The following is a 220,322-nucleotide window of genomic DNA, read 5'->3' as shown; positions in this document are numbered from 1 at the left end:
AATGTCAAACAGCTGTGAGCAAACCCTAATTTGATGATCTGCCGTGTTAATGAATCCCAGACATACAGATTAAATTCTCTTTCAATCGCACGTGGTTTTAAAATGTATTTCTCTCCGGCATGTCTGGTTCAAAACAAGGTTAGCAAAACACCTGGGATGCGAGTCTGCTGATCCAGGGACTGACTGAACAGGGGCTGAAGGTAGCCCTGGCTGGGGCCTTGGGGAGCTTGTAAGCTGGATAAAGAACAAGACACCTGGAGAGACAGGTTAGTGACAGCAAGGACCAGTGCAAGCCAGGCCGTGCTGTGTGGGCAGCTTGGTGTGTGTGGTTCTCTCACTTAGCAGGTAATTTACTGAGCCCCTCTGATTCTCCAGGCCCTGCCCTCCTAACACATCCAGGTGAAGGGGCGATTAATAGGGAGGGAGGTTGCTATTCAACATAATCTCAGAACTTAGTAGTGCTATTAAGGAAAGAAACACCACGATGTGATACAAGAGCAGGCTGCGATGCGGGGAGGCAAGAGAGAGGAGGCTGTCCAAGAAAAAGAGTGAACCGTGGAAAGGCCGGGGGAACAGCAAGTGCAAAGGCCCTGGTGTCAGCACAGTCCTGGCCGGCTCAGGAATCGAAGCTGGTGGAGGGGGAGCAGGGTGGTGGCATGTGGCAGACGCACACAGCCGGAGACTTACGTTCATGTAGGGAGGGTGGACAGTTATCTATATTTAACAGCTGTGTTGATCGAGTACCTGCTGATAAGTTGATGGATGGATGGATGGATGTGTGTGTGTGAGTGAGTGAATGAGTGAGTGAGCAAATGAATAAGTGAGTGAATGAACGAGTGAATGAATGAATAAGCAAGAACAGGCAAGTTCTGGTGCCTCTGAGTGGCTCCTGATGTGCAGATGGGAAGTTGAGGACGGAAGCGTCCAAGGCCACTGCGTGTGCGTTCTCTTGACCCGCACAGGGAGGACCCCTGCCCCAGGTGTTCCTCAGTCCACTTCTGGTCCAGGCGGGAGCCGGCCCCTTCCATGACTTCTGCCACCTGCACGGGGCCCCGGACAGGCGCCTCAACAGCCCGCCACCCGCCAGAGCCTGGTGACAGCATAACGGATTGGGAGCCGGGCGAAGCCTGGCTGCTGGAATGACAAGGGGAAGAAGATGACAGCTTTCCTTGTCCCCCATCTATTTTGATTTCTCTCTGAACCTTGAAAGACAAGGGTTCCGGCAAGTCGCTCCCACTTGCTGATAGAGACTTGAAGTGTCTTGAGTGGCTTATTGACGTCGGAGCCCTGAGCTCTGGACCCAGAGGCGAGGAGCCCGGCTGGGATGAGAGGAAATGGCCGGGCCTGGGCTCCAGCCCCTCCGAGTGGGGAGCAGCTCTTATGGGGCAGGGGAGGGAGGATCCCAGGCTGCATGTGAGAGAGCTCTCTGTCATCGCCTGGCTGTGTGACCCCATCAGCCCACCTAGGGCCTTGGTTCTCATATCCATAAAACAGGTGGGATCCTCCCCGGCCCTCCCCTGTCCCAGGGATGTGGGGAGGATGCATGAACCAGCAGCCAGATAATGTTTGGCCACTGTCCAGGCTGATACTTTGAGTCGAAATTGCTCCTGGGTGTCCTCAGAGGATCTCAGCGCCTCTACTCCTGCCCCTGCTGCCTCCAGGGTCCCCACTGGGTCGAAGACGGGCTCTCCACATTTGGGACGAGGCCAGGCCAGAGTTAAATCTCAGCGCCTCTGTTCTCCAGCTGTGTGAGCTGGGCAGGTCCTTTCTCCCCTCTGGGCCTCAGTCTTCTCTTCTGTCCAATGGGGCTAGGAGTGCCCATCACTGGGCATCACGAGTGAGAGGCTGATACACGTTTAACACTTCTTACCAAGCATCCGGCATGTAATAGATACTAGCAGGTGGGACTCACTGTTACCTGATGAAAAAAAAAAAATCCTAGGACAAGGGTGGGCAAGTGAGGCACCTGGGGTGTACACGTTAAGGAGGTGCTTACCCTCCAGCCGTGCAGTGAGAGTGTGAGCCTGTTTAAATTCCAGTCGGCTTCACCCTGCCTTAATCCTGCCCCGTGAGTCAGGCTGTGTGTGCCCTGACAATCTTAAGGTTCATTGTTACCACAGGCATCCTCATGGGAGAAGATGGGTGTCAGCTCCATTGACAAGGTCCCCTGCCCGGAAGGGCCAGAGGCCAGATCTGAGCTGGGTGTCCAGTGATTGCAAGGCTGAGCCCTTAACCATGTGCTGGTTCGGCTTGCTTCCCTGGGCAACATGCAGGGAGGCCCCAGGGTTTCTGGTCCCTCCGCACCCACCCTCATCCCCCTATTCCCTCTGGACTGGCCGGGGTTCCTCCCCTGGGTGTCCCAAATAATCCTCCTGCTGTTTTAACTGGCCACCCCGACTCCTGGCCCAGGGCTCAAGGCCTCAGCTACAGAGACTGCGGCCACTCCTACCATTCCGATGTCCTGCCCTGGAGCAGACAGGGCTCCGCGTCTTGTGGGCTGATGGTCTGTGGGCTTAGCCACCTGCTGCCAGTCTGGTGCAGGGGCGGGGATGGTGAGCGAGCATTGCTGAGAGCCAGGCTCACCCACGGCACCCTGTTTCCTTCCTTCCTGGTGCATCCCATAATCCACTGTTATCTTATTTATAGATTGGTTGACGTGCTAATTGTCTGTCTCCCCCAGCTAGTAAGTTCCATGGGAACAGGGCCCAGGCCCTGCCCTCTCACACTGGGTCCCCAGGGTGTAGATCCACACCTGCCTGGTGGTAGAAACTCAGTAAATATTTGCTGGGTGAGAGGATGCCCCAGTGAAGGACGTGGGGGTCTTCCCATTCGCAGACGAGGGAGTTGAAGCTCCGAGGAAGAGCGTTTGAACCCGGCACTCGGGACCTGCAAGTCCTGTACTGTTGTCCCTCTCTGATGCCAGCTGCCTCTCTCAGGGACCGTGTGTGAGAAGGGAGGGAGCGGCGTAAACTGACACCTGCAAGCGAAACACAAACGGCAACGCAAATAGCAAATATCGCAGGACTGCTTCCATGACGTCCCGGCCTCTGGGCTAACTCCGTCTGTCGGAAGCTCTGCTACAGACTGGGCCCCTCGGGTGGCAGCTGGAGTCCGGGTGGGAGAACCCCCAGAGGAGGCAGAGAGGACCACGTGAGGACGTGGGTCCTGTGGTCTGAGGACTCTGGGGTGGTGCACACAGCCCTGCAGGCTCCGGCCCCACCCTTCCCGCTCTGCAGAGAAACCCAAGTGCTAGAATGAGGACCCTGCTATGATGATGAGGTTTAGAATCTGCACCCCTGCACCAGGCTTTGTACACATGATCCCATTCAGTCCCCACACAACCTGGAGCAAGAAGGATTTGCATGCCCATTTTACAGATGAAAAAACTGAGGCTCAGCAAAGTTAAAGAACTTGCCAAAGGCTACAGAGCTAGCAAGTGACCAGGCCAGATATACCTGCCGTCAAAGCTGTCCATCTGAACCCCTGCATCATGCTGCCCGCTCACCCCTTCACCTCCCTGTCCTCCTTACCCACACATGCCCACGTGGTTCCTGGAAGTGCCCCCTCTGCTTCCCCTGGTGCTCCAAGGCCTTACCATCCTCCAGCCTGGTGGAAGCTCTCCTCCTCCAGGGAGCCCTCCTTCCATCCCCCTCCTTGGCAATCCCAGCAGCAGAGAGAGGCTGTGCCCACAAAGCTGTGACTGCACTTCCTCTGCATTTCTTGCCTCTGTCATACTTCCCTATTTCTTCAGCCCCCACTCTAGTCCAAGCCACCCTCACCTCTCACTTGGACGACTCCTACCCCCTCAGCCACACAGGCCTCATTTCTGTGTTTCCAGTCCATTACACCGTTTCTGCCCCAGGGCCTTTGCACCTTCTGTTCCCACTGCCTGAAGTCCACCACCTCTGGTGGTTTGCTTGGAAATGTCATAATTCGAAATCTTAGCTCACAGTACATCCTGTCCATGGTCACTCCCTAACCTGTCCTTCAGGTTACATTTAGGTCCCCAAACCCCCAGTGACCTGTTTGTTTTCTTGTTTTTCATTCGTATCACCCCCTTAAGGTACTATCCACAAGGCCGGGACCTTGTTTCTCTCCTTCATTGCATTCTTCTGGCACAGAACAGGCACTCAATAAATATTTGTTGAATGAATCAACTAATCAATTGAACAATTAATTAATCACAAAAGAAGGTTCTATATTTTTTTTGGAAGAGGCAACGTTTCCAGAGCTACATAAAAAGCCAGTGCCAGTATCCCAGAGGGCTGGTGGTTATCACTCAGTCAGTCAGATAGTCGGTCAACAAACACTCACCCCGTCCCCAGAATTCAGCATCTGGGAGAGAAGTTAAACAGTAAGAGACAGAGTCCATAGAAACTTGGGCTCCAAGAGAGCCAGACATCTTGACCATCTCTGCCCTGTGTGTCCAGCCTTTGTCAGACTCTGAAGGACTGGGCTGGGGGAGCCATGCATTCATTCAACTCCTGCTTACCGGAAAGTGGTAAAATGATTTACCCTGTGGACCTGAGTTCAAATCCTGCCTCTGCTACTGACTGGGAGCATGGTTCTCAAGAGTTTGCCTCATTCTCTGAGCCTCGGGTCACCCATTCTCAAATGGGGATAGCAATAGTATTTCCTCCCCGCTCCGAGGGGCTGCCATGAGGAGGCGTTAATACCATGAGTGACATACCGCGGTGCCTGGGGCATGTGAGAGCCACTCAGCGTTACCAGTCACCTGGGAGGTGCCAGCTGGGCCCTGGGGGTCCGGAGAGGACCTGGACACTCCCCATGGGGTGTAGCAAATACACAGAGAGCCACGGAGTGTGATGAGTGTCACGGTGGACTGAAGTGGGGACCTCAAACCCACCCTGGGGACCAGAACAAGTGCCCAAACCTGTCAACCTCCCCACCCACATCCCCATCTTGTTTCAGCCTTAAAAAAACAACTTCCCATGGGCATGACTCGCTGGCTTGGCTCCTCCTTGCGCACATCCCTGGGGGCTCTGAGGCCTCCTTCCGGGGCAGCAGCCTGCCCTCCTCTGTCTGCTGAAGACCTACGGTCTCCTGGGAAGCGGGAGGGGTCCCTGGGTAAAGGGAAGAGAGAAGGGAGCAGTCTCCATCCTGCCCCGGCACCGGGGACTTCCAGGGCCTGGCTGGGGAGGGCTTCCATCCTCAGGGGCAGGACTGCCCGGGGCCTGAGGGAGCTTGTTCAAGAGTTCTTCGTTTTAAGGTCCCACAAAATAACAGAAGGGGAAGGGGCATGCCCTAGACGGGGAGGGGGTGCCAGGGAGCCTCGCCTCCCCTCAGCAGCCTCTGAAAAGAGCACAGCTCAAAAACTATTCAATCCACCACTTCCCTGCCCAGAGAAACAGCCCCAGGAGGCCTGGAGAGGGGTGACTCACCCAAGTCCAAGGTCACTGGCACTCATGTCTCCTGACACCCTCGGGGACACCCCAAAATGAGGGAGCAGCACTAAGCTCGAATGAATGGCTGGGAGTACACAGTCTGGCAAACATGGAGTCCCCCCCTCGGCCAGGCTCTGCCCTCCCTGTGTGTCCCTCTCCCCGGACCGGTCCGTTGCCCAGAGCCCTGGGACAGGGCTGTGCCCAAGCCTTTGACTCTGCTGCCCCCTGGTGGTCACTGGCTTCAGTCTCCAGCTGCAGGTCCCTGAGTCAGTTGTTGCCTGGTCCAGGGATGGGTCCATGGGAACAAGAATATAGGGGGATGAGGGACTGGGGACCGAGGAGATGGCAAGAAGGAGGTGAGAGGGCTACAGAAAGAGATGAAGGCTTGGCCTCCTCCCTTCTACAGCTAAACACACACACACACACACACACACACACATACACATACACACAGAGAAAGAGATATTGTGGGAAGAGTAGAAGCCAGTCAGTGTGGAGGTCAGGACAACTGCGGTGGGTTACAAATGGCAGCAAATCCTTGGTGCTCCTGGTACCCAGGGGTGGAGTCTATTTCCCTCTCCTCAACCCTGGCCATCCCTGGACTCGTTTCGGCCAACAGAACGCAACAAAAGTAATACCATGTAAGTCCCCAGGCTGGGCTATAGTATCCCCCTTTGCCTTTAGAACACTCCTGGGAACCCAGTGGCAGTATGTTTCAGGAAAGAGGACACATGCAGGAAAACCAAGGTGTTCCAGCAGTCAGCCCCAGCTGAGCCCTCAGCCAATCCAGCACACAGCTGCCATAGGAGTGAGCCACCTCGGAAACTCCAGCCCCAGTGTAGCTTCCACACAACTGCAGCCCTGGTTAACGCTGTGTGGAGCACAACCACCTAACTGAGTCCGGTCAATCCACAATCATGATAGATAACAAGTGACAGTGGTTTTTTAGGCCACTAAATTTGGATGGCTTGTTATGCAGAAATAGGTACACAAAACAGGGCCCCCCTTAAAAAGCTGTGTGACCTTGGGCTTGTCACTTAGCCTCTCTGAGCCTCAGTCTATGCATGCGATAACAATGCCCAGAGTAGCTGTGAGGATTAAATGAGATTGTGTGTGTGATGCACAGAGTACCCGGAACCACTAACAACTAAGGTACTGAGCACATCCCTGGTGCCAGGTAGTATGCTTGGAGCTCTGTGCACAGCATCCTATTAAACCTCACAGCAGCCATCTGAGGTTACTCAATTTTACAGTTGGGGAAGCAGACTTCCCAAGTAACAACTCCCAATTCACAATGAGGAAACTAAAGTACAGAGAGGATAAGTAACTTGCCCCAAATCCTTAGCTGGTAAAAAGAGCCAGGACTAAAATCCACATAGTAAGCACAAAATAAAAGACAGCTACCATCATCATCTCCAGCGTCAACATCACCATCATCACCATCACCATCACCATCCTCCTTCTCATTATCTCCATCATCACCTCCATTATCATCTTGTCAGCATCATCAGTATCATCATGACCATCACCATCATCCTCTCCATTATCATCTCATCAGAATCACCATCACCACCATCATCACCATCCCCATCATCACTGTCACCATCAACATTACACGGTGTGTCCACAGGAAAATTGGCAGGAAGGAGCAGCTATGTTCCAGAACAGCAAGAAGTCCAGAGTGGCTGGAGCAGAGTGAACTAGCAGGTGACAGAACTTTGTAAAGAAAAGCCTTGTAAGGACATTGGCTGTATACTGGAGCCACTGCTGTGTGTTGAGCAGAATTGTACCGGGATCGGACTCAGGTTTTTAAGAGTTCCCTCTGGTTGCTGAGTGGAGAGGAGACTTGTAGGGTGGAAGCAGGGAGACCAGTGGGGTGAGACGATGGTGGCTGAGTCCAGGGAGGTCCCAGCGGAGGTGAGAGAAGCAATAAGAGTCTGGATATGCGCTAAAGGTGGAGCACTGGCCGGGACTCCATGACAGATTGGATATTGCTTTATTTCAACTTCACAGCCCCTCTGAGAGTAGGTGTGATTATTCCCATTTTAGAGTTGAGTCAACTGAGGCTGAGGACTCAAGTGTCTCACCCCTGCTCACTCAGGGGGAGGGCAGCCGGGTGTAGTGCTGCAGGAAGTGGCGCTGCTTGTGTTCAGAGCCCTGGAGACGAGCTTGGGACCCCGGGCAGAGGGCATGAAAGGGGCCGACACCTGCCTGCCCAGCACCCCATAAAGCGAGCTGAATCATGAATTGATGGCCCATTAATGGCCCAGAGCTCAGAGCAGTCATGTCCTCAGCAGTTTATAAACTCATAAAAACGCCGTGGTCACAGCCACACATCCCTGCCTCCTTTAGCTGAGAATGAATGAGCTTTCCTGGGGGAAGAGGCAACAGGTTGCTGGGATGTCGCTGCGCTGGGGCGTGACTGGGCTCCCATGCCCTTTCCTACTTCCCCGCCAGCGCTGCCCCGAAGGGTCAACCCGTGGCCACTCCCCCACTTCCCATCCCTGTCTCCTGGCTCAGTCTCCTCTTCCTCACTCTCCAAGGAAGCCCCCTGGTGGGGATAAGGGAGAGGAAGAGGGAAGGATATTTACACCTAGCAGCACCTACAAGGTGCCAGGCACTGCCTGTGACCATCGTAGCTTCCCCGTGAGGTCAGCATCCCAGCCCCAGTGGACAGATGGACAAACAAACAGCCCGAGCACTGAAGGGACTCAGCTGAGGCTGGCTCCTGAGTCGCCCTGCCCTCTAAGCCGTGTGTGCCCCCCAACCCTCGGTGCACGGAAGGATAAGAGGCATCGTGCGGCACCGTGTGTGTACCAATGCACGCCTCCCACGAGCTACCCTGCCCTGGCTTGACTCTGGCACCCTCGTTACCGGGACACACTGCCGCGGGACCAAAATCTAGATGTCACTGCGGTGGCAGCCTTCGCCACCGCGTCTCCTCCCCACCCACCCATTCAGCAAGCGTTCGCGGTGTGCTCCTACCGACCCTGCTCTTTCTCTACGCCAGGCGCAGTCCCAAGCTCCTGGTAACCCCACCTGCCCACGGGCTTTGTGGCAGGTGTTTTCTCTTCCCCCATTTATAGGGAAGCCGACTGAGGCACGCAAGGGACAAGCAGCTTGCCCCGCGTCACGCAGCTGGTGAGCGGCAGGGCCAGGCTTTGAGCTCGTGCTTTTCCGATCCGAGCCCCCCTACACTACGCGGCTTCCCCTCCCGCCAGGTCGGGACTGCTCTTCCCGGCAAGCCACCCCTCACCCCGGAGCGTGGGGTCTCTGTCCGGACCCCTGCGGAGGGGTGACAGGGCGACGCCTGCAGACACTGGAGAAGCCTGCACCCCCACGCCTAGGGCCTGGTGAGGCTCTGCTCCCACCCTCGGGCGGCCCCCCGGGGAGCAGTGGGTACCGGAGAGGCGTCCTGAGGGGCGCAGGCGTCCGGAGCCGAGAAGGCACGGCAAGCGGGGCCCTAGTGCCACCTCGTGTCCGCCAGCGGTCCTGCAGCTGGATTTAGCCGTGGGCTGGGCTTTTTTATTATTACTGAAGTGTAGTCGGTTTACAGTGAGTTCATTTCTGGTGGACAGCAGAGTGATTCAGTTATACATATGTATGCATTCCTTTCCATTTTCGCTTCCATTATAAGTTATTACAAGGTACTATCGTTCCCTGTGCTACCCAGCAGGACCTTGTTGTTTATCTATTTCATATATAGTAGTATCTGCAAATCCCAAACTCCCTATTTATCCCTCCCCACCCCTTTTCCCCTCCGGTAACCATAAGTTTGTTCTCTACATCTGTGAGTCTGTTTCTGTTTTGTAAATAAGTTCATGTGTGTCATTTTTTTTTTTAGATTCCACATATGATTTAAATCATATGGTATTTTTCTTTCTCTTTCTGGCTTACTTCACTTGCAATGATGATCTCCAGGTCCACCCATGTTGCTGCAAATGGCATTATTTTATTCTTTTCATGGCTGAGTAGCATTCCATCATATATATATATATATATATATATACACCACATCTTCCTCACCACCTTCCATTTTTGCTACCTCAGCATTCCACCTGACACTATTATTTGCCCCATATATTGTTCTCTGAATCAACACATATGTTTTACTTAACTTCATCCATCAAATCCTAAGTCTGTTGTACTAGTTGCATTTTTCCCTAATACACTTTAAAGTAAATACTAAATACATAATTTCAAAAATTGTATTCATGTGCCTCATAAAATTGTCTCCAAGCTTGCACCTTGGTCAGCGTGGCCCACTCAAGAGCTGACTACCTCTTCTGACGAGAGTGGAGCAGAACCACCTAATTGAGCCCAGTTAATCCACAATCATGACAGATAACAAGTGACGGTGGTTTTTTTAGGCCACTAAATAGTATTTCCTCCTGTATGCCCAGGGAGGCTGGCACCACCCTCTTCTCACTCAACTTAGAGCTGAGTGGCAGAGCCAGACATTAATCAAAGAATCGCAAAAATAAAGATGAAGTTATGACTTATTGTTATTAAATAATAAATTTGGTTTGCTATGAGGAAGTAGAAAAGACTGGGTATGTCCACAATAAGGGGATATGACCTGGGTGGGGAAGTCAGGGAGGGCTTCCTGGAGGAGATGGTGCTTGAGCTTGAGACTAGAAGGAAGAGCAAAATCTAACTCAGTAAAGGAAAAGAAAGGGTGTCCTGGGCAGAAGGACCAGCGTTTGAAGGCAAGAGGGAGTCTTTCCCAAGAGTTCTTAGTCTATGCCTTGGAACTTGGTTCCCCACCACAGCCAGAGTAGGAATTCTGTCCATGTAGCCTCCTTCTTCAGCCTTCCTTGCCCCCAGCTCCAGCCTAACTCACCCAGCCACATTCTCAGGACTGCCAGGGGCTTTTGATCTATTCCCTTTTCATCCTTGTAACCCTGCAGTTTCACTCCCAGGATTTCCATTTTCAAGTCAAAGAAACTGAACTTCAGAGATGTCAAGTTACTCTCTCAGAGTCACACAGCTTGGCGGAGCCAGAATTTCCATGTCGACCTGGTGGCTGTGCTCTCTTACTGCATCAGGCTGCCTCTCAACAAGGCCCCTACTCTTACCCCTGTGGACTTCAAGTCAGGAGACCTGGGAGCAATGCTTGACTTAGCACTCACTCGCTGAGAAAGTTTGGGCAGGTCATTGCCCCTCTCTGAACCTCAGTCTCCTCTTCTGTAAAATAATAACGGTGCACAATAGTAATAGCAAACATGCATTGTTCCTCACATCAACCCTTCCCAGTAAGTGCTACTATTATTCCCATATTACAGTTGAGGAGACAAGCTCAGAGAGGTTTAGTGTCTTGTCCAAAGTCACACAGCTGGTGAGTAGCAGAGCAGCATGGGGTCATCCCCAAGGTCTTTTCTGGTTATAATGTTCTCAGCCTGACTTTCCCAAGGAATCCCAGCTCATCCCTGAAGAATCCGTCCGCATCGGCCCCTCTCACAGTGCTGCGTGCCCATTCAGCCCGCTCCCCGCTGCCTGCGGGTGTGAGACTTCTCTCTCCAAAGAAGCAGGGGCCCAGGATGCCGCCTGCCTCACATCGCTGGGCTCATGGTGAGCTGAGCCAGGTTCCAGGGGTTCTGGCAAAGCCCATCACTGCTTCCCAGGCCACCCACGCAGCCTCCATCACAGAGATGTATTGACCCATTTAGAGACTCTGGGGCAAGCCTTTGCTCTTGCTGAGAGATCTCATTCTTCTGGCCCCTAGTCAATACACAGGTTTGTTCTGGAATCGGAAAACATTTCCTTACCGGCTCTGCGGCTCTCCGTCAAAGCTGCCTTCACTCCCAGGCACAGCCCAGCTCCTTTGGGAGCCCTGAGGCACCTGGACCGACTTCCTTCAGCAGGAAGGGGCCAACCCAGGCTGTGAGTGCAGTTCTGGCTGGGGCCTCCGCTGGGGCCCCAGGCAGACCGACCTGGCACAAGCTCTCACGAAGCCATGAGGAGCAGAGCATGCAAACCCTCAGTCAACACCAGGAACTGGCTGAGGCCCTTTATGAAATATGATGGCCTGGCTGCTTCCTTATGAGAGCCCCCAAGCAGATGAGAGAGGCCTGGCCTCTGCCTTCTAGGAGCCCCAGTCAGATGGGGGAACCAAGCTTCCGCCTTTGGTAGCTTCCACCTCGAAGGAGGCAGAACCCCAGGATCAAAACAGTGTTAAAACAGAGCTACAAATGGTCAAAGGCGAATAGATGCCCAGGAAATGGAGGCTGGGCCATGTGAACCCACAGTTTGACAAGAGCTTGGAATCAATCACGGCTGGCTCCATGGAGGAGGCAAACATAGCACTGTATTTTGAGCAAGGGAAACTACGGACTGGCCAAAAGCATGAAGGCGAGCATCTTGAAAGAGGAATAGACCATGCAAAAGCTCAACGCCTGGAATGAGCTGTATAGACTGCGCAAAGGCAGACCGTTGAGGAATGGAGGAGTAGATCTTACTGTCAAAGAAGAGCCACATTTTACTGGACACTTAGCTCCATGCCAGCTCTGTTCTAAGGGATCCGCAGTCATCATTTCATCTGGTCCTTGCAGCAACCTTGTGTGCCAGATGCAAACATATTAACATCCTCATGTTAAGAGGAGGAAGCTGAAGCATAGAGAGGTTAAGTAACTTGCTTAAGGTCACACAGCTGGTAAGCAGTGAAGCTGGAAAGGTTCTAAGGAATGGCACAATCTAATCTCTCTGTTACAAATGATGCTTAAGGTTCAGAGAAGGGTAGCAAGTTGCTCAGTGTCCCATCGGGAGTAAGGATGGTGGGCAGGGCTGGAACAGGGGCTGAAGTTGTGGCTTTCTGGACTGAAAGACTGGGAAGTGACATCAACACATGGGGATTGATCTTCTCTAGATCTGACTGATCCAGGGAGGGGGTGGAGGTGGAGCGGGTTGGCAAGAGCCATGTGGTTGGATTGTCGTCAGCAGAGAGAGGAGCGGCAGCATCAGTGATGAAGTCTTAGACCCGCAGCAGCTATCTGCTGGAACATCATCTCATATTAAGCTCTTAAAACAGGCAGAAGATGTAGATGACGCTTCACCAAAGAAGGTAGGCAGACAACAAATAAGCCTATGAGAAGATCCTCAGCCTCCTTAGCCATTAAGAAAATACCCACTAAACCCACAATGAGATGCCACTGTACATTTGTTAGAATGGCTACAATTAAACAGACTGATCGTACCAAGTGCTGGTGAGGAGGTGGAGGACCTGGGACACTTACACACACTGCTGGTGGGAAGGCAAAGTGGCACAGCCAATTTGGAAATGTTTGGCAGTTTCTTAAAAGTTAAATTAGCACCTACTATATGACCGGCCATTCCATTCCTATTAATCCAAAAAAAAAAAATGGATGCAAGTGTCCACACCAACATTTCTGAATGCATGCTCAACTGAAGCTTTATTTAACTGGCCCCAAACTGAAAACAACCCAACTATCCATCAACAGATGAATGGAATAGGTGGATTTTGGTGTATCCAGACAATGGAATACTCGGCAACAAAAAGGCACATGCTATGAAGGTACATGGATGAATTTCAAAATAATTATGTTACAGAAAGAAGCTTGACAAAATGAGTACATCCTGTATGATTCCATTTACATGGAATTTTCAAGAATGCAAACTAATCAATAGTGACAGAGAGCAGATCAATGGTTAGGGGTGATGTGTGTGTTCATTATCTTGAGTTTGGTGATGGTTTCCACAATGGATACATATATCAAAACTTGTCAAATGGCACACTTTAAATATATGCAATTTATGGTATGTCAATTATCTTTCAATAAAACTCTTAAAAAAAATTAGTCTGGTATTAAGCAGCTCAGAGGTACAGAGAGACACTCCTGGACCAGAACAATCCGAGGAAGGTACCTACAGACCCTCAGTGACCCACATAATCTCAACCTCTATTACAAAGCCCAGGATTTCAGGAGGAGGCTGAAGTTCATTATCCCAATCCTTTATGGTACAAAAGGGGGAACTGGGACTCTATTCATTGCACCACAGCGGCTTCCAGGTGCAGCACAGTGGGACGTGCATACTACAGGCACCCCTGCCTTTAGCATCGGTGGTAAAACACCACACGCCCCAGAGCTGGGCATGAGCCTGGTCCAGGGCCATTCGGGTGACCAACGTGCACAGATCACTGTCCTTCAATTCTTCATGCGTACATGAAGGTAAGAACGCTGGCTGCCTTCTGAGGACGCTTTCAGGAAACCTACCTCAATCTGTCTTAAATCACAAAAGGAATCCATTGGCTCACGTAACTGCAGCAGCCCCATGTTTTCCGATCAGGTTGGGTTTGATCCAGCAGCAGCTCAGGAACATGACTAAGACACTAGTTTCTTTCCATCTCTGCTTTCTGCTTTTTGAAGCATGGATTTCTCCCACAAAGCTGGCAATCTACGTGATCCCAGATGTTGCAGAAAAATGTGTTACAGCTCAAGTTGTGACAGCAACTTGGATCCAGGCGAGAGACCAAGCAGCACTCAAAGAGTTGGAGAACTCAGGTTTATTACACCAGAAGACACAGAAGAGTTAGCACTCCAAGCTCTGGACCCCTAGCTGTAGGTTTACACAGGCTTTTATAGGCTGCCAGTTTACACTTTGCAACATCATATGCAAATAATGTACAACAAAAGTTGACTAATTAGGAACAAGCTTTGTAGAAATGGACCAATCAGAAGTGAAGGAAATAACCAATCAGGAGTGAGCTGAGGGAACCAATAGAATTTTAGGGGTAAGTAAGCCGTTTCAGAGGCAAAAAGTGAGATAGAGCCTCTGGGCCAGGGAACCAGATGGTGCCGGCAGGAGAGTAGTGGCCCTGCCTGGGTGTCCTGCCAGTCTTCTTATAGGGCTTCCCACCTCACAGACAGTGGCCAGCAATAGGACAGCAGCTGTAGGCATCCTTGTTCATACCCTGCAGGAACAATAGAGCATCTTTGTCCGGGCATCCCCAAGAGGCAATGTGCTAGCATTCTCCAATGGGCAACATCGTTTACCTGGGCAGGTGCAGGTCTAAGGTATGCATATCCCCTGGGAACAAAAGGATGGGGTTCTAGGAATGGAGGTGCAGGGGAAAGAGACAGCAGAAGTGGGGACCCTGAGGAATAAGGGAGGGAGAGAGAGAGAAAGTGAGCAGAAGCAGCAGTCATAACCGGCCACAGCCAGATCTCTGGCTAATCCAAGAAGATTCCTGGGAATAAGTGGAGATTTTCAATTTATGGGAGGAGAGTGGCTAAGCCAGACAGAAACCACTCTCTGGGTTTGTATTTTGAAGTGTGTCTGAGAGGGTGCGTTTGAGAAAAGAGATGAGTGTACGAAGCATAATGTGCATCCTTGGGCAGTTTTATTTTAAATTTCATTTCCGTTTCAACAGAAGGTATCATCTTAACTTCAGAGTTTTGCTGGTTTGATGAAGGAAAATGACCCAGGGCTGTGGTTTTCATGGGCGCTGATCCTGCTATGAGTAAGCTGAACTTCTTTTTGTACATTTAAGCATATTGAGACTTCCTTTCCTGCAAACTGCCTGTTCATACCATTGCTCTCTGTTATTCTGGACTGTCTGACTTTTTCTAATCAATTTCTGTAAGTGCTTCTAGGAAATCAGCCCTTTGCCTCTGATACAAATTGCAAACATTTTTCCCAGTTTGTCATTTGTCTTTTGACTCTATTCATGATAAGATTTTTTTTCAGCACGCAGAATACTTATTTTTATGTAAGTAAATTCATCAGTCTTTTTAAATGTCTTCTAGATTATTGAGTCATAATTAGAAAGTCCCTTTGTACTCCCTCCCCCCACCACGTTCAATGCAGCATTATTTACAATAGTCAAGACATGGAAGCAACATGAGTGTCCAATGATGGGTGAACAGATAAAGACAATGTGGTATATATAGCAATGGAATATTATTCAGTCATAAAAAAGAAGGAAATCTTGCCATTTGTGACAACATTGGATGGGCTTTGAGGGCGTTGTGCTAAGTGAAATAAGCCAGACAGAGAAAGACAAATACAGTATGATCTCACATATATGTGGAACCTAAAAAAGATAAAAAACAAAAACAACAACACCGAGCTCATATAGAGAGCCGATTGGTGGGGAGAGGGCAAAATGGGTGAAGGTGGTCAAAAGGTACGAACTTCCAGTTATAAATAAATCATGGGGATGAAATGTACAGTATGGTGACTATAGTTAATAACTCTGTATGCATATTTTAAAGTTGCTAAGAAAGTAGATCTTAAAAGTTCTCATCACAAGAAAAAAAATTTAACTCTAAAAAAGAAAAAGAAAAAAAAACTACTGGCACTTTAAAATCATAGAGGAATTCTTCTGTGTTTCTTTGTGATTTCATTTGCACATTTAAATCTTTGATTCCTTTGGGTTCTTTCTGGTTTTGCTTGATTTAAATTTATTTTTAATTGAAGTATAGTTGATGTACAATATTGTGTTAGTTTCAAGTGTACAGCAAAGTGATTTGGTTTTATATATATATTCTTTTTTTCCATCCTTTTCAATTAGAGGTTATTACAAGATATTGAATATAGTTCCCTGTGCTCTACAGTAGGTCTTTGTAGTTTATCTATTTTATATATGGTAGTGTGTATCTGTTAATCTTATACTCCTAATTTATCCCTCCCCCATCCTTTCTTCTTTGGTAACCGTAAGTTTGTTTTCTATGTCTGTGAGTCTGTTTCTGTTTTGTAAATAAGTTCATTTGTACTGCTTTTTAGATTCCACGTGTAGGTGATATATAATATTTGTCTTTCTCTGTATGACTTACGTCACTTCGTATGATCATCTCTGGGTCATCCGCATTACTGCAAATGGCAACCTTCATCATTTAGTTTGGGGAAAAAGTGGAAATCCAATTTTTTTTCCTAAGTGGCCATTCAGTTGTCCTACACCATTCATTGAATAAGTCAGCTTTTTTTCACTGGTGATATGGTAACGTTTTCGAATACTAAACGCCTATCTGAATTGAGGTCAAATTCTGGTTTCAGTTCCATCTCACTGGTGCATTGGGGAATTCATGGCCAAAACCACATCGCGTTAATGAGTGAAGTATCACATATAATATGGTTCTTTCTGGCAGTGCCCTCTGTTTTCCAGAATTTTCCTGGCTATGCTTACCGGTTAATTTTTCACGGGAACTTCAGGATAAACACTCAGTGTGCTGAAAACTGTTGATAATTCCCCTAGAACTGAAGTCTATTTATCAATTCGCCTTGAGAAAATTAAGTTTTCACGATACTGACTCTCTTTCCCTAAACACGATGTGTCTCTCCACTCGCTCACATTTAGTTGTGTAAATTAAAATATGTATCAATAGAACACATATACAGAAAAGCCACAAATCGTTAAAGGTACAGCTCCATGAATCTTCACAAAGCGAACACCCCCATGAAATCACTGCCCGGGTGGAGAAATAGGAAGTGACCATCGCCCCCTCCACACCCACCCTCCCCAAGAGGAGCCACTTTCCCTGACTCTGTCCCCGTCGGTGTTTCCAGGTTTTGAACGGTGTGATTTAAATTATGCTGCCTGTACCCTTTGGAATCCGGCTTCCTCCGCTCGACGCTGCGTTGGTGGGATTCATTCATGCTGCTCTGCGTGGTTGTACTTGGCTCAGTTCCACTACTGAATGTTTCCTCACTGTGTTCAAGCATTCTGCTCCCGGTGGGTATTCGGGCTGTTTCCAGTTTAGGGCCATCAGGAGGAGTGCTGCCATGAACATTCTGGTCCACGTCTTTTGGTGCAGATATGAGCCCTCCTAGATGTCACATGGCTGACTCATAGGGTGTGTGTCTGAGAACTTTGCCAGATGCCACCTAACAGTTTCCTAAGGTCCTGGGACTCATTTCCACTCCACCAGTTGTCCGCTCGAATCCGTTTTTCCCTTCTTCCTGGCACACAGTGAGGCTGCACTTCCCAGCCTCCCTCGCAGTTATATAAGCCATGTGATGCCAAGTCCTCACCAATGGCCCATGATGGGGGACTTTGTGCCCCTTCTGTGCCCCTTCCATGCCCCACAGAGAGTGCACCTCCTCTACACTCCCTTCCTCCTTCCTTCTCTCTGGAACCCACGGTGACCCACGTCAGCCATGCAAACAATGGCCATGCCCTGTGGGAGGGCAGAGGAACCTGTTGGATCTGGGTTCCTGAAGACATCTCTGGAGCAGAGCTGCCCCACCGACTAAGCAGCTGTGGGAGAGGTAGGCTTCCTTGTTCTTCAGGCCAATGTACTTTGGGTCTTTTGGTTATAAGGGTTAGATCTTTTGTCCTCAGTAATCCAGGAATTGGTCCCTGAAGTGGTCTACCAATATGTGACGTGATCTTAACAGCCAGGCAGTGGATGAGAGTGATTCCTCACGGTATGAAGATGTTCTATAGCCTTTCATCTGTCTTGTAATGAAGAAAGTAAAATGTTTTCTCCTTGTATCTCATGTAACTTCTCCTTTATAAATGCACCTGCTATGTTATTTAGGGCACTGATGTTCATCAGTCTTATTATCTCCATGTGGAAAACACACTCGTATATTCTAAAATGACTTTCCTTGTATTAAATACTTTTCTGGTCTGAAATCCACACCACCTTACATGAAGATAATTATTACTTTGTATTAATATTTTTATTTGCATTTCCCTGGTATACCTCTGCCCAAATTTGATTTTCAACCATTCTGAATTACGTTGGTTTAAGTATGCCTTTTACATAGAGCGTAGAGTTGAATTTGGTTGTAGGCGCCAAACTAAATTTTTCATCCTTTTACTGGGCAATTTAAGCCCTTTACATTTATTGACATTTCTAACATCTGTTCTCTTTATTTTATGTCATTTTCCCTTGTTTTTTGGAGTTTTTTAAAGTCTTTTACTATGTGATTCTTTCCCTTTGCATTTGTCTGTGGCTCTTCCACTGTGCAAGGAGCTTCATACTTTGTTTATTATTATAACTTTTTGTGTTATTCCTGGTCCACCATTTCTCAGAATGTGAGAAAAATCAAAGTGTTGCTTCTTCTTGCTCATCCCTCCTTACATTCCTCCCCCTCCCCCTTTTAAGTCTCCTGCTTGGTGATGTCCTGTGAATTGTTACATGTTTTTATAATTCTTTTTTGATCTGTCAGCTCTGAGTGATGCTCTTTGGCTCCTAGCAACTGCAGGCGAGGAGTTCAGCAAACACACACTTCCCTCTCCCACCTCCTCCCACCACTCCTCACACCATCAAGAAAAAGATCGCTCACACCCCAACTGTCCCTCTATTCCCCACACTTGTGGGGTCTCTGTTCTGAGTTTAATCACAGTCAGTGCACCCCCAGTTCTCTGTCAGTCATCTCAGTGGCCGAAGTTCATCTTCAACTTGAGTTTCCTCCAGACAGACTCCACGGGAACCACGCTGGCTGCGATGGTCAGAATTGTGTTGGGGGCCCTTAGACTCGAAGGACGGCTCAGCTCAATGCAGAATCCCACCTCACACTTTCTTTCCTCACTTCCATCTCTACCATCTTACAGTGTCTCAGTGTCACCGGGGTGTAGTTCCCTCCTTATTACAGATTGGGGAAAGAGTTGGGGTCTCCTGGTCTGACTGTAGGCAGCTCCTCCTGCTCCTTGCGGTATTTGAGAGAGAGAGAGGGAGAGAGGTGTTCTCACTGCAGGGCGAGCTGACCACGGGGTATGTTCTTGCTCACGTTTTCTGAGCTCCCAGTGGCTGACATCTCACCGTCTGCATCCCCCTGTGTAGATTCTGTGACCCTTCATCCCACGTGGCTTCATCCCACAGTCGTAGCCACTGTGCGTTATTTTTGAGTCTGTGCCTTCTGATTTCTAGTTTTATCAACGATAGTGTTTGTGGGGCCCTTTTTTCACCTTTTGTAGGGTCCCCAGGAGGAAAAATGAAAATTGCCATCTCATGCTGACAAGAACACGCTAGCTTTCTGTTGGGTCATCTCAGGGCTGCCCTCCCCCACCTGCTACACTCTAGGGGCCGGGTCCTGGGGTTACAGCTCCCACCTTAGACAAGGCACCGTCAGGTTCCTCCCAGGGCAGGAGACCCCCAAGGGCAGAAGCTGTTTCTCCCTCCATCAGCCTGGGAATTCTTAAAGGGCACGAGTGATGTCACCCTCTCTAGACTAGAAAACTTCCAAAGATAGAGACTATGTCTTCTCCCTTGGTCCCACATAAGCATACAAGTTTATAGTTTATTGTGAGTCCCCGAAGAAAATGAAATAGGAAAAGGGAAATAAAAGTCATGGAGGCTCCTTGTTTAATTAGGGCAGCCTTCTCTGAGCAAGTGATGCTTAAGCAGAGAGCTGAGTAACAGGAGGGTCAGGCCAGGTGGATATCTGGGGGAAGAGCATTCCAAGCAGAAGAAACAGCAAGTGCAAAGGCCCTGGGGTGGGGGAGTCATGCCTATTTTAGGAACGGCAAGGAGGCCAGTCACGTGGCCGGAGTGGAGAGAACAAGGGGCAGGTGAGGTATGAGGGATAAATGTGGCCAGGGAGGGTCATCATGGGCCAGGATGCTGTCTTTGGCTTCCTCTACGTGGAGGGAAGCTACTGTAGGATTTTGAGCAGAGAAGTGGCCTAATGTGATTTACTTTTAAAAGGATCAGCCTGGAAATGGTATAGAGAATACTCTGTAGAAAGGCGGGAGGCAGAAACGGGGTCGAGCTCTCTTGAATGAGCTTCCTGCCTTTGACACCAACAAGCATCCAGCAGCTGAGGTCCAGCTGCGCTGTGTGAGCCTCGGGCCTCTGCTCTCACCCCACAACCCCCAACGCCCACGGAACCTCAGCTGAGGATCAATTGTTCTTCCTAAGGGCGGGGACCCTATATCCTCACTCCCTTCTTTCCCCACTGCAATGTTTACCCTCTAATGACTAGGTATGGAATCCCTGGTCCCTGGGGGCTTTGAGGGGAGGGGGAATCTTTTGTAGAGGGGCCGCTGGGCGGGCAGCTCTCAAGTCTGGCTGAGCCCCCAGGTTCCAGAAGAGAAAGGCAAAGGGTGACCACTAGGTGGCAGCATTGCTCTGCCGAGAAGGCAGCACCGTGCTTCCTGGAGCTGGGAGTTTCCGCTCCAAAAAGGAGACTGAACCTCCCCTGCCCCTCGCTTCGGAGGGACCCTTTATTGATGGGGATGATGGCAGTGAGTCTGGGGATTATTCCAAGGGGTTCCAAGACAATGCCTTTCACATCAATTGTCTTGCGTGATCCTCGCAGAAAATTTGCCCTATTGGGACCCAGTAGTCAATTTTACAGGTAAGAGCAGAGGTCCGAAGAGGGAAGCAAGGCAGACGCCACATCCTCCAAGGGCAGAGCCCCGGCCTCTTCCCCCATCTTCCCCCACCTCCTTGAATCTGAAGCAGAGGCAGGGAGAGCAGTGAGGGTGGAGGTAGTAGGGGAAATTCGCCTTTACGTGTCCTGGTTTATGGGGTCCAGGAGGCATAGGCACTTCTGAGAATGAGAAGGGAGGAAAGTTGAGAGCACTGCACGTTCTTGGGGACTCTTTTAGGGGCGGTCTGAAGCCCAGCACATCAGCTTGGAGGGGCATCTAAAGTTGACTCACATAAAATTAAAACAGGACCAAAAGTGATGGCGAAGCAAAAGAAATTATTTCTGTGATTCCCTGACTGTCTTTATAAACACTCAGTTAATGGTATTTTTGTTTTTTTTAGTCACTCAGAAAGAGAGTGTGGCTCTGGATATGGCGTCCCCTACAGACCCAGTCAAACCCTGTATTACCTGGCACTGACGACCTCTCCTTTCACATGTCTGAAGGAGACCTACGTGAGTAACTACTGGATTAATCTCTCTCTCCCCCACCAGAGGGTTGGCTCCAAATAGAACAGGAACTGGTCTCTTTGTGCTCCAAATTGTATCCTCATCTCTCAGCACTGCTGTGTGGCCAATAGAAGGTGCTCAAAAAACATGAATGAATGAATTCATGAATGAATAAGTGAATGAATGAATGAATGAGTGCATGAATATCTTGGCTTAACCTTGTGGCCTCCACGAGGTCCCTCTGCCCCCATGTTTTGCAGAGCCCACAGGAGGGGAGCAATCTGCTGCTGCTTCAGGGGTGACTGTGTTCCACGAGCCCAGAACTGAAGTTGGTTCCAGGTTGAAAGCTTCCCCAGCCCGGTTTGGACCTGTTTCCCCGCTGATGGGCAGATAGAGCAGAACGTGAGATGACCCAGTGACGCCAGCCCCCTTCCCCACTCCTGTTCCCCCAGCCCCTTCGATGCCTGGGAGTCCTGCCCAGACTGCTGGATGGAGAAGCTGGGAGAGCCTTGCTTGTAAGTTACATTCCAGGCAGTCTGCTGGGAAGATTAGGATCGCGCTGGTTTGGAGCCAGGGCGTTCCAGTGTCTCCCTGTAGGAAAAGTGGTTCAGGGATAAACAGACCCAGCAGCGAAAGGGAAGGAGAGAAGGAGGGGAGAGGAGGAGGGAAGAAGGAGGAGGGATGGAAAGGGGAGAAGGGAGAAAGGCAAGTTGGGAGAGAGGGAAGGAGGACAGAGAGGGAAAAAAGGCAAAGAAACAAGAGATAGAGAGACAGAGACAGAGCAACCAGACAGGTGATGAGGATCAGAGTCGCGGGGCAGGACGTGGGCCACAGAGGATGGAGGGATGACTAAGACACCTGTACAGCCAGGTGAGTGAGGACAGCCCCTCGCCTCTCACATCTATTTTCTAGATCCTAGATGCCAGGGGGACCATAGCCATACTGTCTTTCTTGGGAAGACAAGACTGATGGTCTTAGTGGTCCTGAGTACAAGGAAGGGAAGATTCTTCCCAAACAAAGCCCAGACTGGGGAAGATGTTTGCCCAAGGTCACACAGCAAACCTGTGGCAGATTCAGGGACTTTAGGACAGGACACCTGGGCCAGTGCTAAGTGCAATTCTCAGAGTCTCCTCATTGAAAGGAGAGAACCTACTGGTCCTTGAAGACAGACGTGCAGAGGTCACACTTTCCCACACTTTCTCTGTTTCCATCTGTTGCTGCGTTCACCTTGTTCTCACCCCTGAGATCCGTCATCGTTTCCCATCGCACCGTGATGCCTCATACAGAATGAACGTTTGCCTCCAGAAAAGAAATACCTAAATTACCATTTCACATTGCGGAGGGGCACAACTCAGACTGGGATTCAGGAACCCTGACTTCAGACCTGTCAGCTAGGAACACAGTGTGGCCTTGGGTGTCTCTGGGCCTCATTTTCCAGGAGGAGAATGGAGTCGTTTGAGCCCCCAAAGAGTCTTCCAGTGCTAGGAGTCCATGACCATGCTCACTCCCCTTGGGAGGAAATCGCAAGGGAGCGAGCGCTGGATGGAGCCTGGTGTCCCATGTCCCCGCAGACTGGGCTCCCACCTCACCCAGCAGGCTCCCTCGGAGCCAGCAGCCCTGGTCAGAACACAGCACATCTCTTACCCTCGACTGCATTTGAGCCTTCCCACAGCCCTGTGGGTTAGACTTTATGACAGTGCCCATCACACGGATGAGAAAGCTGAGGGTTAGACAGAAGTGACCTAGAAGAGTGGAGGAGTCAGATGGATGGATGCAGGAGAGACGACCCCACAGCGCCGGCTCATCCCTGCTCTACCCGCAGTGTGATGTCTGCGCAAGGGTGGGAAGAAATACAGATAGTGGTTGCATACACCCCGCCCCAGGGAACCACTGGCCTGTTCCCTGTACTTAGGCATCTTTTGGAGATTCCAGGAAACATCTTGTTTTAATCTATCTTACGTAAAAAGATTTCTTGAACAGACAGAGAAACTGAGAAACCCAGAAGAGACTATATAACTCTGGGCATCCTGTCTGCTCCGCCCATGGGATGCAAGTTGCCAGATAAAATACAGGACAATACTGGGGCAAATTTACACTAAAAAATGAGGCATTGTTTATTTGCTAAATCTGGCTGCCCTTCAAGGGATACACCGCCTCCCCGCTTCCCACATCCATCAGGATTCAAATGAGGAGATGACGGGAACCCAGATCCTGTGTCTCTCTTCCCCATTCAGGCTACGTTCACCTGGAATTCTGGGCCCTGCAGTGAACATTTGAACAAACACTTGGGAAACAGTTCTTTTCCAGAAATTATTGACACCCAGCTGTCTCTAATACACACCCCAGCTCTCTGGGGCCATCAGAGGAGGGCGTCACGATGCTCTTGCAACATACAAATGGCCGATAGGCACGTAAGCAGATGCTCAATATCACTAATTATCAGAGAAATGCAAATCAGACTAGAACTGAGCATCACCTCATACCGGTCAGAATGGCCATGATTCAAAAGTCCACAGACGATAAATGCCGAAGAGGCCGTGGAGAAGAGAGAACCCTCCTACACTGCTGCCGGGAATGCAGTTGGTGCAGCCATTATGGAAAACAGTTTGGAGATTCCTTAAAAAAACCTAAAAATAGAATTACCCTAGGATCCAGCAATCCCACCCCTGAGCATGTATCTGGAGGAAGCTCTAACTAGAAAAAAATACTTGCACCCCAGTGTTCACAGCAGCACTATTTACAATAGTCAAGACATGAAACAAACCTAAATGTCCATTGACAGATGACTGGATAAAGAAATTGTGGTATGGTTATACAATGGAATACTACTCAGCCATAAAAAAGAACGTGGATGGACCTGGAGATCGTCATTCTAAGTGAACTAAGCCAGAAAGAGAAAGAAAAATACCATATGATGCCACTCGTGTGGGATCTAAAGAAATGACACAAATGAACTTATTGAGAAAATAGAAACAGACTCACAGACATAGAAAACAAACTTACGGCTACCAGGGAGGGGAAAAGCGTGTGGCGGAGGGATAAACTGGGAGTTTGGCATTTGCAGATACTAACTACTATATAAAAAACAGATCAACGGCAAGGTCGCACTGTATAGCACAGGGGACTGTGGGGTCGACTCTCCTTTAATGGCCTGTGATGGGGGGTTGGAGGAAGAGATATATATGTGTGTGTACATGTATGTATGAATAGCCGAGGCACTACGCTGGCACAGCATTGCAAAACAACTATATTTCAATTTTTTTAAAAAATTTTAAAACAAAACCGAAAACAAAATGCTCTTCCAAACCCCTGAAGCTCCCCAGGCCTCTGTGTCAGGGCAGCTAGTCTCGGAATCAGTCAAGGCCTGACCTTGTGATCTCAAGGGAGTCCTGTCGCCCCTCTGGGCCTCAGGTTCCTCATCTGTGAAATGGGAGCAGATTCTCTTTTCTCTGCACCCCTGGCCCAAGAGACTGAGGTTCTGGAAACATCTCCAAGCCCCCAGCCCAGGGACAGGGGCACTGTGCCTCCGGGGCCCAGACTCCGGTCCCTGGGTTGGCCTCATGCCCCTCCTCCTCCCGGGTCAGGTGGAGGGCAGAAGGTGGGAGGACAGACCAACCCTTCTACCGGGAGATGCTGCTTCTGCCTCCCTTTCTGGGGAGCAGGTAGGCTCTGATAATCATGATGCGTGCGTCATATGTCCCCAGCCCCCAACGTAGATGCTCCCTAGAGCATCAACATCCCCACCAACGCTAATTAAACGCTGTCTGGGCACCAAGCCCCACGTGAAGCGTTCTATGCGGATCATCTGGTCTAATCCCCGCCACCACCTCACACCCCCTGGGTGCATCCATCACCTGATGGTTAGAGGTTTACTTGTGTGGGCGTTGTCTGTCTCCCCCACTGGGTCACAGGGACATGCAGCCAACCTTCCTGCCTGCTTTGATGCTGTGCTCGCAGGCTGGAGAGCAGTGCCTGGCTCAGAGGAGGTGCTCAAGACCTGGCTGTGGAGGGAATGTCTGGGTGGGAGCGCCACTACTATCCCCTTCTCCAGGTGAGGAAACTGAGGCTTGGAAAGATGAAGTCAGTTGCCCAAGGTCACACAGAGGTGAAATTTTGAACTCCCTGCAGTCTGACTCCAGAGTCCATCCTGTTAACTTCCACCCTACGTAGGGGCAGCAGCACAAAGAGGAATTGATGAATACGTGCACTTATGAATGAATGAATGAGTGCACCATCCTGCTTTCTCACCCAGCCCCCTGAGGGCCCTGGGTTTCTCCGACAGTGTGGGGCAAAGCAACCCCTTCAGATCTGGAAGCTAGCACTAGACCTATGACCCTGACATTGGACCATCAGCTCATGGGTTCCACTCAGAGACAGGCAGCCATGGCCCTGAATCACACAGCTCAGTGGGTGGAGGCCAGACAGTCCATCCTGCAGGACCCGGCGCTGGAACTCAGCCCTGCTCCCCTCTGAGACAGCCCTGTGCTTGGTGACAGAGCGGCAGCTGGGAGTTAAATTTCAGCCTTGCTCTTTACTCGCTGTGTGACCTGAAGTGCGTCATCGCCCTCCCTGAATCTCCCCCACTGTAAAATGGGAATACTGCTCCCGCATCCCCGGGGCTGTTCTGAAAATTAGGAAGTGAAATGGAGCAGCTCAGCTGGAGAACATAGCGCTGCTCAGCAAACCCCACCAGCCCCTCCCGGCCTCTCGGCCTCTGCCCCACAAGCACTGACTGGGGCCCGCCAAACCCCAGAGCCAACCTGACAACGCTGTGAAGTCTGAATCAGAGGAAAATAATTGAGGTTAATTCCTCAGCATCTCACGCACACCACCCACCTCTCCTCCCAGCAGGCCGGGGAGGATTTAGGAGTTAATGGCGGCATTGTCATGTAAAGGGCTTTGAGATCCTTGGAGAGAGAGCCCTGGGGACCTGGGAAGTATGAAATGGGAGGCATAATGGTATTAGCACCCAATTACTCCGGGATGATCACTCCTGGCTCCCCTGGAGCTAAAACTGAAGTGCCGCCCCCTCCCTGTGACCCTCTCCATCACCTCTGCCAGGACCCGGCTGGGGCAGGCAGGTGCCGTCTGCTTGCTGTGTGGCCTTAGGAAGTTCCCACACCTTCTCTGAGTATCTTGCCTCATTAGCTGTCTTGAGGGTCCTGACAAATCAACAGACCAGTCATGCACCTTGCTTGCCCCTCCACTCCTGCGTGGCCCCAAATGGCTACACTGGAGACATGTGCATGTGTCCACCCAGGAAGGAAGCCAAGGCGCTAGCTTCCAGCGCAAGCTCCATCCCTGCCCCACATCTTTGACATCCACTGGGGCCCCAGACACATGGTCCAATGGGTACCAGCATTATAAGAATAGCTCCCATTTACACTGCTGCGACGAAGTCCCTTTCATAGCCGCACATTTACTCCGCATTACAGCTCTGTAACGCACCTAGAAACCTGCAGTATCACCCCCAATCTATGGATGAGGAAACTGAGGCCAGGGGGCACATCCTGGTCCAAGGTCCCACACCTAGGACGCAGGTGAGCCAGGATTCAGATCCCAGAGGTCTAGCTCCTCCACCACTTCATCAGACTCAGAACTTCGCGACAGGGATATCTGCCAGCTTTGCACTTGTCCTTGCTGATTAAACCCGAACAAAGCTTTATTGAGCATGTACTACATACAGGGAGGGCTCTGTGCCAAGCGCCATCCCTTTATACCTAACTCGCCTCCTGGAGAGCGGGGTGTTTCATCCCCAATTTACAGGTGAAGAGTTGGAGGCATGGGGAGAAGTCCTTTGTCCCGGGCCTCACGGCTGCATCGCGGCCACACCACCATCCACACCACGGCACCGGATCTTACATCCTTGTCAGGGCTTCTGCCCTCTCAGTTTGTGTGCCGAAAGGTGTTCCTTTCAGCTGGTCCTGACTTAGCAGCCTCATCCCACCCATCCTTTTCTCTGCTGGGTCCTTAGTGCCTGGAATGGTGCCAGGCACACAGTAGGTGCTCAACATATATTTGTAGATAAGGATTGTAAGGAACATTCTGCAGGCTGAGGAGCCCTCCGCACGGGGGTGGGAACTTTAGACCTAGCCTTCAGGAGGGAAGGAGGCTGGTGGTGGAGGCTGCTCAGAGGAGAATCAGCAAACAAATCTGGGCCAGGGGCCCTGCCTGACCCAAAGTGGCATGGTTTCTGGGACAAACACGCAGCCCAGAACTTCTGGCACAATTGGTACCCAGAGGGGAATTCAGATCCCCTCCCCTCGGGCAGCTGGGAGTCTTGGGGTCCTAAAGCCCTTGCTGCCATCCATTGGGCCGCCCTCTCCCCCATGAGCACGGCCGACCCACCTGTCTTTCCCATTCAAAGCAATGCATCCCTTCTGGGCAAATCCAAGGCCTCCCCTTCCTTCGTCCGATGCTGCCAGCGTTCTCCTTGCCTTCGCCCAGCTCCCCATCTTCTTCCCCCTGCTCCCCCGCCCCCTCCCTGTCCCCCCCCCACCCCCACACTGCCTCCTCCACCCAACAGAAGTTAATTCCTCCTCGGAAACTTTCCTTGGGAGCAATTTCCACTTCTTATTATGCCCGCTGCGCCGGCCCAGCTCGGTGCTATCTGGCTCCCTACAGCAGGAAGACGTCTGACGCTTGCCTGGAATAGCAGAGGTGACCGAGTTGTGGGGGTGCCGGCTCCTGGGATTATGATAAGGGCTGGCAGGCCGTTTGGTATGCCAGCCCAGGCCACACGCTCTCCCTTCCATATTGGGGTGATAAAGATGATTTTCCATGCTGGTCCCTATCTCCTATCAAGACCAAACATTCAAATGCAGCCCTACGTTTTTAAACCCCCCTCCCCCTGCAAGATACTACCTCCTCCGAAGGAAATTGAACCTTATGATTCGAAAAGGGAAAAAAAATTAATTGAAGTAGCCAGGTCATTCCCTCCCTGTGACTCTCAGATTTAATGAAAAAAATGGAACCGGTTTTGAAGCCAGGTGTGCTTGTGGGGCACGGAGGGAGAGAGAACGGGGCTGGGAGGCATTTATTTGGTCGGCTCAGAGGAGGCCCTGCTCCATCAGGAGGGTGTGGGACAAGGCAGCGCATCCCAGCCCACGTGCGGATTCTCCGACCTCAAAGTTGTAAAATCAGGCAGGAGGCCTCAGCCCAGGAGGAAGATCTTGACCCAAAAGGGAGGTGCAGGGTGGAGGTGGGGGGACAGGGAGGGAGCGTGACTTTGCTTCCCATCTTCATAAAATTTTACCAAAGGAGAACGAGGCTTCGGGAAAATTTGGGTTCTTTTTCTTCATTATTATTATTTTTTAGAGTTTCAGAATTGTTTCCTGGGTTTGGAGCCTGTCAGCAGAATATTTATTGTACTTTATGGTGCATTAGTAACGAGATTGTCTTCCCTTTCCACAGCCGACTTCAAACCACCCCCACCCCGTGTCTATCTGGAAGGAGAGCGTATTAAGAAGGAGGATTTCTGTTTTGCCAAAGTCAGCAGCTACGGCAGAGCCGTCCCAGCTCCCGGAACTCCGGCTGTGGTGGCATCGCCCATGGGGCCTTGGGGAGTGGGGGAAGAGGTCCTCATTCTTCTGGGCCACCGCTCACTCCCCCCCCAGGACCTCCACCTCACCACCTCCCAAATTCTTCAGCTGGCCTCAGGGAGCCCCTGCCCCTTGGGTCAGCCCCCTCCAGCAGGGCACCACACCCCAGAAAGGCCTCGACACCAGCCACAAATTACAGCCCGGACAAGTGTGGATTGCGGCCAGCAGGGAAGAGCTGAGGCGAGGTCCGCCAGGATGGGGAGGTGGCCCATCCACCCCCTCCCGCAGGAGCAAAGGGACAAAGGGCCGGAACAGAGAGGCTGGCTGCCCAGCCAGCTGCCCTGCCCACAACAGCTTCTCATACAGGTTTTGCAGGTCTGCCTCAGAGGCGGGGAGAAACGTGGCCACAAGCCATTAATTACAAATTGGTTCAGGGAGCAAAAAGGCTGGAGAAACGATTTACACATCCCAGCTCCAACCTCAGGTGGAAATTCCTGCTCTGGCCAGGATGGGCCCCAGAGCAAGTGCCGGGCGGGGAGCGAGGCCGGCATCCCCTCTCATCTGCTGAGTGATGCCGAGGGGGTCACTGCCTCCCTGGGCCTCACTTTTCCCCATCTGTCAACCAAGCGGTTGGCTTAGATCAGCTCTGGGGCTAGTCCTGATTCCGATCATCGTAATCATAATTAACTAGTAATAGTAATGACAAGAAGCGCCACGTGGTGAGAGCAGACAAGCGGCCGGCGCCACACTGTCACTGGTATCATGCCACTGAGTTCTCCCAACAACACCGTGGGCTGGGTATTATTATCCTCACCGTGCCGATGAGGGGGCAGGAGCAGAAGCAGCCAGTGTGGTGACCCCCAGCCACGGAGAGAGCCTTGTCCTCAGGCAGGCAGCGGTGGTACCTGGACCCCTGCCCTGCCTGAGGCCACGTCCCCCTTTCGTGACTCTCAGCATCACCACCTCGGACTGTCTAAGATTGTACATTTCTCTTCCAACGTTTCCTCATCAACTAAAAACAAAGAAAGAAATGTGCCTAGAATCTTAAAGCCTTCTGGAGAAGTTCCCAGCCACCGTGTCACCCTCCAGGGCCATTGCAAACGTCAGCTGAACTCCAGGGCAGCCCAGGTCTGGGTCTTTATTCCAGGAGGTGGCGAGAGTGTGGAGAAGTGCACTGAGCCCAGTTAGTGGACGCCTCACCTGCCCACGGACCCTATTTTCACACTCACCATCTTCTCTCCTTTTCTAGGACTCCCATCCCACCAGGCTCACCTCTCCCCCTACTGGGCCACCATCTAGGGCAGGGCTTCTCAGCCTCAGCACCCCTGACCCACTGGGCTGGCAGTTCTGTGTTGTGGAGGCTGCCCTGTGTGTTGTAGGATGTTTAGCAGCTTTTCTGGCCTCTACCCACTAGATACCAGTATCCTCCCCCTGCCCCTAACATGGCGACAACCACAAATGTTTTCAGGTATTACTGAGAGTCCCTCAGGGGACAAAATCACCCCCTAGTTGAGATTCCCCTAGACTCGCAGTTAAAAATACAGGGACCAGGGTACCCTGGTTCAAATATCCCTGCTGCCCCTTAGAGGGTCACAACTGGCAAGCCGCTTGACCTCTCTAAAGCTGTCTCCTCATCTATGAAATGGGCATGTTAGTGACATGCAAGGACATCAGCCCAGCACCTGGCAAACGTGCTTAACCAAGAAAGTGGTCCTGGGATGGGAGGAAGAGAGAGCATTGCCCAGAGAAGATGAACATCAATGATGGAAGCCACTGGAGCTGGATCTGATGCCTGTGTGGGCTGAGAACAGCACAGGCTGAAAAGCTGTGGACTTTGAGTGCTGATCCTGAAGGCCCTGCCAGTCACATTGCCCAATCCTTTATCAAAGACCCCACCTCAAGGTTTGCTTCCTTTCGCTAGATCATCAGTTCCCAACCATAAAAACCATCAGTTTTCACCCCCCAGAGAATATTTAGCATTACCTGGAGATATTCTTAATACTCACAGCTAAGCAGGGAAGGGGCGAGAAGGTGCCTCTGGCATCTAGTGGACAGAGGTTAGGGGTGCTGCTAAACATCCTACAGAGCACAGGACAGCTCTCCACAACAGAGTCATCCAGGCCAACATATCAATGGTACCTAGGTTGAGACATCCTGCATCAGATTGATTAAACCCACTTGCTTTCCCTTTTTGCCTTGGCCACTAGGAAGCTCAGAGTGAAGTTCCCAATTGCTATAGCTTCTCTCAGCCTAGGTTTCTGATTCAACTCTTTCCACTACTCCTATCTTTAGTTACTCTATATCTTTTTTTTTATCCTTCCTTCAATAGGTCTGTGGGATTTTTGTCTCATTTTAATCACATTCTACTGTTACATGAAAAAGGTATAAAAACTAAACCAAAACTAACTCTTGTTGGTTTTTAAAGTAATTTAAAAGAATTTTATGGTCTGTAGTTTCATTTAGAACTTACTTCATTCTCTCAACAGCCATGTAAAACAAACAGATGAGGAAACAGGCTCAGCCAAGTGACTTGTGAGTAAATGAGAAAGCAGAGGCTTACACCTGAATTAAATGAGTTGTTGGAGGTTAAATGAATCACATTGATTTGCTTAGATAGGGAAGAATAATAACTCTTAATGTATCACCTGAATGAACCAGTTAATTCTCACACCAACTCTTTACAAAAAAAGAATATTATTACATTATTCCTTTTTTTAAGATGAGAAAATCCCAGGTTCCCAACCAATGTGGAGGAGGTATTCTTTCCTCCTTGTTCAGAAGCTGATTTGGTTAATTCTGTGGTCTACACAGGCTAACTGACCCGGAAGATTGGCACATTTGATGCAGTCTGCCTGTGTTTCAGCAAGCCCCATGGTCCCAGTGCCCCACTCCAATCCATGCCACTAGGCTGCCTGATAGAAACACCAGGCTCAAAACCACAAAAACAAGTATATCCATACAAGGGAATATTACTCAGCCATAAAAAAGAATGGGGTCCTGATTCATGCTACGACATGGATGAACCAGGAAAGAGTTATGCTGAGAGAAGCCAGACACTAAAGGACACACATTGTATGATTCCATTTATAGACAAGGGTCCCAATAGGCAAATCTATAGAGACAGAAAGGAAGTTAGGGGTTGCTTCAGGCTGTGGTCAAGGAAGGCACAGGGAGTGGCTGCTAGTGGGGACGCGGTTTCCTTTCACAGGTGAAAATGTTCCTGAACTAGATGGGGTGGTGGTTGCACAACAGTGTGAATGCACTAAATGCCACTGCACAGTACAGTTTAAAATGGTTAAAACATGGTGTATTGTATGTATGTATGTATTTTCCCATAATTGTTTTAAATGTAAGGAAAGAATGAAAAAAGGAAACAGAAAGAGAGGAAGGGAGGGAGGGAAGGAAGGAAAAGGAAGGAGGGAAGGGAGGAAGAAAGAGAAAAAAAGAAAAGAATAGAAACAGTCTGACTCCTCTGGGCCAGAAGTGTATGTGAGCATCGTTTGTTTTTTTTTTCTTTTCCTTCCATCTCTCTAGTCTGAAATATTGTTTGTACAACAAACCAACCAAAAAAGAAGGAGGAGGGGAGAAGGAGGTGGAAGAAACAAACAAGCCCAAACCACTGAAACAGCTGAAGTCTCGCGGACGTGGTGAGGAATCAACAGGTCAAAAAAGATGATCCGATCGGTCTGTCAAAGGCTTATTTTGTCTACACAACACGGCACAGCTGGTTCCAAGTTTGGGGTTTTGTTTTCTTTTCCCTCGCTTTGACTGGCTGCTTTAACTTGGTGAATATGCAACTTGAGAATGACTGGGGAAAAATAATATTTTCCCTCAAGCCCTGGTTTCCAAATTGCCCAATTAAGAGAAGAGGGAAAGTCCTTTCTTTGAAGGAGCTGGCCTCAGGCACTTGGAGCCAGAGTGAGTTTTGGTCCCACTCCAAGGGATGGGAAAATGACGCAAGGGCTTCACTCTTCCCTGGGGCCCCAGAGAGGAGGGTTTTATATAACAGGTGTGCCAGGGGGCTCATCACAGCATGATGTGTCCTGGGGGAAAGAGAAAAAGTCTCAGTTGGGACTAGCTAATGAAACTGCTGTCTGCATTCAATGGGACATCATGCAGCTATCAAATATGCTGTCTGGGCTGGGTCGGTGGGGGGAGTTGGGAAACAACTGAGAACGTGAAGATGTATTTTCATCTAGATTTGAGTAAAATAGCACTTGAATCCTTAATATGACTGCAAATATAGGTGCAAGGAAAATATTGGAAGCAAATACGCGAAAACGCACAGAATGATTTCACAACGGCCAGTCCTCATTTTGTCCCATACACTTTGCCAAGAGCGAGTGTTGCTTTTCTAATCCAGAAACATTTTTTTCCCAAATATTTTCAGGGACTATCAAGGACCAGCCTTCCCTTTGAAATGGCTTCCAGCTTGCAAATGGCCTAAACTCTTCTTTGCTCTATGCCTGTCACTGCTGCCGCGCCGCAGTGGGGGAAATTCAGATCACAGACAGAGGGATAAGCATCTCGCGGCGGGCTGCTCCTGGCCACCTCCCAAAGATGCGGCCTCTGCGGAGAGCAGTAGGGAAACCCAGTCCCTCGAGAGGCCATTGGCTTTGCGGGGACACACAGCCTCCCTCCAGGAGAACATGGTCCTTCCTCTCCATTCCCCGGTTCCAGCCATGATGGACTTCTTCCTCAGAGAGAATCAGGACCATCCTTTTCCGTCTGAGTGTAGGCGGTTCTCCCCGCCCCCCTCCCCAGCCTCCTCTTCAATGCTCTCCACTACTGTGTCTGCCGCTTACCTGGTCGTGTGTCCTTAGGCATGTCATTTGAATCACCACCATTAAAAAAAAAATACAGTCTGTCCTCCATAGATGTGGACACCGAACTGGCGAATGCTGACCCTGGGGATATGGAGGGTCGGCTGCATTCACTGCACTGGGCTGTTTTATGTAAGGGACTCGAGCAGCCACGATTTTGGTATCTGTTGGGGGTTCCTGGAACCAATCCCACACGGACACTGAAGAGGGACAAGTGTAGTTGTTCCAGTGAAAGTCCAATGAGCAAGTCCGCAGGGCTCCAGTCCTGCCTGCGATTCTAAGCCCGCACTCAGGCCACTCTGGTCTACTTACTCGCCTACCTGGACGACCCTCTGAGGCAGATGCAGCTGTACTGATGGAAAGAGCTGCCCAAAGCTGCCCGGCTGGAAAATGACAGAGTTGGGATCTGAACCCAGATCCCTGGACCCAGGGTTGAAGCCCCTTTGAATTGTTTCTCATTTGTGTGTCGTTATTGTCCCTCTGGCTACCCTGTGACTTGACAATCCACATCACCTCTGGCTCAGCAAACATTGGTGAAGAATCTGTCACGTTGATAATCGTTGCTTGTGGGACCACTAGGTGTCAGCCGCTGCGCTAAGGGCTTTCCACGCATCATCTAATTCAGTCTTAAATCAGTCCCTGCGAGGGGGGCATTATCATCCCCATTTTACAGATGAAGAGATGCAGGCACAGAGAGTCACCCAGCATCACACAGCTGGTGAGCAGGGGATCTGGGCCCAAGGGTGTCGGATATATTAAAGGTTAAGAATATTAGCTCTGTGGCTTGGGACTTAACAGCCAATAACTAAATAGGACCAGAGGTAATGGGTTCAAAACGGACTGCCCTGGGTAGGTTCAGCCAGTAAGGCCACTGGAAATCTTGATCCCGGCTTAGGGCTGGGCGGCCACGCCCTGGGCCTGATGCAGTTGGTACCCTAGGGCTCCCTCCACTCAATACAGACTGTGGGGGCAGGGAGCCTCAGCCAGCTGTGGATGGGGGGACGTTGTGACCCAGCTGCAGGTCAGTGGACATCGCCCAGCTGAAGGAGACAAGGTACGATGCTCTCTTCCTTACAGGCCAAGCAGGTGGCCCACTGACAAAACATAGATGCTCACTTCTCAACCCTTCACACATCATGGCACACATGGATACTGACATAATAGTGAAATATTATCATTGTGTATTATAACTATATTATAATGAAACTGATAGTACTTGGGATAAATCAGCAAGTCCCACTGGCAGCTGGAGGCCCCTGGCTCAGCTCCCCTACTCCCACCCCAGGCTTGAGGGGATCCAGATCTTGGTATGGAAAGAGGGAAGTTGGTTCAGGAGCACCGCGCTCCTGCCCCCTCCCACCCCCACCCTCTAGGAGTTACTTTTCACTTGAAGGGGAAATTAAGAATTTGCCTCTAAAGGGTTTTTAAAAGGACTCCCCAGTTCATTCCAGGGACGCTCCACTCTAATGCAAATTCTCAGCTTTAATAGAAGCCATTGGTGTCCTGAGCACTTGAAGAAATGTTTGACTTTCCAGTGAGCACACTTGGTGGGTTTTTTTTTTTAACTATTTTTTTTTCTTTTGGAGGGGGAGGTAATTAGGTTTTTATTTATTTGTTTGTTTATTTTAATGGAGGTCCTGGGGAATTGAACCCAAGACCTGGTGCATGCTGAGCTATCCCCTCCCCAATCCAGTGAGCACATCTGAATGGCACATATTTTGCAATTCAGAGCAACCAACCCAGGATCAGTCAACACTTTTTGGTTAACTTATCTTTCAGGGAACAAAGAAAATTGAAGTCTGCTCCTTTAATCTGTATCCAGCCACATCTTCCATGACCCAGCCCACATCTTTAGGACCCAGACACATAACACACACACACACACACACACACACACATACACACACACATTCTGTCTTTACAACTCTGTGGGTTTCTTCCCTAAAAGTACTCAATAAAGGAAACACAGCTCTGTGAACCTTCTCAATCAAGCCCAGCTCTGGAAATTCAGAACAGAAGAAATTTTCCAGGTTTCAAGTCATGGATACAAGCGCAGGGACCCTATGACCCTGTCATTAAACACAGGAGCACACTGAGGAGCACACTGAGGCCCAGAGGGGAAGGGACTCGCCCAAGGTCATTCGGTGAATCTGCGTGGGAGCCCAAGTGGGCACCAGGCCCCCTGCTCCCAGCTCAGCACTACCCAGAGAGGTACAAGAACAGAGGTCATTGTCTACATCACAAGGAGACAAATAGCACTTCTCCATCCCCGAGGAGAGCCAATGCAGGGAATCTTCGCAGGCACAATTGCCACAAAAAGTTTTCAAAGCCTTTCCTAACCTAATATATGTAAAGAAATCTTTGGAGAGTCATTCCCCATTAATCAGCTGTCAGCAGCGTTCTGAGGGAGGCGAGGCGGGGTGGGGAGAGGACTAACTCATTTCCCAGAGCCTGTCTTCGGGATTTCAAAAACGAGTTTAGCAGAGCCAGTCACTTTGGGGGCCTCTGAAAGAAAGACGAGAAATGCCTCTCACGCCCTGAAATACTCTAACTTGGCACCCTGATCCCTCTGATCCAGTGACGCTCGTACGTTAGCGTCACCTGGAATGCTGGTTAAAACACAGGTTGCTGCCCTCCACCCAGAGTTTCTGACTCAGCAGGTCTGGCGTGGGGCCTGAGAAGTTGCATTTCTAACAAGCTCCCAGGTGATGCTCTGCTGCTGGTTCAGGGGACCACACTCTGAGAATCAGCGTTCTCCGCCATTGAAGCTATATAGAAGGTCCAGACAAAAGGGCAAAAAAGCTGCTTTATTCATCTGGGAGGCGAATAACACAGTGGTTGCGTCAAACACAAGACTCCAAGTCCAGCAGGGGCATTGGCACCAGGGCTCCACCGTAAACTTCAGGAGTGCTGGCCTGTTCACTGCTGCTCCCTGGTGCCTGGTCCCAGAGCTGGTCCATCGTAGGTGTCAGGTAAATGTGTGTTTCTGGATGCCGTCTTGGTTGTTGGGTGGAGCAAATCATCCCACGGCTTCCCCACCTCCTAAGTGGACAGGAAGGGAGGGATGGCCACGGGTCTGGGGGAGCATCACAGGTCAGCCATGAGTCTCATTTCTTCGCCTTGACATTGGGTTGAAAAGTAATTTGATTCTGAACATGGGCCGGAAGTCTGTTTCTACTCATTGTAATAACTTTCATGTGGCTGCCCTGATTTTTAAAAGTTATAATCCTCATTATAGGAAATTTAGAAAATACCTGGAAGCCAAAAGTACCCCTTAGTGGTACTTACTCATCTTTTGGATAAACATTCTTCTAGGGTTATTTCTCTACACATAAGTTGTTGGGTTTTTGTTTTTTGTTTTTTTTTAAGTAGGATCACGCTGTTTGGAAGCTTCTTTTTTCACTCAACGTGTCATGATCATTTTGCCAAGCCATTAAAAACTCGGAGAGGTCGTACAGTTCAGTTAAGAAGACAGAGGACCGAGCCAGACTGAGTTCACAGTAGCCTCTGCCATTTACTAGGTGAGAGACCAGGGACAAGTCACTTAACCTCTCAGTGCCTCACATTCTTCACTGGTACAATCAGAATGATGAGGTCAGTACGTATCTCAAACAGTTGTGAGAAGTAAATGAGCTAGGCGTTTAGAATGGTTGCTAGCATGGAGAGAAAGAGACGTACCCACGTGTCACTTTTCACTACAGGTGCTTGTGAAGGTTCCAGCGTATTACATGATATGAAAGTCTCACAGCGTATTGGCAATATCCTCTTGTTAAAGATTTTTCCCCCTGTTTTCCCTATTATAAAAAAAAATGGTGATGAGCACATTTATATCTTTGCCTATATGCTTAATAAATTCCCAGAAGTACAAAGTGATGGCCCAAGGATGGTTCTAAACATTTCTGGAGCTTTTGAAACACACTTTCTAAGTTGCCTTTCAGAAAGCTGGTACCCGTGTCCTCTGCAACGAACATTATATGACAGTCCCAGCTTCCAGAACCCTCAGCAACACTGGTTGGCATGAATTCCCCCCTCACAACAGCCACCGTGATGGGTGAGCATGGTTAAGGTATTAATTTCTTTTCTTAGGTATCTGATAAGACCGACAGTTTTTCATTGGCTTCTAGCCCTCACCCCTGTCCATGTCCTTTGCCCAGGGGTTGTTCCTCGTCCTTATTGATTTGCAGGAGCTCTTTATATAGCAAAGGCATTAACCTTTTGCTGCATAGATGATAACAGTATTTTCTCCAGTTTGTCACTGATTTCTCAGTTTTACTTCTACTGGATTTTTCCACTTTGTGTGTTACTTTGTTGTCTTCAGATCCATTTGGTAACCAGCCAGGGGAGCCATAGCTCCCTCCCCCATCAGTATCTTCCCTGCCCAGTTCCATCCGCCTGGGGCCCTTTCAAGTTTGTAGCCTGGGGCAGTCCCTTTGATTTACTGCCCCCTACATAATGAAAAACCCCAGATTGGAAAGTGGTCTCTCGGGTCTTTCCAGAAGTCCTAGATGACCCCAAATCTGCTGGGTTCCTACCCCTGCTGGCTGCACAGGTCACAGGTCATCACGCCCCAGTGACCCCCAAAAAGGGATAACTCAGACCCCCTGGTGATAGCAGTTGATGCCAGCTAACTGGTTTGGCAGCTTGCTTCTCTAAATTTCCCTGATAATTTTTGGTGGAATGTGGGCTATAACGCAGGACTGCAAGAAGAAAGACTCTATCCAATTGAGGAGTGACAAGAGCTGCCCCTGATGGAGCCCTCCCGCATGCCAGCCCTCGTGCGTGCATCTCTCTTCAGCAATCCCTACAAGGTAAGTGTTTCCATGCTCATTTTTCAAATGAGGAAATGGAGTTCAGAGAGGTTAAGTCACTTGCCCCAGGAAACCCAGCTCCTGAGGACTGAAACCGAGATTTAAATGGAGCTCACAGCATTTCAAAGCATGTGTCCTCTTGCTGAGCCCCACTTACTATACTCAGTTTGCCACCTGCTTGCTCTATGACACCAGGAAAACTTTCACACCCTCGTCCCCAGCTGTCCTTCATCTGGGGAGCATCACAGCCTGCCTCTGCACTACACATTATTGAGACGAGAGTCAAGCATTTTAAACACGGACATGAAAACTCCATAAGCCATAAAAGTGTTCAACAAAGGTGCAAATCCGAGATGAAGTCCACAGACTCATTAATTCACTCAAAACCTTACAATTTCTATCAACTTGTAGAACTTGAGTCAACCATATATAGCCAGATACTTACATGTACAGGACGAATCATCAACCCCCTTCCCACCCTCACAAACACACTCGTTCATGGGTTCAACAAACAGCCACTGTTTTCCAGGTCCTGGGGGGGAGAGGCAGACTGTGTCTGTGACCTCAAGGAGCTCACGCTAATGCACTTACGCCTACTTATACTTACGCACATGCCGTGTGCACACACACACACGCCATGCACATGCACACACACAATCTCGTCTCCTCTTGAGCTCTCCTTCTGAGTGTCCTTCTCTTCGTGGCTGGGAAGCCTCGACTCTCGGAGGTCTTGGAGACATGGAATCCTTGAGTTTACTTGAAACCAGGTCCTCACACCTTCCCTCTGTTTCTAATGAGCCTCGCCTTCCCAGTACATAGCAAATCCCTGTTCATCTGAGTCCCCATACCTAGGGGTGCAGGGAGGGCAAGTGTGGTCCTGCCCTTGCCGAATGTGGCAGCCAGGGGTACCTCAGCTTCTGCCCAGCAGAGCATCCTGCAGAGGCAAAAAGGAAGCCACTCAAAATGCAACTGGATCTGCCTGGCAAATTAGATTCTTCTGTGTCTTTAAACCTACACTACTTGTGTCAATAAGGCTAAATCTCAGAAACATTAGGTTGGGTAAGGAAAGCAAGTTTCAAGATGAAACCTACAGTATACCATTATATAAACAGGGAAAACTACATATTTTAATGTAAAAAGGTCATAAAATTATAAAAGCATGTGTATTACTTTCCTGTGGCTATGGAAACAAATGACCACGATCTTGGTGTCTTAAAACAACAGAAACTTATTCTCACACAGTTCTGGAGGTCAGAAGTCCTAAATCACACTGCCACTGGGCTGAAATCTGTGTCACAAGGCACATTCCCTTTGGAGGCCCTCTGGGAAAATCTATTTCTTACTTCTTTCTGCTTCAGGTGGCTGCCTTGGCTTATGGCCGCATCACTCCAATCTCTGCCTCCACGTTCACAGAACCCTGTCCCCCTCCGTCTGTGTCAGGTATCTTTTTTCTTCTTTTTTACACTTGTGATGGCATTTAGGACCTTCCCAGATAATCCAGGATAATCTCCCCGTCTCCAGATTCTTAACTTAGTCCCATATGCAAAGATCCTTTTTGATGTCAAGGTAACATTTATAGGTTCCAGGGATTAGGACCTGATATCTTTGGGGGCTATTATTCAGCCTCCAACAGTATGTCCAGAAATGATAACAAATTCGTGATATGGGGGCAGATAAAGGGAATGATACAGCGGAGGGGTGCATAGGGATACCAACTGTGTCTGGAGGTGCCCATTCACTTATAATGTCTGTGTGAAATACTTCATAATTTTTGTTTTGGTGGGGGGAGATAGTGGATTTACTTATTCTTTGAGGAAGTAATGGGGATTGAGCCCAGGACCTCATGCATGCTAAGCACACACTCTACCACTTGAGCTATGCCCTTCCCCCAGTAATTTTTTTCTTAATTTTAAGCCCAGCTACATGTGACCTCACACAATTCATTTCACTTTTCTGGACTTTCATCTCCTCCCCTGTAATATGAAGATACTGATACCTACTTCATGGGTGTGTACAAGCATTCAGTTGTGTTTATAAACGTGCCCAGCAGGTGTCTGACTCGTCTTAAGTACTGAGTCACCATTATTATTATTGTTATTGTTGACTTTCTGAAACTAAAGAGCTTTCTGTAAAGCATGCTCACATACACGCGCATGCACACACTTCCTGAGTGAGAGAAATAAGTTTTTCTGCTCCAAGCCCTGGTTTCTGAAACTCAGCATTGGCGGGGGGGTGGGGCGAACCGGGCGAGCTGAAAACTACAGTGGTGGCGGTGGGGGGAGCCCCTTTGCAAAGGTACTTTTTGATCTGCTCTAACTGCCACTATAGAGAATTAGATGGAATTCATTTTTATGATGAAGGAATTAATGGTTATGGAGAGAATCGGGTTCAGGTAGAAGACTGGAATCCAAAGAAGGGAATAAAGCCTTGAAATTCAAATGAAAAATTATTATATAAGCATAAAGGAAACCTATTTTACACCTGTAAGACTAAATGTATAAATATGAACCAACTGCTCCCTCTGGGAAATGGGGATTGTGCTTTTAATTCACCTAGACAAATATGCAGTGCACTCTCCCTTCCATCTATACATTCTAATGAAGACCTGGCACCCATCGGGAGCTCTGGAGTACCCCCACCCCTGGACCGGCCACCTTCTTCCTCTGGCTAGGCACCTTCTGGCTTCCCCAGAGCCCCCAGGAAGGGGCTGGGCTCCTGAACCTGCAAACTCCTTGAACAAGGGCATCTCAAAGGCTCTGCCCCAGTTCTCACATGCTCTGGCCCTCCTGTCCCTGTCCCCTGTCCCAGCCCTATGGACTCTGGTAGCAGGGCATAATATCCTGTGGTCATTAGAATGTTCCGACTTCATTCATTCTTTCAATAGCACCTTCTGAGCACCTGCTATGTAACAGTCTCTGCTCAGTGCTGGGAATCATCTGGTTTACAAAAGGGGGAACTGAGGCAGCAAGAGAAGAAATGTGAGTGGGAAAGATGGCGGCCTTTAGAGTCAAGAAGGCTTAAGTTAAAATCTCTTGCCTACCATTTGATAGCTCTTTGACCTTGGATTTGTCTCAGTTTGACCTTGGACTTCCCTGAGTCTCAATTTCCCCCTCTGTAAGACAGAGATGCTGAAATCCACCACCTAGAGTGGCTTTGAGGTTAAACAGGCTTGCCTGAATGCCTGGCATAGGGTCAGCATTCAAAAATGCTAGTTATTAACATTGGTGCCCAGGGTCAAAGAGTAACATGAACATTCAACTTAGCCCTTTCTTGAACACCATCCGTGTTTTTCTAGACACTGCGCTCAGCCCTAGAACTGCAGAGATGAATACAAAAGGGACCCAGTGGCCAACTACACAAAGGAAGCAGGAAGGAAGAGAGTCAGTATGCACTGAATGCCAGCTGCAAAGCAAACACTAGCTTAGGTGTTTGCACCCAACTCACCACTGCTACTTTAGATGGTACAGATTAGCCGTGTTTTGGGTTTTGTTTGAGCATAGTTCTCTATGCATACATGACTATTCGTCCTGCTGATGCTTCAAGGGATCGAGAAAGTCTTAGCACACAGAAGGCACACCAAAGGTTCAACAGCACCACAAATCACTGGTCTCATACGGTTGAAGCCCAGGTCTCCTCGCCTTTTCTCAAGTCCAGGTATCTTGCTTGTGATGAAATCACTCAGCCATTCATTCAGTGAATATTTGAACATCTGTCTATGAGGGAACTTAGGTGACAGCAGTGAAGACACAGAACAAGTGCTCCTGTACCCAGGAAAAAGAAAGACCCCTCCCCACTGCGTAGACCAGGACAGAGGAGGGGGCTTCCCAAAGAGAGGAGGAAGGAGGAGCCCTGGCGGCCAAAGGAACCCAATTCCATCAGCTTCCCCTGAGCAACAAGTCCATCTGAGGTGGGGACCCAGCAGCATCTGATCTTTTCATCCTCATTCTCATCCCACCCTACGACTCCCCCCACAAAAGCCTGGGGGCCTGGAGGGAAAGTTAGTCAGGGCTTGTGGACTTCCCTGGAACGAGTGCACAGCCACGAGCTCGGGGCCAGCCGGAGCCAGGCGCCCCCACTCCTTTTTGATTTGTTTAATGAAAATGCTTTGCTGGTTCTATAGATGCTCAGCTGTGATAAGGTAATTGTCCAAGGGCGCAGCTTACAACCCATTAACGCTGGACTGAGTGCAAATTGAACTTGGAGAAGTGATCTAAAGGGGCCTGAGAAGGCAGCCCAGCATGATCTGATCCACCACTTGGTCTTTTGTTCAGCAGCTGGGAAACTTCTGTGGCACACACACCTCCACCTCCTCAGATCTGCATGTGTACACACGCATACCTGCACACACGCTTGTGTCCAGACACCCTCACGCTCTCATACATTTGTATTCAGGTACCCACGTGCTCTCAGCCTCACATGTTCTTGCACACACACTCACACACGCAGTCCCCTTCATTCCACTCCACTCCCCGTAGGCCGCTAGGACCAGATTGGAGGGGCATTCTCCTACTCCTGGGGCAGCCCTTTTCCCATACTGGAAATGGAAAAGAAAGAGGAATTACTAGGCAGAGGAAAGGTTTTTACAGATACTGGGAAACACACCGTAAAGATGGCCTCAACTGCATTTCTGAAAACCAGTGGGAAAGCAGTTAGCAAGAGAGGGAAGTCCAGACAGAGAAGAGGAGGCGGAGGGAGGAGAGAAGGAGGAGGAAGGAGGAGGGAGGGGAGGAAGCGGAGAAGGTAATAAAAAAGAATATGAAAATGAATACATGTATGTATATGTATGACTGAAACACTACGCTGGACACATGAAATTGACACATTGTAACTGACTATACTTTAATTAAAAAAAAAGAGAAGGAGGAAGATGAGGAGGGTGGGGGAGGCCTCAGAAGTCGGTCATATCAAGGTGAGTGAGAGAGGCACCTCCAAGCGTCAGCCTCACTGTCTTTATTTCTAGAACTTCAGGAGGTAAGAGGACCAGCCTGAGAAGGAGTAGGAAGAGGGGGAGGAGGAGGAGGTGAAGGAGGGAGAGGAGGATGAAGGGCCAGGAAGAAGAGGGGAAGCAGGAGGCTCACAGGGGTCCTACTTAGCAGTGGGCCAGGAGCAGCCTGATTACAGTTACTGTTGTTATTTACCCGGAGAACTGGAATCCAACGCATACTATTTTATTTCTCTGGGGAAAATTAAAATGTCGAGCAAGAAAACATCCCAGTTTCCCTTTCCTTTCTTTTCGGGTTTGGACAAATATTTCAAGGTCACTCTGAGAAGAGTGCTACTTTTTAAGAGGGAAAAAAAGTAATAATAAAAGATCTGGGGGAGTAGGGGAAAAGGTGTTCTTTCTCAAGGGTGCCTCTTCAAATGCGGCACTGAGGAATTCCGGCATCCGGAACCCGGAGCGAGCCTCCAGAGGGTCCTTTGTTCACGGAGATTCCATTTCTCTCCCCACCCCCATGCCCACCCCCTCCTCTCTCATTATCAAACATTTGAAGACTGAATAATTCCATTTGTTGATGTCTCTGGCCGGAGCCTCTGAAAATGCAAGAGGCCCTGCCGAAATCAAAACCCCTGGTTTTCAAGGTGGATTTATCACCCTTTAAAGGAAGATTTATTGGGTAATCGCTTTCAAAAAGTGCTCATCGCACAGGGATCTGAAAGAAAGAGTGTCTTCTCCCTTGGGCTGGGGGAAGGGCCCACTGGCCCCCCAGGGGGCAGGGAAAAGGAGCCCCAGTGGTGGCCATAACTGACTCACACTTCCCATCAATTCACAGCCAGAGAAAGGCCAACTTCCCCAGCTGAAGTCAACCTGAGGTCTTGCTCCTGACCCTTAGGACTCTTTCTTTCCCATTTTAATCGGGTTTGGAGGGTTCCATCTGGGGACTTGGGAGAGAGATTTCCTATTTTTAGTATTGTTGTGGACCTTAAAAAGGAGTCAGGGGGAGATCTCTGATCAGACCAGGAGAGATGGACACAGGGGACCATTGTTCAAGCCAGAGAGGGCTAGGGTAGAAGTGATGTCTGCAGGGAGCGGGGTCCTGGAATCAGGCTAGGCCGGGCCTGGACAATCTCCTTTGGAGACAGTTTAAGGTGGATGCCAAACAGAGGAGGGTCCCTTCCCAAAGGTCTTTGCCCAGCCCCATCTGACCAAAGGGTTTCCCCAGGGATTCAGGTCTGAGTTGCAGTCCAGAGAGCAATGGAAGCCCCTACATACCTCAGGAAACCATGGAGATGGGGAAGGCCGTGGACAAGATGAACAAACAAGGAGAGGAAACTGCTGGGGAGAAGTCAGACAGGCAAGGGGGAAAAGGAGGGGGAGGCACAAAAAGAAAGATGGAGGAGCCCACGAGACAGCCTGGGAGCAGGGGGTACAGAGACGGACAGAAAAGTGTGCTGTGAGACAGATAGGCAGAGACAGGCAGAGAAAGGGAGGGGGAAGGAGTGGGAGGCAGAAAGAAACAGGGAGAGAGACAGAGAGAGATTGGGGTGAGACGTTGAAAGGGAAACTTCCCAGGCCACATCCAGCCCAACACACACCACCTCGCTTACAGTAGCGAGTTGATTCGCGTCTGTATGGGGAGTGAATCAGGGCAAGGCGGTTAGCAAAGGGATATGGAAGGAGGGGGAGAGATCCCCCGACTCCTCGCCAGCTGCAGCCGCCCCAGATCCCAGGTGGACCCCCCTTGCCCCTGCTGGATGTGAAATCGCCATTTCACCCCGCCACACTTCTTAATTGTTGCAAAAATCATTTGTGAAATTGGTCTCCAACAGGCGAGAACGGCCACGCTCATTCCGACAGACACCCTCCCTTCCTCCCCTCCGCCTGCCCCGCTGGAGCCCACGGAATCCCCCAGCCGTGGAAATGCTGGGTGGGAGCCGCCAACGCGGGGTTCTGGGGAGCTGGCTCAGGGGAGAGGGTCTCCCTCGCAACCGGACCCGCGGCTCCGAGTCTTCTGTAACAACGGAGGGCCTGGACCAGGCCAAAGGTTAGATGGTCCCCGCGGGGGTCACCTGAGGTTCCTATGTCCCCGGCGGCAGCCGACCGGTGGCCCTGAACCGAGGTGTCCAGCCATGCGCTCGCCCTACTTGGCTCGGGATACGCGCCTGCGCTGGCGACCAGGTCCGCGAGGTGGGACGGAGTCGTTGGCGGCCGCGCCGGGCGCGCCCCAGAGGGCTTCTCTCGCCCGGAAATTGACCAAATCATAGGCTCGCACCTTCTTGATGGGCCTTTAGAGCTATGCTAAGGCAACAAGGAGGCAACTCCAAAATCTAAACTCAGACACCAACCCTCACTTAGAAACACAAGTACTCAGACTGGCACACAAGCCGACAGCAGACCTACACACAACCCACCTTCACCTGGACACACACAGACGTAGACATAAACCCAGAGTCACACACAAGCCCACTGACCCGTTCCACCCAGAGATACAGAGAAGTGCCTTAAATCCTTCTTTACCAGCAGTGAAATTACTGATGGATGAGTGAATGAACAATATATATAATACATGTATGTGTATATGTGTGTATATTACATACCTATGTCTGTGTGTGTATATCTGTGTTGTATATGTATATGTGTATGTGTATATAAAACACCACCTTTGGAGGTCAAGGCAGGCCAGATCCTCCAGCAAGATGAGATATAAAAAGGACTCAGGTCTAACTCATCTTCCCCAGACACGCAGACTGGGGCTTAAAACTTTATCTTCCAGTCTCTCTTGGGGGCAGTGGATACAGGATCCCAGAAATCCTTGGAGGGCCTCTATTACTCAGGCATCCTAGTCGGGGAGAGATACACTCCACTTTCCAATTCTAAAGCTACTTGGTCTCTGCCCCCTCAATTCTGAGGCCACTTGGGGGCGTGAGTTTAACAGCTTTTCGGAAAGCCCCCATTTCCATAAGGCCTCTCCCCTCCTCCCAGAGCCGAAGGAGCCCCTTGTACAGGGACAGAGGGGAGAGGAGGGAGTCTATCACATGCTGAGAGGGGCAAAGGTCACAGGTGAGGAAAAGGGGAGGGGAGAGGGGCATACTGGGGCCAGCCTGAGGAAAGCCCCCAGGCCAAGAAGAGGCTGACCCCAGCACCGGGAGAGGGCGGGCAGGGGGCAGGCTGGGGAGTTGGGGGCGAGTTTGAGGGCTGGGTTTATTTTATTGTATTTTGCCTCCAGCAAGGGGCCGGAGACACTCTTTCCCGGGGGAGACAAAAGACCTGCAGTCGTGGCGTCCCGCCCCGCTGGGAGGGCGGTTCACCCCCAGAACTCAGTATCCCCAGGCAGAGGCGTCTGGTCACTCTGACCTGGAGAGCGGAGAGCGAGGAGAGCACAGAACGGCGGGACCTCTGATCACCCTGCCCCCATTCCTCACCCATTAATTGGGGCATCCTCCTCCCAAATCCACCAGCAGAGGAGCTCAGAATTCATGATCTCAGGGTGGTACCAAGTCCTGACTGCTCCCACCCCTTGGGACCCCCAGATCTTGGGCGCACACTTGCTGTTTAGCCTCAGGGCACCGACTACCTGCTGGAGAGGGGTTCTGGGTGTGGGCTGGGGGCCAAAAAGGAGTACGGGTTTAATCCTGGCCGGAGATGGGTGAGGGGTGGGGGCCTGGCAGGGGAGGAGGACATGGGTCCCTAACACAGGGCAGACCCAGTTTTCTAAGCTCTAGATCCAGCCCTCACTCTGGCCTTCTCAGAACTGCAGGAGGCCGGGCAAGAACTGAACATCGGGGCTCAGAGACTGTTTCACAGAGAAAGTGACAAACCCCTTCCTTGAAGTCTCCTATGCCAATTCTGGGTGGGCCCCACTAGAGGAAATTTCAGACTGTGTGAGTGAGATGAGGGAGAAGATGTGAAATACAGTGGACTCGGACTCTGGGAGTCTAGAGAATAGGTGAGAACCCAAGGAAGCCACCAACGGGAGGCAGGCATTATCATGCAGCCGGACTGCCGAGAGGGGCGATGGGCCACCGGGGGCCGGGGACTCCACGGATCCAGCCCATTCGTCAAAGGAAGACACTGGACTAAGTTGGCCCCCTCCCCTTCTCCCTCCTCCTCCAGCCCCCAACCCCCCGCCTCTGCTCCCTCGGTTTTAACGGGCAGTTCAAATTCCACCCCCCCCCAAAAGCGAGGTGAGCCAGGGATTAGAAAAGAGGGAGAAAATATTCGTTGGAGATTTCTTTTCGTTATTGGTCCTCGGCTCTCTTGCTCCCTGGCCCCCTTCCCTCCTCATGAATAAAAGAAAAGTCCGAACCTATCAGATCTCGTTCGCTGCCTCCTCCTCCGCGTACTCCAGTGAGCACTTTTGCACAACTTACCCAGTGGATCACTCGCCCCCTCGCTTTCCCTCTTCTCTTCCCAACCCCGTCACCCCTTGTCGCCTCCTCTCAAGCCCCGAAACTGGAGAGGCACCTTCTTCCCTCCCCAAGTCTCCTGAGGGGCGGGGGAGGTGAAAGCTGGTGTGTAAGGGAGTAGCGAGCGTGGTCGCAGAAAGAAGGCGTGGAGAGTAGTCGGAGAGGAGAGGGAGGGGAGTGAGAGCGAGAGAATAAATATATAAATAAATACGAAAAAGAAATCCACTCCGCAGCCTCTCGGCTCAGAAACTTTGGCCGGGAGCGCCAGAGCGCGTCGCCTGCCAGTCCGAGGCGGGGGCCCTGACTCGGGCAGCGTACTCCAGCCCCGCGCCGCAGCCTGGCCTCATCTCCCGGTTCTGCCCGGCGCATCCGCCCGCACAACTTCTAGCCGAGCGGAGCGGGCAGAGGCGGCCTTGGGGTTGGTGTGTTTGTTTGTTTGAACTTCCTTGTCGCCACCTTCCCTCCCCCCAACCTCCGCCCCCACCTCACCCCCCTCCCCAGCTTCTGGACGCGACTGACTGCAGCCGGGGGTGGGGGGTGGGGGTAGGGAGTGTTCGCGGAGGGGAGGGGGAAGACGTTAAAAAAAAAAAAAAGAAGAAGAAGAAGAAAGAAAGAGATCGCAGCAGGGGTAAAGGGAGCGGACGGGAAGCGATTTTTGCCGACTCTGGATTCGTCCCCGGCGTGCGCAAGAATGGCGGCCCTTCCCGGCACTGTACCGAGGATGATGCGGCCGGCTCCCGGGCAGAACTATCCCCGCACGGGATTTCCTCTGGAAGGTAAGAGCGCCTGGGCTTGCCTCTCCTCCCTCCTCCGCCAGGACCTCGAGGTCCTTGGAGAAGTGGCGATCTCCACGGGGTGGCTGCGGCGCCAGCGGCAGCAGGGGTGTCCCCTTCTCTTCGGGGTGCAAGTCCGGGCGCCAGACCCAGGAAGTTTCTGGGACCGACACTTGTCCGTTTTCGCGTAGGTTTTACTGACCCGCGCGGCCTCAGCTTCACAGGTTCTGGCCTTTACCCCCAGGTCTAAACTCCGAGTAGATTTCGGCTCCTAGTCAATTTCAAGTCTTGGTGAATTTCAGCTCATTCCACTATTTTTAGATACTTTTCCCCTGACTTTCTCGCTCTCTGCGTTCGCCAGCTACACGCTTTCTACTCTTGTTTTGAATTATTTTTACCCCTAAGATGGTCTTTCAATCCCCTTTATTTCGAAATACTAGCAATGTGTGATATTTTACATGTTTAAACTAGGACAGAAATTCCCGGTTTGGGGTTTGGAAACAAACTAATTTGAAATAATAAATAGTAACAATTTACCCCCAAAAACTTTTAACTTGGGCTCCTGAACTTTGGAAATCTCCCAGGAGAAACCTCAAGACGGCAAGAGGGCACCGAAATGTCCAGACAAGGGAAAAGTGTTAATTTTGTAAGGTGTCCTCCCGGAATATCCAACACCCGGGGTGAGCAGAAAGGACGGGTGGTGAACCCGTTCCCGGCTCGAGGAAGGGCTGGGAGCGCACCGCCATGACCCTTTCCTGCGTTTTTGTTTTGTTTTCTTTTTAAAATAATGAAAAGCCTTCAACCTGTCAACTGAGGGATCACTTGGCTTCTAGGGATAGGTAGCCCAGGGTTTGAGAGAGAAGTGGTTAGAAATAGGTGCGACTTTTATTTTTAAATTACTCTTCTTGTAAATTGTATGAGTCCCTTGTGCGTGAGGGAGGGGAGAGAAGGCAGGGAGGAGATGGATGGGCAGGCAGCCTGAGATCTGGGGAGGAGGGGGTCCCTCTGGCAGCTAGACGGCGCGGGTCTCTGAATTAGACAGAGGCGAAGAGAGTGGCTCCGTGATCAAGTGCGCGCGAGCAACCACGCAGGCGGGAGATCGCACAAGCCCGGGGATTTGCCGTAGCACTCTCCTGTGGCGAATGCAAGTGAAACAGGCGGCCGAGGACGCACAGCGGATTAGGACAATATTTGCCCAACATGACGAAGAATACTGAGGAGAGCCGAGTGCCGGTCGCTAAAGAGGCTCTTGAATATAAAGTTGGGCGCTCGAGAGCTCTCGAGCGCTAATGGCATATCCCGCCACGGAGACCGAGTGACTCTGACTTGGCGACGCACGATTTCTGATTAAATCCGAGGGTGGTTTCAGACACCTACTTTTACAGAGAAGGGTGGGGGGACCGGTCGAGGAAAGGAGGAGGCGGTAGGAACGGCTCAGCAGCCCGAGCCCCTTCTCGCCTCCTCCCTTCCAATTATACTGTCAGCTCCCTCTACTCGGGCGGCTGTGAAATCGTTCTAATCTGCCAGATCTCCGCAGCCGCCGAGTCCCCAAATCGGGGGATCGAGGCCGGATTAGTGCACCGGGTATCCCCCAACCTTCTGGGAGGAAATTGTGTGGACTTTGCTTTAAGGCTTTCCAGGCGTTCTCCTCTCCCCAGCACACACCAGGGAAGGTTGTCTTCCTGGTTCCCAAAGTCATCCACACCCAGGGACTCTGGCCCATCTGTATACCAGACTCTCTGAACCTGCAGAGATGGTTCATGGATTTTTGAGGCCAAACAGGCATTTGATTTAGGATCTTGCTGACAATTGAACATGTCCCCAAATCATCCCAAAACGAAATTAGAACTCTGAGAGGGGCTGGAAGGAAGGAGAGGCCCTCAAGAGACAGCCAGGTGCCCCCAGAGGCAGCGGCCAACGGCATTATATTGCCGGTCCCTCTGCTGTGCCTCGGCTGTTCAGTTACGGGTGGGACAGTTCTGCTGCCCAAGCCAGGGCTGTAAATACAAGTAATCAACCAGCCCCTTCTTGACCCCAATAGAATGCATCAGTCTTGACCACTTAGAGCATGGAACTGACCAGATGGGCCACATCTTACCTGTTATTGGCTTTTCTAATAGGCAGGTGGGCCTACCACCCAAGCTGCATCCTGGGCAACAGAGAGCCTTTGGTCCCAGAATCTCCAGGCTCCACCAGACTCTAGGTTCTGTCCTCTCATCTCTCTCTCCTTCCCCTTCTCAGAGGCTTCGGACCCCCCTGGTGTGTTCTCTTTCCACAGTGTGGCAGGACTGGGGACACGTAAACATCTGGGGGGACTCCTGCAGCCATCTGTCCCCCCTCTCTCCATCCCCACCAGACCTTCTCTTGGCTTCATGAGTTTTTTTCCCCCTGAACTGCCACAGCTCCAAATGTGGGGAACACAGATCAGGAGTCTTGGGGCTCAAACAAAACTGGAGTCAAAAGGGCTGTACTCTTTATGTCCTCCCTGTCCTCACTCTGTGCCTCTCTCTTTCCTCATCTCCTCCTCCTTTCTCCAGTGTCCACCCCACTTGGCCAAGGCCGGGTCAATCAGCTTGGTGGGGTCTTCATCAACGGGCGACCTCTGCCTAACCACATCCGCCACAAGATAGTAGAGATGGCCCACCACGGCATCCGACCCTGTGTCATCTCCCGCCAGCTGCGTGTCTCCCACGGCTGTGTCTCCAAGATTCTCTGCCGCTACCAAGAGACTGGGTCCATCCGACCTGGGGCCATTGGCGGCAGCAAGCCCAGAGTGAGTGTCTCTGCCTCAGAGCTGGCAGCCAGCCTTCTCATGGTTAGGGGGTCCTGGCTTTAGGATTCCCTGTGTCATCCAGTGGCATCAGGGTGTCTATATGCTTCCATACAGTAGGAGTGTCCCCCAGCCCCAGACATCCCCCATTATTTGAATTTCTCAGGGATGGAGATCACTGAGGTTCAGATTGCCCAAGACTTTGAGGCCAGTGAGTCATTTCTGTGTTGTCCCTACCTCTGCCCAGATCCTTTATCACCATCCCAGACCACAGAAACTTCCCACAGTCTTGCTTGAAACAGTGAGGTGGGTCCTGGGGGTCCTAATTAGGTTTCCATTTTATTACCTATCACTATTCTATTCCACACCTCCCCACCCCCACCCCAACTGCCTTCCTGAGAGCCAGAAACAGGTCTCTTGGAAGGATAAACCAATCTCAGAATGGAAGCATGGTGACCAGAGCCACCAGCCTGGCCTGGGGCTCTTGGGAGGTTGATATTAAAAGTATCTCCCTCCCCCCACCCCATCTTTCCACTCCTACTCTCCCACCTCCACCTCTGAAGCAGGTGGCGACTCCGGATGTGGAGAAGAAGATTGAGGAGTACAAGAGGGAAAACCCAGGCATGTTCAGCTGGGAGATCCGAGACCGGCTGCTGAAGGATGGGCACTGTGACCGCAGCACCGTGCCCTCAGGTGAGAAGGCAGCTGAGCCAGCAGAGCTTGCCCGGAGTCCGGCCGGGACTCAGGGTGTGTGGGGCTGGAGGTGGGAGAGGATGGGGAGATGATGGATGACAGGTGACTTGAAGAAAAATTGGAAGGAAAAGAGCCAGAGTGCCCGTGAAGAGGGTGAGGGCACAGGAGGGAATCAAAATCGAAAGGAAGATGGGAAGAGGGAAGAAGGACAGAAAAGAAGTTGAGAAAGAAGGAGAAAGGGGGAGGAGGAAAGGAGTGAGAAAGGAAGGAAGAAAGAGAAGAAGGAAGGAAGGGAGGGAGGAAAGAAGGAAAGAAATGGGCAAAAAGTTATCCTATAAAGTTGGATAAGAGAAGCTCCCTTGGTGCCTTGTCAAAGCAGTGACTTAGAAAGGTGAATCCATCCTAGAAGGGTAGACCGTGGACTTCTTGGACTCCTTTCTCCAAGTCACCATTTCTGTTCTGTCGCTGCCACCAGCCATGAGTGAGTGGGTCGGCAAATATGGAGCCTCTGAACCATGCTGGCTGTGAAAGGGAAAGTGTCCTGGGTGTATATGTGTATGTACCTGAGCATTCAGGTGGGCAGGGCAGGGATGCACATCTGAGTGTGGGGACAGCAGCAGCAGGGGCTGGGGGGCCTCGGGGAGATCCTGGGGAGCTGGGTGTCAACGTGCATCTAGAGTGTGTGATAGTGTAAAGCCCAAGAGTGTGCAAGGATGTTGTATAGGAGTGCTCTAGGTGGGTGCCTCTGCCCCAGTCTTGCCACTGTGTGAGTGCCCCAGGTGTGCGTCACTCCGTGGGTGACTGTACTTGTGCCTCCCAGTAGGTGTAAATGCTGAAATGTGTGTTGGGAGGGAGCACGGATGGAAATCCTCATGGGTGTATTTAGAGGGGGAGTGGGCTTCGTGACTTCTCCCAGGGCCCCAGGTGGCTGCGCTCCCCAGCCCCAACGACTTATACTCGTTCTTTTGCCTTTGAATTTCTGAGGTTTAGTGAGTTCGATTAGCCGCGTGCTCAGAATCAAGTTCGGGAAGAAAGAGGAGGAGGACGAAGCGGACAAGAAGGAGGACGACGGCGAGAAGAAAGCCAAGCACAGCATCGATGGCATCCTGGGCGACAAAGGTAGGAAGCCGCCCCGGGGTCGGCGACGCCCGCGCCGCGCGTTTCCCACGCGCCAGGGTGCGGCGGACCAGGGGCTCGCCTCTGCCGCTCAGACGGGCGGACGGAACTTTATCGGGGCCTCTCGGGATGTGCAGAGAGCGCCCCCTCGGTGCGCCCCCCGGGCCGGGCGGGGCGCGGAGCCCGCGTTTCCGATGCGCCGCGGCGCTGGCCCAGACGGCCACCGCATCCCCGGGGAGCCTGCCGGCAGGTTGGTGCTCCGTGCGCCGCGGACTGCCTGCTCTAGCCGAGGACTCCGGGCCGGGCCGTGTGTCCTCCGGGGGCTGGCGTTTTGGCAGCTAGTCCCGGTGTCGATCTATTATTTATAGGAAACTTGGGCAGGTGGGCGGGGGCCGAGGAAGGAGGAGCCGGCCCTCCGCTCCCTAAATGAATTTGTTAACCAGACCCGCACACGCTCACTAAACGGTCCCTTGAAACCCCGCCTGACAGTTGACTGACCGCTGCAATCAATAAAAATTAGCGAAGGCCGCGTGGGCCGCTGCCTAATTCCCAGTCCCGCGATGCCAGGCCGAACAGAGACAGCGCGGAGGCAGGAAGGGACCGAGGGGTGCGCTTTCTAGGTGTTTTCCTCTTAGGCTGGCGCCGGTGAGGCCAGGAGTTGAGGCCAAGTTTCCAGATGCCCAGGATCAGAGGATCCCCTTGGGAGAGAGAGATTCAGGCTCCACACGCTTGCTTCCCGCTTTTAGCGCGGCTGCCGCGTGGGCTGGAGTCTGAGCCCCACGTCTGGCTTTTTCTAGAGATCAGGACGGAAGACATTTATGTTTCAAGCGCCTGCACGCCCAGGAAAGGAGACTATGCTTTTGTTTATTGACAGGGGAAGCTTCTGGAGAAGGGAAGCTTCTCACCACCACCCCCTCACCACCACTCCCCTCTCAGGTCTCTTTGAGACTTGGCAAGTGCATGTCAAGTTGGGATGTGGGAAAAGGAATAAAAATGGAAGACCGAAAGTCACAAAGACGGACCGGGAAAAGAAGCTAAGCCTCCAACACACAACGCAGGGAGGCAGCAGGCAGACAGGAAAGGCAGTGGCCATCATAATCTGAGAAAAAACCCAAAAACCACAGTGGCTTTGCAAAAAGTGAGGGAGTGTGCTGAACAGAAACTTGTGAAGAGCGCGTTTTGCCCGAGTTCCCTTCTAGAGGTTTCTCAAGGCACCCTTCTCCTCCAACTCCTAGCCTAGATCTCCCTCCAGCTTTCAGCAGTCTCTCCCAACCTTGAAGATGAACTTCACAGACAAAGCCCGCTTCCAAAGACAACTCCCAGCTAGGCCCAGCCCCCACAGGCCTGGTCTGAGGAGGGAGGATGGGGGGGCCAGGGCAGCCCAGTGTGAGAGCAGCCTGGAGCTGGGGAAGGGGCGGGCTATTGACATTCAGGGCCCCAAGTGGAGCCCAGTCCCACCGGGGACAAAAGGGCAGGGAAGAAAGGGAGCGGGCTGTGGCTGGCACCCCGCTGTGCTGGGCTTGCCGAAGGGCCTCAGGTCTGCAGCGGGAGGCGGCCCTGGGTTGCCCAGTGGCCCCAGGCTCGGCTGAGGCCCCGGGAATCCTTGTGGGGGAACCCACTCCTTGTTTCAATTCAGATTGGAAAGGGACTTGGACTTCTTTTTGTGGAGCGGGGGACACAGAACTTGAATAATCTTTCCTGGCCAAATACCGCACAGCAGACATAGCTTCTGAGAGGTACCCCGGGAGACAAGAAGGAGGTTTGCTTTTATTTGGAGAGACTTTGGGTAGGTGTGTGTGGCAGGAGTATGTCCAATTCAGTCTGTAATGAAGCACAATAGATACATTTCTTCTGAGGAAGAAGGAAAGGAGAGGAAGAGGATAGCAAATTTGGGGAGTTTGGAGATGCCTTTGGCTCAAAGGAGTCCAGGGGTTTCCATTGCTGATCTGGGTTTACAAAACCAGCCGACAGGCAACTTCGCTGGACAGAGGTTTTCCCCACAGTAGAACCAGGAAGCTCCAAATCTCCAAGCGTGTAATGAGGAGGCTGGCAGTTCCAGATGGGGAGGCTGAAAGTACATGTGCTAAATCTGGAGAGGAGTGGCAGAAATGAAAGTGGTGGCTCTGGTGTCCAGAAAGCACTGTGGTTTTTGAGTGACAGTGGGTGTGTTGGGCCCTGTGACTGGGAGCTGGATGGCTATGGAAGCCCATGTGTCTCTCGGTGTGGCTGCTTGCCCGCGGGCCTTTGGATCCAAGTGGCATGGATCGTGTTCCACGCAAGTGGGATTCTGTGTGGATGTGCAGCGTGATTATAGGTGGGTGTGAATGGGCAGTATGACAGTGGGGGTGAGAGAGGGTTGTCCTTCTGTCTGTGATTTGAGTACCTTGGCCAGTGGTGGGCGTTCCAGGGAACCACCCAGTGGGAACCTCTCATCTCTCTCCCAGGCCCCAGATAGCAGTTTCATGGCCAAGTTAAAGGTGGAAAGACATCCCCAGCCTCCAACAGAGTAAGCCAGGTGGGGAGAGGCAGAGATATCCCATGGGCAGAACAGGGGGAGGGGTGCACACCCACAAACTTTGTTTTGGCTTCTTGCTCCTGACAAATGCTTTCTCCGAGGGCTGCCCCTCTCATGGCGGGGAGCCGCCGAAGAAGGGGTTTAAGAGCTCGCCTCTTTAAGCGCTAAAGAGAGATCCCTCCCTGAGTCCGTTTTTTCCTATCGTCCGCTTGGCATTTAATAATGTTAAGACTTATTAGAGCTGGTAATGAAAACTGGGACTGCTGAATAGGAAACTGTGTTGGAGAGGGGTGTAATAGCTTCCAGGCATGGTAAGAAACTATTTATCCGCAATCAGTCCTCACTCTCAGAGTTTGAAGCACAAACGTTAAGTTGAAGGGTTTTAAAGCAGATTAAATTGAGCTTTTATTTCTGTGCACTTTCATCTCTGAACAGCTCACTCCTGCTCCCCTTGGGCTGATATTCATGAGGCTGTTCATAATTTTTTTTTTTTGCTCTTATCCTTGTTAAGACTGAGTTATTAGGATTGTTGGTTGTGAGAATTCTCAGACCGCTGTGGACAGGGGCTCTGGCCATACTCTACACACCTGGAAAAAGAAATGGACAGTTATTTGCCCTCATGCACTGGACTCTCTCCTCTGAGGATCAGGGGGGAGACAGGCCAGAGACCCAGCTAGGAAAAGATTTGAGGAGGGACGGGGAAGAAAAAGATTTTCCCAACCTGAGCCCAGGGAGACTCTTGTGGGAAATTTGATAGGGGTTTGCAAAGAGTCTAACCATTTCTCCGTGGGAGCTAGGGAATGCGTGTGAAGAAATCAGCAATAATTTAGAAAAGCAGTAACAACAGGAATAAACAGAGCACCAGGAGCCCCTTGCATCTGACAAAGCACAAGTTTAGGCTGAAACTGACCAGATCAGACTATTTTGGTTCCTTGGGTAGAAAGCCCAGCCGGGACACAGTTAATATGAAATAAAGGGGAAAGTCACAAGATTAAAAAGAAGAGTGTGCATTTTCCTCTGGGTGGGGGAGAAGTGGGGACGTCACAGTCCAGCGGAGAATTTGCTGACTTCCGGGCGTGAAAGAGGGCGTGTGTGAGAGGCAGGCTTGTGTTTCTTTGCATTTTTCCTTAATTTATTTTGAAAACAGCAAACTTACAGGTGTGGAGTGGGAAATGACGGAGGAGGATCGGAAAGGAGGGGAGAGCCCGAAGTGTCGGCTTTAGACGCTTGTAAAAGGAGGTGGGAAACAATTTAATTTGGCAGCAGCGATAGCTGCTAATGCGGTTTTCGGTCGTTTGCTACACTGGAGGAAGCTGTTTTGATTGTGTGTACAAGGACCTGCCAAATTTAATTAGGCTCCGGGGGAGCGAATGAATAGGGGAAGGGGGGCGCGGCTCTCCTCAGCCCACACCGTTGTTTCGGCTTCACACCTGGAAGGGGCATTGTTTACTGGGTAGGCGAGAACGGGGACTGGGAGGGGAGGGGCCCTCAGGGAGAGGGGCCTTGGAAGAGGGAGCGAGGGAGGGGTCGAAGACAGTCCATTTATCAAGAAACAATCTGCATTGACTTAAACCAACAAGTTCCCTCCTCTGTAAATGTGTGTTTAGAGAAAGGTAATTGACACTCCACCAAATCAAAGGATTACCCCGGGTTGGCAATCTAATCAAACAGAGTCCAGGCGGGATTTGAGGCTGTTCAGAGTGGGATCAGCTTCGCATAATGGGGGCTCGGAGGAAGATGGGAGGGTGTCAGGCAATTCCCCGGCTTTAGGCAGCGCTCGGCGGTGGATATTCAGTGAGACCAGAGGGGGAGAGGGAGGGGGCGAGGGCGCCGCCGCGCCTGGGTGGTGGGGGGATGGGGTGAACGGAGAGGGTGTGTGTGTGGGGGGGGATATCCCGGCGGAGGGGGCTCCGGGCGAGGGGGCGAACCCACACTGGGCTGACAAGACTCCCCCTTTCTTTCCTTCATTCCCCCCAACCGAAGAAGAGAGAGGGGGTGGAGGAAGCTGAGACTAACGAAGAACAACAATGAGATAACTATTACAAAGGCGAACACTGGCGCGCGCTCGCTCGCTCGCAGCCCCAGAACCCGCGGTAAATAAACAAAGTCGGCAAACTGTTTGCCAGATAAACTCGTGCCTAAATCGAGTGTGACGGGCAAGGAGAGAAGAGACAGAAGGAGATAAGGTTGGAGGGGGAATGAACGAACATAATCTAATAGAAGACATTTAGAAAACAAACTTTAAACAAGGGAGAACAGGCGAGCGGAGGGTAATTATCCGCCCCAGAGAGCCAGGGACGCCTTTGGGGGGCTGCGGGTGGGGTCTCGGGGACAGGAGCCGCCGAAGAGCCGAGCGTTGGGGAGGAGGGGTGCCTCTGGGACTCCACGGGGAACCAGGAGAGGGTCCCCGGGGCACGCGAGGGAAGGGCTCTGCTCCCAGATTGAGGCTCCCCAACGGCCCCAGACTCCCGAACGCATTTCTTAACAGGGTGGGGTCCCTGCTGCGAGGGCGTGCGGGTTTTCTGTTCACCTCCGGGCAAGCACCGCCACACACCGGCTGTTCGCAGGCGTCTGTACCTAAAAGACTCGTGTGCACGGCCCAGCCGTTAAAGGAATTAGATATTTACCAGTTTGAAATAAGCCTGGCTAAGAAGAAGAGAGAAGAGAGAGAGACATTGAAAAGATGAGGCTAGGGGAAGACTTCAAACGAATTCATCATTTGGAATGGTGGAAGGGAGATTTACCAGACAGTATTGGGAAGTTATTTAGATATTAATAACACATTTTCCTGAGGCGCGACCACGGCAGCCATCTGCGCTGCTCTCCGAGCTATTTGGCTGGGTGAAATATGGGCGTCTCAAATGTTGGGAAGAGATAACGCAATCAGGCTAACCCTGGTCCTAAGACGGCATCGCAGCGTTAAACCCGGATTAACCTCCCCCCTCCTACCTCCGCGGCCCCCTCCCCTTTAACAGCTTTCCAAATTTTTCAGTGGAATTTACATGGAAGGATTTAAAAGCACATATAACAGTAGCCTTAAAGCAGTAAGGTGATTATTTGAGCTTTTCTTTTTTTTCTTCCTAAAGAATATCTTTCTGAAAATGATAGTTGTCACACACTACATTTTATATAAATAATATTATATACAAACATATTTTTCTATATAGGGAGAGAGGACTCAGCAAATGAGATTTCCTTCTAGGTTGCCTCTTTGGAGTTTTTATTTGCCATCATCAGCAAAGTTGATGAAGCTTCATTCCTAATGGGCACCTAACCATACAAACATGAAACGTACAAGACCCCTGGCTCTGGCCCTGGAAGCGCATAGTCTAAAGCCAGACAGAACTCACACCACAGAATAGACAGTGCCTAGAGAGGGGAAGCCTTCCTGTGACTAAGAACACAGAAGAGACACCCCAAAGGGGAGGTTCTCCAGGGCCTTTGGGGCCTTGAAGGCCTTGACTTGGGGGGGGGGGCTGCACATTCCAGGGATTCCAGAAAAATAGCTTGTCTCCCTCTCCCACTCCAGACTAATGAGGTAATTAGGAAACCCAGTTGGGGATGGGGATGAGACGGGATTGGAAGGTTGGGACGTCCCCTTCAGTTTTTGCGGTCCTACGCCTTCCTTCTTCTTCCCCCCTTCCCCCAGCTCTGGCTGAAAGAGGGAAAGGTGGAAATGGGGTCAACGCTTTCTGACCTGCTCTGGAGCGATTGGCCCCGGCTGGGGTCGGGCAGGGGGAGGGAGGGAACTTGCCTTCCCAAATCGAATCAAGGCAGAACGGTGACCTAAGGGGGAAACTTCCCCATTAGTAGATAGATCTCTCCAGAACTTCAAACAAAGTGGGGGGAAGGGAGAGGGGAGGCAGGGAAGGAGTCTGGAGAGAGCTGCGGAGGGAACGAGAGAAAGCGAAGGGGAGGGGCCTGGAGGAGGAAGAGAAGGGGTCGAGGGCAAAGGGGAGGTGGGGGCCAAAGGAAGGGGTGTAGGAAAGGAGATGCTAAAGGGGAGTGGGCTGCACTTGGAACTTCAGCCCCGGGGGAGAGGAAGAGCGTCTCTGGCCGCTGCAGCCTAAAGAGGGGTGAGGAGAAGTTGTGTGCACCCCAAGTCACGCTCGGGATAGGCTCCTACAGCATTCCTGGGCGCCTTGGGCGCTCGTGTCTAGCCTTCCGATGCGCAGCTAAGTGAGGGTGGGTTGCCAGGGGTCGGGGAGCCCTGCGAGCCTGCTGCGGATGAATTGGTCCGACTTCCCTGAGACCGCGTGGGTCAGCTCGTGGACCTTTCCAAGATTCGGCCGCCCAAGCCCTGGGGTTGCACAGGGCCTGAGTCCGGGTCGAGACCAAGGGAGGGATGGGCAGAGGCCGGGGAGACACAGAGCCACAGAGTGGGGACGACAGAGAGTCATAAAGGAGGGGACGAGCGTCAGGAGAGAGAGCGAGCGCGCGCACGAGAAAATTCAGAGTGAGAAAGACCCAGCGCGGGACAAGAGAACCTGCCTAGAGCATTTGAAAACGCTGAGAAACGCGCACGGGCTGAGGGAGGCGCAGAACAGCAGGGAGAAAGACAAAGAGGCGCAGAGTCACCGAAAGGCTGGGCTGGGACGGGCAGATCAGGAGAGACCGCGGGACCCGGAGACAGCCCGCGGGAGAGCGCGGGCGGAGAGGGCGAGCGCGCAAAGCCGGGCGGCGGCGGGAGGCGGGCGAGCCGCTGTCCTCCTTTTGATCCTCCGCGGCTTCCCCTTATCAGAAGCGCTTTCGGTGACACTGGCACAAAGGCAGTTCATCATATTACAGCGCGGCCCGGCGGCTCGCTGCGATCCCGCCGCTTAATTAGAAGCGAGCGAGTCGGGCCGGCTGGGCGGGAGGGAGGCCGACCTCGAGGCGGGGGCCCGGGCTCCACGCTCAGACCCGGGCGCTGGAAAGCGGCCTGGCCCCGTCGGGACTGGGAGCAAGGTGGGGGCGGAGAATCCTTATTCATAGCGTCGTTAAGTAAACAGCCTAGTCCGGGTTTCACTGCCCGGAGAGTGAGGCTCCCGCCTTCTGGCTTTTAGCGGCCGCGCCTTCCAAGTTCTCAGCTTTGGGAAGGGATGGCGCGCAGGCGACCATCCCACTCCCCCGCTTCGGACCCTACAGACTGGAGAGTGAGTAAGGGTGAAGTTACAACACTGCGCGAGCTGACAGCTTCAGACAGCTCTGAATCCAATTCACACCCACCAGTTCCTGGTGCCTCCGATGGCCTGCTCTCCCAATCTCCAGTTGAATCTAGCAGGAGGAGTCCAGGAGGGGCAGAGTCCTTGCCGTGGGCCCAGGAAGTAAGGGTGCTGCCATCAATCCCGCTCCCAACTTGCTAGCAATGCAATGTTGAACAACCCTCTCAGCCCCTCTGGGTCTCAGTTTCCTTCCATGACAGACCAGAGAATTGCACTAAGACAAAATTCTAAGAAATTGGTCATTCACAGAGGTTCATAGAGGAAGAATTTTACAGACAGTATAAAGTGGTCTCTGGGCTTCTGGAGGCCATACCCTCATTAAGAATTTCACATACACGTGTTTCCTGGTGACTCCAGTATTCCTGAAGGAGACTCTGATTCCAGGAGCAGGAGCCCAGGAGGAGGAGATGGATGGTGGAAGGGGCTGGGTGGGGGAAGAGGTGGGCTTGAGAGCCTGCCCCTGTCTGGCCTTTGCTGATCCTCTCCTTTCCAAAACAGAGGCAGCAGATCCCACCTTCCCACCCAACTTTGGATGGTTGGAGGGGGTCCTTAATGAGGTTGTTATATGCAGAGGTAAGCACAAATGCTGTGCCAGCCTTTTTTTCAGAAAGAAAGGGAGGGAGGGAGGGGGAAAAGAAAAGAAAAGGAAAAAAGAAAGAAGGTGAGAGAGAGAGAGAAAGAGAGAGAGAAAAAGAAAGAAAAAGAAAGAAAAAGAAATGTTCTTAGGGGATGAATTTCTTCACTCATTCTGCAAAAATTTCTTGAGCACCTACTATGTGCCAGGCATCGTGTTAAGTGCCCAGGAATACCCAAGACTTCAAGAAGGGTCCCTGCCTTCGTGGAGTTCTGAGCCAGGTGGTGGAGACAGAAAATTAAAAGCCTGCGATAAACAGTCGTGCTTCAGTGAACGTGTTTGTGTGAGTGTTTACCTACATCTCCCTGTGCTCCCACCTCCTTGCCAGGCAACCTGTGTATGTCTGGGTGTTTGTGAATGCTGGGAGAGGGGGTGAAGTGTTGTGTCTGTGGTGGTTCTAGGTATGAACACAACAGCAGAATGTGTTTGGGCCTTTTCTGAATTTGGCAGGCAACCGCCAACCTGATCTCAGGAGGCGCAGGCATCGGCTAGAGCCTGGAAGCGCAGCGGGTTCGAGCTTGAGGAGGAGGGAGGAGCAGTCAGGCCGCGGGGCTCCCCAGCCTCTGGCCTTCACTGCACTCTTTGTCTGACAGAAGATCAAAGAGGCCCCCAGATCCGAACAGAAAAGGGGGTGGGGCATCGACTGGAGAAGTAGCTTGGAAAACTCTCCCCAGAACTTTTCTGGGGTCCTTTCCGTGGGACCCAGACCCAACAGAGCCCCAGCCGAGTGGGCAGCCACATTTCCGCGGGGCCCTCACACGATCCCAAGACTCCACGAGGGCACGCGGTGACAGGTGGAAAGGGACCACTAAGGCTTCGGGTTTGAATTCAGATTGCGAGTCACTAGGTGACTGGGGAAGGCGGAGAGGGGCAACATTCCGGCAGAGTTTCGTGGGGTGTATGTGTATTTGGGTGCTGTGTTGTATATACTTTTTCGTGGAGATGGGCTCCAGTCCTCCTGTACCCTGGAAACTTGTCCTAGAAGTCCGCACGGGATTTACCTGGACTGTGTAGGCAAGAAAATCAGATTCAAGCTCAAGTTCTTCTCTAAAGCACAACTTTGAGGTTGGGAGGGGTCAGGAGGAGTCCTAAAGAACCTTCTAGAACTCTTTTGGTCCCAGTGAAAGCCTGCAGATGCGCCTCTATCTCCCGAGCTCCCTTGTAACCACGGACACAACTGACTGCTGGTCCAGCTGCAGAACCAGAAGCTGAGCCCTGAATTTGCACTTAGCATCTCCCCACCCCCCACCCCAGATCCTCAACTTTACAGGTTTTTCTCCACGCCTGGACTTTTTGAGCTTGGATTCACCCTTCAGAGGGTCAAAAACTCCAACAGAAAAAAAGAGATTCCAATGTATGTGTGTGGGAGACAGGGTGCAGCTAGGAGAAACCCCTTTCTTCTGTTGCTTTTTGCACCCCCCCTAAGTTCTATCTCTACCCCCTCCTCTGTTCTCCCTCCAGCAGCCTGCAAATTCTAAAATTCAAAAATCTCTGCACCCCCCCCCATCTCGTGATGGCGGAAGATTCTGAATTATGGCGCCAGCATTTCTGGGATTTATTGAAGGTCCTAGGAGTGAACCCTAAGGAAAGAGGCTCTGGAACTTTTTTTAATAGTGGGACTGAGCTTCCCTCCCTCGGGGGGGGGGTGTCGAATTGTGTTCGGGTTGGGACTTCCCTTTAGATGGCCTGTACTGGCAGGCGACAAGAGATGTAGCTGGTGGGCCATGGGCGATTACTGCAGTAAATGCTCCTGAGCATCTCCTCGTGAAAAATAAAACACAAAAACAAAAGCCCTTTTCCCCTCCTGGCTCCCAGGTGAGCTTGAATGCTGGGACCCCATCTCCTAGTGTGGAGCCTTGCATCACTGACTTCCAGTGCCCGAGCCTCAATTTCCCCATCTGACTAGTGGGGATGAGAGCCCCTCCCCACCTCCCGCGGCGGGAGGAAATAAGGGCCAGGAAAGGCTCTTTGGAAACCGGTCAGCGAGTCCGAGGAGGGGGAGAGGGAGGCTGCGAGAGTTTCTCCTCCGCCCAGCCGCCCCCTCCTCCCAGCGCCCTCTCGGCACAGTCCCCGCTCGCGCCTCAATGGCCACTTTAGAAATACAAACAACTTTAGAAATAAAGTAACCAAACCCCCGAAAGGGGCTTTGAAGGGGCGAATGCCTGGTGGCGCTTTACTATGGTGTGGGCCGAGGCCCCGGCCTAATCCCGCTTTCATTTTCACCGACGGCCGCGGGGGAAGCGCTCCCGGCCTCCTGGCCCCTCAGGAGGCTGATTAGGCCACAAAGAGCCCCCATTATCCCGAGAAGAAAACCGGGGGGCGGCGCGGGGCGGGGGAGCGGGGGGAGCGGCCCGCCCGAGCCCGGGCTATTGACTTAGTGGATGAAGTCAAGAGCGGGCACGCTGGGAGCCCGGGAGGGGGAGGGGACGGGGACCGGAGCGGGTGGGGAGGGGGCTGGCCCCGCGCGGGAAGGGGCGGGGAGACGGAACAAAACAGGACGCACAAAACCCCACAACAAAACCGAGCTCCGGACCAGGGGAAGCCGGGCCCTGTGGGCTGCGACTGCCGAGCTTCTGCCGGGTCAGCTGCCCACGGCGGCCCACGGAGGTGGAGGGGGGGGGTCGCCAAGGAGCCTGGAGTCGGTGGCTTTCTTGGGAGGGGGTGGTAGAGGAAAGGAGAAAGTTAGAGCCCTCGAAGCAGGCGTGTCTGTCGGTCGCTAAGCGCCCTCGGGCCATCCTTTCTGCGTCTGTGAACCCCAGAGTTGGGGCCAGAACCCCCCCACCCCCCCACCCCCGCCAAAGCCATCCCCAGCCGCGTCCACCTGCCGGTCTGTGATCAGTGATGTCTGGTGAACAGAGGCCGCTCCTCTGAGATGCTCTAGAGGAGGCGCCTGAGTGTGGGGCGGGGAGGGAGGAATGAAGGAGAAAAGCCTGAGTCTGAAGGATCTGGGTAGCTGAGTGAGGTCCCCTGAGAGCCTCAGTGTCCCCATTTGCAAATGGCCCTGTGGGTGACAACTTCAAAGTGCCTTGGGAAGAGTCAACAGTATAATTACATAAAGCACAAGACAAACTGGGAGACTGAATAAATATTACTGTCCAATCCCTTTCACCTCCTCTTCTCCAAGACCTCTTTCAATCCAGAGCCCAGCTCCTGTGACTTTAAAAATAATAGGGGCTGTAAATCTACAAGGGACCACCGTATTTGGGCTGGGGTGGGGTCGGATGGGAGCAGGTGCTCAGCCATGTGCCAATAAATAGTATTCTTCCTTAAGTGAAAGAGATCAGTGTGCCCTGTGGGCAGCTCCTCATTCAACAGAGGCCAAGGGGAGAAGGCGGAAACTAACAGAACCCAGCAGCCCCTTAGATGGGTGGGCGGACTCTCTTCCCCTAGTGAGTTGCGTTCTCTCCTTCCCTCCCCCATAAAGGCTTTGGCTGGCAGGGTGGGGAGGTGGGGCTGAGCACCACATGGTGATTGAAGGAGATGGTGGAAGTGTCTCCCAGGTGTAAAGGAGAGAGGTGAAGGTGACACAGACCCCCAATCACATCCCCTCCTCAACCATAGCTGCTTCCGCCTTGAAGTAGTGTATGTCCGGTCCCTGACCCAAATGACTTGGAAGTGCTTCGAAGGCATCTTGGCTGTTCATCCTTTCATCCCACAACAATGTATGAAGCCCTTCTTTTTTTGTGGGCTGCTCTGGGGATGATAGCACCAGAGCCTCAGTCGAGGACTCCCCACGGCTGAGTTAAGGAGCTAAGACTTATTTCAAGGGCAGGCGAGCCAAGGCAGAGGGTTGGACTGAGCAGAGAATGTACTGGAAGGTGTGAAGAGACACCTGGGATGATAATGCTGTGACATGGGCGTGGGAGGGAGAACAGAGGACCAGTGGAGAGATTTTAGGAGAAGGCGGCCCCAGCCCGAGATGGAGAGGAGGGGAGAAGCAGTTGTTCCCAGATTCTTGCCACCTGATGCCCAGGTGTGCTGAGCCCAGGGCTGGCTAGGTCGATTAAAGGGACCCTGGAGTTCCTCTCCAAGCTGAGACCCCAAAGGGTAAGACAGAGTTGAACAGGCCTTAGAGGTCATCTGGCCAGTTTACAGATGGAAAAGCTGAAGTCCAGAGGGCGTGGCATGATTGTGCCCCCCAAAGGGAAAAATAACCCTGGTCCCCTGGCAGGTGTGCCCTGAAAGGAGTAAAATAAGCTGGTTGAAGCAGGAATTTGAAAGCTTGGGATGGGGGCCTTTCCCATCCCTTCAATCCATCACCTTTGTATTTAAGTGATACGTGCTTTTAAGTTCCATTTTGGAGGGGGAAACTGAGGCACAGAGAGATTAGGAAGGAAGTAGGGAGAGGGGGATTCTCTCCTGATAGGGTTTGCAGGACCCTGATACCTTCACCCCGAGAAACCTGAAGGGCACAAATCAAGCTGCGCTTCTCGCCACATCTGAACAATGCAGCCCTCAGCACCCTCCCCATCCCTCGTGAACCCTAGGTCCTGGGGAGATGATGATTTAAGCTGGTACCCTCACTGCCACCCATGAATACCTACTGGGAATCTTGAGACTTGACAGATGCCCCAGATTTGGCCCTCTGAAGGTCTGTTCATCTTCCTGGGAAGAGTCCTTGTAGCAGCAAGAAAAGATGAAGCCGCAAGGGGAAGTAACCACATATCTTGGTTGGGTTGGAATTCAGCTCCTTCTGTGGCCCCATAAAGAGGCCTTGATTTCAGCGCTAACTGCTGTGTGACTCCGGACGGGCCACTTAGTCTCTCCGGTTCTTGTCCCTTTGTCTGAACAATGGCAGGTCACAATCAGCCGGTGGTTTTCAAACTGTGTTCCGTGGAGCCTTGGTGTTCTGAGCAGAAGTTTCAGGGGTGATGCAGCAGGTGAGGCTTCTTCAAGCTCTGATGCTCTGGCATGTCTGCATTGGAAGGGAAGAGGTCAAAACCAGCGCTGTTCCCCCATTGACAGAGGAATCTCTGGTGAGACAGAGCTTTGTCCTAAGGAGGAGTCAGGGCTACCTCATCTCGGTGGCTACTTTGAAGGAGGGGAGGAGGGAGAAGCTCTGTTTACGCCTGGAATCAGAGCCCCAGGCTGTGGTTATTGGTCTTCAGAGATAAGCTGATATTTCTTATCTGGTGACAAATGGCTCCCCTCCTCTTCTGTTCCCCTGATTAGGGAACTTTCTCTCCTGGCTGGGAGGTCTCTCTGGCAAGAGCTAGGCTGGTCTCTACAGTGGGATTTACCTTTTAAGTCCCTGCCCAGCTTCCTGTGTGACCAGGGGGAGGCAGTTACCCTCTCTGTGCTTCATTGGGGTACTGGTGATGTGGCTGGGTGGCAGCACCATCCTGGCTTAGTCCTGGGAGGACTCAATGCCGAGTGGAGGAGATGAAAAAATCCACAGGCCAGGAGAGCAGAAGATGTGCCGCAGAATCATCCAGGTGTTTTTGCAAAGCCTACACACTTGGGCACTTTCTTGATTTGGGATATCTGAGGGGAGTGGCTTTTGGGTAAGCTGTCCTGGCCACCTGAGTTGAGAGCTGCTGATCTAGTGCAACTCCCTGTTTCACAGTTGGAGAAACTGGGGCCCAGAGAGGGGAAGGGACTTGTTCCTTGTTGCACAGAAAATAGAGAACAGGGTCAGAACAGGGACCGATCACCAGACTGTTAAATCAGGCACCATGAATGGAACCTTCTTCCAAAGTCACTGAGTCCCTTGCCTTTTATTAGTGTCACTGGCCCCTATCAAGGGTATAATCTGCCAGGGCACCATGCCTGTCCTGCTGTCCCCAGCTCCTGCCCACACCACAAGGATGGCCTCCAGACACTCACTTTCGTCTCAGCTCTGGGTCCTCAGCCGTTACATCCAAAGGCAGCCACACTGGGCCACAAAGGAGCTCTGGGTTCGAAATCAGTGAGACCCAGGTGCAGCCTTCCTGTGCTGTGTCCCCTGAGCAAGTTGCTTCACCTCTTTGAGCCTTAGTTTTCTCATCCATCCAGTGGAGATTAAAAATTACAAAAGGAGCAAATGAGTGAAAACACAGAAAAGGTGGCCGGCACCTAGGGAGCGTGCGACTGAAATGAGATAAAACACCTGGAAGTAATTTGTGTGGCATAGAGGCTCTGTGATGGTTTCTAAGAAGAGGGTTTCCCAAGTCAAACGCCCATTGTTTTATCAGGGGCTCTGAAATATATATGCAGATCTCTTTTCACGTGAGTTTGAAAGAGATAGTATGAAAGTAACATATGCTTGTAAAATTTCAAATCAGACAAAGGTATAATAGATAAAAATTGAGAATCCTCTCCTTCCCCAGAGATAATCTGTTGAGCTGGGGGGTCCAGCTGTCTAGATTTATACAGCTAGATTTTACCAGTATCCATTCCACCCATCCATCTAGGTACAGATGTGCAGTGAAAGGAAAGTGGCATCACGTCTACTTAACCCAGGGACTACAGAGGCTTAGAGGTGACCACAGAGCCCCGGAATTGAATTCTCAGTTCAGTTCCCTGGGGAGGGATCCTTAGTTTTCCTGGGTCTCCTAGGGCTCAGGGTCCCCAAAAGGTTAGGGAGCGTCAGGGGCTTTGCAGGTGTTTGCCCTCTCTGAAGAGGGGCAGGCAGAAGTCCCCCACACCCCCAGGCCCCTCAGGGCCTCCCCCCCCCCCCCCGGTGCACCTGCCTGGGCTTCCGGCCTCCTCTGCTTCAAAGGGACAGGCTGGGCTTTACCTGACTCGCCTCGGAGAAAAGCAGCCTGGTTTGAAAGGGGAAGTGGCATTTCAGGCACTTAATTAGACCCAGGACAAGAATGGAGGCTGGCTCTCGGGTCAGACCAGAGGGGATTGTTGGGGGATTAACACCCAGGTAAACCCATCAAGGGCTCACCGGCTGGCCACTTGGTCTTGGCAGCAGGCAGCGGAAAGGCTGGGCCAGCAGCCGGGAGTCACATTCCCGAGGGGGGTGGGGTGTGCACAGGAAGGCAGGGCTGGGAGGAGAAGGAAGGCCCCTCCTGCACCTGCAACCTCGACCATCCTTCTTCCCCTCCCCAACGCCAATGCCCCGGGTAGCTGGAGCTAGAATCACTGCTTGATTCCTACAGTGTTGTACTGAGCACCTACTATGTGCTAGGCACTCTTCTAGGAGCTGGGAGGACAGCCTCAAACCCCACAAGGCCCTGGCTCCACGGACCTTGCACAACGAGCACTTCCACAAGTAAGAAAATACTTGGAGAAGGTGGACAAGGATTCGAAGAAGATAAAGCAGAGTCATGATAGAAAGTGGCTGACCAGGGAAGTGATAGTAGATGGGTTATCAGGGAGGCCTGCCTGGAGGAGGTGATATTTGACCTGCAGCCTGGATGGCAGGAAAGAGGCAGCCATTTATTGACCATCTACTTAGGAGAGTAGCCCAATGAGAGCTGACTCTGTGCCAAGCATTGGGTTAAGCGCTTTATAGGAATGAATTCGTGAAGTCCTCCCAAGCGCACATTGCAGGAGGGATCATTAAGATGCTCATTTATAGATAAGGAAACTGAGGCACAAGTTGGTGTTCATCCATTTGGGCACAGACAGGTGGGTACATCTCATTGCAAGATTGGATGCCTGTGCTCTCAACCTGCCCACCTCTTGCTACGTGTGAGGAGCCGTGTTAAGTGCTTTACGTGTCTCCTCTCACTTAACCCTTAACCTTCTAGCCCTGCCCTGTGGCTATTTATTATCCCAATTTTGCAGATGAAAGTGGAGCTCAGAGAGGTTTTCTTGATTCCCCAGAGTCACACAGCCAGAGAACAGCAGAGCCAGTAATAGAATCCAGGTGCCATGAACTCTTCCTGCTACAACACACCAGCTTTTGGTAGGCAGCTGACTTTGAAATGCCCTCTACGGATTCACGGGGTCCCCGTGTCCCAGGGGAGTGGCTTCCCCCATCTCTAGAGCAACAGGCTTGTCATGAACAGAAGATTCAACCAGAAGAGGGCTTGCTGATTTGTTTTTTTTAATGGAGTACCCCGCCCACATTTCTGACTTGCATTTGGGACTGTGAACTGAGAATCCCAGTGGGCCTCGGGATTGTGCTGGAAGGCAGTTGTTGGGGCCTCTGTTAAGGGAGCATCTTTCTTGTGTGTATTTTGTGGTTGTTGCAACAGTACTGTGTATGCATGGTTGCTGATGGATCGTATTTTGTGAGTCTGGAAGGAGGTCAAGGTAGGTGGGTCCTGGTTAGATTAGGTGGGGGGCTTTGTCTTGGGTTGTTGGTGTGTGGGGGTGTGTCCTCGTGATATGAAGTGTGAGGACTGAGTGTGAACATGTTCAGGGCTGTGTGGTTGTATGGATACAGGGGTGCATCTCTTTGTGCTCTGGGGTGGATGTCCCTGGGTGTGTGTGTATTCATGGGGCTGCGTCATTTCCACCGGGCTCGGGGGCAGGTCAGTGCGTTTGTCTGTGGTCCAAATGCACTTGCCCCCATTTTACAGACAGGAACAGAGGCTTAGAGAGCTCAGGTCATCTGCCCAAAGTCACCTAGCTAGCCAGGGGTTGAGCCAGGAAGGGAAACCAGGGCTGCCTTGAGCTCACCCTCTCTCCTGTCCCCCTGGAAAGAGTTAAGTGACAACAGAAGGTTCACACGCCAGCGTGCGTGGATGCTATTCTGTCTTCAGTCCCTGCCCCGGGGCCTGGCGGACGGACGTGTGTGCAGTCACATGCATGTCCCCCTCCTCACTCTGGCATCTCAGCCTCTGCCCAGTCCCTGGGCCCCCAGCCCAGCCCTGTTGCACGCGGGCCTTTCTTTCTTGGGGTTGCAAATACGCCAAAGATTAACGCCCGCAGCTGGCTGCAGCCCTGAACAATGGCAAGACCTAGGAAGTGAAGAAATCACCAGAGAGGCACCACAGCCCTGTCCAGAGGGGCGGTTCACAGGGTCTGCCCACTTGACTTGGTGTGACCCAGCCCCCTCCCCTCCCCTCCCTTCCCCCTCCCACCCCGCCCCCAGCTCCCCGCACCCAGCTGGAAAGGGGAAACAGGCTGTAAAGAAATTCTCGCTCCAAAGAACACTTCTCACAAGTCCACCACCTTAGACCAGAGATTAGGGGAAAGTTAAAGAAGAGGAGGGGCACTCCCTCCCAGGGGGAAATATCCAATAAATAATCACATGAGAGAGAGAGAGCTGCAGGAAGGAGGGCGGGGGTGGGGTCTGGAATCCCAGCTGGACGCTGTGACCCAGCCTGAGATGTGTCAGCTCCAACTCTATTCTCCTTAACGGGCGACAAAACACGACAGAATAAAGCAAAACCAATGCACTGAGATGCAAAGCCTTTTTTCTTCCTGAATCCACTCACCCACTTCCTCCTGGCGAGCCACAAAGGTGACGGGTGCCCCCTGAGGACTTCACTACTGGGGCTGGTGAAGGAAAAAAAAAAAACGAACACTGGGTGGGCTGGAAGGTAGCATGTACTAATTTGCAAGGCTGCGATAATTAGGAATGAACAGATCATGCTCATTTCCAGCTGGGAAGCGGCTCTGGAAAACAAACTTGGGATGGTGGAGGACTCACCGTGTGCCAGGCAATAGCCCCGTTAACCCACAACCCTGTGAATATCACAGGTGTTGCTAAACCCATTTTACAGATGAGGAAACTGAGGCTCCGAGTGGTAAAGTCACTTGCCCAAGATCAGGTCTAGAGAAAGAGGCAGGAGTTTGAATCCCTGCCTCCCTGGCTTTTGGGTCCAGGACTCAGGTCAGCCCCCCAGTGGCTCAGGAGGGGCTAATCACAGGGAGAACTAATCTTGCCTTGCACGTGCCTGTCATGACACAGTGACATCAGAAGCGCGTATGTATTCCTTTCTTTTTGGCATAATTATGATGATTTCATTTAACTCTGCTCTTTCATCTGGAGCTGGTCAGTTTTGTGCAAGCTCCTTCTCAATTCATCTCAACACCGCCAAAAAGAGAATACTATTTGAAGGACAGACGACATAAGTCCCTTCTAGCAGCCAGAAGCCGGTCTCCCCAGATTCCGGTTTGCACGGTCAGAAACAAGGGCTGCAGCGCCCATCCCAGCCCCTGACTGGGAAGCTTAGAAATGCAGGTGGCGCGTCCCCTCCACAGATGAAGCCACTTAATTACCACGCAATCAATATGCAAACAAGTGCCAAACTGGGTTTGAATCAAATTTCTCATTGGGGACCCAGAGGGGGAGGAGAGTCCGGCAGAAGAGGGGCCCGCCCTGGTGGGCTGGCAGGGAGGGGACCGGTGGGATGAAGAAATGAGCTTTGACCGGGACCCAGGCACCCAGGGGCCTCGGAGCTGCCCTCGGGTGTCTGGCGTGGGGCCCCACCCCACTCCCACTGAGGGAGCCCCGGTCCAGGACTCAAGGCTGCAGTCGGTGGGAGGGTTTCCAGGCCTGTCAGCTGAAGTCTGGCGGCCTCCACTAATTCATTTGACTCGGAAATCTCAACTTGACCAGATCCCCCCTCCCCTCTTTAAAACAAACTCATTAAACTTGTCAACACTCATTAGGCCTGTAAAACATTGAACTAGAGCCACTGGGGAGACTTGGAGGGTGTGTGTGTGTGTGTGTGTGTGTGCATGTCTGGGAGCCAGCACTGCAAATCTGAACTGGGACCTGGGAGACCCACCTCCGAGGCTTGTCCAGGGGGCAGAAGTCAGATTTGTTTGTTCCTCTGCTTCCTCCGTCCTCTTGCATCTGCCTTTCATCGAAGGCGGAGCAGTGTAGGGGGCCAAAGCCCAGCCCCAGAGTCAGCCTTGAGTTGGAGTCTGGCCAGCTGCCAGTTCTTTCTCCTCTGAGCCTCAGTCACCCCATCTGTGTTATGGGTGTTATAACAGTAGGACCCATCTCTGGGCTGTTCGGAAAACAATGTACATAAGGCCTTAGAACAATTTCTGGCACATTTTAAAAGCACAACTTCTGTAGCTAGTATTTTTATTAATAATACCCTAAGGCAGGGAGGGTATAGCTGAGTGGTAGAGCACATGCTCGGCATGCACAAGTTCCTGGGTCCAATCCCCAGTACCTCCATTAAAAATAAATAAATAAACCAATTTACCTCCCCTCCAAATAAATACAAATTTAAAATTTTAAAATAAATAATATCTTAAAATGTAAGAAGCAGCTTAGTTGGAAATGTGGATTTGATAAGATTCGAGTCTGGACCTCAGTTTCCTGCTGTGGGACTCGGAATCAGGGATCATTTCTCTGAGCCTCAGTTTCCCCAAGTAAAATGAGAAAAAAAAATATGTGTTAGAAAATAGGAGAGTGGTGAGAAGTGAGTTAACACCCAGTCAAAACCAGCACAGAGTCTGGCATTGCAGGAATATTAGGAATAGCCTGTCTTTCCCGTTCTCGTCTCCTTCTCGATGGAACCCACCCCCCTCCCCTCCCCCTGCAGCAGGGAACCGGGTGGGCGGGCGGGGGGATTTCTGGGTCTCGTGTCGTTTGGGGAGAAGCACTTCGTCATACAACCTAAGGCAGAGCTGAGGGGGTCGAAGGCTTTCAGGAAACCTCACCCCAGCCTGAGGGTGAAGGTTCCTGTGGTCTTCGAAGCAGAAACCTCACTTAGAGAAGAAAAAACTGCTTAGAGGAGCAAAAACTATCCACCCACCCCACTCCACCACCCCTTTAAAAGAAGAAAAGAAAAGAAAAACCACCTCCAGTTGTTAAAAACCACCGAATGGAAAAGACACAAAATGACACAGAGACTGGAGGGAAGAGTCCTGCCTGGCTGTTGTGTCTCAGCCACACTTTTCCGTCTAAGACATTTATCCTCGCACCCCGACTCCCCTACAGCGACGAACTCAGCCTTCCCTGCCTCCGCCAAGGGGATCCCGCGTCGGCGGCCCTGGGACGCTCAGATGGAGGCAGACCTCGGGGCCGATGAATAGCTGTTTTGTCTCGGCTCCTATCTAGGATTTGTGGCCCTCGTTGTGATGTGTTCTTTTTCCTTTTAAAGTGGGGTGTCTGTGGGCCTTCTCCCTTTCTCTCTCTTTCCCATTCCCCTTCTTTTTGAGAATGCCTTCTTAAAAAAAAAAAAAAAGCCACGCCAGCCTTCTGCTATTTTTCTTCTCTCTCTGAAAATGAGACCATCAGCTATTGAAGCAGATTGATGAACTCTTCCCAAAAGTTTATTAAGGGAAGGTTAGACAAAGGCCCCAGGGCCCGCAGGCAACTGAGCAGTCAGTATATATACTGGGCCCTTTTGTCCCCCCAGGGCCGACGCATGAATACCCCTCAATGGCCCTCTTTAGAGTGACAAGATCAAGCCAGACAAGGGCTTGTTAAAAGAAACTGCGACTGTTTCTCTGTCCGCGGCCCAAAGCTCCGTCCCCACTTCTCCTGCATTAATGTGCATCTGCAGCAGGAGGAATAATCGGCTGGAATTCTGTCGGTTTTGTGTGGGTTTTTCTTTTTTCCAAAGTACACCCTTCCTCCTCCTCTGCCCTGCCTCCACCTGCCCCTCCCCCGTCCCGCCCCTCCCCCCAACCGTTCCCAAGCCATATGTTGCCTGCTGGAGTCTTCGAGGGACCCCAGGGTGGGTATTTCTGGAGGAGAGCGAGAGAACAGGGTTCTCCAGCCTCCGTCTCTTCCCGTCTGTCCTCATGATAATAATCACCTTGATCGAACACTTACTGTGTATGTACTGGGGGCGGGAGGAGGGACTGGTGTGTGTCATCGCTGGGGTGGGCTTTGATGTGGAGGTTGGCACGATTTCCCCCAAGCCATGGACGGGAAAGTGAGGCGAGAGAGCAAAAGTGCCCTTGTCCGGAGGCATCCAGCTGGGATGCACTCCAGGCCTGGTTGAGGCTTGAGACCTTGCCCTGCTCTCCAGTGGCAGCATCAGGACCGTGCTTGGACCTCCAGGATGCCGGGCCGGGCCGGGCCGGGGCGTGGGAGGAGATCTGGCTGAGGTGCTGGACAGGAGGTGGCCTCCGGAGAACCTGTCCCTGAAGATCACTCCGAGAAGCCACAGTAAGGGAAAAACCAGGTTCCCTCTAACTGGGTTGGGGAGCGTGTCTGTCCGTATGTGTTTGTGTATGTGTGTACATGTGTGTGTGTGTGTGTGTGCACTCGTGCACATGTGTGGCGTGTATGTGTACATGTGGTGTCCTGAAGATTCGCCATCCCAGTGGGTTTACATCCATGCTTCCATCTCCGGTGCCAGATTAGAACTTCGAGGCCCAGGACCTGTTAACTGCATTTTATTCCGTTTTGATCCCCTCTACCCAGTGCCATGCTGTAGGCAGAGTCAGTGCTCGGGAAGTGTCCCCTAAATCTGGAACTTTCCTGAGACCCATGAGCGGTGGAGGGGAGAGGGGCAACCAGGCTTCTGCTGAAGGCTGAGGCGAGCCCCTCCTGCCCGCCCCCCGGCTCTCCTCCTCATCCCTCTCTCCATCCCACACCTGTTTTAATTTGGATACCGATGGGGCCTGAAAAGGGAGCATCGCTAATGATCATGGGCTAGAGAATCGAACTCAGACTATTTATCTTCACCTTCTGAACAGCTTCCCTCCAGCAATGCCAGGAACGGTGTTTGCAGTCAGCCTCCCTGGTGGTTTTTCCCTGGAGAAAGGGATGGACAGGGGAAGGGAAGGGGCTTAGGCAAGTAGCAGGTGGAAGGAAAATGCAGATGCCTGGGAGGTAGGAGCCCGGCCTCTGCCTTGGACCTTCCCTCTCTGGTGGGGTGGTGAGCTGTCCTGGTTTTAGCACTGAGAGTCCCACATCCCAGAAAACCAGTCCTAGGCCGGTCACCCTACTCCTTGGGGTACAGGGACAAGCCTCTTTGGCCTTGAGGACAAGCCACCATCAGATAGGATCATCTCAGTCTCATCCCAGCTTTGCTAAAGGGCTGGGCAGGAAGAGAAGAGGGACTGGCAAGGGACTTGGAGCAGCGCACAGGGCTCTGTGCTTGCGAGGCGGTACCTGGCGTCTGGGGCATCCATGCTTGTGCCAGGTGGGTGGAAGTGGAGCTTGGGGCCGGAGCCTGCTGGGTTGGGGGATCCTCTGCCAGGGGAGGGACCTCCAGGGCCGGCCCAATTCCCATTTGGTGATTTGACCCTTTGCTTTAGACTAACCAAGTTTCAGCCCTGACTCCGACTGGGTCATCACCGAGTCATCACCCGGCCTGGGAAAGGATGGTGATACCCCTCAAATCCAGTCTGCTCAGACTAGGACAGTCCTCCAACAAATGTTAAACTCCTCCCTCTGCTTCTGCTCTGCTCGTCACCCCAGACCCCTCTTTTTTTTTTTTTTTTTTCTGGCTTAAGAACAGAATTAGAGGGAAGAAAACGGGAAATCCAGATGCCAAATACCCAGAGAGGCCAAAGGGGGAAGGGGGTGAGTGAGGCATGAGGGTGCCGGGGGAGGTGGCTGAAGAATCATCGTAATTTAAGAAATCTGCCTCTCCTTCCTCCCCACAAGATAAGAGTTGCTATTTCATGGATGGTTCAAGTCAAACTTCCCCCAAGGAAGGGCTGTGACCCCTGACCCCTGTAACCTGTATTTAGCACGTTCAAAAGTCCCTACTAGCCCCAGAGAGTTGACCTGAGCTGGGACCAAGGCAACAGGGCAGGCAGGGCTATAAACAAGCCCAGCTCCTTGGGCTCTGGAATCCTGAGCGAAAAAACAGAAGGGAGCTCAGAGGTGGGGCAGGACCTAGGCGGTGAGCTCCTGGCCAAGGAGGGGGTGGGTGGGGGTGGAGGGTTGAGTGAGGGGCTGGGAGGATAATCAGGAGGTGGAAGGAGTTCGGGGAGGAGAAGTGGGCAGCTGACCCCCCCGAATAAGAAAGCCTTTCTTCTCTCGGACCCTCAGTTTTCTCACCTGTAAAATGGAGCTAAAAATACTGTTCTCATAGGGGTTTTGTAAGGATTAAGTGAAATAATGAGTGAAAGCAGCTCACGTGAGCCTGGGGCATCACAGAGGCTCAAGAGAGCGCAAGGGGAAAGGTGGAAAGAAAAGTGTGATACAGCCGGGGGCACAGGATGGGGCAATGCTCAGAGGACTGAACTTGTCGACAGCCTGTTGTCAGTTGATCAGTGTCTTTGCTGAGCACTAACTAAATGCCAGGCACTGGGCTGAAGCATGAGATTCAGGCTTTGGGGTTCATGAGATGGAAATGAATTTGTTTTTATTTTTTTCAAACTCACATTTCCTGTGCATTTTTCCAGAAACTTTCCGATTCCTCCTCCCACCCACCACCATGCCCCCCACGTCTGCCGCAAACCAACTGTGCTGTGTCCACATCTCCTGCCTTAGACTGCATTTCTCCCCATCTTCTTAATGGCCTGTCCCATCTCTCCTTCTAGATATTCTGGGAGCCCACAAGAGGCTGGATTCCGTGTCAAATTGGCCCTTTTCCTGACTCTTATAACCTCTGAGCCTCAGTCTTCCCATCTGTAAAATAGAGTGAATGACACGCAACTCACAGTATTGGAAAAAGCCAGGTGCCGGGTACCATGCTTGCACACAGTAGGTTCTCAGAGGGTGAGTGCAGGTGCAGAGGCAGGCCTGGAGCCCAGGCTGGCTTCTGGCTGCACACAGGAGCCAGGGCTCCAGGTCCCGTGGCCAGGCTGGCCTTTGAAGCTCAGTGCAGCTCCTTATTACCGCAATTAATTACCCGGGACAATGGCGCTCAGCCCTGCCCTCTGCCTGCGCCTTCAAGTGGCAGGGGGTGGGCTGAGGGCGCGAGGAAGAGGGAGGTTAAGTGGCTGCCTGTTTGTTTATGGTCACAGGAAACTTTATTGGTTTTACACTCCAGCCTGTTTTGAAATCAAAGAATGTTTCCAAAAAGGAGGGTTGAAACCAGCCTCCTGGAGCCCAGAGAGTGTCTTTTTTTTTTTTTTTGGTCCCCGGTTGAGCCCAGCCTGGCTTCTGCCTGCACCGGCATCCTCAGAGTCTGCTCAGGATCTGGGCAACTGGGGTGGGTGCTTTGCCAAGGACAAGGTGAGCACCCAAGAGCCAGGAAGGCAGCCTGTCTTCCATGAGCTGCGGGCAGGCCAGGGAGGACCCCGAGCTGGGGGTAGGGAGGGAGCTTTGGCTTCCTAGAGCCTGAAACGAGCACTTCTGAAGCATGTGACCAGGGCCCTGGCCAAGTCACTCATCCTCTCTGAGCTTTGGTGATTTTGTCTTCAAAACCAGCCTAAAAATAATGATCCCTGCCTAGCCGTCTGTAAGGTGCTCTAAGTGATGTTCAATGGTGTGAAAAAATTAGGTAACCTTTCTGAAGTCTTGGAGTTTGTAGTGGCTTCTTTATTTCTTCTTTAGTTCATTCATTCATTCACTTATTTTCTTGCCCTATGAGAGAGGCTATAGCTACAGGTCAAGAGTTCTGCTTGGATTAGAAAAGAGAAAGCTGGTTTCTCCTATTTACAAAACAGAAACAGACTCACAGATGTAGAAAACAAACTTAGGGTTACCAACAGGGAGAGAGGGGAAAGGGATAAATTAGGAGCTTGTGATTTGCAGATACTAACTACTGTATATAAAATAGATTAACCACAAGGTCCTATTGTATATACAGCACAGGGAACTATATTCAATATCTTGGAATAATACATAATTTAAAAGAATATGAAAAAGAATATGTATGTACAACTGAATCACTGTTCTATACACCAGAAACTTCCACAACATTATAAATCAAGTATACTTTGATTTAGAAAAAAGGAGGGAGCAAAAAGCCAAACAAAAGAGTAATATTGTGTTACCAGTTTTGGATATAGGTTAAAAAAATAAATCAAATAGGTATTTACACTTTAGAAAAAAAGAAAGCTGGTTTCTAACATCCAAAAACGTTTTATTAGTTCTTTATTATAAAAGAACTACATGCTTAACATGAAAAGGAAGGTCAAACACCCGAAGAATATAGAAAGTTACAATGTTGTCACTCCCTTCTTTTCTTAATCTGTCCCCTAGAGTTAAATACTGAGAGTAATTTGGAAGTTTGATCTTCTAGATATTTCTCTGCAGGGAAATGTGCACATCCACACATACGTTTATCTTGACAAAGCGGGCTTGTGCAGTGTGCACTGTTCTAGACTTACAGTTCAAGTGTCAAGGGCATCCTTTTCTGGAGGCTAGAAGAAGAGGGTGCTTCCTCCTCGAGGCCTCACCCGCAGTGGGTTTTGTTGATTGATTTGTCGCTGCCCAGCTGGCAGGTGAGAGCTAGTATGCCTGGCCCGGTGCCTGTCACTCTCACCTTTTCCCTCAAGGAACCGTTCGGCTCCTATTTTGATGGTAAGACTAATGACCAGCGAAGTAGAATGTTCCTTTTAGCATCCTGCTAAAAAGTAGCTCAGCTGGAATTTGAATTTGGGTTTTCGGACTCTTAAGTCGTCTGGAATGTTCTGGGGTGTGCGGAGGAATTGGCCCCATCGTAACCTGCAACTGCTGATGAGTTCAGAGGACAGACTGCAGATAGAAACTGCCTGGTCCCACAGTGAAAGACAGGCACTGCTGACACTCTCCCAGAAAAGGTTAGAGACTTTAACGTGGCCTTGAAGCTAAGGCTGGCTGCTACCAGCCCGTCCAGGACGGCTCTCTGGTACCACGGCCTTCCCTTCTCCCTCCCAGCGAGAGCGCAGAGAGAAAGGGAGATGTAAGCCCACACTGCAGCCACCAGCTCTAAGGACATGGGATCCCGGGGCCGAAATCCCCTCTCCCATCTAGGATCTTGAAACTCACAGCTCCCCCCAGTCACTGCACTCAGATTGGGATTTGGAGCTGAAAGAAGCTCCTCCTGCAGCAGATCCTCCTCACATGTCAGCTCTGGCAGCGGCTAGTCTGACCCTCTCATTTTCACAGATGGAGGGGCAAAGGCCCCAGAAAGGTTAAGTGACTTGCCCAAGGTCACACAGCTAATTAGTGGCAGGGCTGGGACAGATTCCATCTTGCTGGAAAGATGATCTCGTTCCTCTGAGGCGGTGGTGACCTCTCCCCCGGCCCCCAAGCGGCCTAGAGCCACATCTGGGTTTTTCCTTCCCAACTGCTGAGAGTCTTCCACACCTGGAGGAGGCCAGGAGGCTTCACAGATGCGGAGCTGGTGACCTAGAAAAATGAAGACAAAGCCTGGGGGCTGGGGGAGGGAGAGAGGAGCTGCTGCCAGGGCTGAGGGTGAGACCGCCATGCTGGAGGTCCATTTACGAAGCTAACACAGCCCTCTCATGTGACCAGCACTTTACAGTTTACAAAGCACTTCCAAGGCTGTGATCCTCATGACCCTCTGGGCGGTGGCCTTGTCACTCTGCTTTACATATGGGGAAATTGAAGCCCAAAGGGTGACATCGGTAGCTCAAAGCCACGCAGTAAGCAATGGAGTGTCAGACTGGGGCTGAGAGGCAGGGAGGTTTGGGACCAGTTAGTTCTCTGCCCCCATTTTACAGGTGAGGAAGGTAAGGCCCAGAGGAGAGGGGCCAGGAGCTCCCTATTCTAGGACCTGCTCCCCTAGACACACAGTGTTCCCTGAGACAGGTGAGCCCCTGATCACAAGAGGAAACAGAGCAATGAGTTACCTTTCCCAGGGACCATTCCCACCAGGGATGAGGCCCAGCCTAAGATACCACCCTTTGCTTCTAGTGATTCTAAACATGCCAGTGTAGGGGGATGGCTAAACACTCAGGCTACAGAGTCAGCTAGACCCGAATTCCAATCCTGGCTCTGCTGTGTGTCCTTGGGAAAACTACCTCATCTCTCTGGGCCTCAGTTTCCTCATGTCCATGGTGGAGTTTCATTACCGATAGTGGCTGAATAGGTTAGGTGATGTGATGTGATAACACGCATGCAGCTTTAACAGAGAGCCCGGACACTGTGAGTGCTTGATCAGTGTGGTGGCTGATTATTTTTATCTCCGGGACAGACTGAGGGGTTGAGATTGGCCCAGCTCTCTGCCCCAGCGGCCTTGACAACACACCTGTGGCACGTGTCCTTCCCAGGTCTCTAGCCAACACGGAAGGCAGAGAAAGCAGGTGTCTCGTGTCTGGAGTCACACAAACGTGGGCACGGGTAGGCTCGGGGGGCATTCCAGCTGCAGAAGTGGTGAAGTTGCCTGTAGGAGAAAGAAAGGAAATGGTTATCAGCACCTCCCTTCTCTGGAGACGGTGCCAATTCAACTCATTCTGTTTCAAAATAATAATTTAATCTGGAGTGGGAAAAAAAAAAAACCACCACCACCACCCAGCTTTGCAACTCCAAACCTCGGGCCTTTCCCCACCCCCTCCACACACAGTGGTCTGGTTTCAGTCCAGGGGGGACCTTGAGGGCTCTGGCCCGTGGGGACCTCACAGGCGCTCCAGAGAAGAGGTCCTGGGTGCGGGGTGGTGTACTCTCAGCCTGAAGCCCCAGACGGGCTAATGGCACAGATGAACACACCTGCACATGCTGCATTCTCGCTACTAGCTGCCCACTAAGATCCTCAAGGGCGCGAGGGGGCTTGCTTTCCTGCCCTGCTCATCTCAACCCCCAATCGGAGTCGACTCCATGCCAGCCAGTGATGACAGACAAGGCTTTAGGGTGAGGAAAGGGGCTGGTGGGGCCCAGAGATGACTCTGGGAGGCATCCACCAATCATGGAGCCCAGACACCTCCCCGTTCATTCCCTGGCACAGTCCCTGGGGCCCGGCCCTTCACCCAGGTGGTGCGTGGCAGCGTTCCACCTGAAGACGGGCTTTGAAAGTCAATTATTTGAAACCAGGGAAGCCAAGGCCTCACGGGCCTCTCAGAGCAAACAAGCTTTTGGCAAGTTCAGAGAAAAGGAAACAGGATTGAATATCCCCTTCAACTCACCTGGGGGGAAATATCCAACTGCTAGGTGGTGGGGGCATATGGAAGCTTGGCTCCTGTGGTAGGTTTAGGGGGCAGGCGTGCTGTAGGGGTCATCCAGCAAGGCCCCTGAGACATTCTAAAGCTTCCCCATAGCAGCTGATTCTACAGCTTAGGATTATTAAGGTTGGGCAGTTCTTCCTTCAGTCTGACTTTATTCCCTCATGCTGCAGATCAGAGATGGTGGGACCTCAACTACTTACCCTTGACTCAGTGACTGAGAGTTGAGGAGCTGGGTTCAGGTCCTGACCCTGCCACAGCCAGCTGTGTGTGCTGTTAGCCACGCTGCTGCCCTGGGCCTGATCCCCATCTGTAAAATGAGGGAGAATCGTACTACCCAGTCTGAGGTTCTTGGTCAAGTGTAAAATCCTACAGAAAGGGAAGAGGTGGGGAGAAGCTGATTCTGTGGCTGAGCTTCATCTCCATCCTTCAGAGAGATGCAGGGGAAGGAAGGATGCTTCGGACTACACACACCCCTGGCTTTGCAGCAGCCCCAAAAGGGGAAACCCTCCTCCCAAGACGCCTAGATCCTCACACAGCAATGGGATGCAAGGAGGACAAACGCCAGTAGATGAATTCTGGAGGATGCAGCTGGAGGGACTGAGGTTAGATTTAAGGAAACACACATGAGTCCTGTAAGTCATGAGGTCCTGGGGGTGAGGAGGAAGATTAGGAGGACAGGGGTGGGAGAACGTGGTAGAGGCAGGGGGATGCTGTGTTTGACCTCCTAGCCCAGTCCCAGGAGCTCCTGCCCACTTACCAGCTTCGGCTGGGACCGCTGCCCCTGAGCCAGCCCAACCAGCACTGGGGGGATGGGGAGGGGTCAGTCTTTGCTCTTCTCTTTCCCTCAGCCAAGGTCAATGGGACACATGACCCCTCCCCAGCTCCTGATTCTCCCTTCTGCTCTAAATCTCTTAACCATGCTGCCCCCAGAGCCGACCAGGAGATGGGAAGATTTAGAGCAAAGCCCAGAGCCCTAGAGCAGCAGTTCTCAGCCCTGGCTGCAAATGGAGGAGCTTTTCAAAATCCCAGTGCCCAAATTGCACCCCTAGACCATTACATCAGAATAGGGGTGGGTCGTATTTTTAAAAGCTCCCCAGGTGATTCTTATGAGTGGTCTAGGTTGAGAACCCCTGGCCCAGAGTCAGAGATGGGGATGTTCCAGCCACATGAATGCCTGAGCCACACCCTCCCAGCTTCAGCATCCTCCCCTGCAACGACCAGAAACCTTCAGAAACCTCTTAGACTGGCAGGAAGCGGAGAAAGCAGAGCATGTGAGAAAGCGCCTGGTACCTAGTAGGTGCATATTAAGTGTTTGTTGAAATAATAATGGCTCCCAATCATGGAGCACCTGCTTTTGTATGCATTTACATCAGCTTTCTTCTGGACTCGATGATTCCTGGGTTGGCGTGCGTTTTCCCAGGAGGACGGTTGCCTTTGTCCTGGTTTTGGGCGAGCAGGTGTGTCTGGAGGCCCTAGGGGAGGACCCTGGCTGTTTCTTGTTTGGGCACATCTTAGGTAACCTTCAGCAAACAGTGACTCAGCCATAGCCGGGTCCCTTCCCCGGCCAGACTCGTCTTCCTCAAGTTTCTTCCAGCAACATGTCAGAGCCCAAGAGGATGTGGCAAGTGCCTGTGTCTGTTTTCCTTGGGGCCCCTTGGCAGGGACGGAGGCGAGGGACAGCGGCTCTCTCTTTTGCCTCCCCTTCCTCGGATACTTGCTTTACCTGAACACCCACCTGCCTCCTAGGTGCTGGGGCTCAGAGGGGCTAAGTGATCAACCCGAGGTCACCCAGGATTCAAACTCCCAGTTCTCAGTCTCCAAAGCCATCTCTTGCTGGCAGCCTCTACTACCACGTGGCGAACAGAGGAACAGTGCTCCGATCCCCAGCCTGGCCGGCACCGCTCAGTTCCTGGCTCTTGGCCTCACTCTCACTTTTTTCTTTTCTCCACCCAGTCTTAGAGCACCCTCAGACTGGGGGTGGCAGCCAAAGGCATTACTTTCGGGCTTGCAGGGGAGGGCCAGGAGAAATTTAGGGCATTGTAAGAACTCAGAACCTGCATCCGAGTCAGTGGTTCCAGGACTTAGGGAAAATAGTGGCCAGACTGGCCACACCCTCTGCAGAGCCCTCCCCGGGAGCCCTGCTGCCTGCCGCCACCCCCATCCCACGCCCGCCGTTGCTGACATACCCTGAAAGTGTCTCTGGGACTAGAGAGCAGCCTGACACCAGTCCCGGCTCTCCCACTGACCTGCTGTGTGACTTCTGGTAAGTCACATCCCCTCTCTGGTCTCGGTTTTCTCAACTGTCAGACCATGAATGAGGTGGGGCTAAATGATCTCTCAGGTTGCTCCTAGCTTGAGCCAACTGACGCTCTCAACACAGAAAAGGAGGTTTCAAACATGAGAGACCAAGTTCATCCGGGGAGACCCTCCTCTTCCCAAGCAGGGGATTGGTGCCTGCATCAGCCCTGAGATCAGCCCGCACTCTGCCTCTCTGAGCCTCGGTTTCTTGATCTGTCAGTGGAATCGTAATAGTTGCCATGTGTTGCAATAGTTAAGGGAACTCATCCACAAGAGAACCTTAACGGCACCTGCTACACAGAACACACTTCCGGGGAGCTGTCCTGATGGCTGGTAACGGGTTGCCTGCGTTCCAGAGCCCTAATCTGTAAAGTGGGGTAATAGTGCCTGCCTGGTGGGGATGTTGCCAGGAGACAATCAAATGAGATAATAAGAGCCCGGACCTGGCGGCCTGGCCATGGTCCCAGTTATTGTGAAATGACTTGTGAGCAGCTAGACACACCCCGGGCATTCTGTGTTTGTATGTTTCTGTCCCATGGGTGTAGCTGAGCCTTTCTCCCGTTTCCATCCTCCTTAATGGGAGCAGTGGCAGAGGGAGCTGGAAGTGGGGCGACGTGGGGAGTGTTGCCCTGCTTAGGGTGCCAAAGACGCTCTGTCCCACACCCCCTGAGTACCCAGGCTCAGGGACCTGCTGTGCCCCTCCCCGCCGTGGTCGCATCGGCCACACCCTCGCTCCAGCCCCAGCCCTGTTCTCCAGCGAGCACCCGCTCCACCGTCCTGTTTCCCCTTGGGCCAGAGCTCTCCAACCCTAATTTATGAAACCTGTCGACTCAGAGCCCAGATCAGCAATCCCCCAGGGGCGTCCATCTGTCTGTCTGTCCATCCGGCTCAGATAGGCGCTAGTCTGGCTCCAATACCTGAAGAAGGAATGCCAGCCGGCCAGTGGGGCCTGTGGGCTGTAGAGATGACAGCCCCGGCCTGTGTGACACCATCCACCTGGCTCCTCGTCCCATCAGAAACCACTTAAGGGGATGTACCTTAAATGCGGAGAGCAAAGGCAGGGCTGGAGATGCTTTCAGAAATGGAAATGGGGCCCATTTGTTTATAATTTACTCCTTGACACTTAACGGGAACCCGATGGGATAAAGGCCCTGCCGTCACCCAGCTCCCACCTCAAAAGTGCTGGAGCCGGTCCAGTTCTCTGGAGGCAAATGCATCTCAAAGTGGAGCAAACCGCTTTGCTCCCCCACCTCCTGCCTCCTGCTCGCCCGCCCGCCTGCTCCCTTTCTCAGCCTTTGAAAGACTCCTCACTGTTCCCAAGATCCGTGGGGCTGCCAGCCTTTCCAAGCTGTGGGGCAGGAAGGCAGGGGGCCTTGCTTTCAAGGCAGAGAAGGGCAAGGAAGGATTTGAGAAGGGACTAGCATATTCTGGGCACAAGACAGGCCAAGAGAGGGGGCCAGTGATGGAGGAGAAATCCAGTTTTCAATTTTCCTCAAGAGAAAAATGAGTGTATGAGAGACAGAATAATTTTCCAGTGTGCAGGCCCTAAGTAAAACCTCCTTGAGACATTGTGAGTTATTAAAGAGGAGGAAAGAAAAGAAATTGTAAAATCAGTTTGCCTTTAGCAGAACGGTACAATGCACTCTTATTTCCAGGGGAATCTAATTAGAGGGCAGGCGGTCCAGCCTGTAGGGGGATGAAAGCTGGAGGCTGGGGCTGGGGGGCTCCCGGGGCTGCGTGGGAGGAGGGCTGAGAGGATAAAAGTTGGCCTTTGGGGGAGGCACTTCCCTTCCCAGCATCCCGGGAGGCTCAGCTGGCTTGGATTCGAATCCTGAATTTTGGCTCTGTCTTATGTCTTTGAGTTGGCTTCACATGAGCTCATGAGCATCTGCTACCTCATTTAAAAATGGGAATGATAAAATGAGAAAATTCCTTGTCTGTATACTTGTCAGGATGAAATGGGGGAAGATCTGAGCAGAGCCGGACACACCCCGGGCACTCTGTGTGTATATGTTTCTGTCCTTCCTCGTTCACCACCATCGCCAGCCTCCCCACCTCCATCACTGACAACTTCCGAATCTCTAGGCACCATGATAAACCCCTTCACTTTCAGAATCTCCCTTCACCACCTCTCTCTCTTTCGCCACTGACCCTCTGAATCTAGCCACCAGGTCCCCTAGCCTCCTGGTTTTACACATCTAGTTCAGGGGTCGCCAAACCTCCCTCCTTCCCTGCCCTCTCGCGGGATACTTCAGATTCTTTTCGTGGAAGATCAACTTTTTGTTCAGAAATATACAACAGAGAGTAAAAGTTCCAGGAACTGTAAGCACACATGCGCACACCCAGCAGGACCATGGTTAACAGCGGATGTGGGTCTTTCTCAGTGTTTATTTCACAAAGCACGAGATCCAGCATCTTCTCACGAGGTCCATCCCTAGGCTGAGTGCAGCATCCCCTCCTACCAATGCCACCCTGGGCCAGAGAGCGCTGGTCTTTTCAGCAGCCTTGTCAGGGTGATTTGGAGCAAGCACAGAATGGCATTGCAGGGAGATGGGAAGAAGGCAAAGGAGTGTAGAGAAAGAGACATTGGCTTGTGAATGTCCTACAGTTTCTAAGGTCTTGTCACTGCCCTCACTTAGCAAAAGGGAGATAGAGTGGTACAGAGGTCTGACCGTGGTTCTGATTCCTGATGGACCTGGGTTCAAGTCCAGGCACAGTCACATAGAGCTGTATGACCTTGGGTAACTCATTGCCCCTCTCTGAGTCTCATCCTTAGAACCGGTTCGATTTCAGCGCCTGCCAGCCCTGAGTGTTGTGGGGTGATGCCAGTGATGTGCGCCAAACTCAGCACCTGGCACCTGGTAAAAGCACCACAAATGCCTGTTATCACTGTTGTGTCCGCATGGAGAATGCCACTTGTTTCTCAGAACTGAGAAGCCTGATCTCTCCCCATCTCGAAGCATGATTTTGCCCTCTGAGAACCCGTATCCTTTCAGATTCCACCCCCTCCCTGCTAATTTAATGTAACTAACCCATGGCTGGCCACATTTGGGGAAAATAGCATTATTTATTCTGTCGAGATTCAGTAAACTGGGCCCAGGGCAATCATTGCCCCAGGGTGCAAGCAACAGATTTTATTTTTATTGATCAAAAAAATTTTTTTATCAAAAACACATCAAATGAGAAAAGGCGTAAGCAGCAGGCTCAAATTGGATTTTAACTCCTTTAAAAACTGACTCCTCCAGCAACCCATTTCCAAAGATGTCTGATGCTCTGCCTTGAGATGCTCACGGTGCAGGGTGGCCCAGGGGTCTTAGGGCCATCGCAGCAGTTTTGCTGCCATCATTCAGACACCTCATTTGCATTTGGGCTGCCTCTGAGTGGACCAAACATCTGGATAAGGATGCGGGGATTCAGTAGAGCACCGATGTGTTGGTTTACAGCGCGTCGATCCTCCAGACCTCTTGGAACTGTTCAGCTGGCTAGCTGGGGCTTGCAGCGGGGTGCCAGGTGTCTGGCGTTGCATAAATACATCTCTAATGAGATGATTGTGCAGGATGATCTGAACATACCCACCGATAGTCACGTTGGCTTGAAGAGCGAACCTTCGTCGGCATCTGTTGGAAAGTTGCAAGTTATGGCACCGATCTCAGCGTATGGGGGTTGCATTCATTCCTTACATGTGCATTTATCCCCTCATTCATTCATTCCACAAGTCTGGGCCAGGCCCTCTTCTGGGCATTGAGAATAAAGCAGTGAACAAAACAGATAAAAAAAAAAAACCCTTGTCCTCATGGAGCGGAAGCATTGCCCCTTCAAATACTTCAAGCTGGGAGCTGGAAGAGGGGTCGGGGAGGAGGCAGGTGTCAGGCGTGGTCCCTGACTTCAGCCTTTTAAAGTCACTCTCCTTATGCTGCAGCAGCTGTCCCCTGCTGACTGTGCACATGATTGTTGAACTCGAGGATAAAGGTGGGCGGAGGGGAGGAAGAGGGCTTAGGGCGGGAGCTGGGGTGAACAGAAGGAGTAGAAAGAGGTGGGTTCAGAGGCTGGGGTGGGTGGGGGACAGGCTGGGCCCTGGTCAGGGTTCCATGCATCCCTGGCTAAGGTCTGGCACGAGTCTGATGACCCAGCCACCATGGTAAGTTGCAGGAGCAAGGACTGCAGAGAAGAAAGTTCACCTGTGGAACTGTCCCCTGGCTGGGTCCCGACTGGGCTATCTTCTCCCCGATCCCCCCACCCCCACCATGTGAAAAAGATCTAGCATTTTGGTGCCATGAGGGGCTGTGGGCTTGGCACTCTCTCTCAACCCCTCTATTTCCACCTGACAATAGTAAGAAGAGTTGCGTGGTTTCCCCTTTCCCTAGTGCAGCGTGGATTCTGTTAGCTATTGCTCCTCTTCTCTGAATTACTCCAGAACAGTGGTTCTCGAAGTGCGGCCCCCAGCAGTGGTGGCGGCGGCTTCACCAGGGAACTTGCTGGAAGTGCGACTTCTTAGGCTCCACCTACTGAACTGGAAACTCCCCCTGGGAGCCCAGCAATCTGTGTTTCCACAAGTCTTCCAGGGGGTCCTGATGCCCTGAAGTTTGAGAACCCCTGGTGCAGGAGACACTGGGAAGGTGGCTTGGTTTACTTAAAACGCATTCGTCGGCTTGGGCGTGGGACCTGCCTGGGCTGGAGGGAGGCTTTGCCGCTGAGCAGCTGGGGTCTCCGCAGCTTTCTGAGCGCTTCCCCAAGAGCCTTGGCCCCAAGAAGTGATGGCGGGGATTTCATGAGAGGACATAATGTGTGCCGAGTTCCTGGTACACACCAGACCCTGAATAAACGGTCAACTCCCTCATCTTTCTGTTAACTGTATCGTGTGGTGGAAGCAGACCGGAACAAGACGAAGGGGTTCAACAGGACAAGTGCTGATCGCCTTTGAAAAATCAGACTCACCAACTCTAAGAGCAACAGAATCATGGCGCCTTAGAATCTCGGACCCATAATATGTTAGAGCCGAAATGGGACAGTTTAGTCCCACCCCTCTCTTTACAGGTGAGGAAACAGAGGATCACAGAGGCTGTGTACCTGGCCCGAGTGACACAGGTGACACAGCACGCCAGAGCCGTCCCTCATCTCCCTCAACCCTCCTCTGACCACACTGCTGCCTCCTTCCTCTGTCTGTCCTGTCCTCCGGCTTATTTTGCAAAAGGAGCCCCAGATGGTCTCCTAGCTGCTTCTTGTAAATATGTTTTGGAAGCTGGGCATCATGTCCATTTCATTGTTGTATCACCCATAGCTGGCTCAGAACCCACACGTGTTTGACACCTGTGTGTCGAAAGGATGAATTATATCTGGGAACAGGAGCCTGAGCAGCAGGGAGAGGGCATTAGACCCTGGGGGCCCCCTGCCCTTGATGGGCACAGGTGATGGCCTCCCACGGACCCATCAGCATCCCAGCACCGGGACCTGGCTCGGAGCTGGTGTCTGCTTCAGGACCAAGTTTTCCAGGGCTGGGGTGTCCGCCTGACATAATACGGAACAGTAATTAAGAAATAAGCCGCCTTGCCCAGCTTCACAGCGATCATTTGGCTAAGTAACTACCATGGTCCAGTGCCTCAAAAATCACCATTAGAGTACGCTCCTTATGGCCATAAAATTTCTCGTTTTCTGCCTTTCATCAGCCTCCCCCTGCAGTCTTCGCCTTGCTTTATTTATACATTCGTCCTCAAACAATGGCAATAAACTCTTTCCCAGAGTGTTGCAAATCAGAAATTTGTCCACATTTTTCCACCACCTTCCACTGTGGACCCGTTCTGCCTGGGAACAGCCCGGCCAGGCCAGCTGGAGAGGCCGGGTTGCCCTAGATTGATGGGGGCACGGCAGGATGGGGTTGCTGGGGAGAGAGGGTGGGAGGGGGCAGCGGGAGAATGCACCATGAAAGGCCGGGCTGCCCAGCGATCAGCCTGAGACACAAGGGGCCCCGAGACTGGCTCTGGCCTGGCCGGGAAGGGTGGGGGATGGGAGGGGAGACAGGGAGGGGAAAGGAGGAGAAGGCCTTCCCCAGCCCCTTCTCCTTAGAGAGGAAGGGTCTGGGGACTACTGGGAAGCGGGGCTGGCCCCAGGCAGAATACAAGGGGGAGAAATCCATCCTTCCCTGCCCCTGCTGGAATCAGGTGATCTTGGGGTGTCCTGCAGCCCACCCCACACCCCTAACTTAGAATCTCAGTCCCTTCCGGAGCTCCTCATTACCTCCATCCATAAATCATGCTTCCATCCAGCAACAGACATTTAGCAAAAGCCCTACTGTGTACCAAGAACTGTACTGGGTTCTGGCATGTGAAATGGTGAATAAGTCAGATTCAGTGCAGGCCCCCTTCTCAGGGCTGTTCTTAGAGTCCCAGGACGACCTCTGGTTTTCAGGGATGGGGAAAAGGAGGTCCAAAGAAGGGTTTAGACCCTCGCAAAGTCAAGAACAAACATCAGAGTTCCAATCCAGAACCCCCTTGTCTTTCCAATCAGCCTACAGGCTCCCTGGGGACCTGCCTCTGGGCAAGGTAATTGTCCCCTCTTCTGGCTGGGGTGCCGGCTGCCTGTAGCAGGTTTGGAGGGCACTTCCGCAGTGACTGTCTGTATTTTAATCTGGAGTTCTTGGAGGCAGCAATAGGTGGAGAAGTGAATCAAGTTGAGAGCCCTGATGTGGGTCTACAGAGGGGAAGTCTGTTCTGTTAGGTGGCTTCCCAGGTAAAGCTTCTGTTTCTAAGGAGGCGGGCTGGCCTCCCTTAAGTGACATGCAAGGTCCGGCTTGTTTTTCTGGTGATTCTGCTTCACTCTCAGACGCGCGCTCTAGAGTCAGCCGGCAGCACTGCCCGCCTGTGAGAGTGGTTCTCTTCCAAAGGGCAGGATGCTGAGAAATCCACTTGTTTCCGTGGTGGTGACGTTCATTGCTATAGCTTTTGTCCTTGTGGGCCTTGGGGCCCCCAGTAGGTGCACCTTGATATTCAATAAAATGTTAGGTTTCAGAGTTTTCTGGGAGGCCCTTTTAAAGAAAGATGGAGATGAGGAGAGATGGAGACATCAGGTGGCTGGAAAGGACTCCTGACGGAAAAGGAATCAGCCCAGAGTCCCGAGAAAGAACCTTTGACTTTGGGGAAAATTGAGTTATTTTTCCTTGTTGTCTGTGATGGCAAGCTCCATGGTTTCTTTGTATAACTGATGGCTCCTGTTGGAGCCTGTTATTAAAAACATTCTAGAATGATAGGAACACAGAGCTGTGCCCAGTCACCCCGCCCCTGGGGTAATGCCCTTTTATAGGAGAAGTATAGCTTCTGTCCTCAAGAAATTCCCAGTCTTATTGTGAAGGCCCAATCTCTACTCCAGAGTGTCCCCAGCTTGATGAGGGAGACCTAGTTCCCGTCCTCAGGAAGTTCAAATAGACCTTTTACAAACTGGATGATGAGGTGTATTGGTAAACAAAACACAAGCATTAGAACTTCATTGTCGGTCCCCAGCAAGAGTCGATGCCCCGTGCTGAGGATGGCACCAGGGGCAGATGCCACAGGGGTTCCAGGAAAGCGAGCACCCAGGGTGTGGCAGTCATGGAGAGCTTCCTGGACTAGGAGGACTTTGAGTCAAGACTTGAAGGAGGGGGAAAGTGAGACAGTAAGAAGTAATGGAAGGCACCTCACCAGGCCACAGCAGGGAGTGAAACCCTGGAAGTGGCCTGCAGGGGACACATATTTGGGCCAGGGCAGGGAGGGTCTTGAATGCCAGGCTCACAAGTATCACCTTGATGGTTAAGACGGCGCCTCTGGATCCAGCCACCCGGGTTTAACTGTCACTCTGCCAATCAGTTAGTCCCTCTGAGCCTTGGTTTCCTTATCTGTCACGTGGGGCTCATAGTAGCACTCACCTCGTAGGGTTATCCTGGGACTAGATGACTTGTGATGGGAAAAACACACAGTCAGCTCAGAACATCAATAGCTATTTTTGTGTTTATTCCTCTGTGACCTTCATGCCCCATCCTTCTGTCAGAGACTGTGTGGTCACAGAGCCCAGTCTTCGGGGTACAGAGAGCCCCAGTTTTAAGTCCTTCCTCAAGGCTGAGCCTGGAGGCAGGGGATCTGATGGAGGGAGGGAGACAGGGGCCATCGTCCTGAAACCATTTTCCATCCCACCTCCCCTGCTGCCTTTCCAACGGCTGCAGCCTTCCAGGCTCCAGCATGGAGGAGGGGGAGAGGGGGTGGGGAGAGGGGCAGGAGGACCCGGGCAGGCTTGACTTCCCAGGCATATGGTCCTTTCACAGTGGCTTTGTGGGGCGCTGACGGGTGGTGAGGCTGCCTTTTCCCGCTGCCGCCGCCGCGCAGGGCGTTTTCGTCTGGCCGCTGGGGCCCCAGCTGCTGCTGTTTCCCCTTCGCTGACTTTGAGGCCTCCCCCAGCTCGGCTTCCTGAGGTCTGTCTCCATCTTTGGCTGTTTAGTGCCTGCCAGCATTTGAGTCCCAGCTGAATCACTTACCTGAGACCCTCGTACCCTCTCCTCTCCTTGGGTACCACTTGCATCTGGGATGGCTTCCCCCGGGGATGGGATGTGCGGTCTGTGGATGTGGCTGGGTTTGTGCAAAGCCCCCACCAGAGGAGAATAAGGAAGGAATGACAAAGAGCTTTTCATTCATTCATTCACTCGTTCATTCATTCACACATGCATGTATTCCTTGCCTTTGTGTTTGGGGCCAGGCAAATGTGGTTGCCTCTGGGGGCTACAGATGTAGGTTAAGTTCTTATTGTATTCAGGCTTGAATGGACTTGGGCTTGAATTCTAGGTCTGCCTTCCACAGCTAGAGATGCTGCATGTGTTCCTTCACCCCCAAGCCTCATTCTCCTCCTTCCTAAAACGGGGGCAGTGATGGGAGTCAGGGAGGATGTAATAATAACAACAACAACAACATGTATTGAGTGCTGACTGTATGCCTGGCGGTGTTGTAAGCCTTGTCTTGCAGTAATTTATTTCATCCTTGTGGGTGACAACTCCTTGAGGTCAGTATTATGAGTTTCCTCATTTTACAGATGAGGAAATTGGGGCCCAGAGGAGTAAAGCAACTTTCCTGAATTAGTAGGGGAGCGGGCTGTGATCACAGCATCCAGGGCTCCCCTTGGTACTTCTCAGGGCCCATCCGTGTAGCCACCCCAACACTCTAAAGGGTAGGCAGCTGGCCCTTCTTACTCCCAGTGGGTGGAGGAGGAAATGGAGATGCCAAGAGGACAAATGACATGGTCAAGATCACACAGCAGTTCGAGGACTGAGCCTGGAGTGCCAGCTCCCCACCTGCCAGTCTTCTGTCTAAATAAGGAGAGATGGGCCGGCTCAGCCGGGTTGCCCCATCACCCACAGCTCTCGGAGCTCAACTCCCAGACAATTTCCTGCTCTTCCCTTCCTCCCTGACTCCCATCACTGCCCCCGTTTTAGAAAGGAGGAGAATGAGGCTTGGGGGTGAAAAAACACAACCTGCATCTCTACCTGTGGGAGGCAGATCCAGAATTCAAGCCCAAGTCCATTTGGCCCCACAGCTTCTGTTCTGTCCACCTGCCCCCAGTGCCTGCTGGTGGCAGCCTTAGCCACGCTCTGTAAGATGGGGCCCAGCTGGCAAGCCCCCTTATGGAGCTAACATAGTGGACTCTGCCATCTGCCCGGCACCAATCACTGCTCTTCTTGTCTTAAATGGGTTCCATGAGTAAACAACTGAAATAACCCAGCGAAGAAATAAAGGAAAACTGCTGATTGTCTTCAAGATTGTCTTAAAGTTACAAGAAGAGCATAAAAGGGCTTGTGAGCTGGACTCCTCTTAGCATGGACTGGCTTCTGCCTCTAAGGTGCCTGCTAAAAATGTCCTGCCTTCTCTCCTCACCCACAGCCACTGCCCCTCTCTTCTCTTCTACACAAGACTTGGCCTTGGTTCACAGTTAAGTGCAGAAAGAGCTCTGGATCCATCATGAGAAAACATGGCTTGGAATTCTGGTGATGCAACTACACAGTACCATTTCAAGCAGTACTACTTCCTTCTTCCTGGATGTGCCCCTTCCTGGAAGGGATGTATAAAGAGTGCCCTCTGGTGCCTGAGGATGGAACTATACTGTGAGCACAGAAGCCACAATCAGAGAATATCCCAAGTGGGCCCCGTATTTTGTAATGCAAATCATCTACCAAAGATTCAGAGTTTTTTTAAAAAAAAAGCAGCCTACTGGGGTTAGATGGGCATTTCCCAGACAAGGGAAACTTCTGTCAAATTTAGGTTGTGGACAAAGTGAGAGTTCCAGCTTGGCTTTCTAAAGATACTCTTCTCCCTGCCCTCTCCTCCTCAAGTTGGCAGAGTGAATTTGGGCGTGTTGACTCATCTCAGTCATTGAGAAATAGCATAGGATTCAGAGTCAGACAAAACCTATTTGGACCCCCACCTTGCCAAGGCCTCCAGACTCCTAGGGAGACTTCTCGGAGAGCAGGACTGAAATGAAGACATGTAGACAGTTTTGCTGTTCCCCGGCCATGACAGCACAGAGGTGGGCACCCCAGACCCCGATGGAGAGGGCGCCGTCAGGAAGGCTTCCTGGAGGAGTGGTCCCAAACTGAGTCGGAAAAGGATGAGGCTTCATGGAAGCTCATGCTTGCATTCATCCCTGGCACTCTTTCACGGCCTTGATACACTCACTCATTGACTCATTCTTTCAGTCATTCAACAAATATTCGGGGTCCACTTTGTGCCAAGCATTGGAGATTCATCAGGGGAAAAAAAGACAAAAACGTCCACCCTTTCGGAGCTTGCACTGTAGTGACAGCCAGGATGAAGGTGGAGGGCGGGCGGGAAGGAGGCAATAAAGTGAAATATTTAACACATCTGATTGTGACTTGAGCTGTGGAGAAACTGCAAAGCAAGGAAGGTGGCTCCCGATGGCGGGGAGGTAGAAGGGGAGTGGATCCCCATTATTATCCATATTTTATACACATGAAATCCACATAATTGAGGCAAACTGTGTTGGGAGCCTGTGCTTTTAAATGCCTGGCTCTGGCCAGCAGCAAACTGCAGGCCAAGAGGGTGATGGGAGGAGTGCTCCAGGCGGAGGGCACCGCCCATGCAGTTGCTGGGGCAGGGGCAGGGCCAGGGTGGGGCGGGGGATGGGTTGGCAGGTAACCTGGATGCTGAATCACCTGGGTTTGGGGCTGGGCTGGTGGCCTGCGAGTCACGAAGGGAGAGCACAGGGGTTACTAAGGTCTGAGATCTGGACACCTGGATGGTGGTGCTGAGAAGGGCACCCCAGAGCAGCCTGGAGGGCAGAGGAGGAGGACAGGAGGGGTCGCTTCCAGGGTTCCAGGGAGGTGTCACTTGGGCTCTGAGCCCCATCTCTCCATCCACCCTCTGTTGCGCAGCCCTTGTGTGCGGTCTGGTCCGGCTCCCGCAGACCCTCCCGAGCTGCAGGCACCACGCGCTGGTTACAGCTGAGCAGTTTGGGGGCCGAGAGGCCGCCCGCCACGGCCCCTGCTCGCCGGGCCCCCAGCTGAGCTGTAAATGACTTTTCCATTTTCCGAGACCTGCGCCCAGGCCTGTTTGGTATTCAGGGACACCCAGCCCACACTCGCCAGCTCTCGGCTCTGCCCGAATTACTTGATTAAAACGCATATCAACTATTATGTGATTCATTTCTCTGCCGCAGCTCTGAGCCGGCCTATGTTAAACTGTAATAATGGCTGGGCTGGGAGGCTGCGGGGACGGCGAGCTCAGGAGCGGGCCGGGAGGGCGTCTCTGAGTTCGGGGGAGCTGAAATCAGGACCCCAAACCTCAAGGCCACTGCTGGCTTCCCTGGGTCTAGGATGACAAGGACGTGGTTTGGAGGTGGGTCGGCTCTCTCTTGCCTTCTGGAAGAGAACTGAGTGGGTCCAGAAATTGTGACCGTATTGGTTCCAGGCTTTTCCTTTGGTAAAAGGGAGAACAAAGAAAGTTTGGGGGTGGGGTAGGATGAAGAAGACATCATTTTGGTTTTCATGATCAGAAATCAAATTCCCCATCACCGGGAAGTGTAGCAAAGTTGGCCCTCCCTGGGCCGGGAGGCCTGCGTCTGAGGATTTTCTCCCCAACCCCGCTGTCCTGAGACTGCATCAACCATCTGTAAAGTGGGGCTGATCCTGCTCGTCTGACCCTCCAGAGTTATTGGGAGAGATTGCATTAGAACAATTAAAGGGCCTGTAAACTTTAGAGTGCGTGCCCGAGTATGAGGTGATGACTGCTGCAGTGTGTCAGAGTTCGAAGGAACTTTGTGATCATTCTGCTAAGCCCTCTTCATGTAAGAAGGTGCTGTTAAGCCCCTGCTGTGTGCCAGGCAGAGGCCCTGGTGCGCTCAAGGATCTCCTGGTTCCAGTGGGGCCAGGAGACCTGTCAACAGGCAAGTCTGGTGTCTCCTGATGAGCCCTGAGAACCCGAGGATGGTCACCGAAACCAGCCTGAATAGACCCAGGCAGCCTTGCTGGCGGAGGCCACCCACGAGCTGGGTTCTGCCGGGTGAGCAGGAGTACGCCAATGAAAGGGTGGGGCATTCCAAGCAGAGGAAGCTGGAGTTCAAAGGCAGGGAGGTATGAGACAGCATGGCTGGGCCATTAGGAAGCCAAGAGCTGGACAGGGAGGGGTGGGGCCTCCGGAGTGAGGGGCTGTGGAAGCTACTGGATTTCGAAGGAGAGGGCAGAGGCTCGGGTAAAGAACAGGAGATCTGCCCCAGCCATTTTCTGTCCACCTCCATCCACCCCGCCTGGGCTGGACTCTGCCCTGAGCAGACCTCGTTCCTGCCTACCCGGAAGCTTTGATGAGCCAGAGAGCTCGTCACCCTCTTGTCCCTTATCCTATCCTCAGGCTGCTCTGGGGCTCACTCGAGTCATGGAACTGCCTGCTTTATGCCTGTCCTGGCCTCAGTTCATCTAAAGCAGTGTTTCCCCCAGCAGACTGGGGAATTCCCAGCATCGGGGTGATGCCTTCTCATCAGATTGAGAGCTTCCTAAGACAGAGGCTGCTTCCCCCCCCCCCCACCATAAGCTTGGCCCAAGGGAGGGGCTGTTTCTTCCTCGCTCTGTATGGGACTCCCCACTTCCCTGAGCAGAGACAGGATCTGGGAACCCAGAGAGAGGGTCCCTCACCATAGTCCTCCCTCGGGCTATCTCCAGGCCAGCACCTGGCTCTGTCCCACCCTCCCTTGGGACCTTTCCATCCACAGCTGTTTGAGAGCCAGAGTGCAGACACTGCAGGGGGCCAGGAGGCTGCTCCCCTACTGCCCACCCCAAATCCAGCCTCTGTTAAATGAATGCACCCCCACGTCCACTTTCCCAGTGGGTCCCCCTCCTCGTGCCAGCTGCACAGGCTTCCCCAAGAGACGACAGACCGGCTTTCGGTGCATGGAAGACTCAGCTCCAGCCAGCAGGGCCTCTCTGTGGCCAGGTCCACCTAATCCGATTGATTAATTAAACTCTGAGGCTAAAAGGTTCCCAGGGGTGTGGGGGGAAGGGACAGCACTGGGGAAACAGAATGCGGTGGCATCAGGGATCTTTGTGTCCCTTCTTACTTATGATGCTTCAGTTCCCTATCCCGCCCCCACTTTGTTTATCTGTCATCATCATCATCATTAATAATGATAATCCTACAAGTGCCCTTTCCAGGTTCCAAATGACTCCCATGGTCTTCATTTCATTCTGTCCTCAGAGCAGTCCAGTGGGGCATGCAGGGATGCGTCATCATCCTTTTTCACATCTGAGACAGTGGAGGTCCAGAGAGGCGATGCAACTTGTCCAAGGCCACACAGCACGCAGAGAGACAGGGCTCAGAATCCAAGTGTCAGGCCTTCCAGACCAGGACTCTAGACTAGACCAGAGCAGCCCCAGAGGCCCCCTAGACTCCCCCCAGACTCCCTCCCGATCTGCACCTCCTCCTCATCCGTCTCCAGGAACAAGCACGAGCTTACTGGCTCTGTGGCCTCTCTCAAGTTACTGAACCATTCTGAGCTTCGTTTCCCTATTTGTAAAAGATCCAACAGTCCCAGCTTCATGGACCTGGCACACTGAAGAATGACACAGACCTAGAAGGCGGCGGGGTGGGATCTCTTCCCCTGAGCTGGGCCAGGGAGGAGGCAGGACATCTTTTCCAGGGGCCTAAAGTCACAGATGATAGTCCAGCTCTCTTGAAATCTCTCTGGATCTCCCAGCTAGCAGGACACAGCTGTGCTCTCCCCGCTCACTGTCCAGAAGGTTGTTATGGCAACCACCATCATCCTGGAGGACCATTCCCAGATCTCTTCCATCAACAGAGACCTGTGGGCTGTGTCTTCTCCAGGCTGGGTTCCCATCTGGTTATCTCTCTAGGCCCATGGAGTTCCCAGATCCATTCTGAATAAGGGGCAGGAGGGCCAGGGAGATGAGGAAGAAATAAACTCAGAACTCCATGAGGACCTGGAAAGCCGCCAGTAATTTGGACGGTACAGAGGCCTGCATGGGCACTAAGGCTGGGTGAGGTTCAGTATCAGAAGCACCGCGAACTTACCCGCCCAGCACCTCATTTGCTAACTGCACATGTGACTTTGGTGACAGCCCTATGGCCTGTCCTGTTGTTTCCTTAATGTTTTACTTTGTCCAAAAGTATCCTTAAAAACTGAATTCAAGGAAACGAATTCTTTTCTAAGTAGAATATGCATATTATGTCCTATAAATAGATGGGAACCATAAAGACAAATATTATAAAAACAAACAATAGCATTCAATCCTACCTGGAGACTTTTGTGTGCAGAAAGAGCCTGAGTTAAAAAGAGGGACCAACGGTGTTAAAGATGTGCTGTCCTGTGGGGCAGCCACCAACCCCACGCAGCTATGTAAATTTGAATTAAAATAAAGTAAAATAAAAAACTCTGTTCTTCAGTTGCACGAGGCACATTTCAAGCACTCAGTACCACACGTGGCTGATACCATATTGAACTGCACGGACCTAGCATATGTCCATCATCATGGAAAGTTCTATTGGACAGCACTGCTCTAGAACTGAACTAAGACTTAATCCGTCTGGGGTTTCTCCCAAGATAGGGCTGTGCCTCCTCCATCAGGCTGGAGCTCTCCGTCTCCTCCCCATTCTGACCTTACAGATCTGAGCACAGTGTCTACACATAGGTTTTGTCCCCGACAACCCGGATTCCCCACCACACTCAGCTCCTGTCTGAGCCCAAGGGTCCTCACTGGAGGATGGATCCTGGTGCCCCATTCCCCATCCGTGGGCTGGCCTCCTTTCTTGCCTGCCGATCTCTGCCTCCTCCTTCTGAGGCCCCAAGGGCTCTCCTTGTCAATGTCAGAAAATTGAGGTTGTGCAGTCAGTTTCAGGAAATGAATCCTTGGGATTAGTTCTGTTTGGCTCTGAGCCCCAGACATGTTGGGGAAAGCATCCCAGGATGCCAGCTGTGTCCATTGTGGCCTCCTCTCAGTGACAGGGGGCTGGGCAGCTGGGAAAGGGCAGAGGAAGGGCTGGATCCTATCCCAGGTCTCTGCCGTTAGGGATAAGGCGGGCAGTGATGAAGACAGGGCACCCTTGCCATTGGCTCACTTGCTGTGTGATGTCACAGTCAGTGGCCAATAAAAAGCAGAGATGACTTCTCATTGGTCAAGTTAGTAGGTTGGAGGGAAAAGGAATCCATCCAAGACTGGATGACCTGCCGGCTGTGGATGCAGCCCCCTGGTAGCCTCCTCCATCATGCCTGTTAACATGACATGCTCTTCCCTGGGCCTGGAATGCCTTTCCCTTCACCTCCACATCACATCTAAGAGTATGCATTAAGTGTTTTTTTTCAGGATTGGGGGAAGGTCGTCCCTTATGGAAGGAGGTTAGACCTTATTTGTGTAAGTAACATTTGAAGCAATTGAATAAGAACAGGACAGGGGACAGGAGAGCCGGGTCCAAGCGTGGGTGTGAACATTTGCTGAGGGACTTTGGGCATTCGTCCTACTGCTCTGTGACTCAGTTTCTCCCATCTGTGGTGTGAGCACATGATCTCTGAGGCTTCTCCAGCTTGACTCAGGCGAGCTTTCCAAGCAAAGTTTACATAGCAGGTGCTCTGTCAGTGCTTTGGGGAATGAATGAATGACCAGACATAGAAGTGCGTACAGAAATACCGAAGATGGAGATGGAGAGGGAGAGGAGAGAGACATGAAGCAAAAAATAAAAGGGGGAAGGGAGAAGTGGGGAGGAGGAAGATAATCTCTGATGGCTGGCCCTCTCTTTTCCCTCTCCCTTCCCTAGTTTCCTCTTCTCACCAGCCCCTCCTCCATACTCCGGTTCCACTGGGGCTGCCGAGGGTGCAGCTTCAGAGGCCTGGCTAGGGAACTGCTTACTAGCATCCCTTCTGCTGGAGCAGAAATGAACAAGAGGCCCAAACTTGTTGGGGGCAGAAAGTCAGTTCAGTCCAATAGTGTCTTCAGCCCTCACTACTGAGGAACTTGATCAAGCCCTTCCTGCAGCCTCCCTCACCTGGACCTACAGGTGTAGATTCTTGGCCTGACAGCCCATCCAGGGCTGGGAAGTGAGCTGGCCCCAGACTCCTGGTATCTCTTTGCACAGAAAGCAAAGGCTTCACCCACCGCCCAGGCTCTGGAGTGGAAATTGATGGGGATGATGGGATGGGAGCCATGGCCATGACCAAGATCAGCAGGTGAAGTCTCCTCCTCCAGCCCAGAAGATCCTGAAACATCCCAGGAAGGGCCCAGGTGTGGAGGTCATGTAGTCCAAATCTTTCATACTACAAATGGAGAAACTGAGGCCTGAGGAGGGACAGTAGCCTTCCTAGCATCACAGGAAGCTGGAATCGAGGCTTCCTGTCTCTGGCACTGGGCACAAGCGTTGACTCCCTCTTTCGGACCCTCCCTTTCTTCTTGCTTCCTCCTTTCCTTAGTCTTTGCAATATTTTCCCAAAATGCAATAGGGTCGTTGTTTAAATGATCATTGTTTTAAAAATACTGAACTATAAATTAGTTTAAACTGTAAACAAGTTTTAAAAAGCAAACAAAAGTCCTATCACCCTGAAGGTTAATATTTGTTACTCTTTCGTGTATAATGTTCTATAATGTGTGAAGCATGTTTTTTCCAAAAGTGGGATAGAGCTTTGCAAACTGGTTTGTACCTTGCCTTCTTTTTAAAGTCAGGTTTATTGAGCTACAGTGAAAATATGGTAAAGTTCTCCCTTTTTTGGAGACCATAGTTCTAGAAGTGTTGACAAATGTATTTCATCATGAAACCATCCCCTGAGTCCTATGTCACGTACATTCTTCCACATCAGTGGAAATAATCTAAATGCTCAGCTATAGGGGATTTTTTTTTTAATGAAATTGCTGGGCCGTAAAGTATTTAACCAATCCCCTAAGGTTGGACAGGGAGGTTGCTTCCCAGCCTTCAGTCTGGTAAACAGTGCTGTGGGACTATCCTTCCTGTGCTTGGGAGGGATCCGATCTTCAGGGCCGTGGTGGCCTGAAGATGGGCACAAGGCACCTCTCCATCTCACTGGGTCCCCACTCTCTCCCTCACTCTCTCCTGGCTGTAGGGAACCGTCTGGACGAGGGTTCGGATGTGGAATCGGAACCTGACCTCCCTCTGAAGCGTAAGCAGCGCCGCAGTCGGACCACGTTCACGGCTGAGCAGCTGGAGGAGCTGGAGAAGGCCTTCGAGAGGACTCACTACCCAGACATCTACACGCGCGAGGAGCTGGCGCAGAGGACCAAGCTGACCGAGGCTCGCGTCCAGGTGAGGAAGTGCCTGGGGTGGGGGAGTATGCACTGTGGGCATCATCTAGAGACCGGGACTGAGGAGGCAGGGGGAGCCAGAGTTGGAAGGTTTACTGGGCCCCCCGGGACGGGGGTATTTCTGCAGCAAGTGGTCCAGGGACCGTGTAGGCAAGGAATGCCCCCAGCCCTTGGTGCAGATTAAGTGAGCAGCAAATGCTGATTAACTGACTGCCCAAGTGGTGGACAAGCCCCAGGGAAGTGGCAGTGAGGACTTGGATTGCCTTCACATCTCCTGCCAACAAGTACTTCAGGAAAATGAGGGAAGGAAGGATGGAGGGAGAGACAGAGAAGGAGAGGAGAAAAGCAGGAGGGATGGAGGAACGAGGGCCATTCGTTCAGCCAGAAAAGACAGCTCAGGGAGGAGAAAAATCCAAACCTCTGACTGGGGAGGAAGGAAATGGACGAAAATGTCGGAACAGACCTGGCTTCCTAAGATGGGTAATGAGTCTCCTGTCATGAGAAGCATGCAAGCTGACTCCTGGGTGCATGTTCCTGATGGATTAGAAGCATCCAAGGGAGGGTGGGCAGACCTTGAACACTTCCGCCACACCCTCAAAATGTGTGGTTCCTGACCAGCGGGGCTGGGGGAGGGAGGGCAGAGAAAGCACAATCTGCCTAAGGTTCAAGGCCAGCACTTGGGAGGGGTTACTGCTTCCTCTCCCCAGGGGCAGCTCTCAGACTCCGAGAGGTCTACAGTTGTTCTCCCGGAGTCTCTGGGGGCCGGGCTGGGAAGAGCTCGGGCTGGGAGGGGGCGGAGGAGCAAGAGAGGGGCCTGATGCACCACTCCGCTCCAGTGGGAACTCATTCCTGGTCTGGCCTCTCTGTGAATGGGGGAGGCGGGTCTGCGGAGGGACGCCCCCAACTGTTCACTGGGGGTGCTTCTATCCGAGGAGCGGCCAGCCTTTGTTGGGCACCTGCCTTGTGCCAGGGGCGATGCTCAGAGCTTCTCCCACCTGACCCAAGGGAACCTCAGACCACCTCGTCAGGTCAGGATGGTCACTCCCCAAGCCACAGGCACAGAATTGAGGCTCAGAGGAGCCACACGTGGCAGGGCACAGAGTTCAAGGGAGGCTGAGCTGGGCCTGGAACTCCGAACCCTCCAGGGTCTTTTCATCCGGAAGAAGGAAATGGACTCAGAGCCTGGGATTTGAAAGCGACAAAGTTCTGGAAGCAAAGTGGCACTTAAGCAATCCAGGAACCAACGCCTCCCCTCTGCCCACCCCACCCCCATCCCAGAGTGGGGGACCCTTGGCTGCCGTAGAGGGGGACCCCGAGGGGAGGGGGGTGGCGGCGGCAGCAGGCTCACCTCATTCCCTCCCCGCCTCTCTGGGGTGATACCCGAGCCTGCCCCCAGCCCCGGCCTCCCTCCCCTGCCCCGGTCCTCCTGCAGCTGTTCTCCTGGGCACATTCCTGGGTGCTTTCTCACTCCCACGTCTGGCGACCACGGCTGCTTCCCACCACCTTGAAGCCTGACTGCTCCTTGTAAAATTTCCTGGCTGTCAGGGCAGTGCTTTTATTGACCCAGGGGACCCAGAAACAGGTGTCACTCAAGGTCCAAGGATAGAGGGGGGCTGGGAACAGGGGGAGCGGCCAGAGCCCAGGCAAACCCACAGTGAGGGGGGTGAGAGCAGACATCCTCCACGTGCTGGCTCCCCCTGTCAGACTATGAGCTCCCCCAGGACGGGGCTCAGTCCCCCCCAACCCTTAGCCTGAGACCTTGGACTGATCCCAGCAGAGGATCAATACATGTTGAGTTTTTAAAGAATGAACAAAGGCCGACCCAAACAGTCAAGACAGGAATAATAGAACATTTGGCCTGGAGAAGAGAAGGCTTGAAGGACGCTGCTGCTCTGAGACACCCCAGGGGGTGGGGCCAGGGTGGACAGGAGGACATCCTAAAAGTCCCATATAAAGGTCTGCAGGGACGAAAGCGCAAGACTGGGAGCCACAGACCTGGGTTCCCCTTGGTTTCTGCCTCTGATCAGCTGGGTTACCTTCAACAGGTCACTTTCCTCTCCTGAGACTTAACTTCCCATCTATAAACAAAGGGATCAAACTAAATGAGCACCAAGTCTCCTTAAAGTTTTAGGATCCTTACACATCAACAATCAGAGCTGCCCTGTGGGGTGATGAGATCCCTGTTACCAGAAGTGTTCAAGAAAAAGTACAATGTCCAGTGGATCGGAGACCCTAATGAGAGAGTTCCTGCTGTGGACAGCGGGGCAGGGTCCTTGAAGCCCCCTGAGCACTGCTTAGGTGTTACGGCTCTATACTTTTGGTGTCTTGGCCTCTGATTCTAAGAGTCTGTGGTTCAGGGATTTTTGCAGTCCTGTGCCATCTCATTTCAGTGGCGCTGGGAGATGGTGGGAGATGGTGGGAGAGTCGAGTGATTCAGAGTGGGCTCAGAGCCCGATGCCTAGGTGTGGATTCCAGCTCCATCACTTATTCTCTCTGCCCTGTTTCCTCATCTGCAAATTGGAGATGACAGTAATAGGGTTCACTTTGTTCTGAGGATTAAATGATTGCATGTAAACACGCGCACGACACACACATACGGACACACAGTCAGGAAGTGCCTGGCACACAGAAGAGACATGAGTGGGGACCATTATTATTAAAATTCCACCTGTTTTTGGTGGTTCCAATTCTGGCCACCCTTGAAACTCCAGGTTCATTCATCTGGCGATCATATTGGGCACCTACTTTGTGCCAGACACCATTCTAATCAGGCAGAGTTCTAGTCACTTAAGTGTGTGACCCCCCTCTGCCTCCTCTACAGCCTGCTCCCCAGCAAAGGGTCAGGAGCCATTCTCCGAAGCCTGGTGCCCCTGATATCTCGCAGAGATGCCCTGTCTCAGCCCATAGAAAGCCCAGCCACCTTCCAGTGTAGGAATAAGATGTAGATGCCATTCTGGGTAAGCACTTTGCCTGTGTTAGCTCCTTCTAGAGCCACCTAGAAGTGAGATGCTGTTATTAGCAACGAAGAAAGTAAGGCACAGAGGAACAACAGAATTTGTCCATCTTAGTGAGGAGTCAGAGGCAGGATTCAAACCCAGGCAGTCGGGCTCTTAACCATCATGTTACACTTTGGGAGGACAGAGGTGCCTGCTGGGGTGGAGGCAGCCCTTGGGAAACAGGACAGTGAGGAAGAAGAGGTGAGAGAAAAAAGCAAAAGGCATGTCCTCTCCTCCAGGAAGTCCTCCTGGATTCTGAAAGGAGTTAGAAGCCCCTGCTCAGACCTCCTTACAGCACCTTGCATACCACCCCGTCTGAGCCTTCTGCTCTGGAGGGCAGCTGTCCTTTGACTCATCTGTCGTGCGCCCGGCCAAGGGCAGCTTGAAGGCTCGGACTAGGTCATGCTCACCATCTACCCTTACTGTCCTGTTTGACATGGATCGGAGTCCTGGGAACAGTCTGAGATGAGAAGGAAGGAGGTCAGGAAGGCAGGGAGGAGAAAGGAAAGGAAGGGAAGGGGGAAGAACTCTTCCAGTGTGTTCGGGTCCTCTCCATTTGAGGGACAGGTGACCCCTGCCGAAGGGACAGCTGGGTCCAACAAAACTGTAGTGGCGTACCCCAAACTGAAGTCACTCTCCGACCTTCTTTTGGCCACATTTGCATATTATCTGTATTGTCATGTTCTTTTTTTATGAAATTAGAGTATTTTTTAAAAGTAGTTTTTAATTAAGATATAGTTGATTTAACAATTCTATGTAAGTTTTAGGTATACATAGTGAGTCACAAATTTTAAAGGCTATACTCCATCTATATTTATTATAAAATATTGGCTATATTCCCTGTGCTGTACAGTATATCCTTGTAGTTTATTTATTTTATACATAATAGTTTGTAGTTTTTAATCCCCTCAGTGTATCTTAAAATAAATGTGTGTATCACTCTCATAAAAGGAAGGCAGTTGGAAACACACACACACGGGGGAAACAAGACAACACGGAGAAAGTCCTGCAGGAAACATCACTCGCCAAGGCATCCTCTCTGTGTATTAAACAGGGAGACTGGCAAGTGTTGGAAAGGCGCTAAGGATGTGTGAGTGCCAAGCTGAGACCTTCCCTTCCACACGCTCCAGGCCTGGAGGAGAAGGGACTGGTTCAGGGTTATTTAAGTCTGTGTCACTCACCTTCTGGGATGTCTCTGCACCAAGGAGTGGCAGGAGCCCCACCCTTTGGGAAACACAATTAAAACAAAACTTTTCCCCACACCCTCGCCTGGAAGCAGGGAGCAGGGAACACTGCCCATTCCTCAGCAGTTCAGGGGCAGCCTCAGTCTAACTGGCCGGCATCCGTCCCACCCAGGACGCCCCTGGGGTGCCCTGGCTGCCCTGGGGAGGTGCGGAGAAGCCAGGACTTTCATTTTATTCCAGACAGCTTGCAATCCTGATTTGGCTGCCACATCTCCTTTCTCTGTGAATCCTAAGCAGGTCGGAGCCAGCTGCTCTGTCCATCCAGCTTGAAAAACTGAACTCTGTTTTCCCCTTGGAGAAAAGACAGATGATACCAGGGGCCCATGAGCACCTGCCACCTGCCTGAGACTCCCTTCCCGCGTGTCAGCAGACACGGCCTAGAGGTTTGGGGGTCTTAAATGATCCATGCCAGGGGAGGCCAGGTCTTCACTCACCAAGGGGGGCTCCCCACTGAGCCTTTGTTGCCCCAGCACCAGCGAAGACCCACCAGAGCCATCTCTGCCTTCCACTGTTCATTCATTCATCCATTCATTCAACGAGTACTCCTACAGAGCTGTGAGCAGTGGACAAGGAATGCCTGACCTCTGCCCCTGGGGCTCAAGGCTCGAAGGGAAGGCACAGAGCCAAGAAACAGATAAACACAATAATGGTTTGTGTGAGGCAGCTCATAGCTGGAGGCCTCCTGAGAAGGTGGGGGGACCTGCCTGGACTTACTTTCATGCAGGGATCCATCACTGGAGCAGGAGGCATTTCTGCTGAGCCCTGCGGGCCAAGGAACCAGCAGTGGGAAGAGTATTAGGATTAGAGGGAACAGCATGTGCAAAGTCCAAAGGTAGAAAAGAGTTTCCCCAGAGCAGCCCCACTTCCCATACTCATTCTCTTTCTCTGGCCGGTCCCAGGGAACTGGCTGCGAATTCAGACAAGAAGGGTCTAGAAAATCAGACTGATTGAAGTTTGATCCATTACAGACTAGCAGTGCAGCCTCAGGCAAGTGATTGGACCTCTGTGAGCCTCAGTTTCCCCTTCTGGGGAATGGGGCTAGTAGGGCATGCCTCATGGGTCTATGTATGTGTCTGTGTGAGGTGGGCTTTCCTATCCAAGGGGGCCCGTGCAGCATAAGCCAAGCAGGGCCTCAGGCTCTTGACCAAGAACTGGCCTTTACATCTGAGTCTGGCAGGTGGGTCTCATTCAGGTGGGTTCTCGATGTATGGCTTCCTCCTAGGGGGCTTCCTGGAGGAGGTGGAGAGTGAGCGTGTGTCAGAACAAGGATGGTCACCCACTGACAGCCTTTAGGGCAGGAGCAGCTACAGTGAAACAGCATTGGACAGAGTCACTCAGACCTGGCTGTGTCTCTGACCCACCCTGTCACGTAGGCAAGTTCCCCACTCTCTCTGGGTCTCAGTTTGCTCATCTGCAAGATGCAGGTCATGATAATGACTTCCTCACTGGGTGGTCGAGAAGACAGGATGCGATGGCACCTGTAAAAGCGCTCTGCAAACTGTCCTCCCGCGGAGGATGCCAGCTGGATCGAGGGTGAGGGCTCGGGGGACCGGTTCTAGCTATGTCTTAGATCCCTGCCAGGAGCCAGGCTGAGGGCTCTCCATGCTCTGCTCTCCATCCCCCAGGTCTGGTTCAGTAACCGCCGTGCCCGTTGGCGTAAGCAGGCAGGAGCCAACCAGCTGGCAGCGTTCAACCACCTTCTGCCAGGCGGCTTCCCGCCCACCGGCATGCCCACGCTGCCCCCCTACCAGCTGCCGGACTCCACCTACCCCACCACCACCATCTCCCAAGGTGAGTGCTCAGCCCCACCCTGGCATCTCAGCCATATCCTTTCACCCTCCCTCCCCCAGCCCCCGTCTGCCTCCTTCCTTAACAAAGAAGGAATAAGAAAGTTTGGGGTTTTTTAAATGATCATTTGTGTACTTTCATGTGGATAGACTATTAAGACGAAAGAGATGGGGTTCTGCCCTTGAACTTCTTCACTCTGCATCCAGGGGAAGATGAACAAGGTAGCCTCCTTGCACACGGTCAGAACAGAGTTTCTCCAACTGTAAAGTCACATGAATCTCCTGGGTCTTATTAAAATGCAGATAAAACGGTGGTGAGCCCTATAGGCAGAGAAGGGGAGCTCCCCTCCCTCCCTGGCTCTGGTCCCAGACTCTGCCCCCTCCCCAGCACACATTAAGTGTTCCACTACTTGACTTCTGCCTCATGGAGCCCCGTGGCTCCCTCTTAAAGGACAGGCAGGCTGGAATTCTGGAGGCTGAGGAGAGAGGCCTCCCTGTGATTCTTGATAAGAAACTGAACCATTGCCAAGGATGACTGTCCCATCTTCTGGAAGGCTGCATGGAGGGGCCGTGACAGAGAGGAGTCACAGCCCGGCAGCTAGGAACAGGACAGCAGTTCACAGCCCGGCTCCCCACTCACTAACCTTGTTACCTTGCATCTCACTGAGCCTTGGTTTCTTCATCTGTAAAATGGTAATCATATTCTCGCTTCCCATTCTTAGTATTTGTAAAAGCACCTGGCGAGTAGTCAGTGCTCACAAAATGCTATCAGGAGAGGCCTGGGCAGATTGACAACGAGCTCTGACGTTCAGTCCAGATAAGGTTTATTGAGCACCTGCTATGTGTCAACCGCTGAGATCAGGGCCGGTAACAGTAGGTGCCTAGAGGTTATCTGGAGTATTGGCTGGCTGTCAGTCAAGGCTTGCCCAATCCCAGTGTCCTCCCCAGAAGCCAGTGGTCCTGTCCCAAGTAGCGAGGGAAGGCGGTCGCCTCCTCTCTCCCTCCACTGGCTGGAGGCTGGGAGAAGGAGGCTCAGGGTCTACCTTCCAAGCAGGAGGCGCGCTTACCCTCCCTCACCCTCTGGGGTGAGGCCGCTTGCTCAAGCCCGCTCCTGGGTCTCTCCGCAGATGGGGGCAGCACCGTGCACCGGCCCCAGCCCCTCCCACCGTCCACCATGCACCAGGGCGGGCTGGCTGCGGCCGCGGCGGCCGCGGACACCAGCTCTGCCTACGGAGCCCGCCACAGCTTCTCCAGCTACTCGGACAGCTTCATGAACCCGGCGGCGCCCTCCAACCACATGAACCCCGTCAGCAACGGCCTATCTCCTCAGGTAGGTGGCCTCGCCTCTCTGCCCAGGGTCCCACTGCCAGATGCTCGCCAGCGAGGGCTCTGGGGGGACACAGGCTGGCTCTCCCTTGGGGAAGAATTCGCTGCTCTCCAACAAACCTGCTGGCTGTTGGACACCTTGAAATAGTTAAGTGGGAGGCGGAACTGCTCCTTCCACTTTCACTTGTCTATATTCTGTGACCCTTTACTCTGGGTTTATCTTCTTCAAGCTGGAGACCTGGGTGATGCAGTGGGCAGATGGAGAGAAAAGGTTTCCATACTTCTCACTACCCAGAGACAGATACCATATTATAGACTTGCTCCTGACCCGTTAGCCACCCAGAACTTACTAAACTGGCCCACCACCCTCTTCGTGGCTGTTCAGTCCAGAAAAGTCAAGCATTTTCAGATAGTGTGCTGGTGGAAGCCTTGCACCATTTCCAATGGGATGCTGACTGTGGTTGGGGTTTTGTTCTAGACGCAGGAGTTCTTCCTGTTCTCCATCTCCCGCCTTTCATCAGGAGTGACCAATGAGTAAAAGGCAGGACCGCATCCTATTGGTGGAGAGAACTGTGGTGGGGCGGTTCTAGCTCGGGAACTCTACTCCCAATGGGTCTGGGAACTCTATTCGTTCACAAATGATTGGTTGCTGGTTAAGCAACCACTCATTGCCCGATGATGCTGATGAAAGTCATGGGACCATCTTTAGATGGAGTCAGAAAGGTGAGGCTGAGGCTGGTGGTGGTTATTGGTGGGTTTGGGGAACAGGACTCCGTGATGCTGGAAGTTCTAGCAAACTGGAGGAACTGTTGAGTTCATTTTTGTAGCTATAGCAGACTCTTAAATATCCCCAGTGGAAGGAATTAAATCCAAGACTCCTTTTACCCTCCTTCCACCTTCTGAGACACCTCTCTGTGTCTGTGGTGAGAACACAGGTGATGCAAACTTACCTGAACAGCTGTTACGTGGTAGAAGAGGTGAGGCTGCACTGCTCAGAGCATCTCTGAGCCTTAGTGTATTCCCCATTAAACAAAAGAGTGATTAAACAAAGAATTGCGAACCTCCTAAGAAGGGTGTTCTCTGCATTCAACATGCTAATGGGTCAAAGCGCTTAGCACAGAGCCTGGAACAAAATAGGGGCCAAATCAACATCAGTTCCCTTCCCGCCCCCCTATTACCAGGACAATATAGTTGGTATGAGAAATCTGTTGCCTGAAGGAAAATGGGGGCCAAAGGGGAGATCAGCTACAATCCCCCAGGCCACTTCCATCCAACAACCTGTTTTTGTAAATAAAGTTTTATTGGAACACAGCCATGTCCATTCATTTACATACTCATGGCTGCTCTTGTGCTGTAACATTAGAATTGAGTAGTTTCAGAAGAGATAATGTTGCAGGCTTTTGCATGGCCTGTAAGCCTACATGTGCTCTCTGGTTGTTACAGAAAAAAGGCTACCCTTGGTCTAAAAGATTCCCCCAAATGTTAATTTTCTGCTGTTTTGGGTTAATTCCTTTTGCCTCAATTCCTGTGTGTGGCTGAGGGCTAACTGAATTTCCGTTTCATCATTTACTTGTGGGTAAGATCCCTTCGCCTCTCTACACCTCAGTTTTCCCAGCCATGACATGGGGACAATGCTAGCACCTACCTCATAGGGTTGTTTAGGATCAAATGAAATGACATACATAAAGTGCTTAGCCCAGGTCCGGTGCAGAGTTGAGTGTCCTGTGAACAGAAGCAGTTGAAGGCCAGGCTCTCAGTGGTAAAGCACCACGTCCTCGTGGGCCCCACGTTGTGGGGGTGACACAGTCTGCGGACCAGAATGTTTTTCCAATAGAATCTAACTGGCCTCATCGGGGTTCAAGGCCACCACCTCCATCTCATTAGTGCCAAGAATGATGAACTGGCTAAGCTAATCTTCCAGAGCCAAGTTTAGACACAGGGGGATCCAGAACCAGCCAGGTGAGGATGGCTGCAGAGACCTGAGGTGTCCACATCTGAGAATGTGGTCCAGGCCTGGCCTTATATTACAGAACAATTTGAAGAAGCATCACTTGGAAATCTGAAGAGGGGTACTGAGATGAGGTGGGCCCCCATCCCACTTTTCAGTTGGAGGGCCCAGGACACATTGGCTGGGCCAGGCCTGAGAGTTCAGGACGCCTGGCTCCCTGACCACTGCTCTTCCCAGCCCACCCTTCTCAGTGTGGGCGGAGGTTTATCATCAGAGCAGCATCTTCTTCACAGGGCAGGGAAGAGACTGGCATACAAGGGGACCCTGGCTTCTAGAACGTAGCTCAGCAGTGGGATTAAAGAATGAGGATGTGTCCTGCACAGGCTGGGCCCAGAAACGAGCCTCAGGGAGGGAGGGAGGGAGGAGGAGGAAGAGAACCCGACCCACTACTTTGAGCAGCCAGATCAATCCCGACCTTCTCCCCGTCCAAGCTGGACCCTCACCCGTCCTCCAAGAGGCCCTCCAGGTTTCCTCCCCATTCCTCAGGGCAGAGAGGCTGTGGGGGCATGATGGATTGGGTGAACTTCGGAGACTTGCCCAGAGGTTCCCACCAAAGGTGTGAAGACAGATGGAAGGTCTGACAGGGGCATAGGGGACCAGGAGGTGAACAGCTGCTGGAGCAGGGAGAGGGGGCTGCTCGCAGGGCGGTCACGGGGGCCAGGGCAGGCTGTGTGCTTCTGTGCACGTGAACTGCCGGAGTGGAGCTACGAACACTTCCTGAAGGAAGGGGGCAGCGAGGGGGGCGTTTTTGGGTCTTACACAGAAGTTCCTGGCTTTTCCGAGCTCTGATTCCCAGTAAACTCCGTCTTCCTTCCGAGCAGGCCAACTACACATGTTCAGCGCATCTCTGTGGTCCCAGGACAGTGGGTGTGGGGGTTCTCCACCAAGACAGATCCACTACCATGTCCCATTTCTCCTCCACGAGGAGTTTCCCTGTAGCTCACCTGAACAGCAGGGAGAGGAGAAGCCCCATCTGGGATGGGACCCCCATGTGGGCTATGGGGCCGGCACCATCTCCCCTCATCCAGGATCTCAGGTCCACTGTCACTCAGATAGCCTTGGCCCTGGTTCTTACAAAAGCCCAGACGGATTACATTAGGGCTGCACTCGGAGCATCTGCTCATCACGCTGGTGGGCTTGACGCTGCCTGGGGAGGACGCGCCTCCTCCCCGGGGGTGGACCCGGGCCCTTGTCTCAGACCCAGCACGGGAAGTGCATACTGCCAAGCCTCAGAGACTCCACGGAGAGACTGCCCAGCAGAATCTCGTGGAAAAGCTGTTTACTCATGTCAGCTCCGTGCCTGTCCCCCGACTCTAATATAAAGGTAGTTACGGAGTGCCTGCTACGTGGCACGTGGGGTAAATCAGTGACCATGAGGGATGAGGACCCCTGCTGTAGAGGAGCTGGCAGTGTAACAGGACAGAGAAGCAATAAACAGAATCAAACAGCAAGTCATACAGTATGTTTAACACAGACCGATGAGGGCAGCTAAACCTTCCGAGCTCCTGTGATGTTCAGACCCTCTTCTCAGTGTTTTCTGTATGTTAATCCACCTGAGGGCCAAAGCCAGGATTCAGTGCTCATCTCCAGAGCCTGAGATTTTAACCACTCACACTACTCTCCTGCCTCTCAGAAATGTGCACACTTGCTCTCTTTTTGAGAGACTGGCAGGCAGCGAGAAGCAGTCATCTCGGGCAGCCAGTCCCTTCAGCTCTGTGGAGGGGAAATCTCCTTCAGCCCATGTCATGGATGAGAACACTGAGGCCGGGCCCTCAGGTTAGAAGCCAACAGGCGGAACTGAGTCAGATGGGGAAAAGCCTCCGGGGGGTGTTTGGATGACCTCGAGGTTCAGTTCCCTAGGGGCCAGCCCCTCACCCACCCCCAAAGCCCAGCCTGATAGGATTAGGGGCTCAGCACTCAACACGTGGACACCGCTGGCTTTCCGCTCTGGGGCCCTCTGAAGAGGTGCAAGGAAAACAAATACTGCCCATTTGACCTCCTCTCTGATGGCTTGTCGGAGGCTGGGACTCGCAGCCCCCAGCCCACTCTCTCCCCTTCACTCCAGGTTAAGGGCCAGTGGCTTGGGAATAACTCTTAGAAACCAGCTCAGGACAGCTTAGAACAAAAGCTTTTGTGACAGCACTTCGAGTGATCTGATTCCTGCAGACGGATCAGTTCCTACCAGCCCACGTCTAGGAATCGTGAACAGGGCAGGCTTTTAGGGGTGGTAGGCAGAGACAGAAAGGGGACACCTGGCCTGCCCTTTAGAGATTCCTCGGTCTGATGGTGGAGACACAGCCCCTGCCTGAGGAGCTCATGATCTGAGTGGAGGGACCCAGCTCCTGTCCTCAGGAACTCATAGCCTGCTGGGAAAGAAACCCCTTGTCCTTAGGCGCCCCAATCTGACGGTGGAAGCACAGCCCTCTCTTGGAGACTCCCCAGCGTGATGGGGGAGACAGACTGCAGAAGCCATTCATAGGCGCAGTGCTGACCAGTCCAAGCTCCCAAGCAAAGAAATTGTGAGCAACTTCTGCCATTTCGAGGGTCCTTTGGGCTGGAAGTCACGGGCAGGCTGCCCTGTGCTGGGGCTTCCGCGGGGGCCTGTGTAATGTGTCCCCGGGGGGCAGCCTGGAACTGGAGCTGCCTTCTCCCTCTGCTTTCCTAGATGCAGACTCTATTAGAGTTGGAAGTGGAAACTGAGGCCCAGAGAGGGGGAGGAAATTGCCCAGATCACACGGTAGGGTGAGCAGCCAAGCTGGGACCCACACCCAGGGCTCCATACCCAACACCGGGGCTCCGGCTGCTGCTTCACAAGAAGGGGGGTGTTTCGGTCTCATCACCGCTGTTCCTCTTGCTTCATCACAACGTCCTTCGTTCTCCTTCTTTCACCATCCACCCCCTTTGCTTCTCTCTGCAGTTTAACCTGCAGGAAACTGTAAAGAGATTTCCATATTTACAATTTCTCTAAGTGTACAGTTAATCACACAGCCCGGATCACAGTACACCTAGCCTTCTTCTTTCCTGCATCTTGATTTTCTTTTCTCCTTTCCCTTCCGTGCACAAAAGAGTTACGGTGACCGTGGAGTGAATGCTTCCCGCGGGCCAGCTGCAGATGGGGCTAAACGTTTTACCTGCTTCCACTCTGCGAAGTTTGGCAGTTGCCCTGTGACCTTGGCTTACAGATGAGGCATCAGATTTGTCCGGGGTCATCCATCCATCCACCCATCTAACAAAGATTTATTAAGCCCCATCACATACGAGGTCTTGTGGTAGGTTCTGGGAAGCGGCAGAGCCAGGCTTCCAATGGTCTGGCTCCAGAGCCCCCGTGCTGCTCTGTCGTCTCTGCCCTGTAAGGTTGGTCCTGTGTCCCTATGGGGAAATGGAGGCTTGAAGCCACAGTGGCAGTTAATAGCATAGCCAGGTTCCTAGTCTATACCTTCAAAAGCCAAGCTTCCCCCTCCTTCTGAGACCAGCAGGAGTAAAGCTCAAGACTTTTCATTTCTGTATGATGTGGTCTCCTAAATGCGTCTCCCCAGTAGACTCCCACCACTGCCCTCCTGGCATCACCAGGCCTCCAGGGAAGCTGAACCAGTGGGGGAAGGTACTCCATCAGCTGAACACTTACAGGATGCCCCCATCCCTGGCCAGCACTTTACTTCTGTGACGTTACTCCAGCCCCACAGAACTTGGGGAGACAGGCACAGAGAGGTTAAGTCACTTGCCAAAGGCCACAGAGCACATGAGTGGTGGCCATGGGGTTCTAAGGCAGATCTGCCTGACCCATGCAGTTCACCTTCTCATCACCCTCCCAGCGGGATGAGATCAAGACCGTCCGCCCGCGCAAGGGAACTGAGCCGGGCATCCTGCGGTGGCCACTGGAAACTCCCTTCGCCTTTCTGTCCCCTCACTTCCTCTATGTGTTTTTTCTTCCCCTTTATTGGCAACGCTGCATTTATAATAAGCATTCAAAATGAGTCTTGCTGGACCAGGGACGGGGAAGGAGGAGGGAGGGGGAGATTTGTAGGCAGGAGGACGGGGAGGGGGGTTGTGGGGTGTTAAATAGCCCAGAATTTTTAAAAAACTGATGCAAATCACTGGTAGGAGAGAAAATTATGTGCAATTACGTCCTGATATTGGAAGGTTTTGCCTAGCCCAGGCAACAAGATCTCATTAACAAGCAGAAAATAAGATTGAAATGGTGTGTAAAAGAGCTGAAAAATGAATTTGAATGCTGCGTTTGTCCACAATTACCCCCTCCTTCACACATATTTTATTGCAATTTTTTTATTATTCTTAATCTCTCCATTCCTCAAAGCAGATTGGGGACATCCTGGCATTACCGGGGCGTCGGGAGGAGGTGTGGAGGATTTCCTGCTCCCCTGAAAGGAGACCCTTCTCTCGCACATTTTCCAAGGTTGGGTTTTGGAGGGATCAGAATTCATTTCTCCGGCTTAACGGGTTGTAGGAACATGGGGACTTTAACCCCAGCCAAGCGAGCGCTTCTCTGGGCTCCGCCCAGCCCTTCCCGCTCCGCCCTTCCCTGCGGCTCTTCTGCCTCCAGCTTCCTTCCTTTTGCCTTCTCAGGGTCTCTTCCAGACTCTTCTTTCCCCGGGCGGTCTCTCCAGCAGGCCCCGTGAGTGGGAGGAAGCCTGGGGCAAGAGAAAGCGTGTGGCCTTTGCCAACGAGCAGCCCTGAGTTGTTGTTCTGGTCCTGCCACTTTCTAAACTGTTGTGTGGCCCTGGGACAGCTGGCCTAACCTCTCTGGGCTTCATTTTTCTCATTGGAAAGTGGGAAGGATAACCCCCACCTCTCAGGGGCTGCTGTGAGAGCCAAGGGAGAATCTGAGTACAGGGCCTGGCACACAGTAGGTGCTTTTATAAGTGTGCATTCTCCACCTTCTCCCCTATCCGTGCCCTGGCCTCCCAACTCTGCCTTTCTGCTGCCCCATCTCTTCCATCTCTTCCCCCTTCCTTCTCTCCTCCACTCCTGGAAAATGCTTGAGTTGGTTTCCAGTCTTGGGAAGGGAGGAGGCCAGGGTGCAGGTAGCATCCTTCTCTGCAGAAAGTACAGGAAAAGCCATCTCCCTGCTCTGTCCTTGGGCTCCAGGGAAGGATGAGTTGGGATGGAAGGAGTAACCAGTCTCAGTTGGAAGGACACTGGCTCTGATGCTGGTTTTTCCCAGGATTAGGGGAAAGCTAACTGAGTCACCCCACACACCCACTCATGTACCCACTTCTCATGGTGACCAATAGTGATGGTGTGGGGTCAAGGGTCAGCTGGTGGAAAGGACCAAAAATCTGGCCAGATTTTCTTGGACCTGAAGCCAAATGCTATTTTGCAGTAACTGGCTTTCCCTGTACCAGTAAGAGCCCAGCTCCAAGATCGCCCCCCTCCCCAGCAGCCGTATCTGCCAGCCCCCATCACAGCCCCGATCAGGGTACCAGCTGGGGGCTCTGGGGAGTGTCCACTCAGCACATCAGGCCTCCTTACATGCTAAGTGCCCCTTCCCCGTGACTCCCAGCCAGTCCTACCCCAGCACAGGGATGGGCTACAGGCTCCGAGAATCAGCCATGAGGCCCTGGGCGTCCTCGTGGCACCGGCCAGCTCCTGGGGGGACAGACCCTGCCAAGATCCTGCTCTCACATCCAGCTCTGCCTTTGTCCATGGTTAACCTACCTCAGTGGGAAAAGCTGAGTTATATCCCCCCTGGCGGCTCTTTGCCAAACAACGCCACCTGCTCACGTCAATCAGGGGCCCAGCTCCGGCCCACAGGGGGAGGCCGGGACCGCCTCGTCTCCTGTGAAAACAGACCCATGTTTACGTCTCTGCTTTTCTCACCCCCTTTTCCTGGGTGGAAGGGACGGAGGGGGTGGGGGACAGAAAGGCGAGACTGGGATCAGGAACTTTCCGGAATGCTAGTGACGGGGGCGGGTCAGGCCTGCGTGCAGGCCCTGCTAGGAATTCGGGGACTGGTTTAGTGCCTAGTTTCCGAGTGACTTCAGGGCCTTTTTATCACTGGGGGCAACCCTGGCCTTCCTCCTTTCTTAGAGACCAGATGGGATTCTGCGAAGACGGTATCTTGAGAGCTGTCCTCAAGTGATGCTCTGGGCCTCCTTTTTGTCCACCGCTGATACACCTGTAGCAATCAAGACTCTGCATTAAGAAGGTGTGGGCGGGAGCCGACCTTGCCCCTCCCCCTGGGCAGAGTAAGGCCTGGTGTAAACTAGTGGGGAGGGAGAGACCTGGGTATTTCCATGCACTGCTTGGTGTTAGGGACCATGGTCTTCAGTAGGATCGCAGGCGAGGCAGCAGCCTTCTGTGCATGATGATTCGTTCTGGTGACACACAACTCAGTGTCTGGCACATAGCAGGCATCCAGCAAGTGCTGGTGAACCCCCTGGGGCGCCTCGCAGGCCTGACCACACACACTGTGCTCTGTACCCAAGAGATTTCTGAGGCAGCTGATCAGTTAGTTTACACCTGAATTTCATTGCGTGCAATTCCCTTCAAATGCATTTGTCTAGCTCATGTTATTGACACAACGTATAGAAGGGCTCAAAAAAGAAAAAGACATGGCTGTCTCTGCTCTTACCAAGTATGTTTTGGAGGAGACATTACTTCCCCCGCTCACCACCAAAGAGCAGTGAGGGAATCTCTTACTGACAGTTTCGGGGGATTTCTGATCAGACGGGATAGGAAGAGCAGAGGAGTTTGGAGAAGGGAGGGTATGGTCAAAGAAGGCTTCCTGGAGGAGGAGTCTCAAAGCGGAGGCAGCACTGGCTCAGAGGAAAATAAGGGAAGGCGTGGGAGGTTGGTGCAGACTAGACAGCAGCAAATAATATGGCAAAAATTAAAACAGTGTCTAATTCAGACACGTCGCGGGCACAGTGAAATGATCATACAGACTGGAGGTGGGATCCCAGGTCCTCTCTACTTACTTGCTGTGTGACCACGGGCAAGTTACATCAGCTCTCTGAGCTTCAGTTTCCTAAGCTGGAAGATAGGGCCAATACCAACCCTGTAGAATTTTGAGAAATAAATGAGACTTTCAAGTGAAATACCTGAAACGGTGCCTGGCAGATAGGAAGAGCTGAATAAGTTGCAGTTTTTCCCTCTCTGCTTCTCCTCGCCCCAATCAGAAATTGAATTAGCCATTCTTTTCAGAGACTAGAGGTCTAGGTCAGCCCGGGCCAGGCCTGGTCACTGCTTGGAAAGTCAGGCGATCTGAGCTCCCTCTAGACTTTCCTTCTGATCCACCGTGCGACCCTGGTAAATGCCTGTCTGCTCTGGAGAAGTCAGGTTCCTATCTGTGCAATGAAAGAGACGGACCATCTGCTAGTAAGGAACCTTCCTGCTCAGAGTCCTTGATTTCTGCAGGCTCTCTGTACAAGAGCACGTTGAATCTCAGCCTCTGGTCTCCAGGTGGGGCCCCCCGACTCCTCTCCATCCTGCACCTCCTCCCCACCCTCCTGGGACCCAGCCTGGGCCTGGTGGGCTTCCCAACAGGCAGAGGGGTTTAGTCAACCGGACCTGCCTGGCTTGGTGGGAAAAAATGCAAATAGCGGATTTGTCCTTCTTTCTGATTAGCACGGGGGCTCTGAACGAGACAGTCCCGGCAGATAGAGGGGAAGAAAATGAGGGAGATTAGCAATTAATACGGCGGGCAGGCTCAGAGCTGCTCAGGTCCGTCCCTGGGGCCCCCAGCGGGAGGGAGGCCTCCGGAATGGCTCGGTAGCCGGACCTGGAAGGCCAGGCAAGGCTCCAGGTAGGAGAGGTGGGGGTGACTTTGAGGGTCCCCAAAGGGCCATGCTGTCCCCTGCCTCCAAGCCTTTGCACCTGCTGCTCCCTCTGCCTGGGATTCCTTCTCCATCACCCAGTCATCATTTCAAACCCACTCCTACTTACTCTTTAAGACTTGGCCCCTCCCAGGAAGCCTTCCCTCACCCCCTCATGCTGAATTAGTTGTTCTTACCCTGTGTGTTTATCATATTTTATCTGAATATTAAAAGGGCTTCTATTACTAGACAAATATTAAGTAATAACAGTAATGGTTCAATCTGAGGGGGGGCACGTATACCACAGACCAGATGTTGTGCTAAGCTCATTACATGCGTTATCTCATTTTATCTTCAGAACATCACCTTTGGAAAGGCAAGGTCTGGAATTATTTCTGTTTTACAAATGGCAGGGCAGGGAGGGGACAGTGGCACCATGTAGTTTAAATAATTTGTCCAAGGTCAGTTGCTAACAAGTGTCAGGGCCTGGACTTGAACCCAGCCTGCCTGGTCCCAGAGACCATGCTCTTAGCCAGGGTCTGTTTGCCACCCGCTGGTGAGAGCTTTGAGGGCCCCAAACTCTTTGATCTCGGCTATTCTCAGGGCCCCCTAAGAGGCAGGAGAGCAGAGGCATCAGGCAGCAGCTCTGGAACCCCTGGGCCTGCGGCCAGTCCCCAGCACTGTCACTTCCTGCCTGTGTGATTCCAGACGGCTTCTTCTCTCCCTCTGTTTCCCTCTCTGTAAAGTGGGGCTAATAAACAGTTCCCATCTCCTAGAGCTGGTCCATGTGTTGATGGATGCTGAGCAGTGAGGCATCCAGCACAATGCGGGGTAGCTCTTTGCAGATGGGGGCTTCCGAGGCCACACAGTGAGTTGGCACAGGGCCAGGCCCCAGATCTCCAGTTGGGGAATTAATTCCCTTTGGCATCTTTTGAGTTCCCCTGTTCCTTCCGGCCTCCCTGTCCAGGCTCCTGCCCTGCCCCAACCCCAGCCCCAGGGCTACCCCTCTCTCCACATCCTCCCCACCGGCCCCTTCTCTCTCCTGGCCCTCTCCCCAGCTGGGAATGTTTCTCCGACACCTTCAGGGGGTTGGGACAGGTGTTCTGAGCTGCCTGGGGAGTTCTGCTATGGGGTGGAAGCTGATGGGATGGAAACAGACAGAGGAAGCTCCTCTCCTGGGGCTTCTGGGAGCCTCCAAGACCTGAGCCAGTGTCCCCTGAGCATCACTGGCAACTTTTGGAATGTCAGGTCTGAGTGCCACCCCAACTCCTGTGCAGCCTCAGCCAGGCATGGCCACTCTGTGCGTCTGTTTCCTTTTGAGTGACAAGAGTCAGTGCTTTCTTTGGAGGGAGGACAGCGTCTACCCCACCCCCAGCCCAGCCAGGCTGCCCTCCCACTCTCATCCAAACAGTCTTGTCTTCAGGTCCTGTCCCTCAGCCCATAACTTTCTCTCGGGCCCAGCTGATGGGAAATTAATCGCTGCTTCCTCTTCTGCACTGATTTTCTTCTCGCTTCCTCGTTCTCTCCTCCCCATTTCCTCCCTCCCATCCCCAGATCTCCGGCTCCTTCTCCCCTTTTAGCTGCATCTGCGTCAGACCCTCTTTCTCCCTTCTTCCTTCTTTCCTCTCAAATCCAGTCCCCCCCCCCCATTTTCTTTCCCCTAATCGCTCTCATGCAGCTCCCGGTTTCTCCCGCGAACACCTCTTCTTTCTCCCTCTCCAGCCCCTCCCGGTCCCCTCACCCTCTGCCCCCTATCGCCACCCCCGCCCCTTTCCTCCCTTTCCCCTTGTCCGCATTTCTCCCCTCCAGTTCGCTGACGGCGGGCTCCAGGCAGGGCTGGGCGCGGATCCGGGGCCGGGCCGACCGGGGGCCGGGGCCGGGGTGGGGGTGGCGGCGTGGAAGCGGGAGGGTTGTGGTGGTGGTGGGGGGGGATCGGCGGGATCCGCGCGGCCGCCCCTCCCCGCGCTCCGCTGCCGCCGCCGCCGCGCCTTTGATCCATGGCCCGAGGCCGCCTGACAGTGGAAAATGCGGGGAGACAAAACCACTCAGTCAAAGTGATTCCCAACAACTGTCTCCCCGAGATAAGGATGCGCTCGGGCTCGGCGGCCTGCTTAATTCTGCGGCCCGGGCCTGGGATCGGGGAGCAGCAGAGAGACTGGCCGCCCCCAGAACGCCGGGGCCGGGTGCTGGGCGTGCGGCTGCGGGCGCGGGCCCTGCCTCCGCCGGCCCGTCCATCTGGGGCGCTCACGGTGGCCGGTGGCCGGTGGCCGAGGCGCAGGGCCGGAGCGGGGAGCCAGCGCTCTGCAGGCAGGCACTTAACTTCCTGGGCAGCTACAGCGAGGGTTTCCTCCCGGTTCCCCGGCCATTCCTTTGGTCCCCTCAGCCAATGCGCTTGCTGCAACATTCTCACCCTCCCCTTTTCTTCACTTAGCCAAGCCCTCTTCACTTCCCCCATCCTCCTGTCTAGGTGGCTGTACTCCCGACCAGGATAGCAGTTTTGCCTCTGAATTCTAACTTTCTGGGTACTGCTCTCTCCCCCTAAAGCAAGGACCAGTCTTTTCCCGTGGCCCTTGGCCTCAGCACAAAGCCTGGCACATAGTAGCGGTCCAGTAAACAGCTGTGGGCCTCCATTGGACACTGAGCTCCATCCCATGTTGGCCCCATGGCCCCTGTCTTCAGGACCTTTCAGTTAGTTTGGCAAGAGACAAGCAAGCAAACCAGGAGCCAGAAGGCTTCAGAGGGAAGCGGATGCCCCAGACAAGAGGAGGTGCAGAGGTGGAGAAGGATCTGTGGCCCCTGCATCCACCTGACATGGGAAGTACCTTCCTCAGGGCCGCCAGGCTAGGCTGGACTGACCACCTAGAGGTGCCTCTTTGCTTTCCCACCACCCTCCTTGGCAAGCTGGGGTCTACCTCGGAGGTTCAGGAGGTGACCGGAAGTCAGATAATGAGATCAAAAGGGACCCTTCACAATACTACCCTAAACCTCCAGGGGGCTGCTTGGGACAGAGAGAGCCACTGTGATCCCAGTGATGGCAGGAGGCGGAGGTTGTGGGGAGGCAGAATCCAGCTCAGGATGATGGAAGGGGCAGCCTTGTAAAGCAGTGAGGACCCCATCTTCTGGGGGGTGCAGGCTGGATCTGGTTTTGTCAAGACTGTTGGGGAGTGGGCTCTTCGAAGGGTAATTTAATCCAATTAGAGTCAGTGGGTCCCACATTGTGCATCGGAATGATCTGAGATACTTGTTAAAAATCTAAATTCCCAGGCTCCACCCTGGTAGGTTGATCCAGTGGGTCTGTTGTGGTCCTGGGGGAATCTATGTTTTAAAGAAGACATCTTCCAAGGCCTGGCACCTCCAAAGCAGGGGGTTAGCTTGTCAACATCCCATCAGCACCTTGACCCCTCCCGCTCTTTCTTTAGAAACTGACTCTGGGGCAGGGCTGTTTGGGTTGAACTGAGACCCCTCTCCAGCAGTCTCCAGCTTAGAACGTACCTAGAAGTAGTTAACCCACTGCCTCCTTTTGCAACAGAGACCCCCACGGTAGCCCTGCAGGCTTTTCACTGCCTAGAAAGACTTCGGGATTAGCAGGGCTTTTCCCAGGGCACAGTGGGTGTGGCAATGGCTGGATCATTTCAGAAGGTCAAGGGACAGCATTTCCAGTCACCTCTGTCTCTGCACCCAGCGACACAGCAATCCCTGCTTGATGCAACGCCCTGAGAAATCTCTTTAAGCATCCAGCACCAGACAAGGAGACCCTGGTGAGGTGCGTGACGGATACTTACCCCTGCGCAGCTCCTGGCCCTCCGTCCCGCTGGCCTGTGCGGGGCCGGCAGAAAGTGTGAGGGCTCAGCATGCCTGCGACCCTCTTTCCAGATCAGGGTCTGAGCTGCGGCATCAGAGGATTGCGTTCCCGTGAGAGCCCTGGCAGGTGTCTTACACAAAGGCGACATGACCAGGCTGAAACTGAGACGGGTTCCTGAGCCGCCCTCAGGGGCTGCCTGCCCTTCCCCACCACAGATAATGCCCTTTCCCACCCCTGACTCCGTGGCATGCTTCCCTGAGCCCGTGGGTGCTGACTCCAACCCCAGCCAACTCCAACCTCCCTCCTAAGTCTTTGGGGGAAGCAGCTGTCTCAGCTGTGACCCCACCTGCGTTGTCCCTAAAGAAATGGGGTTGCTCCTCTAGCACCTTTACTGTTTAGGCTTGATGTGTTCGGAAACAGAGGGGTCGCCGAGGTGCTTTTGCCCCATTCACTGCTTGGTCCTCATTGAGCCCTGAGGGCCTGGAACCATTACACCCATTTTGCATACTCAAAGAAGCAAAGCTCAGGGTCAATGGCAAGGAATCACATCGAAATCCAAAACCCACATCTGCCCGATGCCAGGGGTTCGATTCAGTCCTCCATGCCGGGCTGTCGCATTGGAACCCTTGTTTCCCTGGGTCTGCTCTGTGCTTTGATAAGCTTCCAGAGGATTCACAGGTGCAAAGTTTGAGAAACCCTGGATGAAATGACTGTGTTATGCCCTCCCTACTCCCCGGTTCTCAGATGCCCCATCAGCTCCTTGAGTGACTCAGAATGGACCACCCTGGGCAGCAGAGGAAGGAGGAAGGGGAGGGGAACCTGGGAGGGAAGCTGAAATCCCTCAGAGGCCCAAAGGAAGAAACAGGGGAGCAGGGGAAGTAGGCTGAGGGCTCATCCAGCCTGCAATGGTGACAATCAGCTGGACCAGGGTGCCAGCCCGGCCTTTCTGGCATGGCATTCTCAGTTCTGGCCCACTAAGCTCTGGGGCTGATTCTGGAGGTGCCCCCTGCTGAAGTGATATAGGAGTGGCAGGCAGAGGGGCATAGAAATGGACAGACCGACAGATCGATAGAGAGAATGCGGGTGTGAGATGCTGGTGGAGAGAAGGGAGGTAAATTCAGACAGACGTGCAGAATCGTCAGGAAAAGGGAGACATGGAGGAACAGTGGAGGCAGAGGGAGAGAGACAGGAAGAGATAGAATCTGGGAGAGAAGCACATGGAGAGATAGAGACAGGAAGACAGACAGGCAGGCAGACAGACAGAGAGAGAGACTCCCAGAGACAGAGAGGCAGAAACAGGAAAAGAGAGAGAAAGGACATTACAGAGAGCGATGTGCAGACAGGGACCTGCCGGGAAGCAAAAGGCAGGGAGAAACAGGGAGAGGCCAGGGATGATGGGAATGAGCGAGGAGTGATGGAGAGTCAGAGACACAGTTGCAGGGAGATGAACTCACGGAAATGGGGTGGGGACAGGGAGCCGAGACAGGTGGGAGGACCCCAGAGCTGGAGAGGGGCAGGTGCAGAGGGCTTGAGGGTGTCACAGACCTAGCTCCACAGTCAGACTCAAGTTTGAATCCCAGCCCCACCCCCACCTAGCCCGGTGGCCTTGGGGAGGGAAGGTACTTCACCTTGGGTTCCTCCATCTGTTGGATGTGGGACCCTGCCGGAACCCAGCTACTCTCCAAGCTCCCTTCTCCCTGCTACAAGCCAGGTGTCCATGGCAGGGACCTTTTCCCAAGCAAAGGGGGCTGCCCAGGCCTGAACCCCAGATGCCCTGCTCCCATCCCTGGCCTCCTGGTGTGGCAGTGGTTGGTCTCCGAGCCCTGGGAGCCCGGGGTGAGAAGTCTTGGCCTTTTGACGAGTGTTTCTCTTTAGTTCCAGATGCCACCCTGACAGGGGCTCCCCTGTGATTAATGTCCCCACCCCCTAGGCCAGGGACCAGCCCCTCCTCTGCAAGCCAGAGCTGGTGGGTGTGTGGGCAGCACAGGGACCGAGCCTTCCAGAATCCCCTCCTGGTCGCTCCCTCTTCCTGGACCCAAGAGCAGAGAAGGACACTTCTCAAAGTCGCCCTGAGATGAGCCAGTTAAACTCAGATGAGCTGAGTTTTCATCCAAGTCCCTGTTTTCCCGTCTGTGTGAGACCTACAATCCCGTGGGCATCGTTGGGTGCCATGTCAGCAAAGTGCCCGGAGCCCCTAGGGGCCAAGCAGGGAGACCTCTGGGGGCCCGCTGGGGGCTCCTACCACCCTGATAACAGAGGCACTAAAGGTGGACATGGGCACAGAAGAATAACTGGCTCAGACAGTGACTTTGGGAGGTGAACCTGACAGTCATCAAGCCATATAGGGGGCCCAAAGGGCTTTAGCCACTTAAAGACTCTGATGTGGGGAGGCAGGGGAAGGCACCATGAATAGCTGGGGGTACTGCCAGGTGGTTTGGGGGACTGCTGTCAGAACTGGGGACCATCGTCGGAGATGCAGTTTGAGTTCGAATTGGTCGTGGTTGAATGGGAGAGCTTTAGGTCATCACTCTCCAGCTGGGAGCACTGGTTACCAGCTGGGTGACCTTGAGCAAGTGGCTTGACCTCTCTGGGCCTCCGTTTCCTCATCTATAAGAGGTGGATGACAGTCGCACCTATGTCACAGGGTCGCTGCGAAGAATAAATGAGTGAGCACAGGAAATGCTTAGAACGCTGCCTGACGTGGAGTAAGCGCTGAAGCAGTGTTAGCTAGGATTACAGATGGTTCCATTAGGAAGCGTGGGCAGCGTGCGGTCATGGAGTAGCGTTTTCTCGGGAGCTGAGGAACCAGCTGCCTCGGGGTGCACGCAGTAGAGGATGGGGTGGGCCCTCCATTCTGGTTCCTTCCCCCACCTTGCCCAACCCCCTTCTCAGATAACCCAGAGCATCGCCTTCCCAGCCTGCAGCGCCGGCAGAAAGTTACTATCTCCTCCCCTCATCTCTCCCAGCCTGGGGCCCCCGCACAGAGACAACATCTCTCTGCGGCCCGTCCCCAGCCTCTTGTTTGTTTGGTACATCGGAGCCGTGGGCACGTTTCTGCTAATTTTGTGGCTGCCTTTATCAAATAGGGATTCACAGGCGCTTTATCCTCGATAAGTGGATTAGTCGGTGAGCTAAACAAGACGGTGCGGGGATGCGGGGGCTGCTCCAGAGAAGATATTTGTTTTGCAAAGAATGAAGCTTGCGTTCCTGCCCTGTGCAAGCGCAGTAGCTGGAGGGCGGGCCCTCTGAGCTCCTTCTGCCCGGGCAGGGGAGCCCGAACGCGTGGGAACTCTCTGTGGTGCAAGCAGGAAGTGGGAGGGAGGTTGGGCCCCAGGAGAACAGGCCTCTGGGTCCCACTGGGGAGTAGGGAGTGGAACCCTGAGTTAAATCCAGCCCTGTCATCCCTGAACTCGCTTGGAGAGCATCCCATCCGTGGGCGGCAGCTTCCACCTCCCCATCTCCTACCTTCCGACGTCTTTCCTTTCCTCCTAGCCTCTTGCTTCCTTTTTCTTTTCTTTCTTCCCTCAAACACCTCCAGAGGCCTTTTGCCAAGTATTGTGAATCCAGACACGGACGAGACATGGTCCTTGCCTTTATAGACAAAAGCACAAAACCAAACCAAGAGGCCCCCAAACATGACAGCAAGAGGCAACTATGGTTGCGCACTGGGCTCCTCCAACTTCCCTCGAAGTCTTTCTGGTAACAGTTGATTGAGTGTGCTCCCCTCGAGGCACCGGGGGTGGGGGTCTAACAGACTTTCATGTGTTGTCTTGAAAATGCATGCTCGTTTCACATTCGTTGCCACTGTGGAGCCGTATTTGTTGATCATCGTAATAAAATTAATTAGCATCGGGGCAAGCTGACACTCCAGGAAGTGGTGCCGTGTTATCTGTAGCATCGCAGATATTGAGGCTGACCAGGGGCGAAAAAAGGTGACTAGAGGCGTGGAGTCTGCCCCAAAAAGGGGATTAATCATAAGCAAATAGAGAGAGGAGGAGGACTTGGATCAGGGTAGACGTGTGAAGGTCAAGGCCAGGGGGTGCCCAGGAAAGGGGTGTGGATTTCAGAAGCATCTTTCTAAAGAGACCTGGAGATGGAGTAGAATGCTCGGGGAGGGAGAGGAAGATCTGGGAGGATGCCTGGTCCAGCTGTTCCCTTAGGCTGGACGAGAACACAGGGGGACCCAAATGTTTTCTTTTTCTTCCCCATTTTTAATATGGGTGGCCAGGATCATGAGGTCCCTGCCCCGTGCTGCAGTAAGAATCTGGTTGAGGGTGAGAGGGGGAGCGGAGACTCTAAGAAGGATAGAAAAGGATGGAACAGAGCATCCCAGGTCCCCAGCTGGTCCTTAACAGCGGCTGTCCTCCCCAAGCTGCCTCCAGCTGAGTGTGATTTTGCTATTTATTTACATGTAATTATTGCTATGAGGTGCAGATATTAACGCTGTCAAGAGCAATTTGCTCTGACATTTTTCACTCGCTCAGTGCCCCCGCCACTCTCGATGGAACCCAAGGCTCTCCCCGCTCGGGCCACTGCGTCCTCGGTGGCCTGGTCAGGAACCACCCAGCCGGCAAGGAGTGGCGTCAGTGAGCTCACCCGGCTCCTCTGCAAACCCATTAAGCTTTGAAATTGAATTTGGTCCGGGAGAAGGCTGGCTGGGCCCCGCTCCACCCAGCCTAGGCTGGCTCAAGGCCTCCCAGCCCTGCCTTCCTCTGAGAAAACTGGGCAGGGGCTGGGCTCGTCCGGGCAGGGGCTGATGGCTAAGGCTGGCAGAGGGCCGCTGGTGAAAACGGTGGATGGTCATTGTCAGAGAGATCAGAATGCACACAGCCAGCAAGGAAGCCACGACACATGGAGCAGGCATGGCCACTGGAACCCTCTGGACCCTGTTACCTGCTCATCCTACAGGAAAACCAGACAGCTCTAACTTGGGCGGACATTATTGCAATCAACTCATGTACTCACCTAACAAAGAGGCTTCCCTTTGGTGCCAGGCAAGCATCTTAGGCAGCCTTCAGGGGATGGGACCACGGGGGATGGGAGTGGGATGCAGGAAAGGCATGAAGCTGGCCCTGCTGTGGGTCCCTGAGGGAGATGCCAGAGAGAGGATTGACTTTGGAGTCACACCTTCTGTGTTCAAATCCCAGCCCACCCCGCCCCTCCTACCAATTGTACAGATTTGGGCGAACTTTTTAGCTTCCCCAAGTCTCAGTTTCCTGATCTGTAGCATGGAACAGCCCAGACCCACATTATTTGACTCTAAGATGATTTGGTGCTGGCCCTTTCTTGATCTTTTCAGAAGGCCTCAACTGGAGCTTTGCACCCAGCTGGGGGCCTCACTGCCTGCTGCCTGGCTGCTACCACAGACGCAGCAGGGAGCTCTGGAGGCTGAAATGCATCCCACTTCTAGAAAGATTAAAATCCGCATCCCTCTGACAGCTGTGGTAGGAGTGATTGGCTGTACTCCTTGCCCATAGTAGGTGCTTGGCACATAGTAGGAGCTTAACAATGGAAGGCTAGGATCCTGTTTCCTTGGGAGCCTCTTGATAACCAGGGGCTGTTTTATAGAAGAGGACACCAAGATTTGTTCATTTGCTCTTTTATCCTTCCCACTTCAAGGGGCTTTGCTCCTCAGACAGGGCAAAGCTATCATGGCCGGGAGTCCTTAACGCATTGTGATATGTGCCAGCTTGTCTGCCTAGGTACTAACGAGGCCTTCTTGCCACCACTCACTCCCTGCCACGGCCAATCTGCGTCCTCGTCTCCGGCAATTACCGAAGGGGCGCTCCCGCACCACGCCAGGGGGCCTGAGAGCCCCGGCTTCCCGGTCCCCTGCCTCCTCTCCCAACCTGGGCCCGGCCAAAGTCAAGGAGGCCCCCTCCCTCCCTCTCTCAGCCCTCCCGGCTCCCCCTCCTCCCCTCAGCTCAGCCAATTAGGCCCCTGACACCTGGAGCCGCTGACAAACTGTTTCTGTCACTTGCTCTCTGTCTTTCATTAGGGCCGCAAAGGAGGGGGAGGGGGGGAGGGGATGGGATCTTTCATGCTTAGTAAGGCCAGATACATTAATTACAAAACGGCCATTTGCCGCGTGAAAGTGTGCTAATTAAATTTATGCAATCATTATCTTTAAATAGTCATATCTTTCCCCGCGATCGGCCCCTTCCTTCCCCAGCCCCGCCGCCGCTCTGAGCAGAGTTGCACTAATCCCCCGCCTGCCACGATCGTGCCATCAGAGATGGTCTCCAAGTCCCACTGCACCCCACCGGCTCCAGCACCCGCCCGGGGGGCCAGGAGCCCTTGGGCCCATCCTGGCACAGACACCTTCAGACTTGGGCCAGCCCAGGTCCACAGCCAGTGCCCCCGCCAGTCTAGAAATTCCTAGATGTTTCCAGACATTTGGAGGTTGACATCTTGTAGACAAAACATTGGGAATTTGTGTGTGTGTGTGTGTGTGTGAATCTTTAGCTTCTTGGACAATGAGTGGGAAGTCGTTCTATGCATCCTCCCATTTTCTAGACTGCAAGGACCCCTGGGGTGGGGAGTGGACTCTGAAACCCGTTGAGTTGAGGGATGGGAGTGAGTATGCCACATGACCCTCTATTTATTCTTTTCATCCACCCAATTCTGCCAGGCTCTGTGCTGGAGATAAACAGAGAAGCAAATTCATTCATTCATTCATGAATTCACTCATTCAAAGAATGTTTATTGGGCACCTTCTTTGCCAGGCACTGGGAAGGGGACAGCATGTCTGCCTCCAGCCGCTCCTGGTCAAATCCAAGGTCAAGGCCGGTCTGTGCCTAAGACAGAAGGGGGACCACAGGAGGACTGAAAGTTTTCTCTGAGTGGGACCCAAACGCAAGGCTTGTCAGCCTGTTTTGGCTTCGTCTCTCAGAGGGTCTCCCTCTGCTCAGCCAGAGGTTCTTCGTGCAGCCTTGGCTGAATCCTTCCTCTACAAAAATGATGCTCCCTGCTTTCCTTTCCAGTCAAGCAGAGCCTGTCTCTTGAGTCTTTTCGGGTCTGGTGTGTTGAACTTCCATGTAGAAGGGAGAGGGAAGCTGGTGGACTTGGTGGGTAGGGAGTCCCCTCCCGGCCAGAGAGGACAGTCAATGGCCAGGTGTATCCCAAGTGCCCTCTGAGCTTCTGAGGCCCCCAAGCCCCAGTGTGTGCCCTTGGTGAGGTCAACTATAGAGGGGCAGACCGGACATGTGCCCAGACACAGGTGCGGTACCCACAGAGAACACTCGCACATGATAATCACACACGAAACTCACACACACGCATACACAATACTCCCACAAACTCACCAGCACACACACAAAGTTCACTCCTGCACACATTATGCTCCCATGTGTACATGCATGCACATACACCAGACTCACACATGCACACACGATACTCATATCCATGCATACACAGACTCAGAAACACACCTAGAAAATTCAAATATATACACACAAAATACTTTCATGTGCACATGCTTGCACACACCCACACTAATCTGACACATGCGATATTCCTATATGCGCCTGCACACACACACACACACACACACACACACACACACACACACACACACACACACACACAGAGTTACAAATGACCCAGAGCCACCTATGGTAAATGAAGACCACAGCCAAGTGCAGGGTAGGAGTATTAGACTAGAAGTCAGAGGTCAAGGGTTCTTGCCCCAGTGCTGTCACTCACCCCTAGGTGATTCTGGGTGAGCCCCTCCTAAGCCTCAGTTTCCTCATCTGAGAAATGGGGTAACGGCACTTCATAGAGTAGCTATGAGGCTTAAAGGGAGATGCTTTGGAAACTGTAAGGTGCCGGGCTCATGCAGGAGGGTGGCAGCAGCCAGACTCAGAGAAGCCTTCACGGGAGACTGGATGGGGATGACGAGAGGGGAACGGGAGTCCGGAGGCTGGGATTGGGGTTGGGGTTGTGGCAGGGGAGGGGAGCTTGCCTGGGCACTAGCTCTCCTGGTTGGTGAGGGGCTGTGTAAGACGTGGATGGTGTGGGAGGGAGGTGGGGAGGGCAAGGGCCATAAGCAGAGAGATGGCAGGCAAAGTGGGGGAGGTGGTCGGGGACAGGGAGACCTGCAGGAAATCTTGTTTGGAAGCTCAAAGTCAGCACCCGAAGCCCATTACCGCTGTCCACAGGGGGCAGGGAGAGGGGAGGGGGCCCAGATCCTCTTAGCGGAGAATTGAGCTGGAGAGGGGGGAGCGGCGGTGGGCGGCTGCCTGGGAGGGTGATTTCTCGCTTGCAGTAATCCCAGCATGGAGCCCGGGGCCAGGCAGAGGGCCGGGCGGGCGTGCATCTGCGTGATGTGTGTCTGGGTGTCCGCTGGGGGTGCGTGGTGGTTGAAGGGAGGCATACAGGCTTGCGTTAGCGAGCTGGTGCTTCTGGAGTTGAGAGGCTGCAGTGTGCAGAATGTGTGTGGGTCTGTTTGCCCAAGTGCGTGTGTGAAGTGTGTGGAGGGCGGCCGGGCGGGCAGATTTTCGTGGGTATCATTCTTTATATGTCCATGTTGGCCCATCCGTGTATTTCTGTGTGCCTTCCGGTACGACTGTCCGTGTGAATCTTGTGTGCGTGCCCATGATTTCACCCACGTGGGTGTGGATGTGTAGTCCTGTTGTGTGTGCAGCAATAATAGTGACTGAATGCAGTGGTCCTCAAACTTGACATTAGAATCCCCTGGGGAAAAAGCCTGATGCGCAGACCCCCAGGCCAAGTCATCTGAGTCTCTAAGGGGTGGGGTCCTAGCATCATCATTTTAAAAGACTCCCAGGTGATTGCACCGGGCAGCCAAGGTGGAGAAACAGTATTTGAACAGACAGACCCCAGTGGAGCCTCCCTTCCCTTCTCCCCAGCTCTTAGCCTGTCCCATGGGGTTCATCTAGACACAGAGATGGACTCCAGGCCCCAGACCCTGAGGGACCAGGGCAAGTCGTGAGCTGGGCTTCCCCAGATCAGCCCCCAGCCTGGGACAGTGTGTGGTCCATAGAGGCATACTTCATGTAATCCAGACAAAAACAGCATTCCATTCCTGACAAGCTGTGCCCTTGCCTTCTCTCCCTGACAGTGGGGACAGACTGCCCCCCAAACATGCCCCCTTCCACCTCTTGTGGAAGTCAAGGGGGTGAATTAGTAAGAGGGTGGGCCAGGGCTGCCCTCGGGTCTGAGCCTCGGAGATAGAAGGGCTCAGTGTGCCAAGCCACCAATCATTTTTGGGGCCAGACCGGGGTCAGGATGAGTGGCGGTGGTGAGCCCCACCCCGGGACCCGCTGCACGGCCACTGGCTTTTGATGACACTCTGCCCCAGTGCACACCACTGCCTCTCTTGGAGACCCAGTATCCCCATCTCTGAAGATGCGCCAGGCTCCAGGTTGTGTCCAGGCTTGTCTTTAGGTGTGATGACATGCGGGGGCTTGCGTGTAAGTGTATTGATGAGTTTAAGAAAGGTAGGTGGGCATATGTGAGGTTTATCGTGACGGTTTATTAGGGTTTCTATGAAAAGCTATTTGGTGATCCAGGGAAGAGGCATTTTGAGATGTCTCACCTTCCTGGATTCAGGCGTGTGTCCCTGTGGACGTGCGGTATGCCACTCTGGTGTGTGAATTCTGGGCTGTGCTAATTCTCAACTGGTGACTTCACAGATTCGCCATCAGGGCCCTGTATCTTGTGATGTGATCCACTCTCCACAAATGAGCACGTTCGGGACCCTTAGGGACCAAGGGAAGTCGTGAGCTGGGCTCATGGGATCATCCCCAGAGGAGGGTGTGACCTGTCCACATGACACACACCTGGCTCCCTTTCCAGAGTGCAGGCAGACCAACGCTTCATTCAGAAAGCACCCACTGTGTGCCGGGCCCACTGGGGAGAAGAGGTGGAAAAGGCAGGGAGGAGTTCCCTGGGTCTCTCAAGCTAGGTGCCTTCTAATCCAGGTGGAAGAGGAGGCGGGGGGTGGGTGAAGGAGAGGAAGGGGACAGGGAGAGCTTGCGTTCACTGAGAACAAACAACGTGTCTTAAGTGTTCTATGTGCACTTACTCATTTAGTCCTTCCAATAACCCTCTAGGGAGCTACAATTATTATCATTCCCATTATACAGATGAGGAAACTGAGGCACAGATGGTTAAAGAAATTGCCCAGGGTCCCAGCTAGTCAGCAGCAGAGCATGGATGCTAATGCAGATATTCTGGCCCCCAGTGCTGCAGGGAAGCCCCTCAGAGCCCTGATTGGCCGAGTGCCCTTAATGAAACCGCTATCCCTGCGAGGCCTCAGGGTCACCTTCTGGCATCACAGAGGCGGGGCTCCTGATCTGCCCCCTGGTCGCTGGTCAGGGTGGTCCTTGGCTTCATTCCAGCCTCAGCCTCATCTCCATGTCCACCATCCTGACCTCACCAGTTTCGGCCCCTGCCCCTCCCTCTCCCCTCTGCATCCTGCCACGGCCCCCTCTCTCCCACCCCAGACCCTGCCACGGAGCCCCGATGAGGGCGAGCACCACTTCTAATTGCAGCCTCGCTCCCAAAGCCACGTTCGGTTATCACAGAGGGTGCAGATCTCACAGCTCAGCCTCCTCGGTCCCAGGCCCTCGGGGCCAGCTCAGGAACGGAGGGAGTTAATTACATTTTTCCCATCCCCTTCTTTTAAAGTCAGGGAGCGCCCGGCAGGTCCCAGGGGAGGGGGCGGTGAGCAGAGGATGCGAAAGGGGGGCTGGTGCTGGGCTCCCGGGGCCCCCACCCCCCAAAACCCTACAAGCCTCTCCCCAGCGGCGGAAGGGGGGTGGTGAAGCCGGGCCCCTTATTGATTTAGTCTGGTGGAGGCTGGGACTGATTTAGAGCAGAGGGAGAGGAAGGGGCTGGGGGCGGGTGGGGGCCACGGCGGGTTGAGGGGGAGAGGAAGGGATGGCTGTCACTCAGCCTGATGGACAGCCCAAAGATTTGCCTTCAGATAAAACCTTACAGATGTGGAGGTCGGTATTGATTTTGAGTTAGTAACGGTAACGTACCAAGAAGTAATACATTAGTGAAAGCAAGGTCACAGGGAAAAAAGTCAAACCCACCGGGGGAGAGGTCTTAGCATTCTTGAGGGAGGTGGATTACCGCATCAGACCAGGACTTCCTCAAGTTCAAAAGTTTGCAGGCCCCAGACCTCAGCTGGGCCCCTAACTGTGAGCAAACTTCCTGCTTCCGCAGGCAAAGAGGGACTCCCGGGGGTCCGCAGGCCAGCCAGAGGCTGGCGAGGGCCACATCGGCCCGCGAGGCTCTTTGCAGTGGGGTTGCCGAGGGCCGCTCTCTCCGTGCTCTGCAGCGCAGCTTGCTGTGGGGAAGGACCACTGCTCAGGGTCAGGAAGACGTGAGTCCAGTTCCCAGCTCTGCCGCTTACTGGCTGAGTGATCACACAGGTGCCTTTTCACTTCCCTGGGCCTTAATTTCCCCATCTGCAGAATGGGAGTCAGAGCCCATTTGCTTGAGAAGTCATTCAATGCTCCCCTCTCCCATCTCTCTTCAGTCGGGTCCTGTCCCCTTTGCTTAGAAGTTGCCATGCCTTGAGACACAGGGTTGGATGCAATGGAGACCCTTTGATCCCCAGGCCTCTGAGCACTCTGGGAGAGAGCAGGCAGATATCCCACACCCCCATTCACACCTATCCCAGATGTGGATTTGATTTGATGTTCCAGGGCAAATCCCATTACAGAAAAAGCTCATTCTGAGCTGTCTGTTACTGGCCCAGGGTCCAAGCCTCCCTGAGCCACTGGGCATCACATGAGCCCCTTCTGACAAAGCATGCCAGGAAGGTTCACAGCTCTGGGGGTTCTTCACTCTTATCATGGACCTTCTTGCTATGTCTCAGATCTGCTAGGCATGTTCTGACCTCAGGGCCTTTGCACTGGCTGGCTCTTCTGCCTGGAAAAAGTGGGCAGAAGAGCCAGCCCGCTCTGTCTTCCCTTGGCTGGTTCTTTTCGGTCTTGCTGACTCTCACCTCTTTGGGGAGATCTTGCCTGGCTACTCCACATACTCCCTTTATTTTAATTTTTCCTCCATGGAACTTATCAGTATGGGAAATTATATTATTTATTTGTTCATTTGTTTGTTGTCAGCCTCCTTCATTAGACTGGCAGCTCCAGGAGGTCAGGGAGCTGCAACTCTTCATGACTGTATCTCAGTACCTGGCTCAGTGTCTGGTACATACTAGGTGCTCAATAAATACTTGTTAAGTGAATATACATGAATTTAACAGGATTTTATGAGCTTATAGTATGTTGCAGGTACAATGCAGGCACTGCGGTTGCAATGAGGGATGAAACACAGTCCATCCTGCCCTCAAAGAGCTCACAGTGCAGCCCTATCTCTAGCCTGGCACATAGTAGCACTCTGTGAAATGTTTGATGAATGAATAAGTGAATTAATGAAGGATGTCTTCAGGAAACACTGTATCTTTTGCTATAGCTGGGGCATAAAGTACAAGGTAGAAAGGGGTGGAAGGAGTTGGGACATGTAGGTATGGGTCCAAGAACCCTGTGCCCTGTTCATCTGGAAGGTACTGAGGAGCCACCGATAATTCTTAAGGGATGTGCTCAAATTAGGTGGCAGTAGGTATCTGTCTTGCAGGATGAGTGCTGGGTCTAGGCACAGCTCCCAGCCCGTCCCCCAAACACCCTATCCTCTCCCTAACCCTCCATCTCGTCCTTCTGGGCCTTAGCATCCTGGTGATTTGCAGGAGGGAAGGATTCAACTGGGGTCTCAGCAAAGCTGGCAGTCCCTCCCGAGAGTCTCCCCACCCCCACAGCGGTCCTTCTGAAGGAAGGGAGAGGGGGCCTGTGTGCTTTCCTTGAGCCTCTAAGTTTATTCTTGGGGTCCAGGCCTCCTCGGAGGGAGGAGCAGGTTAGTAGGGAATGGGATGGTGGTGATTTTCTTAATTTAGATGGAAAGTGAGGTCGAGATTGGAAACCTGACAGGCAACCTGGAAGAGAATCGGGTCTCCTAACCCCAGGGCAGTGTTAGATTCCTGAGTTCCCCCACCAGCCCCTCGAACACACACCCCTAGCAAGTTCCTCAGGCCCAGGGCCCCATGTCAACAGCCAGAAAACAGCAGCCCAGCAACCCAACGGTGTCAGGCGTCTTCCCAGCGCCACCCCCTCTCACCCGCACCCCAGCGCCCTGTGAGGGCTCTGCCGAAACAGAGGCCTCTGAAGTGTAACCAACAAAGTGTGTTTAGGGAACATCAGTTCCCTAGAACAGCACTACTGCCCAGAGTGGCCCAGACGTCTCCTCCCAAACCCAGCCCTGCGTGTCTTTGCCATCTCAGGGCTGAGACCCCGTGAAGTCCCACCTAAGCCCCGCCAGCTTTGATGGAGACAAAGACCAGCCCCAGCAGGCCAGCTGCTCTTGACTTTGGCTCTGGGAGGGGGTGGGGAATGGAAGGACAGAGGAGGGGTGACCCCCAGGGCTGAGGGGAGCGTGCTGGGTGCACTGCGGGAAGAGTCCGGGGAGGCTGTGCTCAGGGCATTCTGGAGGAGCCAGGCCCCCCAGGGCTGAGGGACCCCACCCTACTCCCCCACCGAAACAGCTGCCCAGGGAGCAAACATCTGGAGTGAGAATCTCTACCGTGGTTGCGCGCCTAAATTAACCCATCCTTGAGAGTCAGACTTGACATTATCAGGTGAGCGGGGTCAGGTCAGCTGGACCCTAGACTATTCCCTTGCAGACCTGCTGTGAGATCTGGGGAAGCCACAGCCCTTCATGGGGCTCAGTTTCTCCATCTGAGAAATGGGCATCATAGTTCCACCCTGCACAACCCTGCAGGGCTCTGGACTGGGAGAGGAGGGAAAGGTAAGGAGAAGGGGAAGAGGGGAGAAGAGGCTCTGGGCCTGCTGATTCCAGAGCACTTTCCATGCACAGAGCCCATCTCTGCCTCCCAGCCACGCCCCGAGGACGGGGTGGTCACAGGTGTTAAGGGACTCCTGGCAGCTGCACAGTTAGTAAGTGGAGGAGCTTGGTGTCTGCTCCTGGCCTGAGGATGCCACATCCGTGCCCTTCACCCCGGCCATGCCTCAGGCCTGCAGCAGGGATGACTCAAAAATGGAAAGGTGAAATTTTCACAAGGTGTCTAGTTGGCAAAAGGATCATTGCTCCGGGGGGAGGATGTAGCTCAGTGGTAGAGCGCTGGCTTAGTGAGCACGAGGTCCTGAGTTCAATCCCCAGTGCCTCCGTTAAATAAATAGATAAACCTAATTACCTCCCTCACCAAAAAAAGATGATTGCTCCAATGCCCGAAGCCTGGCCCTGCAGATCGGGTCCACAAGGGCCTGCCTCTCTCCCCACCCCTCCCTCCTCACCTCAGGACCAACTGGGACAGCCCTGCTCTCTCATCCCACGTGCACCTGCTGCCTGCAATGCCTTCCCTGGCTCTCTCCAGTCACTGGACCACCAGGCTGCATGGGTTCTCTCCTCTAGGCTCCCACAGCCCCACTGCGCTGCCTCTACCATAACCCTCATCACTGCATATTTTGATGGTCTGCTGCTAGTTGCCACCCCCACCAGACCCAGACGGCCATCCTGCCATGGTCAGGGACCATGGCTCTTCCTCCTCTGGAGTCCTAGGGCCCAGCCTGAGGCCTGGAGCCATAGTCACTCTCAGTTCATATTTGTTGAATGAATAAGTGAACACACTAATGAACCAACCCCAGCTTAGAGAAGCTGAGTTTCTAAAGACAAGCCTTACCCTATCAGTCCAAGTGGCCAGCCCTGATGCTGAGTTCCTGTTTGCTAAACCAGGCCAAGCAGGGAACGAGGTGATGGTCACAGACATCCAGGAGCGGCCAGAATCAAGGGTGCCTGGAAGGCTATTTGAAAGCCCTGGCCATGTACATTGGTGTAGTGAGGGTAGGACCTCAAAGTCAGGAGTATAGCAGGCGTAGCACAGAATAGGGGGTGAAGGTGGACAGGCCAGAGTTTAACCTTTGCGTTGGAAGATGAAGCATCCCAGTCTGATGGGGGAGACACAGGTCCCTGTCCTAGGGGAGCTCCCTGTACGATGAGAGACATAATTAGCTGGTTCGTTTATTCATTCATTCATTGATTCATGAATGTATGCATTCATTCATTCAGCAGACAGACACAAGGTGCTGCTCAGAACCTCTCAGAAAATAGAGAGATAAACTAGGCCGGTCCTGTCCCCAAAAACTCTCAGTGGAGGGAGGTTCCACAGGTCAGGACTTAACCAAAGAAACCAGCCATCTTACCCACAAGGGCCAACAAACCAGGTAAACTGAGGACCTCGAGGCTGCAGGACCTCAAGGGAGCAACTCCAGTAAAGGCCTGTCCCAGGCCAGCCCAGCATCAACCCTGCTCACACATGCACTCGCGAGGTCCTTCCTCCAAGCGCCCCGCGCCGGCTGGAGGGTCGGCTCTGACGCTGTCTCCCCCGCAGGTAATGAGCATTCTGAGCAACCCCAGCGCGGTGCCGCCGCAGCCGCAGGCTGACTTCTCCATCTCCCCGCTGCACGGCGGCCTGGACTCCGCCACCTCCATCTCGGCCAGCTGCAGCCAGCGGGCTGACTCCATCAAGCCGGGAGACAGCCTGCCCACATCTCAGTCCTACTGCCCGCCCACCTACAGCACCACCGGCTACAGCGTGGACCCCGTGGCTGGCTACCAGTACGGCCAGTATGGCCAGAGTGAGTGCCTGGCGCCCTGGGCGTCCCCCTCCCTCTCCCTGCCCCGCCCCCATCCAAGGACCTCCCACTGATTCTCAGAGCCCTGCAAGGTGGTGTCGGGGTAGGGGGTGCCCATCAAACAGGTGAAGCAATTGAGGTCCAGAAAAGAGGAGACGTTGTCTTAAGATGCTGCTGAGTTGGACCCCTGCACTCAGGCTACTGTTGTCTTAGAGCCCTGCTGTCCCATGAGAATGTGATGTGACCCACAAATATCATTTAAAATGTCCTAGTAGCCACATTTTTAAACATAAGAAGAAACAAACGGAAATTATTTTTATTAATATATTTTATTTAACCCATATATATCCTCCAAAAGATGATCATTTTACATGTAATCCATATAAAATCGTTAATGAGATTTTTTTACATTTTTTTCTGGTACAATGTCTTTGAAATCCAGCCCATTTTAATTCAGACACTAAGTTTGCACTGCAAATACTCAGTCTGCACTTAAGTTTCGTAAAATTTATGACTGAGGAAGTAGACTCACACAGCCAAGTTGTTCTAAACACACTGAAAAGTTTCCCACCCGTGAAGCTAAATCGAATTTTGGTTTTTAAATTTAAATTAGATAAAATTAAATCAAAAGGTAATATTCAGCTCCTTGCCACTTTGGCTGGTGGCTGCCATGTTAGACGATGTGGTGGGAGAGACCCTGCCCGTTTCTGCCCCACTCTGTAGGGCAAAGCTGTATTTTGAGCTCTTTCCTCCACTCCTACCCGACCCCATCCTCAGCCTTGGTTTCCCCAAACTTGGAGTTGGTCTCGGGTGCCCACCCCAGCCGCCATGCCCCTGACACCTGGCCAGGAGGCAGGGACAGCAGACCCTCAGACCAGAGGCTGCCAAAGGCAGGCCTGCACAGCCTCCAGCTGCCAGAGGGATGGGGCAGCAGCAGGGCAGGCCAGGACGGGCGAGCCGAGGTCACGGGCTGCCCTCCTGCCCCACCTCCGGCAAAGGCCTCACCTGCTGGTGTCAAACTAATCAGAAGGGCGTGTGGCGAGAGGGCAAGACCCCGCCAGCCCCAGGGCCTCCTCTGTCCCCGCTGCAGCCCTGGCCCGGCCCCCCTGACCTCTGCTTCCTGCCCCCCACACCAACCCCCCTCCTCACACCGCCGCGGCCTCCACGGCTAAATGAGGGCCAGCTGTGCCGGCCTCCACCTCCCAGCTGTGCTCACGGTCCCGTCCCTGTGTGTGTGCGGGTTCACGTATGCGTATCTGGGTGAGTGGGGACACCTGTGTCACGGATTTGTTACCATCCACGTGTTGAGGGAGTCCTTGGACACGCATCTTGTGTGTAGGTGCGTGTGTGTGTGGATGAGTGAGCGGCGCGCGACGATTCACACGTGTGTGAGTATGAGTGTATCGTGTGCTCCTGGTTGAATGTGGGTTTGTATGTGAGTACACATGTGCACACATTTGGTCATGTGAGGGTATGTAGCTATAACACATACCCACGTGTGTCTAAATGTGCACGCGGGTGTGTGCATGTGGCTCAGTGTCTACGTCTGTGCCTGTGTGTCCGACGCATGTCACTACACAGGCAGGTATAATAGATACGTGTGCATGTGTGTAGCTGTGTGTGTGAGTGTACAAGGATGTACGTGCGTCTGCATGTGCGTTCAGCACGTCCATATGCTGGAGTGTGTCTGTGAGTGTGCATCTGGGAGGATGCGTGTGCACATAGACTATGTATGCAGAGTGGAAGTACGGGTGTGTGAGTATGTGCCTGGGTGTGGCTGTGTGCTCTGTTGTCCAGTTGTGCATCTGGGTGTGAACACATGATGCTTGCTGCCTGTGTGTATAAATAACTGTGTCTGTGCGAATGTTGTGCAGGGGGTGACAGAACGTGTGTGTGCCTGTTTGTTTGAGAGCAGGGTGCACGCGGGTGCACAGGAGTGTTTCCAGGGGGGCCAGGGTGACCCCCTGGCCCAGCCCCTGTTCCCGGGCACCGAGTGAGACACATGCTCTTGATAAAAAGTTTAGAGCAGCTCCAGCAGCCCCGGCCTGGGGCGGGCGTTAGTCACACCCAGAGCCCCGTACCCCCCTCCAGGGGCGCCTGCCCGACTCGGAAATAAAATTAACCCTAAAGTCAGCATGCTGGCCGCCAGGGACAGGGATCAAAAGGGAAAGGGCCCAGGAGGCGAGAAAGGAGTTTTGTTCCCCTTTGCTGGGGCAAAGCTGGCCGGAGTGATTTCCTCCCCATCCCCACCCCCACCCCTACCCCAAGCCCCACCTCCTCCTTCCTCCATCCTCAGCCTTCCTCCCTGCCGCCCCCCCTCCTGCCCCCGCTTCCCCTCTAGTGCCAGCCTCGTTCCCCTGACTCCTCCAGGGGTAGCTCAGAGCTTCTCCTGGGCCACATTCTCCAGCCTTACCCAAAGGGAACCTCAACTCAGACCCCATACCCCTCCGCCCACCCCACAGAGCTCGGGCTGAGAGGGGCCTGAGGGAAAGTCTGCCCCTCCCCTACCATGGCGTGGACAAGTCACCCGCCTCTCCAAGCCTCAGACTTGCCATCTATGAAATAGGGGCCCAAGGATTCGACTCCATTACCTCGAGAGTTTCCCATGGTACCATTCCCCTCACCTTTGACATTCTGAAACAGCCCCGGGACACACGGTGTTCCCACTGACCACCGCCCCACGTGCACGGGCGACTAAATCCACCTGTGACTGGGCTCCCACAGGCCACGTGCGAGAGCCTCATGTTCCAAGTTGCTCCCTGTAGGTCCGGGACCACCTGTCATCTTCCCACATCTGTCCCGTGCATGAGGCTGGCATACCGGGCTCTGGGCGAAATGCATGTTCCTTATTTTATGTAATTCGCAAAAACCCCACCTGAGGTAGGTGTTCTTTGCCCTCAGGTTACAGATGCAAAAGCTAAGGCTCAGAGAGGCTAGGAACTTTCCCAAGGTCACACAGGAAGTGAATGATGGACTCCAGGTCTCCTAACTTCAAACCGAGTTCTCTTTGTACCGAACCACAAACTTGTGTAAGATGCTGAGTAATGATTCACACCTAGACTCACCTGGGTGTGAAGTCATGTTCACAACTTCACAGGCACTTGTGCATGGACAGAGCTGTATTTCTGTGTGAATATTCATTAATGTGCATATCTACATGGCTTCAGGGTATAACTATACAAAAGGTATGTGTATAAAGAAAGGAGAAGTGATCGTTTATGGAGCATCTCCTGCGGGTCTGGCATTCCATCCTCACGGCCATCCTGTGCAGTGTGCAGGGTTATTCCCACTGGACAGATGAGGAAATGGGATCCCCAGAGAGGCTGTTCGCCTGAGGTCACCCAGCAGTACATACTGATGTGCGCAGGCCACACCTCTAGATATGAGAGCCTCACCGTCAGGTGTCCCCAGAGTGAACACGTGGGCCAGACTCTTAGGCAGCAGAGTCTGCCTCTCTCCCTGGGCCTCTCATCTTCCCAGGGACCCCTTCACACCTTCCCTTCCTGCTCCCTGCCATCGTCTGTCCATCTGTCTGTCTCTCCCTGTCCCTGAAGGGGGTGGGGGCGGAGGGGCAGGGACGGGGCACACGGCAGATTAATATGGCCCTGGTGTTCCCAGAGGCCAGGGCCGTACTAATGATGGGGCTGATAGAACGCAGAAGTGTGAAAAGAATTTTAATAGATCTGACAAGTCTAATAAGAATTTGTGTCTAGAAGGGTCCTCCTTTGGGGCCGCAGGCTGACGAGATGCTGACGGCTGAGATTTGTTTACTGGTTGGCATCGTCACCACATCTCCTGCCAACTCCCGATTAATCTAATTTGAGACATTTAGAACCCAGGCGCGGGCACGAGGCAGAGGAGGGGAGACACGGAGGGACAGAAGGACAGGAGGGGCCATTGACAGAGGCCGTAATGAGAAATGTCACAGCCCTCCCCTCGCCGGACCCCAGCTCGACCCCAGGGAGAGGCAGGCTCTGCGAGAAGACGGGTGCCCTTGAAGTTGGCTGGCTTGTCAGTAAAGTTCAACTTCTCGATTTTTCCTGGAAAAGCACCTACTGTGCGCAGGGGCATGGCTGGTGACAGGGAGAGGCTAAAGAGAAGGGTACAGAGTGACCAGAGGCACAGGCAGGACAAATTCGGGCTCCTCCTGCTCACATGCTGCATGTGTGCCTCTGGGCCAGCCATCTTTCTGAGCCTCAGTTTCCACGTTTGTAAAACGGGAACAACTGTATCTGAAACCTGGGGGCTGCTGAGAGAATTACATGAGATTATGTCCACCTCACACCTAGTAAATGCTCACTCTGCGATTCTCATCATTTTTATTCAAAGCCAGACTTTTCTGCCGCACCCGCAGGAAGAGCTGCTCCCTTAGACAAGTCACTTACAACTTCTGGGGTAGAAAGTGGGGCCAAAGCCGGCTTTGCGGAATGAAGTGCTCCATGCACTCTGAAGCGCTGTGCACAGCCCAGGGTGACTCTAGAGGAGGCTGCTGGGTGGAGCTGGTGGGGAGTGATTAGCAGCTGGCATTAGATTGCCCGAGTATGTTTATATATGTATATATAATTTTTAATACACTTTTCACAATAGGTTGTTACAAGCTATTGAATATTGAGTTTCTGGTGTATATCGTGTTGTTGTTTATCTATTCTATAGTAGAGTGTATCTGTTAATTACAAACTCCTGATTTATCCTTCCCCCCTCCTTTCCCCTTGAACTTAACCGTAAGTTTATTTTCTATGTCTGTGAGTCTATTTCTGTTTTGTAAATAGGTTCACTTGTGTCACTTTTTTTTAGATTCTACATATAAGTGATATCATATGATATTCATTTTTCTCTGTCTGACTTGCCTCACTTGATATGATAATCTCTAGGTCCATCTATGTTGCTGCAAATGGCATTATTTCATTCTTTTTTATGGCTGAGTGGTATTCCATTGTATATATATACCACAACTTCTTTGTCCAATCATCTGTCAGTCAGACTACCTGAGTTTGAATGATGGTTCTACAATTTAGGAGCCATGTGATCTTTCAAGTTATGCAGTCTCTCAGGGCAGGGCCTCGGTGTTGTCATCTGTCGAATGGAAATGATACTAACAGCAGCCTCACAGTGTTGTGAGACCTGAATGAGCTGACGCACATAAAGTACTTAGAACAGGAGGGCATGGAGCTAGCTCTCAGTAAATGTCAGCTCCCCTCCCCGCTTCCTGTGACCACTCTGACAATATGCCTTCTTTGTGGGGAGGACCGAAGCCAGGTAAGACTGACTCCAAGTAGCAGAGATGGTGTGGCCAGAGCTGCAGGACACCCCCTGAGGCCAGAGATAGGAGGTTCTCCCATCCTCACGCAGAGTAAGGGGCAGATGGCAAGGCTGGCCACCATCACTCTGTCCTATCAGCTGGAAGCCTGGAGGCTGAGTGACCTCAGAGGCAGCACCCAGGGAAAGCTGAGGGGCACAGGGTCCAGATGCTCCAGAAAGACCCCAGGGCATTTGCACATCCTTTAGAAATCTAGAGGGCCATGCCCTGAGACCTCTGTGCCTGGCATCTTAAAGCACATTATCTCATTTGCTCCTTAAGGAAGCTGGGATTTGTTCTCCCCATTTTAGAGAGAAGGAAACAGGGCTGGAGTGGCAAAATCTTTTTCCCAGAGCTGCATAAACAGGAAGTAACTGGGACCCTGAATTGCGCCATGCACTGTTCCTGCCCTTCCTGCCCCCATCAAAGGTCACATCTGTTTATGAAACCCCAATCCTAGGAGCCCACACCTACTGAACTCACTATGTGCCTGGCACAGTGCTAACGAACCACTTTACGTACATTTTCTCTTTCAATCCTCACAATCACCCCTCAACCCAGGTGCTATCATTATTTTAGAAGAAAACTGAGGCTTGGAAAGGTGAGATGGTGTGCTCCCAAATCACACACTAAGAGTTGACAGGCGCAGGGTTTGACCTACATCCTTTGAGCCCCTAGGCAGTACGGCTCCTGGTAACTCAATCATTGATACAGCCCATCTGGCCTCCAGCCACACCCATCACCTCCTGGCTCTGCCCACCTGCCTTTGGCAGGAGCCCCCAACCTTGGGGAGGCATGTAGTGTCACAGGGTCCCTCCATGGGTAGGTGGTGGAGAGGGTGTTGGGCCAGGTCTCGTGTTTCCTAGGATAGCCCCCTTGCCATCTTCCTCTGCCTTCCATCCAAGAGGTCCCAGGGGGCTGGATTGGCCACAGCCGTGGATTCCAGTTTGGGAGGTGGCATCTTGGGGCCTCAAGAGGCCTCAGTTACATGCCAGTCAAATCATTTGGTCAGGGAAGATTTCTGCTGCAGTCTCAGGCAGGCACAATTAGTCCAGTCAAGACAGAAAACATGTATACCTACCTGCGCGTGCACGCACGCACACACACACACACACACACACACACTGATGCACGTACCTGGCCTAGGTAGAAGTCAGTCACCTCTAAGGTACAGGTGTCCCCAGTGTTCTCTGACTCACACAGGTGCACACAATTCACCCACATCTGTGCACGGGTACGTGTGCAAATATTGCTCATGTGTGAACATCTGTGCCCATTACGACTTCATTCTTGTTTCCACCGTTCACACACACACACGCACACACGAGCACACGCCCTCAGACTCTCATCCGTCTCCTCTGGGTGACCCAAATTGACAAAGCTAAAGGTCTCAGCTCCCTGAATCACAAGCTCTTGACTCTTCCTGCTCCTCCTCAAGCTCACCTGCAAAAACTCCTTCGGTTTCTGAGTAATAGTTCTTGCTTTGCCTCATCTATGAGCTGGGCTAAGGGTCCAGAAGAGACAGAAAGACCTCGCTCTTATTACTACCTGGGTACCATGGGTGTCCCCCATAGCAGGGATATGTAGAAGCGTGCTGGAAAGAGGGACTAATTCTTCACTAAACAATGTGATACCCTCTGTACTTCCCTGCAGATCCTGCGAGAGAGTTGGGTAAACAACAAGTGTTAAGCAAACATTTGCTGAATGACTGGCAAGGTAGTGAGAGAAAGAGCTTTGTGAAGAGATGGATAGATGGGTGGGTGGATGGATGAAAAGATGAATAGATAGAGGGCAGATGGACAAACTCATGAATGGATAAATGGATGGATGATGGATAAATGGGTGAATGGATAGATGGATAACTATATGGTTGGATGGATGGATGGGAAGAAGAGATGGATAGATGCATAGAAGGATGGATGGAGGAACTGATGAGTGAATAAATGGATGAATAGATGGATGGTTGGATAGATGGATGGATGGATGGTAGAAGAGATGGATAGACTGACAAAAAGGTGGATGGATGAACTGATGAATGAATAAATGGATGAACAGATGTATGGCTGAATGGATAGATGGATGGATGAATGAGTGGGTGGATAGATTTAGGGCAGATTGAAGAATAGGCAAAAATAACCTCAATTTCTAGGAGTTTCTCTCTTTTTTTTCCCCAGCTGCTGTTGATTATCTGGCCAAAAACGTGAGCCTCTCCACACAGCGTCGCATGAAGCTGGGGGAGCACTCGGCTGTGCTGGGACTCCTGCCTGTGGAAACTGGCCAGGCCTACTAGGGTCCCTGGGGCGACTTGCCCCAGCCCAAGTCCCAGCCTAACCCTTCTGATCCCTGAGCCTCCCAGCCTCGGTCCCTTCATTGCCCTAGGGTCCTAAGAGCCTGGGAAAGGAGCCCACTCCTTTCTCATGGCCAGCCCCCTGGAAACGAGCAGCCAGTCTACCATTCACCTGTGGTTAGGGACCTGGAGTGACCCCTTGGAGTCTTCCCCTTCGCTCTTGCCCCAGGAGGGTCTCTGGTCAGCCTGCAGTCTTTCCCCAGCCAAATCCTGTCATGGTCTCTGTGCCATCTCAGACACAGAAACCAAAGGTCACCCCAACTAGAGGGCCTTGGGCGCCCAAAGGAGGATGGTGTCTGGGATGAGGTCCTGGAGCCCTTTGTACCGAACTCTAGTGGGCCCCCAGGCCAGAGGTGGAGCTCACAGGGCCACTCTGGCTGAAGGGGCGGGGCGCCAGCCCTCCCGGGGGCATCTCCGGCTTGGGGCCAGAGCCACATCCCGTTCCTCCTCTGGGTGCTGGGACTTCAGCAGGGGGGGAACCCTAGCCCTGGAGTTTTCCCAGGGAATCAGCCAAGAATACTGAGGACTTCAGGACCTTCTCCACACACCTCTACTGGGTGGAGGGGGGAATCTAGCCCAGGCAGAGGGACTCGGAAGACCAGGATGAGGCTTAGCCAGGGGACGGGGCCGTATGGGTGGGACTTGTCAGCAATGGGTCAGCCCAGGATACCAGGTCCCAACCCAGTCACCCAGAAGCAGCTTTGGGCTCTTAGAGGGAAGCCCCAGTTTCAATCTTGCCCACCCACATAGGGCCTGGGGAGCCCACAGAACCCTTCGGTTTTCTCATTCACTGAATCAGATGCAGGGGCAGGGGATCAAGTCCTGAGGACACATGAGAGAAGAGGTAGGCTCGGAAGGGGGTTTTGTAACTGGGGTCCCTCTGCTTGTAGGCGGCAAACCTTTGGCTCTATGGCTCTGTGCCTTCAAGTCCACACCCCATGGAGCTTCGACTTCTCACAAAGCCTCCCTCGGAGACCCAGGCCCAACCCCTGCTTGCCCAACTCTCTAGGAATGGGGCCTCCATCTGCCCGGGAGTTCCTTTAAGCTGCTGGCATTGCAGAGAGCTTCCCTTGGAGCTCTGGAGGAGGGTTCTTGGATCATCAGGGACTACTTGCCTCACAGACAAGACCACTGGTTCCCCCTGGCATTTGTGGGGTGGAAGGCACGTCCCTATCCCACCCACAGCAGCATCTTTCAGTGTGGACACACTCTCAGCCGAAATGCCTCTGTCTTCTGATCCAGCACAGCTGGGCAGGGAGATGTGGCCAAACTTCGAGCCGTCACCTAAGGTTCTGGAGAAGTGGGCAAAGTCGCCTTCCTCAGCCACTCCAGTGGCTCCCCAAGCTCCCTTCTCTTTGCAAGCTGAGACCTTTGGGAAGTGGTTCAAGTCCCTGATTACGGCCTCCCTTGGAACTTTTCACCATCTTCACCTGTTTATCACAATTATATTCGTCTTCACCATCGCCATCATTATCATCTACACTTGGATCGTCTTGATCAAGTACTGCTGGGTAAAAGGCGCTTGAGACAGGAGACAGAGCACAGAATCCACGAAGACTGGACCAAATTGCTTGTCCCCACCTGGGCACCTGAGGCCACCTCTTTGCTCAACCCATGCCTCTTGCCCTCAGCTGACAAGACATTCCTAAAGGAAAGGGCTGCTGCTTTGGAAGTCGACCTGAGTTCCTCCCTACTGGGGAGCTGGGTTGGCAAGACACTAGGACACTTTCCTGCATGGAAATCACCCCTGTGACAAATGCTCACCTGCTTCTCGTCTTCAGACTCAGTAATATCAAGCCTGTCCTGGACTGTGACCAAGGTGGCTTGTATCTCTGGTCTAGAGGAACCTGTTATTAATTGGGGACAAACAGACTCTTTGATAGCAGCAGACACCCAGACATGTGTGGCCCATCGAGTTCAGCCAAGGTTTCAATGGGAACATTCACTGCAGGAGACTCTGGGTTCTTCAAACTCGGGACAAAAAGGAAGAGTGTACTGTCTCTTGGTGGCCCAGTCCATGCTTTTGAAGCTGTCACAGCCAGGAAGCAACTCTTCCTTAAAATCAACCACAATTTCTTCATTCACATTCCTTGAATGGTCAATCTTTCCCCCTGGAGGCCTGTCTCAGAAATGCACTGAAACAACTTACATGCTATGTTACCCAAGAGCAGGGATCTCAGGCAGGTGACATCAAAAGCAGCCCCACTCCCAGGAGGTAACATTCCACTGCCAAGACCGGTCCCAAACATCTGCCCCCTGTGGTGAAATGGGAATAAACCAAACGATTTCTCAGTACATTCAACTTCTCCGGAGTTCTCCCAGGCTACCATCTTGGTAGAAAACGGGACTTATTCCCTTAGGGGCCCCACCCTCCTCAGAAAGAGACCCTGACCCTGACAGGTTTTCCTAAAACCCAGTGTATTAGTGCATCTAGCCAACTCGGTCTATAAAATTCATTCCTGTGTTGGCAGCTTGCAACTTCACCAGAAAGGTGATGTTGCGTGAGAGTTACAAGGCCTCAGACTCTTGAGGGTTGACCACAGGCTGAGAAAGAAGGCCTGAATCCCTGTGGCTAGGCCGACCCAGAAGCACCCCCATCCATCCCTGTAAATAGAGTCCATAGCAAAACGAAAGATGTTTCCTCCAATTTATCACAAGTAGCTGTTGGTCCTGCCTATGGGGGGCCCCCTCTTCTGAGCTCATTGTACATTAGTTGGAAACGTGGTGATGTGCTGTCCGTTTATAGGAAGTTGACTTTTATATCTATATATAAATATATACACTAAAAAAAAGAAAGAAAACCCCCGCAGTGTGTGTCGTGCTAGTGCCAGGGACCATCTGTAGGGATATATCTGCATATCGTGTGTTTCAAATGATACATTCCAGTCTCTGTTGGGTTCTTTCATTTTTATTGCTTTGTTTTTCATTTGGTATTTCTCTCTTGCTGTGGAAAAAAAAAAAAGAAGTGATGTGTAAGAACCAAGGTCTGCTTTTATACTTTTATATTTTCCGTGATTTACATTTGCCGTTCTTTTGCCAGAGGAACATGAAGGAGCAGAGAGATCGGGGAATGAGAGAGAAGGAGAGAAGAATCAAGAGAGAGAGGTTGGTTTGCCCAGAAGACAAGGGAGAAGGTCAGATTTCCAATCTGGCTATGGCCTGAGAACCGGGCGGGTCCCAGACTTTGATCCCTCCACTGAAATCCAATGTTGTTTGAGGCGGAGCGGGTAAAGCATTCTGAGATTTGGATCCTGGAACTTGTGAAACTCCGTGGTTGCCCAGAAAAGACACGCTCTGGGGCCTCTCTCTGATGGTTGTTCTCATCAAGCTCCCGAGGGTGCCATTCGCTATGGGTGCATTTTGAGGTCAACGGATCTTCTCTCCTCCCCTCCTGCAGAGGCACCAAACCCAGGCCAGCGGGGGGCACTCCGGCCGCCATCTGGAAATGCTCAGAGACCTATGTGTATCCAGTGCTCTCTCTGTCAGCTCTCACAAGGCCCATCCTCTACCTGGAAACTATCTGCATAGCACTCTAGATCATTCCTTCTTCCTAGGAACTGCAACTTGGTTGCATCCGTGTTTGACTCACAGCCATTTTCCTCCATGTGGGAGTGTGTGTGTGTGCGTGCGTGAGAGCATGAGTGGGGTGTCCGCGTGGGCGAGTGGGCGCGAAGGAGTGTGTTTAAATATAATCGCACCATAATTTATTCAGCTATATGGAGTAGTAGACTAGAAAGAGAAACTGGCATTTGCTTTAACTACCTGCTTGTAAGCGCTTCCTCTGTAACTCAGGCGTAACTGTTACATATACATTAAAAAGAAATTAAAAGCATTTCCAAGATGCCATGTACTCAGTTGATTGCCATTGTGTGGCTGCCTTTAAAAAGGACTGAAGGGGCAGTCAAGAAGCCCTTTGACTTAATTTAGAGGGTCAGGGTAGGGACTGCATTTCTCTTGCTCCCCACCAGGTCCCCCAGGTCTAGGCAGCTGCTGGACGCAGAGTGGAAGATTCATTAGTATTTGATAAATGGATACTGTACTCAAGCATCTCTCCCGTGAGACCTCAGTTTTCTTCAACAGGACAAACTTTTCGTGTTGCTAGACTTAGAACCCTCTGTGGCCATCTCCCAGTGTATAGAATTTGGAAGGTAGGAGAGAGCTCAGAAGCTTCCATAGTGCCTTAGAAGTGGAGCCTGATACGGAGATTCTTGGACAGGTGAGTGACTGAGGGAGAGTTCTCAAGAGACAGCTGTAAGAGGGTGAAGGAAGCAAGCCAGGGCTGGGGAACGCGCCAAGCAGAGAGGAGGTTTTACCTGGAGTCTAGCCTCCACCTGACACTGCAGGGAGCTCAGGAGGGTGAGTTGTAGCATGGAGTTAGTCTCTCCTTAAGACCAGGGGACTTTTGTTTGCACAGTTCAATCATTCATTAGCTGCCAGGCTATCCCTGGGATGCGGGTGGATGGGTAAAGGTCATGTGTCCTCAAGGGCCTCCAGTCAAAGTGGCTCCTATGGGCTGAGGGCAGTTCTCCAAGAAAGATGCAGCAGCAACATTCATACCAGTTAGGGGACAGGTGATCTGGCCCAGTGAAAGGGCACCTGGGCAAGGACCAGCACCATCTATGCCATGTGTGTTCCCCTGGCTCTAAATGAGGGCACTTAATGTTGTTCCAGGGTGCTGGGTGCTGGGTGCTTTACTTGGATGATCTGAACACAAAGAGGGGCAAGTTGAAGGAGTTGTTGGGAGGAAGTGTATAAGAAGGATTAATAAGACGTACATGAAGGACCTGAGTCCATCCAGCCCAGCCAAGTTCTCTTCCCAGGGTCTGAGACCAGCTGGAAGGCTACCCAGCATCCTTCTTCACATAGAATCCCTGCAGTGTGATGAGCTCTGTACCAGCCTCATATGGAATCCAGGCAGCAATGTTAGATCCATGTCTCCCAACCACATTTCACCCCAGGTCTCTCTCCCTACCTGCCCACCACCCCAACAGAGCCATTGTCTTTCGGTAAGTCAGGAAGATACAGGGGAGAGTCAAGAACTAGTCAAGTTCTACTCTTAGCTCTGCATATGACTTGCTGTGGGTCCTGAGACAATTTTCTTCCCCCTCTCAGACCCTATTTCTATATATTTTTAAAAAGCTGGCTAGATGATATCTAAAGATCTTGCAGGTTACCGTGACAATGGGCTGAGTCAAAGGCTGGTCTTGAAGCAACCCAGAGAGTGTACAGGTGGCTTGGAGCTATCCATCATCAGTGCTGGGAAAGCAACACAAAGTGCTGGATGCTGAGTGTATGTTGCCAAGTTGCTCCAGATACAGACCTCTGGAGACCCCTAGAGAGCTCTCTGACCCCCTTTTAGAGAGCTTTCCTAGGGGTCCCACCCAACAACCTTTATTTATACCCCAAGGAAAGCTGAGAAACATAGTCCCCTGCCCAGGTACACTATTACCCAGAATAAAATCAGGTTTCTGTGCCAAGGGGAAAAGGGAAGAATGGATATTGGCTCAACAAGTGTATCAATCAGCTCCTGCCACAGCAATGCTGCGTAACATAACAGTCTCTGTTCCTGGTCTCATTGCTCAGATACACCTAATGGTGGATGAGTTTCACAGCCTTTCCTTGGAAAAACTTACTAGCGAAGGAAAGAGGCTTCTGAGACAGGAGATAAATGGAGCCACTAAGATGGGGGAGGGAAACACAGAACAGAGACTGGGCTTCTGAGTATAATCCTGTCTGTTGCAAAGTTAAGTGTAGAATGTCTAGTAGTCCCCAGAATACAGCTTCCAGAACTCCATCCCCTCCATTCCTCAGGCTTCCATTTACTTACTCTGAGCAGAAATCACTCCTGCTCCCGATCATGTAAACAGCTGTGGCAAGGAGCAGGGACTCACTTCCCAGAAGCACCAGGGAGAATATGTTCAGTGCCCCCGTCACCTGTGCTCTCTACCCTGGGAAAAATCAACTGTGCTTTCTGAGGTAAAGCCCTGCCCCTCGTCTCAAGTGCCCTCTGTGTGACTGGAGACAAGCCATTTTTCCCCATCCTTCAAATGGAGATAAAGTCTGTCCCACTATATCGGGTTGGAAGGCAATAACTAGCAACCCCAAATCTCGGCAGCTTAAAACACCAAGGGTTTACCTTTTTTCTCATTCATATTCATGTTTAATATTAATCATAGTCAGCCTGGTAGAGAATAGGCATTGTCCTGAGTGTTTCTGGTTGCTGGTTCCAGAAAGAAAGAGAGACATGGTGAATCATGCACTGTCTTCCAAAGCTTCCACCCAAGTGACATTGGACACTTCAGCTCACCCTTCATTGGCCAAAGCAAGTCATGTTGCCACAGTGAACTTGAACCAGAGCAGGGAAGTGTAATCCACCCTGTACCTGAGAGGTGGGAGGCAAAAGTACTGGGAACAACCCTTAGGACCACCACACTCACCTGCTGCAGAGAACTTCCATGAGGATCAAAAGAGGCTAAAGATGAGAAAGTGAAAGCAAATGTTTCCTGAAGCACTTGCTCTGCGCTCTTCTCCTGGAGGTAGGTTGGGGCAGGGAGCAGCACTAAAAGAACAGACACAGGTAGTCTCTGCTCTGTGGGAAGGGGAACACCATCTACCAGGCTCCTGTGATGGGCCCAGGCACGCGCTTTTTGTCATATCATCAGCATAACAACCTATGAGGTGGGAATCTTACCCTTAATGTTTGGGGAAGAAATCAAGGCAATCAAGGGTCATAAATTTAAGGTCACTTGCCCAAGCTCACACTGCTGGTTAGTGGAAGAGACTTAGCTCTCCAAAAGAAGGCTTCCATGTCACATTTTTAAATTAATTTAAAATTAAGGTGCCAGAGAAATAGAACAGGGGTCTTGTCTGAGGGTGGATTCCCAGGGTCTCTACCCCATAGAAACCAGGCAGGGCTGCCTTCCACAGTCTGGCTCAAATGGAGAGTCCATTCAAGGTCAGAGAGCCCTGCAGGTCACGCCCTCATCTGGTGGTGAGGTACCACCCAGACAGCCCATGGATCTCAGCAGTGCAGTGGCCCGTCCCAGTATTCACACCACATTCATTCTCTGAAGACATGGGCATATTGGCTAGAAATATAAGCTTTAGCGAGAATAGGATGCTAACATCTATGGAGTCTACTATGTGCCAGCTGGCCCTTATTTATTGTTTCAGCTAACCCTCTCAACACCCAGATGAAATAGGCAATGTGAGCCCCTCTATTTGGATGAGGAAATGGATCCAGGGAAGTGAAGTAACTGGCTTAACGCCTCTCAACCAGGAATGGGAGGAGTGGAGATTCAAACCCAGACCTGGCTGGTCCCAGGGCCCTGTCCATCATAGCAGACTGCCTTCCCAAAATGGAAGTAGGACACTACATGAACTAGAAAGGCCATGCTTCTTGAAAAGAAGCATATCAGCCAGCCATTGCCACAATGCTGCTGCATGATGTCACCTCAAAATCCAGTAGCTTATAACAAGCATTAATTCTCACCTTCACAGACTGACCATGGTTTGGCTAATTTAGGCTTGGATGTTGCGGTAGGCAGAACTCTATGATGTCCACTAAGATTCCTGCCTCTTGGTGAGCATGCCCTATATAGCCCCCTGCCCTTGAGTGTGGACAGGATCTGTGAAGATGTTGGGGTGGTCTTGACATTGTTATGTTATCTGGCAATGGTGATGGGACACTCACTTTGTGATTATATTACATCACATAAGACTTCATCACAGCAGATTAGAGTGAGATTCTTCTGCCTTTAAATAAGTGAGCTGCTATGTTATGAAAGGACCATTGCTAGGATGTGAGGTCACCCTCTAGGAGCTAAGAGTGACCCTTGACTGACAGCCAGAAAGAAAGTGGGGACTTCAGTCCTACACAAGGAAATGAATTCTGCCAACATCCTGAATGGGCTTAGAAATAGATTCTTCCCCATCCAGCCTTCACATGAGATCACAGCCCCTGCCAACTTCTCGATTTCAGCCTGGCGAGATCTTGAGCAGAGGATCCAGCTATGCTATGCCCAGACTTCCCACCTACAAAAACCATGAGATAATAAATGAGTTGTCATAAGCCACTAAGTTTGTAGTAATCTTTTCCACAGAAAAACAACACAGATGGGCAGCTGGGCTTCAGGCTGTAAGTCTGACAATGTTTGTTTTGGGAAGCCCATGAAGAAGACAGATACGGGGCCATGATTACAGAGCATCAGCATTGAAGGGGTCTCATTTCAAGCCGCACTTCAAGCTTCTCTTGTGAGATCTACTAACAACCCATTGGCCATGACAAGTTTTATGGGCAAGCCAAAACTCAAGGGTTGGGGAAGTCCATTCCACCCATCTTGAGGCATGGAAAAAGTATGGATGTTGAATTTCACTACAGAGGAGTTAAGAATTGGGACCCATTATACAAGAAATTTAGCAAAAACATCACTTGTCTGGTTCTACCTCCTCCACGTTCATCGGTACACAGCTGACCAATAAATGGTTACCTCCGTGATGCATTTGAAGTCCATGAAGTCCCTGCTCTCAGCCCTGCAAATTTATCTCTTGAAGAAAGCCTTCAAGAGAGGAAAGTGGGATCTAGGAAAAATCAGGGTGAGGATTAGGGTATCCGTATGAGGTCTGTGGGTTATTAAAGCAGCTTTGGATAAAATTGGCATTGGCAGGAGCATTCCTAGACAAAAGGACTTAGGAAGGTATTGGGGTAGGGATGGCTGGATTCCTTGATTCTTTGGGCTGGATCACACCTGCCTGACCCTATAGAACTCTCTCCTTTTGTGAAGCCATGCTTGAGGCCAGCCCTTGAGCTGCCCATGCCATTAGGATGAGCATTTCCTCTGTGCCAGGGACTTTATATACACAATTTTTATACATTTTTAAAAGGGTAAACTCTGAAGTCAGACACCCTGTGTTCCAGTCCTAACACAACTGGCTAATCTTGGGCAAGTAGTCCAAACTTACAATTTATAGAACTGGCATAATGATGTTTCCAATCTCCAAGGTAGTTATGAAGATTAAATGGGGCAGAATAAAGAAATGCATTTAAATTTCTTTAGCCCTATATTTCACAAACTCATGTGACCATAGGATCTTTTATTGTAAGGATGCTTATTAAAATTAAGGAGAGGTTCCTGGAGCTTCCTAGCGTCAATGGAAATTGGGAAACCTGATGAGTCATCCAAATATCAATGTCAATGAGAAATAAGAAACTTGCTAAAGGAAGGTTCTCTCTGGCATCTTCCTAAATAGGACAATGTGATATAATATATAACATTTCAAGAATAAACTCTTAAAATGTATAGAGGTGTGTTGTGAGTTTTGTGAGTGATTATTTCTCATAAAGATCATCAATATGGGTTAATAGTAACTCAGTCAAAGTAACCTTGGTGGCAGATGAAGAGGAGTGAGAGCGGGATGTGATCCAGACATTGTGTTCCCTGACGTCACTTGATCCAAGGCATTTTGGAATACCTGGCAAGGCAGGGTAAAAACTACATTTAACATTTCTTTTCTCCAACTGAGGTTTTGATAAATATTAAATGGCAAACAGACCCTAGAGAAATTTTAAAGTATAATTTTATAAATACATAAACAGGTTTCCTACAGACAGCGTGGTCAGAGTCTGACAACCTCTTTTTTTAAGGGCTATTTTTAAACCTTTTACATTTGATGTAATGATTGATGTAGATGGATTTAGGTCTACCATTTTATTATTTTTCTGTTTGTAACCTTATTTGTTTCTCTTTTCCTTTTTTCCCCACCTTATTTTAGATTTTTAATACTATATTTTAGTATTTCATTTTAGTTTATCTCTTGGCTTTTTGGGTCTAGATCTTTATATTATTTTTCAGCGATTGGTCTATGGATTATAAAATACATAACTGACTGTTTTACAGACTGCTTAACATTGACATTTTACAACTTCAAATAAAACATACAACCTACAGCCCTTGAATTTAGAGTGGTGTGTATTACATGTACACACATTGAATCTTCCCAGGTAATGTTACATTTTTTAAACAAGCAAATATTTTAAAGAACTTAAGAGGAGAAAATGGTCTATTATATTTACTCAAATATCTACCATATCTGTGGCTCTCCCTTTATTCCTGAAGTTCCAAGTTTCCCTCTGGAGTTGATTCCCTTCAGCCAGGACTTTCTTTAATCTTTCTTTTACAGCATATCTGCTGGATAAAAATTCTCTTAGTTTTTCTTCTTCTAAGAGTATCTTCAATTTGTCTTCATATCTGAAGGATGTTTTTGCTAGGTATAAAATTCTGGGTTGATGGCTATTTTTTTCTGAAAAGATGTTGTCCAAATGTCTTCTGAGCTCTATGGTTTCTGGTGAAACATTACAGTTCCTCGAACTGTTGTTCCCTTTTATGTAACATATAGCTTTTCTCTGACTGCTTTAAAGAATTTTATTTATCTTTGATTAATTGAAGTCTGATTAGGTTGTTTTGGGGGCTGGTTTTCTTTGGGGCCCACTAACCTCTTGAATCTGTAAATGTATGATTTTTCACTGAAGTCTGGGGAATTTTCAACCTTTGGTTTGTTTGTTTGTTTAATATATTTCCTGTATCTACCTCTTATTTCTCTTATTCAGGGATTCCAGTGATAGAAACATTAGATTTTTTTCTTATTGTCCCACAGGTCTCTGAGGTGCCCTTCTTTTTTTTTTTCAAACTTTTTTCTCTGCTCTTTGGATTAGATGATTTCTATTGATCTGTTCTCCACTTCAATGACTATTTTCTCTATTAACTTTATTCCACCATTAAACTCATCCAATGATTCTTTTTTTAATTTTCTGATATTGTCGGTTTCAATTGTAAAACTTCCATTTGGTTCTTTTTTGTAGTTTCTATTTCCCTCCTAAGAATTTCTGTCTTTCCCTTTATTTCAAGAATGTTCACCTTAACCTCAGAGGGTATGATTATAAATATAAATGAAGTCTTCAGTAATTCCAATATCTGGATCATCTCAATGTTAACATTTGTTGATTGTCTTATCTTTTGAGAATTGGTTTAGTAGAGTTTTCTGGCTCTTGATATGTCAAGTAATTTTAGACTTTTTGAATATCATATTGTGAGTCTCTGGATCCTGTTAAAATCCTCTGGAAAATGGGATCCCATGGCCAGAAAGACAAGGTTTTAGATCTGGCCACCTGCAGGTAAATGGGGTCCATGTGACCACTGGTCCATAAATTCCCTGCCCACTGACCTCAAGCTTCTGTGCCTTGTTGGACTCCCAGTTCCACAGGCAGTTTTAATGCTTGGAGCTGCCTAACATCACCCAAAGAAGCTGCTAAGTGTAGTTTTTCTTAAATGATACTTTTTAAATGAAGGGGTGGTGGTTCACGTTGCTTTTTAAAAATTGAAGCATAGTTGATTTAAAATTTTGTATAAGTTTTAGGTGTAAACATAGTGACCCAATACTTTTATATATTATACTAATGACACATTTTATAGGTGCTAGACACTGCATTCTGTATATACCATCACCCTTTATTCTCAAGATGGCCCATTTTATGATAAGAAATTAGGGTCCTGCTCCAGGTTTCACCCCTAGGAAGTGGTAGAGCAGATTCAAAGCCCAGACCCAATGACCCCAGAGGCTGCTCTTAACCCCTGGGTTTACCACCCCAAACTCACGGACTCTTGATAAAGCAGTGGACTATCCAGCAAGGAAGTGGATTCCAGCTGTTTGAACTTTCAAAATAAAAGGGAAGACTTTTTTTTTTTCTCTGTAAGAGAACCAGGATCCAAGTGGGAATTTGCAGCCAAATCTAGGAGTGGTTGACAAAAAAAAAAATATGATTGTTGTATCTGGCTGAACTGAATAAGGGCCTGTGTGTCTCATCTCTTTAAACAGCTGAAAACAGTTCATCTCAAAGAATCGTTTTCCTGAAATGAAGACACAAGATTTTAAAATAGTAAAACCCTGGGACTTCTCCCACGCTCTTCACAACCTGAGGTCCCTTTACCTGGTTCCTTTATTCAGAGGGTAGTTTTTCTCTCTGCTCTGAGGCATCCACTTGCCACCACTGCCCTCGTGGTCGTGTAGTTCCTCCGCAGGGGTTGGCCTGGGGGCGAGAACACTGTGACGTGAGGGGTGTGGTCCGTAAGATCACCCTCACTTTTGCCACTCACTTCTTTCTGACTTTGGGGTTCCCAAACCCACGCTTAGGTTTGGTAATTTGCTGGAAGGACTCAGAAAACACTGAAAGAGCTTCCACCCATGGTTATGGTTTAAGACAGCATAAGGATACAGATTAAAATCAGCCTAGAAAAGAGGTGCTTGGGTAGAATCCAGGAGGGCTCCAAACGGAGCATCATGCCATGTGGAGTCATAGACCACACCAACCCCTCCTGGCTCAGAGGTGTGACAACATGCACAGGCTATTGCCAACCGGGGAAGCTCACCTGAGCCTCAGGGTGCAGAGTTTTCATTGGGAAGATATGGCTGGCTGCCCACATGGCTCACCTGCAGTCTCCTGACACCGGAGGTGAGGCTGGTCCTTTAGACAGACCCTATTGTATCCGCCAGGAGAGACTTGGCTCTACTGTAGAGGCAGATAACCCCTAAATCTTGGTGGCCCTACACAATAAAGGTTTGTTTTCTCTTTTGTGTCCCTATAGCATTTGGAATGTATGGCCCCCAGGTCACTGTGGCTGGTAAAAGGGAGGGTGGCCAAAGCACACTGACTTTTAACCACCTCAGCCCAGAATTTGCCTGGTTTCTCTTCTTATGGAATTGGCCACATGGCTCCAACTTACTGCTGCAAGACAGTCTGGGAAATGGAGGGCAATCCATGGAATATTTGTTGGGTAGAGGTCCCTCCCCGAGCAGCAGCCCTCTGAGCATGAGATGATCCCCACCCCTTCCCATCAACCCAGGGGAAGTGGACAGGCACTGCGTGGAGGGTGGCCCACATGGCAAGTCCATCCATGGCCAGTATCCAGCCAGAATCCCTGGAGGGCCCTCAACACGTCGTGCCAACTCCTGAGAGTCTGAGAACATCGAAATGATTCAGCCAGCACGGACAGCTGAGGAAGGAAAGGGGCCGGCTCCCTGGGAGAATAGCGCTGGTGCGGGGACAGGACCGAGTGTGTGGGAGGGGCCATTCATCTGCGGCTTCTGCAGGGATCTTGCTGACAGTTTGGCCACCGGGAATTCCAGATGAGGCCTCGCCTCAGCTGGGGTCGAGGGGAGACTTGCCTGGACTCCGAGGCCTTCGTGGGGACTAGGAGTTTTGCCTTCACCTTGCTCTGTGGGTAACTTGGGGTTAGAGTCCCTCCAGGGTCATCACAGGGAGCAGCAGTCCCTGGCGACCTGGGCTGGAAATGGACCAAGGACACCACTAGGAGGAGTTCTATGATGAGGCCGGGTCTCCCTGCCCCTTTATAGACACTGAGGTTCTTACAATGAAGAAAGACAAGCTGCCACGACCCCCGAGGAGCCCCCCTCTCGGCCAGGTCCTTCCTCTGTTCAGGATCGGTCACCCACTCTGTATGATCTCATTTAATCATCACAACAATCCTGCAAGTTACAAATTACTATCCCCTCATTTTGAAAATGAGGAAACCGAGGTCTAGAAAGGCAGAGAAAACTACCCAAGACTATACCATTGGTAGTGAAACTGGGATTGGAACCCAGACGAGGAATCAGTATCCACTCTTCTAAACTTATTGCATGATGGCAAATTCCACAAGAGTAAAGATGAAGCCATCACCTGCCTCCAGTAATTATCAACTCACCACCAAGCTCGTTTCATCTGCACCCTTGCCCACCTCCCCGCTACATCCATACTTTGGAGCAAATCCCAGACCCCACATCGTCTCATCCTTAGGGATTTCAGCAAGTGTCTCTGGTAAGCTTACATTCCTAACCATGGGGCCTGGCATGGAGTGGGCATCAATAAATATTTGTTGAGTAAGTGAACGATCTCCAAGTGCCTGTCAAGCTGGAAATACACCTGCAAGTCTCTAAAAGGCAACCGGGAGAGGTGGGAAGACAAGGGGCTTTACCATCAAGTTTGAATTCAAACCCAAATCGACTCTGCCAGTTGCCACGGCTATAGGACCCTGGGTGAGTTCATGGAAACCACAGGAATCTCAATTTCCTCCTGGGAATCTGAGCATCTTGACAGCGTGACTTGCAAAGCTGCTAGGAGTGGATGAGAACATGAATATGGGCACGTGCCCAGCAGGCAGCCTAGCCAGCGACTCACCTCGTTCCTCTGTGCCTGTCTCTTCATCTGTAAAATGGGGTAATTATAATACCTACCCCCAAAGGGCTGCTGTGAGGATTGAATTAGTCTATGCCCGGCACTTAGTAGGTGCTCAACAGGAGGCCACTAGCATTAGAAGCTCACTGCATGGAAAACAACCACCCAGGGTGGTGGTTATCACCCTGTTAGAACAGGTAAGGATCAAGCGATGCTTAAGATTAGAGTAGTGATTCTCCACTAGGGGCAATCTGAGCCCCTCGGGGCATTTGGCAGCCTGGAGGTCGTTCTGCTTGTCACAACTGGGTGAGTAGGCTGCTGCTGGCATCTCGTGAGTACAGCCCAGGGATGCTGTAAACTTCACAGTGCACAGAGCAGCCCCCACAGCAAAGAATTATCTGACCCAAGTGTCAACAGTGCCAAGGTTGAGAAATTCTGGATTAGAGGAGGATCAGGAGGGGGTTAGCTCCATTACACAGAGGCTGGGAGACTGAGGCTTCAGTCATCCCACACTGTGTCCAGACTCAGTAAATTAACGGAATTTTTCCGTCTTTACCAGAGTAGCAGTTGATCTGGTTCTTTCCGGAAGACAGCTGGATGGGGCTGAGTGCCCGTTTTCAGTTGGGTGCGCTGGGGTTTACAAAGCGTATTCTCCAAGCTTGTGCAGCTGGTGTGGGAGTGGCCAGGCCTGGGGGATGGAGGGTTCTGCAGAATGAGGGGGTCCCAGCTCCCAGCCAGAAGGAAGGAGGAAGGCGAGTTCCAGCAGTAGCTGGATGTGCCCCTGGTCCCAACCTGGAGACCAAGGGAAGGGTTCTGAGATGGGAGACACATTCAGAGCGGAAGCACAGTGAAAAGTGTGTGGGGGCTTTGGAACTAGATGGACCTGTCTTCAAATCCTAGCTCTCAGCTACTACTGGGTGACCTTGGCCTGGGACTTAACCCCTCCAAGATGATTTTTTTCCATCTATAAAATGGGTGTAACAATACTTACTTCCTAGAATTTATTGCCTTTGAGAGCAAAGGTCCAAAGAGAGCAAAAGTTGTCCAAAGTTCCAGAGTAACCAGAGCTTAATTAAGTCCATGTCTTAAATTTTCAGCAGAGGCCCTTCCCAGTAAATTCATTCATTCACTTGTTCACTTGGTCAGCCAATCAGTCATTCATTTGGGGCAGGAGATTGGCAGGGCAAAATGGGCAAGGACCAGATAATGGAAGGTCTTATAGATCCTGGCAAAGAGTTTGGATTTTATTTTAGTAGAATACGGGGCAGAGATTCAACAGGCCTGTTTAGCTGAGAATTCCCAGGTGAAGTCAACATTACCTGACAGTTGTGTAGCTGGAGGAGATGGTGATGTTTCTGCAATGACTTTGGTTGATATTTTAAGTTTGGCTGAGACCCCTTAGGGGGTGAGGTAGAAACAGAAGAAAAGAGAGCCAAGGACTGGGCTGCGGGCACTCCAGATTTTAGAATTAAGAGAGTAGAATTCGGGGAAAGAATCAGCCAAGGAGCAGCTGCGGACGAGAGGACAAGCAGGAGAGGATGGCACTGAAGCCAAGAGGAGAGGCGGGCGATTGAGGCAACAGGTGGGCACATAGTAGGTCCTCAGTGAGATGATGTGAACAAAGCATCTGGAAGAGAGCAGGCCTGCGGCAATTGTTAAATATTGTTATTAATGCTTAAATACACTTGGAAGATCGCCAAGAAAGCAGCCCATCTGCAGACTCCTCACCACTGCTCCTCGGTTCGCCACCAGCCCCTCTTCAACAGTGCAATTGCTCCTTGGCCAGGGATGCTGGCTTGGGGCTCCAATCCCGGGATCCGCTCTGGGTGAATCATTTCAACGTTCCCAGACTCTCAGGAGTTGGCACAGAGTGTTGGGAGCCCTCCAGGAATTCTGGCTGGGTACGAGGCATGGATGGACCTGCCATGTGAGCTGTATCCCCACTCCACCCCCACCACTCCAGCACCTGTTCACTTTTCTGGAGCTGATGGGAAGGGGTAGGGATTGTCTCATGTTCCTGTGCAGAATAACAGAGGGATGGGTGAATGGGGCAAGGAGAGGGGCGATAAAACACATCAACAGCCAGGCCCTTCCTGGACCCATTAAACCAGAACCTCTGGGAATGAACCCCAGGCATTATTATTATTATTATTATTATTATTATTATTATTATTATTATTATTATTTTAGTTGCCCAGTTGCTTCTGTCACACATTCAGTTGACAATCAGTGGGGAAACTGAGAACCTGGAATTCTAACCCTAACTATCTCCTACCCAAAATTCCCCCAAGCTGCAAACAGAAGGGTGGCATTCTCTTCCAGTCACAAAATATGCCCAGGGAGGAAGCGTGCTGGGTGGTTAAGAGCCCAGTGCCTTAGTCTGCTCGGGGTGCTGTAACAAATCCCTGTAGACTGGGGCTTAAACAATAGACATTTATTTGCACACAATTCGGAAAGCCGAGAGTCTGAGGTCAGGGTGCCAGCACGGTCAGGTTCTGGTGAGGACTCTCTTCCTGGCTTGTAGAAGGCCGCCTTCTCGCTGTGTGTGCACATGGCCGTCCTCAGTGCACATGCAGCTCTGATGTCTCTTCCTTTACTTATAAGGACACTAATCCTATCATGGGGACCCATCCTCATCTAACCCTAATTATGCAAAGACCCCATCTTCAAAGACCATCACATTGGAGGTTAGGACTTCAACATACGGACAAGGGGGGGACGCAAAAATGTTCAGTCCATAACCGAAGCATTGGTGTTAAACTCATCTAGGTTACTTTTTAGCCATGTGGCCTTGGGCAAGTCATCTCCCACCTGAGTCCTAGAAAAGGTCAAATCCTTAAATAACAATTGCATGACTCTTTACACTTGACAAGGCATTTTGACACACACCGTATCTTTGAATCCTCCCCCATAGTCCTGTGAGGGGGAGGGACACGATTAGTTCCATTTTCTGGTTGGGGAAACGAGGCTCAGAGATGAAGTCACCCACCAAAGGACATTCAGCTTGGCTTTGAGTTCAGGTGTCTTTCTCCTTTGCCAAAGGGAGCCTGGAATTAAGAGGGACCACATGGAGTCTCCTATGTGACAGTGCCTGGGACATAAAGGAACTTGGAAATTGTGGAAGGAGGGAGGGAAGGAAAGGAAGAAGAGGGAAGAGGTGGGAAGGTGGGATGGGGAAGAGGGAGGGAGGAAGATGGTCAGGAAGGAAGGAGCCGGCTGAAAGATGGAAGTAGGTGCTTATAGACACCAATGACCAAGGAGTCGGCCGCAGTGAAAGGAGAGGAAGAAATTAACTATCTACAGGCCCAGAAGCATGTTCACCCTCTACACGTGGCAGTTCTAACTTTTGCTAGAAGGGATCCATTTTACGTGGAAAATTAAAGCCCAGGGCAGGTGGATGGATAAAAGCATCTTACTTCTGGTCCAGAGCCCCTTCTGACACTACAGGATTAAGAAAAGATGCCATAGAATTTTCCAAAAAAAAGAAAAATCCTGAGTAAAGTTCCTCTGGGAAAACAAGGTCCCTGGTTCTAGTTTTTGCCTCCAAAGAGAAATCCTGCACCTACGAGACAGGTGGTAACTGTTGGTAACCGTTGGACACATTTGATTGATGGATTGATTTTCTTCCCGACACCCAAACTTCCTTCAGTCTCCCACCCTGCAGCAACTGCTAACAAGAAGTTGTGCTTATGACATCCCAGACACCGGGCTAAGCACCGTACTTATGGTATTTCAGGGGTTGGCAAACTTTTTCTATAAAGGGTCAGAGAGTAAATATTTTAGACTTTGCAAGCCATATGGTGTCCGTCACAACTACTCAACTCTGATATAGGGGACAGCAGCCACATGGAAACACATGAGTGTGTCTGTGTCCCAGTAAAATTTATTTATGGGAGCTTAAATTTGAATTTTCTATAATTTTATGTCACAATAGATTGTTCTTTTGATTTGTTTTTCAACCATTTAAAAAGGTAGAAACCACTCTAAGCTGGCAGGCTGTATAGACAAGGGATGGGTGGATATGACCCACCGGTGGTAGTTTGCTGACAACAACCAGATGGAGTAGGTTTCATTGTTACCCCCATTTTAAAGAGGAGGAAGCTGAGTCCCAGAGGGTTTAAGGAATTTGGGTCAGATCACGCAGCTCGCTAGCGGCAAAACCAAGACTCAGAGTCAGTCTACGGACCCAGACTCTTAACCACCCGGCTGCCACGTGGTGAGCACAAGCTTCTGACTTTACAGATGGGGAAACTGAGGCCCCGAGTGGGGGCAAGGCCGTCATCTGTCCAGGGTTGCGTAGCAAGGTGGTGAAAGAGCCCTGCCCCCTCCCCTGACTCAGTCCTGGGCTTATTTCTCTACGTTGTGCCGTTTCCTCATTTACTCCGACTAATTATCATTTGTTAAGCAGATCTGGAAATGCTGACATGAGAGTTGGAGGCTGGGGGCTGCAGGAGGGGGGTCGAGAACGCAGGAACGAGATGGGCGAGAGGAGCCACCGCATCCACACGCATCCACGCTCCTCCACACTCACGCTCACACAACGGCTTCCATTTCCTGAGATGTCCACCTGCTTTTATGAATATAAGTGGATTTGTAACAAGCATTGCAGCTGCATATAAGGCATTCAGACATGGAGACAATTTTACTAGATAATAGACTATCATGCAGGATACAATTTAAATTAAAAAATGCAATTTTCACCTTGAAATGAACAAATGATTACAATTTCTATACAAATTAAGGCATTCAGCCTCTCTTTCAGTAGTGGCACCAGCCCATGAAATATGACATAATTACCATGAAATACATTTTCAAATATTTTGATTTTTGTCCGCCGCTTTTTAAAAAACATAGGCCGCCTTCTAGGTCTCCGAGTGTGTGTTGGCATTTCCCACCTTCTGGGAAAAACACATTAAAAAGAAAAGCCAAAGGCCCCGAAGATGAAGTTGGCCCCCCTCGCTGCCCTCCCCTCCTCCCATCTCCTCACCCCTCAGAGTCCCCTGCCCTCCCCCTCCCTTGGCTCAGAGATAAAATTGAAAAGAGGCAGACGGAGGAGAGGGGACGCAGGCGACCAGCTCCAAAGCCTGAGATTTATCTAAATTGCTACGCTTATCTGAAGAATCGCATCTGTTGGTTATCTCAACGCCAGCCACTCCAACCCTCCATCCGTCTCTTCTCTGGAAATCGCTTCCCCAGCCCCCAGCTCTCCCCCCTACCAAGGCACACCACCCCCCTCCCCAACCTCCACTCTTATTTTTTAATTATTTTTCCATTCTGTTGTCTCTTTATGGCTGGAGACGAAAGGATGAGAAGCCGCTGCCTGTGGCTTGCTCCGGCCTCGGGGGCTAGATAAAGAACTTCGTGGTTCAGCAGGAGTGGACAGGGGAGGTGGCCCGTGGGTCTTAGATTCCTGGGTGGAGTTCTCTGTTGATTGCCCAAGCTGAGCGACTTTGATGAAGGTCATTCTTGCACTAATCTATCCTTTCCCTGTGTCTGTAAGCCCGCCATCTTGAACAACCCTTCCCTTTGGTCTGAGCTTTGGGTGAATCTCTTGGGCCATTAGATCGGCATCCATATCACCTAAGAGCAGCCCTCTGACCTCTTACTTGGTTCCTGGTCTTGGTTCCAAGCCTCCTTATCTGACCCATTGTCCGCTGGGGGAGGGGCTTCAACACTCCCAACCCCCCCCCCTCGGCTGCTGCCCTCAAGACTTGGTTCCTATCTGCTGTGTGTTCTCGTTTCACTCTCTCGGCCAGCTGTGTCTTGCCTTTCCCTCCGTGAGGATAATTCTGGCTCGTCCTCAGCCCCTCCTGGACCAGTGGAGAGCCTGGCTCAAGTTTCCTCCCCTTCAGCGTAAAAGGAGTCTGAGGCGAAACACTTCAACTAGGATGTGGGGCTTAGAGCCCCTTGCTTTCTCTTAGCACATCTGCTTTTGTTTTCCAAGCAACTTTCACTTGCATCAACTCTGTCCCAACTCGCAACTGCCCTGGGTAGAGGACCTCACTCACAAGGGACACACTTAGCACTTTACAGAGGAAGTAACCAGGTATTCTAGACCAACGCAGGAAGTTGCCACAGCATTTTCAGACCTATTGCCATGTCTCCCAGCTGTTCGTTTGGAAGGTACTTCGTGGGACTTTGTGAACTTGGACCACGTCCTCTCCATCTGACCCCATCCTACCCTACACTCCATCGTCTTACCAGCCTCCTGACCCCAGGGACAGAAGAAAACTGGGTCATACTCCGGCTCAGAAAGCAAAACAGGGTGTCCTGTGGAAACAGACTGCATTTTAGGATCAAGAATTCAAAGTTTCAGAATCTAACTGCCATCTCTTTCTGGCTCTCTGACTTTGGCCAAATCAACTGGTTTCTGGGCCTCCGTTTTCTCATCTGTAAAATGAAGGTAATGATACTTCTCCTGTGTGAAGGCTGTGAGAACTAACTTTGAGAGCATGTGGCAAGGCTTCAGCAGGTATAAAATTCCCTCCTCTCATGTGATGGCTCCCAGCTTCCTAAGGGATTCTGAGACAGTAATTTTTAAAAATCCTTCCTGTTCATCTGAAGCTCCAAGCACATAATGTCTATCACTTAAAACATGTTCATATTTGGGGATGAGTCAAGTTACTATGCCTGAAAGTGACACCAGGGCATTGAAAGATGGAAAGCATGAACATCCGTAGGAGTTGAGACGAAACAGAAAGGAAAGATTATTGTTAAAAATTATTACACATTTTCCCTATAAATAGAATAATGTTTATTAAGCACCTCATCTCTGTTCCAGGCACCACACAGGGGTCTTTATCTCATTTAATCCTCACAGCAATATTATGAGGCTACTATTAACCCCATTTAACAAATGGAAAATCTGAGTCACAGAGAGGTTATGTTATTTGCCCAAGATCACACAGCCAGGAAGTGGCAGAGCTGGTGACTCTTGCTGTTAAAAATGGCCATATTCACGTATTCTAGGTAGACCAGATGACTCTTTCCGCAACTATTTCTTTTTCTCAGTAAAAAGATGGAAGTAAATGAGATGTATCTCAGGAACCGAAGGCATGTCAGCAGCTAGTGGGTTGAGAAGGACATGTACACAATTAGCTTTATTCTAAGGCAGAACTCACTGACGCCAAGTATAGGAGGCAGGGTTACCCAGCACCCCCGTGGCACTCTGGTCAGATCACTGACCCAGGGGGCAGCAGAGACAGTAGGGCTGTGGGAATAGGGGATGCACAGTCAAGCGGAGGTCAAATTTCACTCCTCGTTCTGCACAGCGCCCCCACATGGCTGGACCAACTCACTCAGTTTCTCTAGGGCTTTTCATCTTCACCAGCCGAATGAAGGTCTGATCTGAAACCAATCGTCTGCACTTGGTTCCACAAGCCTCCCAAGGAAGTGGAGAGGGACTGTGAGTGCCATGCCCAGGGCACTCGAGGCAGGCAAATAACCCAACAACCCACCCCAAACCACCATTCATTTAAATGATCAATTTTTTTTAAATCTCAAAAAATGCATTCTAATCTTTGATTCTGTTCCCAAGTGCGTGTGCTAATACACAAATGGTGCCAGTTCAGTTCTGAATTCCCCCCTCACAATTCTATCTAAAACCATTACCACTCATCCCGAGAAAATGTCTACGTCCTTTTTTCTGTGGCTTTGCACATCTACAGATTCAGCAAGCAACCAGGTCCTCTTTAATAAGCCCTTCCAAAGCCAAAGATCTTTTGGTCGTTGATCTTTGCTATGAATATATTTCTGTATGATGATTGCACGGAATATTCAAAGTGACTGAAAAATTTAAAGTCCATAGGTAAAATTTTACAAATAACATGTATTTATTGTTAATTTTTTAATTTAAAAAAAATCTTAGAGAAAAAAGGGTCTAAACCAGAATAGACAGAGCTTTGGCTGTTGTTTGTCTGCTGATTCTGAATGTGTCATAATCAAATTCAAATGTTTTGACAACATCTCATGGATAAGCCCATTATTACCCAGTTTACAGGGCTGATTGTACAATGTTCTACCGGTTAATTATAATATCCACACATTCTAACACTGAGTCGTTTTAACATCCTGACATTACGACATTGTCACCCTGAATCATGACATTATTCTAACATGCAGGCACTGCCTTGTTCCAACATGCAGCCTGTCTGGTCTCCACTGAGCCCTCTAACTCCTCAGTGCGCTTGTATCTGACTCTGCCGTGGACAGGAGTGTGACCAGACCCCGGGAGGCAAACAAGCCCTATGAACAAGCCGTGGGGAGCCTTCCGGAAGGAGCCCAGGCAGTATCAGCCCCTCCCCGCCCTCTGCAGCCTCGCAGCTGGAACAGAGTTAGGGCAACTGGTCATCCTGGAAATAGAGAGAGATGATTATCTTGGAAGTTGTTCGAGACCCTCTTGTGCAATGTGCTAACAGGCTGATAATCATTTTTATAGCTAACATTTGCTGGGTGTTACTAAGTACATACACTACACAATTAAATCCTCCCGGCCACCTTACAGGTTCCGGGGCAATCTCCAAAAACATTTACCCCCATTTCTCCATTGCAGGTACCATTATTGCTTCCAGTTTACAGATGAGAAAGTGGACACTCAGAGACATTCAAGTCCCACACCCATGACTGTCTGACCCCCAGCTCACGTCTCTGTAGAACCAACGAGTATTGGTGAAACTGTGGGGAGTAAGGAATCAGATCCACAGCCTGACACAGCATTAATTAAATATGTATTGGGTAAACGAATGAGTGAATGAACAATACTTTTAGAACTGTAGTGACCTTAAAAAAAGTCACCAGCCAATATTCGGGTAAGTGGAGGGTTAACTCTATTTTATTTTTTTTATTTATTTGGGGGAGTGGGGTAATGAGCTTTATTTATATTTTTTTAATGGAGGTACTGGGGAGAACCCAGGCCCTCATGCATGCTAAGCACACGCTCTACCACTGAGCTATACCCTCCCTCACAACTCTATTTTAAAGATAAGGGATGCTCAGAGTGGTTAAGATCTTTCACAAGATGACACAGCTACAAGGTGACAGGGATAGGCTGGTGGGTGGAGACGGCTGAAACTTGGCATGCTGCACATGGCAGAGTTTTCTGTCCTCATTGTGCTGCTTCGACAGTGCGGCAGGGCCATGCTGGGTGCCTCGGAAAGTCGTTTGTACCAGGTTCTGATGGTCTTGGATTCAGGGAGTCTGGAGATGCTTTAGGGGGAACGAATGTGAAATTTATGTCACTCTGGTCAGAGCCCTGTCTGTTATGAAGGAAGGATTTGCTAAACGCCATATTTAAATAAAACTGATTGGAGGTGATGGGGGGCGGGGCGAATCAAGATCCTTAAACATCTTCACAGTCATTGGCCAAGGGACTTCACCTCTGGGGATCCAAACCTAAGGGGGAAAAAAACCCTATGATGGGAGCAAAGCTCTAAGTGGACGCCCAGGAAAATGAAATAAAATGAGAACAACCCAAAGGTCCAAAAATAGAGAGATAGTTACAGGAAATACAGTATTTCCACTCCATGAGCTATTCTGCAGCCATTAAAATGGACACTGATGACATTTTTAACATGAGGAAAGGTGACACTCCAATGCTGATCCAAATAATTTAGAATAGAAAACTGACTTTATGATACGATCTCAAAGATGTTGAAGTGGGTAGAAGGTTGGCTAGAAGGGACAGTATGAAAGTGTTCATAGAAATTACTGTTGACAATGGGAGCATGGAATTCTCTTTTTGCTCTCCAAACAGATGCTCGCTTCCTCTGATAACTAGAAACTCGTAAAACGAAAGGCTGACAAGGAACAAACATGAGAAGGAAAACTAGAAAAACGTCCTGTTCTTGGTTATCACCTCTTGTTAATGACAACTCTCCAAGGAAAGCAGAAGTTGCCACTACGCGGGAAAGGGAAATGGAGCGAAGGATCTGAGCAACATCCAAAAAGCTTCAAGCCAAAATGTGTCCAGTGACTAAGAACTAAAAACAAGCTGCGAGGCTGCAAAGAAAGCTGTCACCCCGTTGTCTCCCTGATGCATAGCGAGGCCTCCCGGGCTCACTTGGTGGCCCCTGCTCCTCTCCCCTCTCACACGAAGGGGAGGGGGGCTCCCAGAGCTCTTCCTTTCCAGATGCACCAAGGCCACCAGTGTGGCTTCTTCCAGGAGCCACGAGCCATCAGCATGGCTTCTTCTAAACAGAGGATCAACAGGACACTCATGTCACAGCATCCACCATCCTCACCCTTTGGCTGAGCAATTGGGACTGGACAACACTTACTTTTTTAAAATTTTTTATTAAAGTCTAGTTGATGTACAATGCTATGTTAGTTTCAGGTGCACAACAAAGTGATTCTGTTACACACGTATATATGTATTCTTTTTCAGATTCTTTTCTGTTGTAGGTTATTACAAGATATTGAATATAATTCCCTGTGCTCTACAATAGGTCTTTGTTGTTTACCTATTTTATATATAGTATTGTGTATCTGTTAAACCCCAAGGGAAATGGTAGGAGTTTAGGATCAGCAGATGCAACTACTAAAAATAATATTTATTTTTATAATTAATAATACTTGTCATAGCAGCCACCATTTATCACATACCTTATGTATAAGGGCCAAGACCCCGACACATGACCTTACTTAATCCTGGCCACAACTCACAAGGCAGGTGCTGGGACAGTCCCCTTCAGAGCTGTGCACAGAAGTTCTGGTTAAACGGCTCACTCAAGGGGCAGTGGTGGAGCTGGAACTCAGATCCCAGTCCCTCTGATCTTCACCACCACCATCATGTCACTGGGCAGGGGCCTGGTAAATGTCACCTGGACCACTGCATGGAAGAAAGCATTCTCCTCTCTCTGCTGCTGTAAGAAAATATGTGGACGCCCTTTGATTATTAATCATGGAAAGACCTCCAAGATACCAAATAAGGTTTTAAAAAAAGTGCAGAACTGTGTGTACGGTATACCATCATGTGTATGTGTGTGAAAGAGGGAAAATAGAACATATATACGTGCTTTCTTGAACATGTGAAAAAATCTCTGGCAGCTACGTGAGAGGCTGCTTACATGGGTTGCCGTATAGAAAGGGGGACAGAGAGGCATGCTTTCGTCCTTTTGGATCTTGAATCATGTAGATACATGACGGTCAATAAATTTTTGGCTCTTAAGGAAAACAACACATTGGTCTTGAAAGCACAGGCCAATATGCTGTCATCAGCAGCCACATGCTCATTGGAACAGGGTCTGACCATCTCTTCCGAGAAGCTTTTGAGTTTTGCAGGGTTAGGCTTGTGTTTCTTTGCTGTCGTGGCCTGAAAAGCTTATCTGCACCACTGGGCAGTTCTTTAAAGGAGCCAAGTTAGTGACAGCCCCAGAGTTCCGAGGGCAGGGGTATATTTGATGGTCGAGGTTTCAGCTAAAGAAGTTAAAAAAGAAAGAGGGAGAGACATACACAAAAAGCTCAAGAACATTGAACCAAAAAAAGAGAAAAGGCACCATTAAAGAGGATTTTATTCATCCAATAAATATTACAGGAGCTTTCACTAGATGCCAGAGCTGTCCTGGGCGGTGGGGTGCAGCAGGGGAAACATGGTCATAGTTCCTGACCTCAAACAGCTCATATTCTAGTAAGTGGAGACAGTAAGCAACTGAACAAATAAAGATTGAAAATAATAATTTCAGTGTGTGCTAAGCATGGTGAGAGAGCAGAGGGCTCTCAGAGGGGATGATAGGCTGAATTAGATGCCTCTAACATATGAATGATGCAGAGAAGGCAGCCACCTAGAAGCTGGGGAAGGGCGTTCCTGGCAGAAGGAGTGGCAAGTGCAAAGGCCCTGTGGTGGAAAGGGCTTAGCATGTCCAGTTTGAGTCTGGAGCAGAGTGAGGCGAGGGTTCCACAACAGCCTTTTACAGGAAGAGGGTAACTATTTTATCTGTTTTTAATATACAAGCTAACATTGAATTCATTTTCTCTGTAATTATTCAAGCACGACAAGTTGACAGAGACCCCTTCACTCACCATTGACATTAGTCTCCCTGCCCAAGTCCAGGCCTGTTACCAGTTTGGTGTTCACTCTTCCAGATTCCTTTCTAGGCACTCAATATATATGCAGAAAAACATTTTGGGGAGCGTAATTACATATGATTTATACCCTATTATTTTTCTGCCATTTTAAAGTTTCACTCGCTATATCTTGGAGATCTTTATTTGTCAGTTCCTGTAACTTTAATTCATCTTTTAAAATTCACTCCTAATTTTTACTCTACAAACATGTATTAAACACCCACGAAAAGCCAGACAAAGAATATGGAAGTAAATAAGGCCCAGACTCTGCTTTCAGGGAACTTACATCCTGGGAGAGAAGCCAGACATCAAACTAGGCATTTAAACACCCAAGGGGCTGAGGGAGAGATCTGAGTATGTGTTGGGGCGGTGGGCGGGGGGTGAGGGAGAAGCTAAGCCAATCAGGTTTGAATAGAGAACAGCTATTCACAGGAACGGGAAGGGTGGGCAAGCAGCTTTCCAAATGAAGAGGAAAAAGCACTCCAGTTAGACATCACAGCCTGTGCAAAGGGGCAGAGGCATGACAAAGAGTGGCAGGTTCAGGGAGTCACAGTAGCCCAGTCTGGCTGGTGGTCCAGGTACATGGAGCGAAGGAGGAGCGCATTAAGGCTGGGGGCGTGGCTAGACAGGACCCAGAGTACCACCATTTCTAGCACGTATGATGTGTGCTACACGACAGGTATGGTCCTAATCTTTACATGTATTATCATCTTTAATTCCTGCCATCGTCCTCGAAATGGGTATTATTATCCCTGTTTTAAATATGAGAAAATGTGACACAGAGAGGTTAAGAAACTTATTTGCAGACACACAGCTAGTAAGTGGGGGAGCCAAGATTCAAACCCAGACTATGGGTGCTTTAAATCACTTCATTTCACTAGGTCACAAGCAGGGGAAGGGGGAGTGGACTGTCGATGGCCGTTCCTCCACATATAAAAGAGGTGGGCTGGCAGCGGACCCATCACCCATCGCAAAGATCAGAGTACACGTGCAGCTGGGGATGCACTGGGGGATGGCAGGCCGTCTGCCTGCAGGGACCTCACAGGTGCGTAGCAAAAGGTGCTGGTTCCAGACCAGAGAAGAGCACAGCTCGTAACGCTGGAGACCCTGGAAAGGGGAGAAAGTTCCCTCTGGCCTGTCGAGGCGATGGGGGAGCTTCTTAAAGGATGCCTCAGAGGAACGGTGGACAAGAAGGGCCGGGGCGAGGAGGAGGATGTGGATCTGTGGTTCTCGTGCTTGAGTTCCTAGCAAGCATCACCAGGAGGGCCTGTTAGAATAGACTGCTGGGCCCCGCTTCCAGAGTTTGAGATTCAGCGGGTCTAGGATGGAGCTGGATAATTTGCATTTCTAACCAGTTCCCAGCTGCTGCAAACTGCTTTGAGCATCCCTGATGCAGCTAAGCGGGGAGGAGAGGAGACTCATAACGGCCCTGGTGCGGTGCCCGACCCCTTCGATGCCTCGGGTCATGGTAGCTACTGTTATTCTATTTCCAGGGAGGAATTTAGGGCACGAAGAGGCTGAATGACTTGCTGGGACCCCCACCTCCACCCAAAACTCCGTACCCACTCTGGCCGCTGGCTTCTTCCGCAGGAAGCCCGGGAAGGCCAGGAGTTTCCTCCAGGACCGCCCTCCTGGCCCATCACCTGGTCCTCTGCTCAGCGAGGGGGGGGGGACTGTGGGAGTCTGGGGAGGGTGGTCAGGCCTAGGGATGACTCAGCCATTTGGGGGCAGCAGTGGGTGCGGAAAGGAGGAAGAGAGAAGGATGGAGGGCATCCTGAGCATCATTCAACAGGTAGATATGGAGCATCTACCTTTGAGTGTTTTGAGTGCTTGGAAGAGATCTGTTGCAGATGGGGAAACTGAGGCCTTCAGGGGAAGGGACTCTCCTGGAGACAGAGCTGGGACTAGAACCCGAGTCTTCCTGTCTTGAATTCCCCGTTGTATGAGGGGCTCCCTAAGCCAGTCCAGGCCTGCGAGGCAGACTCCGGGAGATGGCTGGCCCTCCTTCTGCCATTTGGGTCCCGGCCAGCAACCCTGGAAGGCAAGAAGGGAGACCTTGCCATTTGTTGAGCCCCTGCTCTGTGCCAGTTATCCCCAAAACCCTGAAAGGCAGACGCTATCATTTCCATATTTCCATTTAATGGATGAGTTGACTTGCCCAAGACAGTTTGGTGAGCACCTACTATGTGTCGGGCTTCTGTGTCAAATCAGCCCCTCACCTACGTGGTCTCAGAGCGATGCTGTGAGGTCAGAACTGGTCCAGTAGGTGAGGAAGATCAGGCGCAGAGAGGTCCACAACCTACCCAGCGTTGCACAGCCAGCACACACGGGCACTGACATCCTCACCTGGGCTGATGAGGATGCTTTCCAAAGAAGGGTGAGCTGTTTAGACAGAGGGTGTCCAGGCTGGGGTGTGTATGTGTATCCCTCCACTGATTCTGGTCTCTGGGCCTCATATTCCATTTTCATCCTCTATCCCAGAAGTCCCTGCAGCTGTGCCTTCCCTCACTGGCCCCCTGACTGTCACGGATTATCCCAGGGACCCTGGGGAGGGAAGGGAACATCTGGATCCTGTTACAGGGCCTGGCTGGGGGTCCGGGGGCGGGGGTGCTAAGGCGGCAGAGCACAGGACCTAAATGAATTTCAGAACCCCAGCAGGGCCCGAGTGCAGGCTGATGAGGAGCTGGGGGCTGCGGGTCCAGGCTGAGCAGGAAGGTGGGATCAGAGCAGGCCAGAGAACTCTTCCTGAGCCGCCGGGGCCAGGCAGGAGGCAGGATGATGGAATTAACTCAGGAGGCAACGCTGGGCAGGGGTTGGAGAAGGTGGCCCCCGGCGGTGGCCCAGCCAGGCTCCACCCCCAACTCCCGGGGGAACACTGGGCACCAGGGCCACGGCAGGAATATGGTTTGGTTTAGGGGCCAGCCTGACGGAACAGGTCAAATCAAATTCAGCTTGAAATTCCAGGCCGGTCACGGCAGCCCAGGTAAGGGCGGCGTGCCAAAGTCAACAGTGGGGCTGGGAGTGGTTGTGCAGGGCACGGGTGGGGGTCCTCACCATATAACAGCAGAGGGGCTTCACTGCTGTGCAGGCTGCTCCTCCACATGCCCTGCCATGTGCTGTGGGGTCGGAGGGGGCATCAAGAGAAGGTGTCCCATAGTGACCATTTTCCAAGGACTTACTAGGCTTGGAGAACAGTCAGTTCTTGTGACAATCTGCAAGGCAGGGGCAGTGAGCATCCACTTGACAGATGAGAAGACAGAGGCTGGGAGACAAAGTGAAGGGATCACTTCCTGGAGGAGATGAAACAAGCTGGAAGTGGAGAAGGCATTCCGGGCAGGGGAGGCAAGAGCACAGCCCAGGAGGCAGGACTGCCCACCTGTCGTGTTGGGTGGGTGCCTGCAGGGAGCTGAGGGTTTGCCTGAGGCCATGTAAGAGTCCTATTGGACAGGAGGCTGAGGGCCGTTTGTGAAGGGCTTTGAATGCCAGGGTAAGTGGTGTGGTCTTTGTCTTGGAGAAAACAGGGAGCCACTGAAGATTCCTGGGGATGGCATTGACACGATTAGAGATGTGCTCTCAGAAGAATCATCAGGGCAACTCTCCCAAAATGGGTGAAGGAGTGAAGACAGCAAGGCAGGCAAGCAAGGGCTATGTTGGCAGGGCCTCAATGAATGGGCAATAGGACGGATACGTCCTGAAGGGAAGGAAATAAAATAATCCTTATTATAACTATAGTTTGATTGCTAAGAACTCCCACATGCCGACCACTGTCTTGAGCACAGGCAATACCTTCACAGGAAGTAGCATTATTATACCCATTTTATAAATGAGGAAACTGAGTCGCAGAGGGGCCATTGGCAAGAAGGTAACAAGTGGCTGCGCTGGGGCTAGGATTGAAACCTTCTCTTTCCCCCCAGGGTGTAGTTTCCCCAGATCACGCTGCCTCCCCACAAGTTCACGGGGCGGTGAGGTTTTAGGTCAAGGGCTCTGGCAGCATGAGGGGCAGGGCTGACACTGAGGCTCTGATGCTCAGCTCCCCGCCTTCCTGAGCCTCCCAGGGCCGAGCCTGCCCTCCAGACACTCAGCCCTAAGGCACAGCCCTGAACAGTGTGGCACTTAACCTGTGCATAACAAACCTCAGACATGGGCCAGTGGGTACAGATGATGGCAAGGGGGTGGGCCATTTATTACCCCCACCCTGGTCCTTTAATCTAGAAAGGCTTCTTAGCCAGGGTGGAAGTTCAGAGGCTGGATGTGAAGATGAGTAGTAGGAAGAAAGGCAGTGCTATATTGTGGTTAAGATCATGGGTTTTGGACAGGGAGGGTACAGCTCAGTGGCAGAGTGTGTGCTTAGCATGCATGAGGTCCTGGGTTCAATCCCCAGTGCCTCCATTAAAAATGAATAAATAAAACATCATGAGCTTTGGAGTCAGACAGACCCAGTTTTGAATCCAGGCTCTTCCTTGTGCCCACTGTGTGACATTGAGTAAGTTACTTAACCCCTCTGAGCCCCAGTTTCCTTGTCTATAAAATAGGAATAATGATGCCTTCCTCTCAGGATTTTTGTGAGCATTACACGGGGTAATATGCAAAGGACTTAGACCCAGGACTTGGCACACAGTAGGTAGTTAATAAATAATCATCACATCAGAGCCTGAGGACTGACCCTAGTGAGCATGTGACACCCTGGGTGACCCAGTTGGACCTGGGTTCCGTGGGAGCTCTGCCTTCCTGATGGCATGGAGGAGGTGGTCAGCACATCTAAGGCAAGTGTGTGTCCTCAGCCCTCGGCCAGATGGGGCCGCAGGTACTCCAGGCACCTGAGTCTGGTCCCAGGTCAGTGCTTCTTGGGGACAGGTTGAGACTGCAGTGACAGTATGGTAGGGTGGTCAGCCTGAGGATTTTGGAGGTGAAGGCAGTGGAGGCAAGGTAAGAGGGCATGACAGGTGAGCTCCGTGATGCAGCCATGGTGGAGCCCAAACCAGAGTCCCTCCGCCACCCCTCCTCACCACATGCTTTTTCTAGAAAAATCTAACACTCATTGAGCATCTTAGGTACCATTCTTAAAAAAAAAAATCTTTACATGCATTGGCACATTAATCCTCCCAGTATCCCTACGACGTGGTGTTATATCATCCCCATTTTACAGACGAGGAAGCTGAGGCTCCAAGAGGCAAAGATGCATACTCAAGATCACACAGCTCTAAGTAACAGATCCAAGATTCCAACCCAGGTCTGTCTGACTGCAGGACCCACATACCCAACACTGCCTCCCAGGCCCCTGGCACATTCAAGATTTCCCACCAACATGGCTCAGATTTAGGAAGGGAGTTGTAGAGAGTTTCTCAGCATTCAGTGGATCCAGAAGGATGGGTTGACTGGCTTCACTGTGAGGGTCCTCATAACACTATCTGCCTTTTCAGGAAGTCAGATCAGGATTGCAGAATAGTCATCCTGGTAGTTAAGAACCTGCATGCAGAAACCACACAGTTTGGTTGGATTTTTTAAAATTTTTATTTATTTATTTATCTTTAATGGAGGTACTGGGGATTGAACCCAGGACCTCATGTAAGCTAAGCACGCACTCTACCACTGAGCTATACCCACCCACCAGAAACCAGACAGTTTGGATTCAAATCCTACCTCTGCTATTTACTGCTGTGTGTCCCTGGGCAAGTTGCCTAAGTTCTCTGTGCCTCTGTTGCCTTACGTGGGGTGCATGATAATACCTACCTGCCTCTTAGAGGAGTTAAGTTGCTAAGTGTTTCTTCATGTTTGTAATTTGTTTGTAATGTTGCCAGCAGATGGTAAGCCCTCAACAGATGGGAGTCCCAGGCTGGGTCCCAGCATCAGAGTAAGCTTCAGATATCAGGCCCCTGTGGTTCTGGAGACCAGGTGCCATGTGGCTGAGGAGGAGCCATCAGAAAGCCGAGACCCAGGCCATCACAAAGGCATCGTCATTGCAGGGTCTGAACTTTCCATCTACGCCCCTCCCACCAGGAACCCATGCTTACCTGCTCCCTCTCCTCCACCCCCCACCACAGTGTCCGGGAGGCCACCCAGGCCTAACTGCACCCAAGAGTCCCAGAGAGCTCCAGACACGAGGCCACACACTGGCCTGGTGACCTGCCACCGTGAGGGCTTTTCCTCGTGGGGTCAGTGGAGTCCAGAGCCCAGCTTTGGAGTGACCATGCCTGGGACGGGACGTGACTAGTCATTCTGCGTGTGTAGGCTGATCACCCACTGTGTGTTGGGCTCTGTCCTTGGTACTGGAGCTCCAGCTGCGAACAAAGTCCCTGCTCTTACAGAGCTCACATGCCTGCGAGACAGTAAACAATAAATACAATGTGAGATGTAACAGAGCATGTGAGGACCAGCCAGCTGCAATGAGGAAAACAGAGTGGGCCAGAGAGGGGAAAAGGAAGGAGAGAGTTTTTTGAAAAAGAATAGGAAAATAAAATTTTTTTTAACTAACACTTGGTTCTGCCACTAACCATCTGCTCAGTAAAGTGATAAAATATTCAGATTCACGATGAATACAGAAACTGAAGTCTTGGTAGGGAACATTCTGTAGAGCCAAGAATCCCTTGATAAATGCTCTTCCCTGGGAACCTCCCTAAATGATGGGCAGCTGGGGAGGAGCTGGGCTCTGCCTCCGCCTGCCTTGCTAAGTCCAAGATGAAGCCCTCCATCCTTCCAGGCCTCAGTTTCTCCAGCTGTAAAATGGAGTCACAACCTTACCACCCCAACTGGTAAAACGGCTGGCCAGGCTTAAAAAAGGTGATCTGTAGAAAGCCTTCCGATGGCTCGCCCCTAGCCAGGTAGTCACCATTCACTAAGCTGCATTGCTGAGTGCCTGCTGGATTTACTGTGTGACACTCACAGCTGAGTCAGGATCTAGGGACCCCACCCTCCCCCAGTTCTGCCATCCTCCTCCACGTCTTGGGTCTCAGTGGTGCTGAGCTCCCTGCCGGGGCTCAGCCCCTCGGCCAGCCGGGCATCCCCAGGCAAGAAAGGGCACGCGGCTCCTTTAAGGCAGGCCCCAGCTGGGCCGCCTGGATATTGGAGCAGGACGAGATTAGGTGGCAGAGGCTGGGGCCCAGGCCAGATGCGCCTGAGTGGGGCCTCGTTATGTATTCATGAGCTGTGAGGAAAAGAAATAAAAGGATTCATTATCGCCCAAACTGTTACTAATGACATGTACCTGGAGCCCCAGCACCTCTGGAAATCTAATGCGACACACTCGGAGCGAAAATGTATTCCCGGGCTCTGTGCGAGGCCGATGGAAAATGTCCCCTCCCCGCCCTTCCTCATTGCCATTCACTGGGGCAACATTTACAATTCTTCTGCCATTATGTCTGACCAGGGCCTCTGAGCCTCTGTCACGACCTGCACATTAGCTGAAAATTGGAAATTCCACAGCGTGGCCGTGGCCATGGCCGTGGCCGTGGTGGGCTGGGACGCAGCGGGGAGCGGGAAGCAGAGGACTGAGTGAGGGGGTACCGAGGGGCAGGGGCTCCGGGACAAGAGGAGGGACAGTGCTGCTGGCCTTCAGGGTCCTGCTGGCCCTGATCCTTCCCCAGCCGGGTCACCCACGACCCAAAGCCCAGCCCCAGGGTGCCAACCCCCTTGGGTGGCCATGAGGGTGACCCCCACCCCTTTTACACACGTGCTTTTGCCCTCCCTCCCAGCCGCACCCCGCTGGGAGAGTCCTGCCACCTCCTGCATAACAATCCCGGTCCTTTGTTCCCTCAAAGGCTCGATAAAAATAGTATCAACCAGACAAGAAACAGGAGTCCAGGTCTTATTTTGCAAGAAAAGCGTGTGCCCCGAGCCCTGCGTGAACAGTCTTCACCATGCTCTGAAGTGGGTTCTATTTTGATACCCATTTTGCAGAGAAGAAAAACCAGGCTTGGAGAGGTGAAGGGACCTGCCCAAGGCCACACAGCTAGGAAGGATCAGACCTGGGATTTGAACTGGGGCTAGGGTGCTTCTGGGACTTGGGCTTTGCCCTGGTACCGCGTGGAAACTCCAAGTTCAAGGCTCAGCTCCTCCAAGAAGGTTTTGCAGGCAGACTTCAGCCCACTGTGATCAGACCCCTGGGATGGGCATCTCTCAGCTGCCCTGGACCAGCTGTCCCACGCGACAAATCATGGGCTTCTGTTTAATGCCCCTTCATGGGAAAGATGCAGCTGCCTGTCCTAATGGCTATGCCCTGAGGACCAGGTTCCCCATCACGTGTGTTTTCTGCACCCTCCTGCAGAGCTTAGCACCTGCTAGGTGCACAGTTAAGCCTTGGCTTTGGCTTAACTGTGGCTTAATTGTCCCATGCAGCTTTGAAGACACAGGTAGGATGGACTAGGAGACCCAGGGAAGATTTCTTTGGGTCCTACCCAAGGAAGAGCTTTGAATAGGAATGACAGATAAAATATAGTACTTCAAGTAAACCATGAATACCTTTTTAGTATAAATATATCCCAAATATTGTTTACCTGAAATTCAAGTTGACTGGGTATCTTGTATTTTTATTTGCTAAATCTGGCAGTCCTAGCTTCGAGATACCCCAAATGACCCCATAAGAGCCTGGCTCACCTGGGGGATATGAAGTCAGTGCCCCAAATCAGTAGTTCCCAAGCTCTTAGAAACTTCAGCTAGAGATTCTATTTCCCAGACTTCCCTGTGGCGAGGTGTGGTCGTGTGAGTAAGTTCCGGTAAGTGGGATGTGAGCAAAAGTGAGATCAGATCCTTCTGGGTCATGTCCTTCCCTTTTCTGCTTCCTGTTTGCTAGGTTGCAGATGAAATGGCAGGAGCTGCAGCAGCCATTATGGACTCAGAGGTAGAAGCCACATGCTAAGGATGGCAGAGTTCTCCTAGTAGGGCTGAACCACTTACCTCTGGAGTATTACCCAAGTTTAAAAAAAAAATTAAATGCACAATAAATTTCTAATTTGCTTAAGCAACTGTATGGTTGTGTTTATTCTTTCCAGTAGCTGAGTCTGTCTCCCAACTAATACACTCTCCCACCAAAATGCCAGCCCCCATGAAGAGACTTAGACTTATTCACTATTATAACACCAGTGCATGTCACCAGGCAAGTCATTGACAAATATTTATTGAACAAATAAATGAATGACCTGGATGACCTCTCAGAGTATATTAACAAACAGTTGATTGATGCATTAATTATAATCATTTACATTTAATGAATGCCTACTAAATTGTTTTATATGTATCAACTCCTTTGACCTGCCTTGTGGGTAAGTTTCCTACCCTATGAGGTAGGAACGTTCACATCCCCGTTTCACAAATTGAGGCAACGTGTCCTAATTCAGCGAGCAAACAGGAGGTGGAGCCAGGATGCAGTCTGACTCCGAGACCCTCTCACTTAACTTCATCCTGACTCCTATTAGAGAAAGAATGAGCAAATAGGTGAGTGAACGGGCAACTCTGTAACTTTATTTAATACATGTATTTATTTATTCAACAAGTATGTTGCCAAATACATGCCAGGTACTGTCCTAGAAGCTGGGATTTCAACAATGAACAAGGCAAATAAAAATCTGTGTCTACTGTTCTAGGCAGGAGACAAGAGAATAAAGAAGAGAAGTAAGTCAAATATATCATGTTGCTGTAGGATGCCGTTTATAGGAAACTCTAGAACAAGCAAAAGTGATCTACGGTGATAGAAACGAGAACAGTGGTTGCCTTTGGAGGGAGGATTGGCTGGAAGGGACACGAGGGGCCTTCCTGGGATGATGGAAATCGTGTCTATCTTGACTGGGGACAGGAATCACATGGTTGTATCCATTTGTCAAAAGTTTTCAGACTGTATATGTAAGATCTGTTCATTTTACTGTATATAAATTAAACCTCAGTAAAGAGTAAGCAAAATCCATATATATGGAAAATATATATGGAATCAGATAATTCCGATCGCTAAGAGGACAGTAAAGGAGGGAATCAGGGCTGGGGGATTGGGAGTTTTACATGCGTGGAAGGAAGGCAGGAAGGGAGGGAGGAAGGCGAAAGGAGAGAAGATGGAGGGAGGAGAAATGGGTGAATAAATAAATGAAGAAGTGAATCAGCGAGTGAGTAAAAGCCATGTGTTGTCCAGTAAGGGGCACCCTCCGTGGGCATTCGTTCACCCAGCACTTTGGAGCCTTGGGCAATCAGGGTCCTCCAACGTGGGAGGGGCAGGGGCAGTTTCCACTGAAGAACAGCCTCTTGCCTGGGGTTCTGACCAGTAGTGTGAGGACAAACCCAAAGTTTCAGGGTCTAGGAGATAGACGTCATGGGACAGACGCCCCAAGATAACTGCTCTGCTAATTACAGAAAAAGATGCCCCCCAGTCCTGCTGCCCCTGCTCCCCCAATTCCAGTGTCTCTGCAAACACAACCCCCCTCCCACATCACCCTCCCCAACCGCAATAGCCCTGGGACCACTGGAAATAGGTTGGAAAAAATGATTCTTAAACCCTTCCCTCATACCAGACAGTCGTTCTGGATGGACTGTAGCTCAAAGTGTGAAAACTAAAATAATCAGTTACAGGAAAATGGAAGAACATCTCTGCAGTCCTGAGGTAGGCATAATGTCTTTAACAAGTCACCAAAAGTGCTAACTGTAAAAGAAGACAATGATAAACCAGATTATTTTAAAATCAAGCACTTCTCTTCATTGAAAGACATCATGAAGAAAATGAAAATGCATCCTGCAGAGAGGGAGAAGTTATTTGTGTATATTTGACAAAGGACTCATATTCAGAATATTTAAAATTGTTTTTCTACAAATAAATAAGAAATAGAGAAACTCGTAGAAAAATGGTCAAGAGACTTGAACATACAGTTCACAAAAGAAAATATTCAAATGGCTAATAACCATGAAAAGGTGTTCGATTTCTTTAATTATCAGGAAAATGTAAATTAAAACCATGGAGTGGAGACAAGATACTAAGTTTTGCAAAGGATGTCGACCAGCTGGAACCCTCATATGGTGCTGCCAGGGGTGGACACTGGTGCAACCACTTTGAAAAACTGGTAAGCAGTGTCCATGGAGTGGATCACATGCTCTCCCTAGCATCCAGAAATTTCACTCCTCGGTACACATACAACACGAGTGCTTATGTTCACCAAAAGCCATTTGCCAGCATGCCTGTGGCAATGCTATTCATAGTCGCCCCAAACTGGCAACTCTCCAACTGTCCATCAACAGCAGAAGAGATAAATAAATTGAGGTCTATCCACGCAACGGGATAGAATTCTTCACGGTAATGAGAATGAGTGAACAGAGTACAACTGGCCACAACAGTGGGTCAAGTAGAACGCCAAGTAAGAAGAAACCAGACACAACAGGTGTGCACTGTGTGATTCCATCTGTATGAAGGTGGTTGCCTTTGAGGGAGGGGTGGGGGAGGGGTGGCTGGTGGGAGGCAGGACGGGGGTTTCTAGAAGCTGGTGACGTTCTGTTCCTTGATGTGAGTGCTGGCTGCACAGGGGCATTTACCTGGAGAAAATTCTTCCAGCTGTATGCTTATGATCTGTGCTCTTTTCTGTGTTTATGTCCTATGTCAATAAAAAGCTTTTTTTAAAAAAAAAAAACTTTAAAGTCACAGTCTGGCCACTTACAGCCAGGCTCAGCTCACCAGTTTGTTGGCACCTTGAAGTGACATCTACTTGTCTAGATACTCTTGGTAGCTGAACTTTTAGTGAGAATTGGCTTTCTTTGTAGTTAGAGGTGTATTTTTCCAAGAATGCCTTTCTCCTATTTTTCTGTGGGTTTCTCTCTCTCTGTGTGTGTGTGTGTGTGTGTGTGTATGTGACTGAGAGAGACAGAGAGGGCTCCATCAGAAATGGCTTGTGACATGCGTTCAGCAGGAGGCTGTGGACACTTCTGGCCCAAGAAAGGGAAGTGGAACTCTTGTTCCACATACCCTACACTTTGGAAACACTAATCTGATGTTTTCCACCCGGTGTTACTCACCCCTCTGTCCTGAGAGCCCAACTCAGTACCTGGCATTTAAAGGTACTCAATAAATAAACAAATGCATATACAAATAAGTGAATGAATTAAACAAAGGCTTGGTCCATAGCACCTCTCATGCTGATTACACACCCCCAGTGACGGGGAACTCATCCCCTCTGGAGGGAGCTTGACCACGGCAGAGCTCTCTTGTCAGAAGGTTGCTGCTGGATGAAGCTGCCCAGCCTCCTACCCATCCTCCCATTTCCGCAACCCCCTCTGCATAAACTTCCCCCAGGGCCATGAGTCTCACCACCTCCCCCCACCAACACTACCTGTCACAACAAGGAAGAGGAGGGTTTGCTCAGGGCGGTGGGTGGGAGAAGGAAGGTAGGGTGGTCCTGAAGCCACACTGTGCGCTCATTCACTCACTCCCGTATTGACTGATTCAGCAAATCCCCTCTGGGCCCCCATTCCTGGCTAGACCCTGAGTGAGGCATTAAGAACAGAGATGAATAAGAAATTGCTTTGCCCTCTAGGTGCTCACAGCCCTGTAGAGATCAGACCAGCAGGTGAAGACACCTGTGCAGTGCCTGGCTGCACTGAGAGCCAGTGGGGTGGTTGAAGGGGAGAGGGGCTCGAGGGGGACTGGAAATGACAGTCTAAGGGTGAGACAAATTCATAAACAAATAATCTCATCCACGCTGAGGCTTGCTGGGGGTGGGGGTAACAATAATGCCAATAATAACAGCAATGCTCTAAGCGCTGTAAGCTTATTATCTCAGCGCACCTTCGAGATAGGACTATCATTTCCTTCCGTTCTGCAGATGAGGAAGCTGAGAAACTGAGTCACTTTGCTCGGGACAGACACTGCTAAGGAATGGGGAAAATGGAATTCAAACCTTAAAAGTCTGAGTAAGAGCCGAAACACCTCCATGTGAGTGTCTGGGAGCACAGAAGAAGGACACCTGCGCTGATCGTGGTGGAGTCCAGGGGAGGCTTCCTGGAGGAGGTGGCCCTTGAACTTGTTCTTGAAGGATGTTGACAGACTGATTATACAAATGGACAATCGCCAGACCACATATAAACATAGAAGGTTGATCCACAACTTGCAGCAGCCTGACCAGGGAAACCAGCTCCTTAACTACAATAAACAGCCCACGACGTCAGACTTGCAGGAAGCCATCTTTAGTGACAATTCACAATACTAAAGAATAAATTTATAACTTGGCCCCAAATGGCCAGGACTTGATTAATAACTGATAGCTTCCCTAATTGCTGCCCTACCTTCCAACTGATGACCAACCAGAGAAGGCCAAATATGCTCCTCTGACCACGACATAGGATGCCCGGCCTCTAGTTCGTTCACCTGCAGCTGCCCTGGGCCAACGTTTTCCCATCAGAGCACCCCTAAAACCTTTGCTTTTTCCCACTGCAGAGCTTCCCCACTTTGCCTGCGCTTGAGTCCCTGCCAAAACTCAAGTGACAGTGGCTGACTCCTCGCTGCCGCCAAGTTCAGAATAAATAGCATTTGAGTTCCTCATTTGGTTGGACTTGCTTATTTCCACAATGTGCAGTAGTTTGCCAGGTGGCACGGTAGAGGAGGGATGAAGGCAGGATGAACAGCAGGTGCAGAGCCAGAAAGGTGTGAATTAGCCAGCCACAAGGAACGGGGAAATAAGAGATTAAACTCGGTGGGAATGAGCCAAGAAAACTCCTACTCAGCTGACAATAGCCAGGTCAAGAGGTGCCCTCTGAACACACAGAATAATGAATTCTTCTGGGGTCTGCAGAGACCAAGTGGACTTGCTCAGCCAGAGCTCACCTGGGAGTCTCAGGGGTAGCTTGCCTCACCAGGTGAGGGTGGCTGGGAGTGAGCAACCCCACTGCCCAGATGGGGAGCCCAAGGCCCAAAGCCCTCTCTGCTCCTGCCCTTCCTAGGCTGCTCAGAGCCTGTGCCCAGCCCTGCACTCCCAGCCCCGGTACCCCCTCTCCCCTGATGAGTCAGCCACATCTTTTCTACTTTTGCTGCCCTTGCTGACTGTACTAACAGGCACAGACTGGCAGAGCATTCTGATTTAATCAAGGCTGGAGACAGGATCCCCCCGCTGCCACTGCTTGTACTGCCCGAGGCCCAGGACGCTCAGATTAATTCACAGGATGTCACAGACACTGTTCTGCTGTGTTTGTCATCTTCCCCAGCCAGGTGTGAGGTTTCCCAAGGCCCTGGACACCAGGTCTCAGCGTCTAGGCCCAGACGCCCCCACCACCATCACTGCCTTCAGTAAACCTCCCCCAACTCAAGAATAGATGGGCTGCAAGTGAGACTCATTAGGGCAGAAGAGGGGTCTTGGGCAGATCCTTCATTCAAATGTCTGCATCTGGGATGGGCAGAGAGAGACAGATGCTGGCATGGGAGGCAAAAGATCTGAGTTGGAGTCTCAGCTCCAGCCTAGGGCAACGTTAAGCTCCCAACCACTGTCCTCACCAATTCCCTCCTCCTTTCACCTTCATTCCAACAAGTGTCTGATCATGCACTGTGCGCCGAGGACCGGGGGATGCTATAGTGAATCAGATGTTCCTGCCTTCAGGTGGTCCAAGTTCTCTGGGCCTCAGTTTTCTCATCTGCAGAATGGGTAACCCATACCTCCCTGGACAACTTCCCAGAGCAACTGTGAGAACCCTGGGAAGTTGTTCATGGGGTAATGTTGGGGGAGCAGCGGAAATAAGACCCAACACCAAGTCAGGAAGTCTGGGTTCAAATCCCAGGCAGTCACAGCTAGCTGAGGGACGTCTGGCAAATCTGTGCCCTTCCCTGGGCCCGTCTGCTCAGCTGCAAAATGGGGAGACTACAGATCTTCAAAATAAGAGCTATTTGCCAAGCTCGTACTACGTGCCTGTTCTAAGCCCTTTACAGGCTGAATTAAAGGAAGCCCCACCACCTTCCGCTTTACAGATGAAAGAAGCTGAAACACAAGAGGTCAGAGAACACGCTCAAGGTCACACAGTGGCAGGTGCTGATGCCAAGTACAAAGCCAGGCAATCTGGCCCTGGAGCCCCCTCCCTTCACGCCTCACGCTCCCCCACCTCTCACCACCAGTCACCTCCCAAGTCCATGAACGATTAGGCCCAAATGACCAGGCATCTCTGCATCTTCCACAAAGTTCATGCAAATACAAGCCACCAGCAGTCCTCCTCTGAAGACCTCAGCAACCAGGTCTGATTTCTCTCATGCACCTTGGTATGTGTTTTTATGTTTGTTGGTTTGGTCTTTTTGAAAATCAGCTCGAGAACTCTTCCAGCGTGAAGTGCTCTGCCTCCCCCTTCTTCCAGGGCAGATGTTGTATCTCTCCCATTAGACAGGGAGTTCCTCACAGCAGGGCCTGTTTCTCCCGATCATTCTGGGGGTTTCTGGGGTGAGGAAAGGAGGAGAGCCCTGGTTCTCACCCCAGTTTTGCACCTGCCTGTCCTCAGTCTCACCTGTTTCCACCTGAGGGCCAGCCATTCCTGGAGACATCCGGTCTACCTCCTCAGGGGCCCCACCTGCCAGATGACCTTCTCCAGTGGCCTTGGAAAAATGAAATACCCTTTCCTAAATTATTGTTGGAGCTAGCAGAAGGTGAGAAACCTGGAGCTGGGAACACTGGCTGCTAAAGTGCTAAAAGTTAATTCAATTAGCCGGAGCGTGTGAAGCTGGGGCCTCCGGCCTGCCCGCAGCCACAGTGGACTTCCCTCACTTCTGCCAGAGCTGCGATGCTCCCACATGAAATCCCACTTTCCCTTCCACCCTCCCCCGACCCGCCGTGGCTCTCACACTTTCTACTTCTACAAAAGCTAAGGCTTAGAAGGACGGCCAAGTCCAAGCCTATCCGGAAAGCCATGGCCTGACCTAGGTCCACCCGGCAAGTCATGGCAGAGTCCAGCTTTGAACCCAGGGTTTCTGACTCCTGATTCCAAGTTCTGCCTTCGCATTTGCTGTTCCCTCTGCCCAGAACGCTCCTCCCTCTGATCTTTGCTTGGCTCCCTCCTCCTCATCCTTCGGGTCTCAGCTCTAATGTCACCTTCCCTGATCAACAGCATCTCAAGCACCACCCACCTCTCTCCCCAGAAGTTTTCACCCACTTCTCTGCTTTATTTTCCAAGGGCACCTGTCACCAGCTCACGTTGTCTATCCACTTCCCATCTGATTCTGCCTCTGGACTGGCAGCTCCATGAAGGCAGGGCGTGGCTGCCTGCCACACGTCCCTCTTTGTGGCAGCTGTATCATCGGCACCCGGCATCCCACTAAATCTTTGTGGGATGAATGAATGAGGGTCCATGAAGGCCTCAGTGCCTGAGACTTGGGCCTCCTCTGTGGCAGTGGTGGGAGGGATACCAGGGGGCCGGCACTGCGGGCTGCACCCTTCCCACAGCCCAGCTGTGGCTGCAGCCGCCTCTGATTAGGCCCCAATTTGCCAAGAGGCCTTCCAGCCATCAGCTTCTATTAGTCGCTCAGATTTTAGCTGTGAAGTCTGGCTAATGGCCAAGAAGGCAGTCTCCAGAGAGGCCGATGGGGAAGGAAGCTTGGGAGGTCTCAGTGAAGGGACTGTCTGAGCTTTGGCGGAAAGGCTAGGCACAGAGTGGAAAAAGGAGAGGCCAGGAGCTAGGTGGGGTCAACAGCATGGGATGTCTCCTAGACTTCTGTCACAGGGCCAGTAGCTCACTCAACTTCCCTCTTCCTGTCTCTAATTCTACCTCTGCCACCACCATGCTGTGTGACCTTGGGCTGGTCACTTGCCTTCTCAGGGCCTCACCTCCATGACTGCAAAGTAAGAGGACTGGACATTTTAGGGGATCTTTCAGCAGAAAGATTTGGATCTGGCTGTGATTCACACATTGTCTGGACGTGTCTCTGCCTCTTCTCCCATCTCTCCGACCCACCCCTAACCTGCAGCCAGAGTCAAAAACCAACCCACCTGCGGCCCCTCTTCCCTCCACTAGGAACGGCCTCCTCCTTCTCCCGGTGGGCACCTCAGCATCCTCCATGCTGAGTTTGCGGGTGATGCTTTCCCCAGCTCCCCTCAGCTTTCCTCCTGCTCCCCAAATCCAGACACAGCATGGCTCCCTCCTCTGGGCTCTCACAGCACTTTGTTTCACCGTCCACGTGACTCTTCATCACATTCTTCTTGACCGTTATCATGAGCCCATCACAGTCTTTACATTGCCAATCTCTGTGTCCCCAGCGCCTGGCAAAAGGTCTGACAAATGATGATGATGATGATGATGATGGTTAACAATAGTAAACACTGATTTGTGGAGTATCTACTCTGTGCCAAGCACTGTGCTGTATCCTTTATGCGAACATTTCATTCAGCCCTCACAACAACCCTACAATGGAAGATACAATTACCCCTGTTGAACAAAGGAGGCAAGTGGGGCTCAGAGAGGTTAAGTAACTTACCCAAGGTCACAAGTGGATGGCAGAGCCAGGATTTAACCTCCAAAAGCCTGGTCACAGGCTATGATCTCCTTTTGAGAATGTCATGTGCTTCCCTGTGCTCTCAAACAGTTAGTTGTTGCCAAAGAGGTTATAGAAAAACTGAGAAGGGCAGTGGGAGGAAACCTGCCTCAGGACAGTTTGGAGATGAGCAGCAAAGCCTTAAAAGTGCTCCATCCCCTTTGATCCAAGAATTCTGCTTCTGGGAATCCACTAGGGGAATGATGCATCATGTGGACCATGATTTATGCACAGTGATGTTCATCACAGCATTATTTACAACAGGGACAATAGGAGGATGGTGGGATTAAATCTGATAAAGGGTTATGCAGTCATACGAATAATGTTTATAGACAGTTTGCTAAACACACGCAGCAAGGGCTAACGTTTAGCACTGGGTAAAAAAAATCAGGACTCAGGATGGCACATAAGCATACGGAAAGGTGTTCTGCATCACCAGTCATTAGGGGAATGCAAATTAAAACCATGACGAGATATCACGACATGCCTATTAAAACAGCTCAAATGAAAAATAGTGACAAATACCAAATGCGGGTGAAGAGGAGGAGAAACTGGATCTCTCCCGTAGGAATGTAAAGTGGTCCAGACATGCTGGAATAGAGCTGGGCAGTCTCTCAAAAAATTAAGCATACACTTAGCATACAACTCAGCAATTACTGTCCTGGGTATTTATGCCAGAGATTTAAAAACTGATGTCCACACAAGAACCTGTATGTGAATGTCCCTAGCAGCTCTATATGTAATAGCCAAAAGCTTAAAACAACGAAAATGTCCTTCAGTAGGTGAATACTTAAACGATGGCACATCCATACAGTGGAATACTACTCAGAGATAAAAAAGGTTGAACTATTAACACATACAAATGTTAGATGTACTTCTAGAGAATTGTGCTGAGTTTTTTTTAAGACCTCAAAAGGTCACATACTATATGATTCCATTTATATAACATTCTTAAAATAACAAAATCATAGAGATGGAGAACAGATTCCTGGTTGTCAGGGGTGAGGGTGGGCAGGTGAGAGGACAGTGGGTGTAGCAAGAGGGAGATCTTGTGTTCTGTACCTTGACTGCAGTGGTTGTTACGCAAATCTACGCATGTGACCCGATGGCCGAGAACCAGGCGACACGTTGTACAATGTCAGTTTCCTGGTTTTGACATTCCACTGTAGTTATGGGAGATGTCACCAGTGGCAGAGACCGGGTGAAGGGTGCACAGACCCTCTCTGAACCATCTTTGCAACTTTCTGTGCATCTGTAATCATTTCAAAATAAAAAGCTTTTCCAAAAGTAGGATTCAAAGTACATACAGCAGGATCCTCATGATGGGAGGATAGCTGTAGGGAAGGGGGAGCCACCCTTCCTTAGTGACAAGCTGGTGAGCTCCATGAGCTCTGACCACTGCCCAGACATTGTCTTATTCTCATCATCTTCCCATGACGGTGAAAGGGATGTTTATCACCATCTTACAGAAGAGGAAACTGAGCCACAGACAATTTGAGTGCCTGTTCTAGGGGGCAGAATGGAGATGGGAACCTGGACTATTTGACTCTCAACTACTCCACCTCAGATGGTCTTTATTTTCTTCTTTATATGTCTCTCTATTTTCGCTAATAAGCATGTCTGACTGTAATAATCAGAAGAAAAAATAAGCAAACACTAGAAAGTGTTCCTTGGTGGGTTGCCTGTTTGTTCTGGAGCCCGAGCCACCACAAGCCTGCAATTTCTGTCTCCAAGACACTCTATCCTGGCTGCTGGCGCGAGGAGACCCACCTCCAGGGCCCTCTGGTCTGAGCCCCGCTTCCCACTTCTTTATTGTAGACAGTGGGGGTTTGCAGGCAGAGCCCTAGGTCTGTTCCCCACCAGCTAGGAGTCCTGGGGCAAGACAGTGACCTGGGAACCTTGGTTTTCTCATCTGCAAAATGGGAATCAAAAGCACATATCACTTATCAGCATTACTGTGAAGACCTGGTGGAATAAGACTAATTATTGTGCACCTACTACGTGAGTGCATTCGCTTGTTTGAAAAGTGGAGCCTCAAGCCCCGCCTGCAACACAGTCGGGTGGAGCGCACTAGGCCAACAACCTCGGGGGTTGTCTCTGCCTAGCTGGCCGCAGCCCTGTGCGGCCAGACGGGTGTGGTGCCTCGGGAACCGGGGGGGACCAGGAGGGATGGAGCCTCCCTGGGAATGGCAGCCCCAGAGGCCACAGCCCGCAAGCTCGAAAGACCCCGAAAGACCCCGCTTCACCCGTTGGTTTTCCACACCGAGAATCAATTTTCAAGGGTGTTTCCCAGAAGCGGTCTGGCCTCTCTGGTGTCCTTATTCATCGTTCCCTGGCCGCCCGCTGCCTCCTGGCCAAACCCTCCCCACCCTCATGGCCTCTTGCATCTGAGGCCTCTATCACCACAGAGGCGGGAGGGCCCCTGGGCAGGAGGCTGGTTCCCGTAAATGCCCTCCACCCCTCCGGGGAGCCGGATGCCAGTATCCCCGCCACCCACCCCAGATCCTGGCCTTCACCAGCTGAGGCTCTTGGCAAGGCTGGGCCAGGAATGCCACACCGGGGCCAGGGAGCGCCTTTCCCAGGCTGGGGCTTAGAGGGGAGCAGTCCGGGCCAAGTGGCCAGAGCTGGCGGGGAGAGAGACTTCCTGCCCCCGAGGGGAAGATGAGACCGCTGCCAGCTTCCCATGCCCAGCCCGGTTTACAGATGTTCCAGGGAGGTTGGGGGGACTGCCCTGGAGAGGCCGCAGGGAACGGTGGGAGAGGCAGGGAACAGAGGACGCAGGCAGCCTCTGCTGTTGTGTGACCCCAGGTCATGCACCGCCCTCTCTGGGCCTCACTCCTCCATCTGCCACCCAAGAGAATCTCGAAAGATGGTTTACTTCATGGTATTCACTGAGCACCTACTCTGTGCTGGGCCCCAGGGACAGAGCGGCACAGGAGACAGGCCCCCTCCGTGCCCTCTGGGAGATGACAGTCTGCAGAGAAGGCAGACTTCGCAGGAGTTCAGGGTGGACTGTGGGACCAGCCGTGAAAGGACCCAGGGGAAGGCGTGAATGCCAGGAGGCAAGCCCTCCCCGGGGGACCAGGAGGGCTTCCCGGAGGAGGCAAAGACCTGGGGAGTAGGAGCTGCCGGGTGTCAGGGGTGGTAGGGGGAGCAGCGTGGGTGGGCCAAAGTGAGCCGGGGCAACTGAGGTGTGAGAAGGTCAGAGGCTGGACACATCAACCTGGAAGGTCTTGGTAAGGATTTGATCTTTATCTCCAGAACAACCGGCAGCCACTGAAGGCAAAGATGAGGTGCAAGCTGCACTTTGAAAAGTTTCTACCCAGAGGCCAAGTGGGGACATTAGACCGGAGAGGTGCTGCGCTGCCTGAAGCTGGTGCCCCTCAGTCCCTTTCTCGTTTCCAGAGATGCCTCAGTGGAACCTCAGGGTTCTCTGTACCCTAGTTTGGGAACCACTGAGATGGACGCCCTCAAGGGTCCTTCCTGCACTGACATTCTGGGCTCTGGGAGGATTTTAAGGCATCCCCAGGCAGCACTCTGGCCCATGTTAACATCCACAAAACAAGGATCTGAGGTTTGACTAAGCCCACATCCTACCCAACTCCATCATCCCTGGGGGTAGTTCAACAGCCCAGGACCTCCGCCACGTCTCGGGAGGCAGAGATGGAGAAGTGAGGGTGGGTGGCCCCCAGTGAAGGCTATTCCTTCAACTACAGGGTGCTTCTTACCTCCCTTCTCTTGGTGACCTTGTTGGTCTTTTAATGCCCAGATCAATTGTCCCTCTTAGTAAAGCTTCTGCAGAATTAATTAATCCCCAGGCAGAATTAATCCCTCCTCCCTCCTGCTCTCTCCCAGAGCCCTGGATGCCACTCCCAGTACACCTGCTGATCATCTGCCAGCCTGTCAGCTCCCTAAGGAAAGGGAATTTGTGCATTCACTCATTCATTCATTCACTCAGTTATTCATTCAACAGGAGCTGGGAACACGGTCGTGAGCAAGTTAGATAAGCTCCCTGCTCTCAAGGGACTCACGGTCTGAAAGGTGTTTTGTTCCCCTCATACATTAAGGGCCCACCAGGGCCTGGCACCAAGAGTCCCTGGGGAGTCTGCTGAATAAGTGAATTGGAGAATGAAGGAGGGTGGACAGAAAGAGAGAGGGAGAGAAGGAGGGTCTGAGGGCTTGAAGGAGGCAGGGACAGAGAAGCCCCGGTAGGAAAAGCTTTGTGGGCCCCATCTCCTCCAGTCTCACACCACCCCGCATTGTCCCCTCTTTCCCTTTCCTGTCTTGCCAGACACCCCAATCTCTTCTTTAACCACCATCAACACCACCACCACCAGTAATCAATCATGTTAGCGCTACCATGATTGACACCAACACCAAAACTAGGAACAATGTTAGTACCAACAAAATGCCAGTAATCATTCTAGCACCACCACCAACACTGATATCCCAATAATCATGTAACTACATCACCAGCCCCACCAGCACCACCAGTAATCATGTTAGTACCACCACCATCACCACCAGTAATCATGTTAGCATCACCACTATCAACATGAGCACCACCGGTAACAATGTTACTACCACTACCACCAACGCCAGTCATGTTAGCACCACCAACATCACCACCATCACCACCACCAGCAGTAGTCATGTTAATCCCACCAACATCAACACCATCATGTTAGTACCAAGACCACCATCATCAACACTGACACCACCAGTGACAGTGTTAACACCAATACCACCACCATCAACAGCAGTATCACTAATAATATCATGGGCACCAACGCCACTAACACTACCAGGGACAACGTCAGCATCACCACCGTCATCACCAATCCCACCAGAAATAACATCGGCCCCAACGCCACCCACACGAACATGACCGCTCCCAATAACAAGAAAAAGAACAACCTCAACTTCAACAGCTTCAACATCACCGATAGCAACAGTACCTCCTATAACTACAATAAGAGCCCCTCCTCCCAACCCCAGTATCACCAATTAAAAACATTAACACCACCACCAGCACCAATGGCAACCTCAACACCAACATCAGTTACCTCCACATCACTGGTACCAACGATACTATTCGTCTGTAACAACACAGCCGCCAATAACAACACTAACACCAACACCATCGAGGTCAGCACCGCCATCACCAACTCCAACACCAGTAACAAGAGCATCACCATTGCCAATGCTGCCATCAGTTACACCACCAACACCATCTTCATCACCTCATCACCACCATCAGCAACAGCTCTAACGATCGTCCCCACAACAGCCACACCCACGACATGAGCCCACCACCACCAACTTGCACACTAATAGAAGAGCCAACAATGCCATTAACATCAACAACACGAGCTTCCTAGCGACCCTCCACCACCAGCAGCGCTCACTTTGTGCCAGGTCCGCTCCGCACGTGATTTCAGTCAAGGCTCACCCCTACTCCAGGGACTGCCTACTATTAGCACCTCTTCTCTAACGATGAGGCTCAGAAAGCTGAACCACAGGGTGTGAGAACAAGAGGGTTGGCTCCTGACTCCCAGTCCAGTGCTCTTTCCACTGCATCCGTGCCTGCCCCCTTTGCCTGGAAACTCTCCCCAAGGCTGCTCCTGTGTTCTGCGAGGCAGGCCTGAAGTCTCTTCTCCCTGTGCACTTACTGGCTGTGAGGCCTTGGGGGAGTCTCTACAGATCTCAGGTCTTTCTTTCCTCACCTGTCAAAATTCGACTGTAAATCATTATCTCCCTGCGGGGTGGGGAGGCTCCTGAGATAACGTATGTAAGTCATCAGGCAGGGCCCCCGATGCCCGGGAGGCATGGCGTGGGTAGCAGCTGTTCTCGTCACTAGCGTTGGCAAGGGAAAAAAAGAACGTTCTCATTCTGTAGATCTGGGCCCAGAGTATTCGTAGGGTGTTGGTAGCAAAAATCATAATAATAACAGCGAGTGCTCAGTGAGGGCTCACTGCCTTGCCAGGCAGTGTCCTAAGTGCATCATGTAAGGATACTGAGGCTTAGGAGTTGATGGGAATTGATCAACTGAACCAGCAAGTGGCAGAGGTGGGATTTGAACCCAGGAAGTCAGTCTCCGCCAGTGCTCTTCATCACTAGTCTCCGTGCCCTCCCTAATTATCCCCTTGCTAGTATAATTAGCATCTATTGAGCACCTACTATGTGCTGGTGCTCCTCATAGATTATCTCTAATCTCCCCAACAGCCTTGCAGAGTAGATAATACTGACCCTGAGATGAACATGAACTTGGGTTCCTCACTTTGGCTGGCCCCAAAGTGGGGCTCTCACGGCAACGCAGGACCCCCACCTCACTGTCTCCTGGTCTGTGGCACCTTGGCCACCCAGGGGAAGCCTCGGCACCGCAGGGGCAATGCCCTTGGGCCCCTCTCCAGGGCGGGTCTACACCAGAGGCTGTTCAAGACACAGAAGGTGACGGATTCCAGGTCTGTCCCCACGGCTCCCAGGGATGCTGGGCTCCAAACAGCCCCCTGAGCACTGTCACAGCCCCAGGGGAGGCCAGGGCCCAGGCCGGTTGGGTTTTGGCATCCCCACGAGCAGCTGCCCAGGCAGAAGGGTTTTGTCTTTCCAGGCTGGGTGGGAGAATCCTGCCCCCCTCCCGAGTTCCTGTTCCCAGCGAGAGCCCTTGGCAGGACCCCTGATCCTCTCTCCTTTCCTGGGACGGATGGCTTCCAGCTGCCTGCCGCCCGGCCTGGGAAAATTCCTAGGAGCTCTGTGGGTCCCGGGATCTCTGAAACCTGAGTGGCCCCTCCAGAGCCCCCGCCCTCTCCCTCCACCCGACCCAGGGCTCCCTCGGGCACCATCTTCCTTCAACGCCCCTGCCTTGTGGGGAAACAAGCAAAACCCCCAACGGAAGTCACAGAAACAGAGCAAGTTCAGCCTGGGTGGGGCCTAAAGCGGAAGACGTGCTCCACCCTCGACTGCCTCACAGGTGCCGGGCACCTCACAGACGGTGAGTCACTGCTTTACAAATAGGGAAACTGAGGCCCAGGTAGACGGCACAGCTGGGGAGTGAGAGGGGTTGGTCTAAGGTCCTCCACAACTGGCCTGTCCAACCCCCCCACTCCAGAGGTGGGGAAACAGGCTAGAGGAGGGGTGGCTTGCCAAGGGGACGCCGCCAGGAGTATTCGGACCGGGTACAAGCCCAGGTGTGTCTGACCCTAAAGCTTGTTCTCACTTTCGTCCGCCTCGCCATCTTCAAGTCAAAATGTGTCTCTGGTCTCATCTCCGTCACATCAGGCTGGATTCACTCTCTGCCTCATGGTCTGCTTTCAAGCCCTCCTCCACCCTGGAAGCAAACAGGTTCTTTGTGGAGTGCAGATCTCAGCATGTCACTCCCCTGCTCCAGAACCTGCAGTAACTCCCATCACCTCCAGGACAAGTCCAAGTGCGTGGTCCTGGCTCCATGAGAGAGGCCACTCCTACATCCCTGGCCAAAACTGCCACCCTCCCTGCCTCACCCCCTGCACAAATTTCCCCAAACACATTCTTCCCCGCTGAGCCTCTGGTCCTTCACAGATGCAGTTCCTTCAGCCTAGCTTGCTCTTCCCTCACTGCCTGGGCTCCACAGTGCACTGTAGCTGCTGGCCGACTCATCTGCGTCCCCTACCCGACCAGGGCTGGCTCTCTTCCCCTGTGGGGACTCTCCAGGACCTGCCACCTTTTCTAGGACGAAAGCAGAGTAGCAGAGCAGAGGAACAGCCAGGGGCCTCGGGCAGACCCTTAGTCTCCCGGCTGCCTCACCACCCGGGCCGTGGGGTGATGCTCAGTGTCTGCAGTAGTGACAGCGCCCCCCCCCAGTGTCCTCCCCCATCACGGCCCCCACGGAGGGCTGGAACGGCCAGCTTAGGGAGAGTGAGAGCAACAGGTGCCACCTCCCGCCGGTGGGGCCTTTCCCACACGCGGCCGCCAGCTGGGGAAGACGGATGGGCCCTCCCTGGCCAGGGCTGCCAAACAAGGGAGCTCATGTCACCGGGGGCTTCACATCCCTGGCTGGACAGGGTCATAAATGTTCCGGAACCAGACACAGGATTCGGGCCATTTTTCCAAGTCGTGGGAGATCAGGGACTTTTTTTTTAAGGGAGAAAAGAAGAGAAAGAGAGAGAAGGAGAAAAGACTTTCCACAGTGCTGTCCCCCTCTCCTTTTGCCTGCTCCCCAAGCTCCCCAAGGTGGCTTCCTGTTCCGGGTTCACCACGACCTGCTCTGTCTGCCCCGGGCTCCGTCCACCTGTGGCCAAGCAGAGATCTCTTGGCTTTACTTGCTCACCTGCCAAATGGACCGACGGGCCACAGACCCCTAAGATAGGCCTCTGCCGCTCTGTTCTCTACACGCCTGAGTTTACCAAGAGCAGAGGCAAGGTTCCAGCGGAGTTGCAGAAAAGCCTAGTGAAAAGCAGAGAGCTTGGGCAGAGAGGGAGAAGGGCGTCCCCCCTGACTCATGTACCACCGAGTCGGCCACTCAAATATTACGTAAATGCAGGACGTCTCCCTGGGACTTGATTTTCCCTACTGAGATATGGGTGTGAATGTGCTTGGATCCTTGCGAGGTGGACTGCTGGGTGCTGATTCCCATCACAGATTTTCACGTGACCTGGCTCTTGCTGTTGCTTACGGCCCCCTGCAGGGTCACAGGGAGGGTGTGAAAGGAAGATTAACAGCTTGCCCCGGGGCCACCCAGAGCACAGGAGCTGGGATTGCAACCTGAGCATCTCAGGTCCTGTGCTAGGCCTCAGTCCGTGGCCTCTCAAAAGAAGGAACTCAAGCAATGCTAAGGGTTCTGGGTGAAAGCCACAGAAAGCCAGGAACCTCTGGCACAGCAGGAGGGACCTATGACCCCAGCCCTGCGTCCAGGGCTGAATTTCCAATCAGCCACCATGATGCCCACGCTCCTGTAAAACTCTGGGGGCCGAGAGGCAGAGATCCACCTCGGCGTGTGCCTGTCAGTTCTTACCCCTCATCCCCTCATCCCACCCTGTGCTCCGGGCCGCCTCCTTCCTTCTCTCTTCTGGACTGTTTACTGCTTCCGAATCAAAGTACTTTGGGAACACACCCCCACCCCCATCAGACTCTTAGCTCCTTGAAGACAGAAGTCTGTCATTGCTTTCTGTGTCTCCAGAGCACCCAGCAGAGGGGCCGCCACTGATTCATTCCTTCAGGGGTCATTGAGGGCCCACTATGTGCCAGACACAACAGTGTAGGCCCTGGATTTAGACAGCATCTTCTTAGACACAGCTCCCTCCCTTAGGGAACTTACCTCCGAGTGAGAGGGACGGGCGTGGATAAAGTCACCAGGCCTGCGCTGAGAGCCGGGGAAAAGCGAGCAGGATGCTAACATGAGGTGATTTGGGGACTTCATGACTTAGGGTGGTTGGAAGGTAGGGGCTGTCTCCCTAGGGTGAGGGACAATGTTCAAACTGAAACCCGTAGCACAAGCTGGAGCCGGCCTGGCTTCCCATTCCCTGGGAAAGGGGAGAAATTTAGCCCAACTCCCTCTACTTACAGATGGGGAAACTGAGGCCCTGAGAGCCCACTCAACCCATTAGAAGTGGAGTCGGGACTAGGTGTGAGATGGCTCCACCCCTGCCCTAGGATTTGGTTTCTTTTCCTCCCCAGGAGCCCAGAGATGGGGCAGAGGAGGGTGTCTAAGCCTGAGGCCCAGCCCAGTGAAGAGGCAGGGGAGGTGACCCCCGGGAGGGCCTCTGGGGCTGGGGAGAGGGGCTGCACTCCACCCGCTGGGCACAGGGCCCCTCCCTGCGCCGGCCCGAGGCTCTCCAAAGCCTGCCTGCCCACCCCACCACTGACTGGGCTTCTGAAAACTGATTTTCGAACAGCCATCCATCAAGCCGGCACGTCCAGCTGTTGGTGTGACACCCGCGTCCCCAGAGCCTTTTCCACCTGAGGAAAATGCTCCCCACCCCACTCCACCAAAATGACCTCTGTGACTCCAGGAGCTGGTAACCGGAGACCCGAGAAAACACCTCCCTTGCCAGTCCCCACCCCACCTCCCTGGTCCCCTCCATCAGCACTGAATGGGACCTTCATTGTCGCCTAGTTCACCCCCTCCCCCAAGTTGCCACCTCATAACCATAGTCTTGAATACTTCTCGTGACGGGGTGCTCAGCCCCTACTGGGGCAGCCCTGGTGATAACTTCGTGTCCATTGAATGGGGAGTGCCTGGGGGTGGTCATTATTTCAAGCTTCCAGATAACCAGGCAAGGTGATACTATTCTCATTCAAGAGACGATGTAATCGGGCTCCACGGTCACCCAGCCAGGGTTCCACCTGAGGACTGGCTCATGCCAAAACTGGGAGGTGTCACCAGACCTCCTTCGTAATGTTAACAAGATCCTTCACCCTGGGGATTCTCCCACCAGCCTCGGTTCTCCGGAAGCCCACGCATTCTTCTCCCCCAGGTCACTCCCGAGGGTTCCAAGCTGGGGCAGCGCCCTTAGGTCAGCCCCGAGCTTCTCTGGTCCCTCAACCCGAGTCCAAGTGAGGCTGGACATCCATCTGCTCACCTGAGTCCTGACAACAATCCAGTCCCCAGGATGGTCCACAGGTTCATTGCCAACAACGGGAGGGAAGAAGGGAGACGGCGGGAGAGGGCTAGCCCTGAGGTCGGCAGCAGAAAACTGGATTGCCTGCCAAATTCTACAGCAGCTTGCTGTGATCCAGGGTAACGGAAACTCCTACCTGGGCCTCAGCTTCCTCGTCTGTAAAATGGAAATATCAATTTCTAAGAGAGAAAAGAGTCTCTTATTATGGGCAAACTATTCCCGGTGGGAAGGACTCTGTTACAAAGATGGTGAGGCCCAAGGCCAAGAATCAGATTTCATTCCTGTTAAAGACAATAGGACAATCCCTAGTGAAATAAGCCGGGAGCTGTTGGGATTCCCAGATTTGAGCTGATGAGTGAGCCCAGAGAGGGGAGGCAACCCTCCTGAGATCACACAGCTGCAAATGGGCAGACCTTGAGCCACAATCATTCTCTAATCCACAGGCCTTCCTGCAAGTCCCTAGGGGCAGTCAAGACCCCAGAACACCTACTCACTTTTCCATAAGTCCCACATTGCCCCCAAGGGACAATGTTTGTCAGGGTCTCTGGGAGAGCCGTGCTCAGCACTGGTAGGAGCGGGATCACAAAGGGTTAAGGCTCTGCCGGGCCTGCCTTGATCCTCCTAAGCAGGCAGGACCCCGGGCGGAGTGGGGGCTTGGGTTTCACGCCACCCCGAGCCCTGGCCTGGCTATAAAATACGATCGTGTCTTGCTGCTGATTGATGGTCTGGGGGAAACCTTGAGGAGGTGGGCTGGGGCGAGATCAGATTTTCAAGGGCTCAGTCTCTGATATTTTATCCGAGACCTTCTGGAACCCGCAGTGGGCCCATGTCCACGAGCCCTGGACGTCATAGAGGAGGCTGGGTAGCGGGGAGGCCAAGCCACAAGGCAGAGGGTCCCTGGGCCCAGCGCCTGCCTTGAGAATGGGCCACGGGGTCCCCTCCAGGACTCCCAGGAGGCTTGGCCAGGGCGGCCTTGCATCCATTCATCCATTCATTTCTCAGTACCCGCAGTGCACCTGGTGAGAGGCTCCAGAGGTGGGCACAGCCAGGCAAGTCCCTGGCTTTGTGGAGCTTTCAGTCCAGCAGGCCCAGAAAAGACAACTCTGAGATTTTATCCTCAGACACAGTGTGCAAGATTGAGGGCCAGGTCAAGGGTAAAGTATCCAACCCAGGCTTGGGCTCTGCCTCTAGGCTGACCTAGGCTCAAACCCCAGCTCTGCCACTTGGGAACTTACCTTTCCATGCCCCATCTGTAGAATGGGAGTGATAACGACATCTACTCCTCGGAGTTTTGGTGGAACGCAAAGGAGGTAATGAGTTTACAGCGCTTAACACCAGGCCTGGTGTTGAGTAATTAAGTAATTAACGTTACCTGTGATGATCTCAGACCCTGGAAGAGTGCCAGGCCCTTTATGTGAATGAATGAAGGAAGGAAGGAAAGAAGGAGTGAGTGAATAAATGCATGCAGGAAGTTCGTGTGCGGGGCTGAGTGAGGTGCTTTACACACGTGAGCACATGTGAGTTAAATGTACAGGCTTGAGGGCCTGGGTCCCCGCATTCAAATCCTACCAGCACCTTACAACTTACAACATCCCCCCTCTGTTAAATGGGGATGATAAAGATGAGATAATGCTGACTGTTGATTTCCTATTGACCCTGGCACATAGTAGGTGCTCAGTTAGCATCTGTTGACTAGATGAGTGAGCATTATCTGCGAGGCCCAGTCTGCTGAGCTGAGCACATCCCCTGCAAATGCACTACGATGGAAGAAGAGCCCCCAGCCGGCAGCTGGCTCTCAGCCCTGCCCCAAACTCCCCTCTTCTCAGCACCCTCAATCCCCTGGCCCCAGGGCCCCTAATCCACCCGGAGTGACACAGTGCAAGTGCTCCATCCCAGCGTCTGCCTGCTGTGAGGGGCCGGAGGATCACACAGGCCAGGAGAAACCCAAGCCCCTAGACTCAGCGGAATGTCAACAGCAGATTAGACCTCCTGCTGTTCCCAGGCTTTAAGAAAGGAGGCGGGGCTCCCTCTGCTTTCTCCCCCACCTTCCACTGGGGGAGAGACCAGGTGTCTGCCCCACCAAAGCCTGGAAAGCCAGGACAGTTGATAGAGCCCATTCACTCATGTTACAGAGGCTCAGAGAGGGCTAGGGGCTTGCCCAAGATCACACAGCAATTTTGTCCAGTGCCAAGGCCAGCTCCTGGCTTTCTGCTCCCAGGCCTCATTGTCTTTCAATCCCAGTCTCACTCAGTGACTTGCTCAGACTGTGACCTTGACCGGGTCAATGAAGCCCTTTTCCTTCTTTTACTTGTCAGTTATCAGTCCTCTTTGCCTCAGACACCCTGGACTGACCCGTTCCCCACCCCCACGCTCCTCACCCCAATCTCAGAAGGCCCTCCCAAGTTTCTTCAGCCAGGCGCTCTATAGAGGGTTTGCAGACTGGCAGGTTCGGGGCCCATGGGCATTTAGAGGGGAGGAGAGGGTTCTCACACCACACCATCAAAATTCGTATTTCTAGCCTCTCGAAAAAAGTGTTCAAGCTACATACTTCTCCCTGCCCAACCACTTTGCCTTTTTCCAGGAGCGGCCTGGCCTCCTTAGGCAAGTCAGTCTGTTTGCAATCTCTTAAAGTCAGGGTTTGCACGGGGCAGGGAGAGGATGGGGGGAAATTTAGGAACTAATCTTTACTGAGTGTTTAAAACTCTGCGTCGGCCATTGTTCTGGGAGCATCACATCCCTTAAGATCTTCAGTCCTCGTAGTAACGGGAATTCCTGTTATTCTCTTGATGAAGATTCCGGACTCAGAGCCATCTGGCCCACAGAGGCCACAGTCCAGACATGGCAGAATTGGAACGCAAACCCAGGCCCTGCAACTCCAAAACCCAGAGTGCCTACAACTTCTTGTTCAAAGCAGCAAGGCTACTCCTTCGTGGCCTTGCAGATTTAAGCCTCAAATTCTCTCCCATTCACACCATTTTCTTGTCGGCGTCTTCTTCCCTCCCCACTCCACCCACAAACCCCTGGAGTGCCGCTGCCCTTAGAGAACCTCCCCCACCAGCATCTGACCCTCTGGACTGACTTGCTGGGAAGTTTCTGGGGTTCAAATTTTACCCCACACTCCCTTTGTCTCTCTTCATTGCCACCGTGATGCAAGGTGATGCACAGATGACAAGGGTCTGGCCGAGGCCACCCCCCTGCATCCCCCTGCCTCCCTCCTGGCGCTGCCCTATGTCCCCCAGAAAACCCTTCCCTGCCCATTTCCCCTGGTCCACACGTCCCCTCCTTCTAGACTCAGCTCAAACACATCCCCCATCCCAATCAGACTTGACCTCCCACTCCCTCTTAGACACAGATTTCAGAGTCAGATAAACCTGAATTTGAATCCAGGTCTGCCACTCACCAGCTGGGTGTCTTTGGACAAGTCATTCTCCATGGTGGACCTCACCTCCCCTGCGGTAACACGGAGGTGACTCCCCACTGTGCCAGGATGTTGTGAGGATTTGTCCCATCTTCCAGCAGACAGTTATTTATCCCACGAGGATTCAGTGTCACGATGTTTGCAAAGCACCTGCCATGTAGTAGGTGTTCACTCAAAGCTGCTAAGCTTGTTAGAATCCTTTGTCTACCTCTCTTATCTTCGGGATCTTCCTTTTGGTGGCCTTTTTTGCCTCTGGGCCTAGCAAGCCACCTGGCACAAAGCAAGGAGTCCATCATTTGAATCTTATGTGAAGATTCAAAGAATCATGAGTCCCAGTGCGCCAGGGTTTGGGCTCAAAATGTCTTTTGCTCTCTGACAGCAGCAGTAAAGCAGGGAGAGGAGTCCTCGTCTGGGAGTCAGTGTCAGAAAGCTAGGTAGGCTGACAGAGAGGAAATATCTTACACTCAAGCTCCTAGCAACCTTGGTCGCGTAATCAGTCAATTATCACTAATTAATTGAGCATCTACTACGTGCGGGCTCTGTTCTGCGGATGGGGTTACAGCAGTGAACAGATCAGATGAAGTCCTTGATCTTAGAATATTTACATTTTAAGGCAGCAAAACAGATTATAAATTCAAAAACAAGCAAGAGGATTTCAGATGCTAGAAAGGGCTATGAGGAAAGTCAAGCCCGGTGATGTGGCTGGAGAGCAGCATTAGCCAGGATGGTGAGCACAGGATGGCTGAACTGACAAGGAGTCAGCCACGCGTGGGTGTGGGGCAAAGCAGTCCAGGCAGGAGAGTGAGCATGTGCAAAGGTCCTGAGGTGGGAACCACCTCGGTGGGTTCAAGGGAGGGGAAGGAGGACCCTTGTACCTGAAGCAAGTACAGGGTGACAAGAGTGAAGGCGAGAGCCATGGGAGATGAGATCAGAGAGGTGGGAGGCGGTAGGGGGAGCTGTGTTGGGAAACCTGGAATTTGTTCTAAGAGGGTGGGTGCCACTGAATCAGGGGTGAGTGAGGTGATCAGATTCTCCCCCTGGGAACTTGCGCCTGGCTGCTTTGTGGAGATGGTCTGCAGTGGGACAAGAACGGAGGCAGAGATCAGCAAAGGGGGTGTAAGTGTTATCCAGGGAGAGGACATGGTGGCCAACTCCAACATGGCACCAATGGAGATGGCGCCAAGATTTGGGAAACGTACAGGAGGCACCACTGGCCCCTGGACGAGATGCAGGGGTGCAGGAAAGGGAGGAAGGAAGGACAACCCCTGCAGGGCTGACAGGAGCCGCTGGGGCTGTGGAGGAGTTCACACTTGGGAGCCTGTACTGAGCAAGTATCTATAAAGGTCCACTACTCTTATTATTCACCGTGTGACTAAGGAAAGCATTTCCGTTCCAAGGCTCAGTGTCCACATCTGTAAAATGGGAGTGAGGACACCTACTCACATGGAGTGTAGTGAGGGTCGTATGAGATAAAGGGGGTGAAGGGCTTGATAAACTATAAAAAACTGCAAGAGAGAAACTAGAAAAAACTGGAAACTATTTATAAAATCAAAAACTACAAGATATGATCAGTACCATCATGATGATTATTTCAGGTTGAAGTTGCCAGAGGCAGTGGGCTCGTGACACTGTGACACTGCGCAAGAGGCACCCTTGGGGCAGCTAAGATGAACCAAAGGATTCTGCATCCAGTCCAGTCCAACTCCTGCCCTGCGGGAGGGGTAGGGGTGAGGTGCAGCTTGGGAGGTAGAGCAGTTTCCAGCTTTGGAACCAGGAGGCCTGGGGTCTATCCCAGCTCAGTCACTAACACCTGTGTGACCTTGAGCTGGTTGTTACTCCTCTCTGGGCCTCAGTTTCCCCTTCTGTACAGCAAAGGGATTGGGCCAGATGACCCCCAAGAGCCCTGCCAGCTGTAACCCTGTTGAAAGCCTGCTCCCCTCCTCCCTTGTCATGCTCAGAAGTTCAGTCTCCCAGCAGCTCCCCGGGAGGGCCAGCTGGCCACACCTGGGGACGGGCTACCCGGGGTGGGCTCACCGCTGGCCTGCGTCAGACCTTGCCGATTCCCTGCCTCCTCGAGCCTTCTTCTCCCTGATTCCTCTCCCACCTCCTGGCTCCAGCTCTGCCAGGGTTAACTGGCCCATAGCCTCCACCCCTGCAGGAAAAGCAGAGAAGGGGGGCCCAGGTTCCCGGAGCTTTGCCCCACTCCACCCCCATCCTACCCGGCACAGCTGTCTCCCCGCATCCCAGCCGCCCCAGGATTACCAGGCTCCCAGGGGCCCCAGAGGAAGTGGATCACATTCTTGGGGGCCTTATGTCAGGCTCACTGCTTCCCTCTCCCCTCTCCAGACCCACCACCCCCCACACACTCTCCAGACCCACCCCTGCCTGTCCCTGTGCCAGAGCAGCTCGGTGGGCATGGAGCCAGCCAGGCCTAGGCACGAATCTCAGCCAGGCAAGTCTCCTACTTCCCTTCTCCGAGCCTCAGTTTTCTCACCTGTAAAATAGGGATGAGGATGGTCAAAGAGGTGGACATTCAAAGGGGCAGGTCTGAATCTAGGAAGTACAGGGCACATAACAGCAGCCACCTTTACCACCAGCCAGCCCCGTCCTAGGGGCAACCTACAGACATATTTAATCCTCACAAGGATCCCCTGAGACCACTGGGGTTATCATTACTGCCATCGCCGGCACCATGACCACCACTGCCAAGACGTACCGTCATTAACGTCCCCATCATAACCTCCATCATCACCACCAGCCTCATCATCATTTTAGATTCAGCTCAGCGAACAGCCTAAGACAGAGGAGTAAGTCTGGATCCTGGCCTCAGGGAGCCACATTCACACCCATCATCAGGACCACTTCTTCCTTCAGCCTTGCCACCTCATTATACAAGGGATGGCCTGGAGAGGACCACTTTCCTCACGATTGTGGGAGGGAAATTTACATGGCCAAAAATTCAAGCCTTTGTTTGACTGCATTCAATAAGCGTTCATTCCATCATTCACTCAGTTCAGTCAGCATTTACTGAGCACCACCACGTTGAGCCAAAAGGATACAGAAGCAAACAAAATAGAGGCAGTGCCCCCTCAAATGGAGCGGGGAGGACAGACATCAGATAAATCCTTACAGGAGGAACAGAGCCCCAAAGATATAAGCTAAGCATAAAAAGGAGTGGAATGAAATAACCTAACCTAGCCTAGGAAATCCAAGAGGACTTCCTGAAAGAAGTAACAGTTAAGCTGAGAACTGAATGTCAAGTGGGAGTGAGCTAGGCAAAAAGGGGATTGTGTTGGGACTACCAGGAAGGAGATCTGGTGAAGGACTCAGCATGTGCAAAGGCCCTGAGGTGGGAAGGTGTCTCCTTTTGGAGGAATTGAAGGGAACACAATGTAACTGGTACAAGATGACACAGAGGAAGGTGGAGATGACCAGAAATTGGGGCAGCCCTACTTCCCTCATGAGGAGTGGAAGGAGGATGGGGTAGGGAGCAGCGGGGTTGCAGGGGGAATGTCTTTCTGGAATTTGGAAAGAGAGCACCTGGGCCCAGAAGCGAGGGCATGGAAGCAACCTGCCGTGGGAGGAAGCAGCCCAAAGGGCTGATGGGGGCTGATGACGTGTCATGGACGGTGCTTGGCAATTAGGCAGGGAGAATCAATTGCTCAGGCTGGTGCCTGCCTGCCACAGAGAAACAAACATCGAAATGTCAAGCCTGTGATCTGAAAGCATCCCCCAGCAGCCAATGAGTGAGCACAGCCCACAGATGCAGGCAAAGACCAGGAGACAAAAAACAAAAAACAAACAAACAAACAAATCCTGACACCCCCCACCCCCACCTAGGAGCAAGGCGTCTCAGAGGACGCTGGCGTGGATGAACTTGCCCCCGTCTCGTTTGCCTTTCTGGCTATACCTTCTAAATGGGTTTGATTCTACAGGTAGAGAAAGTGCAGTTCCGAGAGTTAAGGGGCCCACACCAGGTAACTAAGATAACTAAGGTAACTAGGTAACTAAGTAATCAGCACCATAGTGACAGCCCATGCTCAGCACATGGAGGACTCCATGCCTGGCCCTGGCACGCCCCATCACATCGAATCCTCACCACTGTCTGATGCTCTCAGAAGCATCATCATTCCCATTTTACAGACAGGGAAGCTGAAGTTCTCAGAGAAATAACTTGGCCAAAGTCTTCCTGCCAATGAGAGACAAGCTGGGATTTGAACTCTGTGTCCGGATAGAGTGTGTACACCTGGAGACCTCCTTCCCAAGATCCACAGTGGCAAAGAAAACAATTCCAGGCATAAGAAAATTTCTGCCTCTGGAAAAGAGCTGGAAGTCACAGGACACAAGGGACTGATGGGAAGGAAGAGACCAGAAGGAGGACTTGCTCCAGGATCCAAATTTCAAACCACAGCTCCTCAGGCCTCCAGTGTTCCAAACCTGCTGATGCAGGGTGGGTTTTTACGGAATCTGCGTCACATATGCAAATCTCGTTCTGCAGAATCATCAGCCCCAACGATCAGCTGCTGTTCCATCAGGAGAAACATTCTCTACTTTGCATCTGTGCCAGCTTTGAAGTGCAAATCAGATCAGGTCTTGCCTGCTTAAACCTTCCTGTAGCTTCCCTGTTGCTCTGAGAATAAAGATGTGGTGTCTCTTTACAATGGAATATTACTCAGCCATAAAAAGGATGATATACTGCCATTTGCAGCAACATGGATGACCGGCAGAAGACAAATAGTGTAAGATATCTACATGGAATCTAAAAAAATAATAATAATACAAAAAAACTTATTTATGAAACAGAAACAGACTCACGGACATAGAAAACAAGCATGGTTATCAAAGGGGAAAGGGCAGGTGAGGGATAAATTAGGAGCTTGACATTAACAGATACACACTGTATGTAAAACAGGTAAACAACAAGGACCTACTGTAGAACACAGGGAACTATATTCAATTTGTTGTAATAACCTATCACAGAAAAGACTGAAGCTGTACACCTGAAACTAACACAATATCGTAAATCAACTATAGTTAAATAAATATTCTTTGGAGAAATAAATTTTAAAAATAAAATAAAATAAAATCCCAAGTGCTCACTGTGGCCGGCAAGGCCCTGCTCTATTCCCTGCCACCTCCACCTCAGCCCCCCTCAAGCCCCTTCTGTCCCCCAGGCCTCAGCGCAAGGCTGTCCCCTGGAGGAACCCTCCCTGACCACATCATGCAGAGCAGTCCAGCCACTGTTTGTCACATCGCCTGTTCCATCCTTTTCGGCACTTAACGTCCGTCTGAATGTGTCTCTTTTGTGCTGTTTTTTCTTTTCTTTCTTTATGTGTTTATTTACTTATTTATTTATTTTTACAATTGAAGACACTTAAAATTTTTTTGATGTATAGCCAGTTTGCAATGTTGTACCAATGTTGTGCATAATGTTTCAGTCATACATGTACATACATATATTCTTTTTCATATTCTTTTTCACCATAGGTCACTATAAGATGTTGAATATAGTTCCCTGTGCTGTACAGTAGAAACTTGTTGCTTAGCTATTTTATATATAGTAGTATGTGTAAGTCTTGAACTCCCAGTTTATCCCTTCCTACCTCCTCTCCCCGCTGGTAACCATAAGTTTGTTTTCTATGTCTGTGAATCTGTTTGTTTTGTAAATAAGTTCATTTGTATCATTTTTAAGATTCCACATATAAGTGATATCCTATGATGTTTGTCTTTCTCTGTCTCTGTGTTTCACTTCCGAATCTCTAGGTCCATCCATGTTGCTGCAAACAGCATTATCTTATTCTTTTTTATGACTGATTAATATTCCATTGTATATATAAACCACATCTTCCTTATCCAATCATCTGTCAATGGATAGTCAGGTTGCTTCCATGTCTGTCGTAAATAGTGCTGCTGTGAACACTGGGGTGCATGTATCTTTTTGAATTAGAGTTTCCTCCATATATATGCCCAGGAGTGGGATTGCTGGATCATATGGTAAGTCTATTTTTAGTTTTTTGAGGAATCTCCATACTGTCTTCCATAGTGGCTGCATCAAACTACATTCCCACCAGCAGTGTAGGAGGGCTCCCTTTTCTCCACACCGTCTCCAGCATTTGTCATTTGTGGACTTTTTAATCGTGGTCGTTCTGACTGGTGTGAGGTGATACCTCACTGGAGTTTTGATTTTCATTTCTCTGATAATTATGCTCTGTTTTTTTCTCTCTCTCCTCTCTCTTGTGGACTGGGTTTAGCCTTCCTGAGTGCAGGAGCATGTCTGTCCTGTCCCCTGCTGTGTTTCCAGCATCTGGAACCACACTTGGCACAGAGCAGGTGCTCAACAGACATCTGTTGAATGAATGAAGGTTGGCGGGGCCCAACAAGGTTTCTTGCCCCAGGTCAGAGCTCAGCACACAGGGAAACTGAGGCTCCCAGAGGCTGCCCCCTGGCTGCGGCCTGAGGCTGGTACTCCCAAGCAGCTCTTGCTGCAGAGCCGGGATTTTTACGCTACCCTGAGTTGCCTCCTTCAACACCAAGAGTGATGGCTCCCTTCCCTTGCACCTGTCCTCCTGTCCCACCCCCAGCTCAGGGCCTGACACGTCCCAGCATCACAGCCCGCCAGCCAGGCCTTCCTGAGGCAGAGGGGATTTAGTGACAAGTCTTAGGACTGCTCAAGACACAGCTCTGTCACTTCCTCCTGTCTGACCACAGGCTAGTTCCTCTACCTCCTTGAACCTCAGTCTGCTCATCTGTAAAAGGGGGACACTTGGAGGGCCAGGGACAGAGCACACATTCATCGCACACCATTCAGTGACATAATCACAGTGACAATGCTGCCTCCTCCCAGCTCTGCAGAACGGCGGGGTCACTCCCCCCTGGGCCAGGGTCCCTGGGCACCAGGGCAGCCCCACTCTCCTAAAAAATAGGTTTATTCGTCTTCGCAGCTTGTCAGTCCACACCCTCCCTATTCCTCAAACTCTTCACTATTCCTTCTGCTTCTCACCCATCAGCCCAGCCCAGAAGTTGCCCCGAGTTTGTGGTTCCCACACTAGCACACACAAACAGCCAAACACTTGGGTGTAGATACACATCCGGGCAGCCATAGACACACACGTCTCCCCCCCCACACACAGCTGAACAGTTGTGCCCAGAAGGACAGGGCGCTGGGGTCCTCACACACACACAACACTCGTACACACATGCACACACAGACACACCTGTGCACCCACACTCTCGTATGGGCACTGCAGACACGTGGGCCACAGACACAAGCATTCACAGCCATGCTGACCCCCAAGAACCCCAAAGACATCCCCTCCTGTGAGCTCTCCTGCCCCCCCACGCCCCCAGCCCAGCAGGCCCCCGTGTTGTGGGGTCTACACAGAAACGCACATGTGATAAGTGAAGACAGCCAGGCTGGGCGCTGAGCACCACGCGGAGAGAAGTGAGCAGGCTCTCTGTGAGTCTGCGCAGCGGGCTCCCAGGCACTGACTCACACCCAGGGGCCTTTCCCCAGGGGCCAGTGATGGGCCCTTGAGTGATTGTGTGCCCAGGATTCCGGCCTCCCAGGAGAGGGGACCCCAGGCCCTATCAGCCCTACCTGGCCCTGGAGCTGGGAGCCCAGAGACTCTGGGCCCGGGAATGGGGTCAACAGCACCATCTGCTGCTGGCTTCTGGAACTGCCCTTCAGAGAGCATGCCTGGCCCTCAACCGGCTTTCCCGAAGGACCTGAGATGTGAGAACAAGTGGGGCCGTGGGGACACCCCAGTACCTTGGTCTGGAATGAAGCTGCTAGTCAGAACCTCCAAGGAAGGTTCGTACCCAAGGTGGGGCCCAGAGTCAGGGAGGGTCAAGGTCCAATGGTCACCCCAGGAAAAGGGACATGACCAACTCATAAATGGAGTGTTTACCTCAAATTCCCCATTTTGTTTCACATCTTAATACTGTGTTCCACAGGCGGGAAACCCAACTGGTGATGGGAAGGGTGGTGCCCAGGAGGCCAGCCCCCTGGGGTGAAGCGATGGGAGACACGCGCTGGGTCCTGCCCTGGCCGGGAAGGCCCACTGTCCGGACAGTGTTCTCCCCCACATGGCTGCGCACGCCTGACGCCCTGGGAAAGGGGCTGCAGAGGTGGGGAGGCCCAGGGGAGAAACCATAAAGGGTGAGGCTGTGGGGAAAGCAGGCCACAGGCGGAGGGGGGCACTGCTGGTGGGCTCCGGCACCACACTCCAGTCCCCCCACTGCTGGACGCCTGCTGAGGGCAGGAGGGAAGCAGCCTGAGAGCGGAGATGACCTGTCCACCATTTCATAGATGGGGAGACTGATGCCCAGAGGAAGGAGGGATCCCTGAGATCATAGGAGCCAACGGCCCGCTAGGAATCAGTCCTCTGTGTCCCAGCCCAGCGCTCTTGCCTTCCTCGTGGCTGGCTCCTTCATTCCCTTGCATCCAGAATTGCCCTTTCTAAGGCAGGGGGCTCTTTTCACACCCCTGGAGAATGAGGCTGAGTTAAGCCCTGAAAGGGTCTGGCAGGCTTCCCCCTAGAGCAGAGTGTGATGTGGGATGCACAGGAGGCCTGGGAACAAGGTGGCTTCTACCCAGTTCCTTAGCCCAGCCCTATCCCTACCACCCTCCTTGTAAGACGTGGATGTCACAGACCCTAAGGGACTGAGGGACTTGTAACAGTGGTCAGATCCTAGTAGATTTATTAAGGAGCTTGGGGCCATCCTCCTGCAGGGCGGATTCATCTTCTCCCACCTACAGATGAGGAGAGCAAGCCTCAGGCTGGTGCAGTAACTTGCCCAACTTCACATCACCCCCACGTGGCTGCACCAGGTCTCATGCCTGGGACACCGGACCCCAGCCCCAGGCCCTGTCCACTGCCCCCACTGCTGGGTATGGGCCAGGCCAGCATCTGCATCTTGAGTCCGTTCAGCCGGGCTGGTGCCTCACTGCAACATGGGTACAAAAACATGTGGAATTCATTAACAAGTGTTTATTGAGCATTTATTGTATGCCAAGCACCGTCCCAAGTGCTGAAGACACAGCGGAGAATAAAACAGGCAAAACTCCCTTCTGCTGGGAAGACTGATAAATAGGGCAAATTAGCAAAAGACATATCCCGCCAGATTGTGATACAGGCTGTGGAGAGAAATGGAGCAGAGGCAGGACAGAGAGTGTGTGGAGGGGGGGTGGGTGCGACTAGGGACAGAAGGGGGCACGGGGAGGTGCAACTGAGAAGGGAATGTTTGAGCAGAGACCTGAAGGAGGTGAGGGAACCAGCCATGTGGACGTCACGTCTTCCAGCCTGAACAAGTAGCCTGTGCAAAGGCCCTGAGGTGGGATTGTGCCAGTTAATATGTTGGAGAAACAGCCAGGAGGCCAGTGAGGCTGGAGCAGAGTGACAGAGGAAGAGAGCAGGAGGAGGTGAGGTCAGGGAGGTAACAGGGACCGTGTTAGGACTCTGGCTTTCACTCTAATGGAACGGGAGCTGTTTTTTGTTTTTTATTTTATTGATGTTTAGTCAGTTTACAATGTTGTATCAATTTCTGGTGTACTGCATGATAGTTCAGTCATACACATATTCATTTTCATATTCTTTTTCATTATAGGTTACTACAAGCTATTGAATATAGACAGAATTTAGGTTGCTTCCATGTCTTGGCTATTATAAATAGTGCTGCTTTGAACACTGGGGTGCACGTGTCTTTTCAAATTAGAGTTCCCTCCAGACACATGCCCAGGACTGGGATTGCTGGATCATATGGTAAGTCTGATTTTAGTTTTTGAGGAATCTCCATACTGTTTTCCATAGTGGCTGCACCAAACTACATTCCCACCAGCAGTGTAGGAGGATGGGGACGGGAGCTGTTTTGAATAGGAAAGTGGCAAGATCTGATTTAGGTTTTGAAGGGCACTGTGGATACTGTGTGGCTAATAGACTGTTAAGGTGCCACGGGCAGAGCTAGGAGACCAGTGAGGGGTGCCCAGAAATCCAGGGGTAAGGTGAGGGTGGGTCAGGCTGGAAGAGGTCATATTTGTGATCTATTTTGAAGGTACAAACACACACACACACAGGCGAAGCTGTGCGTGAACCCACCCTCAGTTGTAAAGGGACCAGTTACACTGCATCCTTCATTCTCTCTCACCTGGTCCTCCAGGCGATGGAACTGCACCCAGAGCAGAGGCCAGCCAGCCCAGCCCAGCCCAGCCTGGGTTACTCGAGGAGCCCAGTGTGGACTTCCTGCTTCGTGGTTGCCCAGAAATGGTCCTTGTGACACTGTAAGAAACCACCTAACCTGAAACTAACACAACACTGTAAATCTACTATACATCAATTTCAAAAAAAGAATTCTGGATGAAAAAGTTCTAGAGATCTGTTGCACAACACTGGGCATGTAACTAACTTTACTGCACACTTGCACTATACACTTCAAAATGGTTGTTGGTAAATTTATGTCATGTATTTTTTACTATAATTGAATAAAAATAATTCTGCAAAAAAAATAGCTTAAACCCTCAGCTCTTGTCCAACTTCTCATCATGCCAGTGGGGGAATCTGAGGCACAACACAGTGAAGGGACTTGTTGCTGTAACTCGGGGAGTCAGAACTGGGGCACGGTCTCCTGACTCCCTGTCCAGTGCTCTCTCTCTTTATCTTGTGGACAAGCCCAAGGCCCGCCCCAGAGAATGGTGGTGAAGACTCTGGTCAGACCTGCCCATACTTTTCTAGAGAAGGGGGTTGATGATGAGGGCGAAAAAGGAACATGGCTTCATCTGCCAGATGTCATCCCCACTCTATTCCACCTCGTGGGCTGCTCCACTCCAGCCAGAATCTAGATGCATCCCCTAATGACCCAAATCTGACAGACAGCAAGGTCTGTGTATTGCTGGTGTAAGAAAGGAAAGTGACCTTGGCCTTTGGCCCCTGAATTGGAGACTTAATGAAGGTGTTCAGCTGGAAAGGAAAGGACCGATTTTAATATCCTCATCACCGTCACCACTACCACTACCACCACCACCATCACCACCAGCAACACCGTCACCAGCAACACTGTTACCATTACTGCCACCATCACTAATGTCCTCATCACCATTAGAATCACCACCATCACCATGACCCACACCAGCAGTATCACCACCAACATAAACACTGCCACCACTGTCATTACTACCACCGTCGTCACCATCATTGCCATCCACACCTCACCAATCTTTACACCATCATCACTGAACCAGATCTAAATTGGGTTACACCAGGGAGCAAATGAGGCCCCTTGCTGCTGACACTGAACCCAGAGATCTAACTGGAGAGAGTAAGGGTGGGCTGGATCTCAGCCCCCAGGCAGAGCCAAATGGCTCAGTTAGTCATCAGGGAAGTAGAGTTGGGAGGACTGGATGGACCTAGAGTTGGGACTGGAGGTTAGAAACAATAGATGGGGCCCCATCCAGGGCAGGGTAATTCTTAAGGTTAGCCAGAAGAAAGGGGGACTAGGGAGTCTGAGGAGCAAGGAAGCAGGCTGACCATCGTCCAGATGAAATGTCAGAGAGAGGAAGAGAGCAGCCCCTCAAGGAGCCTGTGAAGGCCAGGAGGGTGAGAGCATCAAGAAGGAAAGGACGCTGTACACCAGAAATTGATGCAACATTGTTTAAAATAATATAGTGACATTTAAAAAAAAGGAGAGGAGGCACATTAATAATAAAGTTTGAAAAACTCACCATTTTGCCATAATCCAAACTAATCTGAGACAAAACTTCTGGGTAATGACCCCCCCCAACCCCGGATCCCCATGGCTCCATAATCAGGATGGTTGTCCATCACATTGTCTGTTCTCACCATCAATGCCACACCCCTGAGAGTATTTATTGCCCCTCTGATCAGACTGAGTCTTATGACTTGCTTTGGCCAATGAACTATGACCACATGTGACATGTGCTTCACCTCAAGCAGAAGCCTAAGAGGCATGATGTGCTTTTGCCATCACTCTGTTCCCTCTGCTGTGAGAGTAGCCTGATCCTTCAGCCTGGATCCCAGAAAGAAGACAGGTGGAAAATTGCTGCAGCCAGCCCATGGCTGTCTTGTCACATGAAAAAGAGAAATCTTTGCTTCTATAAGCCATTGCGATCCAGGGGATATTTGTCACACTAGCATAACCTACCAAATGCTGACTAATACAACAGCTAGTGTTTATACAGCATTTATCACGGCCAGGGGCAGTCTGAGTACTTTACATGTGTTATCTCATTTGACCCTCACAGAAACCCTGATAAGATGGTTTCTGTTATTAACTCTGTTTTACAAATGAGGGTGTAAAGCTCCGACAGGTCAAGTATCACGTCCAAGGTAGTAACGAGCGGAGCTGTGATCTGAACCAAATTCATCCACTTGAATGAGGCAGGATGGTTTTACCCCATACAGATGAGGAAGCCGAGGCTCTGAGAGGTAACCCTACTTGCCCAAAGTCACACAGCTAGAGCCAGTCCCCTTATGTCGTGTGACCCATGGCAGGTCATGAAGGGAGTGACAGCCAAGGTCTCCCCTCTTTGAGCTCATGGCCTTCCACCACATGTCCTTGCCGAGACAGGATCCGCTGACTCTCAGACGTCCCCAGCCGCAGCCAGCATCAGGACACCACCCTCTGAGAGCCCTCCCCTCCTCCTCGATGTTCAAGCTTAAGTTTCCGGAGCCCACACACCCCTCCTCAGCACAGAAGCAGAGGAACTGCCGCATCTGCCCAGGCTCTTCAAAGCCTTTTGACACTTGTTAATATCCTGCCGCTTCCGCGCACAAGAGTCTGGATTGCATTAGCACCCCAGGCCCCGCGGTGGTCAACACAGGGCTTGGGCTCCATCCAGAAAGTGTCAGACCCGGCCGGCGCTTCTAACTACTTATCTAACATGGAACATCGAATGGTTTGATCTGCCAATTAGGCTCACCCGGAGCTGCTAACCAGAAGCAGATGGGCCCATACATTACTGTATGGAAAGCCCACACTCCCGTCTTCCCTGCAGAAGGGGAGGTGGTACCCGGCCCTTCTCCCCTCTCTCACCCTGGACACTCCCCGTCGACAGCAGGTACAAGGGCCTCCTTGGGGGGTTTTGGAGGGAGATTTGAGGCTCAGGGAGAATCAGCCTCTTCTCCTGTTCCCAGAGCGATGGAGGAAACTCCTGCTTCTGTACGCAGTGAGCCAGGCTGGGAAGCCACCCAGGTGGTCCCAAGTTCCCAGAATGTTACTAGCTTCTGCCAGTTCCCTCCATCTCGTGCTCTGGGCCTGCCCCGGGAGACCTTCATAAAGCAGGTCAGTGCTGGCCACTCAGCTGGGCCCAGGCCTGCTCAGGAGCACGGGGGTGGGTGGTGTGAATGCCCTCGGGAGTCCCTTCTGACACTTAGGTAGCCCAAACCCACTCACCCGATCGCTTTCCCAGCCAGCGGCCACCCAAACCACTCACCCGGGGGCCGATCTGCCACCCAGGAGCACTGACGCCCCCCCACTCCACGGCCACCACTGGTCCCAGTCTTGTGTCCTCACTCACCTGGACCTGGTGGCCGGTGCCCAAGGAGTCTCCCCGCCTCCTCTCTCAGGCCCACACTGCCCACCTCCTCTCTTCAGAAACCCTTCAAGATTCCCTCTTAGGACCAAGTCCAAGTGCCTTATGATAATTGTAGCCAACACCTGTCAAACACTGGCTCTGTGCCAGGCATCCTGTTGCGCTTCACGTGGGGAGCACACGTCGTCCTCACCACAGCCTCACCAGCAACACTGTGACATCACCCCACTTCACAGAAGAGGAAACTGCGACGCAATGGGGTGAGTTCACTCACCCAGAGCCACACAGCTGGACAGGAGCTCTCTCTCCCTCTCTCTCTCTCTCTCTCTCTCTTTCTGTGTCTCTCTGTCTCTGTCTCTCTGTGTGTCTCTCTGTGTCGCTTTCTCTCTTCCCCTCCCTCCCCTTCCTTTCTCCTCTCTTAGGCTCTCCCCGCTCTCTCCCTCCTCCTTCCTTTCTCCTGTCCTCTTAGTCTCTCCTTCCCCCCTCCCCCAACATCCCTCCTCTCCCCCCTCTCTCCAGCTCCCCCCTCCCTTTTAACCTCTCCTCCCCCCTCCACAACTCACCCACCCTCAGTCTCAAGCTCCAGCCCCACTCCACCTCTCTCTCCATTTCCCACACCCACTGGATTCCCCACCGCCAGTCTTCTGCTCAGGCCAGGCCCTCCTCATTCAGCTGACAGCTGCACCCTCTGCAGATCTTCATCCGATGTCACCTCCCCAAGGCGAGTGTCCACTCTGGGTGCCCCTGCGGCACCTGAAGCCCACTCTTCACAGTGTCACGTGATGTCCTAGGTCCCCACCCACCCAGAACACGAGCTGCCTGGGAGCAGGGACTGACATCTGGAGTGGCATCTCCTTGGGGCCACACAGCTCCTGTCCCTAGTGGTGCTTTATAAGCATCTCTTGAGTGAATAAGTGAATGAGTGATTTGGGAGTCGGGGGTGGGTGCATGAGTGAATGCAGCCTCACTCACAGACCTGAGCCACTCAGCCCGACCATTACCTTCCCCACTTCCCTACCTGCCCCGGTTCTCCCAGCTTCTGACCTCACGATCCATTATAGTTCTGTTTCATTCATTCATTCATTCATTCATTCATTCAACCTGCATTGATTGAGCACCGACTCTGTGCCAGGCACTCACCTCGATGCTTGAGATACATCCATAAATAAGACAGACAGAACTCCCCATTCTGGTGCCGCATATAGTCCGTTGGGGAAGAAACACAGTAAATAAGACAAAGAAGCAAAATATATAGTGTGTTAGACAGTGATCGGTGTTAAAGAAAAAGGTTAAACAGGAAGAGAAAATAAACAAGGGAACAAGCCATGTGACTAGCAGGAAGAGCATGTCAAGAAGAGGGAACAGCCAGAGCAAAGGCCCTGAGGCAGAAACATGACATGTTTGGGGGATGGTGAGGCAGGCAGTGTGCTGCAGAGGAGTGCAGGAGGGAGAGGCGGGGAGAGGCGGTGGGGAGCCCTGTGGGTCTGACACATACAAGGACTTTGGCTCTTTCTCTGAGAGTACTGTCCCCACTGTGGGGACAAGGGCAGAAGAAATTAGGAGGCTGTTGCTGGTCTAAAGCGGGGTATATTTTAAAAGTAGAGCCAACAGTTTTGCTGACAAATAGGATGTAGGAGGAGCGAACAAGAGAAGTCGGGGTGATGCCCAGGAGATCCTGCCAGGGAGTCCATGTCACACTCGTCCTTGCCTGGGAAACTCAGCTCCAGCTCACTGGCTCTGCTCTGTCACCCTCTCCATTCCCCCTGCAGCCCCAGCCACCAGAGAAAACACCTTTATCCTGGCCGGGCCCCAGGATAATGGAACCCTGAAGATGAGGCTGGAGAGGTGAGCAGGGTCTGAATGCGGGAGGGTTTGAATGACACACGAAGGAGATGGAGCTTGATCGGGTAGGTACTAGGGAGCCATGGAAGGTTTCTGAGCTGGGAAGGCCTGTGACTGAGATTGGGTTGAGGGGACGTCACTCAGCTGGCCAGAGTGTGGATCTGGGAGAGGAAAGCTTGAGAGGTGCTCTCAGAGAGACGGTTCCAGGTCAGAGAGTAAGCAGAGGACCAAAGGAGAGGTCCGGCCAGGTGGTCACAATCCGGCCCTGAGAGAAACTGAGGACCTTTAGACCAATTAAAAAAAAAAAAAAAGATCTCTGCAGAAACTTAGAAAATACTGGCAGTAGGAAGCCATGTGACAAGCCTTAAAGACATTGAGGTCATTAAGGTCCCTGAAAATGGCTGCAAGAAAAAGGGAAAAAAATGATCTGAGGAGAACACAGCAGCCATAGCCCCACAATTATCCCCTGAACCCAATCCTAGCTCCCCCACTTATGAGCTGGTGCCCCCTGGGCAGGTTAATCAGGATCTCTGAGCTTCAGTTTCCTCTCCAGTAGGCTAAGGACAAATTAGGTTGCAGGGGGCAGGAAACTGAAACTATCTTGAGCAACAGTGGACATTAATGGACTCCTGAAATGGAAGATTTCAGACAAAGGGCTGCCTGCAGGCAAGACCCATCAGCTCAAAAGTTTCCAAGGACCCAGTTTCTCCATCCTCCCACTCTGTCCTCTGCAAAGTGCAGCTTTCCTCTAAGGCTGATTTGCCTTGTGGTCCCACAAGATCTGCACCCAACTCCTGGGACGACAGCCTTGCTGGTTCCTAGAGAAAGAATCTTTGTGCCAGCCAATGTCCCGAGAGTTGCTCTGATTGGACCAACCCAAGCCATGTGCCCGCCTCCCAGCCAATCACTGCAGCCAAAGGAAGGGTGTGTGTGGATTGGCTTGGCCTGGGTCACCTGCTCCATCCCCTGGAGCCAGGACATATAGTCAGCTTCCCTAGAACCACGCAGATCTCCTTTGGGAGAACAGGGGCTGCCCCTGAGGGAGGAAGGCGGGGAGGGAGAAGGGGGGTGCTGGGAGGCATCAGCACGTGGCCACCAAGGGTCACTGGTACCCATCAGGCAGGGTCATCACGGGGATTAGAGGTAATGTGTATGAAGCACCTGGCACACAGTAGGTGCTCCTTGAAAGACAATTATTATTTTTGTAATGACATGTAAAAGACCTTCACGAGAAAGAAAAATGAGGCTTAGTTTGCGGTCCCAAAGGATAAAATTAGTGGCCATCGATGGAAATCCCACAGACTGGGTTCTGATTCAATCTAAGAAGAATTTTCTAATAAGTGGCATTGTCTTCAGTGAGCCTCCTGTCACTGGAGGGGAACAAGAAAGGATGAAGACCACAGCTCGGGGTGGCTGTAAGAGGTGTGCAGCTGATGCCTCCGAGGTCGCTGGGATTCCAGGATTCTCTGTCTAATGGTGGCCTGGGAGGCGGAACCAGGAAAATGAGGTCATTATCTCTTAAAAAAATGTTTAAACCAAGGCGTCAGAAGCATGCAAGAAAAGAGAATTAAGAGCTTAAAACTCTCTGAGCCTCTGACAATCTGGTCCCAAGGGTGAGGGGGACGGGACACAGGCAC

General features: G+C 51.8%; 1 protein-coding gene and 1 long non-coding RNA gene across 5 annotated transcripts; both read left to right on the top strand.

Annotated features, from left to right (window-relative positions):
• Window positions 1–48,305: 48,305 nt before the first annotated feature.
• On the top strand, window positions 48,306–145,608 carry PAX7 (paired box 7). Of its 3 annotated transcripts, XM_072975843.1 has the most exons (10): window positions 48,400–48,484; window positions 51,019–51,254; window positions 51,815–51,944; window positions 52,935–53,063; window positions 101,095–101,294; window positions 107,159–107,324; window positions 108,448–108,650; window positions 130,621–130,663; window positions 137,636–137,911; window positions 145,379–145,494. In XM_072975843.1, exons 1-10 carry the CDS (start codon window positions 48,400–48,402, stop codon window positions 145,492–145,494), a joined length of 1,584 nt encoding a protein of 527 aa, XP_072831944.1. The 3 variants fall into 3 exon arrangements, with proteins under 3 accessions (XP_006196768.1, XP_072831944.1, XP_006196769.1); XM_006196706.3 differs by lacking the exon at window positions 130,621–130,663 and having other exon boundaries at window positions 48,306–48,484; window positions 52,929–53,063; window positions 137,665–137,911; window positions 145,379–145,608; XM_006196707.3 differs by lacking the exon at window positions 130,621–130,663 and having other exon boundaries at window positions 137,665–137,911.
• Window positions 145,609–149,719: 4,111 nt separating this feature from the next.
• On the top strand, window positions 149,720–153,626 carry LOC140700967 (uncharacterized). Of its 2 annotated transcripts, none has more exons than XR_012079732.1 (3): window positions 149,720–149,767; window positions 151,782–152,087; window positions 153,533–153,626. It is a non-coding gene; the product is annotated as an uncharacterized lncRNA (long non-coding RNA). The 2 variants fall into 2 exon arrangements; XR_012079733.1 differs by lacking the exon at window positions 149,720–149,767 and adding an exon at window positions 149,841–149,907.
• Window positions 153,627–220,322: the final 66,696 nt, after the last annotated feature.

Source organism: Vicugna pacos, chromosome 13 (assembly GCF_048564905.1).
Source record: "Vicugna pacos chromosome 13, VicPac4, whole genome shotgun sequence".
Lineage (NCBI taxonomy): Eukaryota > Metazoa > Chordata > Mammalia > Artiodactyla > Camelidae > Vicugna > Vicugna pacos.
This window is presented reverse-complemented; position numbering and strand designations above follow the sequence as displayed.

Coding starts and splice junctions, on each gene's coding strand:
- PAX7 (XM_072975843.1), top strand. CDS start 48,400: ATGGCGGCCCTTCCCGGCACTGTACCGAGGATGATGCGGCCGGCTCCC. Junction 48,485..51,018: donor CACGGGATTTCCTCTGGAAG/GTAAGAGCGCCT, acceptor TCCTTTCTCCAG/TGTCCACCCCACTTGGCCAA. Junction 130,664..137,635: donor GAGGCTGCAGTGTGCAGAAT/GTGTGTGGGTCT, acceptor CGCCGGCTGGAG/GGTCGGCTCTGACGCTGTCT.